The sequence below is a fragment of the Balaenoptera musculus genome, chromosome 3 (assembly GCF_009873245.2).
Source record: "Balaenoptera musculus isolate JJ_BM4_2016_0621 chromosome 3, mBalMus1.pri.v3, whole genome shotgun sequence".
NCBI classification, from domain to species: Eukaryota; Metazoa; Chordata; class Mammalia; order Artiodactyla; family Balaenopteridae; genus Balaenoptera; species Balaenoptera musculus.
In genome coordinates this window covers 96,853,178-97,060,089 of record NC_045787.1, presented here as the reverse complement: position 1 = coordinate 97,060,089, position 206,912 = coordinate 96,853,178, and the positions used below count along the sequence as shown (strand labels likewise).

General features: G+C 35.8%; 2 protein-coding genes across 6 annotated transcripts; both read right to left on the bottom strand.

The window, feature by feature from the left end:
* Positions 1-8,525: 8,525 nt before the first annotated feature.
* On the bottom strand, positions 8,526-140,015 carry DMXL1 (Dmx like 1). Of its 5 annotated transcripts, none has more exons than XM_036845520.1 (45): positions 139,880-140,015; positions 126,551-126,676; positions 123,612-123,683; positions 120,709-120,787; positions 116,087-116,219; positions 110,822-110,888; positions 109,358-109,536; positions 105,062-105,251; positions 103,802-103,970; positions 100,415-100,627; positions 98,293-98,546; positions 97,497-98,181; positions 97,285-97,406; positions 94,709-94,798; positions 94,525-94,627; positions 94,265-94,384; positions 93,753-93,974; positions 89,917-91,602; positions 88,586-88,693; positions 86,103-86,272; positions 85,487-85,584; positions 84,350-84,515; positions 83,279-83,540; positions 80,750-81,843; positions 80,099-80,290; positions 77,568-77,644; positions 75,251-75,378; positions 74,484-74,732; positions 74,032-74,145; positions 69,202-69,380; positions 64,302-64,432; positions 59,308-59,393; positions 57,695-57,896; positions 56,339-56,456; positions 53,066-53,128; positions 37,313-37,399; positions 34,613-34,734; positions 34,108-34,249; positions 29,646-29,706; positions 25,680-25,807; positions 21,693-21,785; positions 19,191-19,282; positions 13,900-13,952; positions 12,433-12,650; positions 8,526-10,741 (listed from the first exon to the last, which is right to left on the bottom strand). In XM_036845520.1, exons 1-45 carry the CDS (start codon positions 139,964-139,966, stop codon positions 10,517-10,519), a joined length of 9,255 nt encoding a protein of 3,084 aa, XP_036701415.1. In that variant the 5' UTR covers positions 139,967-140,015; the 3' UTR covers positions 8,526-10,516. The 5 variants fall into 5 exon arrangements, with proteins under 5 accessions (XP_036701415.1, XP_036701416.1, XP_036701417.1 ...); XM_036845524.1 differs by lacking the exon at positions 8,526-10,741 and adding an exon at positions 10,756-12,041; XM_036845521.1 differs by lacking the exon at positions 53,066-53,128.
* A 33,348-nt stretch (positions 140,016-173,363) lies between these two features.
* Positions 173,364-173,878, bottom strand: LOC118892953 (protein mago nashi homolog 2-like). Its single transcript, XM_036848041.1, has one exon. It carries the CDS (start codon positions 173,826-173,828, stop codon positions 173,382-173,384), a length of 447 nt encoding a protein of 148 aa, XP_036703936.1. The 5' UTR covers positions 173,829-173,878; the 3' UTR covers positions 173,364-173,381.
* Between the last annotated feature and the right edge of the window lie 33,034 nt (positions 173,879-206,912).

Genomic DNA, 206,912 nt, shown 5'->3' with positions numbered 1-206,912 from the left:
TCAGGAGTGGCCAGGGCTCCGGAGAACGCAGAGGAGAGCTGGACAGCGACCTGGGAGCTGCAAGGCAAGATTTTTGGGCGCGAGGAGCCAGGACAGTCTTGGGAGATATGCAAGGAAGACGTTACCTTTCGGGTCTCTCAGTTTCTTCACCTGTGAAAATGAGATACCAACCTCGTAGTGAGTTGAGTCGGTTAAGTGAGCTCATGCCTGGCACCTAACAAGTACGCGTGAATTTTATGTTATCTATTGCCGTTATCATCATCATTATCATTTTCCATATAAGCCCCTAAATCCCGCCTGCTCTTAACTTTGTGTGTGTTTGTGTGTTTCAGCCTCTACTGGCCTCAAGTCTACCTGGCGATACCTGACGCTCTAGCGATTCCTAGTTTCCATTCGCGGGGGGTGCAGGGCTCCCACTCAAAGTTAAAAGGCTCATTGGCTCCCGGGAAGCCAGTCTGGTCTGAGGCACCCCCCCGTGGACTTCAATGACTGCCCCTGCCCACGGAGCCGAAGGCTGGCTATTCATTGGAATGGGACCGAATCTGGGCCTTCCTTCTGGTGAAGAGCCCTGACCTGGGGTAGCCATTCTCAAGGGCGAAGGTGCTGGACCTTCGTAGGAGTGTGATGAATCCGTCCTCCATTAAGCACCTACTATATGGTAGTTCTGTGCAGAGGGCTGGGAATATGAATAATACTAGCAAAACTTAATATATGCAGGTCACTTGTAATCCTCACAACAACTTATAAATGTAGATCCTGTAGCTACCTTAAGTTTTACAAAGGGAAAGGGAGGCATAGTTAAGTAAAATACCCTACCCAAAGTTACACATTTAGGAAGTGGCAGAGCATGGTTGGGACACAGGAAAGTAAACACTTGATAGGTGAAATAGACTAAAATCACAACACATTTGGGTTTAATGCCCAAAATAGGAATATACAGAAGATGTATACAGAAGACGTAAACATCTCTTAAACATTCAGAGCTATGCTATGGGGAGGGGAGTGTCAGGAAGATTTTTCTGAAGGAGGTGATGTCTAAGCTCAATTTGGAAGAAGAAATGGGAGCTTCACAGCACCTATAGGTGGAGAAAGGGCACAGTAAACATTTTTCAAGCATTCAGAAGGGTTAGGGAAGAAGTGGAGATTGGAATGAAGCTAAAACAATAGAAAAAGACCAAATCTAAGCGCTTTCTTCCAATAGAAGCTGAAGAACATTAATTTGACCCTTGGTTCGGAGAAAGTCAGGAGGATTTTACGCATGGGAGACATGTCAAATGTTCTAGAAAGGTTAATCTGAAAACAGCATAGAGAATACCAGAGCCAGGAAATTTGACTTATGGAGTTATTGAAATAAGTCAGGTTGGGATACAGTGGTAGGCAGAATAAGAACTCCAGGAAAGATGTCCACACCAGAATCCCCAGAACCTGTGAATATGTTACCTTACATGGCAAAAGGGACTTGGCAGGTGTGATTAAGGTTAAAGACAATGAGATGGGGAGATTATCCTGGATTATTTGGGTGGATCTAATCTAATCATATGCTTCCCCTAAAGTGGAAGAATGAGTCAAAGAGATTCAAAGCATGAGAAGGGCTTGACCTGGGTCAGGAGCCAAGGAGGGTGGGTGGTCTCTAGAAGCTGGGAATGGACCTCAGTCAACAACAACAACAAAATGGGAATCTCAGTTCTACCACCATAAGGAAATGGATCCTCCCTTGGAGCCTCCAGAAAGGAACTCAGCTCTACTGACACTTTCGAGTTTATCCTGGTGAGACCCATACTGGACTTCTGACCTGTAGAACTGTAAAATAATAAATGTATGTTGTTTTAAACCCCTCAATTGCTGTAAATTTGTTGTGGCAGTAATAGGAAATAATTACAGACACTGAATGCTTGAACTAAGTGGATGGAAATAAGATGGATTCAAGACTTAACACAGGCCCTGGAGACTAATGGGATGTGAGGGTTAAGGGAAAGAGAGTAATCTAGGTCGATTTATAGGGTTTCTGGATTGCCAGGCTCAGTCTTTGGTGGTGCCACCCAGTGCAGGGAGTGATAAAGACAGGTCCTTTTAGGATTAAAAAGGTTTGTACACTCCCAGGCCTCCCCTACTCCTCAAAATCATTAGAAACAATCCCTGAAAACCCATGGGCAGTGATGTTTGTCACCACGAACTGAGAGTTCTAATAATGGATCTGCTCTGTGTAAGCTGGATACTTTGGACAAAGCACAAAGCCTTAATGAAACTTGGCTTCTTCTACTGTGTGAGATAGGAGCCCCACCTGTGTGATTGCTGGGAGAGTCAGCCAGGATGTCATGGTGTCTGTAACCTCAACCCCAGTAACTTTCACCATTGCTTCATTTCAGTCTCCCTTGTCTCAAGCTGCACCCTGGAGCAGCAATCCCCAGAGATACTTCTACCTTTATAGATAAAGATTATTTCATCTTTATCTCCATCATTCTACACCCCTACTGCAGCCTCTCATCCTTGGTCCTCACACTCTTTTTTTTTACCTCATGCAGACTTGCATTTCTCCCAGTTGGCTTCCTTTCCTACACAGCCTAACCCCAAGAGCCAATACCTCAGTCACTCACTGCTAGTGCCTCCTATTGCTTTACTACATTGTCCTTTCCTTCTACTATCTGGCAAATATTTTTAGCCATCCACATTATTCATAAGCTCTACTTAAGAAGAACCAAAAAATGTAAAACCTGATGCTCTGCAGATTCATGAGGATTTTCTCCGGCATCATGGATGGAAAGGAGAAGTATGTTCCATCTTTATCCCTTTCCTCAGGACATCTTTTGCACCCCTAACTCCTCCTGCTCTTGATATATAATCTCGCCTCCTGTTTCAAAGAAAATATAGAGTGAACTTTTAAAAAAAATTTATTTATTAATTAATTTATGGCTGTGTTGGGTCTTCGTTGCTGTGCGCAGGCTTTCTCTAGTTGCGGTGAGTGGGGACGACTCTTCGTTGTGGTGCGTGGGCTTCTCATTGCGGTGGCTTCTCTTGTTGCAGAGCCACGGGCTCTAGGTGCACGGGCTTCAGTAGTTGTAGCACACGGGCTTAGTTGCTCCATGGCATGTGGGATCTCCCAGACCAGCACTCGAACCCATGTCCCCTGCATTGGCAGGTGGATTCTTAACCACTGCGCCACCAGGGAAGCCCCAAAGGAAATATATAGATCATCAACAGAGAATTTCCTCTACTTCCTACCCCAGCTACCAAAAATGCCATCTACATCAACAGTCACGTTGACTTCCTTTCTCTCATCCCTGTGGATCAGAGCAAACCCATCCACCAGTTCTCTGGGTCCCCAAGGAGCCCTCCCTTCTATCTACAGGGGCCACATTCTGTTGAATATCCCTTCTTTTCTATCTTGGACCTCTCAATTTCTATGCTTCCCCCACAAAATATTTAAAAATGCTAAAATGTTAAAATGATAAAATTTAAAAATCTCCATGAATCCTACCATCTTCTCTCACCGCAACCCTCTTTACTAGGGCCATCTAGACCTGAGTGACTACGGGAGCTGATAGCTGAAACAACTCAGAGTGGGCATTGCCTCAGCGCTTACTTTAGGAGGCCTAGTAAGGGGCCTCTACAATCCCAGGCAACTTGCATCACTGTCATCAAAGAACCACCAGTCTTTCTTCTCTCTAATACAGATATTGGATTCCACCTTACTACACAGTGATAATATTTAGAAATTAATAAGATAATTACCTTTCCTATCTTACTTGGGCCAAAAGATACTTGGATCATTTCATTTTCAAACTAGCACTTGCGTACTTCCAGTTCAGAGTTGTAAAAAACATATAGAATCTAGGAAGCTCTTAATAACTAATCCATTATTCAATGGCTAATTATATTTTAAAATAATTGCAGCTGTCTCTGGATTAATTGAATCCTTTCAGACCAAACCCCACCCCCAAAAAAACTCCCAAACCCTATAAATCACATGAAGTGGAGACAGTTGTAATGAGAGCTGCATGCCAAAAATACCTCTGTGCCTACCTTCTATTTTTACTTCTGCCCAGTCGAAGGTATAGGAACTAACATCAGACAGCTTAAAGTCAAAAACATCTTCTGACCCAGCTTCCTCTTGTACTCTTCTTTTGCTTCAAGCCTCTTCTCTGCTTACTCAGTGTCAGCCTCCTCTTTTTGAGTGTAAGGAAATAACTACATGGCACTGTGAAATGTACAATAAAAATCTATGCATAAATACTCTGGGAGGAGAATGGAAGTGACTCACATTCCTTGGGGGAATGGAGAGGATTTCACAAAGGAGGTTCCATCCAACCAAGTCGAAAAGGATGAACTCAAGCTTGCCAGGCAGAAGGGCACTCCAGGCATCATGGAGAGAGAAGAAAGATACGGTCTAACATTTTCTGGCGCTAAAATCACTGAAGCGAGGATGTGCACCTTAAACACAGCCCACAGAAATATCTACTTGGCCTTTGTGCTTTAACTACATTTTCATGGGACTATATCAATGAACATGCCTGATTCAAAACATGGCTATAACTTCACCATCCTCTAAGGTCACTATCTGATTGTCTACTGCTTCAACTCTCTTCCCAGTCCCATTTCTTTTCAGAGCTTTATCATAACATGTAATCTTGTTCTTAGAGTAACAACATGGGTATGGTAAAGAGTACATTTTTCCTAACAGAAGTCAAGGTGCATACTGGTTAGGGTAGGAGAATTGTTCAATGTCATGCAAACTAGAAACTCGGGGATAGAACAAAAATCAAGATTTGGGGGTCAGTAATCTTTTCCTATTACTTCCATATACCTCAACCCCTACTCCTAACTATTATACACCACTAGTGATTATACCTTCATCATAGAGCATTTTTCACTTTTTTATTCAGAATTACTTACCTATGATGTTACTAAAATACACCTCTTCCTAAGAAAGTTTGCTAGAACTGTTGCCTGCATTAAAGGTAACTTCATCTACAGTCTTAGCCAGTTCGATCAGCCACCCTCTACATGAAACCAAGTTCTCTGCATATTTCCAGGTTTTCACTCCTTAAGCCATTCCTCTATAGAAATTATAGTGATGCCCCTACCCAGAACCCTTATTTTTCTGTGAGTGCACCACTGGATTCTTCATCTATGTGGGTTCTTCCTCACCTGAACTGTTTTCTCCTTTTTGACCATCTCAAATCTTACTTGAGCCTATCCCCAATACTACAAAGTCTATTTTTGTTTTGTCCTTAGCTGCATAATTCTACTCTGAAAGGCTTTTTCTACACATATGGGTCTAAATTCCTGGCTCTATCAATAGAGTTCTCTTCTATACTTACACCCATGAAATGCTAGCCCACGTTGGCAAGGCATTACTTGATTTTAAACAAAAAAGGCTCCCACCTTAGTCCTGGAATACTCGAAGCACAGCACCCTCCCCTAGTGGGTTCTGACTTCCACACTGTCCTCTTTCAATAGCCTCACTTCTTTCCCTCTCATTATCAACCTTCAGAGTAAAGAGTTGGTGTGCTAGTTATTTCCACGTACCTGTGCTTCCCCTCTGTATGTGTGTACATGGGTCTGTTCATCTGTCTCCCTCTACATAAAAATGGCCACATGGATTTTTTAAAAATTTATTCAATATTGTGGTGGATTGCAAATGGTCTCAGAATAAAGACACAGCCAAGGTTATGGCTGTTAAGTCCTTTTGTTAAGATCTCAGAAAGATTTTTGGGTGCACCATGTATACCGTTTTTGTGAGACACTAAGATTTCTAAGAATCTTAAGGTGGTATACCACAGCACCATACCACCTCACAGGGGGCCCAAGGTAGAGAAATAAAATACGGGTGTGGCTTTTGTCTAATGAGTGGCTTATAATTTAATATACAAGAAACCCACAACATTTTTTTTTTTAGAAACCCACAACGTTTTAAAAAGCAATTTTACTAGATTGAACCATAGGGGACAGGACAGTACAAATGTAAAGAGGTCTTTGAACGCTCAAACTTCTCTATCCAGGAAAACAGTCTGAGAAAACTACCGTTAAAAATGCTGGGCCATTTTTATGGAAAAAGAATAACTTAAGGGTAGAAAAAAGCAGCCCAGAAGGTGGAGCCAAGAGCTGTAGAGAATTACTTGCAGGGAACAGGAGTACTCAAGGAACTGATGACATGTACCCAGCTAAACTCCAGAATCCCTCTGCACCAGGACCTACCATGTGACTTACTTTTCCTCTTTTAGAACGGGAGATAGCTATCCCCTCTCTGTCTCACCACTGTTACGTTTCACATGTGGGAGGCACATAACTTGCCTCATTAGTTCATGGATCTTTAAACTGAGTACTATACTTAAGGAACCTCATTTAATGAGCCACATATACACCTGAACCTGATTTAGACATCAGGACCCTGGGGTTCAAAAGCCTAACCCTGATGCAGTAATAGGATGAAAACATTGGAGTTTTTTGGGGGAGTGAGTGTTTTGCATGGGGGAGGAATAGATTTAAAAACTTTTAAAACACATATCCTGGGCTGATAACACTGTACTGCTTAGATTCTGTTACAAAGGGCATACAGGAGTAAGGCATTTTCACTGTGGAAAGAAATGGGTTGTACCACCAAATTGTTTCTATCACCTATCTGTATTTGCAGTGGGAGAACATTAAGACATTTTTCTTGTTCCAAGGAGACTTGTGAAATAATGTCACACTGCAACTCTGTGTTAGCTCCCTTACAGGCCACAGACATACAGGAGACAACCAAGTAAGCAGAAGGAGAAGAAAAGTCATAAAAAACTCAAAACAGATTTAGCTTTGAAAATAACTGTAGCAAAAGCCATACACATTTCTAAGGCTGACAGGTACATTTAACTAATCTATGTTCAACTTTTTCCAAGTACCCTGAAGGGTAACATCTTAACCTTTCTACTTAAGTAATATCAAGCATCAAAAATATCTCAACAATTCAAAGAGGAATATTCCTGACACAAGACCACTTCACTTAACAGAGCAGTTGCCAAAGTCGTTAAGTCCGTTTTGGTATGAAAATACGGTTTTTCTTCACCAACACATACACAACCATTTCTGGTATCATGTTACCAAGTGGGGTTTAAAGGAGTTTAGAAAAGTATTACCTCCTTCTTCCCTTCTCCCATGTTAAAGTTTTGCTTTGTATGTATTCTTCCACACATATTTCTATGTTCCTACATATGTACTAAAACTATAGATTGAAAAAACCTGAAACAATATGGGATATAACACCTTTTACTTCGAAAATTTATCTCACCAACCTCTTTTCAGATGAACAGATACAAACCTAACATTCTTTTACCATTGAGAGAATATTCCATTGTATGGATGTACCAAAATTTATGCCACAATTTACCCACTAATTAACATTTAGATTTCCAGTTTTTTTGCTCCACCAGATGTCTCAATAAACACCCGTATACATATATTTTTATGCATAGGTGTTTTTATCTTAAAGGATAATCTCTCAAGATTGCTCAGTGAAAGTATGTTTTTCAATTTTAATATGTATCTAGGTAACTTTGTAGCAGTTTAGTTCTGCCAGCAATGTTTCACTGTGCCCACCCACTTCCTTGCATCTTCACCAAACTGATGTCACTGTGTTTCGACTTTATATTAATTTGATGGATGAACAGTGGTAACACATTTTTTTTTTCTTAAAGCATTCCTTTAACTATTAGTGAGGATGAACATACTTTGTGCTTGCTGACTTTTCCATGTCCTGTTCTGTGAATTGTGTGATTTCTCCATTACTTACCATTTTAAAATTCTCTTTGTATTAGGGACGTTAACATTTTTCCTATTCCTATACACATATTTCTTCTCATCTACCTGTTCTTTTGACTGTGGTCTCTTGCAATATGACATTTAAACTCTTTGTTTAGTAAATATGTCTCTCTGGGTTTCCAACACTGTTATGAAAAGATCATCACCACTCTAAGGTTATACAAGGATTTTCTTTAAGTAGGTATATTTCTGTATTTTGTTCCAGTTGTTGAGACTATTATGAGAAATTCCGCAACGGTTTTTTAAAAATTTTTTAAAGAGAAGAAATGAATTGGGGCAAGACAGAGAGAGCAAGAAGGGAGGATGGAATTGACTGTCCCATGATTCTACATAAGAAAAATCCTACATTTTAGAAAATGAGACTCACAATGTTGTGAATTCTTCCATCATTACAAAGCCTCATTCTCAGAAAGCACACAATTTAAAAAATGTGTATCCACTTCATTGATATATCCACTTCATTAGTGTGGATGAAATTTTACATATATGTATATCATTTTATACTTAAACATACATTCCAACTACTTTTATTCTCACCTTTTTTGAATAATGCTTATTCATTAAGTTAAAGACTACAGAAAAGGAAGAACAGGGTATCTCGGAAAATTATGCAATTCTTCCTACATTAACCAAATACAAATACAGAAGTTCTCCAGTTTAAAATGTCACATACACTCAAGTCAACTAAAGTGGCATAAATACTACTTAAAACAATAGCATGCTAAAAATAGTACTGCATGATTGTTTATTTAAAATATTATGACTCTGGATGTAAATACATATGGGCTTACATAATTTATTATTCATATAAACCCTCAATTAAAATGCTTAATTCTTCATCCACAATGTCTTTTTCCTAGTAAGCATAATAATACATTTTCTATCTCACTGAAAGTGTTTAAAGCCTTTTGAATCTTGATTCATGAAGAAATTACTGAGGAATAACTTAATATTAACTACATCAAACAATAGTATTGTTTGCAATGTTGTCACAGATTTCTCCATGGCAAAATAGTCACATATCATTATTGCACAATTTATAGGTACAGGTTATTATGTGCACATAAACTCTCTACATAATAACAGTGTCTTCACTGCAACTTGCTCAACACATTTAAAATTATGAATACAATTTACAAAATCTGTTAACAATATACTTTTAAAAGTATCCTGAGGATATTACAAAATTCATTTTACCAGCCCTTCATTTCTTTGCTTCATTTGACTCTTTAGTTTCCACGATAATAGCTTCCCATATTTTGTTACATAAAAATGTTCTATTAATATTCCTATTAACAAAATATATTTAAGCTAAATAGTATATAATTGTCCCTTAAACACTTAGTCCCATCTGCCTCCAGTCTTCTTGGTTAAAATCAAGTATTATCAAGTTTTCTATAATTCTGAATCAGAAAAGGTATAGCACAAAACAGACAGAAATAGGGTTAGCACATTTAAGTTAAAAGCATTGTGCATTTTTAATATTTTGGTCATATTTTATAATAAAATAATATATTTTGGCAAAAAATAATAAAATATAAGGCTTAGTTTATTATCTTTTAATGGTAGATCTGGCAGGTATTTTACATTTGTAAATACTATCTATTTAATTTGACTGTTTTCACATTTGTTTCTAAAAACACTGCTATAAGGTTTTCAGAACTTTGAGACTAAAAGCACCTAAAAAATAAGAAATAAAATAAAATTTAAGTAAAATGTATGGTGCCTAAAAATCCTTTGACAAATTTATAAGCTTAAGTATCTCATATATGCCAACACAGAATCATTATTGCCTGCTAAGTCTTATCTGACTCAATGTAATCTTTAAAATAATAATTTGGAAGTTTTCCTGAAATTTATTTGAAAATTAGGATGGGAATTCAAAAAGTAAAAAAAAAAAAAGGTGAAAAAAACAGTTGCAGAAAAAGTTGTTATTCTGGTGGCAGTAGTTGTTATGGCACAAAAACAAATGAAAAGACTTATAGTTTTCATGTATGTATGTGTATATATATATATATATATATATACACACACACACACACACACACATATATACACATATATATATATACACACACACACATACAAAGTTCAAATAAGATGTGTAAGATACATTACATATATACATACACGACCACACACACACAACTTGGGCTCCAGAGGGGAAACTGATGAAAACTTTACATAACAAGGCATTTGGCTCACCTGTCACTAAAGTCCGAAAGACAGTGCTAATGGAGATGTTCATTATTTTTTGATTCTTACCCAAATATCAATCTATCATTAATTAAGAGAGGAGTGTGAGATGTGTAAGTTTGAAAAATGCAGTGAGACCGTGGTGAATTAAGTGATGACTGATGTGCAACTGCCTTTACATAAAGGGTATTTTTACTGTAAAACAAATTCATGCAGAGATATCTGCAGAAGAATTTATCAACAACAAGAAAACAAAACTCCTTTAACACTATGATATACTCACTATACTATAAATATGTATTATTACAGCATTACTTATACATTCTACTTTAGGCAATGTAGTCTAATTTTGAATGACCTTATTAATTTTTAAGGCATCAGTGCATCAAGGGCAAAGCTCCATAAAATAAATATGAAAACAAGAAAGCGTTAGCTTATTTGTGGCATAGAGAGTGATCACTGTACATCATATGTGTTGGCCACTTCATGGAATAGGTAATAAATTATACATCTTACTGTTAAAATGTTACAGCATAAATTTCACATCATTTTTCAGCACTTCATTTAATGGGCTAAACTGGTCCGGCAGTATTCTCATTTTCATTGTTCCATCAGCTCCACATGAAAAAATGTGATTTGCAGGCCCTGTCTCAATTTGCATCACTCCGGTTCCAATATTTCTGAAAATGGATTGCCGAGCATGTTCATTGATAAAAGTGTGGAGAAGACTAAAGGTAGAGAGACTCCAAATCTGAAATGTATAACAACAAGATAAAAATTGGGGTTGACGATTACCTTAAAAATCCAAATGAAAGACTCACGTCTGTCTTCCTGTACAAATAAGGAATTTCTAAAACAAAAATGGAGAAAAATCTGTGTAGGCTTACAGTCATAACATTTTGATTCTGTATATGGTGTTGCAATTTTCCAAAGCTCTTTGATATTATCACATTCTTCAAAAATCAATCCAGTAAGAGAGGAGGTATTTTATACCCTTCGCTGGAGACGAGAAAACTTAGGTACGAGGAGGTTAGGTGTACAGTGCAACAGAAACTTGTAATGTTATAGGAACTACAATCAAGATTTCCTATCTCTCAGCAAAGTTTCTGTTGTGTAGTTGTAGAGTGGGGTAATTCTTTCTCCATAGTATATAGTACCCACCAAGGGATCAGAACCACTGGAAAGAGAAAAGTACCGAACACCTAGAGGCCAAAACTATATTCCAGCTGCAAGATAAATTATTACAACTTTCTGATGTTTTCACATCACATTTTTAAAAATATTTCTTTGTTTTCCCTAAGAAATTCATTAATTCATATTACTCTAGACATGATTGTTAAATTGTAAGTCCTGAATACTACCTGGTATACTATGAAATCTTATAACTTAATTAAATAATAAACCTCAGAATGAAAGTACAAACTAATCTAAAGAACTAATCTAAAACATCATATGACTTATTCTAAACTGAGGGCAGTTCAAATAAGAAACTAGCTTCAAACTGGAAAAAAAAAAAAGAATTCTGTATGGCAGCTGGTGTATATATTTAAGAAAAACCTGTTTGAAATTCTTCAATTCTAGTTAATTTTTTCTGGCTGAGAATTATGAAAACAATATGGAAGTTCTAACAAAGCAGTCCAACTTACTTGTACTAAGTACTCACTAGCACTTAAATTAATAGATTCTAAGAAACTAGACTCCTCCAGTGGGTTGCTGACCATTAGAGTAACTTAGGGACTAGTCTTATCCCTGCAGATCCTTCTGAGTGTAGCCAGAGAACCTTCCATCAAAACCACTATTTCTGTGTTCCAAAAATGCACATTCCTGAGCCTTGGACTTACCAAATGGGTATTTTTGGGATAGGACCTAGCAACAGTATTTCTGGAGTGGGATGCATTTTTAACAAGGTGCTTAACATTTTTAACAAGCTGCTTAACATTCAAACTTCTAAGTTTGAAACACAGTGGAGTTTGAGAAGGACTGTTACAGGCAGAGCTTATCCAGGTACATCAGAATTCTTGAATCAGGCACTGAGTTGTTGGATGCTGATACTATGAATGACAAAATGGGGAGAAATTTGGGATAAGGGAAAATGTCAGTATATCTCACAGCCCCTGAAACTGAATTCAGTAACTCTGAACATGGGGTCAAGACTAATTCTAACGTCTGAAATATGTTCATATCCATGGAAAATCCAGTTCTTTCGCATGCATTAGTTAAGCATATTTGAAAACAACTGAAAAACAGGCATTTTTCAAGTTAAATATTATTTTATTTCATTCATTAAAAGATTTATTAAATAGCAATTAACCTTGTTGACTACAAAGGAATTAATATTTCTATTATTTAAAGAGACTGGTATCATCAATATGATTAAAGATCTAAGGTTTCTAAAGATTTCTTTTCATAATGTAATAGATATTGTGGCATTACTGTATTTACCTTTATGTTGCCTTCAGCAGATCCTGTAACAAAGTACTCTTCAGTTGGATCAATAGCAATGGCTTTAACAGGAGAATCATGGCTCTGGAAAAGCTGCCTCTGCTGTCGTTGCCAAAGGTCAAAAGCACATGTATAGCCTTTTCTGCCACCTGATATTAGTAGCTGATGTTTTGGAGCATATGCTAAAACAGTGGCTCCGCTATCATGACAAGTAAAAGCTGGAAAAAAAAGTAAAAACTATTTAATAGTATAAGAAACAGACGTCTGGCTTTTGGCCAAGGTAGAATGACAGATTAGATTTGCCATCCTGCCTAAAACAATTAAAATATTCAAATGATATACAGGGAACAATGGTTTGAGACACTGGTCACTAAGCAATGAAGAATGATCTTTGCAAAATGGGAAGCAAACTGGGTGACCCACATAACTGCCCCAGCTTATTGCCTATAGAGTATTTTCTGGCCGTGGCATAAGAAAGGGGAACCCAAGTTGATCTGGGTTCCTATTTCCACCAGCCATACTGGGAAAAAACCCTCATAATTCACAAGGCATTGTATAGAGTACTGAGAAGGGTACTGCCTCAATATGGGGGCAAAATTAGCCCTGTACCAAATACGGCTTTTAACACAGCCACCCCCCCCCCCAAATCTAACTGTTTCCAAGTAACGTAGTCCCAGAGCAGAGCTCAAAAATATTTACACAATACAAAAATAATCAGCACCTAACAAGGAAAAATTCACAATGCTTGGCATCTAATAAAAAATTACCAGGCATGCAAAGAAGCAGAAAGCACCCATAAGGACAAGAAAATCCATCAACTGAAACTAACCCAGAAATGACATAGTTGACAGAAGTAGTAAATCCTTATTAATTTCCTTAAATTAAAAGTCATTATAGGTGTATTCCCAAGATGCTGGATTCTGTCTGGATTTAAATGTATACCATAGGTGAATTGTTTAACCTAAGTCTCAGTTTCATCACTTGTAAAAGAGGAGATAATACCACCTGCCTAACAGGTATGTGTGAGGATGAAACTAATTAATATATTTAAAGCATGTACAGTACCTGGCATATACTAAGTACTCAATACAATGTTGTTATTATTCTTGTAAGAATCTAAATAGGGCTTCCCTGGTGGCACAGTGGTTGAGAATCTGCCTGCCAATGCAGGGGACACGGGTTCGAGCCCTGGTCTGGGAAGATCCCACATGTCGCGGAGCAACTAGGCCCGTGAGCCACAATTACTGAGCCTGCGCGTCTGGAGTGCTCCGCAACAAGAGAGGCCATGATAGTGAGAGGCCCGCGCACCGCGATGAAGAGTGGCCCCCACTTGCCGCAACCAGAGAAAGCCCTCACACAGAAACGAAGACCCAACACAGCCATAAATAAATAAATAATTCCCATTAAAAAAAAAAAATCACTTTTACTTTATGAATTTGTGATTCATAAAATGCTTTCAAAACTTACCATGGACTAAACTATTGGCAGGTGCTACAAGAGTGTCCCACAAACATACGTTTCTGGAAAAAAAAAAAAAGATTACTTATTGAATGACATAAGAAGTTAAAAACAGAATAAAAATAAGTATGTCTCATATTATATAATGATAAAGGTATCAATACAGAAAGCATATTACACTTGTTAACATATACGCACCCAATACAGGAGCACCTAAATATATAAAGCAAATACTAATAGACATAAAGAGAGAAATAGACAATAATACAGTAATAGTAGGGGATTTTAACACCCCCCTAACATCAATGAACAGATCATCCAGAGAGAAAGTAATAGTGGTGTTAAGTGACACAATAGACCAGCTGAACTTAAATGATATGTACAGAATATTACACCCCAAAACAGCAGAATGCACATTCTTTTCAAGCACACATGGAATGTTCTCCAGAATATATTACATACTAGGTCACAAAACAAGCCTCAACAAATTTAAGAGGATAGAAATTGTATCAAGCATGTTTTTCTGACCACAATAGTAAGAAGCTAAAAATTAACTCCAGAAGGAAAAATGGAAAGAAAAAACCCAAACACATGGAGACTAAACAACATGCTACTAAAAAAACAATAGGTCAATGACAAAATCAAAGAGGAAATCAAAAAGGACCTTGAGACAAATGTAAATGGAAAAACAACATCCCCAAATCTATGGGATGCAGCAAAAGCAATTCTAAGAGAGAAGTTCATAGCAATACAATATTTGAGAAGTCAAATAAACAACACAACCTACCAATTACCACCTAAAAGAATTAGAAAAAGAACAAACAAAGCCAAAAGTCAGCAGAAGGAAGAAAATAATTAAGATCAGAGAGGAAATAAACAAAATAGAGATTAAAAAAAACAACAAAAACAATCAATGAAAGCAAGAGCTGATTTTTTGAAAAGAAAACAAAACTGACAAACCTTTATCCAGCACATCAAGAAGAAGAGAGACGACCCAAATAAACAAAATAAGAAATGAAAGAGGAGAAATAACAACCGACACCAAAGAGATACAAAGAATTATAATACTATTAACAGTTATATGCCAACAAATTGGACAACCTAGAAGAAATGGACAAGTTTCTAGAAACATACAGCCTGCCAATTTGAACAGACTGATCACTAGAAGCGAAATGAATCTGTAAGGGAAAGAAAACAAAACAAAACCCAACTGCCGGGAAACAAAAGTCCAGGACCAGACAGGGGAATTCTACCAAACATATGAAGAACAAACACTTATCCTTCTTAAACCATTCCAAAAAACTGAAGAGGAGGAAACACTCCTAAATTCATTCTACAAGGCTACCATTACCCTGATACCAAAACCAAAGACACTACAAAAAAAGAATATTACAGGCCAATATCTTTGATAACTACAGATACAAAAATCCTCAACAAAATATATCAGCAAACCAAATCCAACAATACATGAAAAGCATCATACACCATGATCAAGTTGGATTTATTCCAGGGTCACAAGGATAGTTCAACATTTGCAAATCAATAAATGTAATACATTACATTAACAAAAGGAAAGATAAAAATCACATGATCATCTCAAAAGATGCAGAAAAACTGTCTACTGAGATGTCCATTCATGATAAAAACTTTCATCAAAGTGTGTATAGAGAGAACATTCCTCAACATAATAAAGGCCATTTAAATCCACAGCCAACATCATATTCAACAGTGAAAAGCTGAAAGCCTGCCCACTAAATTCAGAAACAAGACAAGGATGTCCACTCTCTCCACTTTATTTAACATGGTACTGGAAGTCCTAGCCACAGCAAACAGACAAGAAAAAGAAATAAAAGGTATCTAAATTGGAAGAGAAGGGGACTTCCCTGTTGGTCCAGTGGGTAAGACTCCATGTTCCCAATGCAGGGGGCCTGGGTTTGATCTCTGCTCAGGGAACTAGACATCGCATGCATGCCACAACTAAGAGTCCGCATGCCGCAACTAAGAGTCCACATGCCGCAACTAAGTGTCTGCATGCCGCAACTAATAAGTCCACGTGCCGCAACTAAAGATCCCGCATGTCACAACTAAGAAGTCTGCATGACACAACTAAGAAGTCCACATGCCGCAACTAAAACCCGGTGAAGCCAAAGTAAATAAATATTTTTTTTAAATTAAAAAAAAAAAAATTGGAAGGGAAGAAGTAAAACTGTCACTATTTGCAGATGACATGCATGATACTTTAGATAGAAAACCCTAAAGTCTTCAGCCCCCAAATTTAGAATAAATGAATTCAGCAAGGTTGCAGGATACAAGATTAATTTTTAAAAAAATCTGCATTTTTATACACTAATAATGAAATATGAGAAAAAGAAAGTAAAACACAACCTGTTTAAGATCACATCAACAAGAATAAATACCTAGGGATAAACTTAACCAAGGAGGTGAAAGACCTATACTCTGAAATATAAAACACTGATGAAGGAAACCGAAGATAATACAAAGAAATGGAAAGATATCTTGTGCTCTCAGATTGGAAGATTAATATTGTTAAATTGGCCACACTACTCAAAGCAATCTACAGATTTAATGCAATCAACATCAAAATACCCATGGCATTTTTCACAGAACTAGAACAAAATAATCCTAAAATTCACATGGAATCACAAAAGACCCTGAATTGCCAAAGCAATGTTGAGAAAGAAGAATAGAGCTGGAAGAATCACACTCCCTGACTTCAGACTATACTACATAGCTACAGTAATCAAAACAGTGTGGTACTGCCACAAGAACAGACACATAGATGAATGGAACAGAACAGAGACCCCAGGAATAAACCCAAGCATTTATGGTCAATTAATCTATGACAAAGATGGCAAGAATATACAATGGAGAAAAGACAGTCTCTTCAACAAGTGGTGGTGGAAAAACTGGACAGCCACGTATAAAATAATGAGATTATTAGAACATTCCTGTTCACCATATACAAAAATAAACTCAAAATGGTTTAAAGACCTAAATGTAAGAATGGAAAATCATAAACCTCCTAGAAGAGAACATAGGCAATACACTCTATGACATAAATTGCAGCAGTATTTTCTTAGATCAGTCTCCTAAGGCAAAAGAAATAAAAGCAGAAATAAACAAATGGGACCTAATTAAAGCTTTTGCACAGCAAAGGAAATCATCAACAAAACGAAAAGACAACCTACTGAATGGGAGAAAATATTTGCAAATGATGTGACTGACAAGGGGTTAAAACCTAAAATATATATACAGTTCATACAACTCAATATTAAAAAAAAACTCAATAAAAAAATGGGCAGATCTGAATAGACAATTTCCCAAGGAAGACATACAGATGCCCAACAGGCACATGAAAAGATTCTCAACATCACTCATTATTAGAGAAATGCAAATCAAAACAAAAATGAGTTATCACCTCACACTAGTCAGAATGGCCATCATCAAAAAATCTACAAACAATAAATGCTAGAGACGGTGTAGAGAAAATGGAACCTTTGTACACTGTTGGTGGAAATGTAAATTGGTGCAACCACTGTGGAAAACAGTATGGAGGTTCCTCAAAAAACTAAAAATAGAACTACCATATGATCCAGCAATTCTACTCCTGGGTACATATCTGGAAAAAATGAAGATACTAATTTGAAAAGATACATGCATCCAAATGTTCACAGCAGCACTATTTACAATAGCCAAGACATGGAAGCAACCCAGGTGCCCATCAACAGATGACTGGATTAAGAAGATGTGACACACACACACACACACACACACACAAACACAGTAAAATATTACTCAGCCATAAAAAAGAATGAAATACTGCCATTTGCAGCAATGTAGATGGACCTAGAGAATATTATGCTAAGTGAAATAAATAAGACAGAAAAAGACAAATACTATATGACATAACTTACATGTGGAATCTAAAAACAAATACAAATGACTGTATATACAAAACAGAAACAGACTTACAGATATAGAAAACTTGTGGTTACCAAAGAGGGGAAGACAGGTGAGTGACACATTAGGAATATGGAATTAATAGATACAAACTACTATATATAAAATAGATAAGCAACAAGGATATACTGTATAGCGTAGGGAATTATAACAATTATCTTGTAATAACCTATAATGAAGTATAATCTGCAAAAATACTGAATCACCATGCTGTATACCTGTAACTGATATAATGTTGTAAATCAAGTATACTTCAATTAAAAAAAGCAGTATGTCTCATTATAGCTCACTTGAACCTTGCTCACACAGAAAGTTAAATTTATAAAGCATCAAATACAAGTAACCAATATATTTATGCATAATTAATTTTTAGACAAAAATTTAAAAAACTAATAGCTTCCCAAACTAAGTAACTTTAGATTAACATGTAATTACAAGGAATACTATACGAAGTCTGAATACGGAAACTACTTTTTGTATTCACTGATTTTCTAATCTAACAGTTCAACTCGCATACATAAATAGCAGGACACACCGAATTTTCTTGAGTACAAACAAAACTTATTCCTACTACAAAAGGGAGCAGCTTCTACTCCATTCTGTGAATTACAAAGGAGGCACAAATACGTACAAGAATTTCTATGAAAAATGGGCTGAAAACTCCATATCCCTAAAATTCCCACTTTGAGTGTAAAGTGAGGCCTCAAGATGAACACAAAAGCTCAGCAACCTCGGAAGGCCTTAATCTCAGAACTCAGCTGTAGAAGGGAAGAAAAAACTGTGCCTGGACATGGAGGGAGGAGACTTTTTTTTTTGCATATTTAACCTATTTGGGGAGATGGGGACGGGCTGTCACTTACTAGTTATTATACAACTAACATGTCTTTCTCAGCTTCTTGTGTTCTTACTGTGAAACATTGATAATGCGATATAATAAAGCTGTGGTGAGGATTTAACTAAATAGCATGGCCAATAAATAATACTCTTTTAATATTTTTTTTGGCCTCAAGCTTTCTTAATACATAGCAAATAATATGGAGGAAAAACTCTACCAACAATCAAATTCTTTTATCCTAACTAAAGTCTTAACATTAGAATACTAAAAATCCAGAAGGAATGGATTTTGTCTTTAATGTCACCAGAATTTCCTTAGCTTTACAATTAACACACTAAAAAAGCTCTAAGAAACAAGTCTCTTTAAATAAAAATATTTAAAGGTGTAATTATGAAAACATTATTGAGATATAAGGACATCAAGCAATTAAAAATAAAGCTTAGCTATACATACACAGACTTCAATTTCAGTTATAATCTCTTACCTGTTGTCAGTTGAAAGACCAGCTGTAGCTATCAGAGAGGAGGAACTAACGAAGACAAAATCATTGGCTGTTTTGTTATGACACTGCCAAGTCTGGAATGGTTATAAACAACACACGTTTATTGCTGTCACAAACAATTTTATAAGCACGTAGATGTATTAATCAAAAAGTGATCATGTAATTTGTGGCTTACTTAAATCCTTGTGTTCTTTCCCCCACAGATTTTAGAAAAGTTGCAAGAGTAATACAGAGAACTCTCCTATACCCTTTACCCCGATTCACCAATATTTACCATTTTGGCACATTTGTTTTGCCTCTTCTCTTTCACACACACACACACACACACACACACACACACATACACAAACACAACTTTCCCTGAACCATTTAAATAAGATGCATACGTTATGACCTTTTATGACCTCTGCTTTTGTTCAACCAAAAGTTCAAAGGGAAACAAAAGAAGGTTAACTTCAAACATTTTTCTTAGAATACTTGTGAAAATTTTTGTCTTAGAAAACAAAAACTAGAATTTTAGATGATCTCAGACTGAATTATTTATTTTCAGAAATATTTAAGCTTTCAAATACTTTTTCAAATATGTGAATAAAAAATATTACTAATAGTCAACAAATTAGAAAATTTACAATGTTTCTCAATATTCCATCAAACAATAACAAACTACTATGAGAGGTTTAGTCAGTTATAAAGGCTTCCAAGTTATGTCTGTTCAGATGTTTCTCTTCAATAAAAAATAAAATTTTAAAATATGTCAAAATCATCATATGAAAAAGTTTTCCTTTGAGTCACTTCCCCATTGCCCCCAACCACCACTGCAGCTAGGCTAGATGATATGTCTTTAAAACAAAATCTACTTTAATCCCCCAAAGCAAATAATGTTCGTTATTAATCCAATTTGTCTTTTTAGAAGTTTTAAAAAAAAGGCAGTCCCCTAAGAAACATGAACTTGTACAGTTGACCCTTGAACAACACAGGTTTGAACTGCATGAGTCCACTGATACACAGATTTTTTTCAATAAATACATACTACAGTACTACACGATCCAAGGTTAGTTGAATCTGTGGATGCAGGACCATGGATATGGAGGGCTGACTGCAAAGTTATATGCAGATTTTCAACTTGGGGGCGGGGTGAGGTGTCCAGTGTCCCTAACCCCTGTGTTGTTCAAGGCCCACCTGTACATTTAATCTGCTGCCTGAATGAAAATCGGAGGAAAAATAAATATTTTTTCAAGGTACCCTCACCAACACTCCCTACTTGCTTTCACTTAGACCAGTACTTTATTCTAGCATTTAACCTTGGGTGAATTACTGGAATTTTAACCCATATTCTTAATTTTTTTCTTGATAGATATTGCTTAGTCCTATAAAGGGCTTCACTAAAGAATCCATCAAATATAAATTCAGTGTTCTATGAAGCTGCGGAAGGTTCACTAAACCTGTGTGGTCCTGAATAGAGATGTATCATTTTAAAGAGATGGGCAAGAAAATAGCACCAGCTATAGGATACCCTTTCTACTTTGTTCATAAGGGATAATAACTGCAGGAAAACAACCAGATGCACTGGTCTGTTGATCATTCTTTTTAGGTATCACAGACACTGCCATTTAGTGAGGCTAGAAAAGGGCTTGAGTAACCCATGGGTTGCATGGGTCTCCGGAGGTACCATGTTGGTTCTATACAGGTTTCTTTCTTTCTTTCTTTCTTTTTTTTTACATCTTTTTATTTTATTTATCCCTTGACTAATCATTGCATTTTTAATTAATTTTACTACTTTGGTCTTTATCAAGTGACTAATCCATTAGCTTTATTATTTATTTACATTTTCTGGTGAGTTTTTTTACTTTTCTATGTTTTCTTTTTTTTTCTTCCTTTCAGTTTTGAGAAATGATTGACATGCAGCACTGCATAAGTTTAAGGAGTACAGCATAATGTTCTGGCTTATATACATCATGAAATGATTAGTACAATAAGTTTAGTAACATCCATCACCTCGCATAGATATAAAATGAAAGAAAAAGAAAAAATATTTTTCCTTGTTCCGAAAATGCTTAGAATTTACTCTCTTAACAACTTTCATATATAACATGTAGCCGTGTTGATTATGTTAATCATGTTGTACATTACATACCCAGTACTTACTTACCTTTTAGCTGGAAGTTTGTACCTTCTGACTGCCTCCATCCAATTTCCCCTCTCCACCCCTGCCTCTGAGTAACCACAAATCTGATCTCCCCTTGCCATCAGAACCAGGTACTTTCATACAGGTTTATTTTCCAAGTTACCAGAGACTAAGGATTTTTATACCTCACAGTGTAATTTTCAACATAATACAAGGACAGAAACTTAGAGTAAAGTGATTGAATACACAGGACTAGACAGATTTTATATTTTGGCTTTGATATTTCTTGCAAGTATATATTCTTGGTTTCTTGAAAATAAAAATTCAAAAAATTTTAAAGGTAGGAATTCTTGGCTTACCAGGTATGGCTTAGGCATACTTCCAGTAACTGGACAACATTTCCAGTTTGTTTGATACAAACTTAAATATCCATCAGCATCAACTATTCCAAACTTAGAGAAAAAAAATATTTAAAAGTATTTAATACAAATAAAAAAGCACATATTTACCCTTACCCTCATTGTGAATCTCATATTTTAACTCTTAAACATTTGACTGATAAGTTGCTTGACTTTTCACTTCACCTATGCATGGATCTAGTCCAGAAAAACATTTAGCTATTACTTTAAAAAATTCCAGGGTGGCTATAAAGGAAACTAACATCAGACACTCAATTTATTATACTAACCGACAGCATAGTCTGTATATTCTCTGTAAGTACTCCAAAAATAGGATACTGGATTTACACATTAAGCCATGTGACAAAGTTTTAGCATATACAAGATAAAAAACTGTTCATCTTAAAAAAGACAAAGTAAGGACTTCCAGAGATACACAACAAGGAAAACATGTAAACAACAGCAGAAAATGAAACAAAGTTTATCACAGTAAAGGAATTACACTATGGAAACTCAGAGCATTTTGACTGGAAAGATGACAAAATAATCCAGCAAGGGAGTATATGATACAGATCTTAAAATAAAACAAATGTCTAATTCAGACTCCTGCCCTCTCCCATCTACAGATATAACAACTATTAACAATTTGATAGTGTTCCCTTTCAGATTTTTTCTATGAATATTCAAACATTCATACATACAAGGATACAAGGTTTTTTTAAAATTATGATGATAATATACAGTTCTACAATTACATTTTTTACTTATTATAGCCATTTTTTCACATTGGTATGTATAAATCTACCTCATTCTTGTGCTGTGTAGTATTACACTATATAGTTGCATTGTAACTTTTTAAAGCTTTTCCCTATAGAATTTCCAATTTTTCCTATAATAAAAAGTGCTGCTTTGAACATTCTTGCATATACACCTCTGAGTATTTATATAGGATAGACATCTAGAAAAGAAAAAGCTCTGTCAAAGGGCATCATTTAAAATTTGTAGGTGAAGCCAAAATTAAATCCTAAGTGGTAACATCAATTTACACACCCATTTTTCTTACACATTAGCCAACACTGCATACTACAAAATTATAATATTTGTCGATTAACAGAAATAAAGTCTCATTTTAATGTGCATTTCTTCAGTTATTAGTGAGGGTTATTGGCCATGCACAGGGTTTTGTTTGTTTTTTGGTTTTTTGGTAAATTGTTCACATTCTTTGTCTTCTTTTTCATTGTCTTCTTACAAAATTGACTGACAGGACTAATAGTAGGAATATTAATCCATTGTTTACTATTTTTGTTACAGATATTTTTCCGACGTTTATCCTTTCTGTGGTTTATCCTATGTTTTCTGGAGTAGGTTTAGGTACGTTCTTCAGAAAGGGTATATGGAATGTGCTAATTCTCTGCATACTTAAAAATGTGTTTATTTTGCCACCAAATTTAAATGACAGTTTGGATAGACATCGACCCCATTCCTTATCCATCAGAATTCTGTGAATACTGTTCTACTGTCTATTTGTAACCTCTCTTTTTGAGGAGGCCGATGCCATTAATTTTAGATAGGGGGGTGGAGAGGTTGTAAGCAATCATTTTTACCCCTACTCCTTCCTAGAAGCTCTCTTTATCCTTCAGTTAAAAAAAACAAAAATCAAATAATCAGGCTGTGTCTAGGCATGTGCTGTTTCTCGATACTTCTGCCTAGTACTTGGTAGGCGCTTCTTTTTCTAAAATTCCATGTTTTGCTTTGGGGAAATTTTTATTTTATTATTCCTTTTAATATAATGTTTCTCTTCCATCACCTTTTTTCTTCTTCTGATATATCTTTTAAATGTCTTTTATAAATTCTCCTGGGTCTAGTCTCAATTTATTTCTTGGGTTATTTTCATCATGGGATAAATTCCAAGTTTGTACTAACCAGTCACAAACTTGATTTTCAAATACTTCCATTCTGCTATTCAGCCCTTGTAATCAGTAGTTCCTCTACTCTCCTAATTTTGGGGAATCATGTTTTTAATTTCCAAAAATTCTTTACTGTTCTACTGCCTTTGGTTCATAGAATCCCGTTCTTGTTTTACAATGTAGGATCTTCCTAAATCCAAGGAATTATTCCTCACTGGTCATTTTTTTCTGCTAAATGCTCCCTTTTAGCCTCTTGGTTTTTCTGCAATGTCCAGTGGCTTTTGACAAAATGATCAGCATTACTGTGATATACTGTAGTATGAGTTATCTGTTCCATTTACTCCAGTAGGCTTCCCTACTAAGGGAGATAGCATGCTTAGGTGTTGTGCTCTTGGGCACCATCATGGCTGAGGTGAATCAACAGTAAGCTGACTGCCTGTCAAAGAGACTTGGGCAGACAATAAGGAAGTTTGTTGTGCCTTAAAATAGCCTACATAGAAGGTTGTAGTGAGTGTAAAATCTATAAAATAACTCCGAGTGTCGAAGGACTTGAATGCCACACTAAAGAATATGGGCTTTTGGATACAATGAGGAGGCTGCAGGTTCTTGAAAAGGACAATATGATCTCACCTATAGTGTAGTTATATAATTATGCTATTTGTTCTTTTTTCTTTTACGGCTGCACCACACAGCTTGTGGAATCTTAGTTCCCCGACCAGGGATCAAACCCACGCACTCGGCAGTGAAAGCACGTGAGTCCTAACCACTGAACCGCCAGGGAATTCCCTATGCTATTTGTTATATAACTTTGTTGACAACATGAAGAATGCATTAGAGAGATAGGGTCAAAGTACAGAGATTAGTTAGGAACAATGTAACATTGACAACCAAAGTGGAAAAATATGAGCACATAAGTGGTATTGATAGGTTATACAGCTGAAAGTACAGTAGAATTCTAAAGGCTTTTAGATTAAATCCCCTTAATTTCCCATTAAGGAGCAAAGAATGTTGCTAATTGGTATTAAGAAATTATATGCTCTCAATTTTGTTTCATAACTACATGAAAAATTATCATTGACTTCTGTGAAATGATAAGAGCCATCTGATAAATGTGGTAGGCAAAAAGGTTGCAGCACACCATGACACAAGTAACACGTAAGGAGGGTGGAAGGTTTGGAGGTTGAGGGAAAACGAAAGGCAAGATGAACCATCAGCTAGGGCCTGTGTGAATGTTTTTAGTGAAGCATGGCCCTGAAGACAAAGAGCAGGCTGATTTCCCCTTCAGTAGTTGTTTAAAGTGCTAGTAAGATCAGAGAAGCAGAGAGAGGCAGTTTGAGGAAAGGAGGATTACGGGAAGTGAAGCCGGTTAGAGCCGGGTTGGCAAACTTTTATTAAAAGGCCCATATAGTAAATATTTTAGGCTTGCCAGCTATAGTCTTTGTTCTCCTGAACTCTGTTGCAGTACTGGGAAAATAATCATAGAAAACAAATAATGAATGGGTTAGCTGTGTTCCAATATAACTTTATTTACAAAACAGGTGGCTAGGCTGTAGTTTGTCAACACCCTGTTCTAGAGCAGTGCTTCTCAAAACTTTAATGTTGTGTACAAATCACAAGAGTATCTGGCTAAAATGCAGATGGTGATTTGATAGGTCTGGACTAGAGTCAATAATCTGCATTTCTAATCAACTTCCAGATGTCACTTACTATTTGGTACTTGACCATACTTTGAGTAGGTCCCAGAGGGTAAAGTAAGCAGATGTATTTAATAAAAAATGTGTAATATAAGATGGTCCTATAATCATTTGGTCCTTAAGCATCATATAAGAGAATTTTAATGGACATGTATATAATGTCTTTCCAGGAAGAACCAAGCGAATTTAAGTTTTGAGAGGAATTTCTTTAAAAAGAATTCATATAGATGGATTAATACTTCACCATTAGCTCACTGAGCTGTTCTTTTCAGAAATCCAAGTGAGTAATATTCATAAACCTTTAACGAAATCAAACCATTTTCCCTATTTACATTTCTATATACTACCTTATTTCCTTGATAGTTAAATCTCATTCTTGTAACTCTTGAATTGCCACCAGATCGGAAACAGGTTATTTGTTGAGAATGGCCCCATTCGAACATTCTCACACTTCCATCTTGAGCTCCTGTCAGATCTGCATTATAAGAGGGAAAAAATTGCAAATTTATTTCAGGAATCTTTGGCAAATTTATTTTTTAATCCAATGTGAAAATCTTTATGGAAGAAATATCTAAGAAATGAATCATAGTCAATTCACATGAATTTACCTTTGTATGAAATTTCACTTGAATACTCTCAATCTTAAAAACAGATAATTACATGGTGTTCTTTCATCTGACAGAACATATCCTCACACAAAACAACAGAAGCAATTAAATCAGACCTCTATAAACTTTATTTCCTTTTGAAATTATCTCAATTACGTTTTAATAGCCTTTAGTAGATAACGTTTATGATAAAGAATCAAATTCTTGGAATTACTTAACTTTGTATGGTGACAGACGGTAACTAGACTTATCATGGTGATCATTTTGTAATTATAAAAATATTGAATCACTATGTTGTACACCTGAGATGAACACAATACTTTAATAAGTCAACTGTATTTAAAAAAAAAAAACAACGGGATTTTCTTTTTTTCACACACACACACACTGTATTTTATTTTTACAAGAGATAAATAAACTGACACCAAGCATTGTAAGTGCATGACCACAACAAAAGCAACAATGACTGCAATTACCAAACATGAAACACACTCGTACTATGCCATAATATTGACATTCAGTCCAGTAATCCTCCACTGTAACAGCTCCTTTACTTTGCACTGAAAATTGATTTGTATATTTTTTGCCTCTGAGTCCTTGTGGGATTTTTTATTTTTTAAATTCAAACAGAAAGTCACAAAAATTATAATCATCCTCATCAGTTCACTCAGTCCCATGTAATTAATTTTTTTTTCATCTTGATCTTTTGTTAGCACTTTTATGAATTCATCAGTTTTCCATTAGAGTTCTGAAAATGCTTATTCATTCAGTTCAGCAGTATAAAATCTTGGGATTTTTAACAGCCAATTCTTATCAGTCATACTACTGATGTTTAAATTTATGCATTTTTCTCTGAAAAAAAGATTGTAGAAGGTCTTGAAAGTCATGCTAAGAAAATCATTTCTAATAGTTATTGTGACTGATCTGGTATCTCAAATATATGTTATCTGTTTCATTAAGGAATATGAACAAACTAAATAATTATTAAATTCTTTACTTTACCATTTACTAATTGTGTGTTACTAGGAAACTTACTTAATCTCCCTGAGCCTATTTCCTTCTAGTAAAAGGTATATAAGTCACTATAATAGTGATATATATCATTAATGATATATAAGTCACTGGACAGTTCTGAGAAGTAAATGAGATAATTCATATAAATCATTCAGAAATATGCCTAACATATAGGGCTAAATTTACATTAAGAATAGTTATCAGTATTAATGTGGTACAGAGGTAGTGAGAAATTATATTAATGTATGTAAAAGTAAAGTATCTAGCACATTGCTGGTCATTCATTAGTCAACTTTCCCTCATTCATTTCCAAGTAATTAAAATAAAGGAGCTTCAACTGTTTTGACATGTTTTAACACTGGGCTGGGATGGAAGGGTGGGTAGAATTTCTTGAGACTAGGCATGTTAATTCTATCCCCCCTCTCCTCTATAGTCTTGCTTAGCTTAATTAAAAAAATAAATTGGACTAGATGCATTTAAAAACCACTCAAATTTTTCTATTATTTATGGTTTTATTTAATTTATTTGAAAAAAATTCCTAATTAATAGTAGCTCACATGTAAAATGAAACTCTCTTAAAGCCTTATAAACTAAAACTTAAAAAAACAAAGGTTCCATGACTTCGCTGGTGGCACAGTGGATAAGAATCTGCCTGCCAATGCAGGGGACACGAGTTCGATCCTTGGTCTGGGAAGATCCCACATGCTGCAGAGCAACTAAGCCTATGCGCCACAACTACTGAGCCTGCACTCTAGAGCCCGCGTGCCACAACTACTGAGCCCATGCACCACAACTACTGAAGCCCGCGTGCCTAGAGCCCGTGCTCTGCAACAAGAGAAGCCACTGCAATGAGAAGCCCGTGCACCGCGACGAAGAGTAGCCCCCGCTCGCCACAACTAGAGAAAGCCCGTGTGCAGCAATGAAGACCCAATGCAGCCAAAAATTAATTCTTTAAAAAACAAAAAAAACACAAACGTTCCTATAACCAGGTTGTCTAAGCAAATATTCCTTATTAGTAAGTAAAGTCTGTTACATCATATACATGTAAGGAAAGAGTTAAATGCAACCTTAAAAATCTTAATATATTCATTTTTTGTTTTTGAAATGGGGCTTTCCTTTTAAGACTTACATTTCTATTTCAGTTCAACCTATTAGATTAACTTCTAAAAAACTTCCCTGGAGTAGAAGTCCAAAAGTTTTGGTTTACAATGACTAAGATTTAAAAAAAATCTACTCCAAAGGAAGGAAGGAACTATTTTGAGGTATCTGTAATTCAGTGTAAAATTTTTAAAAAACTTGTTTCAAAACATCTCCAGTACATGAAAGGAGCCTATTGTTGAACTAAATTACTATCTGTGAGACTTGTTCATGACATGAAAAAATATACTGTAAAAAAATTTCAGTGATTAATTTAATTAGCATTTAATTTTTCAAGTCTCTTATCTGCCAGTTACAGTAGTTCTTCTCTGAACGGAGAAAGTACTTACCGCAAGACAAAAGTTACATGATATTACCTAATAACTCTGAAAATAAGTCCATTAATTGCCTTTGAAGCTAGGGATTATTTTCTTTAAATTTATGGGCTTGAGGTAGAGCCTATTTATAAACTAGTCACCTGTCATGATACATGCTTTGGGACTGAGAAATAATGAAATCCCTTCAATATTTCAGGAAACTTCTAAACCCTATTGTATAGAGCTAATTTTCAATATTATTTTATACCTCTAGCATAAGTAACAGAAGTTACCCTCTTCATCTTAAATATATGGTTCTCTTCAACCCTTTTATTAGACATTGGTAAACAACTTTGATAATAGATGCTTACAGCACTTATTATAATTAGGTAGAAAAGAACACTGGTTTTGCCACTCCTATTTTATCAAAACATCTCTCATAAAAAAGGTGGTACAATTTTTTTATAGGTTATTAAATTGGAGGGACATGAGTACCTTTTAATTAACATGCACTATTTTCACTATTTTTGTTACTGTGTAGTAGGACAATTTGATGAAGGGCACTACTTAAAAATTATATTTAAAAAAACTTGGAATACTCACATGCTAATATGAATACTGATTCCAACCCACCAGTTAATTTTAAAGTTGTCTCTATTATTTTTTCTCTGCTTCAATACTTCCAATAAATTCCCCATTAAATCTTTGTTAAAGGAAGAAAAACTTTTGAGATTCCTAGGAAGATTAACTAAAAATAAATATATCCTGCCTTAGAATGTAAGAATGTAGTAATAACCATTTCCTATACTTACTATTAGTGTATCTGATAAAAGACAAACTGACAAAATATTAATAAAATACAAACTGATTATGAGGAGGCTACAAGTGACCCAGATATGGTTCTGTTCTATGTAATAAAAAAAGGCAGTGATCCAATTATTAAAACAATAATTATCAACTACAATTTAACATTGTGCAGAGTCCAGAAATGTTTGAAAATAAAATGTGATAACAGAAATATTCAGTCAAAATGCTAAAAATTTACATGTTAAGTTAGTCTTCTCTATTAATTCAGGAAAATCACTTTTTCTATTTTTACCCAATTTTGAAGTGATTTTACTTGCTAGCAAACATTCCCTACAAAAAAATAAATAAAGTAAGTGTTGACTATCTTTCAATTGAAACTAAAAGTTTCCTTTAAATTCCTTAAAATAATGGCTAATTATTATCAACTTACAGTAAGGAAGAGTTGGATGAGAAGTCATTCTTCTGACATTATTAATGGCTTTCTTAATCATCTGTTAACAAAGAAAAATCATTCTTTTACAGTTACAATAAAAAGTAGTATTAAAAATTTATATTGTGACAGGAAATTCAAATAACATTTATTCATTTTTACATGATTCCATAACTATCGTAATGGGTGCTAAAAATACTAAACATGGTAACAGAAATGAAATTTAATAGCTCAGCTCTCTAACATTTAAGTGTACATACATTTTCTGCATCATTACCTAGTGTCTAAGAACAAATTCACCTCAAGAATTTAGTCTTACCTCCTTTCTTGCCAATTCTTTTCTTATCCCATTAAATTTATTGGAACAATCCTGAATAGTATAAGGTTAAAAAGACAGGCAGAAGCATGTGAAAAAAAAAAAAAAAAAAAGAGGTAAACAGAAAACTGTATAAATTTTTAACTGATAGTTTGGAACTATTTATTTACCCATTTTAAAATTATGCTTTGAATGATTTACATAGCCTGTCAAATAAGAGTAAACTAAATACGTGAAATTAAAGGGATAATTTTAATTTATAGACTATTTCCTACTTATAACTGTAACTATAGTTATAGGTTATCCTAAGTTTGTAGCACCAGTCTCATGTACATTTTGTTGTTATTGTTCTTCTGGATTTTAAATTGTTCAATTAGCCTAAAGCTGTTAAGTAAAGTGGGGATTTGGTAGGGAGGGAAGGAACTAGGCCAGCAGAACCAGTGAGGGATAGAAACACTGAAAGATATATATGGCTGCAGTTATATTCCAAAACAGCAGAAATTGGTCATAACTAGTATTCCTTTTCATTAGCATTCATAATTTAATAAAATAATAGGATTAAGAAAATATTTGATCAAATCCTCTACACACAAAAAACAACCTTCTGAATGTTACTTCTGTTTAGTAAACTTCATGTTTAAATCCCTTGCCCCTCTTAATTTAGAAAAAGTCTAAAGATTCCTGTTCTTTCTTTTAATTATCATTTTTTTTCTGGTAATAGTATCAAAGGAAAATCATGAGTAAAAAAATAAAAGAAAGTTAAATAAGATTCTGAAAGCATATGTAGAATATTATAAGGGAAAGAAATCATTAATCATTTTAGAAGATCCATATAAAAAGGAACCACCTTATTATATTGGTGTCTTTTCCCTGAGGATGGAATGGGATAATCCCAATACTTATGTTTACAAACCACAATGACCCCAACTAAAAAAGATGTCCTTTTAACATTTAAATAGGAAGAAAATCCAGTCCTAAGAGGAATAACAAAGGTAAATTTCCATATTATAATACTCTGGAGAATAAACAAATATTTTCTGAGCACCTACTAAATGTTAAGCGCCATTCTACTTAGAGATCATCAATATATAAGGCAGGCATAACATAATCTCTGAAAGAGCTTGCATTGCAGAGGGTATAAAAAAAGACAACCCAATAATGAATAATTTCCAAACTGATGATGAGATGATAAAATGGGATAATATGACGATCAAATGAGGTAACAGTGTGGCTGGCAGTAGCGTAGGGAGGAGCAGATACCTTTGCTAAGGAAGCAAGGGAAATCTCTGGGAATTTGAGTTGAGATCTGAATGGTAAACAGAAGAAGAGTATTTCAAGCAGAAAACAAGGTAAAGGCTCTGAGCTTGATGTGCTCAAGTGACAGAAAGAAGGCCACTGTGACTAGAGCAGAGAGAATCAGGTGTGGAAACAAGGGAGCTGCTGCTGCAGACGCTGGCAGAGTTTAAATCACATAGGGCCTTAGAGGCCATGTTAAGGACTTGTTTTAAAGCTGTACTGGGAAATCTTAAAGTTTTAAGCATGGGAGTGATAACCTGAATGATGTTTTAGAAAAGAGCAACTCTGCCTGCTGTGTACAAAACAGAGGGAGCAGTATAGAAGCAGAGAGACCAGAAAGAAAGCTGTTACAGGAAGAATTGTAACCTATTCTCTGAAAATGGAGTTGGAAAAAGTGATTATTATTTCTTTTTGTATATTTTGTATATTCTCTTCAAGTTCTTTAAAAGATAATAATATCAGTAGGTTTTACAAATGAATTTTAAGGTATCTGTCTATTGGAAAAAATTTAACTATTAATGACCAAGTCTTTTCTTTTGAATAATCACTAGATTGCTTTTCAAATTCTTAATACTTAAAACACTCCTACCTGAAATCAATGAGTGAAGGGGAATGGAGGGCTTTAACACAAACTCTCCCACAAATTTGAGATAGTGACCTGAGTTAAATTCCTTGACCTTTCTGGATCTCAAGCTTCATCTAAAGAATGGTAAGTAGGAGTAATTACAACAGCTATAACAGATAGCTCAAACAATAATAAGGTTATATGAGTGATAAAGGAACTGCATTAAGTATAAAATATTATCAGGTATTATTAAAGATGACTGAGCCTTTATTTAAATAATTAGCCTTACAAAAACCACCTACCACCTAGAAAGCCATGGAAAGAATTGCTGGTGCTGGGTTTCTTTGGTTCTGTGTATCAATTCCTATACCCTAAGTGTCAACAAAGGAATCTCATGTGGGTATAAACATGGATCACATCTTAGGTAATCAGGGCTCAAGAAGATCCTCCATTACTACAGAAAAATTCTGTTTTAGTTCATCTGCATATTATATTTTGCTTAAATTAAAAAAAATGTATATCGTTTTTATTTGTTCAAAAAAAGAAAAATTTATTTGTCTCAGCATCAACTAACAGTTGTTAGTTGATAACCATTTAAAAATATTATCTAGACTAGGGGTTGGCAAACCTTTTTCGTAAAGAATTAGATAATAAATGTTTTGGACTCTATGGGTATATAGTCTCTGCTCAGATACTCAATCCTACCACTGTAGTGTGAAAGCATCCATAAACAAAATATTCAAAAAAATGAGTGTGGCTATGTTCCAATAAAACTTTATTTATAGACAATAAAATCTGAATTTCATATAATTTTCATGTGTCACAGAATACCATTCTTCTTTTGATTTTTTTTCAACGGCTGAAAAATACAAACACCATTCTTAGCGTGTTGTCGACACAACAGGTAGTAGGCAGGATTTGACCCATAGGCCGTAGTTTGCTGAGGCCTAATTTGGACCAGTAAGTTCCAAATATTATTACTTAAAATACAGCTCTTTGTATTTTCAATTATTTATTTAAAATAATTTTTATCCTTTTCAAATGAAAACATATTATTCTTCAAATCAAAATTTATAATTTCCAACACGTATGACTTATTAAAAAAATTAGGAATTAAAAAAAATATATTTGGTGAGAACCCTCCTGTCTAAAGGAGCAGAGAATGGGGGCTGTATCATACCAGTGCTGTGAAATGTATTGAGACTTGCTTTTTGGCCTAGAAACTGACCACTTTTTGTAATCTTTCCATGAGTAATTAAGAAGAATGAGTGGTTTCTTTTTCCAAGGAGGAAATGCAGATGGCCTATAGATACATGAAAAGATGCTCAACACTGCTAATCATCAGGGAAATGTAAATCAAAACCACAATGAGATATCACCTCACACCTGTCAGAATGGCTACCATCAAAAAGAACACAAATAACAAATGTTGGCGAGGATGTGGAGAAAAGGGAACCCTTGTACACTGTTGGTGGTAAATAAATTGGTACAGCCATTGTGGAAAACAGTATGGAGGTTTCTCAAAAAGTTAAAAATAGAACTACCATATGACTCAGCAGTTCCACTCCTGGGTATATGTCAAAAATAAGAACAAAAACACTAATTCAAAAAGATACATGCACCCCAATGTTCATAGTAGTGTTGTTTACAATTGCCAAGATATGAAAGCAGCCTAAGTGTCCATTAACAGATGAATGGAAACAGAAGATGTGATACACACACACACACACACACACACACACACACACACACACACACTGGAATACTACTCAGCTGTGATAAAGAATGAAATCTTGCCATTTGCAACAACATGGATGGACTTGGAGGGCATTATGCTAAGTGAAATAAGTCAGAGAAAGACAAATACTGTATGATATGTGGAATCTAAAAAATACAACAAACTAGTGAATATAACAAAAAAGAAGCAGACTCACAGATATAGAGAACAAACTAGTAGTTACCAGTGGGGAGAGGGGAGGAGGGAGGGGCATTATAGGGATAGGGAATTGAGACGTACAAACTATTATGTGTAAAATAAGCTACAAGGATATATTGTACAACACGGGGAATATAGCCAATATTTTACAATAACTATAAATGGAGCATAACCTTTAAAAACTGTGACTCATTATATTGTACAGCTGTAACATATAATATTGTACAGCAACAACAACTCAACAAAAAAATTTTAAAAATTAAAAAAAAAATATTTATACCATCTTTTATCTATTAAGTTAGAGAGAAAAACAGGACATTTATACACAAATATTTTTAACTTTACATACCACTGATGCTCCTCTGCCAGTCTGTGTACTACCAAGCCATGGCATGTTAATTGGAGTACCAGGATTGCTATGTGTGTATGGGGTTGTACCCTGCACAGCTGTTAAATCATCACGAGCATGTATAACCAAGAAATCTTCTGACCTACAAAGGAATATCAGCCAGAATGAAAGCAACCCATCAGTTCTTTATTTCTTCTGTTATACCTGAAAGCTCTAACATATGACTTTGTATTTCCCTTTAAAATTAATTTTTTTCAGCTCTTAACTCTCAACTCACAATAATTTCGTACGTGAACAATTTCAGATCCCTTCACCTATTCTCTTCTAACCCTCGATTCCCTTCTTTAAAGCTCCAGCTACCCCTTCTTTACTCTTTAGCATATCAATTTCCACTTTGCTTACAATCTAGGACTATTCCTTTAAAAAATCATTAAAAGGTATACTTCTGTGGATGTCATTATTCATACTGCAATGTCACCAAATTAAAAACAAAGTATAAGGGTACCCTTTGGTTTCCATTTCTATATCATCATCTACCCAAGTATAGATCTGTGTAGCCAGAATTCCAGAAACATCTAGTTCTTGAACGTCATGGCTTGAAGCAATTGCTATGCAGTTTCTATTCGCCTGAAAAATAAATCATACAGTACTTTTTAAATAAAAAAGCATAACGTGTATATGCGCTACTTTTGAAAATGGAGACTACAAAACAGCCTCTAGAAATGATAACTTTAAGGTACAGAATAAATAGTATTTTCACAAATAAATATTTTAAATTAATTTTAATAAATAACTTTGAGTGAAATAATCATCAGCTTGAGCTTGGAGATATGTTTATATTCTAAGAATTCCAGAGCATCCAACAGAAAGCCAGCTATAAATGGAAATGCATGTGCCACTTCATTTCTTCTCCCAGCACTGTCTCTCTAGTCTACTAGAATGGTACAATCTCCCTAAGGTTTGCACAGTTCATAAATGTGGAGTGAGATGTTGAACAATATAGGAGCCCTGGGAGGTAAAGAAAGGTAAGGGAGATAAGGAACTCCAAACTAAAGAAATAATGGTGAATTATCCAAATAAGATGGTATCACTTTCACCTAAAGTCTTTCAATCTTAGGCAAGACAAACAGAATTTGGGAAAAGGTCACAAAGAAGAGGTGAAGAAGAGCGAGGTAAGTATGTCAGAAAAAATCATAAATGAAAACTTGGTCAGATTAAATGATAGAAAATTTTAAACATCTACAAATCTAAAACATGTATCTCTAAAACAGAAAATGGAAAGATATTGACAGCAAAAAGAAAACAGGATTAGTATTTCCATTATGTAAAATGCTACATACAAACTAATAAGAAAAAACTGAGACCCCAGAGATATGTGGGAAAAGGATATTAACTAGACTGTTGGAAGGTAATTCTCCACGGGACTCTCCACTTTTGCATGTCTTGTGAGTTAGTCAATGACTGCCTTTGTTTCACAGTATTATTGCCAGGATGTCTATATAGCTATAGTCTCTCCTTCCAGATCAAAAGGCGGATATGCTTAATGTACATTAGAAAAGATTTGGGTATCACTGGCCTTCTTGCTGTCACTTTGTGGGAACTGTACCTCAGGGAACCAGAGCAAAAATGCTAACATTCTAGTTTTTGCTATTAGTAATAAATTGTCCTTTGTCTCTGGTCTTGCGTCTTCTAACAGTATCCATTAAACTGTGAAAGCTAACTTGTTCGATTGAATGCAGGGGAAAATCTCAGATCCTTCACAGTTCCTGACACAGATAATTCACAACTAAACAAATAGGGAAAAGTTCAATCTCATCAGCATTTTAAATTACTGCAATTTAAAGCAAAGGATATTTCTTAGCTACAAATTTAGCAAAGATGTAAAAACAGTATATCTGGAGAAATAAAAATTAAACAAGTACACTCTTACAGAGTCAACAGGAAACTTTGTATATGTGGATGACTGTTCATTACTAGTTACTTATATAATACATCCAAGTAAGAGAAAAAAGCTAGTTTGTTTTATAGCACAAAATATTAAAATCTTATTTTCTTCAGGGGAAGGAAGTTACTTGTTGAGTGTAGATAATAATTTTATATTTGTATTGTGTAGTATGTATATATCATATTATATAGATATTACATCATGAGAACTGCCTGGCTAAGGGGCTAATCCCAAACTTGCCTGCTATGAACAGAACTAGTCACTGTTAGGGAGAGTCTTTGAGGAATATGAGATGAAGAACACAGGGAAAGATGAGGACAGAATGACAAAGGATCAATCTAGGTGAAATCAAAGAAAAGACAGATATAGGGAATTCCCCAGTGGTCCAGTGGGTAAGACTCTGCGCTTTCACTGCTGAGGGTGTGGGTTCAATCCCTCGTCAGGGAACTAAGATCCCACAAGCCGCACAGTGCGGGCAAAAAAAAAGACAGACATAGCATAGGAAGATGAAGAATCAACTAGAAGTCCCTATACATTTTGCAGTAAGGCAATTAGGGAAAATAAGAGGGGAAAATGACTAAGATAAATTTCAACCTTGGACCACTGTACCTGAGGCTACCTCTTCTGTAAGTAGCTTATAGACACCTCTAAGGAGGATATTGAGTAAGAAAGCTAAGGAATACAAAGAAAACTCTAGTTGGGCAGCTATTATAGCTGAAAGTCAAAGAGGGAGAATTTCTGTGAGTCACATATAAGCTTAATTTTGATCTATATGAAGAACCACATTCAACATATTCATATAAAGAAAACAGGAAACGTTTTCTTTGGATTAGCTGCATGTGTTGTATAAATTCTAAAGGCAGGGGACTTCCCTGACGGTCCAGTGGTTAATATTCTGTGCTTCCACTGCAAGGGGCATGGGTTCGATCCCTGGTCGGGGAACTAAGATCCCGCATGCCAAAAAATAAAAATAAAAAATAAAATAAAATAAATAAATTCTAAAGGCAACTGCATATATAAATACTTGAGACCTCTGTGTAGTAATAAAACATTTTATCTGCTATACATCCAAGATCAAATAAATTAAGTTATCAAACAATATAATCATTTTATAAAATAAAAAATTTACTCACATTGCAATTTAAGTAGAAAGTAGCTCTGGGAAAGGGAAACACTGCTACTGAATAAACTGACAGAACAGGAGACATTCTCCAACTATGAATACTTAATCAAAGAAAAGAAAAATGTCTATGTACTTACTTTATTAACAGCAAAGGCAGTAATGATATCAGATTCCTTATGAATAATTCTTGCTTTACCTCCAGGATATCCCGAATCTGCTTCTATCTAAATGGAGGGAAAGAAAATACAAAAATACAGTGATTTTAGTAAATGAAAAAACATAATATATGTGTCTTTCATTTAATACTTGCATAAATTAAGAAACTTTTCAGATATTTCAAATCCAAAGGTACTATTTTACATGTTACTTATTTCTAAAACAAAATTTGGCAAGAGGAATTTACATCTTTTCAAATTTGCTTTTTCACATATAAAAAGATAATTGATATACAACTTCATTAACTGCTTATGTTCTTAAGCTGCAATAAGTTAACTTTAAGACATTCTAATTATTAACGTTAAGATAAGTTTACCGCGTTTCTTAGTATTATAATCCTTTGATAATATTTTAAATATTTTAATATTAAAAGGTCAGAAGGTAAATATCTTAGGTTTTGCAGACCAGTAAAGAATTATGTTGCATATTCTTTTTTAAAACAACCTTTCAAAAATATAAAAACCATTCTTAGCTCATGGCCTACAGAAAAACAAGTAGGACACAGCCAGCTGAATACATTTTACTGACTCTTTGTCTAAAATAACTTTTAATTTATAAAAGAAACCTGAAATCCGGAAAGGCATAGTAATTTGCCCAAGTCAGTAATCATTTTAATAGCTGAATAAACCATAATTCAATATACTTTAGACAAGGGAAATATATTTGACGTTTTGCTTACCCCACAGAAGGCATATACACCTTTCAACTCAGAAGAGAGTACTGTATAAAATCAACATTTACTAAAATAAACAGAGGTAAAATGAAGAGGCAATTGTTAAGAGTTGGAGATGTTACTTAATGTACTATTTTGTTTCATTTTATTTTATCCTCCCTAACCATCAACCTTTAAAATGAATTATTATAAAATGTTTCACAACTCATTGTGCAGTGCAGAAGTTATTAATTTGAAATCAGAAAACAAATTAACTTCCTGGAAATTTTAGATAAAATATCACCAATCCCCATCCACTGTTTGACCACAGAACTGAGTAGGGTGAGCAGTATTTTTAAAAATGGCAACTAAGATGACAGTTCATTTGCAAAGTTGAAAGGGACATAATATAATCAAACCAAAATAACCATATGCAATCAAAACTTATAGTCACTGGATGTAAAGATGTCAAATATACTCTAATCTTAAATGCAACTGGATAACAAACACGAAAGAATTTCACTGCTCGTACCAGCATTTTGGTTGATTTGAGGGTTAACTTCTTTTCTAAATAAAGTCTTAGTTCTGGTTGAGGCCCATCATCCAGTAAGAATGTCTAAGTCAAATTCTGTAATTTCATGACCAAAATCCCAACTTAACCACCTACCTGCCTGGTATCTAAAGTACACTAAGTGTCTACTACTGGGTTTTGAAGAAATTGGAAATAAAGACAAATGATATTTCCATGGAATAGAGGGATATGCTATTTGCTGGTAATGAATGGGTGGGTGGAAAATTTCAGTTTCACCGGCAGCACTTCTTCGAACTTTACACTCACGGAGAGGAAAGCATGAACTTCAAAAAAGCTTCTTCAGTGTGGGAATACATTCCTGTCCTTTCATTACCTAGATTTACTAAAACATTGTTTCTTAATAGTGCGGTCCCAAGAAGACCTGCATGAGAATCAATTAAAAGGGGTGGGGTGGGGTAGGAGGAATGGTGTTTGGCATCAAGAGTTTATGCATATTTAATTTTGAGAACAATCATAAGTTGTAGGAGATGAATTTGGAGAAGTAGGCAGAGTTTAGTTTGCACAGGGCCTTAAAAGCCATAATAAAGAATTCAGATTTTATTTTAAGGTTAGAAAACCACTGGAGGGTTTTGATAATTCTGGATGCTGTGGGGCAAAACATAAAGGGCGTGAGACTGGTTGCCAGGAAACTAGTTAAGAGGCAACTACAGTAGCTGAAGTAAGAGGCAGTGGTGTATTTGATTAGGGGAGTAGGAATGGTGGCACTGATTAAGTGGTTAGCATTAGGATAAATTTTGCCAATGGGTTGAGACTGCAGTAGTGAGAAAAAGAGAGGAAGCAAGGGTGACTCCCAGTTTTCAGACCATTCTCAAAAAATGATACTGAGACAAAAGTGAAGGAAAGAATAGGTTTAGGTTGGGATTAGGGGAAGACAGAAAATTCTGTTTTGACATTGAGGGGGAGGTAACTACTAGATTATATATGCAAGTCTGGACTTCATGAAGTGAGCAGGGCTGGAGAGAATTAAAAAGTATCAGCCAATAGATGATATTTAAGCCATCAGATAACCCAAAGAGAAAGTAAAGATAGAAAGAGAAAAGGCTAGAGAACTAAGTCCTGGAGCACCTAACATTCCAAAGATAGGAAAAAAAAGACTGGTCATTTCAGGAGTGTGAAACAGCAATGGGAAAGATAAATACTGACACTGAATAAACTGAAAGAACAAGAAACATTCTCCAACTATGAACTTAATAATCAAAGATGATGTTATGGGAACCAAGTGAAATAAAGAGTTTCAAAAAAGTAGCTGGGATCAACACTACCAAAGAATACTGAAAAGTTGAATTTAAAAAGACAGAGAATTGACTACTGAAACTAGTGTAGACATACACTGTAGGACAATCTCAGTGGAGAGGGCTGGAGATAATACTTAACTAGGTTAGAGAAACATGTGACATCTGGTGAACAGGGTAGGAAGCCCACTGGGGAAGGTTCACAGGGGCATTCCACTGAGTTGATAATGTTTTATTTCTGAAGCTGGGTAGTTCCTACATGGTATTTGCAATACTACTCTTTAAGTCTTCTTGAATGACTTTACAGGCAACTCTGTAATTGAATTTTCCCAGGTAAAGGCTTAGAGAAATCAGGCAATAGATTCTCAAAGGTAGATTTTTTGGTTTTCATTTTAAAGTAAGACAATAAAATATATTTGCTTATGTTGAGAATAATTTGAGAGGTAAAAATTTATCATGGAGGTGAGATGAATAAATACTGAAGCAAAGTCCTTGGGGAGGTAAGAGCAGACAGTATCAGTGCACAGGTGGAAGATCTGGCTTTGGATAAAAGAGTGACAGTGACATCTACTGTGAGAGAAGGCAGAACAAAACATCTGTACATAGAGCAGAAGTTAGATTTGGTGGTGGGACGACATGGTGGGCTAAAATCTCTGCTGACTGTACTTATTTTGATAGCAAAACAAGGTCATCCATAGAAAGTAGTAAAGAAATACTGGAAGTTTGAGGTAAGAGGGAAAAAGTGGGGAGAACGGAAAAGAGAATGAAGAAACAATTATGATGGTGGAATAGTTTAATTTGGGATTGTGGCTATAAATTTTAAATAAGGCAAGCCCCCATGATTTGTGCTTTTTCTTCATCCATGTTCAGCTATTTGGGTGCAGACACAGAGTAGACAGAGAGCTAGGTTTAAACAGGTTTGGGAATTTTCAAGGCAAGTACAGTGTAGAGAGAACAGGGCAAAAATGCTGAGGTTTGCAAGGGACTGATCATAATGATGGATCATGGAATCTAAGCTGGGAAAGAAAGGAACTGGGGACATGAAACAGGCAAATAAAAATACATAACTCACATGTGCTACAAACACTGAAAGTCATATGACATAAAATCAGAGTAAAAAAAATCACAATGGGGAGAGGAGCTTCAAGATGGCGGAGGAGTAAGACATGGAGATCACCTTTCTCCCCACAAATACATCAGAAATACATCTACATGTAGAACAACTTCTACAGAACACCTACTGAACGCTGGCAGAAGACCTCAGACCTCCAAAAAGGCAAGAAACTCCCCACATACCTGGGTAGGGCAAAAGAAAAAAGAAAAAACAGAGACAAAAGAATAGGGATGGGACCTGCACCAGTGGGAGGGAGCTGTGAAGGAGGAAAGGTTTCCACACACTAGGAAGGCCCTTCGCGGGTGGAGACTGCAGGTGGCGGACGGGGGAAGGCTTCAGAGCCACGGAGGAGAGCGCAGCAACGGGGGTGCGGAGGGCAAAGCGGAGAGATTCCCGCACAGAGGATCAGTGCAGACCAGCACTCACCAGCCCGAGAGGTTTGTCTGCTCACCTGCTGGGGCGGGCGGGGGCTGGGAGCTCAGGCTCGGGCTTCGGGCTTCGGAGGTCAGATCCCAGGGAGAGGACTGGGGTTGGCTGCGTGAACACAGCATGAAAGGGCTAGTGCGCCACGGCTAGCCGGAAGGCAGTCCGGGAAAAAGTCTGGAGCTGCCGAAGAGGCAAGAGACTTTTTCTTGCCTCTTTGTTTCCTGGTGTGCGAGGAGAGGGGATTCAGAGCGCCGCTTAAAGGAGCTCCAGAGACGGCCTGAGCCACGGCTATCAGAGCGGACCCCAGAGACGGGCATGAGATGCTAAGGCTGCTGCTGCAGCCACCAAGAAGCCTGTGTGCAAGCACAGGTCACTCTCCACACCTCCGCTCCCGGGAGCCTGTGCAGCCTGCCACTGCCAGGGCCCCGTGATAAGGGACAACTTCCCTGGGAGAACACACGGCGCACCTCAGGCTGGTGCAACGTCACGCCAGGCTCAGCTGCCACAGGCTCACCCCGCACTCCGTACCCCTCCCTCCCCCTGGCCTGAGTGAGCCAGAGCCCCCGAATCAGCTGCTCCTTTAACCCCGTCCTGTCTGGGCGGGGAACAGACGCCCTCAGGCGACCTACAAGCAGAGGCGGGATCAAATCCAAAGCTGAACCCCAGGAGCTGTGCGAACAAAGAAGAGAAAGGGAAATCTCTCCCAGCAGCCTCAGGAGCAGTGCATTAAATCTCCACAATCAACTTGATGTACCCTGCATCTGTGGAACACTTGAATAGACAACGAATCATCCCAAATTAAGGAGATGGACTTCGGGAGCAACAATATATATATATTTTCCCCTTTTTCTCTTTTTGTGAGAGTGTATGCGTATGCTTCTGTGTGTGATTTTGTCTGTATAGCTTTGCTTTTACCATTTGTCCTAGGGTTCAGTCTGTACTTTTTTTTTTTTTTTTAGTATAGTTCTTAGTGCTTGTTATCACTAGTGGATTTGTTTTTTTGGTTTCGTAGCTCTCTTCTTTCTTTCTTTTTCTTAATTCCTTTAAAAAATTTTTTTAATAATTATTTTGTATTTAAAAAACTTTATTTTATTTTATTCTTTCTTTTTTTCTTTTTTTTCTCACTTTTATTCTGAGCCGTGTGGATGACAGGCTCCAGGTGCTCCAGCCAGGCGTCAGGGCTGTGCCTCTGAGGTGGGAGAGCCGAGTTCAGGACACTGGTCCACAAGAGACCTCCCAGCTCCACGTATTATCAAATGGCAAAAATCTCCCAGAGATCTCCATCTCAACGCTAAGACCCAGCTCCTCTCAACAACCAGTAAGCTACAGTGCTGGACACCCTATGCCAAACAACTAGCAAGACAGGAACACAACACAACCCATTACCAGAGAGGCTGCCTATAATCATAATGAGGCCACAGACACCCCAAAACACACCACCAGACGTGGACCTGCCCACCAGAAAGACAAGATTCAGCCTCATCCACCAGAACACAGGCATTACTCCCCTCCACCAGGAAGCCTACACAACCCACTGAACCAACCTTAGCCACTGGGGGCAGACACCAAAAACAAAAGGAACAACGAACCTGCAGCCTGCGAAAAGGAGACCCCCAAACACAGTAAGCTAAGCAAAATGAGAAGACAGAGAAACACACAGCAGATGAAGGAGGAAGGTAAAAACCCACCAGACCTAACAACTGAAGAGGAAATAGGCAGTCTACCTGAAAAATAATTCAGAATAATGATAGTAAAGATGATCCAAAATCTTGGAAGTAGATGGAGGAAATACAAGAAACGTTTAACAAGGACCTAGAAGAACTAAAGAGCAAACAAACAGTGATGAACGACACAATAAATGAAATTAAAAATTCTCTAGAAGGAATCAATAGCAGAATAACTGAGGCAGAAGAACGGATAAGTGACCTGGAAGATAAAATAGTGGAAATAACTACTGCAGAGCAGAATAAAGAAAAAACAACGAAAAGAATTGAGGACAGTCTCAGAGACCTCTGGGACAACATTAAACGCACCAACATTCGAATTACAGGGGTCCCAGAAGAAGAAGAGAAAAAGAAATGGACTGAGAAAATATTTGAAGAGATTATAATTGAAAACTTCCCTAATATGGGAAAGGAAATAGTTAATCAAGTCCTGGAAGCACAGAGAGTCCCATACAGGATAAATCCAAGGAGAAACACACCAAGACACATATTAATCAAACTATCAAAAATTAAATACAAAGGAAAAATATTAAAAGCAGCAAGGGAAAAACAACAAATAACACACAAGGGAATCCCCATAAGGTTAACAGCTGATCTTTCAGCAGAAACTCTGCAAGCCAGAAGGGAGTGGCAGGACATATTTAAAGTGATGAAGGGGAAAAACCTACAACCGAGATTACTCTACCCAGCAAGCATCTCATTCAGATTTGACGGAGAAATTAAAACCTTTACAGACAAGCAAAAGCTGAGAGAATTCAGCCCTACCAAACCAGCTCTACAACAAATGTTAAAGTAACTTCTCTAGGCAGGAAACACAAGAGAAGGAAAAGACCTACAATAACAAACCCAAAACAATTAAGAAAATGGTAATAGGAACATACATATTGATAATTACCTTAAATGTAAATGGATTAAATGCTCCAACCAAAAGACATAGACTGGCTGAATGGATACAAAAACAAGACCCGTATATATGCTGTCTACAAGAGACCCACTTCAGACCTAGGGACACATACAGATAAAGTGAGGGGACAGAAAAATATATTCCATGAAAATGGAAATCAAAAGAAAGCTGGAGTAGCAATTCTCATATCAGACAAAAGAGACTTTAAAACAAAGACTTATGACGAGACAAAGAAGGACACTACATAATGATCAAGGGATCAATCCAAGAAGATGTAACAATTGTAAATATTTATGCACCCAACATAGGAGCACCTCAATACATAAGGCAAATACTAACAGCCATAAAAGGGGAAATCGACAGTAACACAATCATAGTAGGTGACTTTAACACCCACTTTCACCAATGGACAGATCATCCAAAATGAAAATAAATAAGGAAACACAAGCTTTAAATGCTACATTAAACAAGATGGACTTAATTGATATTTATAGGACATTCTATCCAAAAACAACAGAATACACTTTCTTCTCAAGTGCTCATGGAACATTCTCCAGGATAGATCATATCTTGGGTCACAAATCAAGCCTTGGTAAATTTAAGAAAAGTGAAATCGTATCAAGTATCTTTTCCGACCACAACGTTATGAGACTAGATATCAATTACAGGAAAAAATCTGTAAAAAATACGAACACATGGAGGTTAAACAATACGCTACTTAATAACCAAGAGATCACTAAAGAAATCAAAGAGGAAATCAAAAAATACCTAGAAACAAAGGACAACGAAAACACGACGACCCAAAACCTATGGGATACAGCAAAAGCAGTTCTAAGAGGGAAGTTTATAGCAATACAATCCTACCTTAAGAAACGAGAAACATCTCAAATAAACAACCTAACCTTACACCTAAAGGAATTAGAGAAAGAAGAACAAAAAAACCCCAAAGTTAGCAGAATGAAAGAAATCATAAAGATCAGATCAGAAATAAATGAAAAAGAAATGAAGGAAACGATAGCAAAGATCAATAAAACTAAAAGCTGGTTCTTTGAGAAGATAAACAAAATTGATAAACCATTAGCCAGACTCATCAAGAAAAAAAGGGAGAAGACTCAAATCAATAGAATTAGAAATGAAAAAGGAGAAGTAACAACTGACACTGCAGAAATACAAAGGATCATAAGAGATTACTACAAGCAACTATATGCCAAGAAAATGTACAACTTGGAAGAAATGGACAAATTCTTAGAAATGCTCAACCTTCCGAGACTGAACCAGGAAGAAACAGAAAATATGAACAGACCAATCACAAGCACTGAAACTGAAACTGTGATTAAAAATCTTCCAACAAACAAAAGCCCAGGAACACACGGCTTCACAGGCGAATTCTATCAAACATTTAGAGAAGAGCTAACACCTATCTTTCTCAAACTCTTCCAAAATATAGCAGAGGGAGAAACACTGCCAAACTCATTCTACGAGGCCACCATCACCCTGATACCAAAACCAGACAAAAATGTCACAAAGAAAGAAAACTACAGGCCAATATCACTGATGAACATAGATGCAAAAATCCTCAACAAAATACTAGCAAACAGAATCAACAGTACATTAAAAGGATCATACACCATGATCAAGTGGGGTTTATCCCAGGAATGCAAGGATTCTTCAATATATGCAAATCAATCAATGTGATACACAATATTAACAAACTGAAGGAGAAAAACCATATGATCGTCTCAATAGATGCAGAGAAAGCTTTCGACAAAATTCAACACCCATTTATGATAAAAGCCCTCCAGAAAGCAGGCATAGAGGGAATTTACCTCAACATAATAAAGGCCATATATGACAAACCCACAGCCAACATCATCCTCAATGGTGAAAAACTGAAACCATTTCCACTAAGATCAGGATCAAGACAAGGTTGACCACTCTCACCACTATTATTCAACAGAGTTTTGGAAGTTTTAGCCACAGCAATCAGAAAAGAAAAAGAAATAAAAGGGATCCAAATTGGAAAAGAAGAAGTAAAGCTGTTACTGTTTGCAGATGACATGATACTATACATAGAGAATCCTAAAGATGCTACCAGAAAACTACTAGAGCTAATCAATGAATTTGGTAAAGTAGCAGGATACAAAATTAATGCACAGAAATCTCTTGCACTCCTGTACACTAATGATGAAAAATCTGAAAGTGAAATTAAGAAAACACTCCCATTTACCATGGCAACAAAAAGAATAAAATATCTAGGAATAAACCTACGTCAGGAGACAAAAGACCTGTATGCAGAAAATTATAAGACACTGATGAAAGAAATTAAAGATGATACAAACAGGTGGAGAGATTATACCATGTTCTCAGATAGGAAGAATCAACGTTGTGCAAATGACTATACTACCCAAAGCAATCTAAAGATTCAATACAATCCCTATCAAACTGCCACTGGCATTTTTCACAGAACTAGAACAAAAAATTTCACAATTTGTATGGAAACAGAAAAGACCCCGAATAGCCAAAGCAATCTTGAGAAAGAAAAACGGAGCTGGAGGAATCAGGCTCCCGGACTTCCGACTATACTACAAAGTTACAGTAATCAAGACAGTATGGTACTGGCACAAAAACAGAAATATAGATCAATGGAACAGGATAGAAAGCCCAGAGATAAACCCACACACATATGGTCACCTTATCTTTGATAAAGGAGGCAAGAATATACAGTGGGGAAAAGACAGCCTCTTCAATAAGTGGTGCTGGGAAAACTGGACAGCTACATGTAAAAGAATGAAATTAGAACACTCCCTAACACCATACACAAAAATCAATTCCAAATGGATTAAAGACCTAAATGTAAGGCCAGACACTATCAAACTCTTAGAGGGAAAGACAGGCAGAACACTCTATGACATAAATCACAGCAAGATCCTTTTTGACCCACCTCCTAGAGAAATGAAAATAAAAACAAAAATAAACAAATGGGACCTAATGAAGCTTAAAAGCTTTTGCACAGCAACGGAAACCATAAACAAGATGAAAAGACAACCCTCAGAATGGGAGAAAATATTTGTAATTGAAGCAACTGACAAAGGATTAATCTCCAAAATTTACAAGCAGCTCATGCAGCTCAATATTAAAAAAACAAACAACCCAATCCAAAAATGGGCAGAAGAACTAAATAGACATTTCTCCAAAGAAGATATACAGATTGCCAACAAACACATGAAAGGATGCTCAATATCACTAATCATTAGAGAAATGCAAATCAAAACTACAATGAGATATCATCTCACACCAGACAGAATGGCCATCATTAAAAAATCTACAAACAATAAATGCTGGAGAGGGTGTGGAGAAAAGGGAACCCTCTTGCACTTTGTTGGGAATGTAAAGTGATACAGCCACTATGGAGAACAGTATGGAGGTTCCTTAAAAAACTAAAAATAGAACTACCATACGACCCAGCAATCCCACTACTGGGCATATACCCTGAGAAAACCATAATTCAAAAAGATTCTTGTACCACTATGTTCATTGCAGCTCTATTTACAATAGCCAGGACATGGAAGCAACCTAAGTGTCCATCAACAGATGAATGGATAAAGAAGATGTGGCACATATATACAACGGAATATTACTCAGCCATAAAAGGAAACGAAATTGAGTTATTTGTAGTGAGGTGGATGGTCCTCGAGTCTGTCATACAGAGTGAAGTCAGAATGAGAAAAACAAATATCGTATGCTAACACATATATATGGAATCTAAAACAAACAAACAGAAAATGGTCATGGAGGACCTAGGGGCAAGATGGGAATAAAGACGCAGACCTACTAGAGAATGGACTTGAGGATACGGGGAGGGGGAAGGGTAAGCTGGGACAAAGTGAGAGAGTGGCATGGACATCTATACACTACCAAATGTAAAATGGATAGCTAGTGGGAAGCAGCCACATAGCACAGGGAGATCAGCTCAGTGCTTTGTGGCCACCTGGGGGCGTGGGATGGGCAGGGTGGGAGGGAGGGAGACGCAGGAGGGGGGAGATGTGGGGAGATGTGTGTGTGTATAGCTGATTCACTTTGTTGTAGAGCAGAAACTAACACACCATTGTAGAGCAATTATACTCCAATAAAGATGTTAAAAAAAAATCACAATGAATATGGTCTTAAAGGTCTTCTTAATATAAGGTTTCAAGTCATGCTTATAAAATGTGATTGGGCTGGATAAATAAGGGAAAAGAATCCAAATATGAATGCTAAATGAGTTTTTATGAGATTAAGCAGATAAAAAAAGTAAACAGGGCGATTGGGGTTGACATGTATACACTGATGTGTATAAAATTGATGACTAATAAGAACCTGCTGCATAAAAAAATAAATAAAATAAAATTCAAAAATTCAAAAAAAAAAAGTAAACAAATAATTATCATATGAGCCAGCAATTCCACTTCAAGGTAAATACACAAAGAACTGAAAGCAGAGCCTGGAACAGATATTTGTATACCAATGTTCACAGCAGTACTACCCACAATAGTCAAAAGATTGATACAACCCAAATGCCCATTAATAGCTGAATGGATAAACGAAATGCTATATATACATAATGGAATATTATTTAACCTTGAAAAGAAAGGAAATTCTGAAACACGCTATGAAATGGATGAACCTTGAAGGTGTTACACTAAATGAAATAAGCCAGTCAGAAAAGTACAAATATTGTACGATTCCACTTATATAGGTACCTAGGGTAGTAAAATTCATAGAAAGTAAAATGGTAATTGGCTGGGGCTGGGGGGAGGAGTGGCAGAAATGGAGAACTACTGTTTAATGGGTAAAGAGTTTCAGTTTAGGGAGATGAAAAAGTTCTGGGGACGGATGGTAGTGATGGTTGCACAACCATGTGAATGTACTTAATGTCACTGTATACTTAAAATGATTAAACTGATAAATTTTATACATATATTTTACCACAATTTTTAAAAAAAGAAATTTTATGTGGAAACTGATCTGAATAGTGTCTGGGTTCCACAAAGCTTCCCTTAGGAGTGAAGAAGGGAAAAGTACTAACAGACTAACTCCAGGATTCTACTACTATTTCAGTTAAAGCAGCAGGATGTTTAAAACTATCAACTCTCATTTTACATTATTAGTAAATAAGACTTCAAGGGTGGAATGAGCTCAGTGTCACAGAACAGGTCTATAGAAAAGCTGTACTCCAGGTCTCATTAGTTGTTTTCAATTACTAAGACTTTCTACAATATAAAGCTGTATGCCTGGAGTACTTCAGCACTACTCTAATGATATAATAAAACAAACATGAAGATGAGATCGAAAGACTATCAAAGGCATACTAGAAGGAAATGGGAAGCAATCAGATGAATATAAAATGACACCAATATCCAAAGTATTAGGGAATATAAATATTAAGAAATAATTTTGTTTTCAAGATTATAGCAGAGAAATGAGAGGTAATATCACCACAGATTCTACTGTATATTAAAAGGATAAGAGAATATTATGCATAACTTTACACCGATAAATATGACAATGGAAATGAAGCAGACTAATTTCTTGAAAGGTATGGACTACCAAAAGCTCACCCAAGAAACAGAAAACCTGAACTGCCCTATATCTGTTCAAGAAACTGAAGTTGTAGATTTAAAAACTCCAGGCCCAGATAACTTCTCTGGTGAATTCTACCAAACACTTAAAGAAGAAATAATACTGATTCTACACAAATTCTTCCAAACAATTAAAAAGGAGAGAACATTTTCCAACTCACTCTGTAAGGCCAGCATTTGTTTAAAAAAAACAAAACAAAACACACACACACACACGAAAAAAAACAAAGGTAAAACAAAAAACCCAAAAACATTAAAAGAAACTAAAAACCAGTATCTTTTGTAAACATAGGTACAAAAATTCTTAACAAAAATTTTAACAGGGCTTCCCTGGTGGCGCAGTGGTTGAGAATCTGCCTGTCAATGCAGGCGACACGGGTTCGAGCCCTGGTCTGGGAAGATCCCACATGCCGCGGAGCAACTAGGCCCGTGAGCCACAATTACTGAGCCTGCGCGTCTGGAGCCTGTGCTCCGCAGCAAGAGAGGCCGCGATAGCGAGAGGCCCGCGCACCGCGATGAGGAGTGGCCCCCGCTTGCCACAACTAGAGAAAGCCCTCGCACAGAAACGAAGACCCAACACAGCCATAAATAAACAAATAAAAAAAATTAAAAAAAAAAAAAAAAAATTTTAACAGATCAAATCTAATAATATATAAAAAATATAACACATCATGACCATATGGTTCTTTCCCTGGGAATGCAAAGTTGATTTAACATCAAACAAAGCCATCAATCTATTTAGCCATATTAACAGACTAAAAGCAGAAAAACCATATGATCATCTCAACAGGAGAGAAAAAAAAAGCATTTGACAAATTCCAACATCTATGCCTGATTAAAAACTCCCAACAACCTGAAAAAAGAAAGAAACTTCTTCAATCTTATGAAGGGCATCTACAAAAACCTTACAGATAACATCATACTTGATGACAAAAGACTGCATGCTTTCCCCCCAAGATCAGGAACAAGATAAAAATGTCTGTTTTCACCATTTCTATTCAATACTAGACTGGAAGTTCTAGTCAGTGCAGTAAGATAGTAGGGTATTAGCATAAAGATAAACAAATAGATCAATGGTCCAAATTAGAGTCCAGAAATAAACTTCCAGATATATGTCAATTGACTTTTTAAAAGAGAGAAAGGCAATGCAGTGGAGGAAAGGATAATCAAAGTGGTGGGACAACTGATACACAGATTTAAAAAAAAAAGTATAATACATACTTCACACCGTATTAAAAAATTAACTGAAACTGGGTCATAGGCCTAACTATGACTATAAAACATCAACAAAGCAGGAGAAAATCTTTGTGACATTAGGTTAGGCAAAATTCTTATAGAAAGAAAATCCATACACAGAACAAATTTTGATGAGGTCCAATGTATCAATTAAGAACTTCTGCAGTTTAAAAGAACTTGTAAAGAGAATGAAAAGACAAGAAATCATCTAAGAGGAAATATTTTAAAATCACATATCTGATTTGTATTTAAAATACATAAGGAACTGTTGAAACTCAACTAAGAAAACATACAACCCTATAAAAAATAGACACAACATCTGAAAAGACACTTCAACCAAAAAGTTACACAAATGGCAAATAAGCACATGATTAAGATGCTTAATGCAAATTAAATCCATAACAAACTACCACTACACATCTACTAGAATGGCTAAAATAAAAGGGCTGACCATACTAAGTGTTGGTGAGAATGTTAAGCAACTGATTTCATATACTGTCGCTGAGAATGTAAAATGGTACAATGGAAAATACTTAAGCAGTTCCTTAAAAAGTTAACCATACACCTACACTATGATTCAGTCGTTCCATTCCTAGGCATCTACACAAGAGAAATGAAAGCATATGCTCATACAAAGAAACCTGTGCCTGAATATGATAAGTAGTCTTATTTGAAATAGCCCCAAAATGGTAACAGCTCAAGTGTTCATCAACAGGTAAATGGACAAACTGTGGTATAGCCATACAATGAATATACTTCAGTGATAAAAAGGAATGAACTACTGAAATATACAATATGGAAGAATCTCAAAATAATTATGCTAAGAGAAAGGACACAGGGAAAAAAAGACATATTGTATGATTCTATTTACATAAAATTCAAGAAAATGCAAACTAATCAGTAATGTCAGGAAGCAAATTGGTAGTTGCCTGAGAGAAAGAGGGCAAAGGTAGGAAGGGAGAAGCAAGGAAGGAATTAAAGTTTTGAGGTTGATGGATATATTCATTATCTTGATTGCGATGATGGCTTCACCAATGTATACATATGTCAAAGTTGACCAAACTCTACACTTTAATAAATATGTGCAGTTACTTTAAGTCAGGTATACCTAACAAACCTGTTTAAAATAAAACTGTAGCAGATGGCTTGGAAAATTCTGGCCAAAAATGGTTATGATGTTAACCAAACAGAATGACTGCCTTTTGATGTAGTGTGATGACTACAGAAATACAACATTCTGATTATTAACATTTTATAAAATCTGTCAAAAGAAAAGTCTTAGGATAAGAATTCATGATAATGTATAGACTATAATAATTAATGATTACCCAGGCAAAGAATATCATTAACTGATTAAAAGTCTGAATTACAGTCCCTCAAAACTTCTGAAGGCCATTAGAAATTTCCCAAGTATGGACAGCATATATTTACTTTTAGTTACAATATACACTTTATATCAAATCAGTCTTTTTAAATTAATTGCATAGAATCCTTTGGGAAAGAAAAAGAAGTGGGAATTAGTAGCCTTAAAAAAAATATTTTGAGAAATCATTCCCCTAAAAATTACTCTGTTGAGATTGTCTTAAAATAAGAATATGAAACATATAAATTAAATACCAACCTACTATAAGTTGTATTTGAATGTTTGATCACAGAACATCTGGGAGTTATTTTATGATTGTACAAATTCTCATCCTTTCTGCTCTTATTCTCAAGTCCTCTGAGTACTTACTATGCATAAGGCAATGTGCTATATGCTACTGGTACCAGTAAAACAAAGGCTACATAATAGTACTTGATATATTTCAAGTAATTTACATCATAGGAGAGAATTTTAACTTCAAAAGTGATACTTGCAGAAACAGAACAATACTACTATACTCCTATAACACCTACTGTAATTACATTTTATTAAGAACCTTAGTTTTATTTACTCAGAAAAATCTGCAGCCAAAACAGGATACATTCAACTCCCTTTAAAACTGCATTGTCTTAATAACAAAACAGAAACAGTTTTTATGACCGCAACATTTAACTTGTTAAAAAAAGAATAATGTGAGGGAATAGTAATTTAATTGCATTGGAAACAAAGTCCAGTCCAAAACTAAAATGCAAACACTTTGTTTTTCTTGTTAAAGAATGCAATTTCTAATTTCAGTTGAATGATATTTTGTACCTTATTGATGTTTGGCTCCTCCATCATAGAATTTTTGATGGTTTCACAGCTGTCCTCTAATGACTTCATCAAGAAAGAATAACCACATGACAAAGAGTAAGGATGAGACGTAACATGCAAAATACTGGGGATATTTTTTTAAATGTTATTTTAAACTAAATTTACTAAAAAACAACACTGGACTGAGTTATTATTTTTTAAATTTCATATATTTTAAAAGAAGCATGTGTGGGGATGCATGATTGGGGGTTAGGGAAAACTTAATCCCTCGGAACTCCTGAACTATCACTATAAATTTTATTCTATTTCTTAAGAAATTTTTACCCACTGAACTCATTTGAAACGTTGACATTAAAGCAAGATTGAGCCCAAAGTACTTTATACTACAAATTTCAGAGCTACTAGTGCCAGAGTACTATCAACTGAAAATTAAAGTCAAATTGTTCTCTTATACACTATTACGTCTTGTCTCCATTATGATACCTCATTTCTCAAGGAAGACCTCCTGATTAGAAAATTTTTGATTCCTAGGTTTCTAATTCTCTCCTTCTCTTGATTTAGCCAGAAACAGTCAATAAAATGCTTGGAGACACATATCATTTTTAAAAGCGGATATTAGCACTTGTTAAAGAAAGAGATGGTTCAAGATCTTTAGTTCTCAGAAAATGAAAAAAAACAGAAAAAGGAATTGGGGATAAAAATGACAGCTGTCAAGCATTTTTTTTTGTTGGTTATGATTCAGATATAGTCTATTTGCAGCTATCTATACTTTACTTCCAAATAAGCACAAACAGGAAAGAACTTCTATTTTAAAAATGCATGTGCCAGCAAACTACATTATATACGAAAAGAAAAGAACTGAGGATACACAAGGATTTTAATGTCAGATGAAGAAAATTTCATTTCCAAACATGTAAAGGAATAAAGAAAACAGCAGCACTCTCAAAATACTCTCCAATGTCTCCCACTGAAAATACAAGGCCTGTCACGCATCTATTAATATTTCCTAACCATCTGAAAAGTCACAGTGACTTGGGCTCAACTATTTAAGTATAATCATCATTTTATAAAACAGAGAGATGGAGGGTAATTTTCTTAATACCACAAAAAGGCTAGTCAACTTTCCAGTAAAGATTAAATATCTTTGTACCAACTCTATAAAGTTAGTATTTTATTTAATTCCATCTAACCTATGTTTTACTATATAAAATTTTTCTTTTCATATTTCCTTTATCAAAATGTCACTATCACCATCAAGAATAAAACAACAAAGTAGTAACAATAAATTTCTAATAACTACCATTAATCACGCCAGGTTTTAAATAAGCTAAATCTGCTAATCAAAGTATTGTAAGGTATATCATATTCATTTTGGAGATTAAAAAAAACTAAAATCGGAGAAAATATTTAGCTTAATGATAGCTATAAACCTTTCAGTGCAACATTCATATTCATGCTTTTGATTAAAATAATTACAATACAAAAATAACTAAAATTTTCTTAAGATATCATGAAACTCCTAAGAAAACTAAGAATAAAACAGCAGAGGAATTTAACAGGTATAGTTGTACTCATTTATCCATTATCCTTCCATATGCATTCTGGCTTGGTTATGCTCCTCTATTTCCTTAATGACTATTTCCTGATTCAACTAGACAATCTAGTGGTAAACTAGTTTTCTGTTTTGTTTGCTTTGAGAATGATTTCATTTCCCAAATGCACTAAATATATCAGCAGTGGAGAAATGTTTTTATCTTCATAACTATATTAATCAAATACGGCAATGGTTTTTAAAAAATGATTTGGTACCTGAAATTACTATGCCATATCTGTACGTTCATATTACAAGGTGCATCAAAGAAATCAAAGAAGTAATAACAAGCAGAGTAAACATGCTATTTATACAGAATGCAGCAGTGCTTCATATACCATTATCAGGATGCTTTAACTTGTAATAAATTATTTTAGGCAAAGGTATATTTTAAATAAGAAACATTACCTCAGCAGTAAACATATTATAGTTACTCTGACACTCTTATCTAGCACATTTATTTTTAATTTTATTTATCCAAAAAATTTCTTAAACTGTTTTAAAGGGAATTCATATACTAAATATTTAAGATATATCTGACATAAGGTTAAAAAGAAATACATTAATTTGTATTATATCTAATTGTATCTATTGTTTGCCTAGATTTCAATGTTATACTAAGGTACACATGTCAAAAGTCTTCTAAGTTATTAGCAAGAACACTATATATTTTGTTTCCTGACTTGGCTATTCAAATATATTTACACAATCAGGCAAATAGTAAATAACAACACATGCAGTTGCCTCTTACAAATTAGTTCTTAAACAGAGACAATGAGATATACGTAATTTTCCTTTTTCAATAAGGTTAGATGCCATCTTGCTTTTTGCTAACTTGTCTATTAAGAAGCCATTCTATTTCCTTATTTTTCCAACTGAAATATCTTCCTTTTCTCCTCCCACTTCAACAACTGCAAAGCTTGCTTTTAGATTAGTTCAGTGCTTCTCAAAGTGTGATCCACAAACCAGCTGCCAGTCTTGAACTCTTTGTTACTGATCCATGAGAAGATAAGGAATTAACTGCATCACTAAGTCCACTGTTTAATTTATCCAAAACTTTTTAATAGCAAAACTATTTCAAAGAAAGAGGCAATATGTTAATTTATATTCCAGTACAGGTTCCCCATATCATCAAACTGGACTTACTAGTAGCACTGAACTAAATGAGAAAAATAATCTTTATGATAATAACATCAAGGTATAATCAACCAATTACAGTATAATTATAAATTAATTTGAGTCTGCAAAATTTTACTAAGAAGTATAATCAATACAAAAAAAGGAAAATGTACATATTAGAAATGTTTGCAGTATACAAACCTACTTTCAATGAAACTTCTAAGATAAACTTTATCACATGAAAATGATGGGAAATTTCCACTTTGCCTCTTAAAATGGTAATCATGACAACTCAAAACCAGGAAACAAGACACAAAATCTTAAGTCAAACAGTATCTTTTTTGGGAAAAAAAGTCCCAAATACATCTGAATTAGTTACTTTAAATTAAATTGGTTAGGAAAATACTGACCCTCTCTTCTTCTATGTATTAACTACATAATACATGTTTATGACATAAACAATGAGTTTTTTAAAAGTCTGTAAAATGCAACTTATTCTTTATAGTTAAAAATACAAAAGACTTTAATAATAAAATAGCAAACAAGTTTTAATTTATACAGACCTCATTTAGACACCTTTTCTTTGTGAATATATTTCTGATAAACGTTTCTTGAATTTCTTCCTGCTTCACCAAGTACTGCCAAAGTCTCTTCACAGACAGTGACAGATGGTGTTTAGATCTACAGGGAGACAATATATTTCATCATACACTTCAGAGATTTCTGGTTAATCTGACTATATTTCCTTGGTGCTATATGAATGTTTATAATAATAAATTAACTAGAATCAGACCACATCATCTAGGGTAGCAATCAGCAAACTTTTTCTTAAAGGAAGAGATAGTAAATATTTCAGGCTTTGTGGGCCACATGGTCTCTCCCCCAACTACTTAACTTCACCACTGAAGTGGGAAAGCAACCACAGGTAATACTAAAATGAAAGGGTGTGGCTGTAATCCACAAAACTTTATTTACAATGCAGAAGGAGAGTGGATTTGGCCCCATGGGCTGCAGTTTGCTGACCTTTAACCTAAGAACATAAGATCTAACAAAAGAGGTATGCTTCCTACAAAAGATCTAGAAGCAAAACTACTCAGTGTTGTTTGTGAACACATACTGGACCATGAACTCCCATGAAAGAATGTGAATCAACTATGTCACTAAGCCACTAAGTACACTGTTTAGTTCAGTTAACATTTTTTGTAGTAAGACTTTCTTAACGAAGCAAGCACTGAATTGATTTACCTCTTGGTGCAAATGCTTTATCTCCTCATGTACAGTAAAACAGTTTGCTAACTAGCTATTCCAAATAGCTCTGCTCCAACGTAGGTGTCAGAAAACACTGGCCCATGGCTCAAATCCAGCCTACCTTTCATATTCAAAAATAAAGTTTATTGACATTACTATATTTAGAATAGATAAGCAACAAGGACCTACTGTATAGCACAGGGAACTTGTCTCAATATTCTGTAATAGCCTAAATGGGAAAAGAATTCAAAAAAGAATGGATACTTACATGGGTATAACTGAATCACTTTGCTGTACACCTGTAACTAACACATCACTGTCAATCAACTACACTCCAATATAAAATAAATATTAAAAAAAAAAAGTTTATTGGATCATAGCCATGCCCATTCATTTACTGTCTATGGTTGCTTTCACGCTACAGTGGCAGAGTTGAATAGCTGCAAAAAGGATTGTAGGGTCAGTAAAGGCTATTTACTATATGAACCTTTGCAAGAAATGTTTGCTAACATCCGGACTACAATATGCATCACACAAAGACACAGATATGAATGAGCCTAGAACAGCAAATTAAATATTGAAGTACTAAAATATTTTTTCTTTAAACACCACCTGATGACATTCTGATTTAATAAAACTCATATTAGAACAGTATTCATATGAAACCCTACTTGAAAGGAGTGTTTGTAGGTTCCAGCAAAGCTTTGTGGCGGAGAATTGCAGGACCTGCAGACACACTCTCTTCAGAGGTATGACTTGCGATATAGTTTTGAGGTGGCCCCCCATGGATTTCAAGTCGTCGGAGAAGAACTTGTTCCCAACATTGAAGAGTTTTTAGAACGGCATGACAAAGTGGTGAACTAACTGGAAGCTCTATAAAGAGAAAATAAAATTGACCCACATTTATCTTCTGCAGTAAAATGCTATATTCAATGTAGAGAATAAGATATAAACACACATCTTGGCAGAGGAGATGTGAAAGAGAGGTGGGCACAGAAATCCAGAGGATTGAAAAGAATGTCATAAATCTGTAGAGCATTTCGACATAATTAGTGGCCTAGGACAACAGAAAAAAAGGGCAATCTAGGTCAAAATTACATCATACCTTTACTACTAGAACTTGGAATAACATTTGTGACTTGTGATTGAAATAACTGCCATAGTGGTTAAGAATCTGCCTACCAATGCAGGGAACGTGGGTTCGAGCCTTGGTCCGGGAAGATCCCACATGCTGTGGAGCAACTAAGCCCGTGAGCCACAACTACTGAGCCCGCGCTCTAGAGCCTGCAAGCCACAACTGCTGAGGCCTGTGCACCTGAAGCCCGTGCTCTGCATCAGGAGAAGCCACCGCAGTGAGAGGTCCGCTCACTGCAACGAAGAGTAGCCCCCGCTCACTGCAACTAGAGAAAGCCATGCGCAGCAGCAAGGACCCAACACAGCCAAAAATAAATAAATTAAATAAATAAATAAATAACTGCTATAGCAATCACTGCTTTTGACTTTAATTTCCCACAAAAAATGTACCTGAATATTATAAAAATATGTTTGGGAGGAAAATTAATTGCTTTAAGCCTTTGTATCAGTCCAATTTATGTACAGCACATAGCTAGACTTCTTTTGAAAATTAAAATAATATACAAGGTAAAAAAAGTGAAATAATACTTATTACAAAACTCAGCACTTGCCAGTTCTACACTTCCATACTCCTGAATCCTGATCCCCCTTTCAACTTTTAGCTATTCCTGCTGTTTACCTTCAAAAATCTAAATAATATGCTTATTGGTTTTTTTCTATTTTAGAAATGATCTACTGATTTACTACTATGAAATATGAGCATAAACTTCCCCTCTCTCCATCATTCCAATACAGTCCCTAGTAATTTTTGGTTAGATTGATAATTTAGTGTCTACTTTGTTTTATATATATGTAAATAGAGATCACAGTTGAACTACTTGGTATACTATCATGCTCCTTTCTTTTCTGTACAAACTTTTTCTCCCTCACAGTTAATAATTACTAAATTTTTGCTTTTGTTTAGTTTCCTACGTGTCTACAACTATTAAATCTCCAACACCTTGGCTAGAGCTATAAACACAGTCTCAATACAGTCAATAACATCAGCTTCAGATTCCCTGCTTTCGTGGACCCTGTCCTCCTAAAAGCACCTAACAATATGATAGACCCATAGGAAGTTACTAAACGTTTTCTCCACTACTTGAAAAAAATAAAAAATAAGTCAATCAAAAGCAATGGCAATATAAGTTCATGTTAAGCTATTTATTACCTGCAAGATCATGACCTGCAAAGGGATAGAAAGTCTTCAAATTGCTGAGCACCAACTGCACCATTGCCAAACGCATCAATGACCAACTAAAAATAAAGCAACAGTAGATCTGTTAAAAATTTACTTAGGGATTGAGAAGACTACACATTCTTTATCCCAACAATTCACTACCAGGAATCTACCCTGAAGATATACTTCCACAAAAACAAAACAATACATGCATGCAGTTACTCATGTCAGCATTATCTACAACAGCAAAAGAGTAGAAACAACCAAATTACCCATCAGAGTAATTGTAATGGTTGAATAACTAGCTCTGAATCATGGAATATTTTAGGGTAGCCAAAAGGAAGGCTAAATGTTAATATGGAGTGAACCCCAGCATGTATTAATAAATAAAAAGCAAGTTATAAACATTATATATAGCATGCTACCTGCTACCTTCTGTGTAAGAAAGCAGCGGAAATAAGATTTTACACACACACAGAGACACACACACCCCCTTATTTTTGAAAACAGAAGGATAAACCAGAAACTAATAAAAATAAGTATCTGTAGAGGTTGTAGAGGAGGACTCAAGTGGAAGAGATATGAGACTTCAGATTTTATAGTTTTATACAGATTTCCTTTTTTTAATTAAAAAAAGATACTTTGGCATTTTTTTTTCAAGGAAAAAATTTATTTCTTAGAGTACTGATTTTTTTACTACTCTAAATTGTGGTAAAATACATATGACATCTTAACTACTTTTAAGTGTACAGTTCAGTAACATTAAGTATATTCATATTGTGCAGCCACCACCACCATCCATTTCCAGAATTCTTTTCATCTTGAAAAACTGAAACTCTATAACCATTAAACAATAACTCCCCATTTTGTCCGTCTCCTAGGCCCTGGCAACCAGCATTCTACTTTCTGTCTCTATGAATTTGACTATTCTAGGTATCTTACATAAGTGGAATTATACAAGCATTTGTCTTTTTCTGCCTGGTTTATTTTACCTAGCAAAATGCCCTCAAGATTCATCCATATTGTAGCATGTGTCAGAATTTCCATTCTTTTAAAGGCTGAATAATATTCTACTCTATGTATCTACCACATTCTTTATTGCATTCAATTTGCTGACAGACACCTGAGTTGCAATTATCCCTTGGCTATTATGAATAATGCTATTATGAGCATGAGTGTACTACTACCAGTTCAACACCTGATTTCAATTTCTTGTGGTGTATATCCAGAAGGGAAACTGCTGGGTCACATGGTAATTCTACTTTTAATTTTTGAGGAACTGTCATACTGTTTTCCACAGTGGTTGCACCAGTTCACATTCCTACCAACAGTGCACAAGGGTTTCAATCTCTCCACATCCTTGCCAACATTGTGATTTTCTGTTTTTTTGATAATAGCCAATCTAATGGGTGTGAGGGGATCTCTCATTGTGGTTTTTATTTGCATTTCCTCAGTAATCTGTGATAGTGAGAACCTTTTCATGTGCTTATTTTGAAAAATGTCTGTTCAACTTATTTGCCCATTTTTAAATTGGGTTATTTGGGTTATTTTGTTGTTGAGTTACACAGATTGACTTTGGAGCCATCTAAATATTCCATATATTCAAAAAAACAAAATCAGGTTAACACAGGACACCAGCAAATAAAAATCTCATACTGATACCAACACCAGACAAAGATATCACAAAAAAGGAAAATTACAGGCCAATATCACTGATGAACATAAGACACAAAAATCCTCAACAAAATACTAGCAAATCAAATCCAACAACACATTAAAAGGATCATACACCATGATCAAGTGGGATTTATCCCAGGGATGCAAGATACTTCAGTATACGCAAGGATACTTCAATATACACAAATGCACGGATACTTCAATATACGCAAATCAATCATTGTGATACACCACGTTAACAAACTAAAAAATAAAAACCATATGATCATCTCAATAGACGCAGAAAAAGCTTCTGACACAATTCAACACCCATTTATGATAAAAACTCTCCAAAAAGTGGAGAGAACATACCTCAACATAATAAAGGCCATATATGACAAACCTACAGCTAACATCATACTCAACGGTGAAATGCTAAAAGCATTTACTCTAAGATCAGGAATAAGACAAGGATGTCCACTCTTGCCACTTTTATTCAACATAGTTTTGGAAGTCCTAGCTACAGCAATCAGAGAAGAAAAAGAAATAAAAGGAATCCAAATTGGAAAAGAAGAAGTAAAACTGTCACTATTTGCAGATGACATGATACTACACACAGAAAATCCTAAAGATGCTAACAGAAAACTACTAGAGCTTGTCAATGAATTTGGTAAAGTTGCAGGATACAAAATTAATACGCAGAAATCTCTTGCATTCCTATACACTAACAATGAAAGATCAGAAAGAGAAATTAAGGAAACAATCCCATTTACCATCTCATCAAAAGAATAGAATACCTAGGAATAAACCTACCTAAGGAGGCAAAAAACCTGTACTCAGGAAACTATAAGATACTGATGAAAGAAATCAAAGATGACACAAACAGATGGAGAGATATACCATGTTTTTGGATTGGAAGAATCAATATTGTCAAAATGACTATACTACCCAAAGTAATCTACAGAATCAGTGCAATCCCTATCAAATTACCAATAGCATTTTTCACAGAATTAGAACAAAAATTTTACCATTTGTATGGAAACACAAAAGACCTCGAATAGCCAAAGCAATCCTGAGAGAGAAAGATGGAGCTGGAGGAATCACGCTCCCTGACTTCAGACTATATTACAAAGCTACCGTAATCAAAACAGTATGGTACTGGCACAAAGACAGACATACAGATCAATGGAACAGGATAGAAAGCCCAGAGATAAACCCACCCATCTATGGTCACCTAATCTATGAGTAAGGAGGCAAGAATATACAATGGAGAAAAGACAGTCTCTTCAATAAATGGTGCTGAGAAAACTGGACAGCTATATGTAAAAGAATGAAATTAGAACATTCTCAAACACCATACACAAAAATAAACTCAAAATGGATTAAAGACCTAAATGTAAGACAGTATACTATAAAACTCTTAGAGGAAAACATAGGCAGAACACTCTCTGATATAAATTGCAGCAAGATCTTTTTTGACTCATTTCCAAGAGTAGTGAAAATAAAACCAAAAATAAACAAATGGGACCTCATTAAACTTAAAAGCTTTTGCACAGCAAAGGAAACCATAAACAAAACAAAAAGAAAACCCTCAGAATGGGAGAAAATACTTGCAAACTAAGTGACCAACAAGGGATTAATCTCTAAAATATACAAACAGCTCATTCAGCTCAATATCAAAAAAACAAACAACCCAATCAAAAAATGGGTGGAAAATCTAAATTGACGTTTCTCCAAAGAAGACATACGGATGGCAAAAAAGCACATGAAAAGATGCTCAACATTGCTAATTAGAGAAATACAAATCAAAACTACAATGAGGAATCACTTCACACTGGTCAGAAGAGCCATCATCAAAAAATCTACAAACAATAAATGCTGGAGAGGGTGGGGAGAAAAGGGAACCCTCGTACACTGTTGGTGGGAATGTAAATTGGTAAACTGGTACAGTCACTATGGCGAACAGTATGAAGGTTCTTTAAAAAACTAAAAACAGAGCTACTATACCATGATCCAGCAATCCCACTCCTGGGCATATATCTGGAGAAAACTATCATTTGAAAAGATACATGCACCCCCAACGTTCATTGCAGCACTATTTACAATAGCCAGGACATGGAAGCAACCTAAATGTCCACTGACAGAGGAATGGATAAAGAAGATGTGGTACATATATACAATGGAATATTACTCAGCCACAAAAAAGAATGAAATAATGCCATTTGCAGTGACATAGATGGACCTAGAGATTGTCATACTGAGTGAAGTAAGTCAGACAGAGAAAGACAAATATCATATGGTATCGCTTATATGTGGAATCTAAAACAATAGTACAAATGAACTTATTTACAAAACAGAAATAAAGTCACAGATGTAGAAAACAAACTTATGGTTACCAAGATGAAAAAGGATAAAGCGGGGGAGGGATAAATTGGGAGACTGAGATTGACATATACACACTATTATATATAAAACAGATAACTAATAAGAACCTACTGTATAGCACAGGGAACTCTACTCAATACTCTGTAATGACCTATATGGGAAAAGAATCTAAAAGAGTGGATATATGTATAACTGATTCCCTTTGCTGTACAGCAGAAACTAACATAACATTGTAAATCAACTATACTCCAATAAAAATTAATTTTTAAAAAATCTCATAAAAACTTTTCTTTTCGATAAAGGAGTACTTCATTTTCCCTAATATACTTACTTCTTTTGGAAATTTTATATTTTTCTATCACACAATTAACATACCATGTCATAATAAAATATATACACCTTTCAGATATAAACAACACATCATACTATCACTTATGCATGTAAGGATAATAATGTAGCACTGGAGCTTTGAGGGTATTTGAACATTTATGATTTTTATATGTGTTCCACATATGCCATTTTTAAGACAGAAATCACTGACATCTTTGAGTACTAGTGTACTGAAAAGACATTAGATCTTTTAGGCTAAAACAATGTGGTTTGTTTATTGTAGGGAGCAAAGGGCAAGGAATGATCTGATAGCAAGATTTATGAGAATTGAAAAGAAGTACATAGATTGTCCATTTATGGTGTTTATTGTAGGGAGCAAAGGGCAAGGAATGATATGATAGCAAGATTTATGAGAACTGAAAAAAAGTACAGATTGTCCATTCAAGGGTAATCAAAAATTAACTGTGGAATTACTGTTAAGGAAGGGAATTTAACAATTTCAGCTAAAGAGATCTGGGTTATAATATAATTCACCAAGCTATTAATTTCATGTATTATTTTCAAAATTACATAACAAATTTTTTTAAAGAAGCTTAAAATTAAATATTCCATACCTATATGAATTTGAATTAGAATGCTCTTGGAGATGGAAATCTGAAGCTAAAACATCTTCATCTTCGTCATCACTTTCCAGACTCTCCTCTGAATCATATTCTGCTCTACTTTGAGAAGCAGGTAGAAAAGGCTAAAATAAAAGAGTTACAGAATTTATCATCCAACTATCTGATTTAACACATTCAATTATATAGTCTAATATTAGCAATTTATCCCATTTTTGGGTACTTTGTTATAAGAAAGTAAAGTAACCAGTACTTGGCTGCTTCTTCTTTGACATTCTATGCCTTCAACATCACTTTACACAATTCCCTTATTTATTCATCCAATCAACAAAAATTTATTAAGTATCCACTATGTGTGAAAAGTATACCCAACGTAAGAAATTTTAAGACATATATATAGTCACTGTCCTCACAGCACTTATATTTTAGTGGGGGAAAAAGACAGGCAAATAATAGAAAACTAAATATAAATTGTATTTAGCTGTGTTATAAAGAAGAAAACAGCATTGGGATCAAGAATATTAACAACAGTTGAGATAAGCTGATCACGAAAGGCCTCTTTGAAAAGTGTCATTTAAGTGAGACCTAAAGGACAAGAAGGAATAAGCCATTTAACAAGAGGGAAGAAAAGCATTTTAGGTAGTAGATATAGTATGTAAAAAGGCTTTAATAAGGTAAAAGAGTTTGGTATGGAAAAAAAAAAGTTTGGCTGAAGCCTACTAAAGCAAGAGGATAGTGTTGGGAGAAAAGTTGAAGAGAACAGCAGATGACAGATTAGGTAGGGTTTTTGTACAACACAGTAAAGAGTGTAATGGAATGCCACTGATGAGTTTTAAGCAGAGGATAGGTATTGAGATTTATCCTTTGGAATATTACTATGACCACAGCCTTATGAGAGAAAAGTCAAATGGCAAGAGAAGAAATGGAGACATCAGTAACTAAGGCAAGAGTTGGCAGTCTGGATACAGGTGTGTGATGGAGATGGAGAGAAATAACACATTCATGGTATATTTGGGGGAAAGCACAGATTTACTGATCAATTTGGAGAGCAAGGGAAAGAGAAGGAAAAGACGATTTCTGGGTTTCTGGCTTGAGCAACTGTAAGGATGAAGATGCCATTTACTAAAATGGGAGGACTTTGGTTGTGACATGGGAAGTACTAAAGAAAATAAATATCAGAAACCTAAATCTTGAAGAAGATCAAGAGTCACAGGTCAGGTAGAAAAGGAAGAAGAAAGAAGACTATGAAGGAATAAATAGTAAGGTTAGGAAATAATCTAGAAGAGACTGGTATCAATAGAACAAGAGAGAAAAGTAATTCAAATGGGAGGAAATAGTCACATGGGTTGAATACTGCTAAGAAGCCAAATAAGATGATGACAAATAAGTTTCCTATACTTGATAACATGGATACCACCTGAATCTCAAGAACAGCAGGTTCAGTGGGGTAGTTGTGTCACAAGTCATACAATGGGTAAATATGAACGGGACCTATGGCAATAGAAAGATAATGTGTTTACAGTTTTGAAAAGTTGAAGGAGGATGGGAAACAGAGAAATGGGATAATAGTTTGAAAAAGTTTTGGGATCAAAGCAGGATTTGGAATGGGAGACACAGTAGAGCACATTTCTGTTCTGATGGGAAGAGCCAATAGTGAAGAGAGAAGAGTAGAGAAGAAAAGCAAGGATAGGATTCAGAATAGCACTGAATCTTTGATAGGAAGGATGCTTCCTTAATAATAACAAGGGAGAACAAGATGAGGGCTTCATGACAGAATGATGCTTCCTTAATAATAACAAGAGGGAACAAGATGAGGGCTTCATGACAGTACGATGAAAGACTTTTGTCTGGTTCTATTTTTTTTTAATGACTTATAAGATGATGTCATCAGTTAAGAGTGAGGATGAAAGAAGAGATGTGGGAAATTTGAAAAGAAAACTTATAAAATCTTGGGTCCAAAGAAGTCCAATAAAGAAACATAGCAGGGAGGGTAAAAATTCTGGAAGAGCTGAGCGAGGAGTTTGGTAAGTCCTCTTCCCAAAAAGCAGTAATAAAACTGGAAAAACCTGTCAAAAACAACCATTTAAAGATACTGGAAACTGATCAAATACATACAACACATAGAGAAGTATTTATTCAAGAAAAACTACTGAATCTCTGGTGAAAAGTGAGCATCTGGCATTTTGGCTAGGGGGTACTCCTAACCCAACCCCTGCCCTCTGTGGCCCATTTGTTCTATCAGGGCCAGCAGCCTGTGAGGACAGAGAACTCTGCTGCCTGGCCAGAGGGGGCTGACTTTAATAAGAATTCCACGCCCATAAATCCAGAGAAAACTATAGTTCGAAAAGATACATGCACCCCAATGTTCACTGTAGCACCATTTACAACAGCCAAGACATGGAAACAACCTAAATATCCATCGACAGATGAATGGATAAAGAAGATGTGGCACATATATATAATGGAATACTACTCAGCCATAAAAAAGAATGACATAATGACACTTGCAGCAACATGGATGGACCTAGAGATTTTAAGAAGTGAAGTAAGTCAGAAACAGAAAGATAAATACCATATGATACCACTTAAATGTGGAATCTAAAATATGACATAAATGAACTTATCTACGAAACAGAAACAGACTCACAGACGTAGAGAACAGACTTGTGGTTGCCAAGAGGGAGGTGGGGTAGGGATTGGGAGTTTGGGATTACGGGATGCAAACTATTATACAGAGAATGGATAAACAACAAGGTCCTCAATCTATATTCAATATCATATGATAAACCATATGAAAAATATGAAAAAGAATGTATATAAATGAATAATTGAATCACTTTGCTGTACAGTAGAAATTAACACAACATTGTAAATCAACTATACTTCAATTGAAAAAAAAAAAAGAAAACGAATTCCATGCCCAGCAGCATTGTCAAAAACAAGAGTTCTCAGCAGCAAACAATTAGGGAAGGCTAAACATCTCAACTAGCCTGAGGCTGAGATACAGACTGGAGCAAGGGCAGACCAGCCAGAAATTTAACCAGATCCAGGAACAAGAAAACTAAAGAAGGCCTTGCTAATCAAGAATCATATACCCAGCAAAAGTAAAAGTATGCTTTAAAAATGAAGATGAAATAAAGATATTCCAATATAAATAGAGTACATAATAAACATCTGTTGACTGAATCAATGACTGCAAAAGGCAATGTGAAACAAGGCAATATAAATGCCCTTCTTTACCCTGAAGCATGCAAAAATTACAAACGTTCTGTGACCATTTAAAAATTTGTCAGAACATTAAAAACTCTTACAGTCAGCTATAAATGTATAGGAAAATGAAAAAAAAATAGTAAAAACAATACTTATTTAGTATACTGTAATTAAAAAATTAGAACAGTGAGAATGAGAATTAAAGTGTTTTATTTCTTTCTTTCTTTATTTATTTATTTATTTATTTATGGCTGTGTTGGGTCTTCGTTTCTGTGCGAGGGCTTTCTCTAGTTGCGGCGAGCGGGGGCCACTCTTCATCGCGGTGCGCGGGCCTCTCACTATCGCGGCCTCTCTTGTCGCGGAGCACAGGCTCCAGACGCGCAGGCTCAGTAATTGTGGCTCACGGGCCTAGTTGCTCCGCGGCATGTGGGATCTTCCCAGACCGGGACTCGAACCCGTGTCCCCTGCATTGGCAGGCAGATTCTCAACCACTGCGCCACCAGGGAAGCCCTGTTTTATTTCTTTGTAAGAAATTTATCAAGAGTACTTTGAACAGTGCTGGCCTTCTTCTAACTCAGGAATCAAAGCCAGCTTCTTTTCTAATCGTTAGCAAATTGTCATACTCCTTTCTAAGTTTGTATCAGCGCCCAACTTTTTACTCTTTGCACTTTCAATGTTGTGAAATATTACCCAGAGTTCTTTTAATGTGAAGTTTTTTGTCAATTTCACTACCTCTGGGATATCTTCATCCTTTTGTCACACTTTCCTCATTTATGTTGATAAGCTGGCCTTTACTAATTGCCTCTGGCTGTACATCTAAAGTCTATCAAATGACAGCAATGTCAGTATTCCCAAAGTTAGCTATTTCTTCTATAACTTCTATAACTTTACTTATATTTGATTTGAATTTCACTTCCAGTACTATCACTTCTCATTTTTCAGTTGCACTTTTATCTGTTAGGCAATTCCCTCTTCTGATTAGCCAGTTTTGTAAAATGTCACTTGTGTTTATTATGGGAGATAAAGAGGCAAGACAACCCACATGCTTTTCTGTCTGTGTATGAACTGAATACTGAATAACAGGTACTAAATGACCAATCACTGACAGACTTTGAAAGAACTGTTGTGATTGGTCACTGATCATGAGGTGCATCTGTTATTTACATAGTGAGTGATCTGTGGACTGAATAGCTAGCAGGAAAGTTTGTACTTCACGCGATTACTCATATTTAATAAATTGTGGTAACGTTAAAGTTGAACAGTGTTGTTGAGGGACTGATGGTATTTAACTAAAAACTGAAATCTGTGTATATCAGGACAATGCAGGACTGCCTGGAGTATAGAAAAGGAATTAGACTATGGATGGCACTTTGACTTCTGGCAGTCCTGATTCCTTAATTACTATCAAGTATTAAGGTGCTAACCAATTTATCTTTTCATCTTACTAAGAACGTTGCTTTGTTTAAAATGAAAAAATCATAATTTATAAAAGAACTGCCTTAAAACCTGGTTGAAATATGTCCAAAATATTTTAGGGTATATTTTGCGATAATGTACCCTGATAAAATGAAAATTTTCTAAACCAGTGTGGAAAAATATTTGGAAACACCGACAATTACACTTACTTTAAAGTTTCATTTCTGTTTAACTACACAAAAAATCATCTAGATAACACCTGTATTACCTTGGCAATGAAATAGTCCCAGATACTGAGCTCAGGTGGAATGAACTTCTCTTTAACTATCAGTGACTCCTGGCTTACTGGTGGTGAGGAAGAGGTCACCGAGGCAGATTCTCTGCAAGACATTTTTGATGGCCTAAAACGTTTGTTCTGTTTCTCTCCTTCTTCCACTAGTGAAGAAACTAACAAGAACAAAATAAAGTATTACTAAAATAAGTACAGTTTTCATTGTTCTGATTTCACCTATTTTTACATAAGACCTAAGGTTAACTACAAATAAGTACATACACAAAACTGAGATTATTATGATAGTAAGGTAAGAAAATAGTGGAGGAAGTGAGACAAAAATCATCTTGTATAGCGATCTTTGTTTTTATCTCATCTTGTCCCTTACTCTCTGAGTGTTGACTTATCTAAATTATCTACATCTTTCTATTTTGTTTTTTAAGAATATCATGGGGTGGGGGGGGGAGGGAAGAATATCATGGGATGTCAGTGGTAATTAAAGGCAACAACTCAGTTATGAGATTCTTCAGTAATCACTTGGCATTTTATCTACTAAAAAACTACTACTAATTTTTCACTGAAAATATTAAAAAATTCAAACACCAAAACTACCTACTAAACTGATTCAGACTTTTAGAAATGGCTTGGAGATAGAATTTTCTAGTCAATGGAACAACAAAGAAGAGAGAGAAAATGCAATCTTTATTGTTTTAACTTCTAAACATTTAACAGTCAATATTCTCTTAGCATTTTACCTTAGAATATTAAGGGCATTAGCAAGGAAAAACAAGTTATACAAATCTTTAATCAATACTAAGTCACTAGATGCAAATCACCAATAGAAAATCAAGGATCTCCTGGACATACTCATGGTCTAATAGATAGGTAAACAACCCCATAGTAAGGCACACCAATATTCTTCTTTAACGGTTCCAGCAAGAAGTCACTTACCTTCCAAAGGAATACAAATATTTGTGTTTTAATACAATTTTGTTTTACTGCTTGAAGCTACTTAGCTTGCATAATCAGCATGCTCATGCATTATATCAAGCTACAGCCAAGCTGAGTCTAACAGAATAATTTAGTTATTTCAGAAAAAATGAAATAAAGATGAATAAAATTAGTATACTAAGGGGTTGCTACAAAGTGGTATGTAATCATTCAAATGACTTTAAAAAGAACCATCATATTCAATGTGTAATTTTTTCTCTCTGATCTTATAAGCAATTGATAATCAACAACCATGTTTCTAATATATCTGTTGCATACATTTATATACATTCTAAAACTTAAACAGTGGTTTTACCAAATTCTCATTGAGTAAAAAATTTAGAATATAAGGGTATTTTTTTAATCTGTCAAAAAAATTAATGCTATGTTTTAAAATAAATTTATCACTTGACAAATACTACTATTCTGCTTCTTTTGGTTTTAGATTATTAGAAGGCATGTGATGTGAACACAGACGTTTAGGGAAAAATTAAACTTACAATGCTAAATTCACAGATTTTACCAAGCTTGCTATGTCATAAAAAAGCAGAGTTTTTAAAGCAAAACATAAAAAAAATTTTTTAAGAGAGAAAAACATTTGCAAGTACAGTGTGTGAACCCAGACAATTGACATAAAAACAAGAAATTAACCACACTGAGGGGAAACATTTAAAATTACAGACTCAATTCCAGAAGTATAAAACTTCTTATCAAAACATTTCTGATGCACAAGGACAACAGGGGAAAAACGGCAAACAGGTTCACAGTACCGAATATTATATTACCTGAAATGCTACAAATTAAAAGACCTTAGTGATACCTCCTAGCAAACAAGAAATGATTTGAAGCTTATCATTAGGGTAGATGCTCCCTCTTCTTTTCCCTCAAATTGCAGCAAAACCTAAGACAACTTTATGCTTATATCACGTTGGGTTTGAGTGGTCATGAAGCTTAGGGGCACCAATAGAAACTGTGTAGCTGCTGGGTGCTTAACCATTTGTTTCTGAAAAAAGCTAATAATAAAATACCAAGAACTGTGTCACTCCTTGGATACAAACTGATTCTACTGTTCCATTATTAAGGCAGTAAATGGCTACTTTACTAGTAATAAAAGAAAAAAATCAGCATTAGGGAGAAATGAAAAGGAACTTGGATATAGATAGAGCTTATGAATTATAAGGGGCATGAAGAAGTTAGAAAGTGGGTAAAGAAAAACTAAGGTATGCATAGGAATAACGACAATTCTTATACCTGCAAACATTATTATGAAACACAACAAAAATTCTTAAAAGATTTTGTTTTGCTTTACAATATGCATTAAAAAGCAAAAGTATGGATTTCTCACTGTTAGCAGAAAAAAAAGTAATTTTTCAAAAACTGCTATTGCTTAACTGATCGTCTACTTTAAAAATTAACCATAATAAAACAATTCAGAACTCCATGAACATTCACCCAAACTATAGTTTTAATTAATTAGAAAAAAGAAATCCCTCATTAACATATGTAGAAATCACAAAGTAAATTTGATTAAAAAATAAATTACTGATTTATGTACCTTAACATTTTTGTTAAGAATTCTGACCTGCTGAGTTAAAGTCTAATAAAAATCATCTACCATTTTCTTATATTATAAAGCTTAAGTCATATTTAAATTTTATGTCACTAAAAGTACATTAAGTATATAATAGACATGTAGAAAGAAAAATAATTTAGTTCGTAAGACCATTATTGAAAAGAAAATTAAGATCAGAATTTATACGAGAACAAGGAAAACAAATGGTAACTTTTAAAATCTTCTCATAGTACTAAGTTTATGAAAACACTTTCTAAAAGACAGATTTTTAAGGGTTCTAAGCATGTATTTCATCTTCAATATATAATACATTGACACTGGATAGATGAATAGGTTGTCAGGAAAATGAAATATTCTAGACCTGTCAGTTTTCATTTGGCCATATTTAAACACTCAAAACTAAAAATATATCAATATATATATATCAATTTTGGCTGAATTCAGATCAACTTTTCTAAAACACATCATTTTATTACCTTGGTCAACAATGTATAGTGAATATTATCTAATTTAATTACACTCTTAGGACATCATGATTACATTCAACAGTAATTCAAACATACAGGGCTGCTTACTTACAACCTAAAATTTATCAAGCTGCTATGCTGCTTTAGTTGGTGTGCTTTCAGAACAACATAATAATGCCTTCAAAAACTGAGATTTCAGACCTCTGCCTTATACTGAAAGCCACCCCTGCTTGTCCCTTTGTCTTGGTTGATTTTCTGTTCTCAGATTTTGTCTCTCCAACTGTCAGTTTAGCTGCCTCACAGGACTGCTACTTCTAATTACTATTACTGCCTTTACTATCTACTATCTTCACTTCTTCCTTTTATTCTGTTTTTCTATTTTTTTCTTTTTCTACTTGTTCCTTCACAAACTAAATCAGCTTTAGAAACAGCAGACCTTTGGCTTCATCATTAAATGAGCGTACTCTTTTTTCTGGTTAGCAAACTGATGAATCATACCATTTATGTTTTCTGTACATGCTCCTTCAGTTACATCCATGATTGATTGCATTCAGAATAGTTTCTGGGTTCTTATAGACAGATGAGCATCACATAATCTATATGTGGCTATATCCAGCCCCATCACTAAGTAAACCTCATTTTTTAAGTATCCTGTATTATTTGGCTACCATGTCCCAAACGCAAGAGGTTAAACATACAGATGCAGATAATTTTTTTTACTTTGATTATTTCGGATTCAGTAAGTGGTGAGATAGAGTTGACTATATGATATTTGTAACTACAAACAGCTATATCTCAGTGGTTAAACAAAGAACAACCTGGACTTCGAGTAAGGTTGTTTTTGTATCTGTGGTCAGAAATGCTCCAGGAATTGTTGAAGTTGAGGCTTGCTGACTGGTTAGTAAAAATGTATTTTTAATTTTTTACAAGTATGTGAACATTCTATTTCAAGAATTTATCCCTTTATAACATGTTGCAATAACAAGATCACAGTCTTCAATCTCAGTAGACCTATAAATCGTACTCCCTCTCAGACTTTGAAATTTTTTTTTAAATGAATTCAAATATCTGATGTTAAGTATATAGTCCAACATGAGTTTCATAAGTTAGTTTTCTTCTATTTTTATCCATATAAAAAATAAAGCACAGGAAATTACTCTTTAAAAATTAGAAAGGAGATGTTACAAAAATGAAAATATTGTTAAAAATTTAAAAGCCAAGATTATCACATATGGGCTAATAAAAAAAAGAAAACTTAAAGGCAGAAAGCATCATGAAGATTCTTTTCAGGTCAAAAAGCTTGTTTCAATCTTTAAATAAATACAGTACCTACAGTTACAACATTAGAAAGTTAAGAAAAGGTAATACAATTGTTTAAAATACTTACTTTACATGGTATTATGAACACTTAGAAATCCAAAACCCTAATGGCTGGAATCATAATATGCAGAACATAAAGCAGCCTTATTTGAAATGTTTTTCCAGTCATTTCAAGCCATAGTCTGATTTATCATGATTAGCACTGACGTTTCTTTATTTCTACACATTTAAAAATATGTTAAAGTCTAAGGAATAGAAAACATCAAAATGAAGAACTTAAAGCATAATAAAAAAGCAGGGATGGTTTTCTAAAATGCTAATCATTGTTTTAAATCAAAAATATGACTTGATTAATGGAAAATTTTCAGTTTGCTAAGTGCCAAACAAAATAAAACTGGCCCACTGTACCCCAACCCCTCCAAAACAACACAAAGCAAGCTGAACTGTAAAAGCCTATTTCTAAAGCTAATATCTTGCCTGCAAGACTGGGAGGGCTATGAGAACTGATGGTTGAAAGAGCTTTGGAAAAGCCCACACATTCCATGGAGAATACCACTACCTGGTGGGGGCTAGGCATAGCAAAGTACCTTCCTGCCAAAGAAAGAAGAGAGATCTGATTTGGGATAGAACAAAAACCAATGTTACAGTATATTTTAAAACAAATGAAAATTTCAATAGTAAAAGATTTTAAATTACATTAGATAGTTCTAATCACTGGTGCATGAGTATCTTAAAGTTTGATAATTACACCAGAAACTTTATACTGCATATTTACCATAAAACTATTTGTTCATGCTTTAAGAAAATGGTCTGTAACAGAACTTTCTGTGAATGAATTAAAATGTAATTATATTTAACAAAGTTATCATTCAGATGAATAAATAAAGCTGTAGCCTTAAAAAATAAAATAAAACAGATTAAAAACTAACCAGGTAAAGCTTTTGAGCGTGTCTGTTCTTTGCTGGGAACATGTGCACCTCCACCAAATACAGCAGACCACATTTTTTCATTTAGAGGGTGGGCCACAATCCGAAATAGTTCGTTACTAGAATGTGTTGCCAAGCCATGGATGAAGAGACTAAGATACACTGCTGTGAGAATCTCACAGAGCAAGACTGTAAGCCCTGACTGGGCTTCCTCCCCAGAAGAATTCAAAATCCGAATTAGAGAAGTTATTCCTAAGAGAAACAACAAACATAGCTACCATTAGCTACCATTGACAATAAACTTAATAAATAATCAACATTTCCTAATTTTTGAAAAAAGTTACAGCATCAGGATTAAAATATTTTCTGCCATAGATTCATAGACTAGTAGAGGTTATTGCAGTTAATGCATAAATGTTGAGCTATTTGTTCAATTTAGACAAACACTGGAAATCTGTAATCTGATTCAAATCTGATAGATAAAATTTCATTGCCATAACAAATGGTTTTCTATTATGACAAAAGCAAAATTATAAAAAGTGATATAACAAAATATTTGAGTTATTTTAGTATGATGATAAAGGAAAAACTAATGTTACATAACTGGATAATTTGTAATAAGTGGTGAATAATAAACTGGTATCAATTCTAACAATAGTTAACAACAATGATTATCATACAGCAAAACAAAGCCAAACCTACTTTTTCCTCATCTGATTAAATTCAATAAGGCTAAGAAAAACACTCACACATATATAAATTATTTATACCTGGCCACTGAGCTGGTGATGTATTGGGAGTTATGGCTTCATCTAAGCTTCCTGTTTTCAAGGAATGTCGATGGGGAAGCAGTACTGTCTGATACACCATTCCAGTAAACTGATTTGTTTGAAATGAACTAAGAGAAAAAAATTTAAATAATAACAATCTATAATGACCTACAATAACAACGATATAATAAAACAATAATAATAACATACAATGATCTAAAATGAATTTCACATGTAATATTTCCAGGTTTTAGATCTATCATCTAGGATACTTTAAATACAAAATTTTGTGTATTAGTTATACTGCTTTACCCCTAAGTACTGTGCTTTACAGTCTAGTATTACAATAAAATAAAGTGTCCTTTAAATTTTCTAAATTAAAAGATATGACAGCTTTTAAATATATTTACTGTAAGACATAAAATATGTACAAATGAAAAAACGAAATCATTACTGACCACAAGTAGCAAGCTTATATATCAAAATTTAAAACAAGGTTACTGAGTTGAAAAAGTCAGTTTAGGTTCAATTTGATATTTAATGGCTAGTCTACCCTACACTAGGGTAGGTTGTATCAGGTATATGCACCAGATAACAGGTGTTTAATGAAACACATGGTTTCCGTCCTCATGCAATTTATAGTCTGGTGGGGGAATCAGACACAAATAATTTTATCATTCTGTTTTTAAAGACAAAACCTATGCATATAGTGATATGAAAGCAAAAGGGAGGAGTTATTTCACACAGTTTGGGAATTCAGGGTAAGCTTCTCTAATTAAATGGCACTTTAAGCTAAAACTAAATAAACTGATCAATGGACAAAATAAATTACAGCTTGACACAAACTACAAAATAAATATGACAGAAAAATGGTATGAAAAATTTGTTAAAGCCTGTCAGTGGTTCCTGTATCATATGTTAAGTAAATGAATATAATATTTAAAAATGGCACACTTATTGGTTTAGATGTGTTCTAACTGGCAAGTTGTCTTAGTCATAACAGTTTGATACATATGGAAATAGCTTCTCTTGCTTTACTTCCCATTTTCAAGATGGCAGAGTAACAAAAACCAAAAATCTCCCCTGCTAAAGTAAGCCTATGGAAATGATAAGAAAGATAAAAATATGTTGATGAAAACAAAGCCATACTCAATAATAAGAAAGTGAACTTTTGGAGGACCAAGGTCAAAGAAATCAAGTTGAAGCTACTATGGGAATACATAACCAGAGTAGTAAGCTGAGGTGACCCCTGGGAGAATTCAAACACATAAGATAAACAGATAATCAAAAATCAACACAAAGGAAGGTTGACATCATGTAAGAGAAAACAAACTCAGTGACATACCTACACCTGAGGAAGCAAAGACTTACCAGAACATTAAGGAAAGTGGTTTATACCCAGAGATGTTAAAAAAAAATAAAACTAAAAAAAAAAGACAGTAAGTTATTTTTTAAAAAGTGGCTATTAAAATAAATAAAAGAGATATTAAAATTGAAAAATAGAATTTCTAAAACAAACTCACATAGGCTAAATAAAAGATAGGATACTGCTGAAGAATGAATTAGTGTCTGGAAAATGAAGCTAGGATTTCTCCTGAAATGAAGCAAAAAATAAATAAAGAAATAACGAAAGGGATCATTTGAGAGGAAAGCTAAAAGAAAAATAAGAGGGACCCACAAGTTCCAATATCTGTCTCATATAAGGAAAGATAAGAGAGAAGATAAAATATTTGAAGAAATAGAGTAAGGGAATTTCAAAGAACTAAAGAAAGATACAGACCTCCACAGTGTCAAACAACATGTTTTGAAAGCCTAGATAAATTATAGTGAACCCTTAGGACATAAAGAGAAAAATCATAAACATTAACTACTCTGTAAAATTTTTCTCAGTTCCAAGTCAGTCACTCCTTCCTCTGTGCTCCCTGAGATTTTACTACCTATCATCTTATAGGACATATCATTTAAGTATGATGTCATGTTACATATCATTTATCATTTCATATGTTTGTCTCTAACTAGATTGACCTTAAGGAAGGAGACCTTATTCCAGCATATATCACAATGTCTAGCATTAGACAGTGATCAATAAAAGGCTGCTAAATAAGTTATATCGTGAAGAGTTTACTTGAGATGCATTTGCCATAAAGACATATGCTAAAATTTCAAAGATGAAAAAAAAAGGACTCAACACTTCAGCCATATGCTTTTGCATTATTTAAGGTGGACTGCAGTACACAGTATTTCTAGAGCAAAAGCATACAAATTCTCAAACCTCATCAGTTACTACAAACATGCTTAAATTTCACAAGATATTTACCTGTAGTTATGACTACCACAAAGGCACTGATAAATACAAGCAGAAAGTGAAGCTGCTAAAGTATGCATTACATACACCTGGAAAAAAAAAAACAGAGTTATCTTATAACTTTGAAAAATGTAGCTTTTTTTCAAGACCTAATATAATCAGCATTTTAAAAAAGATGAAAAAACTATTTTGCCCTTATAAACTATTTCCTTTTTCTCCCTAATACTCATTTCTGTCTGAGAGGTCTTGTGACAAACAAATTAAAAATACGCACACAAACAAACATACAAAACCTGAGGACTTTGGCAGAAATTATAAAACAGACACCTACTACCTAATTTCTGTTTTAAGGGCAAAAGAGAACAGATGTTAGCTATTCAGTAGTGCAATGAGCCATGCATTAAAAAGCAAGCCCTCCAAGACTCAAACTGCTCCTTCCTCAACCAAAATATGAAGTCCAGCCTGGTAAATGACAGTTCACCTATGAACAGATCACTGAAGAATATGCTATCACACAGTCGAGTTACTACAGTGAAATTTTAGAGAAAGAAGGTATGAAAGACAGCAACTGAAAGGCAAATACGTGTACTGAGGAAGACAGGGCTCTAAACATGGCATGACAAGAGAAGTAACAGAAGTAGATCTGAGGATGAGGGAGCAGCTTAATCTAGGTAAAAAAGGAGGCTAGACTATTAAAAGACCAGGTTCTTGATCTAATTATGAGGTATGATACTCTCTTGTGCATATTAAAATCTAATTGCTATTTTTCCTTCAATTATCAATAGACATGTGATATGAATTAAAATCAAGGACAGCATCATATAAATGAAGACAGCGAAGACCACACACAACAGACGGCAAAAATGATAATATTTTCTAGCTTCTCCAATCAAAAGGTGGAGTCTATTTCGCCACTTACTGAATTTGGGCTGAGACTTGTTTTGTGCAAGAGGACACGGCAGAAGTGATGTGTTATTTCTGAACCAAGTTCTCTAAAGGCCTTGCAAATTCTACTTTTGCTCTTTAAACCCCTGGAACCACTACATGAAATAATCCAGGTGAAACAGTTAATTTTATGTGTCCATTTGACTGTCCAAGGGGTGCCCAGACGTTTGGTCAAACGTTATTCTGGATGTGTCTGTTAGGGTAATTTTGGATGAGGTTAATATTTGAATTGGTAGACTGAGTAAAGGCGACTGCCCTCCAGATTGTGAGTGGGCCTTATCCAATCAATCGAAGAAGTGAATAGAAGAAAAAAGCTGAGTATGAGGGAACTTCTGCCTGGCTGCACTGAGCTGGGACACTGGTCTTTTCCCACCTTGGGACTAGAACTGAAACAATGGCTCTTCTTGGGTCTCAGGCCTGCTGGCATTTGGACTGGAACTTACACTATTACCTATCCTGGTTCTCAGGCCTTTGTACTTAGACTGGACCTACACAATCTGTTTTCCTGGGTCTCCAACTTGCCAGCTGAAGATCCTGAGACTTCTCGGCCTCCATAATTAAGTGAGCCGACTGCTTACAACAAGGCTCTTTCTATAAAAACACACGCACACACCCTACGGGCTCTATTTCTTTAGAGAACCCAGGCTAATACTCTAGGCTTGCCTACTGGAGGATGAGACACATCCCAAAGTCTTTGGTCATCCCAAAGTTTCCTGTCAGCCTTGCAAACAGTCTGCCAACCACCAGAAATGTAAATAAGGCCATCCTAGGTCATCCAGAATCCAGTCAACCTGCCTGCTGACCAAAGACAAATGAAGGTATCCAGCTATCAGTCCAGTTGGCCCACAGAATCATGAGCAAAATAAATAATGGCTATTTTAAGCTATTAATGTTTCAGGGTGGCTCTTAAGCAGCAAAAGCTGATACACCAGGGTTATGCTTATTATTTGCTTATTATTAAAGTTAAATATGGAATAAAGTTTGGTTAAAATCAGCACAATCTAAAGAAAATTAAAATCCTAATTGTATAATATGCAATGTGGGCATTTATTCTACTGAGCAGTATAGGAAATAAAGTGGCAAAATTAATTTATAAGGGTTAAGGTTATCCAGGAAGGTAAAACTGTAGGAGAGGCTACCACTAGACAAAAAGAAAATGGATGGCATGATATCACAGCCTGTGAGGTGGGAGAGAATCAAATGCAGACTATGAGGGAAAAAAAAGACATACTAGTACTTTTACATAATATTAAGTTTCTGTCTCTAAAAAAACCCCAGCTTTTTGGCTAAGTGTACTGCTAAAGATTTACTCATAAATGTGCATACACACTATTACGCTTACCAAAATGATGCAGTTAAATAAGACGAAGTAAAACTTAAAAATTGAAGTACCCTATTGGGTATAAGTAATACAAGTAAGATGAACTTGGCCTATAACCAAAAGTTTTCTTTGATCAAAACCAATATAAACTTGGCAGTGTAACAATCACTATGCATAGGATGACGTTTAAAATTGTTTATAAAAAGCCTTAACACTTATCTTTTAGTTTTATCATAGTATATAGGTAAATTAAATGTCTGAAACCAAGCATACTTACTTTATTGTTTTGGATATCAGGATGGGGTGGTGAATCAAAGTTTATTATGGCATGCAGAATATCATGTGTTAGATTACTAAGGTGCAATAACGGATTGGCAACTACTGTTTTGGCACTGGCTGTACAAGCAAAGAGGAGAGGTACTGAGGTTTGTTCTGAAAGAGGGCTAGGAAATATTGGTTCTGCTGTTTCCTTAAAAAACAAAGGGAAAAAAGGTTAATCAGCTATTTATAGTTATAATCCATTAAGTAATTCAGGGTCTCTTTGAGAAACTTCAGAACAATTAAAAATCAAAAGCATAATAAACTTTTACAGAGTTAGAAGGGACCTGAGGAGATCAACCTTCCACCAATTATAATGAAAAATGATGGGACAATACGCTCGTATAATCATCTCACAAGGAATTCATATAAGAATGTTTAATATGAATTAAGCAGATCACAGGGTCTGATATCAAACTGTCCTTAAACCACAATGCATTCACAACTCTAGAAATCCACAATATGAAGCACCACACAAAAAGCAGAATTCCTTAAAGCAACCATAATTAAGAAAATCAACAATTTTAACATTTTAAAACTAAAAAAGCAATCTCAAAAACTGTTTCTCATACAAGTAGTATTTTGACTGGTTATCATGTAAGTTACATACCTGCTGAGATTCTTGTAAAAGCAAAATCAATTCCATTCTCACAGATGCAAGACCCCCACCATGGGATCCATGCAGTATGCAGTAACTAAGAAACATCCTCAAGAGTGACTGGTATTTCAAAAGCCACTGTCTTTTTTCCTGAAAATTTTCTCTCAGTTGTTTCACTTTTGTTTGATGAAGCAAATCTTCAGCATCTTCATTTAATCCAAATGCATCTCCATTTTCGCCAAATGCAGACTGTAATTCTTCAGGATCTGAACAATAGTCACAAGTTCTCTGAAGGGCTATCACCTCTTTTTCAAGCCAGTGGTACAGCTGGTATCGCAATTTTCCACCATCTATTTCATATCCCGTAGATAAAGTACGAAGTTCTACTGTGAGAATCTTTAAACATGCTCTAAATTTTAACTGAACTGCAATGATATCTTCTGATGGATTTAAAATGTCATTTTCATCTAGTGTGCTGAGAGAGTCTGTGTACTTAGAACTCGTTTCATCTATTTTTTTCCCTACTTTTCTCTGTAAAGATTTTAGTTCTTTCATTGAAACAGGGAGATCCTCATTTTCTACATCGTTATCACTGTCCCATTTTAATTCTAAAGAGTCATCCTGAAATACAATACTTGGTTGGCTCCAGTCAAAAGAAAGAGTGGAGTTTGACTGCTTCTCTGAGGAACCCTCTGAAGAAGATCCAAAACCATTCATCAGTGACTGTGACCAATCAATAGCAGAAGACTTATCTTCCCTTGCATCCAATTTGAATGGAGAAGAAGGAGAACAGACTTTACTAGTATCCAGAAAACTAGATGTTCTACAAAAAGGTTTCGTTTTTTTGATGACTTTTGGCATCTTTGATAATACTTCCAAAGCCAACATAGGGCAGCCAGCTTTTAAATGAGCACTGGCAGTAGTAAAAAATAATCTTCTTTCACTTAAATTAATTGTTCCTGCCAGTCCACTTTTTCCTGTTAAACTCATGTGTGTGGAAAACGCATCAGATGATCCAAAATGACGTCTCAGCAAAAGAGGATGTGTTCTTAGATAATTGTAGAAATTAAAAACGGCAGGACTGCATGCTGACATCATGACTTGATCTGAAAGTAAATTCATTTTATGAGCCAAGAGCCATTTTCTCTACCATGGCACCTTTATCTACCTGGTCTTGTGAGAAAAATTTAAGAGACCAAACTAATACATAGCACTGAATAGACAAGAACACATTTGTAATGAAAGCGTTCTAACATAGTAGGAAAACAAAGATTATGCTGATTTCACATCTCTTCAGGTAACAATCTAAGACATTTTAAAACATCCAGTTACACACTCTTAGTTCTTTTTCTCCTACTTTCCTGGCCACTCCTTCTCAGTCAGCCTGCTTTGCTAGATCTTCCTCATCTTCTCTACTTTTAAATGCTGAGTGTCCTAGAGTTCAGTACTTGACCTCCTTTCTATCTACACTCTGAGTGAACTCCTACAGTCCCATGGCTTTAAATACCATCTAGGGCTTCCCTGGTGGCGCAGTGGTTGAGAGTCTGCCTGCTAATGCAGGGGACATGGGTTCGAGCCCTGGTCTGGGAAGATCCCACATGCCGCGGAGCAACTAGGCCCGTGAGCCACAACTACTGAGCCTGAGCGTCTGGAGCCTGTGCTCCACAACAAGAGAGGCCACGATAGTGAGAGGCCGGCGCACCGCGATGAAGAGTGGCCCCCGCTTGCCGCAACTAGAGGAAGCCCTCGCGCAGAAACGAAGACCCAACACAGCCAAATAAATAAATAAATAATAATTAAAGGTGCTAATAATTAAAAAAAAAAAAAATACCATCTATATGTGATAACGTGCACATCTCTATTTCTAGTCCCAACTTCACCCTGTAAATCTAGAATACTATATCCAAAGGCCTACACTACATTTCCATTTACATGTACATATTCTTGCCTCAAGGCCTTTTTATTTACTGTGCCCTTGGCCTAAAAACCAGATATCTGCACTGACTGATTACTCACACATTTCAATTAGGTCTCATCTCAAAGGTCACCTTATCTGAGAAGTCTTTTCTATCTAAAGCAACACTCTCCAAATCTGCTCCTAGCCTTCCCCCTATCACTTATCTATTTATTGTTCAAACTAAAAACCCAGGAGTTAAACTTGACTCTCATTCCCTTCATATTCCATATCCAATTCAGTCCTATCTAGTCAACCTTAAAATTATAGTTGAAATCCAACCACTTCTCTTTCCCTGTTTATCACTATTTTCTTCAAAACATTTATATTCAAATGTTGATAACATCTATGTTCAATAAGAAAATCCGAAGTCCTTGGTTTTCAAAGGATTTAGCTTCCTGGGGGGGAAAAAAATAAAAAATAAAAAACTGTATACATAACTCTGTCTCCCCAACTAAACCATAAAGTCTTAGACCATGTATGTCTTCAATCTGCTCTGCATTATCCTTAGCACCCAACAGTGTGCTCTGAACCTGACAAACACTAATAAAACTCTTAATCATTAACATCTTAGAAGTATAGCTTACCATCATCCTCTCTGATAGGTTGCTTTATTAATGTTTCCAGAGCACTACTATAATCTTCTAAAATCCAATATGCCATACTCCGAAGAAAAGGATCATAATGCATATTTATATTCAACAAATTGAGTTCATTGACAGGAGAATCAATTCCCAAAACTTTCTTACGTAAAATAGATTTGTATGTTGCAGATGTATCAAATTCAGATTCATAGAGTCTTGCTATTACAAGAGCCAACTGAATGTCATTCAGTTTCTCAAGACATACCTTCAAAAACAAGAAATATTGTTTATAAATAAGGGTATCTTTCATTTTAAGGTAAACTCAATTGACTCACTAATAACTAGATGAACACAAAGTTTTATTAATATCTGAAATCAGTGAACAAGGATAATAAACAAAACATATGCTGCTTGCTTCAGCAAATCTACTTGACAACATTTATGTTAATTTACCTGGTAGTACTAAATACATATTTGCAAAAAGAATTAGCCTCATGAAAAAATACTGAATAATTCCTAATAGCATCAATTCAAATGACATACTTTGTTTTATTCTTGAGCTTTTACCCTTCCCATCCACCTCAGCAGACTATAATGTTTCCAAATCAAAAAGATGTTTTGAATCACTTGACTGAAACTCTGAGCAAAAGGGCAATTTGAGACAGAAATGTTACATTTTAAATATTTATAACTTTTTGTAAGGTTTACTTAGAAATAATTAGTTAAAAATTTGCTAAGGTTTGTCAACTAACACACAGACAAATATACGTCCGAATATGTTTAAAGTGATAGGACAAATATTTTATTTTTTTAACCTGTTCATAAATATTCTTAAGAGTCAGATCAACTACCTATCTCTACCAACCAACACAACCTGGTTAATTTTAATTCTGTATAAATATCATTCAAGCGAAATGACAAAATTTTAAAGTCACCATTAAATATTACAGTTACTTTAGGCATTAAGCCTTGTGTTAGTTCCACTATACTTGAGTTGAAATTATAAAACAAAATTGAAACCATAAAGAGCTTAAAAGGATGACAACGCTATTTTTTTAAAAATTCATTCATTACCTCAATTGCATCTCTGAGGCAACCAGCTAAAAGAAAAAATGCTGCCGAATGTTCAAATCTTTGTTTTCCTAACAAAGAAAAGGCATTCTTTAAAGCTGCTTTACGCCATCTCTCATCCTCAAAATTGTGTCCAAAAAACTGTGTCATCTTGGAATCTTTTTGGGATCTATAAAGAAAAAAGTTTGAAAATTTCGGAACATAATGTTTCTACATCAAAACCAATTGTTATAAAGTTAGCCACTTAAAAGTTAAGACTCAAAAGAAACATGTACCAGTTCATAAATTACTATACATCTGCTGCTTTTCTGAGCAAAAATAACATTTATGGTAAACATTTACTTTTCCATATAAATTTCAGAGATTATTGAAAACATTCAAACTACAAAGAAACTACATTAACAGCACTGTGAGAAATTATTTTTAAATCTATACAAAATATATAATTTATATTAACTTCTGTGCTATTTTACCATTTATACTTAATCAACTGCCTTTACCCCCACTGCCCACCTGAAGATGAATTTGATGATAAAAATCCAAGGAATCTGTCCTGAAGCAAAATAATCCTAAAAGATCTAGTCTCTTAGAACTGTTTGATACCATGATTTTCCCCCAAAGGTTGCTGAACATATGGATATACCTAGAACTGAACCCCAAACGAACAGTGAACCATTTACGGTGATCACGTTCACCAAGTCTAGCTGAGAACAAGTGAAAGAGAAAAATTCTAAATGACCCTAGCTCAAGAATGGGGTCAGGGCCCCTAGAAAGAGGGTGGTTTGGAAGGATAGCCTGGTCCAAGAGCTCCTTGATAGGGCAGAGGGTAGATGTATTTTCAAAGCTCCATCTTCTTCCCCACTCCAGATAAAGTTTCTGGTTTAGTTCTTTGTTCTACAAGAGCATCATGAGAAGTTATTAAAATAGGCAAAAAAAATGTTTTTCTGGACTGATAAACCTAAAAAAAGCTAATGTGCCTCAGCAAGATTCTTCTGCTCTGTAACCTGGGCTTCTTTCACATGAAATCTCTTAAATACAAAAATAACTAAGAATCCACATGAATCACACTAACAAGAACAACAAATCTTTACTTCATACTCTATGGAAAGTTTTTCATTTTGAAGCAGTTTTTTCACCTACCTATATAATCCCCAAATCACAGCTTTTTTTTTCATTGCAAGGTAAAAAATGGCAGCATCTAAAGGATCATTCTTTTTATAAAAGGCTGCTTTGGCTACCTATAATTAGAAAATATTGGTCAAAATTTCACGGTAACAGTTTTTAAGTAAACAAATACTTTCCTTCATATATGAGACTGTCATACATTCTCTACTTAAATGTTCAATAAACTAAAAAATATGTGTATGAACGCATGCATGTATATGTAAATTTATTAATTTATTCATTTATTTTATAATTACAGAAGTAATCATGGTGGTGGCCTCCAAGATTACAAAGAGATGGAAACAGGACTACACTTTTCATTACAAGCTCTTCTGTACTGTTTTATTTTCCTAAATGTGTATATATATTATTTTCTATATATCAATAAAAAATGCTAATATATCAACTAGCAATTTAAGAATTAGAATATAAATTTTTAAAAATTATGCTATTTTAAAATATAAAGACTATTTAAAAGCATTTTACTGCTAAAAAAAAAAAAAAAGAGTAACAGGAGAGGAAATATGGACTATCATGTAAATAAACATGCAATATATATTAATTCATTTTTACACCAAAATAAAACACTCACCTTTTCTATGCATCTGCGTAAGATGCGGGTATTCCGGACCCACCACCCCACACCCATAGCTCTAAGTTCAGACCATGTGGGATCATCTTTCTGCATTGCTGGCAACATGTTCAGCAGTTCTTCTTCTGCTACTGAATGAAAGGCCCAGGCAAAATGACTAGTAGACAGGCCTGAAGAAATATCAAAAATAATGTTTATAAGAAATATAAATATGATTATTAATGATGATCAGAAATGTGTGTTCCATATTTGCAATATAAACGCCTAAAAGTTTATATAAGACTCACAGAGTTATAATTGTTTGGGGTTATAACTGTTTGTTGGAAATATAAATATGATTATATAATGATTATCAGAAATGTGTGTCCCGTATTTGCAATATAAATGCCTAAAAGTTTCGGGGCTTCCCTGGTGGCGCAGTGGTTGAGAATCTGCCTGCCAATGCAGGGGACGCGGGTTCAAGCCCTGGTCTGGGAAGATCCCACATGCCGCGGAGCAACTAGGCCCGTGAGCCACAATTACTGAGCCTGCGCGTCTGGAGCCTGTGCTCCGCAACAAGAGAGGCCGCAATAATGAAAGGCCCGCGCATCGCGATGAAGAGTGGCCCCCACTTGCCGCAACTAGAGAAAGCCCTCGCACAGAAACGAAGACCCAGCACAGCCATAAATAAATAAATAAATAAATAAAAATTGTATAACTTTAAAAAAAAAAAAAAAGTTTATATAAGACTCACAGAGTTATAATTGTTTGGGGTTGGAGGGAATATGGGGTTTTTTTCTTGCTTCTCCAAGTAACTCAATCACATCAATATTTTCTACAATGAGCATATATTTTCTATAATTAAAATATATTTTTTAAAAAAGATAAGGAAAAACGCTTATGGGCAAATGCCACTGTGCTGAGTCTTTCTATTCTCTAGTATGTCTGACATCCTTTGGTCAACATTTGTTGTGTGGATTTACTTCCATGGAATCAAAAAAGCATCAAGGAGACAGTACAGCTGGTGAACAGAACTTAGGACTGCAAAAACTCTGGAATCATAATGAATGCATAAATTAAATTCTAGCTCCACCCTAACTAACTATATAACTTTGGGCATGTTACTTAACCTCTTGATTCCTCAATTTTCTTATTTACAAAATGTGAATAATCATGGCACCTACCTCATTACATTGTTGTGAAGATTAAAAGAAATAATATAGTTAAAGCATTTGGGATAGTACCTAGCACATAATAACTTTTATTACCCCATAATAACTATATTAATAAGATATTTTTATATTTATAAAGCATCATTTACATCAGCAAGTCTCTCAACCTACTGGCCCACACATGTGGTGTTTATCGTTCAGCTTTTATTTTGCCTCTTCACATTACATTTTGTTTAGTATTACTGAATTAAGTATATGATTAATTATAAGATGTGGCTTTGACTTATACGAATATATGAACTCAAATTTTTAACCTAGTATACAGTGCCAAGGAATCTGAAATGCCTACTATACCCAAGTCTTTGGAAATAAAGAAACTGTAATTAAGAAACAAACAAACAAACATCTATGCTGTGAATGGACTGTTATTCTAAATTATTTTTAGATTCCTATTATCTTTCAACCAAGTTTAATAATTTTTCATAAATAAATAAATACATAAATACATAATCTGACTTAGAATTTTAGCTTCTCTTTTCCAAAGCTAAATGCAAAATGAAAGGAAGGAGGAAGCAGAAAGAGAAAGAAAGGCAACAAGAGACGGAGACTAATGAGCAGAGGTTGACCTGTAGAGTCCCAACAACACTGTTTAAACCTTTAGATCCAATAATCCTGGAAGCCAGCTCTATCTCTTAAACTTGGGGGGCACTGAGTCAATAAATATCTTATATTGCTTAAATTATCTTAAATTTAAGTAAAGTATTTCTATTACTTTGGGAGTCCTGACTAACAATATAAAAGTATCTGAAATGTTATTAAACTATTATCTGAAATACACATTAATGTTAACAGCAGTTTTGGGGGTGGGTGGATTTTCATTTTCTATGTTCTGTACTCTGTTTTGTAAAACAACTAAAATTGAGTATGTATTATTTCTGTAACAAAAATTGTATTCAAATATTGGGGAAAAATGAATTTAGATAGAAGTCAATTAAAAAGGAGAAAAAAGAAAATTTAAGGAAATTAGAGAGAATGAAACAATACTAATTGGTGTTTAATGTATAATGAATTTGAAAACATTACACATAATATCCAATTGCCTCATTTCCATTTCTTCATTAGCTCTTTCCATCTACCAAAAGAATTCCAGTATTTTTAAGCAAAGAAGATGAGATGAAAGCAAACATTTTTAACATAAATTAAGGAAATTCAGAATGTGTCAAACTTGTCAGCATTAGGCATTATCGTATCTGGGCAAAAACAAACTTAAATGTTCTTAAGCCTCTCTTCTACTCGTCTTACTTCCTTTTACTAGATTACTGCCAAAATCACCTTGGTGAAGGAGTTGAGCTCGATAAGCTGGAAGAGAAGTTGTAAGAAAAGTATGAAGTCGAACAGCCAAAAGAAATTTTAAGCCACATTCATCAAGAGTTTCTCCACCTATAAAAAAGAAAAAAAAAAAAGGTATTTTTACTTGTAAAAACGCATTTCATTAGCAAAACACAAGTAAATGCTAATAATTCTGGCAAGCAGGGTATGTCACAGCACCAAATACAGGGACAAAACATTGTGAAACTGACAAAAGTTATCAGTCTAAATATTATCTAATATTTCTTGTTCCTATACAATTATACATTACAGAAAAAAGTTGTATAGTTAAATAATTGAAAAAATAATAAAGAAGAGAATGAATTGACTCAGGCTCTCTGACATATTTTTAATAATATAATCTCCTCTGACATGAATATTTTAATTTAAATGTGACTCAATTTTAAAATAGTTTAACCTTCTCTGTAATATTATCCATATTGATTCAAGTCACATACCCATTCCAATAACTGCTAACACTGGAAGAAATGGCTGTATGGTAAGGAGGCTTGATTTTTACTTTAAATGAATAAACACTTGTAATACAGTCACATCAAAAAATAATATCTACTGATAATATTTCATGTTGCAATTCATGACCAACTTATTTTTTCTTAAAGTTTTAATTTTTATTATTGTTATTCTTTTTTCTTAAATTTACCCCACATTTTCCTTTCAAGGGGTGCATCCTACTGACTTATATCTGGTGCACAATGCTAGACTGTTAATCAGATCTTATTTGAAATCTGATGGGAATTCTACAAATTTATTCATAACTCAGGAGATTAAAAACAAAAAATGCTCATTGGGTGAGGAAAAGACCTAATTTTATTAGGCTTGCTTGCTGCTATTCTAGGAAGGAGTATACCTTAATGTTAACTTTTTTTAAAACCTCAATATTAAAAAACCCAAATTAATAGTGAATTATTACAATGTGAAAAATAAATAAAGAAGAAAGCACCTTTTATTTTGGGGTTTCTAAAGTAATTATTTATTAAGAATGTTAACTTTTGCTAAACTCAAAAGCAATTAGTTGGATTCTTAACATTATTAAGTAGACAGGTAAAAATGACTTGGCATAATGAATCTTTGTGTACTTTCTCAGAGTACTATGATTTATGGGATAAATAATATATATTCAAGTTAAAACTATTGTGAAAGCAACAATGATGATTTTAAAAACCTTCATGGCTGTCATTTTTACAAAAATTATTTAAGATTATTTTCTGTGAAAAAAATAAGTAAAAATATTATCATCAATTTTTCCTCTAATCCTATACCCAATTTAATTTTACCTTGGCTTCTGTCTCTGCTTTCTCCAATATCAGTGCTGGTAGTTGCAATTGTATCTGCTAAAGCCATCAAAGACATCTGCTCCATCCGGCTGAGTCCTGGTAAACTAGAATGAAGTAAGTGGCCAGAAAGAACCTGAGCATGCTCAGGACCAAAGTAAGTTGGACTGTATTGTGAAAGGTCAATAACCCTGGGCTTTGTATTTTCTTCATCTGTCTTTAACACATGACTATCAGTCATTAAAGCTGACATCTGAAAAAGCTCATCATAACTCTCTTTTGACAACTGGTTTGAGTTATTTAAGGTACTCTGATTACTAGATTTCTCCAAGGATGAGTAATAGCTATCATCATCTGCTGCAAGTAAGGCATATAAAGGAAGTGGAGGGACAGAATCGATTTCTGTGTAATCTGTATTTTCACTCTTGTTGAATGCCTGGGGGTCTCGAGTAGTACTTCCACTAGCACTGATGGTGAGAGATCTAAAGCGGCGCTCATGATTAGATTCAGCTTCATTCAGAGCCACAACTTCCCCAGCAATGCACTTGACAAGATGTGACAAGATGGCCTTTGCTCTCCGAACTTTGCCAAGATCCATAAGTTCCAAAAGCTGCAAAGGATGGTACTGAGGTAAAGTTGGGGAAAGAACATGAGCTGCTTCAAAAAGACCTGAATCTTCCATATCCACAGAAGGATCAAGCGCAGTTTTCTTTCCACAGATTTTCTGTGCAAGACTGGTCATGGATCGAGTCAGGGTTTTCTTTGGAGGATGTAATCCAGAACTTGATGAGTTACTCTGTTTTATTAAACTTATTATAGATGGAGTGCTCCCACTGTATGAATCTGTTGTAACAGGTTCTTGTTTAGAAGATGGCTGCCACTGGGAATATACATGCATTTCACAATCCATTCCTACCACCAGGATGCCATCCCGGACCCATGATAAAGAAACAGGAAAAGGTGGAGCACCTTCTACAGAAGAAACCAAGTCCACACTTCGTAACAGTACAAATTTAGAAAGAGGCACAACTTTAGTACTTTCCCAGAGAGGAAATGCCAGGCTTTCTTTACCCGTCTGTTCTTGTACCTTGCCAGCCAGGGGTCCATACATAAAAAGTTTTGATCCAATTCCTACAGTCAGAATATGAGAACCATCTTCTCTAGACATCCAATCTAAGTGAACTAAACGCTTTGTGTTTGATGTGACACTCTCTTTACTGGATAAATATACCTCTTGTTTATTATAGGCCACTAAATTGCTATCAATACTAATGCCAGAATCCAACACTGTATTTAACTCATCTAAATGAACTGTCTGTTCAAGGACCCAGCATGAACCTCCTGTAGACTCACATTCAAAAATACTTACATGCATCACAAAGTCCTGAGAACATCTACTATTAGACATAGGCTGCTTATATGCTACTGCTAAACGATTTGTGTGTGCACAGCTGACTTCTATAGGCCTACCAGGTACAGTTATACTACTATTGCTCTGCAGTCCATCTTCAATAAGTAACGGCCATTCTTCCCAAATGTATGTAAGATCCATTTCTCCATTCTTTGAAGTGGCAGATTCTCCATCTGTTACTCTACATCTCCAGAATCTTACTTTCTCATCTGAGCATGAAGTTGCCAATAAATAAGGAGCACTGCATATGGGATATATGGAAGAAGAACTCAGATGTCCTAAAACAAAAATAATCCATTAACAAAACGTCAAATTTGGTTAAATAAATCTGTTTTCTTGTACTAAAGGTTTTAGTCTTTTGCATGAACTAGTGTTAACAACATGACAGTCAATATTTAGCTTAAGGATCAGCAAGATCAGTAAGACGCTTTTAATGACGTCAAAAAGGTACATAAAAAGGACATTATTACCAAAACCTAGAGCTGAAAGAGAACTCCGTACTAATTTATAAGTAAGGATTCTTGACTAAATGTGTAAGTATCTTATGCTTAAATCAAATAGCTAGACTAAGGCAGAATTAGAAAACCTAAATTCTAGTCCTGGTTTTCAACCCAGCATTCCTTTCACAACTCTTTGCTAGCATTATATATTGTTATAAATCTTATTTTAAAGATATCAATACATTTTAAAAAATTTGTCAATATTCACTGGCTACTTCTCTATAATATTTTTTAATACAATTTTTTGAATGGCTCACGCTTACCTAAGTACTAAAAGGGTCCTCCACGATTGAAGTGTATTTCATATAAATGACGCTGAGAAGATTCCTAAGTGGGACATACGTTTGCTTGGGCTTAATGTAATTACATACTCTTAACTTCCTAAATCAGGGGTTGACAAACTTTTTCTTAAAGGGCCAAAGGTAACAACTAGGCTTTTCTAGACACAGAGTCCCTGTTGCAGCTACTCAACTCGGTCATTGTAGAACAAAAGCAGCCATACACAAAAGTAAACAAATAGGTGTGGCTACGTTCCAATCAAACTTACTTACAAAAAGGTAGGTGACCCATAGTTTGCCAATCCCTATCCTAGACTATTAAACATAAACTGCTAATCGTAATACAGAAATGTTATACAGAACATTTATTATATTTTAAAAGCATATTTCAACATAAATTTTTCCTTAAGTCCTCAAGGACTTGGCAGTACTGCATAAGGACACAATTAACATTGTCCATTAGTTTCTCTGAACTGAACAGAGAATAAAGAGCTTACCCTTCCCAAAAGTCTCGGTTAAAAAAAAAATTCTCAAGACTAGGAAAAAAAGTTTTTATGACATGCTACTGTTTCTGCCAAACAAAACAAATTTCTTCGTTTGCCCTAGGACTTCTTTTTTCTTCCAAACTCAACTTGCGCCAAGGATTATTTTTAGAAACATCTTCAGTTTCTCTTAGATCTGCCATATAGTTTTTTTTTAATAGAATTCAGTAGTGAAGATTATACTGTTCTGGCTAAGGATAACAGCTCTTAAAACTGTGTCAATACAAAAGTCATTCTATTTCAAACTTTAACTTTCCTTGCATTGATGCCTCTTTTATTAAAATATACAAAAAAAACCCAGAATGTAAAAGTTATCAGGACACTGTTAATACTCCTGCTAACTTCACCAATTAGAAAAGATTAAGTACCTGATAATGTGGCAAACTGAAAAGCATTCAAAGTAATTAGTCAAAAGTGGTAGACAAGTAAAGAAGACCAAAAACCCACACTGTGACTATGAAAATGAAAGAACTAGGTGATAAAAAGATGGATTTTTGTCTTCGTTTTCATGATACCCTTGATACCTTGATCTTTTGTGTACACTGGAATCACCTGGAAGGCTTGTCAAAACAAGACTGCTGGGTCCCACCCCACAGCTGGTGATTTAGTAAGTCTAGGGTGTGGCCCAAGAATTATTATTTCTAACAACTTCCCAAACAATGCTGATGCTTTTGGTCTGGGGACCACATTTTGAGAACCACTGCCCTAAGGATAAAGATGACAAATATATATATCAGGAACTACACACTTAGAATCCTTCACAGCACAGAGCTCCAGGCAGCCAATACCAGCATTATCAAAGTTGGCAAATAAGGTGCAACCCCATTATGATCTCTGCCCTGGAAACTTTCGCTTTGTCTTCACAAAAGGATAATAAAAATTTGTTTTGGAAATCAATATTTAAGACCACAACTGGCTGACAAATGCCAGAGTCATCTGAAAATGTAATGAGAAATTTAAAATTTTAATTTAGGGTACTTAAAGATATTCTTTCCATTTCTGTTTCTGTGTAGATTTAAAAAGTGGGAGTTGCACCTATTTTTAAATACACAGTAAATACTCATGCATTATGAAGTTTGATTAGTCTCTTTTTACAAAATTTACACACCTGCTGACGGCTTAACACTTATTATCTCAACTCCTTCTGGCAAATGCAACTCTTGGCTATAAACCATTTCTGAAGACAGAGTCAACTTGCTGGTACTCTGGAGATTTGCTCTGCAAGCCTGATACTTCTGTGAAAAAGGGGATAAGATCTTCTCTGGAGAAGAAGAATAATGTTCTTCTGGCTGCCAAACTGCTTCAGATATTTTTCTATCTACTTTTTCATCTATAAAACATAAAAAAAGAACCAAAAGCTGGGAGAGAAACCCTATAAACATTACAATTGCTACATTTTATAATCCAAAACTGCCTTATAAAAGACAAAAAAGTTAACATATTAATATGATGCTTTACAGCAAGAAAATCAGAGAATTGTTTTCTTCTTAATTAACAGAATAAACTATAATTATCCTTTCTCAGTAAAAACAGCTTTTAAAAATATCCACTGAACTATCTAACCATATATAATTTGTTAACCTAAGCCTACTTAAAGTTTAAAAAAAAAAAAAAACTCACCCAATGAGACAGGAATGGACTTCAAATGCAAATTCCACATGTGTAACACTGAACGGTTGTCTTGGGTGCACTCTATTACAATTAGGTAGAATTTTTCCGAAAATCCATTAGGTGAGCTGCCTGTTGGTATAAATGGTATATTTCACTACTAACATGGAAAGCTGAGATAACTTTATATATTATATAAACATTATATCAATTTATCTTTGCCTAACATACTCTACATTTTATTTCTCATTTCATGAAAAGTTCTTCTTTACCTGCATCAGATAATATTCTGTCTCTTCCTAGTCTTTTCTTCTCAAGGTTATTCAAAATGAAGTCTTCTTGGAAAACATGAAGCAGCTGGGTTTTTCTGCCTTGCTGAATGCAAATAAATACTAATGTAAGTTGACATACATTATTATTTACCTAATGCTAAGTGGCCAGAAAAATAATACTTACAAGTTTGGTAATGGGATCTAACGCAATAATGCATCCTGGCCTGGCTGTTGACTGTTGACTTACGATGTTAAACACTTCACCAACATATTTCTGTTTTTGAAAAAATGGATATCTCCTTTATTAAACAATTAAAAAAAATAATAACAAATGACATAATATTTCAGGCATAACAGACAAATAATAAATAAGTTCAGGTGAGACTAAATAAATTCACAAGTCCCTTTCATTATAAACATTTTACGATTTTACAAGGCAATTACACAGGAATGAATACAGTTACAGCTCAGCTGGTGCAGAGAAAACCAAAAGCAATGCTTGGTAATTGTTAAGGGGAAAAAAAGTATTTTATATTTATAAGTGTGAAAGACTGACTTCAATCTCATGGAAATGTTCTAAGAATTAAGGTTTTTTAAGCATTAATTTTGACAAAGAAAGCTAAAGAAACAAGTTAACATACTATTTACATATGCTGATTTCTTGAGCCACTGATCTCCTGACCGCTCTAGTCAAGCTCACATTGTTAAATTCAATGTTCATCATACTTGATCTATCAGCAGCATTTGATTCTGTTGATTACTCCTTCCTCCTGGAAATAATTTTCTTCATTTTGGCTTCCATTATACACCACACTCACCTCACTTTTAGCAACAGAATGCCCCAGGGTTCAATCCTCCTAACGTTTCTACTTTCCAGCTATAGTCTCTCCCTCAGTGATCTCACTCAGCTCCACAACTTTATATTCTGACAACTACTTATTTTCTATCTTCAGACCAGGCCTCCCTCAAAACTCCAGAGACTAGCTTACTAGATCTCTTGGATATCAAACAGGCATTTCAAAATTAACATGTCTAAAGCCCGGCTCTTGAATCTCCCTGTTCCTCAAAATCTGCTGTTTAGGGACTTCCCTGGCAGTCCACTGGTTAAGACTCCACACTTCCAATGCAGGGGGCGCAGGTTCAATCCCTGGTCAGGGAACTAAGATCCCACATGGCGGGCAGCGTGGCCAAAAAAAACCCCAAAAACTGCTATTTATACTTCTCATCTCAAGGCAAACCTTGGGAGTCATCCTCTTTTTCTCACACAAACCCCATATCCAGTCCAATCCTTACTATTCAATGTTCAAAACACATCCAGATTTGACCAATTCTTATCATCTTTATCACCACCATCTGCTACCATTCTAAACCCCTTTAATTCTGTCCTAGACTACTGTAATAGCTTCCTGAATTGGTCTCTCTGATAACACTTCTGCTTCCCATGTCTAATCTATATAACAACCAGAGTGATCCTTTTAAAGCCTAAGCCAGATCATATCACTGTCATTCTCTTCACTAGTTTTTATGTCATTCAGAGTAAAAGTCAAAGTTATTCTCAATACAATCTGGCCAGGCTTACTTTCTGACTTTATTTTTGACTACCCTCCACCTCACTTATTCTGCACCAGCCACAATGGCCTCCTTGATGCTCCTTACATACCAAACATGCTCTGGCCTCAGGATCTTTACACTGGCTCTTCCTGAAATACTCTTCCCTCTACATATCCATATAGGTAGCTCCTTTATCTCCTTCAGGTCTTTACTCAAATGGTACCACTTCTGTGAGGTTTTCCCTGATCAGCACTTTACTTGGCACTCCCTACTACTTTTGCAACATTGTTTCTCTCCAAAGTATTTATTAATATATTTTTACCTTTTTTCTATATTCTTTCACTAGAATGTAAGCTTAGATTTTTGTCTGTTTTGCTCACACCTAAATTTCCAGCACTTAAAACAATTCCTGAAAAACAGAAGGCCCTCAAGAAATATACGTTTCTACTATAACACTATATATGTTTTGAAAAACTTTGTGTTCTGTAAAACCATGCCATAAAAATAACAGGGAAAAAACAAGATTGGAGCAGACCACTGACACCTATGCAATTCTGTAACCAGAGCATTAACAAAGACATTAATTGATGGTTGAGAGGACAGTTTGACTCTCCTAAACAGGAAGCTCAGTATGGCTGAAAGTTACCTCAGGGCATATTTAAAAACACAAAAACCAAGAGAATGGAAATACTGGCTTGTTGGAGGTGCTGAGACAATGCAGATGGTGGGTTGCTATTAGTTGGGCACAGGAACAAGTGCCCTCTGTCATAAGACAAAAACTTTGCAATGGTGTTGAAAAAACTCCTGCCTGTAGTGCAACCAAGCTGAAAGCTCTTTCCTCTTGGTTAAGATTAAAAATCCACTCCTGTTATTTCAACTTCCCTTGCCTAGAAAAAAACCTGCAGAGGAACCAACATAATTCCACATTATACTGTCAGTAGTCCCCATTTATCTCTGAGCAAAGAAGTACAACAAAAACACATATTGTAGGGCACTAGACTCTACTTTTGGAATGAATGAAAGATATGGTTTCTTTTTAAAGGAGGTTATAATCACTGTAAGAGTACAATGCAAATGTGAAAAAAATTACTAAAAAATATACACATTTTATTACAAATTATATGTCATAATTCTAGAACATGCCCAATAAGTATAAATTAAGTATCTAAAAACACATTATATTCTTAGCTTCAAAAGCCATTTACTTACAGAAATTTCAGGATTGGAAAGCTCATATAGAAGTTTCTTGGCATCAATAACTGCTTCATATAATCTCAGATATTGTCCATCACTTGCTACAAAGCATGCACTAGGAGAGTTGCAGTATGCACCTAGATGTATTTTAAAAACATTTGAAATTTAACTCTTAAGCAATAATATCAGAAAATCTCAAGTTCTTAAATAAAAATCAGAATCCTTACCTAGACAATAACTGGGTATAAGAGTGGGCAGCCATGCCACATTGGAAAATGCAGAAACATGAAGAGAATTAATCCGGGCAAGCTCAGAAACACCTCCAGAAAAAGACAATGGCCCGACTGGATCAACTCTCCAAAGAATAAGCTCACTGTACACTGCATTGGGATCCTGAAAGGCCATGTCAATAGTGCTTTTATTCTGTTGTGCCAAAGAACATTCTTCAATATTCACAGCACCATAAGGTTCCTTTTGGTTATCAACATCTGGTGTCCTTAATGCATTATGGTGTGACGTTGTCAGCAATAATGGTAATACTGAGTGACAAGCTAAATCATTAAGATGAAAGCGATGACCACAATATCTGGATTTGTGGGAAATACTGAGAACTGTAGAAAAGGCAGATTCCTCGGCAAAACTGACAAGCCATTGATTCAGGGAGCCGTCAGCATGCTTTGAAATCATCATAACATTAGGGGTAAAAATGCTTAATTTTAAACTATTAGTTGATTTACTGTGACCAGAAGATATAAGCATTGACGTGGAACGTGTCAGGCTGGAAGTTTTTTGTTTCCCTTGCTGAATAGCCAAGTCAACATTCTTGGTACAGGCATACATCACTATGCTTTTACAGAGAGAGTTTGCATCACCTGTGGGGAAAGCTACAGGAATTCTGGAAACAAAGGACACCTAGAAGTAAGAAAGTGAGCATTAGAATTCATGAAATTATATAAAGAGGTTTTACAAAACAGTACCCACATTTAACAAGAAGTAGCTCTCCAGAGATCATAAAAATAATACCTGTACTTGACGAAACATACCAGGCTGGTATTCATCCAGCCAATCCACATGCCAAACCAGCAAAGAGCCATCTATGGGATGAATACTGAATAGCATGTCTGCATTTTTACTCCATTCAGACAGAAGTACTTCAATCTGATGATCAATGGCAGCTGATGGTAATGGTACAAAACTTGAATTTGGTACCAATTTATCACTGCCCAATTCCTTCTTTTCAAGATTTATTTTCAGATCATCAACACCATCATCGATCTCTATAAGCAAAAGGGTTCATGAACCAAGTAAATACAATCAAGCTACTACTAAAAATTAAGAAATATCTTTACAAATGCATTCAAAATGAAAAACGTAAGTTTTCATATAAACAAGAAATGGGGTTCCCTTTAAAAAATAACTTTGCTCCAGGAATATAAGGCCACGGAGTTAACTCAGTACTCAGAAGGCCTATAAGGCTGATTCAGCGGATTATTAGTAGAAGGACGAATACTAGACTGGAAAATAGGTAAACTGGTTTCTAAACCCAGATGTACCACAATTAACTACTTAGAAGTAAGACACAGTACTTCTCTGGACCCTAGTTTTGCTCACGTTAACATGAGGGAGTTGAAATTAGGCTGAATTTTTAAAATATATTATTGGAATGTAATTTGTATTTTCTTCATAATGTCAGATTCATAAAACCTAAGTCAACCACACTAGCCATCCTCTAGGTGTAAGCATTTATAACTGATATGAAACCTTAAAGAAACTATTTTAAAGAAATACATTTTATAGTGCCTAAGATTTTCTTCAACACATGCCAACCTATTAATACAAATAAGTATGTATATTCTGACCTCTGCATCCCAGCCCCTATTCCTGGTTAGGAATACAAAGCCTTTCTTAAGAGACTCTCAAAAAATGTTAGCTTGTTTACCAGATTTTAAAAATTAGTCAAGACATAAAATCATTAAGAAAAAGAAAAATAACTCAACAGAAAATTAGGCAAAAGGCACGAAGAGGCAAACCACAGAAGGGTTAACATAATTCTGCTCAATTTAACTCAAGAAAATTCAAAGTAAAACAAGACACCATTTTGTCCATATCAACGGCCAAAAAATAATAAAAAGATCCAGTGTTGGCAAGGATGTGAAAAAAGGATATCTGAATATACTTAGAGGGAACATATACTGGTAAAACATTACTAGAGGGTAATCTGACAGAAGTTATTGAAATTTAAAAATGCTTTACACTATGCTAATTCCGCATCCAGGAATCTACCTTACAGAAAAATTCACACAAAGATGAAGAGATGTGTTACTGTACCATTATCAGTATATAGTGAAAAACAATTTAAATCAATTTAAATGGCTATCATCAGAAAAAATGCTTAAGTTTTCTCTTGAGTCTCTTGACTCAGGAGCTGTTAAAAATAATGAGAAAGAGAAGTGCCCGTTACTGAATTTAAAAAGCAAGCTGCAGCACACTATTTTCATTGAAAAATGAACTCCCATAGTACAACTTTTTAAAAAAACTACCTTTATGCATATATATGTGTGAGCATAGAAAAGAATAAATCTGGAAGGACACTCATCAAACTTAACAATATGGAAACTTTATACATGCCTGTATTGTTTAATTTTAATTTTTTTTTAAAGGGGAACGTGCAATCTTGTAATTAAAACAAACAACAAAAACATTTTTGATTTCTCTCTCTCTACTTGACTGAGGCTGAATACAAACCTTAAGGCCCTAGTGTACTGCTCCTCAAACTTTAATATACATACAACTCATCCGGGAATTTCATTAAATTACAGATTCTTGTAGCTCCAGGTGGAGCCTGAGATTGTACATTCCTAATAATGACAATGCTGCTAGTCTGCAGATAGTCCTCTAAGTAGCAAGACCCTAGTGGCTGACAGAGCGTAAGTATGGAGAAGTCCAAGTCCCTATATCATCATCAGGAAAGAAGCCACCTGGAACAGGAACATCTACATTGGATTATTAAATGAGCTAGTCCAAATTTGTATTAAGCCACTGCAATTTGAAGGTTATTTCTAACAGTAGCTGGTGTTACCCTAATATAAAAATCTTTGCTATTTTAAACAAAACTTTGTAATTTTTATCCTTCTTAAAGCTTTACCTTCATCAGATTTTACATCTGCCTGATTAGAGTCTTCTACACTCATCTCAGAAGATGGTTGCTCAAAACTTTTTCTAAGTTGTTGTAAAAAGACTTCCATGGACAAAGAAAAATGCAATTCTTTATTGTTTAGCCAGTGTACCACAAAAGGTCCACTCTTCTCTTCATTTTCACTTAGACTCAGAGACGTAATAGAAGGAAGAAGTGGAATGTCTATAAAGAACAACAACAAAAAAAATATTAAAACTTCTATCATGCTAGCATACAAAACATCCATGTCTCTTATTTTTATTATTTACTGTTACATTTATCTTTAAACCTCTGCCATACATTGTATTTAACCTATAAATAAGACTCACAATATAATGGCTCACACAATTATTATTAATGAAAACAGACTTAAATGGTAAATTTAATACACTTACTGTAAAGGAAATAAAATTATACATTCTACATTATATACCGTAACTTATTTATATATACATATATACATTTTTTCTATAATTAAAAAAAAATTCTCATTAAGAAATATGTCTATAATTTGCAGACATGTTAATAGGGTAGTCTTCTTAATTGGTATAGAAACTTTGGTTAGAAATATATTTTAACCTGATCTACCATTAAAAATGCCATCATTAGGTTGTCAAAGGAACCAGTGATATGTTTATCTCAACAGCAACAACTTTCTTTTACTTAACAGACTCTCATATTAACTTTTTTCATGACCTACCTATCTAATTCTAAGATAGATACTTATTTATTAGCATCAAGATTGAAGTTAGATAGTATGAAACTGAGGTTCCCTTATATTCAAGAAAAGCATTCAAGACAAGCCAACTCAGCTAAAAAAAATTGTTCCTTGGTATTACTTTTGAAATCATTGCTAAGTATACTGAAGTACAAATTCAGAGTAAATTGTGAAAAATGACAATCCTAACTTAATAGAGGTAAAGAAAAATTTGTCTTTCATTATTAAATAAAATCCAAATCTAGATCATGCTGGTGTCTGCTGAACATTATAGGCTGGAATGGATTCAGGGAAGGTAGATAATTTTCTCCAGAGCAAATCTACTGATTTTTTTTTAAAAGGAAATATAAACAATTTTAAGTATTTGTTCAAACACCGTCTATTGCTGGACACCAATAGGAACAGTATTATAGGGGATGAATGGTAAAAGAAAGGATAGAAGAATCTTTTTCCTGGTGGGAGGGAGGGAGATGCAAGAGGGAGGAGATACGGGGACATATGTATATGTATAGCTGATTCACTTTGTTATAAAGCAGAAATTAACACACCATTGTAAAGCAATTATACCCCAATAAAGATGTTAAAAAAAAAGAACTGTTTTTCTGTCCCTTCTTATTGGCGTTGGGTTCTAAGAGTTGATGGATATTATCTAATCCAAGAGCTCTGTTTTACTCTATATTCATTAGTATAATTATTTGATTAATATTTATCTATCGCCTACCTAGTTATATGCTTCATAAGAGCAAGGACCACACTGTTTTGATCACTACTGTATCTCCAGTTCCTACCACTATCTCCAGTTCCTATACTGGCACAGACTAAACACTCAATAAAACCCTTGAGGGGCTGAACTGCCAATCTCACTGCTCCTAGGTAGATACACAATAGTGTTAGGGTTTGAAAGAGTGTCCCCAAGAAAACTAAATGGGTAGGATTTTCTGATTTTCAACTTACAATCAACTCAGAAGAGATAAGCAATGCCTAAAGCAGATAACAGGCCTAGCTGTTAAGTACACAAAACTAGGGGCTTATGCTGACTTTTAGCAGAAGCATTCTGGCTGAAAAGATACTCACATTTCCTTTGCCTCCTGACCTCACTCAAAGAATCTGATAAAGTCATTTTTCATGAGAAATCTTCATGGAAAGCTTATAAGAACTAGAACTAAGAAAACATGCTATTATGAACTCCTCTCCTGTATCATTTTCCATTGATGGACAAATAAGTGAAGCCATATCTGAGTTGAGCCTTGCAGGAAAGTCATTCTAACAGACCTAATTTAGGGAAAGGAGTTCTCTCACAAGATCTAATATAGCTCCTAATATTATTATTTTGCTTTGATTTTCCCTACATGTATGAATTTTTCTTAGGGACCTACAATGTAAAGAAAGGTTTTAGAGTTTTCCTTATTGGAAGGTAGTCAGGGAGATGTTACACAGGAACTTAGGGTTTCTTTTTTTCATAATACCTCAGCCTTTTCCATTAAAGTGAGAATTCAAGCTTTCTTTATTCTCAAAATATTGTCCTTTACTCAGCAAAGACTTTCAAAATTATTCCACTGACCTAGAGTTGCCTCTGGATACTATAAGCGCTGACAATGTATGTTTTTTGATAAGGTAATAATACAATTTCTTAATAAAAATAATTCAATATTCTCCCATTTACATTTTCATGACTCATGGATTTTGGATTCTTCTAGAGCTGGGACTGTTGTTAACCATATAAAATTTTAAAAATCAGCAAATACTCTTTATCCCTACCACAGGTATCTCAGCACTTTTTAACTTATCAAAGTACTTCTCACTTTGATTCAAGTAACTAATGGACTGTATTTATTGCTATGTTTCTTGAAGAATGCAATACTGCAAATCCAGTGTGTTATATGGAAATAAGTTATGCTTAATTTATGTTTAAGAGTATCTCAAAATACATAAAAACTCATCAACAGTGGTTATCTTCTGGGGAGGAAGACTAGGGTGGAATAGAGGTAAAAGGAGGATTTTACTTTACACTTCCTGTACAGATGGCATTTATCACGTGCAAATATTATTTTTAACTTTTTTCCCAGTAATATTCTAAGGTTCCACTTTAAATGCCCCAACTGTGGCCACTTGGTTTTTAAACTCACAGAAAATATTTACTAAATGATGACCACTTCAGTCTTCAAATTCATAGATAAACCCAGGTATTCTAGATCTTTCAATCTGTTTCATAGTACCTATTGACTACAGAGATAAGTTTCTTAATTCTTCCAGTTATAACTTCTGCATATTTCTGCCCTATTTCTGAAATGGCTCCAAAGATCAAGTATGAAACACACTGGTTTCATTTGAACAACCATACAATAATTATAAACTACTACTCTGAGGTGTTAACCTCAAATCTCAACTTTTGAATAAACTAATACAGAATCTCAATGACTTATCAAGATCTAAAATTACAGACCAAATCACAGACTTAAGAAGCAAACAAGTAAACAAAAACTTCTTTTTCTATAATCAGTGAGCTGGCTATAATGAAAAGTTAGCTAAGAAAGTCACCTACAATTTTTTACTTACTAAAAAAGTAAAAGTATAACTTATTGGTTATAAAAATCAATCTACTCAATTTGAAAAACATTTTCTGAACAGTGCTTTATTACCTGTGGCTGGGTTGATGCTGGCTGCAATATGAAAGTGGCAAAGTGCATTGGCATGCAGTGGAGTGTTCCTGTGAACGTGATGAGGATCTTGCTGATGTGGCAGGTATCCAGTATGTGCTACAAGTGCAAGTGATCTCCTCCGACCTCTACGAAAATGTTTCAGATTTACCTGTGAGAATAAAAACAAAGTCAAACAATGCAAAACAAAGTAAAACTAATGCCTATATTGTCATAAGCATATATGTATAGGTTACATAATGATTGTTAGATAGTACATATATCCTATTTCAGATGAGTTTATATGTACAAATATCTTGCAGTATTTTTGTACAGCAAACTTGAAACCTGGAATAAGCCTGGAACTTAAACTGCTTGACTCTTCTTTTAACCATCACACAATACTTTATATTTTTATTTAATATTTTCTAAGAATTAATTTCCTAAACTTAAAAAAAGTTTACAATGTGTCTGTGGAAAATGATGTCCCTATGTATACTGTTCTCTTTGTATCCTCAGTTTACTTGCTATGACCACAAAGCACTGAATAAAACTACCATCATACATTAGGATGATATTTCATAGTTTACAAAGCACTTTCACAGAGATCATCTCATTTGACCCATAAAGCAGACAATGCAAATACTGTCATATTCATACAAAACATTCAAAGATAAATCATTTTTAGGTCACTTTCTTGTTTTCAATATTAAGAAAATAATAAGAAGAATCTGTAACTAGTCTATGTTGAATTAGCCCCAACACCAAAAACTGACTTTTACTTTCCATTCTATAGTAATTAGTAAGGTAAATAATTCAAGTTCTTGGAGATTTGGAAGATAACAAATGTAGAACAGAATCTGATAAACTACTCTAATCATTCCTGTAGTTATGACAGGATGAACACCCCAAGCTCTAAAGAAAGAAAAATAATAAATTATTTTTACAGTCAAATCTTGGCATTCTCAGATCTTAATTTACGTTATTTTAGCTAAGTCAAGTATAATCATCCTTTTGTTATCATCAGTTAACCAAAGGTTAACTTTGTAATTATAGGCAGTTTTATGCTAGACAAAATCCTTAAGGATACTTGTTGAACCCAAAAAAACCCAAAAATTTTCTCAGAACTGTTTTCCTAAGACATATATGTTTTTTCATAACTATCCATGACTTTGAATATTAATTAAGATGAATGTTACAAAAAAGGCCATGTACGAAAGATTTTAAAACTTGTAGGAAATAACATCTAACAAAAACACTCACATCTAAAGCATTCTGAACTCGTTCTTTACTGGAAGCATTTCTCTTGAAGTTATTTGTTAAATTAATTGGTTCAGTCCAATGGTTGCAGTCACCTCCATAGAGCAAACAATCATTTGGTAAAAATGTCTCTACCCAAAGACGACATATGTTATCTTTGCAGCAAGTCAACAGTACATTACATACAGAAGCCCTAAGGAATAAAAAGATTTTAGAGGCAAAAATATAAATTTCCCACAGTACTACATTCTACAATGTTTCTATAGTTATTTAAATGCACACAACTAAGGTATCAATGAAGAAAATGTCAATATACATTTATGTAATGTATTTAGTCAAAGCCATTACAACTGAGTTGGGTATTTGATTTCATCACAGCAAATGCTTGCTAACCTATTCTTTTCTGCCTGGAACTCAGTAGTTCCTATTTCAGTAATCTAAGATTCTTCTTACATCTAAAGAACAAAAACTGAAATCATACCATACTCGCTCAGTTAATAAACAAGGAAACAACCTGACTTCTTCTATTAAAATTTTCTGATTTATTCAGTGGATGTTTATTTGAATTATTTCACAATGCTTCCTTTTTACTTCCTGTAAAGGTACATGCACTTGTCACTAATAAGCTAAAGTAACCAGTACACTTACTCTTTCCTTGCCTAACATATGACAAAAGCAGTCAAGTGCAATAGAAAAATTCATGATTTTTTAGTCACCTCCTTCATTAGTCATTTTTGACTTTCAGTGAATTTACTGTCTTGCCACCCCACAAAATAATAACAAAACAATTACATATATGTTAATAAATCCCATAAGCATCAAGAGCTCAAAGGCTGAAACCCTATTAACAAAGACTACCTTTCTACTGGATAACCCAGCAAATTAAAAAAAAAAGAAAGTTGCAATATCCTATAATAGACACTTATTCAAACATATCTGATTAAAAGAGAACAATCAGTAGAAGGTTTCTATCAAGTAACCCAGTAAGTTAAAGAAAAAAATTAAAATATTCCGTAGTAGTCACTTTTTAAAACAAACGTATCTACTTGATTTAAGAAGAACAATAGCAAAGGGGAAGAAAAGGGAGAACAGCTTGCTTTGTCTTGGTAGCTCTCTCCTTCAGGTTCCCTCCTCTGTTGTAACACCTCCCTCCCTTCCCCTCCCCCTCTAGGTATACTCCCCTACTTTTCTCCCCTTTCCATCTACTCTCTGGGCTTCTCTCCTTCTGCTTTCTCCTATAATTCTCTGCTTCTCAGCCTCTCCAACCCACCCTCCCTTTCCACCTCTCCTACCTCTCACCGCTACCCACCTCCTAGGGCCCCTCTTTCTTCTTACCTTTCCAAACCCTCTGTTTCTCCTTCCTTTCCCCATCCTTATGCCTCTCCCTCCTCTTCCTCCTTCATTTTTCTCCCTCTTTTTTCCTCTATCTCCCTCTGACCTTTTCCTCCCCTCCTTCCCTCTCTTAGTTTCTCTCTAGTACATTTACATACACACAAGCAGTAGCAATGAGATTAAAAATAAAAAGAAACAAAAGAAAATACAAAAAGGCAATATGGAAGTTCAAGGTTCATAGTGCCAATCAGTAAATGGCAGAATGGGAAGGCTTATAAAGAAAGAGCAGAAGATAGGAGACTAAAGGGCTGAACAGACAGCAATCAGGAGAGGTACAGAACTTAGGCAAGACCAACAAAGCAAGCTAAAAAGCTGCACAACTCAGAAGCATGGACAGGGCTTCAACCCCAGATGACTCTCTTCAGGATACCACGCCTTACAAATAATGCCACGCCTTACAAACAGCTGGCAGGTAATATAAGCATGGCATAGAAGAAATATCCTGATGTATTTGAGGCACTGCTCAGGCAATACCTCCCCCTTCCTCACTTCTTCATCAAGGTATCTTATTCTCTCTCCAATAAGCATATCATATTCAGGTATAGCACTCTCCCCTCCAACCAAAAACAATATATATATATATATATATATATATATATATATATAAATGAATGACCTTATATGGGGCAACCATGTGATGGTAAGTATCTGCAACAGCTGTCCTATCTTTTTTTTTTTAATTTTATTTTATTTAGCTGCCCTATCTTGATGCAACAACAGGCTAAGATGCTTTTGAAACTAGTTATGTAGAACCAACTTTTGGAGGTTTTGGGGGGATATAACCAGACCTCCCAACCTGTCCTACATGCATCAATTTTTAACTTGTAAAGAAGTACATGCTCATTACAAACACTTCCCCATTCTTCTCTCTCAAGCCAGCAGGCCCTTTGTATAAAGTATTACCATTTGGTTAAGCATCTTAATTTTAAGATTCCATATCAGAAAGGATAATGGTCTTTGATGGGATCTCTTTCATCCTCATGAGAAAGGGTCAGCCTTCCCACTATATATCTGCAGGCAGCTGGTGAAACAAAAATGAAAACTAAAAGAACTAAGGGAGATTAGCTGGTTCTTTAATGAAATGGATCCAAAAGTGAAATTCTGGAAACCTTGAAAAGATGCCATAACTAACAGAAAAGTCTAGTTCTGTATCAGTTCCCTATGCTGTAGAATTTAGTTGATAAGAGATAAACTAAGCAGGGCAAAAAAAACACCTAATATGCCTTTTTGCTGTCATTGGGCATTCGTAATGCCCCAGTTTAAGGTACTGCCTCTGCGTCCACCGTGATCACTTTTGCCAACACTGAGTGAACTAGGTCAGGAGCAGATGTGACTGTCCTCTCTCAAAAGATACAATATTTCACAAGCCTCTTTTTCAGTATTCTGGTGGTCTAACTGGCTGCATATGAAAATACCTGGAATAGAAGAAGAAATCAGCCTCCGAAATAATGTAATCTTCTGATAGTTCTAAAAGGTTAACAGTTTGTGATGACAACTATTTTTACTTTACATTTGTCATAGCTCATTCTATTCTAAACACGTTTTTATACGTGTGGGCAATGGTCTCAGAGGTACTAGAGCAACAGTTCTCAAAGTGAAGCTGGAGTGAAGAAGCTTTTGCTAACAATACAGATTGCCCACACCACTCTCCCTTAGCCCAAAAACTGTGACACATACTTCTAACAAAAGAACCATCACTGTACCTACAGTGTCCTACTCCTATGCTTTGTTAGACTGTAGGACTGAGGTAGGAAGAATGGTAACTACTGCACTCCAAAATAGCTCAAAATAGTCTAGGTATAACAATGATGGATATATGCCATTATACACTTATCCAAATCCACAGAATGCACAATACCAAGAGTGAACCACAAAGTAAACTATGAACTTTAAGTGGAAATAATGTGTTGAAATAAGCGTCAACTGTAACAAATGTACCACTCTGGTGGAGGATGTTGATAATGGGGGAGGCTGTGCATATGTGGGGGACAGGATTATGTGAGAAATCTCTGTACCTTCCCTTCAGCTTTGCTGTGAACCTTAAACTGCTCTAAAAAATGTCTAAAATAATTTTTTAAAAATCTAGGTATACTCTGCTGGCTCAGAAGAGCAAAACTAAAGTCAACAAAAGATCTAGCTATGCTACCATGGATCAGCTTAAGACATCTCAGATGACAAAAAAATAAGGGAAAAACTGTACTGATCCATAGTGTGGCCAAATTGAAAACGGCCATGTGGAACAAAAAGGATTTCTACCTATACTTAAGTAATACAATAGCTCTGTAACGTACTAAATATAGGCAAAAATTCAACAGGATTATCAAGTCTTGCAAGGACTACAGGAAAGAAAAGAAGTACTAACAGGTGTGTTTGTGCATGCATGTGTAGGTTAAACTAATACCTAGTTTAGGGCATCATAATGTATTAACCCATGCACTTCTCCTCAAAGATGCTGGGTGCAGTTAAAGAAATATTTGAGGCCTTATGGTATATGTTCTCAATAAAGCCTTTTTTTTTTTTAATTAAAAAAAAAAAAGGGAAACCAGAGGAGATACAGAAGGGAAGAGATAAGGGAGTGAAATGTGAAAAAGTTGATACAAATGGCAATTTGGAGAATGATTAAGAGATGAAAGAATTGGATACATAACATAGAGAAGAAAAAGATGCACAACTCTGTCACTTAAAGATATCTGATCTAGAGGTAAATTATCCTTTCATATGGCTCTCCTCTTAAGTGTCAACCATAGTTGACCGGTGGCCAGAGGTCTGCAGTCCAAGAACTATCTAGTATTACTTGAATCTTCATAGGCAAAATCCTAAAGCAATGATTCTCAAAGTGAGAAAAGCAGTCAAAGTCACAAAGATGACGTTCTCTTAATACATGGGAAAAATGACTAATCCACTGACCTAGGCATATATTTGCTTGTTTTACGCCAGGAAAATCCATTTACAGCTCGAGGATGGGCCAGATATATAAAAGAAAAGTCAATTTCTCCTTGGGATTGTTTTTCTGAACTTTTATCTGGAGAGGTAACAGATGTCCGCCAGTTTTCTACATTATACCATACCTTTAAAAGACAGTCATCCTAAGGGGAAAAAAAAAACAAAAAACATCCAGATCAGAATTAAATTAAAGGTTAAGTCAAATACCAAAAGTAAGATTTTTCTCCCCAATTAAAGGAACTTAGGGATGTGAAGAGGAGTTGGGCATGGAGAAATTAGGAAGAAAATCTCTGATTCTGATACTTTTCTACTAGCATTCCTTAACTGTTCTTTAAGAATTAATGTGTGTGAATGTGTGTATTTTGCAAGGGTTGGTTCAAGGACAATGCTAGTTACCATTTGCTATGGAAAATAAAGTCATTTAGGAAAGACCTAAAGATGAAGTTAAGGGTTCACGTGCCCACTTAGCCAAATACCAAATAAGAAAGCATTACCATTAGCAGACTTCAAAAGACTGCTGATTTTTGAAAACAAACACAGTTTTTATAAATTACCATGTGAATGTTCAAAGAAAATGTTGATGATAACTAGTTAGCAACTACTACTATGTAAAATATTCTAAGCACAATCAAAACTGCATCTCCTAATTTGAGAAGGAAAGCAAGAACAAGAGAGACTAGCATGTACCAGGTTCTGTTCTTTAGCTATTAATTGCATTCCCAAAGCTGACTGTAAAGTCAATTAGATTAAACAGCTCTACTTTTACCCTAAAAACCTCACTGAGGATTTAAGGTATATCTCATATTCTTAGTCTGCAGGTTTTGAGCCATGGGAACAATAACTTCAGACTATTAGTTGTATGTAAAGTGCTCTGTGAACCAACGATTAAAAATAAAATAATTTCAAGGGAATACATTATTCTGAAATAAACAGGTAATAACAAAGAAAAGTTACAAATGTCCTTCTAGAAAGTCTGTAAATTCTTTTACTGTAAATACAGCCTAATATAGCTGTCAGCTAAAGATAACATAAATAAATAGTAGTTATAGTTGATTATTGACAGTATACTTCATCCATGACTCTGTGCCAGTCACTTTACATACACTGTCTAAACTAATCTGATGATCAACAACCTATGAGGTAGGTACTATCATCCTCAGTTTATACATGAGAAAATCAAGGCTCAAAGAGAGTAACTACTTGCCCAAGATCAAACAGTTGGTAAATGGCAAATTTATACCCAGATCTACCTTTGATCTATGTTGTTTCAATTATACCATACTGCCTTTAACACAGTATTTAGCCAATTTTTGCTATTTAACATTTTTAACAGAAAATGTTTTCAACTTAATGAAGCCAGCTAATTTTTTTTTGACATTTCAAAATACACCATAAACACAACTTGACAATAGTATTTTCACAAATTACCTTCCCAGCAGTGGCAAAAAATTCTCCATCTGGTGAAAACTTCATTAAATGAACTTGGGAAGCAGTTCTGTAAATTAAACAGACAAGAAATAATTTTCAAGGAAAATTAGAGAATGCAACATTACTTCTCTAAACTATATTCAGCAATTTGCTTCAAATAGAAAATTTTGTGATAATACAAGTTTCACACTCACTTTTAAGTATATCTCATAAATATAAAATAAATTAAAAAATAGAACTTAACATTAAATATAAAAATTATTTTTTATGTAAAAATATCCATGCATAAGAATCACGTAGGGAATGACTTGTCAGTCTTCAAACCTTAAGACAAAAGAGCCTTAGGTCTCATTCCCTTAGGATGTGAGAAAGAAAGGTTTCATTTTTTAATCTGGAAATCTAATTTCCAGAGCCATAGATACTTATATTCCAACATACATTTACAAGGACAGTAAATCAGTATTTTAAAACGAATTCTGCCTTAAGGCAGCATTTGCATAATTAAAGATTATGTATGGGTTAATAGGAGACTTCCAACTATCATGGATTCGGCCTTCCAAGTTCACCAACATACTTGGTACATAGTTGTCTTTTCTTCTCCAAGGAGCTTCGGCTCATTTCCCTTCATCACCTTCCCTTCTGGCTACCTGTATATACTGATCTCAAGTCACTATCATTGCTTTCCTTTTCTTTACCCAAGTTCATGCTTAGATAGATTCGTCCTAAATTTATTTGTAAAGCAGGCCAGGACTTCCCTGGTGGCGCAGTGGTTGAGAATCTGCCTGCCAATGCAGGGGACACGGGTTTGAGCCCCGGTCTGGGAAGATCCCACATGCCGCGGAGCCACAATTACTGAACCTGCGCGTCTGGAGCCTGTGCTCTGCAACAAGAGAGGCCGCGATAATGAGAGGCCCGCGCACCGCGATGAAGAGTGGCCCCCACTTGCCGCAACTAGAGAAAGCCCTCGCACAGAAACGAAGACCCAACACAGCCATAAATAAATAAATAAACCCAAAGTTTAAAAAAAAAAAAGAAGCAGGCCAAAGAGATATTCTGTCACATTTCATTCCAAATAAAAATAACTTTTTCCCCCTGATTTCTAAAAAATATTTATTTGTTTGTTTGTTTGCTTATTTGTTTGTTTGGCTGCGCCAGGTCTTACTTGCGACACGCAGGATCTTCGTTGCTGTGTGCTGGATCTTTAGTTGTGGCACTCGGAATCTTTTAGTTGCGGCATGCAGGCTCCTAATAGCGGCATGCGGGATCTAGTTCCCTGACCAGGGATCGAACCCAGGTGCCCTGCATAGGGAGCGCAGAGTCTTAACCACTGGACCACCAGGGAAGTCCCTCCCCTGATTTTAAATATTACAAATACATAACAGAAAATATTGATACAAATGGGTGAAAGGAAGAAAATAAAATCATTCATAGCTTCACCAATACCACAACCCTCATTCCCATGCAAAATCACTGTTAACATTTTAATACACTGACTTCCAGACCTCTTCCACTCTCCACCTCCATCTACTTTCTGTGGAAGGGTGTGGGGAAGGAGATGGAAACTGATGCCATATTTACAATTTGCTTTGTAATATTTATTTTAAAATATGTCATGAACATTAAGTAGTACAATGAACATTTTTGCACACACATTTTTATGCATCTGGTTAATCCTAAGGACATCTTTAAAACAAATAATTAAAAGTCTGGTCTCCATGACTGTGACCTTGTTGCCCCTACAGTCTTTTTTTAAAACAGTAGCTAAAGCAGTTCTTTTAAAAGAGAATTACTGGGTTGGCCAAAAAGTTCGTTTGGTTTTAAGTAAAAATAGAAAACATTTTTCATTTTCACGAAGAACTTTATTGAACGTATTCACTAACCGAATGAACTTTTTGGCCAACCCAACAGATCTCAACACACCCTCTGCTTAAAACCCCCAAGGGGGGGCTTCCCTGGTGGCGCAGTGGTTGAGAGTCTGCCTGCCAATGCAGGGGACACGGGTTCGAACCCAGGTCCGGGAAGATCCCACATGCCGCGGAGCAACTGGGCCCGTGAGCCACAATTACTGAGCCTGCGCGTCTGGAGCCTGTGCTCCGCAACAAGAGAGGCCGCGATAGTGAGAGGCCCGCGCACCGCGATGAAGAGTGGCCCCCGCTTGCCACAACTGGAGAAAGCCCTCGCACAGAAACGAAGACCCAACACAGCCATTTAAAATAAATAAACAATTTATTTAAAAAAAACAAACAAAAAAAAAAACCCCAAGGGCTTCCCAACTCACTCAAAATAAAAGGCAAAAGCCTCATAATAACCTATAAGCTGACTCCTGACTCTGATCATTTCCCCTGTTACTCCTCACTTTGTTCACTTTACTCCAGCCACAAGGTAACATACACTTTTACCTCAGAGCCTTGCACTAGTTCCCTCCTCCTACAACGTTCTTCACCAGAATATACACACACATAGCTTACTCACTCACTTCCTTCAGGTCTATACTCAAACGTCACCTCTCCTCTTCTTCCCCCCACCCTACTTAATTATTCTCTATCGTACCTACTGGTCCTCATCTAACAGGTATAAGCAGTGTTCTAAATGCACCACAAATGTATGATCAAACCCAACTTTGAAATGTATTCCAGTTGGTGTAATCTTCAGTTGATCCTAAAATAAAACTCGCATGGTCTCTAGTCCAAGGCTTTATTGCTTACTTAAATAACAAACCACCTCAAATAAACAATTAGTATGTCTAGTCCAAGTTACCACTGTATAACTCTGATTATGATTTAACTTAAGATCCTTCCTTTCTCCCAAATGCAAGAAATACATTTCAAATTCTCAGTTCAACCCAAGGAAGCCCCTTACTAGATCTGCAGTGAAGGCACTATAGCACTTCTTTGTTCTTCTCTCCCCCATTAGCTCTTTCTAAAGAACTATCTTTGCAAAATCCTATTTCCTCTCTACATGTAAACCCTTTTTAAAACCCATGATCTGGCTGAGGGGGTGCAAAAAAACACAGAACCAGCTCCTTTGAAATCTCCTTTGTATATTCTATATATATAGGAGGTCTGCCTTACTCTGACTTTGGTATCTGATTTATACCCTATTACTGCTTCATATGAAACTGACTCAGGGGACTTCCTTGGTGGTGCAGTGGTTAAGAATCCGCCTGCCAGTGCAGGGGACACGGGTTCGAGCCCTGGTCTGGGAGGATCCCACATGCTGCGGAGCAACTAAGCCTGTGCACCACAACTGCTGAGCCTGCGCTCTAGAGCCTGCGAGCCACAACTACTGAGCCCGTGAGCCACAACTACTTAAGCCCGCGCTCCTAGAGCCCGTGCTCTGCAACAAGAGAAGCCACCGCAATGAGAAGCCCACGCACCGCAACGAAGAGTAGCCCCCGCTCACCATAACTAGAGAAAGCCCGCAAGCAGCAGCGAAGACCCAACACAGCCAAAATTTAAAAAAATAAAATAAATTTTTAAAAAATATGTAAAACTGACTCAGGAAGAATGCCATTCCTAACACCCTGTCATACTGATCTACTGGTGCATTGTCTATCTCCCCCTATGTGTTCACGGCTATATTCTAAGCACTTTTACCACTGTCTGGAACATGATAAGCACTCAACAAATATTTGTTGAATGAATGAAAGAAACTTGGACTTGCTATCTAAAGGGCATAAGAAAAATTAAGCCTGTTGATTCATACTTCCAAACTGATCTCTAGAAAGATGATACCAATTGTATGCCCTTATTAACAGTATATAAGAATACCTTTACTCCACTCACTCACTCGTAATAGGTATTATTCATTCTCTTCTTTATGGATATTTCACATTTCTTGATTTTGAGTGCGGTCAATCAACTCTTAATATGCTCATTACTCACATGTACTACTGGTTAAAAATTTTCTCAAAAAAAATTTTCTCTTCATTGTCCATTTTTGTTTACTTTTGAGATATCTGTTATTTTCTAGTTAATTTTTAAGACCTCCTTTTAAAAGAGGCACTAACCCAAAATTGCACATATTTCCCATCAAGTTTTTGATTATTTTCCTTATGGTCTTTTTGCTTTACAGAAATTTTTTATTGATATACAAAACTATTAATTTTTTCCTTATCTTTCCTTTCAGTTTCTAGTTTTGGTGTCATACTTAGAAATTTTTTCCATAACTCTAAAACAGCACTTCTTATCCAACAGTGATAGAACACAAATGATAAATGTTAGGCCAATATGTAATTTTTAATTTCCTAGTAGCAACATTTAAAAAAGTAAAAAGAAACAGGTGAAATTAAGTATATTTTATTTAATCCAATATATCAAAAATATTATCATTTTAATGTGTAATCAATTAAATTTAATAAGTTTTTAATTTTTTTCTTTGTGCAAAGTTTCTGAAATCTAGTGTTCATTTTATACTTTTAGGACACCTCAATTAAGTCTAGCCATATTTCAAGGGCTCAAGTGAAATGCGGCTAGTTGCTATCATACTGGACATGGTAGTATTAAACTATGACAATTCACCGATATTTTCTTTTAAAATTTTTTCATTGTATAGATATTGCTTCTTCTTCCTTTGAAATTTATTTTGGTGCCAAGTATGAAAGAGATTCTAACTTCGTTTTCTCCTCCACAGAGCTAGCAAGTTGCCCCACGGATGAAAATGCCACCTTATATACTGAATCTCCATGTATAATTGGGTCTAACCCTGGACCCTAATCTATCTGTTCTTGTATCAACAACAAACTGCTTGACCAGTTGTAGCTTTAGAATTCATTTTACTATACTGTATATCTTCATTCTTTTCTTCTTTCAGGATTTTCCTGATTTTCCCATATTTGTCCTTTTAAATAAAATTTTGAACTATGCTCAAAAGTAGACATTCCAATGAGATTTTGATAAGGATGATGTCCAACATACAGATTAGTTTGGGAAAAATATACTTCTTCACAATAGGAAAACTTCCATTCAAAAGCATGACAGGTGTTTCTGTCTCCTTTTGTATAATTTAGCAAGTTCTTATTTAACTATCTTCATATAGGCCTAACACATTTCTATGTTTCTTCCTAGTTGTTTTATTCAACAATTTAAAAAAAGTAAAAAAGGGTCTGCAGAACATGGGAAATGGTGAATCCTCTGTATATAAGAAAAGGCATGTCAAAATCAATACTTTTTATGTTAGTATGGTTTTACACCAACTAAAATGCATTTATAATATAAGACCACATGGAACAGGTTTATTGGTTTAATCCCCTAATTAATTGCTTACTTGCAATGCCAAATGCATCTCCAATCCCCAAAGTTAAGATCTGTTTTATCTGGATTTTCATCTTCAGCTGATTTCTCCAAGTTAGCATTGGACCACAGTTGCAAACAGCTAGAACCAGTTAAAAGACGATTGCCTAAAAATATATATATCATTCACCAATTATTATTTAGGTATTTAATTAGTGAGTTAAGTACATGCTCAAGAGTTTCATATAATACTATAAAGATAATACAACTTTTAAAAAAAGTCAAATAACAAAAAGAGATTTAGGGTATGGGGGAGTAAGGCTATATTTTAACTTTGTTGAAGAAGCTTAGACAAAAAAGGGAACAGATCTTATCATCTCTCATCCAACAAACATTTAATGAGCATCTTCTTTGTAACAGGCACTGTGCTAGGCACTGGCAATACAATAAGAAATGAAAGACTGTCCTTTTTCATGATGGGTTCACATTCCAGTAGAGAAATATTATGAACAGAAGCATGAAAACATGCAAGTTCAAATATATTCCAGAGAATGCCTCATAATCTCATTATGGTTAAGGGATAAGGTACGTAGTAGACCTAGAAAAAGAAATAAGTTTGGAAAAAAGGGATCATATTGTGAAGCATTTTTGAGGTTCATAAAGAGTTCAGAGTTTGTTATAGGTAGTTGGAAGTTAAAGGTTTTATTTGGGGGAGGTGTAGTTTACATAAGTGGATCTGTATTTTAGAACAAGGGGTCTCACTGGGAGGGGCTGTCAACAGATGGATGTGAAGATGCCCATAAACCTCCTTCCAATGACATATATGCAAAAGTTATAGGTATACTTTGTGCATTTTTCTAGAGAGATAACCCATAATTTTCACCATACTTTCAAAAACTCCAGTAAACAAAGAAGGGTAAATTACGATTCTTTATAACTAGAGATAGGCAAGATGAGGAAAAACGTTAAGACGCTGGGAAATCTGATTAAATGACTATAATAAATACAGATGGGAAATCATGAGGATCTGAAACAAATATTAAAGTAATAAGCATGGATTTAAAAGCCATTTAAAAAAAAAGAACAGATTTTTCATGGCATGACACCAAGTATAAAACAGAGAGATACAAGAGGTTTCAAGGACAGATTCCAACTTTATGACTTGGGGAACTGAGTAGAAGATTGTGCTATCAAAGAAAATAAAGGCAGTACAATTTTGGCCAAAAAGCTGACAATAAATAAGGCATTCTACCTCTCTGGAAAGATCACTTTATTTAAAAAGTGAGTCTGTGGGAAAACGCTGACTTTAGATCAGAAATCCTTGTGTCTAAATCCCAAATAAGTTACTCAATTAGCTATGTGAATTTGATCGAGTTGGGCAACCTCTAAGCCTCAATTTTCTCACCTATAAAATTAGAAATTTGTGTAGAGCTGTTGTAAGAATTAGCTATAATATATGTATTACATATCTAGCACAGGCTAGGCACTTAGCAGAAGCTCAATAAATAGTAGCAACTAGGTGGAAAGTCTTATAGACGGATAAAAACAGCCCAGAAAGTATTGATACTAACGAGACATTCCATTTAAATATGGTTATCATTCCACTGTTTAGCTTAGCAACATACATACGTTTTCCTTTTTTTTACTGAGATGTAACTGACATGTATCATTGTATTAGTTTCAGGTGACAACATAATGATTCAGTATTTGTATACAGTGTGAAATGACCACCACAATAAGTCTCCTTAACATTCATCACCACACATGGTTACAATTTGTTTTCTTGTGATGAGAACTTTAAGATCTACTCTCTCTTAGCAACTTTTAAATACACAATACAGAATTATTAACCATAGTCACCATGTCATACATTACATCCCAGGATTTATTTATTTCATAACTGAAAGTTTGTACCTTCACCTATTTCATCTACTCTCCCCAATCCCACCCCACCCTACTCCACCCCACTGCCTCTGACAACCACCAATATGTTCTCTGTATCTATGAGTTCAGTTTTGACAAGTTTTCTTTTCTTTAACATAAACTAAAGGTGAAACTAAGGTAACCCGTGAAGGATTAAGAAATTAATATAGAATATAAAATAATTCATCCCAGTTATGGAATGAAACAAAAGTAGGTAAGGTATGGCATAATACATTGATTTGAACAGAAAGGCAGAAGTATAGATATCAAAGTAGGAAACAAAAGCATTAAGTCTAAAATAGTAAGTCTTATGATTTAAGCAAGATGCAATAGTGGGTTTGGAGACAACACAAAGGCACTATAGTCAGTTTACTAGCACCGTCTGAAAAATATTCTTTATATCCCAATACCTGGCATATACTAATAAGTAAATATTCATCAAAACCAAAATACTAGTATTTCACTTAATATATTCTAAATCTGTTTATATAAATAATTACAAAGTTCATTTACAAAAGTAATAATAGCTCCCCAATATATATTACAGTAATAACCCATTTCTCAACCAAACCACTTAAATTTTAAACTTTTTGATTATAAAAAGAAATGTGAATTTTAAATAAATCATGATTTAAAAGATAATGGTCATGAAATATTGGCAAGTCACTACTAGATATGTTAAGAAAATAAGTAGTTATCTTCTAATACTACTCTGTAATGATGATTTTAGAAGAACTAAAATACTGTCAATATCAATAACAATATCAATACTACCTTCCGAAGAATTACTACTTACAGACCGCAGGTACAAAAATTCCAGGCAACGACTATGTCATTACTAAAGAAATATCACTCAATTCAAATAATGTTTTTATTACAGTTATTCATGAGACTTCAAGTAGCCAGTTCACTTGCTAACAATATTTTTATAGGTAAGTACCCATATAAATACCTTTTTACAGAAAGTGCCAAGTACTTTCATATATACTACCATATCTGATCATTAAAAAACTATCTTGTGAAATAGATATTACCTTAATTTAAAGTGAGTTAACCATTCTTGATATGTTAAGTAATCTGCTCATGATCACAAAACTTGTAGTCATGTACGTAAACATTTATTGAGAGCTTAATATATGATAGACCCCTAAAGATAAATACTGAATAAAATAGAATCTAAGCCCTTGCCTAATAAAAAAAAAGGTAAACAAATAATTACAATAAATTGTAGTGCTATCACAGAGTAACCATATAATTTATCATCCAAATAGGAACACTTGTGAAAGTAAAGGTGACACTGCTAATAATCTTATGAGGAAACAGGCATAAGCTGGACATGAGTGACCCTATCCAGAGTACAGTTATATACAAAGTGCTGTACTAAATGCCAAATTTGAACCCAGGTCAAATTTTCACTCTTTTCACTGTGTGCATAAAATATACATGTAGGTTACCAGCTAGTAAGCATCAATCTCATGAGAGAAAACATCTTAAAACATTATGTGATTTTTATTTAATCTAAAATAATCTCTTTTACCTTCTAAAATAATTTCCCAAGGTTCTGAACTTCGTATTCTAAATTAACATTTTTTCTCAGCCATTTTATCTACTATATTAAAATTTAACTTATCTATCTTAACTGATGACTTCTAGTTCTATGTTCCAAAGATAACTTCTTTCATAAATTTAGATTCAAATTTCTAACGATCTAATGAATACTGCTATAGGATATGCAAGCACCTCAAATTCCATACATCTAAATAAAACTTATGTTCCACTATCTCTAACTCCTACATATCACTCTTCTTGTGATCAAAGATACTCTCAAAGTAATCTGAAATCCAGTTGTCAAGTAATGTCAATTCGACTACCTAAATGCATTTCATATCCGTGTAATCCTTTCATTAGTCACTCCATATTAATTGAGCACCTACTATGATAAAGGCACTGAAACAAGTTCTTATTTCTCATTCACTACTGTGAATGCATACTTTCCAAAGGTAATTATAGATAATACAGTATTTATCTTCCTGTTCCTCTTGTCTCTGATCATTCTAAGTTACTGCTACCAGAAAAATCCGGCAAAACCAGAAATCTTAGCTTGTCACTAGCCATTTTCAAAAACCTACACATTTTATACAATTAAAAAGAATTAAATTAAAATTCTTTAATTCTTAACATGACTGTAAAGGCTTTCCATATATGCTGTATTCTTATCTCATCACCAGACTCACTCCAGCCTCAAGGAAGTACTAACCATTACTAGAATATATCTTACGCTTTCTTTCTTTGTTCCTTTGCTCACTGTGGTAAATTGGTAAAAATGACTTTAGGATGATTTTTTAATGCAGAAATAGATAACTGATACATATACACATTATCTCTTCTTAGAATTCACTTTTTTTTTCCTTCCTCAACCTATCCCCACCTTCACTGTCAAAATCTATCTACTCTCATGGCAAAAGGCTCCTCTTCAATGAAACTTTGATTCCCCACAGAGAATTAGTGTCTCCTTCCCAAAACAACAGGTATTCCTACAATAGCTGGACACTATTATGGTGCATATTTTCCTCATTTCAGTATAAGCTCTAAAATAGCACAACCTGTTTTACTTACTTTTGTGTTCCCCATCATTTCACACAAAGCAGAACTGAAATACATGAAAGTAAGAAAAAAAAGCAATAGCCTAGACAAGTGTTATTTCATTTCAGTTAATTCTTCTTATATTCTTACCTGCAGGATCCCAAGTTATATTGTGTGCTATTGAGTCCAGAAAAAATTGGCCACTTTTCTGCCACTGACTATATAATTCCTAAAATTAAAAAAAAAGTCATTTAGTCAATAATTATTGGCATCTTTTCCGTCCAATGTATATACTGACACTATTTTTAATAATACATGTACTCATTTTTTTAGGTATAATTGACCATGTAGTCATACTTAAAGAGAATAAAATGTTCAGTCAGTCAAGAAAAATAAGGAATATGTGATGGAGGAGATCAGTGAGAGAACATCCATTCCTAGAAGTCCAAAAGTCTGTCTTTAGTATATTTAAACAACCAATAAGTATCTGCCAACTAGGACAACATATATATTAACCTCAGACTTTTAAAGTTATAATTATTACTTTATTATTATTATAGTTACAAAGGTTTAATTTTAAATGTGTCTGTGTCTGCTATTTGAGGATTCCTCCTCTATAAAGTTTCATCTTCACCTGAGGGCGTATGGTTATGTGTGAAAATTCAGAATAAGAGATGTTAACACTTCCCTTACATTACATAATTTAAGGGCTTTTCATTCCTTAAAGCAATATTTTTCAAACTTTTTAAACCTGCAAACCAGTAAGAAATACATGTTGCACTATAACCCAGAACACACACACACATACACACATACATGCAATCTAAGTTCACCCTTACTATATGTGATGCACTCTTAACATTTTCTATTATATTTCATTTTCTTTTAAATTCAGGTTGTGGCCTACTAAGTTGACTTCTCTAACCTCTAATAGATTGAGATCCATAAACACTATCTTAATGTAGTCGTTCCCATACTTCAGTATGAAAACAGCCTGAGATGTTTATTAAAAATTCAAATGCTCAAGACCCATGCCCAAAGGTTCAGATTCAAAAGGTCCAGAACTGGGCACAGGAAATCTGTACTTTAAACCAACATCTCCAGGTGATTTTGATACAGGTGGCCTGCAGAATATGCTTTTTATGAAACACTATCCTGCAGGAATGGCTCTCAATCACAGCACGCATCAGAACTCCCCCTAGATCTAGATGTACAAGTACACAGGCACAATCCCACATCTACACATTTAGAATTCCCCAGGGCAGGATCTGGACACACGTATCAACCAGTGATTCTGAAGTGCACCTCTTGTGAAGAACCACCATCTTAAAAGAATATTCCAGAATGTACAAATAAAAGAATATAATATTTTTTATGAGGCTCTAAGGATTCTCTGAGACTATATCCTGGAATTCAAGATTTTGTGCATCTTCCAAGTTTATGATTTTTCCATTTGATCCAGTTTTCCCTTTATTCATCAGGCTTTTTATTCACCCTCTCTGCAAAGTCAGTGCTGCCTACCAATAAACAAGCCTCTTCTTATTGAATTTTTTACACTATTATATTAAACAATTATAATTAGTACAAGAGAAAATGGGCAAAACCTGAAATTCTCAATTCTACCCTTATCAATAAAGGCATTTTAACATAACAAACTGATTTTTTTTTTAAAGTCAGCTATTTCATTCAACAAATACTTACTGAGTATTATTTGAAATACAGTGTTTTGGATGGAGCAACCACCTTTAAAATTTGTTTTTAGTGCTATCAGTTACTAACTCATAAGGGTGTGAGAGCCTCTAACATTGGATTCATTAGGTAATATATAAACACAAATAGAAATGAGGAGAGAACTGTGGACTCTCCTTCCATGAAATTTTAAAATGGATATCAATTAACCCAGAGAAAATATTTTTCATTAACACAAGGTAGGGAAAAAGAATGCTCACACCCAGGAATCAAGACAACTAGTTTCACTCTTAGTTCTGTGGCTCAATAGCTGTTTCATTGCTTCAAGTCACTTATTTTTGGGTCTCTGCTGCCTTATTTATAAAAAAGAAAAAACAGCTGCCCAACTAAGTCAGAGAGAATTTGTAAGATACTAATGAGCTAAGTGAAAATGAAATGAAAGCTATTAAAAGATCTATAAGGTAAATCTATTGTTGACACACTGTTTAATTCTTTACATTTAACACATTTCCACAGTCTTTGACATCAAAAATAAACAAACATTAACCAATTTCGGAATTGAGCAAAGAGCCTCTTAAGGTTGACCTGCTTAGTTTCAATAGCTACAGAACAGCAGAGAAATAAACCAGTCCTATGACTCCTACTACAATGCTCTTTAGACCACACCATGCTGATCTTCTTCCACATGGTTCAAATCACTAGTTTACCCTTCAGTAGAGATGGATAAAATAGCCTGCTGTCTGTTATCTTTAAGAGCATCTAAACACCCAAGAAATCTACTACATAACCTCAATATTTATAAATTATAAAGTTTTAACCAACTTTCAGGAACTATTTCTGAATATAGTTTCTTTATTAAAAAAAACATTCACTGACCCGCTAACAATTATTACATGATATAATAAGTGCAAGAAAGTAAGTTCAGGGGGTAGGTTAAGACTTTGCAATTAAAACATGTCACTTTAAGAACAAAATATATAAAGCAGAAAAACTACACAAAAGTAGATCACAGAAACAAAGAACAAGTGCCACATATGACTGGACAATGATGTTTGCCACTAGCAATAAAGTAACTGACAGGTTTCAAGTTGTTGACTCTTCAAATATTTAATAAAAGAAAAAAATGATAGATGGAAAAAAAGAAAAGCATTTCAAGATAACTCATAAGCACAATTTAGTTTAATTCTACTTCAATGAAACATACATCTTTAATAAGGAAGTGGCATTTAACATGTTGTCTTTAATTACAGTGTATAATTTATACTGATTTATGTGATGATCACTCTAATTTTGTACTCTTAAAAATGGTATCTTTTAATACACAACACATTTTCATTTCTAAAAGAAAAAGATGAATTACTGACCAAATTTTTCTTTTGCTTCGGTAGGTTAACTGGTTCAAAAACAGACATAACATTTCCATAGGATGCTGCAATCTTTTAAAAAGAAAAAAGAAAGAAAACTTACGGATATGTTAACTTACTTATGAATCAAAAGAACAAAAGAAATGAATAGTATAACTTAAAAAATACCCAACACAAAATTTCTTTCACCAATACTTGAGAATGTCAGTTTTGGGGACTACCATATCTGGATCAGAATCCCAGTACTGTCACTGTGTACCAGCAATTTAATCTCTCTGAACCTTAGTTTCTCTATCTATATTTATAATATGTATAATACTATCTTCCTAATAGGATTACTTTGAGGGTTGAAATAACATTTGTAAAGTATCTGGTAAAGAATTACCTATATAAGATGCATAGTAAATGTTAATTCCCTTCCTCACAGAAGAAAATGTATTGATGTATTCCTTGTCAAGTATGGAATTTGACATGACTTAAAAATCAAGTTTTTAGGTTATCTGTCTTCAAAGTTCAGAATTCTGTCAGTGTATATTTAACTTTTTAGAAGTAAAACTTAGATCTATTCCTTTGTAAACTCTCTAAGGAGTATATTTTTTCAATATTCTATTTTATTTGAGTACCTTTCAAATATTTACTCTTAAATCAATGAAGCATAACCCTTGCTGGCTCTGTTTTATAAGGTAGCTACTACTATAGCGTGAGTGAGTCACAAATGAATATTAAAACATCAGAAATCAGATAGATATATAGATAGAATGAATGATCAGGGATAAAAATAAGAACATATAATCTAGTGAAGACAGAGTAAGAAATGAGGATGTAACATACATATGGAAAAAAAAAACTTTCAATGGATATTTTAAAGTGTTCTGAGGAGATCTTAGAAGGTAGAAATCATCTGCACTGAGTTCACCTGGGAGTATTTAGTTTGCGCCTTTAAATGTGGATAGGATTTCAAACTGCAGTGAGTGTTCAATTTTAGAAATAGGGCACAGTATGAACACAAGTGTAAATTTTTTTTTTTAATATTATTTATTTGGCTGCTCCGGGTCGTACTTGCGGCACATGAAATCTTCGTTGCCACATGCAGGATCCAGTTCCCTGACCAGGGATCGCACCTGGGGCCCTTGCATTGGGCATGTGGAGTCTTAACCACTGGACCACCAGGGAAGTCCCCACAAGTGTAAATATTAAAAGAGGTAAAGTATGTTGGGAGGTGACTGACCACCAGCCCAGGTAGAAGAGAGAAATAATGGACATGAGGCCAAAAAGGCAGGTGTCAGTGGGTTAAATAAGGTCTCAAACCAAGGTGAACAATTTGAGCTTTTCTAAGTTCATGGGAAACTAAGAATGGTTTTAAGCAAATGAATAACAAGTCAAATGCAGATGAATTTTCTTAGGAAAATTAATCTGGTAGTACTATAAATAAAAAAACAGTAATGATAAAATATTGATGCCTATGGTATCAAGAAGCATTTCCTTCTAAAAGGTAAACAGAAATCCCAAGTACCAAAATCTACAAATTTTTGTCTTGATACCTTAAGGAATCATTTGAGTATACTGATACCTGTGAAACAAAGGAAATTTACCCTTTATTAGAATAATTATAAAACCAAATGACCTCTTCATTCTAACCTGGATTTCATGTAATATAGCTTATTAAAAGATAACTCATATTGAAAATTACTAAAATTAGATTTCCAACATTAACAAGCTCTATGTGAATCTAAATGGTATAAGTAAGTTTTTATATACAATCAAAAGATTACAGAACTACAGAGCTAGGAGATCAAACAAACATGAAGAGAAAGGGAAAGAAGTCTCAAGGATTTTTAGCATTCCATAATAAAAATCACTTTTGTAGTACAGTGAGAATGAAAGGCATGAACAAAAAGAAAGACAGATGAGATACCTGTAACTCTACTGAAAGGAAGGAACATAGGAATAACAAAAAGAACAGTAGTCCAAAAAGTAGGCAAAGACTACAAGAGTTGAAACTCCTTTGTTATGAGTATCTTTAAACTAGGTCCCAAGAAGTAACTTTTCAGAATGGCAGGCTTATTAGGAATGATTACATTTAAAAAAATAAGGTTGGGTCCATTTTGATTTCTCACACAAAATGTTCTGGTAGAATCATAGTGTCAAACAATATACATTAATTAAGTATCTAGCAAAAAAATTAAATTTGCAAAGTTCAGCCTAGTCTAGCTACAACTGTACCTAGGCCTGGTCATCTATGCCTATATGGTGCTATATTAAGCTATATACTATACTGCCTGTAAGTTATAACTCTCCCAACTCTGGTACTATATAGAACTGTATTTAACCTGATGTTAAATCATACGCACTGTTTCTTTTGTTTTTGTTGCTTTTTTACTTTCAAGGTAACTTTATACTTTCCATGTGTAAACAGAAATTCAAATTAAATTTTTCATTTTTCTTATAGACTTGGAATAAATTATTTAAAAAATTATACAATTTATGTTCATTTTTGTACAAAGTTTATCTAGAAGTTAAAAGGAGATAACTACCTGTTTACAGACAAAAAAGGACTGTAACAATAATTTCTTTTCAGGGTTTATTTCTAAATAGACTGAAGTTTATTGTCATTCCTTTCCCTCAATCCAATCAATTTTTAAATAAGTAAGCTTTACACCTATTCTACAGGTAATAAATATTACATTTGTTTGTCAATTCATGGAGAAAACTATGATATATTTCAAGATTATACGAGAACAGAATTCCTGACAATCTCTAATATACATCTGAGTCAGGAATTTTGTTCTCTAGAGTGCATCTTTGAGAGCCAAAGAAATCTGTAGCTACATTGTCTTGGAAACACAGCAAGGCTCTAATTCAACAGGAAATAGATACTTCAGAGACTATACTGACAAAAACCATATTCAAAACAAATCTCATATCACAAGATTACAAACCTTGCCTTGTTGCATTGAACAATCTACACATCCTACTTGAATATTTCCATGTTTAGCTCCTGGGATTATTTGCAGTCTTTCAAAATCACTTCCCAGTATAACAATGTCACATCCAGATGCATAAGCCTAAAAACAAACAAAAAAAAGAACAAAGTAAAATAAAAATGATAAAATTGTCAAGAAAATATCATGTGGAACACTGGCGTTAAATATTATGTTTTAACAGACTAATTTTAAATATTTTAAAAAATCTTTATTATTTGAGAATATTCCCCTTACCTCCCATACATAGTCCCATCAGTCAGTCCTTTCTGCAAAATATATACCAATTCCTTTCACTTTTTCCATCTCCACTGAATGCTACTGCCCTTATCTAAACTACCATAATCTCTCTCCTGCATTACTGTTTATACTCTGACTGCTTCCATTCTTGCTTCCCTCTAATTCCTTTCCACACACAGACAAGAGTGATCTTTTAAAAATGTTTATTACACCAAGTAATTTTCCCTTCAAAAGTTTCCTCATTGCACTTGGAATAAAATCTCAACTTCTTACCAATGTCAATGCCCTAAATGATTGTCCTAATTCCCCAAATCCATCTCAAGCTACTCTTTCATCCCCTCAATTGGCTCCTGCCCTTACATTGCCCTTCTTTCTGTTTCTTGGGCATAACAATCTTTTTCCACCTCAAGGTGGTTTACCTTCCTTCTATCTGCCTGGTCTTTGTCTAACAAGCTTCTTTTCAACATTCATGTCTCAGTTCCTGAATATACTCATATTGATCAATATTCTTCCCCCCTCCCCTAATTACTTTCCATCACACTACTCTTTTTCTTCTTCATAGCAAATACCACGATTTGTAAATATCTTGCTTGTTATCCATTTCCATTACTATAAGTTAAGGTCCAAGACGAAAAGGTAGGGTTCAAGTTTATCTTGTTCTCTGCTCTTAGATCACAGGAGTTTCTTCCATTTAAGAGTACGTGGCTGTCATCCTAGAATTTACATGCAGCATAATTCTGAAAATAAAATATCTATCACAAACTGTTTTCCAACCTAAGTTCTTAAAATTTTAGTAATTCTTTACTTTCTAATCACTTTTGCACATATACATACACCTTACTTAATGTAAAAAATATTATACTTAATATATACTTCATGACCGTAATTCCTACCAAAGCCAAAATGGTTCTGTACAAGCTACCAAAAAATATTAGAAAAGGGACTTGAAAGAACATACAAATAAATCTGCTCACATTACCAACAAGAAAATGAGGCCTAAATTGGCCAACAACTTCTTAGTGGCAGCGTGAGCTTGAGAACTCTGATCTCTTGATTTTTGATCTAGTGCTATTTTGATGGCAGAACAGGAACTTCCCTAGTTAAGCATGCTTGTCTGGAATTTTCCTAAAAGGAATTAGGGGAAATCAAGTCTATTTCTACTAGTGCCACACAGTGGAAAAAATTGGCTCAGTAAACAAACAAAAAACCTCATGATGGTCTGCTCACCTAGGTGTAAATATCCACAATAGGATCATAAGGCTTGTCACAAGACTAACAGCCAGAATAAATTCCAAAAACTAATTTATGAAAAATTTCATTAACAATACTCTAAAATACCTTAATATTTTAGAAACTGATTTTCTCCTGAATATTAAATTTTGATAAAATACTGATTGTCACTGTTTACCAAAATACTGTATTAAATTTGGAATTTACAATTTAGATTTCCTCCTCACTAAACAAAATTTTCTCAGTTTCCATTAACTAGAATATATATATATATTTTTTAAAATGTGTTCATAACTTTGCCTTCTTTTTGTTTACCTGCAATTATCTATCTACTTACAGATATTGTGTTGCACCTATTTTTGTCAATCAGGACTCTAAGTTTTCCTGAATTACGTCTACATGAATCCTGAAGTACCTCACAAAATTACTGTTTAATTCAACAAGTATTAAACATTTATAAACTTGATAAATGCAAAGTTACCTCAGAAATAAACATCTAGCCCTATAGAAAGATGCCAACTTATAATACAAATAAACCTTGATCATTCAAAGACTTATCCAGTTCTGGATTACCCTTGTTCTTTTGCTGCTGCTATCATACTATCACTGCCTGTCAGTTAATTTTTCCTTAGTGACGGTACTAGAAGGTGCAAAGCTATCTATCCCTAGTTTTGGTAAACTTTAAATTGAATAAAAATTATTGATCTTCATCTGGAATATCTCTCTCATTCAGTCCTCACTTTCTTCTTTCAGAGTTATAACTAATGGATGGCAATAAACTGGTAAATGGGAAAAAAAAAAAGAATATAACCAACTGCAGTTCACACTTCATCAGTTGACTATTATCCTTGGGGCTTATAATAAAAAAACCTCCTGGTTTTCTTGACTACAGAACTTCAATTTTTATAGTTTATTTGACTGTATAATTAATTAAATATAAAATGCATTAAAGACTGAAACTATATTTGTGTTTTGTTCCATTTCTTAACCATTTTCAAGAATGTGTAAACATCTCCTTAAAACTCCTGCTGTGCACAGAATACTGGCTGAATAAACTGTGGTACACAGCCACGATGGGAGTATTAAACAGCTATAAAAAGAATGAGGAAGAAATCTATGAACTGACTTGGAGTGATTTCTAGGGGAGATTATAAAGTGAAAAAAAAAAAAAAAAGGAGAAAAGAGCATATATGGCAATTTTTTGTGTGTAAGGAACAAGGAAAATAAAACACATGTACCTGGCTCGCTACAAAAAGGAACAAAGAGAGAATAAAACTAGGGAAAAATGAAGTTGGATACTTACAAAGGGGGAGAAGATGGAGTGCAAGCAAAGAATAACACTTCTGAGTATAACTTTTTATATACTTACGACTTCTTTTTAAATTGAAGTATAATTGACCTACAGCACTCTGTTAGTTCCAGGTGCACAACACCGTGATTCTACATTTCCATACATTATAAAGTGATCATCATTAAGTCTAGTTAGCATGTGTCACCATACAAAGGTATTACAGTATTATTGACTATATTCCCCATGCTGTACATTTAATGCCCATGACTCATTTATTTTGTAACTGGAAGTTTCTATTTCTTAATCTCCCTTACCTATTTCACTCATCCCTCCCACCTCCCCCTTCCCTCCCCTCTGGCAACCACGTTTGTCCTCTGTATCTTTGAGTCTGTTACTGTTCTGCTGTTTGTTCATTTGTTTTGTTTTTTAGATTCCACATATAAGTGAAATCATACGGTATTTGTCTTTGTCTGACTTACTTCACTTAGCATAATACCCTCCAGGTCCACACATATTGTCACAAATGGCAAGATTTCATTCTTTTTTTTATGGCTGAGTAATATTCTACTGTATGTGTATACATGTATACACACACACACACACACACACACACACACCTTTATCCATTCATCTACCAGTGGACACTAGTTATGACTTTTGAAACACGTTAACATCATACATATTCAAAAAACTGATGTAAATCAATCAGAATGGGAGGGGAGGTGAAACAAAGGAACTAAGTACATTTCAAACAAATACTACATCTACACTGAAAAAAAGAAGGCAGGCAGGAACTAAGTAACTTATGAACACAGAATTTGACTATATATTTGCAGCCTTGGAGAGTGAGAAGGAAAAAACTAGTCTTCCTCCCGTGGTTCTCCTTTGCTCTCACATTATTACCACATTCACAACACTTCTGACAACAGATGTGTGGGGGTTTTAACCACACCAAGCAAGCAATTCTGTGACACCAACTGAGTATCCTACAATTTAACTCAGTCCTGATACTATCTACCTGGAGATAGCATCAGATCCCACAAGTTAAAGGCTCAGCCTTAACTGAGACTGCCCTCCACTTCAGATGCTAATCACAAGTAGTAGGTCCTCAGATTACCCACAACTTCTGTCCCAGTCAAAGGTTCCCATGACCTCTTCCCCCTTGGATTTATTTGCCACAACAGTGCGAAGAACTCAGGGAAACACTTATGTTTACCAGTGTGATAAAGGATACAGATAAACAGCCAGAAAAAGAGATGGGGGCGGGGAGGGGGGCACTTTTTTGTGCTTTCCTCTATCTTTCATTCACTGTAGTCATCTGAGCCTATTTGTTGTTTTTGACAGGGCCAAATGCTAAGTGCTTTTCACTGGTATCTCATTTAATCCTCACAACAAATCCCGTGAGATATTTACTATAATCAATCGACTTTACTGATAAGGAAAGTCAACTTAGATTGAGTAATTGGCTCAAGTCTCAGAGCTAGTATGAGACACAAATGAGACTGAAAGCAAGTTATAACTAATGGGAAAGAACATGCTCTTACTCCTTCTGCTGTGCTGCCATACAATGCCTTATAAATAAACATGATGTGAATTTAATAATTGTCCCCTAATTTCTTCCTATAATTAAAAATGACTTCTTTGGATGTAAAGCAACCAGAATTCCCATAACTGCTGATACGAATGTAAAATAAAATGGTACCACTACTTTGGAAAGCTAAACACAGGCACACTCAATGATCCAGCAATTCTACCTCTAAGTTTATACCCAACAGAAATGTGTCTATATGTACACTAAGAGACATGTACAAGAACATTCACAGTTATTCATAAAAGCTCCAAAGTAGAACCAACTCAAACATATAATAGAATGCATAAATAAACTGTAGTATATGTATTTTAAATGGATAGCCATCAAGGACCTACTGTATAGCACAGGGAACTGCTCAATATTCTGTAACAACCTAATTGGGAAAACAACTTGAAAAAGAATAGATACTTATAACTGATCACTTTGTTGTACACCTGAAACTAACACAACATTGCTAATCAACTGTTCTCCAATGTAAAATAAAAAGTTTAAAAAAAACCTGCAGTATAATCATACAATGGAATACTATAAAGCAATGGTTCTCAAACTCTCTGGTTTCAGTAATCCTTTGTACACTTAAGAAAATACTGAGGATAACCACCCTAGCTTCCCCCTCCCGAAGAGCTTCAGTTTGTGTGGGTTATCACTATCAATATTTACTTTTAGAAAACTGAGAAAATATAATACACTAATTGATAAGGTAATCAAAACTTCCCAACAAATAAAAGCCCAGGACCAGTTGGCTTTACCAGTGAATTCTACCCAACATTTAAAGAATAATTAACACCAATCCTTCTCAAACCCTTCCAAAAAACTGAAGAGGCCATTTAACAAGGCCAACATTACCATGATACCAAAGCTACACAAGGCACTATAAGAAAATAAAATTACAGGCCAATTTCCCTGATGAATATAGATGCAAAAATCTTCAACAAAATACTAGTAAACTGATTTCAAGAGCATATTAAAAAGATCTTACACCATAATCAAGTGGGATTTACCCCTGGGATGCAAGGATGGTTCCATAAAGGCCATATATGACAAGCTTATAGCTAATATACTCAATGATAAAAAGCTAAAAGCTTTCCTCTAAGATCAGGAAAAAGACAAGGATGCACACACTCCCACCGATTCTATTCAACATAATATTGGAAGTCCTAGCCAGAGCAACTAGGCAAGAAAAAGAAATAAAAGGCATTCAAATCACAAAGGAAGATGTAAAATTGTCTGTTTGCAGAAGACAAGATATTACATATAGAAACCCTAAAGACTCCACCAAAAAAACTGTTAGAACTAATAAATGAACTCAGCAAAATTGCAGAATACAAAATCAACATACAAAAATCAACTGCATTTCTATATGCTAACAATAAACTATTCAAAAAAGAAATTAAGAAAATCCAATTTACAACAGCATCAAAAGAATAAAATACTTAAGAATAAATGTAACCAAGGTGAAAAGTCTTGTACACAGAAAACTATAAGACATTGATTAAAGAAACTGACAACACAAATAAATGAAAAGACATCTTCTGTTCTTGGACTGGAAGAATTAATATTGTTGAAATGTCCATACTACACAAAACCATCTATAGAGTCAATGTAATCTCTATCAAAATTCCAGCGGCATTTGTCACATAGGGAAAAAAAAAAATCCTAAAATTCACATGGAACCACAGAAGACCCCAAATAGCCAAAGCAAGCTTAAGGAAAAACTAAGCTGGAACCATCACATTTCCTTATTTCAAACTATGTTCCAAAGCTATAAAAATCAAAACAGTATGGTATTGGCATAAAAACAGACACATAGGTCAAAGGAACAGAATCATGAGCCCAGACATAACCTACACATATATGGTCAACTAATCTTTGACAAAGCTGCCAAGAATATACAACAGAGAAAAGATAGTTTCTTCAATAAATTGATGCTGGGAAAACTGTACATCCACATACAAAAGAATAAAATTGGACCCTTGCCTTACATCACACACAGAAATCAACTCAAAAATGGATTAAAAACTTAAATCTAAAACCTGAAACCACAAAACTCCTAAGAAAACATAGGGAAAAAGGCCCTTGACAATTAGTGATGATTTTTTGCACACCAAAAACACAAGCAACAAAAGCAGTAATAAATAAGTAAGACTACATTAAACTGAAAAGCTTCTGCACAGCAAAAGAAACCACCAACAAAATGAAAAGGCAACTTAAAAATGGGAGAAAATATTTGCAAACCTTATCTGATAAAAAATTAATATCTAAAATATATAAGGAACTCATATAACTCAATACCAGAAATGAACAATCCAATTAAAAATGGGCAGAAGACACAGAAATTTTTCCAAAGAAGACGTACAAATGGCCAACAGGTACATGAAAAGATGTTCAACATCACTACTCATCATCAGGGAAATGCCAATCAAAACTGGATGAGATATCACTTCATACCCATTAGGATGCTATCAACAAAAAGATAAAAGATAAGTGTTGGTGAAGATGTGAAGAAAGGGAATCTTTGTGCACTCTTGGTGTGAATGTAGATTGGCACAGCCACTGTAAAAAACAGTATGGAAGAGTCCTGAAATAATTAAAAGCAGAACTACCATATATTCCACCAATCCAACTTCTAGGATTATATCCAAAGATGATGAAATCACTGTAAGAGATATCTGTACTCCCATATTCATTTCAGCATTGCTCACAATAGCCAAGATATGGAAACAACCTAAGTGTCCATCAGTGAATGAATGGATAAAGAAAATATGTTTTACACACACACACACAAACACAAAAGAATATTATTCAGTCATAAAAAAGAAGAAAATTCTGCCACTTGTGACAACCTTGTGGGCATTACGCTAAGTCAGACAAAGAAAGACAAATAATGTGCATATGTATTCCAGTTATATGTGGAATCTAAAAACATTGTACTAATAGAAACATTGTACTAACAGAATAGAATGGTGGTTGCCAGGGGCTATGGATGGGGGAAATGGAAGATGTTGGTCAAAGGATACAAACTTTCAGTTATAAGATGAATAAGTTCCAGGGATCTAAAGTACGCCATGGTGACTATAGTTAACAATACTGTATTGTACAGTTGCAAGCTGCTATTAGAATAAAGCTTTAATGTTCTCATCATAACAACAAAATGGTAATTATGTGAGTTAAAGGATATGTTAACTAACCTTATTGTGGTAAAGATTTCACACTATATATGTGTATCATATCATCACATTGCACACCTTAAACTTACACAATGTTCATGTAAACTGTATGTCAATAAAGCTTGGGGGGAAAAAATAGAGAGATGAATCTGTACAGAAAATCCAAACTGGATATCATGCAAAAATCACTTGAAACAGACATATCTTCTTATGGATATTTTTAATAGATTATTAAAATTAATTCAATCTCTAGAGTTTATACAACATGATGAGTTAATAAGCATGGAAGTACACCAAACCAAACCAGGAAAACAAACTTTAATTCAAAATGGGCTCTGCACCCAAAGTTCATAGCAGCACTATTTACAACAGCCAAGACATGGAAGCAACCTAAGTGTCCATCAACAGATGAATGGATAAAGAAGATGTGGTACATATATACAATGGAATATTACTCAGACATAAAAAAGAATGAAATATTGCCATTTGCAGTGACATGAATGGACCTAGAGAATATCATACTAAGTGAAGTCACAGAGAGAAAGACAAATATTGTATATTACTTATATGTATAATCTAAAAAATAATACAAATGAATCCATATATAAAACAGAAACAGACTCACAGACATAGAAAACAAGCTTATGGTTACCAAAGGGAAAAGGGAGGGGGGCAAGTGATAAATTAGGAGTATGGAATTAACAGATACAAACTACTATACATAAAACAGATAAGCAACAAGATTTACTGTATAATACAGGGAACAATATTCTTGTAATAACCTATAATAGAAAATAATCATATATATGTACGTGTGTATATATACACACACACACACACACACACACCTACACACACATATCTCCAAATCACTTTGCTGGACACCTGAAACCAACACAGTATTATGAATTAACTGTACTTCAATTTTAAAAGTCAATCAATGTAATTCACACATAAACAAAATAAAGAAGAAAAAATAAATAAAATGGGCTGTGTGTGATTTTTAAATAATCTATCTTTACTAAATTCTTAAATAAAAATAACCCATCTACCTGGTTTTAAATAAAAACCTAAGATGTAATACTATACATAACATTCTAAACCAAAATCTAAAACTAGTTTTATAGATTTTTTCCAAAATAAATTGTTCTGAAAAATTCATTTCAAGGTACCCTATTATTATCAAAACAATAAGAACAGCACTGGTTTATCAAATAAATTGCCACGCTACCTAAGCCTCAAAATTAATATGTATATATTGTAATTGGTACACTAGCTGCTTCTGTCAAAAGATCTGTAACCAGGATAACCTATTACTAAGCAATGAAAATTAAATTGAGAAATGAAAATCCTTTTATTAGGCATACGTAATATTGGGTTTACTAACTTTGAGACTAAACAAGGTGCAAAGAAAGAACTGAGTTCATATGTGTGCTTTCAAGCATACAACTGAAACATGATTTTTAACTTTAAATTTGGCAGACAACCTTCTCGAATATTCAAAAATTACTCAAGGCTGCAACAGTCAGCATTCTAATTTGGAAATCCTGTGATTTCTGTACAACACTTAGATTTCCTGTTTTCACTGTTTTGTTTTAACCAACCACACCAGGTAAATATCCCAAAGAATTTCTTCCTGGTATACTTCCTGGTTAAATGAGTTATGTTTGGCATGTTGTAATTAACATTATTCTCATTTTTTTAAACACAACATTAAGAATTCATATTACTTCAATAATTTTAAAGGTACCTTAATACTATTTAAAACATAAAATTTTAAAATAGGCTAAATATTTAAAAAGAAGTCCAATTTGTACTCGTAATTGCATATGAGCACCACAAAAATCATTCTCTTTCTCCAGATACAAACAGTATCAAACTTTCCCCTCCTGTATCTCTCCATCCACAAACATTAACATGCTTCTCCAAAACAAGAACCTCCTATAAAGGTTTCCCTACAGTAAACAAAACAAAAAGTTAAACTAAAGGATGCTTACTATTACAGAAAGGAGAATGCTAATTCAGCCTCCATTTCTCTACCAACACCCAGATAGCTGCAGTTAGTCTTTTGACTTCTAATCTGGGTCCCCTTGGCTGGGAACACAGAGTTGTCTAATACAAAAGGGAGTCTGGAGTTATTACATGTTTGTTATCCCTCGTATAGCAAAGGCATTTAAATTCCAAACTAGAGACAGCAAGTCCTAAATATTAACATAATCTGTCTCTTGGAAATTATCTCCCTTTCCATTTCAGTAAAAACATAATTTCAACACTAAGTATGGATAATCTATTGTATATTAAAGCACGTCACTAGCATGCACAGAAATATTAGAAAATCCAGATTCTAACTAACTATGCCTGTTTTTAACTTATTGTCTTTTACAAATAAAATTTTTATTCTAAAAACAAAAGTTGTCAACAGATCAGAACCAGGTTGCTCATATACTTTCACTCTAAAGACAGTATGAAATTAACAAGGGAAAAGGAGTGAGAGAAAAATTCATGTAAATAAAGAAAAATTAAAGAATTTTTGCTTCGGATATCTGAAATCTCTCCTGGTTACTCACCTGATATTTATGGCAAAATGTGTAATAAATGACTTTGGAAAAAATTTTTTAAACTTTAATTGAAGTATTTTACTTGGACTCAAATCTAAATTATTAAAAATATTTTTTAAAAAACACCATTTTTAATTATATAGCAATAAGGCTTCTTTATCAATTAGTCATCAATTCAACCAGTATTTATCAAGCACTTTTTATGTGCTATGCATCATAATGAGTTTAGCCTTTATAATAACTGACATTTTTAAGGGTTTTACAGGTACTAAGCAATGAACTTATTAGCACTTTTTCATGTAACAACCCTATGAATAAGTTCTTCTTTAGCCCCACTTTACAGATAAGAAAAAAGAAATTCAAAGAATGTAAAAGAACTTGCCCACGGATACATAACTAACTATAGAAGGACTAGGTTGGAAATCAAATTCAGGTAATGACTCTACTATTAGGTGACACCAGTACTTCAATCACTGTTCCAGGCACTCACAATGAAACTGTGGAAGACATACACAAGGCAAGACAGGTCACTAATATAATGAAAGCGCAAATAAAGTGCTTTGAAAGTATAAGAGAAAAGGTCACTGCCTACTAGAAGCTTTCTTATTAAGAGAAAAGTCAAAATTGTTTGATGCCAGTTTAAGTAGTAAAAAAGTATCTAATACTTACTTACTATTATTACTAATGTGATTAAAACGTAATTTTGCATAATTTGCATAATTTGCACTAATCACTTACTAATATTAACTATATTAATTTCATATTTTAAAATCAAGAATCCATGAGAAATGGCACTCAATTTCATTTCAATTTAAAACCTGTCAGACTGTATTCAGAAAACAGGATCTCATCTCTTGTAGTCTTTCAAAACAAGAACAAATAAGTTATCTGCAAACATGCAAAGAGATGAATTACTAATGTAAAGTCTGTCTTTAGAGAAGGCATAATGTAACAGGAGAAACAAAGTAATTCTTCAAGTGGGCCTGCAAGAGGAAGATTTCACGTCCCTAGCTCAAGTAAAACTGGAAGTTGGAGAGAGTTTTTTAGTCTGCACATACCATCTACCATTAATGTTTGTTCTCTTTCTATGAAAAGAAAAAGAAGCCAAAATCAAAAGAGGTTAAAAACAAAATTCAAGGAGTAAACAACAGATTTTACATTTTAACAAAGATAGTAATTTCAAGAGAAATAAATTTAAGATGTATATAGTGTCCAGTAGACTGAGGGCAAGAAACTTGGCTTATAATGGAACTATCAATTTAATGTTAGAGAGTCAGGTATGGATTAGCTGCAAAGGAAAAAAGATGATTGTTAATAAACTACCAACAAAATTAGAGAGACCTGGGATCTCTTTATACTAAATAACAACAAAATGTTTATTTTTACCTTATTTACTGGACTGATTCCTGAGATCTGGAAGAAATCTGCAGTAGGCTTGGTGGGAGATGATTAAAGCCTGGTCTATGGAAACAGACTAAAATTCAGCAGAACTGTGCAACAAGCTACATGATGGCGTAGGATAGTCTTATCTTTGGCACATTAACTCATCTCTCCTTTAAAATAACAGAAGCATTCACCAAGATTTTATGTACACTTAGAAGGGTCATCTAGGTGTATAAATAGGCCAACATATTGTATATGCTTTGAAGTTCACACCACAGCTTACATAGATTCTGAATGCCTTCTCAGAAAAAGTTGTTAGAATTTACATTGGAGGAAGCACTCATATAATTTTAGGCGATGGCAGAGAATGTAATGTTATCATCCTATAATCTCCCACTAGCAAAATCTTCTTAGGATGATCTTTATTTTCTAAACAGCAAGAGCAGTGAGCAATGTTCAACTGCGGGGAGACTATGGTTGCCCACTGAGACCCTCAGAGTTCACTCTCCTCTTGAGCACTGAGGCGAGGTCAACTTTTAGAATTAGAATCTCTAAAACTGCTAGTGTCAAGTGCAAGTTAAGGTGTGTATGAGTCACTCTACAGGGGAGGTACAGACTCTATCAGAAAGCAAAGTACTTGGTTGGCAGAGATCTAAAAGCACAATTCAGGTAATAAATGCCTATACCATGTTAAATAATAACTACTTTTTTTTCCTATTATTTATTCCGACTGATAAAGACGACAAAAAAAGTCAAAATCGGATGAGAAGAAAACCTGGGGCATCTATTAAGGTGTTTATTTTGTTTCACTTTTTTATGCAAAATTACGTTTTAATCACAACCAAGAGATAGCCATTCAAGTTGTAGCAAAAATCATGAGCACTATACATATATTCAGATATAGGCTATCATGTGCAATACTGACTTATAGCTTGAAATTATTATAAAAACTATACTTAATTCTTTAAAAAAAACCCGCTATGGTTAAGGCAGAAAATGTCAATATACTGGAAAGGGGCAGAAGTTTGGGGCCCTCTTCCTTTCACTATCTGGGGAAAACAAATGAAAAACAAGACACTTCCATTTAAACTTTAACCTGGAATTACCACTACACACCAAAGAGGAGTTTTCCTAAGAAACAGTAATGCAACTTTTAGTAGTTAATGTGAACAATCTAAAATAAATATAAGCCTCCCAGGACTACTAAACTGTTACATATGGAATTAAAAGGATGGCAGGAGTGAACCATTTACGAAAAACAGTTTTTTCTTTCCAAAGTTATTCCCAGTGAATTTAAAGAAAAATAAACGAAAAGCACTGTTTTCACTACATTTTTACTCAGCGCTAGTTGTTGACAGCTACCTGTTTTTAAGACACCCACTCTTTTTAACTACAAAGACACTTGACCTAAACTTAGAGGAAGAAATAAAACCAATCCCAACTATTCCTTAACTTGACAATTAGAGCCTATGGAGTGGGGCAATAAAAAGCCCCCACACACATTACACACCAACGATTCTAGGATAAACGACTTTAGTAAACCTCCCCAGCCCGAGGACGTCAGATTAAAAACTTTAAAAATCCTACAAAACATTCTAACTTCCGAGTTTAGCCTCTGTACATTAAGTAACTCAATGACCGAAGCATTATTGCCTCCTTCGTTCTCAAAGGCCAGGTCCGCCGGCCCTAAAGAGCTGGGACCTCCGTAGCGGACGCCCCGCGAGGGCGACGAGGCTTTCTTGGCCTCTGCCCGTCACTCTGGGCCGAGCCCGGCTGACTCAGGGACGCCGACTCGCCACGGGCGACGCGGGAGCCTCCCTCACTCACCGTGAAGCGCTGGTCGCCGACGCTGCCCACAGAGAAGCAGTGGTCGCCGGGGTTCACAGCCCCAGTCAGCACCTGGTGCAGGTTCATGTCGGCGCCTTAATCCAGCAACGGATATCGCGTCCGGCTCATGCCCGGGGTCAGCGGACGCTTCCCTCCCTCTTTCCCTCACGGGCGGCGGCCACTCTTGAGAGGAGACGGCGGCAGCGACAGGCGCCAGGAGCGAGAGCCGCTCAGCTGCGGCCCGCAGCTCATCCCGAGCCCACGCGGGCGAGGCCCGGAGGGGGCGGACCGGCGAGCGGGCGGAGCGCCGCGCTCGTCCGCGCACCTGTCACAACCCGCGCGGGCCCAGGTGAAACTCGGGGTCGACCCAGCGGCCGCGACCCCGGGCCGACTCACCGGCCAGGAGGGACACGCCGTCCACAACACTTTCTCTGGGTTCTGGGTGGCTGGCCCGGACCGAACCCAAGTGGCGCAAGCAGCACTCGCTCGTCCTCCCCACCCCTGACCTGGCTCTTCCCTGCTCCGGTGCCTGCCACCCCCACTGGCCTCGGCGGCTCTCTACGCGTCGCTAGGTCCCTTTGGCGGAAATATCGCGAGAGTCTCGCGGCGAAAAGGAACACTGCGGTAAAGGATTTACTTTTTTACCACAGTGTACAGAACGGCAAGTGGAAAACGCCTCTTCGAGTGAGATGTTGGCCAATCCAGAGATCCAGTCCACCTAAGGCTCCGCCCAGTGCTGAGGGCAGACCAATCTCTTTGAGGCTTGTGAGGGATGGTGTGCGTTTGAATGTTGAACGTAAGGAACCTAGTAAAAACATAAAGAGCCTTGGAAGAGGTAAGGGTTGTCAAATTATGCTTTAGGTTAGGGCTTAATCTGACTGTTGGGCCAGAAAGCTTAAAAGGGAGAAGTGTATTATAAACGCAGTTGCGGTGTCTTCGGTCCTGGTAGAGACTACAAGTCCCAACAAGCACCGCTCCCCTAGGCGGCCCGCGAATACTCCAAGTGAATGTGAACCCTGCAGTGTCTCTGTCCCCGCGCAATGGTTACCCTGGCTGGACGCGCGTTTCCAGTTCGCTAAAAAGGAAAATTTTGAAAGGTTTAAACAGTTGACAAGTACTAAAATGAAGTGTTTTCACCAATGTTTAACTTAACATTCGTTTTGAAGTAGTGCTGATAACAGTACTGCACCAGCCCTGCGTTGAGCTGTTTTGGAAAAACCTAAGAATTCCAGAATGTTTAGTGTCACAGTCTCAACTGTGAGATTCAACTCTCATTGTATTTTAACACAAGTTTTGTATTATTATTGATAAACATCTGTTTATGTCTCCTCCCAGGTACCCTCTTAGGGACAAACTGTCCTGTATCCCAAGTGTCTAGCGCAGTGCCCTTTCCAACCTAGATGTTCAGAAAATGTTAAGAGTGAATGTAAATAGGAACTCCCCACCAAAAAAAAAAGTAGTTTTTAAAAAAAATTGCTGAACTGATTTTGATTTTATACCCTTGTGGTAAAAAACAAAAAACAGAAAACAAAACAAACAACCCCCCAAAAAGTTCACACTATTACTTGGATAGGAGGAGTACTGGTAATTTTATTTCCTTTTGCTTTCCCTAAGTTTTTTGCAGTGTACATATACTTCGCTTAGCAATAAAAAAAAGTTACTTAAAAAATAAGTTTAAGAAAAGAATCTAAAAATTAGTGGATATATGTATATGTATAACAGATACACCTTGCTGTACAGCAGAAGCTAATGCAACATTGTAAATCAACTATAATAAAAGCTTTTTAAAAAATAAATTTAAGAGCCATCTCCCTTTTTTTAATTTGAAAGATATAAATGAATTCCATTATTTATCCTAGTCTCCTCATAAAAATGAGGGATTTAAAACTTAACTTGTCTTTAAAAAAAAAACTATTCTATTGAGGTCTAACATACTTACAGTTAAATTTGTATTTTAATTATTAATTCAGATTTTATTTTAAATGACTTTAAGTTAATTTTATATTTTAGATCTTAAATCAAGATTTTTCTATATTCCACATAAATTCTGTATATAGCCCAAAGTTTAACATGTTTACTCATTCTATTCTACCTATCTTTTGGTTTTGAAGGGCATACTGTATAGCAGAATAAAAGAAACTAAGGGACCTAGTAGTTGGAAAATCTGAGATCTACTCCTGATCTGTCATTTGCTGTGTGACCATGGAAAATGTCTCGTAAACTTTGCTTTCCTCATCTGTAAAATTAACAAGTTTAACCTGATTATCAACAACATTTTGCTCGGCATTTTTATTCCTGATAAACATCTGTTAGTTTTTATTAAATTCCTTCATCCTTGAAATAAACAGAGTTTGACTCCTGGCCTAATCAATCATTTAGACAAGTTGCTTAATCTCTTTGTGCTTTACTTTCCTTATCTATAAAGTGGGGATAGTAATAGACTTTCTTCATACAATTATGAAGATTAAATGAGCACAGTGTTTAGCACATAGTCAGAATTCAATAGGTGTTAGCTACTTATTATTATTAAATTAAATCTAACCTTTTGACATATTCTTTCTAAAGTTTTCCATATAGTGTCAAACTTCAGTCCAAATCAAATTTTCCAGTGATGTTTGAGACGCCACAAATGTTCTGAGGCCATCCCAGTCTGTATCCAAAACTATGGGACTACAATACAACAACTAATGAGAAGTGAGGACATTCCTTTTACTCTTATTCAGAAAAAAATGCCCATTCAACAACCTATCTTTGATGTTTAGCAGATGAACTGTTTCAATGAAACAACTAAATCCTTCTACTATATCTATTCCACTACAACTACGGCCTGCTGTCTGGTTTTATATAGTCCTTGAGCTGAGAATGTTTTTTACATTTTTAAATGGTTGAAAAAAATCAATAGAAGAAAAATATCTCATGATACATGAAAATTATATGAAATTCCCATGTCCATTAGTAAAATTTATTGGAACACAGCAATGCATAGGCATTTAGATATTGTCTATGGCTGCTTTCAGACTACAACTGCAGAGTTGAGTAGTTTCAGCAGAGACTATATATCCTGCAAAGCAAAATATTTACTGTTTGGCCCATTAGAGAAAAAGTTTGCCGACCCCTAATGTATAGGAAGGATCCTCTACTGCTCTATGATCTATGAAATAGCTTTTGCTGTGCAGACTGGTTGTTGTACTGCATGACCACTCAGCTTAATTAGTGAAACATTTCATGTTGATGATTACACAAGCATCTTTAAATACATCTATTGTATCCCTGATTCCCCAATACTTATCATAGCACAGAGTAGATCCTCACTAATAGTTGAACCCTGAATATAGACAGGACCTGACTTACATATATATAAAAAGAGTCCCTGAAGAACTACCTTGGAGAAGTGGCCATAGACAATCCCTTTACTTTCAAACTGCTGTTCTTCATAGATCACCCTGTAATGTCACTCACCTCCCCTTAATAAGGTTCTATTCAATCCTAAATCCAGTCCTGACTTCTTATGCAACTTGAGCATAACTCTGACCTTGTAGCAAAATTAGTAAGATAAGGAAATGGAAGAGATGGAGGTAAATTACGCCTTTCATCCTCCCTTCCCTGTCCCCTCTGCCCAAAGGCCACAAGTCCACCTCCTAACACAAAAAGTCCAGGGGAATTCTTGAATCTAACTACTCCCTGAACTGGGATGGAATTTTGTCATTCTGTCCTTTGAATGCTCAAAGGCTACGTGCCTTTGTGGTTTTTCCCTTTAGTTTCTTTCATTCTTTTTTTCCCTGTAGTTTCTTTAGTTTTATTCTTCAGCTTTATTTCTAAGAAATAAAAGAGGAAGGATGGCTCTGAAAAAGGAAGTCTTTTTTTAAATAAAATTTTGCCTTATTTTGCCTTATTGCTAGCAGCAAAATCTCTTAGAAAACCAAAGTACTGTGGGTTTGGGGACTGGCAGGACAAAGAGATACGCTCTCTTCGTGCTGGTCTTAAAGGGAAAGGGGACTTTTATCAGACTTGAGGGGTGGTTACACTGTAAAGAAAAGCAAACAGGCTAAACTCTGAGATTTTTTTGGGGGGGGGGGAGGAGGAGCATATAGGAAGTCAGCTCAGATGGAGAAGTAATCATGCCTCTTTCTCACTAGCTTATATACTGACATCCCTGTCATTACCCTCCTCCCTGCCATCATAAACTCATTAATATAAATCCCTTTCCTCCTAGGGCTTGTGCCAAGGGACCCACCAAGAGGGGCTTCCATCCCCACAGCCAACACCCAATAGATGAGGGAGGTCAGAAGAAAAGAGTTCCTAATCCTATAACAAAGGCTGAATCAGGGGGACTATGTTGCTGGAATTTCACGTAAGCATTCTGAACTCCTTATCTCACAAAAATAATGAGGGTCTCTGTGCATCTAAGATATTGATTGCCCCAGAAACCTGCCTGTATTGCCAACAGCAACCTTACTATAGAAAAATCCATCAGGAATATTATAGGTTAAATAGATATTTGAACAATGATATAGGACCCTAGCCATTATTTATAGTACTGTTACTATAAAAAAATTAATTCCAATGCCTCTAATATTTGAAGATTGCCATTAAATACTATTGGCTCACCCTCACTTGCTCAACTGGAGGGTTTTCCACCCATAAACAATTAAAGGGCAATTATTTATAAAAGCTAGTGTTTATTAAACACCTGCTCTGCACTGTAATAGGTATTTTATTTATCTCATTTAAATCTCAACAACCCTCTAAGGGTAATATCTCTGTTTTACAAATGAAGAAACCTAAACTCAAAGAAATGAAATAACTTGCCCAAGGTCATATTGCCACCCAAAGATTTGAACTCAGATCCCTTGGGCTGCAAAGGCCCTTTACGTGTTCTCCAAAGCCCCCCTGAATCCCAAAGCGAATTCAGTCAGGGCCTACTATTTACTCCCTAGCTGGCAAGATGAGAAGATACAGGACTTCTTTAAGTTGAGTCTTCAGTGATCAGCTGGTAAAAAGAACCATCTTCCCAAAACAGTTTTCTCCTCCTCCCTCAAGATGGAAGGAAAGCTCACCTCCTTACCTTGACCCACGCCCAGACTATAAAGGGCAGCTTTTATTAAATGGTAAAATAAACATCTCCAACCAGAAAACTCCCTGATACACAGACAGTTATAGGTATTCACTTGGTTAAAGGCAAATACTTCTTGGAATGTTTTGGAACTACCAATAAGTCACATACATCAGATTGTGGGTCTTCTAACACCTACTGGAGTTTTCATTAAGGGGGAAGCAGAAGTCAAGAGATGTAATTTTGAAAGGCAAAGGAGAGGCCATGTGGAAGACAGCAGCAGGCAGTTTTGTTTAGCCGGGAGCAACTTGAGAGCATTGGGCTCTGGTACAGTAATGAAGTGGAGGGATTATTCTAATCAAAATCCCAGCAAGTTATTCTGTGGATATTGACAAATTGACTCTAAATTTTTATGGGAGGCAAAATACCCAGAATAGCCAAAACAGTATTGAAGGAGAAAAACAAAGCTGAAGGACTGATGCTATCTGATTTCAAGACTTACTGTACAGCTACAGTAATCAAGACAGTGTGGTTTTGGGGAAAGAATAGACAAATAGATCACTGGAACAGAACAGAGAATGCAGAAATAGACCCTGATCTATAGTCAACTGATCTTTGACAAAGGAGCAAAGGCAATGCAATGGAGCAAAGATGGTGCTGGAAAAACTGGACAACTATGTGCAAAAAAATTAGTCTAGACACAGACCTTACACCCTCCACAAAATCTAACTCAAAATGGATCACAGACCCAAAATTAAAACACAAAACTATAAAACTCCTAGCAGATAACATAGGAGAAACTTAGGTGACCTTTGGATTGATGACGACTTCTTAGATACAATACCAAAGGCATGATCCATGAAAGAAACAATGGATAAGCTGAATTTCAGTAAAATAAAAAAACTTCTGGTCTGTGAAAGACAATGTCAGAAGAATGAGAAGACAAATCACAGACTGGGAAAAAAATATTTGCAAAAGATACTTCTAATAAACAATTGTTATCACAAATACACAAAGAACTCTTAAAACTCAACAATAAGGGCTTCCCTGGTGGCGCCGTGGTTGAGAATCTGCCTGCCAATGCAGGGGACACGGGTTCGAGCCCTGGTCTGGGAAGATCCCACATGCCGCGGAGGAACTAGGCCCATGAGCCACAATTACTGAGCCTGCGCGTCTGGAACCTGTGCTCCACACGAGAGAGGCCGTGATAGTGAGAGGCCCACGCACCGCAATGAAGAGTGGCCCCCACTTGCCGCAATTAGAGAAAGCCCTCGCACAGAAACGAAGACCCAACACAGCCATAAATAAATAAATAAAAAATTAAAAATTTAAAAAAAAAAAAAGAATATCCTTTAAAAAAAAAAAACAACTCAACAATAAGAAAACGAACAGCCTGATTGAAAAATGGGCCAAAGACCTTAAGAGACACCTCACCAAAGAAGATATATAGATGTCAAATAAGCATATGAAAAATGCTTCACATCATATGTCATGAGGGAATGCAGAATAAAACAATAATGAGATACTACTACATATCTATTAAAATGGCCAAAATCTGGAACACTGGCAACAGCAAATACTGTAGAGGATGTGGAGCAACAGGAACTCTCATGCATTGCTGCTGAGAACACAAAATTGTACGGTCACATTGGAAGATAGTTTGGCAGTTTCTTACAAAACTAAATGTACTCTTACCATACGATCCAGCAATCATGCCCCTCAGAATTTACCCAAAGGAGTTAAAAACTATTTCCACACAAAAACCTGCACACAGATGTTTATAACAGCTTTGTTTACACTTGCTGAAACTTAGAAGTAAACTGTCTTTCAGTAGGTTAGCAGGTAAATAAACTGTGGTACATCAAGACTATGGAATATCATTCAGTGCTGAAAAGAAATGAGCTGTTAAACCATGATGAGTCATGGAGGAACCTTATATGCATATTATTAAGTGAAAGAAGTCAACCTGAAAAGGCTGCATACTGTATGATTTCCAACCATATGACGTTCTGAAAGAAACAAAACTATGGAGACAGTAAAGAGATGAGTCATTACCAGGGATTGGCGGTAAGGGATGACTAGATGGAGCACGGAGGCTTTTTAAAAGTGTGTTGAAAATACTCTGTACTGTCAAAATGGGTACATGTCATTCTACATTTGTCCGAACCATGAATTTTGGTGATTATGCGGTGTCAGTGTAGGTTCATCAGTTGTAACAAATGTACCGCTCTGGTTAGGGATGTTGATAATGAGGAGGCTATGCATGTGTGAGGCCAGGGGTATTTGGGAAATGTCTGCTTCTTCCTCTTAATTTTGTTGTGAACCTAAAACTTCTCTAAAAAAAACTGTCTTAAAAAAAAAAAAAGAAGGGGGACTATGATTTGGTAAATGATCAGAGTCTACCACTTCCTCCTAGCCGAAACAGTAAGACGAGATAGGGAGGTAAATCAATGAACAGAAACTTGGGGAATGTTTCTCAAACATGGGAAGGAATAATTACAAAAGACATATATTCTGAAAGCAAAGAAAACAGAAGATGTGTGCAGGGGGAAAAAGGTTTTTTACCCAATTAGATTATAAAAAAAGCTTATCAGAGCTATGCTTGTCCTCACTCATGTATGTATTATAGAATAACTGATGAGGCAGGACACAAAATTTTCCAATAAAAGAAACTGCCAGCCTCTTTTCTGCCTAGGACAACATAGCAAGTACCCTTGAAGCAATCTATGTCTAGGTGAGAGTCACTTGAGTGGCTCCTTTAATTGTGCAATATAAGCTGAGGCTAATTCTGCATGAAGATGGAGGAGTGAAGTTGAGTCACACACTCTGTCCACCAATATGTAATTAACACTCTCTCTATAAATGATACATATATATTTATTTATATATATATAAATTATATATATAAATAAAAGTATATATAAATGTATATTATTTTTTATTTATTTATTTATTTTTGGCTGCGTTGGATCTTCATTGCTGCACATGGGCTTTCTCTAGTTGCAGCAAGCGGGGGCTACTGTTCGTTGCAGTGCATGGGCTTCTCATTGAGGTGGCTTCTCCCGTTGCAGAGCATGGGCTCTAGGAGCACGGGCTTCAGTAGTTGTGGCACATGGGCTCAGTAGTTGTGGCTCGCAGGCTCTACAGTGCAGGCTCAGCAGTTGTTGCGCACAGTCTTAGTTGCTCCGGGCATGCGGGCTCTTCCTGGATCAGGGCTCGAACCCGTGTCCCCTGCATTGGCAGGAGGATTCCTAACCACTGCGCCACCAGGGAAGTCCCAATATATAATATTATTTTTTTTTTTACCAGCAAAATTTTTTTAGTAACAGCTACGTTAGGAAAGGAACAGAGATAAACCAGAAAAAGTTACAGCCAATATACAAGTGGAAGATTTTGCTGAAGCTTAGTGTGGCTCTACTCGTATTTACCAGAAGCAATCCTTGAAAGTTAAAATCAAATCATTAGAATTCTCACAAATAATCCCAAATTTAGAGAGAAGTGGACTGAGAGTATATCCTTATTTTTTTCCTCTTCTACCTAGGGAAGTGGAAATAGCTGTTATATAGGGATGCATGAAAAGAGCAATGAACAACCATAACCTGGGCTGCCTCTCATTGGTCAACACTTAGGCTCCAGGGCCCTACACTGAACTGGGGAAATGGCAGTGGGACTTCCCATGAAAATGGGATAATGAGCCTGGCAAGTATCAGAGAGTATATTAAAAGGAGATTACATAAATCTACAAAATTCCATCAGAGTACATGCTATTAACCTCTAGGCTATACTGCTCATTTTAGGTTCCCTGGCCACAGTGACTGACTCAGGGATGGACCCCTGGGTCAATCAGAACCCTTCTCTGGGATTTTTCTGCTGTAGCTAGCAGGGAACGGTTACATTTTTGAAAGAAAGGACCACCATCTCTGAACATAGAGTGATGTCTGAGTGTTTTAGGAAAGAACAAAGAGAGAAAAGTAAAGTTCATTTTTGATTGGGAATAAGAGGATGTCATGACAATCTCACTTGAACCCTTGGTCCAGTCCTGTGTAGTGCCCATCTTACCCAATTATGTAAGACCAAAATCTTCCCCACCTGCTTCCCCCACCCCCTTAAATTAGTTTGAGTTTTAATCCTGTTTCTGTCACTTTGGATCACAAGGCTAATACATGGTAACTTATAGTCCAACCAGCACGAGAGTTCCAATTTTCCTGAATCTTTGGGAAATATTAGCATGTGAAGTAGCAGAGGGAACAGCATTAAATATGGGAGAAAGGCAAGAATACCATTCCTGAAAGGTGCTTTATACATAATTCAACATAACTTGGTTCAATTCCTGCCTGTAGGATTTTAGAAAATAAAAGTATAGACACCAGGTAGAAAATTAATTCCACAGAAAACGTATAATAGAGCTCTGAGCAAGTAAAAGAAAACAGAGTTGAAAAATGAATAAATTACTTATTCTGACTTTACCTGCTGATTTTTCCTTTCCATACAACAGAGGAAAGAAAAAGAGAACCTTTTTAAGAGGGAAATTCAGTAAGCAGCTTTCTTAAAAAAACTCTTTTCTGTAGCTGAAATTGCTAGGAATTCAGATGGCCACAATTTTCCTGTGTTCTAGAAGTACATTGCCATATGCTCAGTGCAGAAGCTTTTGATTATAGTTTCTGGATCAAAAGCATCCACAGAGAGAGTTCCAGGTTGTAAACAGTGCTTCAATTAAAGCACATCTATCTGAACCAATAACGGATTTTTAGAAAATAGGACTTTTTTCTTTCTGAATCTTAAGAGCCAGAGGTAGATAAAAGAACTGCCCTTGTGCTATACATGAAAAGGTCACTTTAACAGTATTTATTTCTGAAAAAAAAAATCCTCAAGTTTGTGATTTTCAAAAATGAAATTTAAAAATATATAGGATGTTACTTTTTACCTGTTTCTAAATTTCTCTCGTTGATAATGATGTATGGCGTCTAACATGGTACAGTTGTTTGCTTAATATTCTTCCTAGAAAGTTTTTATCTTGGAAAAGAAGGGAGATAAGATTTTGAAAGTTTCTCATAGAAGAGTAGGAATGGAGACAGGCTGCTCATTGACAGCATTAGATGACTGGCGTTTTACTAATGTGTGAAAAATAAGGAGACTATAGCAGGACAAGCCATTTTGGGTAGGCAAGACTAAGACTAACTTCAGTGTTTGAATTTGAAGTAATCATGGGACATCCATGGTGGAAGATAGTTGGAGAAATGGGATTGGAGCTCAGGAATGATTACAGAGCTAGTAATATAAAACCAAGAAAGAGACATTAAAAGTATCAGGAGTTGACCCTCAGGAAGAAAGGTGGTTTCTAAGGAGAGAGAGTGAAGAAAGCAAGGAATGAAGAACCAAAAACTAAAGCTTGGTGACTACCCAATAGTAGTAATCAGGGGTCAGCTCCTCTAATGTAGTCAGGCGGATGGGAGAGGCATCGAGGAAACATAGCAGGGACTTTAAGAAGCATGTTGCTTGAAAAAAAAAAAGTATGCTTCTCAGATTGTGAAAATAATTAAAGTCCAAGAAGAGAGCATTGGCATTGGATTTAGGATTTTAGATCACTGGTGACCTCCTAAATGCATAAAAAGGACATAAGGAGGCACCAACTGGCAGCAATATCTATAAATCGTCTTTTTTCTTTGTACTTACTCATTGTCCTTTTCTCAAGGCAGGTACTGAAAGGAAAGCTATGAAGAAAATTACAAGGCTTGGAAGAATTAGCCCACCATGAGGGACTCAGTCCTTCAGCCAAGCCTTGAATCTGACTTGGACACTGAGAGCTCTTGAATAGATGAAGACAGTATCTACTTTTTTTTCCTTGCCTTCCTTCCTTTTTCTTTTTTCTTTCCTTCCTTCTTTCCTTCCCCCCATACTTCTTTTTAAAATCTTTTTGTTTTAATTTTTGTTTTAGTTTTCCCCAAAATCTAGAAAGCTCTGACAGGGAAAGATGCTGACTGGAGAATACTTAGGCTACAATTGACAAAAGGGCAATGGTTTCCTAGGCTTCAGTCAGAGAACAAGTTCTTTCTAGCACTGGCTCTGGAGCACTGTCCTGAAGGGTCTAATTAGTTTGCTTCTCTGACCTTGATTGCTACCTTTTGAAGAAGGCTTAAAGCCTGTTGAGTCTCCTAAACTTGCCAAGCCCTGCTGCCTCAGTCTAGTCAGCAATCTTGCCCTGCCCAGGCCTCTTGCTGTCTGACCACACTGCTTAGCTAACCCCATTTGGGTCGCACCCTATTGCTTATGGCTCCTTTGGAAAGGCCCATCTAAGAGCTACCTCCTTATGTAAATGTAAAGACATTAAACATTCTTGATGGAGTTAAAAACCAAGGATATAAGGAATCCAGGGTGGAGGGGTTGGATTTGTCAATGGTAAGTGTAGAAATAGAGACCTTGGTTAGAGAGGATAGAGGTGGGGCAAGAAATGCTCAACTTGATAGTCTTCATCTTTTCTGCAAAGTGGGATGCTAATCCTTTCCAAAGAGGGAGTATGAATTTTATAATATGTGAATTGTGTCTCAATAAAGCTATTTAAAAAAGGAGTGCATGTAAGAGATGGGATAGGATTAGAAAAGTATTGAATTTTAAAAGTCATATTCATATTAACATGGCAGTTCCTAGTTACAGATCCCTTTAATGATGTTTCTATATAGAGCGATTGCAATTGTCTATATGTTCCCCTCTTCCTTTCTCACTGAAATATTAGATTGCTCCAAAGGTTTCCACAGAACCTTTTCAACTTTCTGGCAGTCATTCCAGGGGAGGAACAAATGGAACATAACCATATGTTTCCTAATCAACAAATGTAAACATGACAGATGTAGTAAATATTCTAATACATAAATAATATTTATATAGTCTGTTTTAGGCTGTACATAACAGACTAGGCCGCCAGTGGTGGCTTAAATAATAAAGACATATAAGTGTGTCATACAATAAAAATAGTTCCAGGATGGTGCAGCAACAAAATGTGGGATTTCTCCTGATGGGCACACGTTGACTATAGCAGCTCCAGATTTTTCCTCATCAGAAAACAAAGCAGGAAGAATGGGGAAGGAAGAGGCATTGTCCTCACTTTCTACTTTTCTTTTACCAGCGAGGAAAATCTTTCTGGGAAGTTAACAAGCAAACTTCCTATTGTATTTCCATGGCCAAAATTGGGTCACATTGCAAACACCTAGCTTCAAGGGAGGCTGGAGAAGTGAATGAATAACTGGCTTTTTAGCCTTAGATAAAGAAGTACAAGAAAGGAAGGGACTGGAAATGGCTTTTAGGTAGGCTACCAAACGGTCTGCTACATTATTCACTGGGAAAAAGTATAATACAATCAGAAAATAAAAACTGTTTAAGGTAGATTTGTGTTTTGGGTTCCAGTCAGTTTGGGAGAACTACAGATTTCTTGTAGTAGCAGCTAACTTTTCCTGGAATTCTCCTGTATGACCCCCAGATATATACCTAGGGGAACGAAAGGCATGGATGTTTCTATCCCAAATAAGTTAGCTGAAAGTGTTTCTAACAACTGCTCCTCATTATGGTATTTGTTTTTCTTTTCATTCGGTTTTGAATTGGGTCACATTAAGCATCTCTATACTTCTCAAGGAGGCTTTAAGTAAAACACTAAAAAAGTGCTGATATTTGGGAAAGTGTAACCTAATTTTTCAGACCTTGGATCCCTGCAAAACTCAAAAACTTAGAAAAACAATACAACTGTTTTTCATTCAGACTGTGACCATGTCATATGTTGTGAAGGAGTACTACTAATTAGCAACTTCCCAACTGAAAGAATATTCATTGTACTGTGGCTGAGGGCCTGCCCTATCAGTAAACAAAGATGTTGAGGCCATCCAGCCATCAGCCACTGCAGCTGTCCCCGACTGTGCACCCTGAGGGGATTCAGGATAGAGAAAAGCAGGATACTGGCCCTAAATAGTTAAGGTGCATATCAAAGGAACAATTTCAGTAAGCCCAGACTCTTGCATCTTCCCATATATAGAAAAGTGCTAAATTCATTAATTTGAGATGTCTGATTTTCTTTAATTAGCAGTAATCTCTTCGTGTTCCAACTACCTTTTTTTTTTTTTTTTTGGCAAAAACTCCTTTTAGGTTGTGCAATATTTTTCAGTTGACAGTACCTTTTTATTATATAAACTGAGAAAAAGAACCACACTGGTTTTTCAATGTTATTAATGAATGAAGAAATTGTTCATAATTCTAACTTTGAGTACATTGACCCTTGGATTTTTACTTTTAAAAAAGGAAATAAGGACTGATTAAAAAGAGTACCCTATGCACTATTATGAGAGTCTATAGTATAGAAAAGAAGTTATTTAGACACATTCAAATCATAGGCTTCAATTTCTGTCTTTTCCAGTGTATCACAGCTGACTTCCTCTAAAGATAAATAGGAAAAGTTATTACCAAATTCTGCTTATAATTAAGAATATTCTTTCCAAAGATTGTACACAAAAAACATTAAAGAAGAAAGAAAATTCACAAATAAGAACCTATGGAAGGGACTTCCCTAGCGGTCCGGTGGTTGGGACTCCAAGCTTCTACCGCAGGGGGCAGGTTCCATCCCTGGTCAGGGAACTGAGATCCCGCATGCCTCGCAGCACGGCCCAAACAAAAGAGTCTATGGGGATCCACTCAGAACCCCAGGGTTGGTATAAAGATTATTTTAAGCTAAAGACATTTGAGATTCAACAGATGAAGAAAGAAGCTGCCTTGGAGCTTCCTTTATTAAAAGCAGAAACTTTTGGGTAATGAAGTTGCCATAAATTCCCTCTTCTGGCAGCTTTTACTCCCAGGAAGGAAGCCAAGAGTAAATCTATCATAAATCCCCTCTCTGGTGAGATTTATAACCTTGAAGAGGAAAGACCACTGGTACCGGCTTCGACAAACATTATCACAAACTTTTATCTCTCCTTTGTTCTCCTAAAACCCATTTGTCTCTCTTAAATAAACTTATAATTCTTCCCAAAGAAGTCTTTTCTCCTCTCTCCTTTTCTCTTACTGAGTCAGGTATATAAACCTCTAACTTCAAAGACTTAATGAGCTAGCTACTTCCTTTGTTAGTTCCCTTATGCATACAAATAAACTGTTTTTCTCCTGTTAATCTGTCTTTTGTCTTTTGTCACTTTAATTTGCAGGTCCCCAATTAGTATACAGAAGAGGGGAGAGGAAAAGTTTTGTTCCTACCCAGCAAGTCTGCCAGTTTTCACAAATGGTGCTATTGGCATTTTTGGTGGGACAGTTTTTTGTTGCATGGAACTATCCCATAATTTCAGGACATTAAGTGTTCCTGGCCTCTGCCAACAGGGCTCACACACCCCACTGCCCCCCATCTCAAAACGTGTCAACCAAATACACCCTGTACATATCCTAAATAGGATTGTCAGATAACATTTGGATTTCATATCATTTCAGAATAATTTTTATGTAAGTATGTTCCAAATATTATATGGGATACACTTATACTAAAAATACTTTATTGTTTGTCTGAAATTGAAATTTAACTGGGCTTCCTGTATTTTTTTAATAGATTTTTTTCTTGTAGAGCAATTTTAGGTACACAGCAAAATTAAGAGGAAAGTACAGAGATTTCCCATATACACTTGTCCCCCACACATACATAGCCTCCCCCATTATCAACGTCTCCTACTAGAAAGTTACATTTCCTACAATTGATGCACCTCCATTGACACATCATTATCACCTCAAGACCATAGTTTACATTACCATTCACTCTTGGTGTTGTACATTTTATGGGTTTGGACAAATGTATGATGACATGTATTGAGTAGTACGTACATCTTACAGAGTAGTTTCATTGCCATAAAAATATCCTCTGGAACAGAAGCAAGAAAAACTACGATCCTGCAGCCTGTGGACCAAAAACCACAGTTACAGAAAGATAGAGAAGATGAAAAGGCAGAGGGCTATGTACCAGATGAAGGAACAAGAAAAAAACCCAGAAAAACAACTAAATGAAGTGGAGATAGGCAACCTTCCAGAAAAAGAATTCAGAATAATGATAGTGAAGATGATCCAGGACCTCGGAATAAGAATGGAGGCAAAGATTGAGAAGATGCAAGAAATGATTAACAAAGACCTAGAAGAATTAAAGAACAAACAAACAGAGATCACCAATACAATAACTGAAATGAAAACTACACTAGAAGGAATCAATAGCAGAATAACTGAGGCAGAAGAACGGATAAGTGACCTGGAAGACAGAATGGTGGAATTCACTGCTGCAGAACAGACTAAAGAAAAAAGAATGAAAAGAAATGAAGACAGCCTAAGAGACCTCTGGGACAACATTAAACGCAACAACATTCGCATTATAGGGGTCCCAGAAGGAGAAGAGAGAGAGAAAGGACCAGAGAAAATATTTGAAGAGATTATAGTCGAAAACTTCCCTAACATGGGAAAGGAAATAGCCACCCAAGTCCAGGAAGCGCAGAGAGTCCCATACAGAATAAACCCAAGGAGAAACACGCCTGAGACACATAGTAATCAAAGTGGCAAAAATTAAAGACAAAGAAAAATTATTGAAAGCAGCAAGGGAAAAACGACAAATAACATACAAGGGAACTCCCATAAGGTTAACAGCTGATTTCTCAGCAGAAACTCTGCAAGCCAGAAGGGAGTGGCATGATATACTTAAAGTGATGAAAGGGAAGAACCTACAACCAAGATTACTCTACCCGGCAAGGATCTCATTTAGATTTGATGGAGAAATCAAAAGCTTTGCAGACAAGCAAAAGCTAAGAGAATTCAGCACCACCAAACCAGCTCTACAACAAATGCTAAAGGAACTTCTCTAAGTGGGAAACACAAGAGAAGAAAAGGACCTACAAAAACAAACCCAAAACAATTAAGAAAATGGTCATAGGAACATACATATCGATAATTACCTTAAACGTGAATGGATTAAATGCCCCAACCAAAAGACATAGACTGGCTGAATGGATACAAAAACAAGACCCATATATATGCTGTCTACAAGAGACCCACTTTAGACCTAGGGACACATACAGACTGAAAGTGAGGGGATGGAAAAAGATATTCCATGCAAATGGAAATCAAAAGAAAGCTGGAGTAGCTATACTCATATCAGATAAAATAGACTTTAAAATAAAGAATGTTACAAGAGACAAGGAAGGACACTACATAATGATCCAGGGATCAATCCAAGAAGAAGATATAACAATTATAAATATATATGCACCCAACATAGGAGCACCTCAATACATAAGGCAACTGCTAACAGCTATAAAAGAGGAAATCGACAGTAACACAATAATAGTGGGGGACTTTAACACCTCACTTACACCAATGGACAGATCATCCAAAATGAAAATAAATAAGGAAACAGAAGCTTTAAATGACACAATAGACCAGATAGATTTAATTGATATATATAGGACATTCCATCCAAAAACAGCAGATTACACGTTCTTCTCAAGTGCGCATGGAACATTCTCCAGGATAGATCACATCTTGGGTCACAAATCAAGCCTCAGTAAATTTAAGAAAATTGAAATCATATCAAGCATCTTTTCTGACCACAACGCTATGAGATTAGAAATGAATTACAGGGAAAAAAACGTAAAAAGGACAAACACATGGAGGCTAAACAATACGTTACTAAATAACCAAGAGATCACTGAAGAAATCAAAGAGGAAATCAAAAAATACCTAGAGACAAATGACAATGAAAACACGACGACCCAAAACCTATGGGATGCAGCAAAAGCGGTTCTAAGAGGGAAGTTTATAGCTATACAAGCCTACCTAAAGAAACAAGAAAAATCTCAAGTAAACAATCTAACCTTACACCTAAAGAAACTAGAGAAAGAAGAACAAACAAAACCCAAAGTTAGCAGAAGGAAAGAAATCATAAAGATCAGAGCAGAAATAAATGAAATAGAAACAAAGAAAACAATAGCAAAGATCAATAAAACTAAAAGTTGGTTCTTTGAGAAGATAAACAAAATTGATAAGCCATTAGCCAGACTCATCAAGAAAAAGAGGGAGAGGACTCAAATCAATAAAATCAGAAATGAAAAAGGAGAAGTTACAACAGACACCGCAGAAATACAAAGCATCCTAAGAGACTACTACAAGCAACTTTAGGCCAATAAAATGGACAACCTGGAAGAAATGGACAAATTCTTAGAAAGGTATAACCTTCCCAGACTGAATCAGGAAGAAACAGAAAATATGAACAGACCAATCACAAGTAATGAAATTGAAACTGTGATTAAAAATCTTCCAACAAACAAAAGTCCAGGACCAGATGGCTTCACAGGTGAATTCTATCAAACATTTAGAGAAGAGCTAACACCCATCCTTCTCAAACTCTTCCAAAAAATTGCAGAGGAAGGAACACTCCCAAACTCATTCTATGAGGCCACCATCACCCTGATACCAAAACCAGACAAAGACACTACAAAAAAAGAAAATTACAGACCAATATCACTGATGAATATAGATGCAAAAATCCTCAACAAAATACTAGCAAACAGAATCCAGCAACACATTAAAAGGATCATACACCACGATCAAGTGGGATTTATCCCAGGGATGCAAGGATTCTTCAATATACGCAAATCAATCCATGTGATACACCATATTAACAAATTGAAGAATAAAAACCATATGATCATCTCAATAGATGCAGAAAAAGCTTTTGACAAAATTCAACACCCATTTCTGATAAAAACTCTCCAGAAAGTGGGCATAGAGGGAACAAAAAAAAAAAAAAAAAAATATCCTCTGTGCTCCAGCTCCCTGTATTTTTTAAATTTTTATTTATTTATTTATTTTAAAAAATTTATTTATTTTATTTACTTTATTTTTGGCTGTGTTGGGTCTTCGTTGCTGCTTGTGGGCTTTCTGTAGTTGCCGTGAGCGGGGGCTACTCTTCATTGCAGTGCTCGGGCTTCTCATTGACATGGCTTCTCTTTGCTGTGGAGCATGGGCTCTAGGCGCGTGGCCTTCAGTAGTTGTGGCTCGTGGGCTCAGTAGTTGTGGCTCGCAGGCTCTAGAGTGCAGGCTCTGTAGCTGTGGCGCACGGGCTTAGTTGCTCCGTGGCATGTGGGATCTTCCCGGACCAGGACTCAAACCCGTGTCCCTTGCATTGGCAGGCGGATCCTTAACCACTGTGCCACCAGGGAAGCCCTCCCTGTATTTTTAAATGCTTAATCTGGCAATCCTAACCCAAAGTCTCCCTAGAGAGGTGGTACCACCACTCATGAGAACTACCTCCTCTCAGAAAAAGCCTTGCCAACTTGCCTAACATTCAAGAATTCAAAAATATTGCAATCATTCATTTATTCAGCAAATATTGATTTGCAACATTTTAAAGTGTTTACTGGGTATCTTAAGTTTCATTAGGTATTGTAAAAAACAAAAATAAATAAGACATAATCCCTAATCTCCAGGGACGGTCAAATGCTCGTTCCCCCACATCAGCTAAACAGCCTGTGGATAAGACAAAGCTGAGTTTATTGTTTACTGCAGTAAGAGAGAACACTACCACAAAAGTGTCTTAATGGTGTCTCAGAGAGAGAAGGACAAAGTTGGGATATTTATTGAGATTTTGAAGTTTGGTTCAAGGCAGGTCTTTTCACTCTAGGCGGAGAGGAGTGTTGATTAGGATTGCATATGGGTCGTTATATGAATTACATGGATGTTATAGTTTAGAATGAGTGGACACAGCAAGGTGAGGCTTTTGGGGCAAGTCTTGGGATGTAAACTGTTGTTCGATACCTTCTATTGATGAGTTGATGATTCTCCCAGGAAATGCCACCATTTGACCTTTTCCTCTAGGTCAAATAGTTAATGCTTGTTTACCTTTTCCTGGGAAAATCAGTAATTATCCTGGACAGTTATGCTTAGAATTTCAGAGGTACACTCTTGCTTTTCACAATTCCACAACCACGACCTCACAGACTATAAATTTCTCAGTGATTCTACATGTAACCAAAATGTGGATGACCTTTTGTTGTGTTCTAAAGATGATCTAAGTACTAAGAATGATTCTGTCTACTTACTGTTCTAGCTCAGAAAGGCCATAAGTTTCCCAAAAAAGAATTTATAATTTTATCAAAGTTCGTTAGCTAGGACATAATATATCCGGAGGAGATAAACTCTTTCTTTCTGACAGACTATAGCTGTTCAAAACTTTGCCAGGCCAGTAACAAAGACAATTATGAAGAATCCTAGATGGCACTGACTTTTTCAGAAAGTGGATTCCCAACTCTTCTGAAATAATGACGTCTTTGAATAGCGTCTGTTAAAAGCAGCTTTATGAACTAAGTCTTTGGTAAGGAAACCTCTTCTTTTGAAACCTAAACATGAACGGGCCTTTTGTGATTTATAATCAGCTTCCCACTGTGCTTTGTCTAACGACAGTAGTCACAGCAACTAATCTAGTAGAAACATCGACACTTTGTTAGGGGGACCCCCTTTAAATCTGATGTTTCTCCATACTGTAAAATCTTTGATTCTTACTGAAAACACACCACAGTTCTTCGTAAATAAACTTACCTCCTGTGAAATCCTATTACATCTTCTGTTACATATTTCTGATCATTGTTATAATACATACTTTAAATCCTGCTACATTCCTTCTGTTACCGAGTCCAAGCTTGCTCTGCTCGCGGCATGACAGGCCGCGTGGAGGTGAGGTGTTGAGGCAAGGAGTACGACTTTATTCGGAAAGCTGGCAGACCAAGAAGGTGGTAGACTAGTGGCTCCGAAAAACCATCTTATCGGGGTTTGGATGCCAGTTCCTTTTATAGAACAGAGAAGGGCAGGAGATGAGGAAGTAAAGTAAAAAGGCCATAAGATTTGCAAATATCCCTTGGAATGGCCAGCCTGGGTGAGGGGATGTGTTAATTTCTTCTTTCTTGCAGCCATCCACAGGTGGACAGGGTCAGGATGTTTCCCTGAACAAAGGCACTCTGGTTTAACATTCAGGCAGAGGAGCAGGGTTCCCTGAGGCAGGCCATGGTGTATAGACAGTATCCTTGTAGTGATCAAAAGTAACAGGAAGCGAAGGTTAAAGTAAGAGAAACAGATCCAACATGTAGTCAGATTTGGCTCTTCCCTGTTACACAAGGACTTGCATTTTGGGTGGCTAGAAAAATTGGCTGACCTAAATAAGAGATGAGTTTATCATGGGAAATGTGGGTACCCTGATCCCTGCCTCGAATAAAGCAATTTAAAGGAAAGGAAGTAATTTGGTAAAAGCATAATTCTTGATTAATAAATTGGGTGTTTTACCTGAAAGTTTCTGTTTTTACTATTACAGATATATCTTGATCCTGATAAATAGTCTTACTTATATTTTTAACTGCCCTAAAACTTAGCTTTAAGAAAAGAATTATGCCACATGTTCAATTCTATTGATATACCTTCTCCTACCACAATCTAGTTGCTGCAGATTTTTGAAACCTCATTCCGGATAAGCATAAATTTGTGCAAATATACCTACTTTTAACCAGATGTTATTCAATTTGAAAAGCAGTCATATTCTGATATTCATGTGCACAAAGCAACTTTTAGACTTGGCCAATATTCTTATACCTGAATAACAAATATACACTTGGGTGTCTGTGTATGTGCATATATCTGTATACGTGTACCCACAAGTATCATTTCCTATTTTTGTAGTATCCTTTTACAACCTAAAACCAACATTACATGCTGTCACTTAATGGTTTCCTAATTATTATTGCTATGTAACATTGTTAGTAGACATTGTACATGGAGAGAAGTATTACAGTTAAATCAGCTGAACCACAGTTCAATGCCCTTAACCCAGTAGGTTTTTATTTAGAACATAAGCAGAGTAAAACCTAATGATAGACACAGGAACATGTCATATCTTTGTTTTCTTTTCTTTTTTTTGAACCTTAGGTTTCGAGGGTTAAGCTAATAACCATACTTCCTTGTTCATGGCACAGATGTGCAACCCTTTCTCCCATCCTCTCACTTTTTAAAAAATTTTAGGTAAGGGGAATATTTTACACATGTACTCTTATTCTGCAGGGTTTAGAGGGAAGTCTTAGGAGTCAGAGAGACTAGAGTTTGGATCCTGATTCTTTGCCACTTAATGAGCGTGCAATCTTGGGTAAATGATTTGACCTCTCTGAGACTCCATTTTCTCATCTGTAAAATAGGAACAATAATAACCTCCTCATGGGGTTGTTGTGAGAATTGGATTATGTGCTTAGAGTGCTCAGCACAGCATCTGGTACATGTTAAGTGCTCGTTACATTTTTGCTACTGTTATTATATCACCAGTGGCATAAGAACTTTTGGTCAAAGAGCTATCCAGGCTAGGAATATCCACTATCAGTATGCTGCATAACTTTAAGCAAGTCACTTTGCCAAAGTGTTACTTTGTTTCTGCAACTAAGACATGGAAAGGACATTGCAAATTGTGCCTTCTAAATAAGATTGGGAAAAGTTGAAGCACTAAATAAATGTTAATAATTTATGCCACCTCATTAAAATCTGTAGTTATGTTTATAATCCTGAAGATAAGTATAATTAATATTTGGTATTAGTAGTGTGCCTTCCACTCAGGCATTAATAAGACATTTCAAAGATGAGCAAGCATAGAGCATTGAACCTACCTAAGGTTATGGACTCAGTAAGACAGGAGGAGCAGATATTCTGTAAATGACAGGCAATCAGAAATTTATCTTTTCTGAAGATTTTCATGTTTATTCCCAAACTGTAAATAACAAGCCCTCAGTGAACCTTACCAGCTACTCTTTTAGGAAGTGGGTGGCACTAAGTGGGAGCTGATACTGTGGGCCCCTAGGCCACTTGAATAGCTATGGCCATTCCTCTCCTCTCTGATGCCTAATTCTGACATAATATTTAGCTCCAAAGGAGGAAATGTTATGCTGTAAAATGATGGAACTCCTGGGCCCCCTAAGGCACTCTGCTCTGACCCTCACATCTCAAGGCACAAGATTCATTATCATTATTGGCTCATTAGTCTGTTTTAATTGAAGGGCTGTATAGAGCAGTGACATAGAGCCTTTGAGTCACACTGCCTGTGTTTGAATCCCAGCTCTCATGCTCACTAGCAGTATAAACTAAACCCCTTAGGGCTTTAGTAGGGTTGACAAAAATAACACCCACCTCAGACCAGCACCTGGACCATACTAAAGGCTCTATTAACATTGGCAAATTAGTTTTACAGCCAAAACTGTATGCCTAACTGGAATGTTGTTCACCTAAAGGTAAAATTAGAGGATGAAGTTGGCTTAAATTGAAATCATTTATATGAGCAGTTGCCATCAAGATACTGATGTGAATCACTTCGTAGTGACATAAATAACACCAGTTCTTTTCTCCTCATTGCTAAAATTCCAAGTGAATATAGCACAGAGGATGTGTGTGGGCTTTTAAGTCAGTCATGACACTTACTGGGTGTCAGTTACCTTGATTTTCCCATCTGTAAAATGGTTAAAAATAGTACCTTCTTCAGAGTTGTTCTGAGGTTTAGATGAGAAAATGAAAGTACAGTGATCAGCATAGTTTTGACAAACAGTAAATACTTAATATGTGATTTATAATAAATGTTCGTGGTGGTTATTGCTGTTTTAAGTAAAATAACAATGCATATAAGCCCCTTCTGATATTCCTAGTTTTAACCATGATTATCACAAATTTAAATGTGTTCAGAAGTGGGGCTTCTCACTGTAGATTTAGACATATAGAAACAATTTGAGAACAATCCTATGTCTGGGCCAGGGTAGACACGTATATAAATACTGTTAAATGAATGCCCTCTGAGTACACTGAATGTTTTCCTTTCCTCTATGAACCTCGCATCTCAGTCTGTTTTGCTTTTTTTACCTTACTATTTCAGGTCAGTTTAGCTGAGGGGGATTGTTTATGCCATCACTAAGCCTTGCAGTATCTAATCTAGTCTTGAACTGAATCTGTTAGAAGCAGCTAAAAGAAGCCATAGCCAGTTGGCATTAGCTGAAAAGCATGTATGAAGAGTTTGGAGAAACATTTTTAAAGAGTAATAGGAAAAGAATCAGACAGTATTTCCTGGGATTTAAATGCCTTGCATGTATATTGAAGTTTGGATTACCTTCTCTGTGGACTAACTCTGGCAAAATTTTAGTTACCATTTTCCCTCATCTAGTTTACTCTGCTTAAAGCTCATTACTGTCCTAACAGACTAAAATTAATTTTAACATTAGCTCAAGCAGAACGTCACGAGAAAGGTAAACCTTTACCTCCACTCTTCCTCAAATGCATTCCAATGCAAAATAGTAGTTTTACATTATGAGTTGCTCTCAAATATTCAAAGCACTGCCATTGATCATTTAAATAAACACTTTTTAAAAAATTGTAATAATAAATTAACAAAAACTTTCAGCAAAAATATATTTGCCTATAATTGCCAAGAGGAAGCAGAATTGAGTGTACCTATTCATATACTTTCAGTAGGTTTATTAAATTCGCTTTCCCTTATCACAGCTCTTAATCCAAACTTTATCTTCATTTGCAAAAATGTTGTTGTGGCAACACTGGGACTCATGGCGCTAGAATGTGGCCAGGTCAGAATACACCAGAATCTGCGCCTTCCTGTATGTTCATAGCTCTGTTTACGGCATTTGTCATTTATTGGCTATATGTGATTTTTTTTTGATTGTTTGTGTACAAATCGAAGAGATACTTCTTAGAATTCCTGTTGCCTGGGATAATGTCTTGTTGGGAGGAAGGAGGAAATTAGGGAAGGGGGGAAAGAGGGAGGGAAGGAAGGAAGGGGTACAAGTATAGAGCTAGAGTCAGAGAAGTGGGTCTAGGAAAACACTATTGTCATTATGCTCTCCCATCTTCTGTATAACATTCTGTTGGATACTCTTTTCTGTCTCTCTCCAATTTCTTGATGATTCTAGCCTTAAAGAGAAGTAATTCCAAGAGCTTTTCTTTGTTGTCATGAATGGATTCAGTAATTTTAATACCCATCAGCAGTAATAATATAGTTAATTAGAAATATTTTTATTATAGGATTTAAAATAATCTACACTGAATAATTCATAGGTCTATCATTTATGGTCTTGTCCATCCTCCTTCTTCAAAGTTTGATTTATGTTTCTGTCAGCCCTGGGATCAGTAAAAGCTTCCGAGACGAAAAAAGAAAAAGAAACCTAACATTGCTTTCCCTCTATACTCTAACTTTCTCTTTTATCTGTAGGGGCTAATAATATTAGTTTGGAATCACATTTATTTTTTGCCCTAAAGGTATATTAAATAATGTAACACGACACATACAATTGTTTAAATGGCTTTTAGGAGTACTGCTCTTTGACACCAGAAGACACTTGATTGAGTGCATTCTTTATGATTGCAAGATAGCACAGCTCATTAACCTGAGGGATAGAATGGCATTTGCTGCATATTTTACTGTTTCAAGAATACAGTTTTCCTAAGAGATTATGTTGTCATTGGTCTTCTTAATATTTTAAGGGAAACACATTAATTTAACTTTTAAAGTATTGTATTTCCTTCTTTGAATAGATAGTACAGTCACATGATTTAAAATTTAAAAGATACAAAAGGGTATATAGTGAGATGTCTCTCTCCTGCCCTCATCTCCCAGCCGCCCAGTTCCTGGAGGTAACCACTGTGTTTTGGGTACTCTTCCAGACATATTCTCATACTGATTTTTGACACATCTCATTTAACCTAAGCACCTGTTCAGCTCAGCCTCTAAACATCAAGCAGTCGTTTCTCCCTGCTGGCCATTTGCTATAAATTGATTCACAAAATGAAAACATTCAGTTTAATTGAACTGCCACTTGCTGAACTTGGTAGAATGTCACAATTGCTGGGGTTAATTTAAAGAATGTTTTAAAGAAAACCAAGTGTTAACAGAGTCTAGATGGATCTTTAAAACAAATAGTAAACTAGTGTCTTTTCTTGGGTTTGTCTGTCAGTTATGTGGATAACTTTTATATTAGAGAATTCTTTGTTGTTGTTGTTATTGAATCTCATCATGTGGGAGAATGTCAAGTTAGGCTTCAAATCCAATACTGAAGTGCCCCTGTTTTATTTCTACCTCTTTCTGCGTGTTTTTAGCAGTAAATTTGTCCTTAGCCTACCTCCTCTATCCTGCCAGCATTTGAGTTTTGCACTTTTTTAGAGCTGCCCCAGTGGGTCTCTCCATGTTTGCCTCTCTTCCCTGTCCTTCTCCTCTCTTCTGTAGAACATCAAAGTTCCAACATGTAAAAACAGTTACAGCATAAAGAATTAATTCTAAAATAGTCAGGTTGGATATACCCATGTTTGGGAACAACATTTCTATATGGAGCTTTCCATTCAATGCAATTTATTGAACTATATCCCCTGCTTTACTATTAATGGGTCATTTGCTTGGATATGGGAATTGGTTCATTAAACAGAAACTTGAGTTAAACAGATATTTAGTGAAATTGGACTTTCCTTGATGACACAAGTCTGTGTTGGACTCCACTAGAGGAAATTATTTATGAGGTGATCGTGAGGGAAGGTGCGTGGTCCCACCCATAAAGGAGTCCTCAATTTGGGGCCCTGGGAAGAGTGTTATAATAAAGACATAAGACAAAGTATTCTCCTCAGCGTACATCCTATGAGTTCATGATAAGATGACTTTCTAATGGGGGCTTTGGGGTATTTCTTGGTGTTATTCCTACTTCCCTAGGATTCAACAAGGCCTTATATTATACAAAACTATATACACACTTTGGGTAAGGTCCCAGCATTTTATTAGTTATGTCACCGTAAATTTATACTAACAGAACATGTACTAACTGATAGGAATAGTGTTTTTATTTTTTCATCATCAAGTACTGTAACTAGGCAACCAGGAATTTGATTAGAGTCAACAATTCTCGTTGCCCTCAAGGCTTCCACCAACAAGGTTAGAGACTCCTGTGACAATGTCAAGCAGTTCCAGAATTACTGGATCATCTGTGTTAATATAGTTTTTCCCAGTGTGCTTCAGGTTGAGTATTTTTCTGCTTAATACTCATTTAAAAAACCGTATGGCTTTAAATGGATTTTACCTGAAATACAGTTTCTTACACGCACAGGCTTGCACACAGTAGGTTGAAAAGAAGCTTACTTGGGCCCAGAATATTTTGAGGTCTAAGTGAGAACTAATTTTAATAAGAATTCAGAATTGTATACAAAACATGGATGTTTTATTTCTGGCATATATGCTCATAAGAATCTTCATCACTAAAGGAAGGAGCAGTGAAAACTCTGCGGTCAGGTACTCTTGGTTCATGGCATTCAAAACTTTCAGAATTATGTTTTCTGATACAACATTGTTTGTTACATTACTTATAAGGTGGTTGTCTCAGAAGCTAGGATACTGAGAGAGTAATGACAGAATTAATAGACAGCTATTGACTTGTCTAAGGTACTTCCTATATAGGCACAATAATAGAAAAAAAGTGTCTTAGAGTAGGATTTAAGCTCCAAGTGGCTTAAGCTATTTGTCCCTAACGTTAGCATAAATGCAACAGATATTAGCATACATTTTTTTAAAAAGTGGGAACACTGTCTTTGTATTTCAGTTTAGTGGTATCTTTAGATATTTGAATCCCCCAAATTTGTTCTCATACAACCTACTGTTGAAAACTCTTAGGAAAATGGCTTTTATTTTATTTCCTTACTTTGATTTCAGATGGTTGATGTTTAAATAATTATCCTGAAAATTACTTTAGGACTGACAGTTAATGACTCAATGGAACAGTTCCACCTCTGACTCATGAAGTCTGGTATAAGTCATTTGACTCATCTGCTTCTCTCATTTAGGAAATGTCACTATAAATGTACCATAAGGTGCTGTGAAATGCTTGAATGCACATATAAAATGTGGTGGCAAATTACAATGTTAGAGAGTCTTATTTTTAAATATAGTTTTATAAAACTTGAAACAGAGGTTTTAGTTTTGTTGGAGATCAATTCTGGGATAACTTATTTATGTGGGGAAAAAAAAACCCCACCTCCCCTCCAAATGAAATATCTCATTAGAAGTTTTATAGCTTCTCTATGCTTCTGTCATTAGGTTAAATAAAATAAATTGAAAGAAACAAACATTCAATACTGGATTTAATGTAAAAGTTTTCCTAATTAAGTTAAAAAATCCACACAATATTCAGAGCCTACCATAAATTAAATTAATTAAATCAGTTGCTTATTACACTTTGGTTAAGTAGAATTAAACCTATCTGCAGCATAATTTTTTTAAGATTAAAAAATGTCATTCTCCTAATACTCTTACCATTAAACAGAAAGTACGATGTAATATATAAATGATACGCTTTTATTAGAATAACTGAAAACTTTTCTTTTTACAATAGGCTTCATTTTTTAGAACAGTTTTAGATTTACAGAAAAATTGAGAAGATAGTTTAGAGGGTTACCATATATCTCGTACCTAGTTTCCCCTATTTTCAACATTTTACATTATTATGGTACACTTGCTAAAATTAATGAACTGATATTGATACATTATTATTAACTAAAGTTCGTGGTTTACTCAGATTTCTTAGTTTCACCCAATGCCCTGCTTCTGTCGCAGATCCCATTAAGATACCACATTACATTTAGTCATTATGTCCTTAGGCTCCTCTTGGCTGTGACACTTTCTCAGACATTTCCTAATTTTTGATGACTTTGAAAGTTTTGAGGACTACTAGTCAAGTAGTTTGTAAGATGTTTCTCTATTGGGATTTGTCTGATTTTTACTTCATTATTAGACTGGGACTATGCGTTTTTGGGAGAATACCACAGAGGTGAAGTGCCATTTTCATCATATCATGTTAAGGCTACATATGTCTACTTGATTTATCACTGTTGATATTGACTGGCTGATGTAGTGTTTCTCATTCTTTTTCCCACCTTCCCATACTGTACTCTATGGAAGGAAGACACTATGTACAGACAACACTTACGGAGTTTCCTTAACTCTGTAAGTCAGGAGTTATGGTCTCTATCCTTCAGGGTAGAGTATCTACATAAATTATTTCTTAATTCTTTTGCATGGGAGATTAGCCTCTTCTCCCCCATTTATTTATTTATTCAATCATTTTTTATATTAGTACGTACTCATGGATTTTTACTTTATATGTTGGTTTATAATCCCACGCTACTTTATTTTGTGGCTCAAATTGTTCCAGCTTTTTGCCATTGGGAGTTCTTTCAGTTGGCTCCGTTGCTGCTTTGATACACTACACCGTTGTTTTTTGTTTGTTTGTTTTAGCATTTCCTTACTTTCTGGCACTACGAGATGATCTGGTCCTATCTGGGCATAGCTGACAACTTAAAAAAATTATATTCTAATTTCTTGCTAATTAGGAGAATTGACAATTATAATAAATTCTTATTTATCTCTCAGCCAAACTGTCAGAGAATCCAAATAACTATTTTTTCTGCATTTAAGATTGCAAGAAATAATCATGAGATTAATATGAATTCAATTTTGTTTTCTATAATTTTATAGCCATAATACAGCATTACAATTATAATAGAATTTATAGTGATGATTAAGATAAAAAGATTTAAATGTATTAAGTATAAGTTTAATACTGTTTATTATATTCTAATTTTTTAAAAAAATTAACAGTTTAAATGTCATATATAAAACAGTCGTATGTCCAACCATCACAGATAATTGGAATTTTACCTAAGGAAGCTGAATAATTTGTTTATAACCATGTGGGTAAATCCGAACATTTGTTAGGCTTTAAGGCATGTTAGATAACATTAGTTAACATTAGAGTTCTCACAAATGGCAAGATTAATAGATATTAAAAGTATTAACACAAGCAAAAGTATATAGCATAGTGCTGACACATTTGTTTGAACCTTAGTATTCAGGCTAAGGCACGCCAGAGATAAATATGAAGCCTTATGACACATGCTAGCCTAGATATGTTCTATTTTCTCAAGGATACCTAACATGACTTCAGAAGGCTGAATGTGGCCTGTAAAGGTCCCTTTGATGTTCAATGTTCAGATATCAGTGACTCCTAGAGGCTGCTGTGTCTCTAGGTGACCCTGAATGAAGCCTGAGAGCAGTTCTTCTGCTGACTCCTCATAGCAAGAGAGTGTAAGAATCCACTCTTTAAGTTTTACTGACGGATTAAAAAAAACATGGCTTATATTGGCTCTGCAGTGATCACTCATGTCAATATATGTGCATTGTTAGAGTCACACACTGCTCTGCCTTCTTCTGGGCTGTTCCCTTCAGATGGCCCTCAGAGCCTATGGGATTGCAGTGGCTAAAACCAAACTAATGAACAGAATGGTTCTGTTCCTGAAAAAGGCAAGGATTTCCCACCCCCTTAGTTTTTTTTTGTTTTTTTTAAAATTTTATTTATTTATGGCTGTGTTGGGTCTTCGTTTCTGTGCGAGGGCTTTCTCTAGTTGCGGTGAGCGGGGGCCACTCTTCATCGCGGTGCGCGGGCCTCTCACTATCGCGGCCTCTCTTGTTGCGGAGCACAGGCTCCAGACGCGCAGGCTCAGTAATTGTGGCTCACGGGCCTAGTTGCTCCGCGGCATGTGGGATCTTCCCAGACCAGGGCTCGAACCCGTGTCCCCTGCATTGGCAGGCAGATTCTTAACCACTGCACCACCAGGGAAGCCCCCCCTCAGTTTTTTTGTTGATGGGTTAGATAGCAACCCTATATTATACCCCAATTTTTGCTTTCATAAAGAAAGGTATAGTCTTGCAGATTAAAAAGTAACTATTTAAATACAGTAAGCATAAAACTAGTTGACTTTATTATTGTCCTATGTATTACTGTTTTATATTTATTATATATTTTCCTATATAAAATTCTTCTTATCTTCTACATTTTTCACAGTTCAAAGTGTTACGGCCATTACGCAATTTAAACTTCACAATAACCCAAGAAGGAAAGCAGAATGGGTATCTTCTTTCATTTTACATATTAGGAGAGAGGCTCAGAGTGGTAAAGAAATTTAACAGAAAAAAAATCAGAACTGAATTTTGAAGCCCTGTTTTTTTTTGTTCCAAATTCAGTGCTCTTTCCATGAACTATACCAGTGTTTCCCACAATGAGGTGATTTTAGGTAGTACACAGATTAATATTTTTTAAATATTTGAATATATAAAAATATAAATATCACCTCAAGCTTATGATATCATGGATATTATTTTAGGGAATTCCCCCAAAAGTAATTTTTAAAAAGTAGGTTATATTTTAGAATGACTAGAAAAACTGTATGATAGCCTGCATTTGCCTGACCAGATAAGTTGTATGTGTTATATAAACACCATAAACATCTAAAAAGTAAAACATGTTATATAGATGCTGAAGATTTTAAAATACTTCATCTTTCTTGTGGAATTTTTGGCAATTTTAATTATAGTAATAATTAGTATTTCTTTTTATACTTTTATTATAACTAAATCAAATGTCACATGAAAGCATCAACCAGCCACATTTAATGCTCCTAAAAGAAGTAAGAGATTGTTTTTCCTCAGGCAAAAGAAACTGATTTCTAATTTGGAAGTAAAAAGCTTCAGGCAAGTAGAATTAACGCACATGGATTTTGATTTTCTGAAATGGAGAGGCAATAAGATGTCCGACAAAGTGCATTGGTCTGAGAATTACAAGTGCTGGGGTTCAGTCTTAGTTCTGTGACTTTAGGCAAATGATCTTTTAAAGAAAATATTTATACAACAAAGAGGATTAAAGTTTCTTTTTCTAAGAGTCCTTTTAGGTCTGATTCTCTCTGAGTCAAAAATTCATCCCAATCAATTTTCTACCCTATGGAGCAGTTAAATATAGTGGATTTGAGGTGACAATCCTATTTGATTCCTGAGGGCCTATTAGAATGGTACTCTCTCTCCATCAATTCTCCTGTGTAGGCCCCATATCCTTTGGGGATATTTCCTTTGTCTCATGGTTAATAGGGAAGGAGGTATGAAAGATATTTTCCTCCTCTCTCCAGAATCACCTTTACTTTTTTTTTTTTTTTGGTAGACATCTTTTCTTTTACAAAGAAAGGGACAGAGTAAAATAATTTGTTCAATTTACCTATAGTGATGGAATAGAAGGCTGAAGATTAAAGCAAACATATTGTATCCTACCCGGGTTTCTTTTCTGATTTTCAATATTTTCAGATAGTGAATGGAGGAATATGTCTACCTTTTTTTAACCACATCATACATACATCAGTTAGAAATAATTTGAAGTGGTTTAAAGGAAATAGACCTTTTCTTTTAAACATTCAAAATTTAGTTAGAACAGGTTAGGATATATTGCTGTAATAAACAACCCCAGGTTCACTTATTGTTTGTGTGACATGTGGTTATTATAATTTAATTACAGCTCTGTTCCATATTTTCCTCTTTCAGATACACAGCTTAACATAACCTCCACCATCTAGACATCACCGGTGGCTGAATAAGAGAAAAGAGAGCATGATAAATTATACACTCACTCTTAAAATCTTCAACCTGAAAATGACACATATAGTTTCTATTCATTTGTTTCAAGGCAGGTGTCATGCCTTCACCACTTTTTAAAAATGTTTCTCATGTTATCTTTTATAACAATGATCTTGAAAACTACGTGGATATTCAGTTTTATCTCATACCTCTCTGTCCAGAATTCCAGTTTATCTTGCACATTTCAAACCAAGATTAACTAAAGATCTGTTTTAATCAGAAGGCAAATAAAGATTATAAAGTATTATATATTTTTTATTCAGAATTTACTTGTGCTATTGGCACTTCTTTCTATACTCACTTGCTAAGCTATGGTCTCTCATCTCTGTTTGTACTTTCCTATGAACCCTGATTTACCCACCTCAGTGGCTAAGAAGAAACCAAAAATTGCTCCATATTTTTTCCCCTTTCTTTTATTTTTTTTTTTAAATTAAAAAAAATTTTTTTAATATTTATTTATTTATTTGGTTGCGCCGGGTCTTAGTTGCAGCAGGCAGGCTCCTTAGTTGTGGCATGTGAACTCTTAGTTGCGGCATGCATGTGGGATCTAGTTCCCTAATGAGGGATCAAACCTGGGCCCACTGCCTTGGGAGCGTGGAGTCTTAACCACTGTACCACCAGGGAAGTCCCATTTTTCCCTTTCTTTTAATGTCACAGCAGCAACTCCTCAACTTGCCACACAGCTTGTCGGGGCTCATGAGAGCCAGGACTACTGAGCAGACCTGAGTTCCTAAAACACACAGCTCTACCCTTAATTAGCCTATACTACCAGTAACGTTCCTAAAGGCACAGGCAGATCCAGATTTTAATAGGGCATGAAAATTATCCATTTCTGGAGGCCCTTTTAAAAAAAATAGACAAAATTAGATTCATTTCTTAGAAGGGGCCCATGAAAATGAGAAACACTGAAGCTTAAACTTTGTTAGCTTCATGGTTAAATCTTCACTGCCAAGGAAATTCGTATGTATGTATCTCCAAACAAACACCACTCCACAAAAAAGTGTGTACGTGTGTGTGTGTGTGTGTGTGTGTGTGTGTGTAAAAGCAAAAACAACACAGCCATAAGAACACTATTTCAATCTGGGATTTTATCTCCTTTCTCCAACATCGAATCTAGTGAGTTTAACTGGACCATCTAAATGGTGAAAGTTGGTGAAAGTTGAACCTCAGCTTTCAAAACTCTTGTGTAAAATGAAGTCTGGAGTAATGAAATGTGCTAGAATGCAAAAGAGCAAGACAGAGAACGTAAATTTGAGCAAGCCTGAATTCTTAACTTAGACATTTTCCTGGGTGGGGATCAGGCCTGTTTCACCTAAACCTCTAAAAAGAGAAGACACCCAGAGAGAGATTACTCCTGTAAGTTCTCTTTACCTTTGAAAGCATCTTCCTTATACAATCTAGAACATCTGTCCTTCTTCTGGGCAAGGGGTCAGCCAGGAGCTCTTCCTGGGTGGCACAGCCATGAAGCAGAGCAAAGCAGGAAGTTGGCTGGGGGGTAAAAGGACCTGGGAGGCTGATTGAAGCAAACATACTCTCCTGCCGTTCTCATCTCCAGGCTTTAAAGTAATTCTTCCATTTATCCATTAACACCCATGTGAAATTTAGAAACTATTGGTATTTATTTATTTATTTAATTATTTTCAGGCTTTGATATGTTTTATTGGAGCAAAACTTCAATAAAGGTGGCTTTTATTTACAGAATTTAATGTGTGTGGGGACTATCCAATCCACTTGGACCCAAGTGAAGATAATCATTAAGCCTGTTTATGTATTTTCTTATTTTCAATTTGCATACAAAAGAAGCTTGCTTCACATTCATAAAAACCCCAATATCATAAATGACAAACCCTCCCTCACCCATCCCTTAATTAAATATAAACAAGTTTCAAAAAACACACAATTTAGATTGGTTTAATCTTGAAATGTAATCCAATAAGACTAAAAACTAAACATTTCAGGTCCTGTACCAAATAGTAAAATACTCGAAGGCCTTCAGGATCCTTTGACTGATTAACATCAATAAGAGAACCTGTTTTTGATGTGGTAAAAGAAATGTGTTCATCTCCAATTACAATTTCAAGCTCCTGCCGGCCACCCCTGTCAGGGGGAGGCCACAAAGCATCATCTTCTTTTGTAATTTCACTGTCATCAATAATTCTCTTCAGTTCTTCCATTACACTCTTGTGTACATAAGCCTCCTTTCTGATCATGACATCATTTTTATAATTGCTGTTGTTAGCATATCTAAGTTTTCCGTCCGGCCGAAACTCAAATTCCAGAAACTCGTGTCCAAACTTGCCCTTGTGCCCTACATAGTAGCGCAGGTAGAAATCGCTGGCCATAGCCATCTTTGTCCCCGAAAAGCCCGCCGAAGGCCCAGCCAACGTGCCGCCGGGCGCCTGGCAGTGACCGGTATTTATTTTATTAAAGTGTTTCAATTGTTTGCTCTGACTGATCAAGATGTTTCATTTGTCTGTTATTTATGCAGCATTATTTTTAAAAGATAAAAATCTCACCCTAATTAAGAAAGAGGTAAAGAAGTTGGCGAAAAAGATACTAATGGGCTTAAAACAGCTCTGTCTCTCTCTCATGGGTCATAGTTTCTACCTCCCTCTTTGCTTCTGCTCATTATCTGCCTGGTGGCTAATTTCTGCTTACGGTTTCTGGTCCCTTTCTGCTTTCACCTGACTTGGAGTTGTTACAGTACTATGCTAGGTGCTAGAAATATAGTACTGAGTAAGACAGCCCTGACCCTCGTGGGACTCACATTATGGCAGGGACTAGTCGTCAGAGAGAGAGAGAGAGACAGAGAGAGACAGAGAGGAGATAGGCTACGAAACAAAAACACATGACACTGTGAGACCATACGTGAAGGCAGTATAATATAAACTGTGGATCATGGTCCACTCACCGATCTAGTGGCTTAAGACCAGTATTTTTAATAAAAGGAATAACAGAAAATATCAGAGTAAATCACACTTAGTAAGGTAAGTATTATTTTGTGAATTTTTAAATTTCAGTTTATATAGTCAGTGAATAAACAGACAAAAATCCAGGACCATAGGGAGTGTGCTTTCTAGGAGAAAGATATAGATAATAAGATAAATTAGTAAGGTATAGAATATATTAGAAGGTGATGAAACTGAAAAACAAAAGGCAAGGAGGAGTATATAAAATGTCAGGGGTATGGGTTGAAATTTTAGGAACAGTAGCCAAGGAAGACTTCCATGGGAAGGTGCCTTTTGGGTAAAGACCTCAAAGAACTGGGGGAGTAAGTCATATGGATATTTGGAGGAGGAACATTCCAGGCAGAAGTAATAGCCAGTGCAAAGGCACTGATCGTACCTGGCCTGTCTGAGTTTGAAGAAAAGCAAGGCCAAAGTGAGTAAAGGGGAGTGAATGGGAGACATAGCAGGCTATGAGGGAAAAGGGCAAGTGGGGTTTCTGGAGCATGTAAGGCCTTTGGTTTTGACTCTGTGTGAGATGGGAAGCCATTGGATGATGTTGAGCAACAGAGTAACATGATCTGACTTATGTTTTAATAGGATCACTCTGGCTGCTAGATTCAAAATAGTTTTAAGGGAGGTAAAGGCAGAAGCAGGAACACCAGAATGTAAGCTCTGTCAGGACAAGAGTTTTTAACAGTCTTATTCACTTTGTATCTCTTGTGCTTTATAGTAACTGGCACATAGAGATATTCAGGAATGAATATTTCCCTGTATGTGCACCAGATCAGTATATGAAATATATTTCTTACTGTGGGTGAAAGTCATAAGGATTAAAAGCTCCTCTCTTGGAGGAAATTGGCCTAGTCTTGGTCAGGAAAAGGAGCTCTGGAAATTGACATTCAGGCTGGGAGTTGAAGAACAAGCAAGAGGAGGTGCGGGATAAAGAGAAGAGAAGAATTTTTCAGGAGTGGTAAATTTGGGAATCATCAGCACATGCATAGTATCTGAAGCTCTCTGCAGGTGTTTCTGTCTGTGTGAAAGCAAGCAGCAAAATTAAAACCATTGCAAACCACCTCCACTTTCTGTTTCTTATTTTTTTGTACTCATTTCCTATAACATTTGCCCTTTTGAAAAATAACATATAGTAGTCATTTTTTAAAAAGTGTATAAATCTTTAAGGCAGTTTCCTGTATCATTTAATAATGGGAAAAGTCAATGAATTATAAAATTCATATTTAGGTTTTTTTTTTTTAACCTAAAGTGTACATTGTGGTGATTGGAAGTACACATATATTGTGAAAGGATTTCCCCCATCTAGCTAATTAACACATCCACCACCTCACATATTTATCTTTTCTTTTTTTTTGTAAGAACATTTAAGTTCTACTCTCTTAGCAATTTCAGTTATACAATACAGTGTTATCAAGTATCGTCACCATGTTTTATATTAGATCCTCATACCTTACTCATTTTACTAACCTCTCCTTATTCCACCCCCCATCCCCACCCAAGCCCCTGGCAAGCACCTTTCTTCTCTTTATTTCTATGAGTTTGACTTTTTATTTTAGCTTCCACATATAAGTAATATCATGCAGTATTTGTCTTTCTCTGTCTGGTTTATTTGACTTAGCTTAATACCCTCAAGTTTCATCCATGCTGGTGCATATGGCAGGATTTCCTTCTTTAATAGGGCTGAATAATATTCCATTGTATATATACATATCACATCTTCTTTATCCACTCACCCATTGATGGACACTTAGAATTGTTTCCCTTTCTTGACTATTGTGAATTATGCTGAAGATTGTTTCCCTTTCTTGGCTATTGTGAATAATGCTGCAATGAACATGGAGTTCAGATATCTCTTTGATATGCTGTTTTCACTTCCTCTGAATTACACCCAGAAGTGGGATTGCTGGATCATACAATAGTTCTATTTTTAATTTTTGGTGGAACCTCCATACTGTTTTCCAAAGTGGCTACACGAATTGACATTCCCACCAACAATGTATGAGGGTTCCCTTTTCTCTACATCCTCACCACCCTTATTGCTTGTCTTTTTGATGATAGCCATTCTAACAGATGGGAGGTGATAACTCAGTGCTGTTTTGATTTGCATTTCCCTGATGATTAGTGATGTTAAGTACGTTTTCGTATACCTGTTGGCTATATATATGTCCTCTTCGGAAAAAATCTATTCAGTTCTTCTGCCTATTTTTTAATCAAATTATATGCTTTTTGTCCAGGAGATGTATGAGTTCTTTATATATTTTGGATATTAACCCCTTATCAGATGTATGATTTGAAATATTTTCTCCTATTCTGAAGGTTGCCTTTTCATTCTGTTGATGGTTTTCTTTGCTGTGCAGAGCTTTTTAGTTTGATGTAGTCCCACTTATTTGTTTTAGTTTTTGTTGCCTTTGCTTTTGGTGTCAAATCCAAAGAAAAAAAATCATTGTCAAGACTGATATCAAGGAGCTCACTGCTCACTGCCTATATTCTCTTCTAGGAGTTTTATGGTTTCTGGCCTTACATTCAAGTCTTAATCCATCTTGAGCTGAGTTTTGTGTATGCGGTAAGATAGTGGTCCAGTTTCATTCTTTTGCATTCTGCTCCATTGATCTATGTATCTGTTTTTATGCTAATACCATACTGTTTTGATTACTATAACTTTAAAATATAGTTTGAAACCAGGAAGTGTGTGGGAATTGCCTGGTGGTCCAGTGGTAAGGACTCGGTGCTTTCACTGCCGTGGGCCTGGGTTCAATCCCTGGTTGAGGAACTAATATCCTGCAAGCTGCACATCACAGCTAAAAATTAAAAAGAAAAAAAAGAAATCAGGAAGTGTGATGACTTCAGATTCATGGATAGTTTAGGTATTCCACATTTTCTGAGGCTGTGTCTTGTTACCTTTGAGTCCATGCTTCAGTTTTGAATAGTTAGCATGTGATTCCTCAGTATAGGCACTGGTGTAGTTATATCATCAGCCCAAGGGACTAGCAATATTTTTTTCTCCTGACTCTTCATGTACAGTGTTTACAACATTGGTTTCATTTTATTTTATCTTGTTTTATTTTATTTTGCTAAGTCAGCTTCTGCTGCTATGGTGATACATACACACTATAATTTCAGCAAATTTAAATCTAAAATGGTTCACTTAAAACAGGGCTTTCTATCTAAGCACATGTTTGATATATATATTTTCTAAGGGAAGTTCAGTGTTCTTCATTAACTTCTGGTATTTCTTAAGTTGTAAAATAGACTTAGGATACATAAAAGCATATTGTTTAGAATAATATCACAATTTAAGCTATAATAGAATCTAATTCTAACTTTGCTAATTAAAAACTTGTAACATTTGACTTGTTTAAAAATATCAAATTAGAAAATATTTAACATGTTTTAAAGAACATTAATAATTGTTTCAAATAACATTTGTCTTATTTTATAAGGTAAAATATTGCCATTGTAGAAAATATAGAAAACACATAAAAGTATAAAGAAGAAAACAAAAATCATCTGTAGTCATATCACTCAGATACAATATCAATATTTACATTTTACAATATTTCCTTCCAGTTTCTATGCATATATTTAACGTATATATTTTTTTCAGTATACTATGATATACTAATAGTGGGAAGAGTTTATTGAACACTTACTATGATCTGGCACCAGGCTAAGTACTTTACATATATTATCTCATTTAATCATCACCAGGCCCTTATGAAAATATGTACTATTAATTATCCCCATTTTATAGATAAGGAAACTGAAGCTCAGAAAGGTTTAGTAACATGTTCAAGGTCATACATTTAGAAAGTATTTGAGGGACTTCCCTGGTGGTGCAGTGGTTAAGAATCCTCCTGCCAATGCAGGGGACATAGGCTCGATCCCTGGTCCAGGAAGATCCCACATGCCGCCGAGCAACTAAGCCCATGCGCCACAACCACTGAACCTCCCGCAATCTAGGACCTGTGTGCCACAACTACTGAGCCCGCATGCCTATATCCCGTGCTGCACAATAAAGAAGCCACCGCAGTGAGAAGCCCGAGCACCACAACGAAGAGTAGCCCCTGCTCGCCGCAACTAGAGAAAGCCCGCGTGCAGCAATGAAGACCCAACTCAGCCAAAAAAAAAAGAAAGTATTTGAGCCAACTCTAGAATGTAGGTTGATCTGACTACAAAGCCTAAAACAAAGCTGATGGCCTATATTCTCTACTATTACCCTGACTTGCTTTTGTCATTTGCCATTTGATTTTGTGAATTTCTCCAAGTCACTAAATGTTCTTCTTAGAATGATTATAAGGGCTGTTGAGTGGTGTGTTTTGTCAGGCATACCATAATTACTTTAAACATGTCTCTTTGGGCATTTAGGTTGTTTCCAACTTTGAAGGTAAGGACCACGTGTGAGTCATCTCTGTAGCCCCAGCATCTAGCAAAGTGGCTGGCACTTTGTTTAGGCTCAAAATGTCAGCTGAACGACTAGTTAGAGGGAAGAAAAAGGAATTCATCTAAGGTAAATGACATAAAAGATGGAAGACAGGCAGGGATGGAAGTGACATATTTATGGGAAAATAGGAAAATGAAGGAAGAATCCTAGTTGACAGAAACAGAGAGAACCAACAGGGGATGGTTTTCATTAGGCACTCTGAGTTGTAAAGAACAGAGAAACTCATTCAGACTAGCTTTCTTAAGATGGTAGTTATCAATAAGGAAAATAGTGATACCATAGGAATTTAACTTTAGAACAATTATGGGCTCCCCTCTTAATATATCTCTACTACATTCTTTGAATCTGTTTCAAGGTATCTATTTGCTTCTCCTCCAATTACCAGCTGCTTCACATAGTCTTTTTTCTGCCCATATATGTTCTTTACCCCACGGATTAAGTCAACATTTCGGCTCACTTATGGCTCATTATTACCCATCTATCCTCTTTCTACCTCATGATCTTTCTGATTTTGCTCCCAGAGCTAAATTGCCTAATGCGGGCTTGAAAGGCACAAAGATTGATGTAACCAAGATAGTGGTTCTGGGAATAATGTTGGAAGGACAGGTGTGAGCAGGCCATCATTAGCTCTTCACTACAGCCACAACAGACAATGTACAATTCTCTGTCCCTTTGAACATGCTGTTCCCTCTGCTTGAAATACACATCTTGAAAAAGCCACGCTTCTGTTCTCTCACAGTACCCTGTGTATACCTCTAGCATAATATCTATAATTCTTTGTTATAATTATCTATTTACTTTGTCATGATTGTATAATAAACTTTACAACAGCAAGGAGAATGAATGAATACATTAATCAAAATTTATTTACATTTATTTTATACTAGCATCCATTTATTCACTCATGCCATAATTTGTTGAGTATCTATGCCAACGTACAAGGCACAGATAAATAGAATGTAAGAATGGACAGGTCCTTCTGTGTTACCCATGAGTAGACCCCAAACTATTACAGCTAGGCCAAAAGCTCTCACACTGTCTCATATTAATATACTTTTAGACAAAATAATGCTTTGAGTCCCCAAGAGAAGGGGAAAAAGAAAGGCAAAAATAATATGACCAGTAGTGATAAAGTTATCCTGCACCTAAAATGCTTAAGACAGGTTGGCCACCGGACTTGATCATTGTGGTACCTCTGATGTACCACATAGGCAGAACTGCAGGAGAGATTTAGAGGCATGATAAACATTTTTGCCACCTGCCTCCTGTGTGACACTCTCCTTTAAGGACAAGGGAATGGTTTTTCAGTGTTCTACAAAATTGGCACAATAATGAACAGCTGACATCTTATCTCATTTCTTGCTGGTTTTCCCATAGTAGTGAAGCAGCCAGCCCTAACATTCTTAAGTCTAGAATAGTCTTGAGATAGGACTATTTCCTAAATAACTTTACAGAGCAAAAAAAAAGAGAACGGTGCAGGGCAATCATTTTGTTACCTTCTTAAGTTTGATTTTTATTTTTCAAATGTTTTTCATCTATTAGAAAGAAGGCATGTAAGAAAGGAGGTATTACCTGATGTTCGGGACATTACATGTTCAAAACAAAACAAAAAACACCAGCTGCATACCCAGGCTGTACCTTGTTGGAATGTACAGTGTATTAATTTCTATGATATCATTAAAGGCTCAGGATTTTTCTGTTTTGCGCTGTGTCATCTTTGGCATGTTGGTTCTTGTTCTGAGGCATGTCCCCGTATGATCACAAGATGATATAAGATGATATGTCATCAAGTTGAAGAAGAGGACTCACTTTCTTCCATGGGTCTATTATTATCAGCCAGGAGAAACTTCTGCTGGACACCCCCTAGTAGGCTTCCTGTCATGTCTCATTGGCCAAATAATTGCTTCACGTGCCCATGCTTAAACCAGTTGTTGGCAAGGGGAATGGAATGACAATAATTGGCACCAATCAAGATCACTGGGGAGGGGTCTAGTCTGCCTTAAATCTCAAGGCTACCCTAGACCTGAGGAAGCAGGGGTTCTCTTAGCAAGGAACAAATCTGGGGTGTAGGCTATAGACAAGGATGGCTGTAGAGAAGATGGCCTACAGAATCAACAGGTTCTGCTGCACAAGTCCATGGCAGAGCAAAACAAGACACACAAACTCAAAGATACAGTGATCTGGGCTATTTAAGGGCAAATAGCCCCACATGCATTATTCATTTTGACAGATTTATTATGTGGCTGTCTGGGGTGGCAAAGAGGACATGGACTTTGAAATCAGACAGGCCTGGTCACTTAGCAGTGCTTTAGCATGAGTGAAATGAACTTCTCTGCAATTCAGCTTCCTCCTTTATAAGACAGGGATAACAGTGCCTGCTTCTAAGAGCTATTATGAGGATTAAATCTTATGATGGACATAAATTGCCTATAACACTGCAGGCATTCAAGTGTATATTTCTTCCCCCTTTATTGAAATTATAATAATTCATAATGATGATTCCAAGTGATCAACAAAATGTTAAATTTAGTTCTGTATTTTGTTTGAAAGCAGATATTTAATATATATTGGAAATATATTTGTCAAATCTGATTAAAATAAGAGATTCTAGGTTTGTAAAATATAAAAACTCAGTTATCCAGAGGCCCAGAATGGCTCATTAATAATAACAACTACCAATGTTTGAAAACTTACTAGTTCTATGTACATTATATATATTTTCTCATTTTTTTAAACGGGGGGGTGGGGTTGGTGGATGGTGTATGCTGTTGGTATCAGTGGATAAAGGTTAGGGATGCCGCTAAACAGCCTACAATGCACAGGACAGCTCCACGTGACAAAATATCTCAAAATTTACAATAAGTCTGTGGGTTAGGTATTTTTATCCTTATTTTATAAATGAGGAAATTGACCTTCCAAGAGGTTGAAAAGCCCAGGATCACATAGCTAGTAAGCAGAGAACATGGTTTTATCTGACTCTAAAGATCATGCTCTTTCAACTATAATGCTTTGCCTGAATAGGGTTAGAGAATGTCAGTAAGGGTGTCATTAAAGATTTATAAGATCCTTTACAATATCTACGAAAGATATAAGGTACTTGGGAATAAATCATTTTAAAATGTTGTATAAGTCCTTTAAGGAGCGGGGAAGAAAAACCACTGAAAGATACTGAAGGAGATTTAAATAAATTAAACCAAATAAAATGTACAATGTTCTTGGATAGTTAGTGTATTGTATTGTTTGAGAATATTAAATCCTGCTACAAAAGAAAAGAAAACAAATGAGATTAATAAAATTCTTTAGATGTGTTAAGTATAAATAAGAAGTTAGTATGTAGTGCACGTGTATGTTAAATAGGAAAGGGTGGAAGGACCAGGACATACTTAATTCTCATGAATCATTAAATACCTAAATATTCATGATATACTAAATATGCAAGAGGCACTTAATATTTAGGATACACTAAGTATGCATAGCATATGAAAACACTCAATATTCATGAGGTCTTAATTCAACTTCCAACCATTTTTGATACCCATTCTGGCCCCATGTATTCTCTACCCAGTAAACACAAATAAAACTCAAGATTGTTCAATAGGCTAATTGAAAACTACAGCTGTGACCAAGTGTATTTGGCCCTGAGTCTCTCCAATAGGGCAATTAAGTATCATTGTTCCAAGGCACCTAATGTCTGGGCTGCTTTGCTCAGACCTCAGCACTGGGCCTTGTAACCACACCATCAATGAGTAAGGCTCATGTGGTGGAGAGAGAAACAGAGCCAGGTACTGTGGCCCTTCCACCCAACTTGGATCCTATCCTAAGTGTATTAACTTACTCCTCTCTTTCTCCTGTTTCTCACTGTGTGTTAAAGTGGTTTAACAACCCATGTGATCTGAGCATTTTAATTTAGCCTTGAGCCTTTCTACCCTATGATGTCCGGGATAGCTTGCCAGGGAGCATACTTGGTGGCCACCATTGCATCAAGGTAATTTCCCACATGGCAGGAAGATGCAATACATGAAAAAGTCAATAGATTCAATGACATTCTAATCTGAACCTCAATATAACCTTTTTTCTTGTAACTGACAAGCTGACTCTAACATGTATATAATAAAGAAGAGCAAAGGTCCAAGATCAGCCAAGACATTCCTGAGGAAGAAGTGGAAAAAAGAGAAGAAGTAGGTTGTGGTGAAAGCACTTGCCCTATCACATAAGACTTATTATAAAGATGCATTTTTTTAAAAATTTATTTTATTTAATTATTTATTTTTGGCTGAGTTGGATCTTTGTTGCTGCATGTGGGCTTTCTCTAGTTGAGGTGAGCAGGGGCCACTCTCCATTGCAGTGCACGGGCTTCTCACTGCAGTGGCTTCTCTTGTTGCGGAGCACGGTCTCCAGGCACGTGGGCTTCAGTAGTTGTGGCGTGTGGGCTCAGTAGTTGTGGCTCGTGGGCTCTAGAGCACAGGTTCAGTAGTTGTGGTGCACGGGCTTAGTTGCTCTGCAGCATGTAGGATCCTCCCGGACTAGGAATCGAACCCGTGTCCCCTGCACTGGCAGGCAGATTCTTAACCACGGCGCCACCAGGGAAGCCCTAAAGCTGCATTTATTAAGACCATGTAGTTTGTGCAAACAAGGATGGATTCAATATCCACTAGCAGTGGTGACACTTTGAGGAGAAAAGTGTCAGGAGCTTTGGGTATCAGCAAGGGCAGATTACCTGGTCTCAATCAGGTGAAGCAGTAGTTCAGAAAAATAATGGATACTATTGTGCATATGAAAAAACAGAGTAGTCCACAGAGTACAAAAAAAGTCACCCTCTGAGGACCTCAAAATAGTCTGGGAACACCTTGAGGAGCTGGAGTTCTTGCAAAGTTGTTGGAGCCAAGTCAGAGAAGTACTGTTGTTGCACTGTGACTCTCAGTTAGTCCCGGGCCGATGAGGATGAAACTGCCAGACTATGTAAGTTTTTATGTTTTATGTTTTTAAAAGGCCCTTTGGGGGACTTCCCTAGTGGCACAGTGGTTGAGAATCTGCCTGCCAATGCACGGGACACGGGTTCGAGCCCTGGTCCAGGAAGATCCCACATGCCGCGGAGCAACTAAGCCCGTGCACCACAACCATGGAGCCTGCGCTCTAGAGCCTGTGAGCCACAACTACTGAGCCCACGCGCCACAACTACTGAAGCCTGCGAGCCTAGAGTCCCTGTTCCACAACAAGAGAAACCACCACAATGAGAAGCCCGTGCACTGCAACGAAGAGTAGCCCTCGCTCTCCTCAACTAGAGAAAGCCTGCGCAGCAACGAAGACCCGATGCAGCCAAAAATAAATACATAATTAAATAAATTTAAATTTAAAAAAATGCCCTTTGAAATAAAGAGGATGTTTTATATGTTGATTCTTGTAATATGCTGCTATGGGTTGAATTTTATTTTCCCCCAAAAATGTTGAAATCTTAACCCCTAGTATCTGTGAACATGCTTTTATTTGGAAATAGGGTCTTTGCAGATGATCAAGTTCAGATGAACTCATTAGGGTGACCCCTAATCCATTACGATTGTGGCCTCATAAAAAGGGGAAATTTGGACATAGAGATGGAGGCACAGAGAGAATGCCAGGGGAAGACTGGAGTTACGCTGCCACAAAGAACCACTGGAAGCTAGGAGAATGACCTGGAACAGATCTTTCCCTAATGCTTTTAGAGGGAGCACGGCCCTGCCAATACCTCCATCTCAGACTTCTAGCTCCATTACTGTGAGATCATAAATTCCTGTTGTTTCAGGCACTCAGTTTACGGTACTTTGTTATGGCAGCCCTAGGAAACTGATACGTATGCCAAGCATGACTTTGCTTTAGGACAGTTCTTTGGGATACAGACTCTGAGACAAAGATTTGCATTTAAGAGGTCTATCAGGAATGCTCTTGGGAAAAACACTGGAGCACGATTGGGCAGTGAGAAAAGGTGAACTTGAGTGTAGTTGCAACAGAGGTCTCCTTTGGAATTTATGGGAAAATGGGTCTGGGATGGTTCTTCTGAGTTGTGCTAAACTGAGTTTGGGGTCTGGGCCTTTGCATCCCCATATGGACACCTAGGAAAGGTGTCTAACCTTGAGCAAGGCAGGTCTGTTCAGCTGAGGACGATTCCCAGTAAGGGCTCACACTGGCAGTTGGGAAAATGAGTGCCTTGGTCCTGAAGGGGAGATCTGGGTGATGCACTAAAGTATCTACTGCATTGTCTGATCATTTTTTCTTACCAAGATAAAAAAAATCTCAAATCACATATATATACTCATAGACATAATACTACTAAGTTTACCTTAAGTACTTACAATAAATTGAGGTAGTGAACTACTCAGAATAAACTAGTATGATATTTATAAAGCTTAATAGGCCTTGTTATATGTCCCAAAGGAAATAATTTTTCAATTTGTATACAAAAAGGAGAAGTCACTTAAGTCCCAGAGTATAAATTGAGGTAAAGGTGCTGCAGGTGCTGGCCGGTTGAAAGCATTGTGGAAGGGGAAAGGGGGCTGGTGTACAGAACCAGCAAAGAGTGATCTGAGATCTGGGCAGAGCCCCAGGAAAAATCAAGGAAGTTAATTTTGTTTGTTTGTTTCTAGATCCTAATTTATTCATTGGAAATACTCTTTACTAAAAATGGTATAAACAATATTGACTGGAGATGTTCATAAATGTGGGAGAAGGCTCTGGGAATGGTCAGGAAAGTCTTTACAGAGGAGGTTGAACTTGAACTGAACTTTGAAGAATGATCAGAATTTCCATAGCCAAAAGATATTTGTTCCAAATTTTTTTTTAATTTTTTACTTATTTATTTATTTATGTATTTATTTTTTGGCTGTGTTGGATCTTCGTTGCTGTGCGCAGGTTTCCTCTAGTTGTGGTGAGCGGGGGCTACTCTTTGTTGCAGTGTGCGGGCTTCTCATTGTGGTGGCTTCTCTTGTTGCGGAGCACGGGCTCTAGGCTTGCGGGCTTTAGTAGTTGCAGTGCGTGGGCTCAGTAGTTGTAGCGCACTGGGCTTAGCTGCTCCGCGGCATGTGGGATCCTCCTAGACCAGGGCTCGAACCCGTGTCCCTTGCATTGCCAGGCAGATTCCCAACCACTGCGCCACCAGGGAAGCCCCTGTTCCAAATTTTTTTCAGGGACCTGGGATGGGTTTTTGAGAATCGCTTTGAACATAGGAGAAAATATTTAAATGATTTAGCTTTTGCTATCCTTTTACTTTCAATCTTCTTTGTATATTTGAATGTAAGTATCTCCTGTAGTCATCATGTAACTGGATCTTATTTTTTTAAAAATCCAGTTTGACACTCTACCTTTGATTAGATTTAGTCCATTCACATTTATGCCATTATTGGTATGGTTGGATTTACATCTGCCATTTGATTTTTTGTTTTCTATACATCATGTTGTTTTGTTCCTCTATTTCTCCTTACTGCTTTCTTTTCATTAAGTGAATATTTTGTAATGTAGCATCTTAACTTCATTAATGATTTTTTCCACTATTTTGGTGGTTGTTTCCTTAGTGATTACTCCAGGGCTTACCATATACCTCTTTATTTATCAGCATCAATCAGTTTCAGAAGTATACTAACTTAACTGCAGTGAGATGTAGAAACATTATTCCTTTATAGATTTATTCCCCTTCCCCGTTTTTGTGTTATTATTGTTATACATATTTCATCTATATATCTATAAATGTCAAAAAACCCAACAATACATTGTTATAATTATTAATTTGTATAATTTTAATGTATTTTAAGGAAGATAAGAAGAGAAAGGAGAGCAAGTATATATTTTTGAACATCAATATATTCAGACTCTTAGTTACTTCTTTCAATAACTGATAAACATACCCAGAATAGAAGTGTTCCCAAATATCAGGTTCATTTTCTGTAGTTCTGTCCTAGCCTGCATCTTGACCCAGTACCTCTCTATTGACTTGTTAGCTCACCGATGTCCACGAGCAGATGTTTTATATTTTTTTTTTTTATTTTTTTTTTTTATTGAAGAATCCTTGCATCCCTGGGATAAATCCCACTTGATCGTGGTGTATGATCCTTTTAATGTGTTGCTGGATTCTGTTTGCTAGTATTTTGTTGAGGATTTTTGCATCTATATTCATCAGTGATATTGGTCTGTCATTTTCTTTTTTTGTAGTGTCTTTGTCTGGTTTTGGTATCAGGGTGATGGTGGCCTCATAGAATGAGTTTGGGAGTGTTCCTTCCTCTGCAATTTTTTGGAAGAGTTTGAGAAGGATGGGTGTTAGCTCTTCTCTAAATGTTTGATAGAATTCACCTGTGAAGCCATCTGGTCCTGGGCTTTTGTTCGTTGGAAGATTTTTAATGACAGTTTCAATTTCATTACTTGTGATTGGTCTGTTCATATTTTCTGTTTCTTCCTGATTCAGTCTGGGAAGGTTACACCTTTCTAAGAATTTGTCCATTTCTTCCAGGTTGTCCATTTTATTGGCATAAAGTTGCTTGTAGTAGTCTCTAAGGATGCTTTGTATTTCTGCGGTGTCTGTTGTAACTTCTTCTTTTTCATTTCTGATTTTATTGATTTGAGTCCTCTCCCTCTTTTTCTTGATGAGTCTGGCTAATGGCTTATCAATTTTGTGTATCTTCTCAAAGAACCAACTTTTAGTTTTATTGATCTTTGCTATTGTTTTCTTTGTTTCTATTTCATTTATTTCTGCTCTGATCTTTATGATTTCTTTCCTTCTGCTAACTTTGGGTTTTGTTTGTTCTTCTTTCTCTAGTTTCTTTAGGTGTAAGGTTAGATTGTTTACTTGAGATTTTTCTTGTTTCTTTAGGTAGGCTTGTATAGCTATAAACTTCCCTCTTAGAACCGCTTTTGCTGCATCCCATAGGTTTTGGGTCGTCGTGTTTTCATTGTCATTTGTCTCTAGGTATTTTTTGATTTCCTCTCTGATTTCTTCAGTGATCTCTTGGTTATTTAGTAACGTATTGTTTAGCCTCCATGTGTTTGTCCTTTTTACGTTTTTTTCCCTGTAATTCATTTCTAATCTCATAGCGTTGTGGTCAGAAAAGATGCTTGATATGATTTCAATTTTCTTAAATTTACTGAGGCTTGATTTGTGACCCAAGATGTGATCTATCCTGGAGAATGTTCCGTGCGCACTTGAGAAGAACGTGTAATCTGCTGTTTTTGGATGGAATGTCCTATATATATCAATTAAATCTATCTGGTCTATTGTATCATTTAAAGCTTCTGTTTCCTTATTTATTTTCATTTTGGATGATCTGTCCATTGGTGTAAGTGAGGTGTTAAAGTCCCCCACTATTATTGTGTTACGGTCAATTTCCTCTTTTATAGCTGTTAGCAGTTGCCTTATGTATTGAGGTGCTCCTATGTTGGGTGCATATATATTTATAATTGTTATATCCTCTTCTTGGATTGATCCCTGGATCATTATGTAGTGTCCTTCCTTGTCTCTTGTAACATTCTTTATTTTAAAGTCTATTTTATCTGATATGAGTATAGCTACTCCAGCTTTCTTTTGATTTCCATTTGCATGGAATATCTTTTTCCATCCCCTCACTTTCAGTCTGTATGTGTCCCTAGGTCTAAAGTGGGTCTCTTGTAGACAGCATATATATGGGTCTTGTTTTTGTATCCATTCAGCCAGTCTATGTCTTTTGGTTGGGGCATTTAATCCATTCACGTTTAAGGTAATTATCGATATGTATGTTCCTATGACCATTTTCTTAATTGTTTTGGGTTTGTTTTTGTAGGTCCTTTTCTTCTCTTGTGTTTCCCACTTAGAGAAGTTCCTTTAGCATTTGTTGTAGAGCTGGTTTGGTGGTGCTGAATTCTCTTAGCTTTTGCTTGTCTGCAAAGCTTTTGATTTCTCCATCGAATCTGAATGAGATCCTTGCCGGGTAGAGTAATCTTGGTTGTAGGTTCTTCCCTTTCATCACTTTAAGTATATCATGCCACTCCCTTCTGGCTTGCAGAGTTTCTGCTGAGAAATCAGCTGTTAACCTTATGGGAGTTCCCTTGTATGTTATTTGTCGTTTTTCCCTTGCTGCTTTCAATAATTTTTCTTTGTCTTTAATTTTTGCCACTTTGATTACTATGTGTCTCGGCGTGTTTCTCCTTGGGTTTATTCTGTATGGGACTCTCTGCGCTTCCTGGACTTGGGTGGCTATTTCCTTTCCCATGTTAGGGAAGTTTTCGACTATAATCTCTTCAAATATTTTCTCTGGTCCTTTCTCTCTCTCTTCTCCTTCTGGGACCCCTATAATGCGAATGTTGTTGCGTTTAATGTTGTCCCAGAGGTCTCTTAGGCTGTCTTCATTTCTTTTCATTCTTTTTTCTTTAGTCTGTTCCGCAGCAGTGAATTCCACCATTCTGTCTTCCAGGTCACTTATCCGTTCTTCTGCCTCAGTTATTCTGCTATTGATATTATTGCAGAGGTATAGCTGTCCTCAGCAAAAAGATCCAAAAGAATTACCTTATCTGCCACTATGAATCAGCTGACCTCACTCTGTTTTTTAAACAAAGCATCAAATCTTCTACTTAATGCTACTCCTCTTACTTCTACAACCCTCTTATTTATCAAATATTGAGTTTGCATACTTAGTCCCTCATGTTTATTTTATAAAAATGAAGAAAAGCTTATTTTATGGCAAATGTTATTCTGCTTTCTTGAACTGATTAAGGGAAAAGTGACTTAGGCAAGTTTCCTATTGAATAAGATGCAAAATATGTCCAGTTTATAGCAGAGAAGAGATCTAGAAGGATATTGTCCAAAAAGAAAGAGAAAACTCTTTCCCTCTGGGTTTCCCCTTTGGGAATTTCTCACATAATTTCAGGTCACTACCACCTGTCTTAGCTCCCTCAGGTATGGGTTCTTTCCTTTAAAGTGTTCAGTCAACCGATAGACAAAACCTCACTCTCCCACTAGATATGCCATCACTCTGTGTGGGTGTGTGTGTATGTGTGTGTGCACATATATATATATACACACACACCTATATATGCTTTCTAAAAATTGAGTTTCTACTAATACTAATAGTTCCAATCAAATGTCACCTGATCTTTCTTATCTTCCCTCATTCCATGTTTATATCTTATTGCTCCCTCAGGGAGAGCCCTGGCTCTTGGTGGTATGACTCAATAGCAATTTCTACCTATCTGCCAGAGCTATCCAGCAGGATTGAGTCTCAGTTGCCCACAGCTGTAATCTGCTTAATAATAATAATAATTTTTGCTGCTCTTTTTTCCTTTCCCTGTCTCACTTCCCCATTCCTCTACTGCTGCTTCTGAGATTCGCCTCTGAAGTAAACTACCTGCACTCAAATCCTGGTTTCAGGCTATGCTTTGGGGAAGCTAAGTCTAAGACACACCGCACCCACCTACCCACTGACCCAAGTACCACGAAATGGTCTTGCAAAAACTACCAATATACAGGTTCAAGGCACACTATTATATTAACAATATAGCAAACTATATGCAGAAAGTAAAATATTGTAAAATATCATTAAGAAAAATGTTACTTAATAAAATACAGTGAAAAAAAAAAAAAAAAAAAAAAAAAAAGAAAAATGTTACTTTCTCATATTTATATTTAAATTCTCAGTTCTTCCTTTTTATCATAAAATAGAATTTTATTATTAATATTAGGTTTATTTAAGAGTTGACTTATAGGCTAAAGGAAAGAGGGGGAAAAAGGAAGGATGCAAAGAAGGAAGAAGGAAGGAAATAAAAGACAGGAAGAGAGAGAAAAAATAAATCTATTTACAAGGTGAATGTTCTATCTTTAAATGACTTTCGTGAATCATGTACTTTAGCAATATGTCATTTGACCCGCAGATCCATGCCTCTAAGGAGCAAATGTAAGAGTAAATGAGCACTGAAGCCCAGATTTAAAAATTTTTTTATTGAAGTATCGTTGATGTACAACATTATATAAGTTACAGGTGTACAATATAGTGATTCACAATTTTTAAAGGTTATACTCCATTTATAGTTATTATAAAATATTGGCTATATTCCCTCTGTTGTACAATATATCCTTGTAGCTTATTTTACATAGAATAGTTTGTAATAATTAATCCTCTACCCCTATATTGATTGCCCCTCCCTGCTTCCCTCTCCCCACTGGTAACCACCAATTTGTTCTCTGAAGCCCTGATTTTGATCTCAGACAAAAAGGAGGTAATATCACTTCATCAATGAGCTACTTATTAAAAAAAAAAAAAAGCTTCATTAAAAAAAGAAAGCCTCTTATTTTTTGCCTGTCATCTCTGGTTCAGTTTTAGAATAGAAAGGAATAAACACAGGTGCATTCTCAGATCAGTACTTGCTTAATAAGAACGGTTTATCACATGATATAACAAAACATCTCTCAACCCTTTAGAGAATAAAGAAAAATGCAAGTCTTTTACTCTAAAGCTACTATAGAGATAAAATGAAAATGTAATAGAGAAAACTGTAAACACACTATGAGGAAATCTGTATTAAAAATTAATTATAGTTAAAAACTTAATTGGAAATTAAAAAAAATCGTGGGGTAGTTATTCACAAAACTATTCACAGTAGGACTCTTTACATACAGTCTACTTCATTTTACTAACAAAAATGATATTACAAATTAGTGGGACAGATCCAGCCCTCTTAAAGTAGAAATGTCCTTTGATCTTCTATATTTGTCTATATGGAAAATTCTATCATAAAGAACCTTTGTGGTGAAGAATAGAAAGTACAGTTATTTATGAGGCTGCCCTTTAATTCAACCAATGAGTTTAATGGAAATGGTTTCCTATGACTTCCTTTGTCAGTCAGTGAGGTGCCCTTTCTCTCCCAGTTGGAGACGTCTTCCTCCTCAAGTTCTTAGCTGTGTCTAGGATGTTATGAGTGATTTCATCACTTGGAACCAGAATGCTGGCATTGATCTATTTGACCATCATCTGCCATTTGAACACCTGAAATCCCAAATAAGTCGTGAAACAGTTCTGAGCTTGCCATAGCCATTGGATCTGGCTGTTGTTTTCACTCAACCAGGGTTAGCTTTCCAACTTCTACCTGGATTCTAAAAACAAAAGACCATGATTTAAGTCCTTGTTCTGCCACTATTTTTGGTGAATGAGTAAAGAGAAGTTGGATTGTCCAATAAATGACTGTAGAAGTCCTCTCTGGGTTGTCTGGATGAACTAGCTGGGGCAGGGGACCCTGCTCCCCTCACCAGTGGAAGGGGCTGTGTCTCAAACAACTTCTTGTGGCACCAGTGGTTTCCTTTCTCCCCATGGGAAGAGCTGCACAACAAGCCAACTTCCCACAGGAGCTAACGGCTAGTGTTCACAGACGAATGACACCTAAGCTCAGACCATTCAGCGCCCAAGCCCAGACTTTATGTCCCTTGCTTCTAAGTCCACTCTCATCTTGCCCTATAAAGAGAGAGCAACAGGGGGTGGTATCCCTCTCTTGACGCACAGTCCTGTTATACATCCCACTTCACCCTGGCCCTACCTAGCTCATCTCTTTGCAAGATGAACAGAGTATGGGGGACCCTTCTGCCTAAGGCATATGCCGAGTAATACTGCTGATGTTTGCAAAAGTGGTTGGCTTTTGGTATGATATTTTACTTCTTTGACCTTTAACTTCCGACTCTGTGAAAAAAGGAAAAAACAATACTTATCTCACAGGACTGTTTTGAAAGTTAAATTTATCTAGTCTTTCAACCCATTCCCAAAACACTATTGAGTTAGCTCTTGTTAAAGAGAAAAACCACAGGCCCCAAATGGTGTCACTTTACTAAAGCCCATGATACCAAAGCTAGATTTAATACCTAACCTAATTGCAGTTTTTCAATCTTCACCAGAAATGTAAGCTGAATCAACCAGTCTGGAATTTTCTGGTTAGCACCAATGAAGTAATCTGCCACGTGGGCCCTCTTTATCCCCCCCACCCCAGGGGAAATAGGCAATTTGCATGATAAAACTCTTTCACCTTTCCCTTCTCCCCGCCAAAAGATGTCCTGGCCCCAAATTAATCCTTTCTTTTGCTAATAGCTTCCTTGCCCCATCTATACAACCCCTCCAAGCTCCCTTCCAGTTGCTAGATGGAATGTTGCCCAATTCCTAAGTGGCCTAATAAAGCCAATTAGATCTTCAAATGTACTCAGTTGAATTTTGTTTTTTAAGATTTGCTTGCTGCACTGGTTAAAATAAATCACCATTAAGAGAGTTGTGGAGTTATGAAGAGGGAGTGGACTTTTGAGTTAGAATTGGCTTTATAGTCTAAGTTTGTTGTTTTGTGCCTTTGTGACCTTGAATAAGTCCTTAACTCTCTGAACTTAAGGGGGCGTGAATATTAAATATGATGTGTATAAAAGGAATGAGCACACTTGGTACCTAGTACATGCTCAATAAACTGTTAATTTGCCTTCCTGCTTCCCTGCCTTCCTTTCTCCCTTCCTCCTTACTTCCACTCAGGCTTGCTTGCTTCTTATGCCATTCTGACTTCTCCTTCTTTGTTCCACTTATCCTGACTCTTTACCCCACCAAATCTTCCCCAGATGGATACGAAATGCTTTTCAACATTCCACAAATTCCTAATATGCTGCATGGAATGCAGGCATGAATACTTAGCTGATGTGGGCATAGGTCTGAAGGCACTTTCTGGAGGGAGCCCTGACTTACTACACATGGAGAGGCCGAGCAAGGAACATCTGTGTTTGTGATAGTCATTTTTAGTTCACCAAAAAGTGTGGTTAATTCTCACACCAGTAGTGAGAATTTTCATTTTCATGGATATCTGGGCTGTTCTTTGCTTCCTTCTTCTGCTGAGTTCCTTTTTAGATTTTTTTCAGAGTGCATCTGTAATTTGGAGGGATGTAGTACAAGGGTTGCACTACAAGTCAATAATTCCAGAGTAGCATTCAAATGTCACCCCTTCCATCCCCTACTTTCTTGGCATCTGAAATGGTGTTGTTGTTTCACACAATGGACTTGCTGTATCAATGGAGCCAGAAAGACTAAGAGAAACTGAGACTTGGAATTAGACATTCTGTTGAGATACTGGGTAAATAGAACCCAGCTGGGATGATGATGAGAGCTCTGTTACATTGTTGGAGGGGGACTTCCCTGGTGGTGCAGTGGTTAAGAATCTGCCTGCTAATGCAGGGGATACGGGTTCGATCCCTGGTCCAGGAAGATCCCACATGTTATGGAGCAACTAAGCCCTTGCGCCACAGCTACTGAGCTTGTGCTCTAGAGCCCACGAGCCACAACTACTGAGCCTGTGCATCACAACTACTGAAGCCTGTGCACCTAGAGCCTGTGCTCCACAACAAGAGAAGCCACTGCAGTGAGAAGTTCATGCACAGCAACAAGGAGTGGCCCCCACTTGCCACAACTAGAGAAAGCCCGTGCACAGCCATGAAGACCCAACGCAGCCCAAAATAAATAAAATTTAAAAAAAGATTCTCTTAAAAAAAAAATAATAACCTTAAAAAAAAAATGGTTGTTGGAGGGGCTCTCTCTTTAGAGGTCTAACTCAAATGGCTTCAAGTCTCAGGCAGTTAAGCAAATTAAAAAGGGGCAGCTGTAAACAATAGGGAGTGCTGGAGACTGTGGCAAACTGGAGAACATATTTTTGGCCTAAAGACATTCACCTTTTAAACCTTTTTAAAAAATTATTTATTTATTTATTTATTTATGGCTGTATTGGGTCTTTGTTTCTGTGTGAGGGCTTTCCCTAGTTGCAGCAAGTGGGGGCCACTCTTCATCGCAGTGCGCGGGCCTCTCACTATCGTGGCATCTCTTGTTGAGGAGCACAGGCTCCAGACGCACAGGCTCAGTAATTGTGGCTCACGGGCCTAGTTGCTCCATGGCATGCGGGATCTTCCCAGACCAGGGCTCGAACCTGTGTCCCCTGCGTTAGCAGGCAGATTCTCAACCACTGCGCCACCAGGGAAGCCCTATTCACCTTTTAAAATTTCAAATACTGATGATGCCAAACCAACTGTTAGTGGGCCAAATTTGCCCTATGGGCCATCTGTTTGTTACCTCCCCAAGACTTAACAGAGCTTAATCTCTAGGAGATACGACAACAGATAATAGTGGTGAGCCAGAGAAGTGGTCACCATCAGGGAGGCTTAACCAGATGTAAAAGGAGTGAACTGAAAGTAATGTTATAGCAAGCAGTAAGAGGGAAATAAGCCAGCAGTTAATGGGTTTCAGGAATGAGAGTGGCAAGAGGCAGGCTCAGTGAAGGTCTCTAAGCCCTCTGTGATAGTGGAGGGAAGAAAATAGAGTTCCCAACCAGCAAGGCCTAGGGTCTGAGAATGGTGATCATTACTGGGAATCAGAACTAGGATGTAACAAAGGGCAAGACCAGGTGTCACTTATTACTGAATCACTTGCATATTGAACTCGTAATCCTTAAATCCCTTAAAAATATTTTTATTGCTTCTTAAAAACTGATTTTTAAACTTGCTTATATAGAGACTTTAGAAAATACAGAAAAGCATAATAAAAAAGAACTTTTGAACTGTCCCACTGAATGAAAGACAGCACTGTCTGCAAAGCATGGGGCCAGGCAGGGAATCAACAGTTTCTGTCTTTGGGAAGAGGACTTTGGGATATGGGGGCAGGAAACTGTGTTAAGAGCTAGAAGTGTGTTGGCTAGCCTTCATGGGTTGTTTAGAGCAGGACTGATTTCAGACTATTTTAGATAATTCATCATGATTTTTGGTTTGAAAATATTGTAGTTAAGAACCAGAATATAAAACCTCACTCCTAGGACTTCCCTGGTGGTCCAGTGGTTAAAACTCCACGCTTCCACTGCAGGGGGAATGGGTTCGATCCCTGGCTGGGGAACTGGGAAACTAAGATCCTGCATGCTGTGCAGCCGAAAAAATTTTAAAAAACCCTAGCTCCTGTCTAGTTAGATCTTCAGTATTCATAATACAACCTAATCTTTTTAAGGAGTTGTGAATTCTCAGGATGTCAAATATCCATGTCTTACTAAAATGCATGTCCTAAATTCCTTTTTGGAAATTATGGACTATTTTGGATCATATACACCACTGATGTTTCACATCATTGGATTATATTGTCTTAGAATAATTTTGGTTTGGCTAAATATATGCATAGAAAAATATGAATTTTTTGGTCTTCAACTATTGGCCTGTTTTATGTAACAGGTGTGGGTCAATGTATGTGTTTTTAGTATAAGAGCACTTCCAGGGCAAGTAACAAGTCATTGTGACTATAACCATATGTCTCAGACCAAAATTAATTCTTGTCAACTAAGATGTTACCGTATTGAGTTCTAATTCTGGAGTTTGTATTCAAAAGCTATTATTTGACAATGATTTTGTACAAAAAAAAAGAGATATTTTAGAAGAGAAAGATGATACTTAGAGGAGAAAATTTCAACTTACGATTTTTTGGGCTAGTCTTAAATGGTACTCACATCTTTTCTAAAATAAACTACAAAAAATCATCCATCATATGCCCATATAATGTGATTTTCACTGAATAGGGGCTTTGTGTATAACAGGTCTCAAAATGGAACATGTAAAACGTCAGATTTCCCATATGTGACTGCCACAATGAGTCTACTCAAGCATCCTAACACCTGATATTCTAACATTTATTTGTACATTTAGTTTTTCTTAAACTTCCTCTTTTTTTTTGGCCACAGCCACAACTGCTTCAGCAAATTTGTGATTTTTAAACTTCCTCCTGCAAGAGAGTTTTAAAAACATGAATTATCTCTGGAAACTTGAAAAAAATGTAGTAAAAGTGGTAAGAAATTGAATTATAAGCATTCTTAAGAGAATTGATGCCAGGCATATTTTGCTCATAGGTTTTAGCTCAAGGTATTTATGTAGTAGAAATGATTTACAGTGGTAAACATCTCTAGCTGAATCATCAGTGAATGTTTAATGGATTAGTTAAGAAACAGCACCTTAGGAAATGTAGGTTCTAATCTTAGCTCTTTCCTATATAATTTCATGGTGTAAAGACATTCATTTCACTCTAAGTTATCTCAATTTTGTTTATTATGAAATTGGGGAAACGATTAATAAATATCCACTTAACAGTGTGGAAAAAATTAAAGAAGTTTTATGGTATCACAGAAAGAAACAGCCTCAGAGTTAGAAGATCTGGTTTTTGAACACAGTCTTGTCACTTAAAACAGCTATTTTTTCGATCCCTGGTCTGGGAAGATCCCATATGCTGCGGAGCAGCTAAGCCCCTGCGCCACAACTACTGAGCCCACGTGCCACAACTACTGAAGCCTGCACGCCTAGATCCCGTGCTCCGCAGCAAGAGAAGCCACCGAAATGAGAAGCCCGCCCACTGCAACAAACAGTAGCCCTGTAGCCCCCGGCTCGCGGCAACTAGAGAAAGCCCGTGTGCAGCAACGAAGATCCAACGCAGCCAAAAATAAATCAATCAATAAATAAGTAAATAAATAAATAAATAAATTTAAAATAGCCATTTTAATTTAGACAAACCATTTCATTTTCAGAGGCTGTCATTTTTCCTTATCTGGCAAATAGAAATAAAAATAAACATCTTATTTACTTTGTAAGGCTGTAGGAAAAAACAAAATGAAATAATGTTGGTAAAAAGACTTTATAAATTGTAAAGTGCTATATAAATGTAAGTTATAATTTCAGAAATAACACCAGGGCTTTACTATAGTACCATCTGCTTCAGCATGGAATTCAATATAATGCTGCTCTATCTGAACTGTTCAAAGGGGTATGTCAGTGGCAAGGCTATAGCACATTCATCTTTGCAGAAATTTTGAGGTTAGTATTATAATGAAATTCAAAAGATATTTATTTTAGAATTCTAGTTCTGTTAAGTCATATATATGCTCTTTTAATGATTTACATTTGTTTTGAGAAATATCAGATTTTTCCCTGTTCATGTGTTCTCCATTCCTTTCACTACCAGTCTTACTCCCGAACAATAAACTAAAAACAGATATAGAAGCATCAATGGTCACCTTCATGTTCCAGGCCTCTTGAAAATATATAATATAATCAAAGGGATTGGAAAAGATCTATGGAGCTGGCTATAGTAAAAGCGACATATAGTACAGTGATGGCTTGTTTTATTTGCCGTTCCCTCTCAAATCAGACAAACCCCTGGTATTTCTAGGGTATAGCTGAATCTCTGGTTGTTTTTTTTTTAAATCAAAAGCACATTTAGTAACATCATGAATATAACTAACGCTGCTGTATGTTGTATATGAAATTTGTTGAGACTAAATCCTAAGAGTTCTCATCACAAGAAAATATTTTTTTCTGTTTCTTTCATTTTGTATCTATATGAGGTGATGAATGTTCACTAAACTTACTGTGATAATCATTTCATGATGTAAGTCCAATCATTATACCTTAAACTTACACAGTGCTGTATGTCAATTATATCTCAATAAAACTGGAAGGAGAAAAAGCATATTTAATGTTTCTATCCCTGTCTTCTCCCTCATAGTCCAGATTCTTATATCCACTGCATACTTGATATTTCTGTATTAATTTCAATGTTGGTACTTGAAACATGACATGGACAAAACAGCATTCTTGGCACCCTGTTTTGATACCCATCTCCCCCAGACATGTTCATCACTCCAGTCTTCCCTATCTCAATTGATGACAGCATTATCACTCAGTTACTCCCATCACTAATCCCCCACAGGTTTGCTGGGCCAGGCAGAGACAGTGCAACACAGAGAGCAATTTGTGTGTGTGTGTGTGTGTGTGTGTGTGCGCTTTCTAAGGTCTTGAAGTGTTTTAATTTTTTTAAAAAATTGGCATATAGTTTACTTACAATATTGTATAAGTTTCAGGTGTACAGCATAGTGATTCACAATTTTAAAGGTTATGCTCTATTTATAGTTATTATAAAATATCGGCTGTATTCCTTGTAGCTTATTTATTTTAAGCATAGTATCCATAGTTTGTACCTCTTAATCCCCTACCCTTATCTTGCTCCTCCCCCATTCTCTCTCTCCACTGATAACCACTAGCTTGTTCTCTATGTCTGAGTCTGTTTCTTTTTTGTTATAGTCACTAGTTTGTTTTATTTTTCAGACTTCACATATAAGTGGTATCATAGATTATTTATCTTTCTCTGACTTGTTTCACTAAGCGTAATACCCTCCAAGTGCATCCATGTTGTTGCAAATGGCAAAATTTCATTCTTTTTTACGGCTGAGTAGTATTCTGTGTGTAAGTGTGTTTGTGTGTGTGTGTGTGTGTGTACCACATCTTCTTTATTCATTCATCTATTAATGGACACTTAGGTTGCTTCCATATTTTGGCAATTGTAAATAATGCTGCTATGAGCATTCGTGTGCGTATATCTTTTCGAATTGATGTTTTCCTTTTCTTCGGATATATACCCAGGAGTGAAATTGCTGGATCATATGGTAGTTCTATTTTTAGTTTTTTGAGGAACCTCCAGACTGTTTTCCATGGTAGCTGCCCCAATTTACATTCCCACCAACAATGTAAAAAGGTTCCCTTTTCTCCACATCCTCTCCAGCATTTGTTATTTGTGGTCTTCTGATGATAGCACAGAGAGGAATTTTAATAAGTCGACTTTGCTAGGTTCCTCCCTGTCTACTACACCTAGTTCACACTATAGTTATCTACAGTGGTAGTTTCCTTCTTGGAATAGGTCCTCTACATTCTTTAGGCAGTTAAGGGAAAGGTCAAAATTTCTTCCTGATTCTTTTGGGTTTTCATTGTTTTCAGCTTGGAAATAATCCACATGCCAAAGAGACATCTTGGGGTGGCAAATTTTGTTCCCCTACAGGACCTTTAAGAAAACACATGAAAGGAAGTAAGGACTTGGCCCTATCTAGTACTGCCTTGCTGTCAGGTCTTTCATTAGTAACTTAAGATGTGTGGTCCTCAGTTTTCTTAGCTATAAAATAAATAGATTATAGAAGGTTATCTCTGAGGAGCCCAGTGGTTCTAGAATTCCATAATTCCATGATGATGATTTGTGTTTCCATATTTTTGTTGCAGGAAAGAAAGTGGGGCTGGAGAGGATGGTCACTTCCCAGGTCTCAGGTGAGTCAGCTGCCAAATGTGGGTTCTTGGCTTCTCCCAGGAAAGAATTCAAGAGTGAGCCATAGTAAATGAAAGGTTTATTCAGGGAGATACGCACTCCACAGACAGAGTGTGGGCCATCCTAGAGGCAAGAGAGGCACCAGGGTACAGGGTTGTCAGTTTCTATAGGGCTGGGTAATTTCACAGGCTAATGAGTGAGAGGATTATTCCAACTATTTTGGGGAAAGGGTGGGGATTTCCAGGAATTGGGCCACCGCCCACTTTACTGCCTTTTATGGTCAGCCTTGGAACTGTCATGGTGCCTGTGGATGTGTCATTTAGCATATGCTGATGTATTAAAATGAGCGTATAATGAGGCTCAAGGTCTAGTGGAAGTCAGCTTGTCCGCCATCTTAGACCTATTTGATTCTAACCAGTTTATGTCGTATCCTCCGGCTATGTCATTCTTTTAAAGGTTGTGCCCTGCCCCCTTCCTTTCTCATTTTCACCTCAGGATGAATTCTAGCACCATTTTGAAGCTCCTTGTTAATGGATGGGCTCACTACATCAAGAATAGGGTGACGAAAGGCACAGTTCTTGAGTTCAAGGTCCTAGCAGGTTGCTATAGGAGCTCACATACAGGGTTGTTGCTTTGAGTAAGGAAGATGAACAAAACCTGTCCCCTCTCTCTGCTCAAGGATTGTGACTCTATATACTGGTTTTGGAACTTCAACTTTGAAAACTAAAAGTTATTTAATAATTACTTTTGCAACATTTTCCCTCAAGGATATTTGAGGATGAAGAGCAAAACATAATTGCCAGGTTGCTTTTAAGCAAAGTTCATATTTCCCTCTATACTTCAATTCAAAACACAGAGAGAATTAAAAGGAGAGCTAGGGTTGGGGCATATGCCTTTTAGTTATTGGCTCAAATGAGGTATTGCCAACAGATGACTTGTTAGATCAAGATGCCCTGCAGCTCAAAGCTACCAGGAGGTGTTTTTCCTCAAGGAATTTCAAGGTTGAAATTTTTTTTATCCCCTTAGAGAGACTGTTTAACATACAGGATGTCATTTCAGGATGTCATTTCAGGATGTCCCTGAAAGCAGAAAATAAATTTCTCATATGGAAGGTGCATTCCCTGCATCTGGAGGTAGAAGGACAGGCTTATCACCAGAGATAGGGAATTTAGGGTGGAGAAGCCTATATAAACAAACATTGTTACTACTTTAATTTACTACCCCAACGACAAACTGTTTAGGTTCTTCACTAATTAAGCACCCAAAGCCCAAGTTTCTTTGTCCTCTCAAGTCCTCACAAATTTACTGTTTCTTCATCTCAAAAGTATAAAAGCTGTATGCTTTGGTCACTACCTAGATCCCGTTTCAATGAGACCTCCATGCACATTAATTAAAATTGTTTCTTTTTCTCCTGTTAACCTATCTTGTGTCAATTTTATTATTAGTTCAGCCACAAGAACTCAAGAGGGGTAGAGAAAGTTTCTCCCTCCTCAACAGTGGTAACAAATTATTGTTGTGGTTAAAATGTCCCCTTAAATAGGATTGTAGTACATTAAAAAAAATTATATCTGCCAACAAAAACATAGACTGACAATTTTAAAAGATAGAGGAGAGAAATTATGATTACATTCTGTTCTTTTCCTATGAGAAAAATCACCACTTTAGGTAAGATGCAATGATTCTCAACTTTGGTGCTCATCTGAACTACCTAGGGAGTGACCGATTCTGCTTCATTAGGCTGGAGGTAGAACTTTGGGCTTTATCAAGTAATTATGAACGTTCTAAAGAGGGTTCTAAGCATCCCTGTCTGGGAGGAAGAGATTTTCCTCTACCCTCCAGGTTCTTCAGGCTGGTCTAAAAATTGACACGAGCACATTAACAGGAGAAAAATCGAACAAAAGTTTAATAACATGTATACATGAGAGAAACTCAGGAAAACTGAGTAACTTGCCAAAATGGCTGAAACCCTCACCTTAAGTACCATTTTCAGTTGAACATAACGGAGCGTGTTGGAGGTGGCGGTTTGGGGTTTCTAAGGGGAAAAGGAAATTGACTTCTAGGTAGAAAAGCAAATGTTTGGCAGACAAATGTTTGCTGGGCCGTGCAGAGTCAATGGGACACAGAGGAATTCTAGCAAACAGACTTTTCTGTCTCCTAGTTATCTATAACTGGAACAGGTCATCTACCTACATTCTTTTAGGCAGTTAGGGGGAAAGTCAAAGTTTCTTCCTGAGTCTTGGGCCTTGATCATTTTTTCAGCTTGAAATAATCTGCATGCTAAAGAGACATTTTAGGGTGGCAAATTCTGCTCCCTGACACCGCAAAGATTGGGAACAGCAAGGGCAGGGGAAAACTCACTAGGTTAGAAGTCAGGAGTTTAAAATTTTCTACCTGGCCATTTCCCCTCTTTGGGCCTCAGCTTCCTCATCTGTAAAAAGCAGGATCTTAGGATTAGTGGTTTTCAACTCAAGCTGCAAGAAGAATACTGATGCCTGGGGTTCCCTCTTTCTTTCCAGGTTCTGATTTAATTGGCTTTGGGTGGGGCTCTTCCTCTGATTCCCATGTAAGACAGGCTGGAGAAGCACCGTGTTAGATGATCTTCAAATTCCCTTCCTGCTCTAAAACTCAGTTGTTTCTAATAATAGAGGTAATTCTTGGCCATAAAAATAGTTTAAAAATTTGCCAGTCATCTGAATTGGATTTATAAATTTTAATTATTTAACTCTATGCAGGGATATTTAATTCAAAATGTAAAAATGAGTGTCTTCAAAACTAATTGGTAAAACAAACAAATCTAAGCAAACAAGATGCTTTAAAAAAAAAATCCTGTGAGCAGAGGATCAAAGTTGTATGTATAGATAAGGGATAATAAATTTCCAAGTTAATTAAACCTAGAATTTTTAGAAAATATGAAAGCATAACTGCACAGTCAGGAAATATAAAAATTAGAGTAGATCCTTGAGGAAAACCAGGCAGAAAAGCAAGCATATTTTTATATAGAGTCATATTCAGGAAAATTAAAGAAAGAAAAAGACAAGCATTATACCAATGATGTAACTACTGAAGACATGGTGCAGGTGGTCTGGGAGAGAAGCTGGGTTAAAAGCACAAAGCTGTGAAGGAAGGCCTTACCCTGAGAAGAAGAATCTCAACCCCTTCACTGGAGTCAGAGGGAGCAGCAAAGTGTCCAGTGACTTGGGGGTGAGGGAAACACAATCACCTCCCTATCATCAACTGCGTCACTTAAGAACAATTTATGTCAAAATAATCATGACACATGTACTTAGGGAACTTGCATTAAATAAAAGAATCACTAGACTCACTACTAAGTCACATAAAAAAGACCCAAAAATACAGTCTTAAGGAAAGGTAGCCTAAGGAAAACAAGGAATGGAATTAATAGAAACCATCTTCCACTTTATATTACTTGCCATTAATCATACCATTTAATATTCTGATATCTAGTTGTTAATGTTCTGAATTCTTCTTTCTAAAAATGTGGTTTACATGGTCATTGTGCAGAACATTTGTAAGATAGAGGAAAACACACACTCACACAGAGACTTCTAATCCCAGCACCTTGGTGTAAGTATCAGTAATACTTTGGGTATATATTTTTCCTTTTTCTTTTTCATGTGAAGTTTGTATGAATTGCATCCGTAGATTTAGATGTGCAGATATGGAAGGTAAGATTTTGGCCCTCAAGTTCTGCACTCTCTGGTGTTATGCCTGAGACTATGTTACTTTACACAGCAAAAGGGAATTAAGGTTGCAGATGGAATTAAGTAGTTAATCAGTTGACTTTAAAATAGGGAGATTATCCTGGATTATCTAGGTGGAAAAGGAAGTGGAAAAGGAAGGCAGAGAATGAGTCAGAGAGATGTGACTATGGAAGAAGAGGCAGGAGAGAGTCAAATCATGGAGGGATTCAAAACCTGCCATTACTGGCTTTGAAGATAGAGGAAGGGGATGAGTTCAGAATATGCTCCCCCAAATATATGCCTCTCTGGCATATTGACTCTTTTGAGTTAAAGCCATGTGAAAAACTGCAGATAGAAGAAAACCACTCTGACTTTACTTTTTTTCCCTAAAAGCAGGAAGTGAAATTCCTATGTGAAAGATATCCTCCCTATACCAGAAGGAAGGTACATTCTAATCATCAAGGACAGGAAGTTAAGATCAAGAGAATGCTATCCAAACAGACTTTGTTAAAATAATTCCTATCTTCCTTTAGCTTGCCCACATAGTTGAGTCACTTTTCCACAACTGCCTCTTTGTTCAACCTAATATAAAAACAAGTTGGTGTCATATCTTTGGATCTTATTCCTTATGAAGGGTCTCGTGTGACAAAAAGCTTGTATTAAAAAAATTTGTGGGGCTTCCCTGGTGGCGCAGTGGTTGAGAGTCTGCCTGCCAATGCAGGGGACACGGGTTCGAGTCCTGGTCTGGGAAGATCCCACATGCCGCGGAGCAACTAGGCCCGTGAGCCACAATTACTGAGCCTGCGCGTCTGGAGCCTGTGCTCCGCAACAAGAGAGGCCACGATAGTGAGAGGTCCGCGCACCGCGATGAAGAGTGGCCCCCGCTTGCCGCAACTAGAGAAAGCCCTCGCACGGAAACGAAGACCCAACACAGCCAAAAATAAATTAAATAAATTAATTAATTTAAAAAAAAGAAAAAAAAGAGTATGCCTTTAAAAAAAAAAAAATTTTGTATTCTTTTCTCCTTTTGATCTGTCTTATGTCGATTTAATTCTCAGGCCCAGCCAAAAAGAACTAGTTGGGGAGCGGGATATTTCCCCCTCTACCCCTCTTGAATTTTTGTGGCTTGAGTAATAATAAAATTGACACAGACAGATTAATAGAGAAAAAGAAACAATTTTAATTCACGTGCATGGAGGTCCCATAGAAATGAGACATGGGAAGTGGCCAAAGCAGGCACTTTTTATACTTGTTGGGTGACTTTGTGAGGAATTGGCAGGACAATGAAATGTAGGTTTTGAGTGCCCAATTAGTGAAGAATCTAAACAGAGTTTGGGCTTGAGTAGTAAATTAAAGAAGTAACAATGTTTGTTTACACAGGCTTCTAGGCTGGAATTCCTTATCTTTGGCGACAAGGGCGGCCTTCTACCTCCAGATGCAGGGGTGCACCTTTCACATGAAACACTTATTTCCTGCTTTCAGCGAGACAGAAAGGAAGGTCGGAGTGTCCCTCTTGTGTTGGCTGTTTCTTAAGTAACTTTAATTCAAAATAATCAATATGCCCTTGAGGCACACTTTGCACAACCTACTCTGGGCCCCAACAGTTCCCTCCTCTGAAACTTCCCTGGAAGTTTCACAGAGTCAGAGCTGAGCTGGTGACCGTGGAGAGAGAGAACAGGTTAGCAGAGTCCTCCATTCCATTGAACCAGTTTCTTAGTTCTGAGAACAGGTCATTTAAACAGTTGTATCTCATTTCAGTGATGCAGCTGGGCTCCCAAAGCTAGGTCTATGGTGCAAGGAGTCGGGTATTTAATAAGAGGCACTTCTATGGCAACAAAAGAAAAACAAAGGTTAAGAATTGGAGCAGATTATAAACCAGTTTTTTAGCCCAGGGGGCAGTCAGTCAAGAGGATTTCTAGATATCAGTGTCCAAGCATCTTTTGCAGTTTGAAATGTCTCTGATGATGTCATTGGGTGTTCAGGTAAACTTTCTGTGTGACTCATACAGTAACAGGCACAAGGATTAATTAAATATAAGCTGTTGTGGCAATTTCTCTGAAGTTTATATCAAGTCGTTTAGCTTCAGTTTGCAGGGCTTCAGGAAAAGTTTTAGGTCTCAGTGATTCCAAGTCAAAAGGATGGGAAGAAATTGGAAAAGTTAGTTTAGAGAGTTGTAGCCAGATATTGGAGAAAACTCCAAAAATTCAGTCTAGTTTTTAGGTAAATTACAAAACCTCAAGGAAAGTTAATAGCAAAAAAATCTAATATCTACAAGTATGTATTATAATTTAATTGAAACGTAACTATTCTCTCTAAAATCTCACCCTAATTTCTAACAAAGATAGCCGAATTAACACTAATTTGTTTGCAAAGTAAGTCTAGATTTAATAAACTTGACCTGATTATTTGTATAAGTCTAGCAAGAGTAGTGACTAACCATATAGGATCCTTTAAATCTGTATTGCTTGAACTTTTATAAGGAATCTCTGGATTGAATTTTTAAATGCCTTTTGAGGCCAGGAATCCATACCAAAGACTTGCTTATCAGACTTGCCTGTAATACCTATAGATTTGGGTGAATTCCTCCCTTCCTGAGGTCCCCCCAATATCCTGAGTTTCCTGCACCTGCCAGGATGCAACCTTCCTTACTCACCTGGTAAGGCTGCTGGGACCCCTGTAAGCAGGGGATTAGGCTGTTTTTACAAGGGGCTTTATTGGTTCCATAAAGTCAACCTTAGTTCCTTTAAGCTGTCTGGTCATATCTGAATCTACATGTGCCTCTCTCAAATATGACCATTCTTGGGAATTCCCTGGTGGTCCAGGGGTTAGGACTCTGTGCTCGCACTGCGCAGGCCCCAGGTTTGATCCCTGGTGGGGGAACTAAGATCCCGCAAGCCGCAAGGTGTGGCCAAAAAAAAAAGACCATTCTAGTCAAAGCCTTGGTAATATAATCAGTGCTTCCAATTGTGTTCTGTTATAAGGAGAAAAGATTCTTCTTGAACTTATGCAAATAACTATATTGCCAAAAAATAAGGATACTCACTGAGAGTTTCTGAATTCTGATCAGGTAGAGAGGAAAAAGATGTTTCATTTCTGCTTACAAAGGTATAATTTACCAAACTGCTATAAACCTTTAAAAAAATAATTCCTTGTATCTGGAAAACAAAAGATTTAAAAATCAGTAATATTTTAGACAAAAAGTCATAAAAATTGTAACCGTATTCATTAGTTCATTCAATCC

Bases quoted from the DNA above. Each gene is read 5' to 3' on its own strand.
- LOC118892953 (XM_036848041.1), bottom strand. From the start codon at position 173,828: ATGGCTATGGCCAGCGATTTCTACCTGCGCTACTATGTAGGGCACAAG.
- DMXL1 (XM_036845520.1), bottom strand. From the start codon at position 139,966: ATGAACCTGCACCAGGTGCTGACTGGGGCTGTGAACCCCGGCGACCAC. The intron at 98,182-98,292 runs GTATTATTTTTA...TCTTACTTCTAG, and splicing joins GTATGTTTCGTCAAGTACAG to GTGTCCTTTGTTTCCAGAAT. The intron at 37,400-53,065 runs GTACAAAATATC...CCCTCCATTTAG, and splicing joins AGGAGCCAAACATCAATAAG to ATAGAAGCAGATTCGGGATA.